This window comes from Engystomops pustulosus, chromosome 5 (assembly GCF_040894005.1).
Source record: "Engystomops pustulosus chromosome 5, aEngPut4.maternal, whole genome shotgun sequence".
NCBI classification, from domain to species: Eukaryota; Metazoa; Chordata; class Amphibia; order Anura; family Leptodactylidae; genus Engystomops; species Engystomops pustulosus.
Window position 1 is genome coordinate 88,882,587 of NC_092415.1, and position 245,129 is coordinate 89,127,715.

General features: G+C 40.7%; 2 protein-coding genes across 9 annotated transcripts; one reads left to right on the top strand and one right to left on the bottom strand.

Annotated features, from left to right (window-relative positions):
• Positions 1-4,478: 4,478 nt before the first annotated feature.
• Positions 4,479-219,670, top strand: PHACTR1 (phosphatase and actin regulator 1). Of its 8 annotated transcripts, none has more exons than XM_072152611.1 (15): positions 4,479-4,608; positions 7,143-7,241; positions 30,497-30,643; positions 149,675-149,839; positions 179,702-179,782; positions 193,214-193,378; positions 196,103-196,297; positions 198,984-199,299; positions 204,470-204,687; positions 205,693-205,849; positions 209,209-209,264; positions 211,027-211,088; positions 214,558-214,698; positions 215,953-216,029; positions 218,600-219,670. In XM_072152611.1, exons 2-15 carry the CDS (start codon positions 7,178-7,180, stop codon positions 218,613-218,615), a joined length of 1,860 nt encoding a protein of 619 aa, XP_072008712.1. In that variant the 5' UTR covers positions 4,479-4,608; positions 7,143-7,177; the 3' UTR covers positions 218,616-219,670. The 8 variants fall into 8 exon arrangements, with proteins under 8 accessions (XP_072008712.1, XP_072008714.1, XP_072008711.1 ...); XM_072152610.1 differs by lacking the exon at positions 4,479-4,608 and adding an exon at positions 5,209-5,351; XM_072152613.1 differs by lacking the exons at positions 4,479-4,608; positions 196,103-196,297 and adding an exon at positions 5,208-5,351.
• TBC1D7 (TBC1 domain family member 7) lies at positions 218,736-239,732 on the bottom strand. The gene is made up of 8 exons (XM_072152618.1): positions 239,518-239,732; positions 236,130-236,249; positions 232,325-232,405; positions 230,242-230,429; positions 227,294-227,431; positions 224,817-224,962; positions 224,538-224,667; positions 218,736-224,272 (listed from the first exon to the last, which is right to left on the bottom strand). The coding sequence occupies exons 2-8, from the start codon at positions 236,239-236,241 to the stop codon at positions 224,186-224,188; spliced, it is 882 nt and encodes a 293-aa protein (XP_072008719.1). The 5' UTR covers positions 236,242-236,249; positions 239,518-239,732; the 3' UTR covers positions 218,736-224,185.
• Between the last annotated feature and the right edge of the window lie 5,397 nt (positions 239,733-245,129).

Below are 245,129 nucleotides of genomic sequence, written 5' to 3' on the forward strand. Positions count from 1 at the left end.
AGACAGCAGGTGGAGTGTAGGAGAGGGGGGTGGGGGATGTGAGTAAACAGAGAGACCCTTTTTTTTTTCCTTCCTTTTCTCTCTCTCTTTCTGGTCTTCCTTTTTCTTCATTGGATGTACAATGCCAATGATATAAAAAAAGTTTTAAAGTACCTGGCAGATTCAGCAGATGAAAACAGTCAGGTTCATTCATTAACTCCTACAGACAATAATGATGTGCAAAAAATTAATATGCAGATTTGAAGGAGGGTACTTGACTACACTGCATAACCTAAAATTCCTTTCTGAATTATTTGGTATTTTTCTCTTTTTCTGCTTTCAAAAAGACCTAAATACCTGTAGATAATGGTCTCCGTACTAGTGCATGGACTTTTATCTGTAGAATAAAGAAAAAACTTCATAGTGCTTTCATGTTAGTCACGTACTTGTTAAATTCAACCATCACACACTCCTACAGCAGGTCGGAAACAATTGAATAGATATAAATGTTAGAGGAATAATAATGGCATTTACATAGACATCAAGAACAATGCTGACAGAACAATGAGTGATTGAAAGGTTTTAGGCAGAAACAAGCGCTCTGCATCTGCAAAACTTGAAATAGCTATAGTTTAGAATATTGAGCATATACTATCTCCATTCTTGTACATAAGGATTAGATGAATGTGTGTCTTTTATAGAACTAAATCTGTACAAAATACAGTATTGAATAGCTGATGATCTACGTACATAAAATGACATTATGCTTTCTACTCAATTTACTGGCCACAACGTCTTATAAAGTCATGGAGTAACTTTGGCTTCTCCCCAAACATGCCTCAATACTGACCTGCCCTCTCTATACATGGACAGTGTGCTGTTCCTATAGACACATATGGGCAGTGTGCCGTGTCTACATGGACAGAAAAATTCGCCAAAATGTTGGCATAAATTGTCTGATATGCCTTACACCAAATTTTAAGTATTTTAGACACTTGTACCTTGTGTACAAAAAAAGGCCATTATGTATGTTGTACCCCATGCAGCTATAAGCAGTATGATCCCTGCTTCATCTACCTGAATAAAGAGATATCCATACAGGGCAGATTAACTCCTCAACTGCAATCACAGGTTGCCAGGTTTGCCATGGCAGTGGCATGATAAAGGCCTCCTCAAGCTATCGCTATTGTTAGTTCCCAAGTGGGAAGCAAAAGTTTACAAAAATAATAAAAAATAATAAATAACCACCCAAAAATATCTCTATTGATAATCCAATAACTTCCAGCCCAAGGAATGTCCATAAAACAAAATAAGAATCTTCAGTCATTACCCCAAAGGTTCAAAGTGTAAAAGTGAGTGTTTATTTCATGTCATGAAAAAACAAAGAATTCAAATTCGCATATTAGCTAGATATGCGCGTTACCTTATGGTCACAGGCGCACCCATGCTCCTGGCTGTGCCCCAGGGCCCCCACTTGTGCTCTCACCTCTTTGCGATCCTGCGGTGACTGAGAAGACCCAGCACCCGTGTGTCCCGGTCGCCTTCTGGAGATTTAAAGGGACAGCGTGACAATAATTGGCGCTGGCCCACAGCCAATTCTGATAAGTTACCAACCCCTTTCTCTGTTCCCTGCTGGATCTTCATGCCTTGTGCCTTACAGAAAGCTTTGTCTTTTGCTCTGTGCTGTTATTGTGATTTCCTTTTGTGACCCCGGTTCCATTCCTGACTAAGCTCCTGTGCTTCCTGCCTTGACCTATTGCTACGTCCCCGATTCTGATCCCGTGCTGCCTGTCCTGACCTACTGCCTGTCCCCAACTACGATTCTGCCTAACGTCTGTGTACCTCGTCTTGGCTGCCACCGCGGACAAAGTCGCAACAAGTCAATACCCATTTTAATCAGCCCTATCCATTCCTCATATGATGGGCTTTGTGCACTACCCCATTTTCTTGCTATTCCCAATCTCGCCAGAAGTAAAATTTTACTTCTTCACTGTCTTTTCTCCAGATTGTCCGTCTTCAAATCATAAAACCCCAAAATAGTCACTTGGACTGATCCTGGTAAAGACATAAACAACTCATCCTTTATAAATTAGAAAATTTCCCTCCAGAAAATCCACAATTTTGGGCAGGACCAGGCCACATGCATGAAGTCCGCTTCCTCTTCCGTGCATCAACAACAAGCAGAGTTCTGCCTAACTTGTTATATAAAAGTTTGGGTGTATAGTACAATTGGTGTACAAAATTGAACTGCACCATTCTGTGATTCCATGACAAAGAAGATTCCCTCATAACAATTTTTCCAAAATTCCATATTTGCTTTTCCAAAATCCCTTTCCCATTTTTTACAGGAGGGCAAGGTTTCCTTTTCTACCCATGCGTGAAGAATAAATGTATATATATGTGATATTACTTTCTTAATTTAAAGTAAAAACTCCTCTCCCCTTCCCCAAACTAACTGCAACTGTTCTAAATTTATCATCCGTGTTTCCTGTATAATCTGTGATAATTATATCACTCCTTTCTGTATCCAATAAAGATTTCCCGAAATCATTCTAAATTTTTCAAAATTGAAATTGTCCCAACCAAATCGGTTATGAAAGAAGCAACAAACAGGAAGATGAAAAAACAGAGACAGAAGATGGTTCTGAGTGTGTGTACAAAGGTGAGTGAAGAAGGAAGCATTGATAGTTGGATAGTTGTTACTGGTGCAATATATATATGCATGCTAGGTAAGTAAAAAGACCATAGCAAACATTAGTGAGAAAACAAAAAAAATTTTTTTGAGAAACATCATTGTTAGTTTTTATTTCTGCGAGCTTACCTTTTTCCTGTCCTGTCTAACTGTGATATATAGCTGCAGCATACTTCTACAGAACATGCTATGCAAACATTTAGTATATTATATATGGTGTGTGATAAGATTAGATGTTTTATTCTAAAAGCTTTTAAGATTTCAGGCGACACAATATATGAGACATTTATACACCTATCCAAATGATTCCACCTCCTCTCCGCCCACAACTATGTCAACTATTTTTGCAGAAATGTTATCAAACAGTGCAGGGGATGAAAGACACATAGATACTTGCGGTCCCTGACTCAAGGACACGTGACTTACAGATGACCCCTTGTTAAAGACGGACCTCTCGGCCCACTGTGACCCCTGGTGAAGCTCTCTGGATGCTTTACTTTAGTCCCAGGCTGCAATCATCACTTGAAGCAGTAACTTATTGCTAACTGTTCTTCCACATCTTTCAATCGTATCAGCCCCCTGAGGCAACCAATACAGTTGAACGAAAGAGGGCAAATTCTGGCATCATTGTAGCTTCTCTGCAGAGTCTCTCTGCAGAGGAAGAATGTTGGGTCCAGCAGGATGACCTCCAAAGATATTGCAGTTCTGTCAGCACTTTCTCACTATTCCTGCAATTCCAAACAGCCAATGAAGTGTCGCTTTAAAATAGCATTGAGAGCAGCATCTCTTAAGTTTCCTGGGACTGCAGGAAGTTTTGGTGGATTTGGTCATATTTGGTGAACTCTGTTCTGAGTGCCTACAGAAGTGCCATTGGTTCGCCACCACAAAATTTTTTGTCTGGAGGCACATTTATAAAATATATTAGTTCCATCTTAAATACAATTTCAACTTAAGTACAAACCCAAAGAACCTATCTTGTAAGTAACCCAGGGATTGCCTGTACACACTTCTAACTAATAAAAAGGATAATACCATACACCTCCCCCTTTTTCCTGCAGCATACTGTAATCCCTTAATTATGTAATCATGAGATCGGAAAATCAGTACAAGCTGTTTATGAATAAACTTCCTAATAGTTTGAGAAAGATTATTTAATCCTGCCTCCAGCCTCCTATAAAGCAATAGTTTTCTATAGTATGTTGCCAGCTAATGAGAACATATCTGATCTACATATCAACCATGATTAGTGTGCAAATAAAAATGTACCTTAAGAATGTTCCTGGTCCAAATTTCTACATATTTTTATTGTGTGTTGAAAGTGTTCACTGTCTCTCTTTGTATGCCACCTCTACAGTCTATATTATTCTCATTGATTTACTGTAATGTTCACTGACTGAGTCATTGACAATGTTTGGGTTAGATTATAACCCCATAGCATAGCGGCCACACACAGCCTGTGGGCAACCAATTGAATAACTGTTCCCTAGGCTTCCAGACAGATGCTACGATTATTGTGCCACTTCTATATAATCACAATTACAGCACAGCAGGCTTTGGGAAAAATAAAACTCTGCAAAAGGTGAAGACTGAATGTGCTCGGCTGCCCACCTTCCATAGACCTGCAGACAAGTCATTTTCAGTGCTAATGATATCTGAGGGGGAAGGCAAAGAACGTACAAAATACTAACAGGGGATAAAAAGCCTCTTCAACTCTCTGAAATTAGCAGGTAATGCATGTTAATGACAAACATCATTGCTCAGAATTCAGAGGGGAGGTTTTACATCTTCATAAACTGTAAGGAACAGGAGAGCTGTCAGCATTCAGCTTTCATAGGCTCCATGCATGTATGAAGTGATCTGAGTTCTCATCTCTCCTCTGGAACCTCCTGCTTGACCTTACGTCTTTCCAAAGGATCGTAAGGAGGTCAAACATATTGGTGAGTACTCTGCTTCTTACATTCCAGCATCCTTATTACTGTTGATTATTTCATAGTCTTCTGCAGCCATTTCAGTGTTAATTCATTCAAGCAAACGAATCTGGGATTTATTTTAAATAATTTTGTCAACTTCTTGACTGAATACTGACCACAATGCCTTTCACGTGAGGACAGTTTGTACATTGCAAAGCAATTATCCTCTAAATTAATATCAATGGAGATCTCAGCTCATTAACTGCTAGTTACATTTATCTTTGCAGCTTTTTTTCTTGAAGATCCTGAATAGCAGGGATTAGTGTTACAGCTGAGCAGGCAGTGAATTATTTACCAGATCCAATCATCTATAATGAGATACTGATATGTATAAGAAGGAGAAAGGTGATTTTTGATTATTAATTGTAGAAATAGAAAGGGATAGACAAGCAGGGGGAAGACAAGTCCACAGTTTCTTCTTTTCCAAATCCTATATAAGTTTAATTAAAGGGCGGGACAGTGATTTTCTCCACGTCAAGTAGTAGGTAGTGAAGTGATGGCGTTAAAGCACTCTGTTGCCATGGTTACGCCTACTAGCCATTTTTATCAGTTGATCACAGGAAGTCCGCCTGATGCTATGCATTATTCATCTTGATTCCAGTCATAGAATCAAAATTGTTCTTTATTCTGGGCAATTTTGCAATGATCGCAGAAGCCTGACTTAGGAGCCATTTCTGAGGACTGGAACAACCACCTCCTTATATTTGCAAGTAAGTATTGCTTGCTCTTAAGCGTTACTTTATCAAGGGCATCAGAAAACATTTTGAGATGGAAAAGTTATTTAGATGCTTCTCGTGTGTGGAATCTCTCCTAAATTCCTGGGTTATTTAACATTAGACTAAAGTAATACTAATAGGTTCAGTGCATTGGAAATACTAAGACTAACAATTGACTGTTAACCATTATTGATACTGAGCTGTGAATGGTCACATCTATGTCATCCCTGCATATATCAAGATCCCTACTTCTTTTACATGGATCGCAAGTATTTATAGATGCAATATGTGTCATAAAAATCAACAGCCTAATTGAAAGCGTTCTATGAAATTGACTTTTCTGTAGCACTTGTGTTAATAGACTATAATACAGAGAGCAGGGCTGCATGGGGAGATCAATATTGCTACCAGCGGTGTGTTTGATTGTACCGACATCTTTTTAGTCCATGTACTTAATTGTGACTGCTGTGATCCATTCACTAAAGTATTAATCTTTTAATATTCAACCAATAACAGAAGACAGTTACAAATTATTGATTTGTTTTATTTTTATTTACTCTCCAGAACAATGTTTCTCTATAAACCTATAACATTGCAATAGAGGATGCATGATGTATGGATATTGACAGCTTGCAGATAAATAGGGACAATGTAAATCAATGAAAAACACATTCATGCAGAAAGATTAGCAACAGACTGAAAAAAACTAATTGTGTAAAGGAAAAAATAAAGGAATCTCTTAAAACTAGATGTATATACAGTATAAATAAACGTATAGCATGAAAAGCTGATGAAGCTGCTTTAATGTCGCCAAATATTTACATAGATCATATTCACTGCTATAGAGTCCTATTTATAACATTCACAGAAATTCCTGCAACAATTCTGGCACTAGTGAACTTTAGTATGAAAATGATTCATTGCTGTTGTTATGATCACTTTGGCATTAGGCAAGGTCCTCAGTGGATTAACTTCTAGATCACTGTTGGTTATCTCACTGTACTGTACTGTACTGTATCAGTAGCATTGATGAGATTTCACAAAATCGCATTCACGTGCTATGCTAAATTAATCCATGCTGTGTCTTGACAACCCTCTGGTTTTTACCAAAGATTTCAAACATGATTCAATCCTCCTCCCTCCTGTACAGCTCTCCTTCACAGCTTGGTGAGCTGACATCAGTGGGAGAGGAAGGAGCTGTACAGGAGCACAAAGGTTGGGGCTGAAAGCTGAGCAGTCTGCAGCACAGACAAGTCACATGTTTTTTTTAAATGCATCCAAACCAAATCCCAACCCCTAGGACTACACAGAGGATTCTGTCAGGGTGCAAGGTAAGTTATAACACACAATTAAAGTGTAATGAAAATGCTTAGAGAAAGCAGAAAGACATATTTGCACTGTGTGATGGGCTTCTGCAACCTGGCGGCTGCATTACGGCTGGACTTTCTATTTGTACCCTTATAGAATGCAAAACTTCCATCTCACCCTCTGTTGTGATGTTGGCACAATACGAGAAAGTAATGCACTTATTCCAGAAACGTGTCATATAAGCGTCTCTATCCCATATGCATATGACATATAAAATATCTATACACCAGCGAAAAGTTCCACTAAATTTGAGAGATTTGTCCAATATTTTTGGAGTACAAGGGATCGCCCATATTTCCAGGAGACTTCCAGACCCTCCAGGACAGTTAACAAGTGTGGTTTAACAAGTGCAATCACTTTAGGTATAATACAATGAAGTGGCTTTTTTTAATCGTTATTTTCTCCTTTCTTTTACAGGTTTTCCTCCTCATTTGACTACTTTAAAATACCTAATGATGACTAACTTTTTAGATGTAGATTCTATACCAAGGCTTTTATTCAGCCAGGGGGCTCAAGGTAATATGTTTTTGTTTTTAAAAATGTTATTGCCTCATTTAGTTGCAATAATATCTTCTTTTTGCGTTTTAGTAGATCACAGACAATTGCTTGTTGTTGTCTTATTGGAAAATATGTATGCTCATAGCCTACTAGAGCTGTGCTGCAATCTTCAGTGCTATTTTGTGTAATTATCTGATTGTCCAAGAAAGTAATTATACCAACAGAATCACAGCTTTTGCCAGGAAATGCTGTTTTTGTACACAGAGAAAATATGTGGGTGTAGGAAAACTGGTGGAGGATCCTTTTTATTCAGGCATTGGATGTGTCACTCAGATGATGACAGAACAAGAGGGAAGAGCAGTTATTCTATGCATATGCAGTAAAACTGAAAAAATGGTTTCTATAACCTGCCCCTGCTACATCTTATTACCATATTTTTCGGACTATAAGGCGCACCGGATTATAAGACGCACCATCAATAAATGCCTGCTAAAACGTCTAGGTTCATATATAAGGTGCACCTGATTATAAGGATGAATGATCAGCAGGTGGCAGACCTGTGCACAGTTCAAGGCAGCTGTTGTCTGTAAGTGCGGTTCATATACAAGGCGCACTGGACTATAAGGTGCACCTTTGATTTCTGAGAAAATGTAAGGATTTTTTGTGCGCCTTATACTCCAAAAAATACAGTACATTGATTACTCAATATACATGAATAAACAAGATAGATAGAATATATTGATGACCTCATCACCAGGGTTGCCCTCATCTACTGAAGGAAGTGTCGTGGTGATAACTGTTTAATATTGTGTGACCTGCTCATGAATGTCCTTAAATCTGTTATATGGCTTAAAGGGAACCTGTCACCAGGAGACCCATTTTTAGCACTCCCCCAGAGAGCATAGTACATAGACTGCCAAAGTGTTTTTGTATAAAAAATAGGTTTTACAGAAAAAAAGCTATGTTATATTGTACCTTTCATTAGCATCTGCTATGTGACTAGGCAGTTGCCCACTGAGAGGGGCTGGAAAGGAGCAGTTTCCCCCCACCACCACCCTTGGGAAACATGTGACCTTTTCAAATATATGAATAACTCCCCGCACTCGGGATTGGCTGTGGAGGAGCATGGGGCATCGCTACGTCAAGTGATGGGTGTTTTCATATATTTGAAAAGGTCACATGGAGTAGCTGTTTCCCAAGGGTGGGGGGGGGACTGCTCCTTTCCAGCTCCTCCCAGTGGGCAACTGCCTAGTCACACAGCAAATGCTAATGATAACAATATAACATATCTTTTTTTCTGTAAAACCAATTTTTAATATTAAAACACTTTGGCAGTGTATGTACTATGCTCTGTGGGGACTGGGGGAGTGCTAAAAATGGGTCTCCTGGTGATAGGTTCCCTTTAACCCTTTGTACAGGCAGCATCCAACCTCATGTTTGGTTGTAGGGGGGTAGGATTTTAGGTAATTTAGTCCTGCACTGCTTTCTTAATATGTAAATTGAAGCCTCCTGTCTTTTACCTCAGCCAAACATTCCTGACCATAAAATGGCCGCATATGGGTCATCTCTATCTTTCTATGAACAATTTCCTTGCCTATACCTTATAATAGTATTCATGAATATAAGATCAAAATCTATGGTGGCCCTTTTATGGACAGGAATGTGTGACTGATGAGGTAAAAGACAGGAGGCTTCAATGTATCTATCAATTAAGTGGAGCACAACTATTAATAGATCTATATTGGTAAGTCTATATTGGCGTATGATAAATATCCCCCTTTGTCTTGAGTAAAACAAAATATAGCAGTTCCAACTTACATACAAATTCAACTTAAGAACTAACCTACAAAACCTATCCTTTACGTAACTCAGAGACTGACAGTACTTGTAGCAGATCATCTTTTTAACAGTGTGTAAGCAAAATTGATGTCACAGGCTTCTAGGGATAACTCTTAAAAAGGATTTTTCATTCACTTTATTCCCATAACAACACTTCAGTTCTCTTCACAGGAATGCTTTTGCCAAAAAAATGGTAAAAATAGAGGTATATTTTTTTTTATAAAAAAGTTAATCTGTATGCTAATTTCCCCTTTTAGTCATTTAGCTAGGTCCTCTACATTGAGTAGTCTCAGCCTCAAAAGTTAAAGTTTTGGACAAACAAAATTGTTACTTTTTGGGATTTTGTGCCCTGCTCAGCAAAGTTGGTGAAGCAGGGTTCAAGGTGGGCTAGGGCAGGATGCTTCAACCCCCACAATTTACTTAAGTTGCACTAGGAAACTCTGCTATGACCATTTAATATAACTTGCACTAGAAAACTGGACTTGGTCGATTTATTACAATCCCAACTGGAATTATACAGCCAATCAGCGCTGATCACTGAACTAGCCAAGGGCCACAATGCAAGCATAGGGAGCCTGTGTAGGGTAATTCCATTATTTTATTACCACTGCCTCAGTAACCCAGATGAAAACAGAAAACCTGTTGTGATTAACATGATGAAGAAGGTCCTATATTAAAGGACCAGGATCTGGAACATGTGTTGTGTAATGCTTTCAGGTTTACTGGTCTGTTAACACCTATGGTACAGTTGTAAGCTTGGAGTTAAACATTTTTTTAACTACAATCTGCTTCCCACAGAATTTATGGTGCATGTATGAAACCAGAGAATTTACAATCAATCTTACTGCACACCTGTTGGATGCCTCCATTGGAGTGATGGAAGAACTGATGATTGGGGAGATAAAAATATATGGTTTTACATGGTTTTTGAGGTGTGATGAGTAGGAGTGGTCCCCCACTTAAGAACACTCCACTTACATACAACCCCTAGTTACAAACGGACCTCTGGTAATTGGTCATTTCCTGTACTTCAACCCTAGGCTACAATAAACAGCTATAACAGTTATCAGAGCTGTCTGTAATTAAGATTTATTGTTAATCCTGGTTATGATGACAATCCAACATTTTTTAATCCAATTGTTATAGAGACCAAAAAAAAAATTGGCTGAAGCTACAATTATAAAATATACAGTTCCAACTTACATATAAATTCAACTTAAGAACAAACCTCCAGAACCTATCTTGAACGTAACCCGGGGACCGTCTGTACACCCAAATGAATAGCTTTTGAGAGATAATCCTGCAATGAGGCCACAAGGCTCCATATTACACCCCATTAATTGCATATAAATGGTAGATAGGAGCAATTAAAATGTTTTGAAATTTCCATTAACACATCTTTTTAAAGATGACTGATGAAAGCTCCGGTCCGGAGCTGAAACGCGTCACAACACTAATAAATAGTCCTTAATTTGCCAGAAGAGACTGCTGTCTCTTTATTTATAATCTTGAGCGCCGGTCCATCATCATTTCTACCTGTATGGGCTTCTACAACATCTTTTTAAAAGGTTACCTTACGTACACTAAAAGTAGTTAGTAGAGAAGACAGACATTCTTTCTATTTCTTTTATTCAACAACATACAATGCGTAGGTATAGATGGAATGATTACAGGTATACAACTGAAAATAAAAGTACCTCACAGTGTATAAGGATCAATGGGAGTGAAGCGCTTTGAGAATAGTGACTCATTTGCCAGAATGGGATTCGGGTTTGTTATTTCAGGAGTGCAGAGCTAAAAGAAAATGGCTTGTTAATTAATGTGGTGCACAGTTGTATGAAAATAAGTTTTCAAGATTATTAAGTTTGGAGACATGTATAAAGAAAACTCTTGTATGGTATGATCAGAACTCTGTATCCTCTGGTAGCAGTGTGAAAATTGATCTAACACTCAAGGAGTGAATATTTTTCTACATATTCATACAGTACAATACACTTTATATATTGCTGGCGTCAGAAGCCGTTATTTTTTCATTTATAATGGGTCTTAGTCAGGCAGCTTTTTTACTGCATTTCTATATTTATGAAGAATACAAGTTGAGAAATAAAGTGATACATATCTGCGACAACTGCTAGACGTTGGAAGAATGAGTCACCAAGCCTGGAGTTGTCATAGAAACTACAACTTTTTCAAAGGTCAATTCAACATCTACAGGAAAAAATAATTAAATCTTTAGGTAAATGACAGAAATAAGTCATTTTCTCTGCATTATATCTAGCCAAGTGTCATATTAGCTTCTATCAATGCAAGTGCAACACCCTTGCCAATGCATGGGACTGGTAGGTGTTGTGAAAATGTCCTTCTTCGTGCCAATAGTACTAGTAATTGCAAGCCACTGCCTGGTAAGTCAGTAAGGCAATAGTTAACATGTGCAATAGTTAACATGAAATGTTACTAACCAATGATATTCTATGTATTATTGTAAAGGAAACTGAAAGCTGATTGGGGTGTGCTACCACCTCACTCGGGGACTATAAAAAACCCCTTGTGGGTGGGAGCACATGGTCCTGCAGTTTAGTCAGCAAAGTAAGCAGAGGAGAGTGAGCACCTGTCTGTGCTGCACAAGCCAGTGTCATACTACCAGGAAGCAGAGGTATCTCAGGCCAGCTGCCTCACACCTGTAGCCAGTCAGCAGACTAGACTGCAGCAGAGGTCCACCCTCCAGATTTGGCTCCATCTTTACACACCACAGCCTGAAGTTACTACCAGGCTGTGAATAACCCTTCCTACGGACCAGCTATCTCCTACCAGCTTTTCAGCCTACTATGCCTGGATCAGGCTGTTTCACCATCACATGCTTCCCATCCTCCATCACCCAGGGATTCCTATATACACATCAGGGGTTGCCCCAGGGAGAAACCTCTTTCATCTGCCTCTCCCTCCATCTTTTTTTGCGCACACCACCTGCTGGAGACCTGCAAGGCTGTAGGCCCATCATCTGGTCCCAATACCAAGCACCGTGACTATAGCGTGCCCAAGGTTGCATCAGCCAGCCACTCCTATTTTCTGGGCCGCGGTTTTCTACAGTCAAAAGTTTTGAGAAAGACATAAATGTTGATTTTTACAAAGTCTACTGCATCAGGTTTTATAATGGCAATTTGCATATACGCCAGAATGTTATAAAGAGTGATCAGCTTAACCGCAATTAATTGCAAAGTTAATATTTGCCTAGAAAATGAACTTTTTCCCCAAAAACACATTTCAACTTCATTGCAGGCCTGCCTTAAAAGGAGCAGCTAACATCTTTTCAGTGATTGATCTCCAGCCCTGTCCTCATCAACACCCACACCTGTGTTACTTGAGCAATCTGTCATGATTAAGTAAGAATCACACCACTGGACACTTTAAAAGGAGGCTGGCGCTTGCCATCATTGTTTCTCTCCTGTTAACCATGGTTATCTCTAAAGAAACACGTGCAGTCATCATTGCACTGCACAAAACTGGCCTAACAGGGAAGAGTATCGCAGCTAGAAAGATTGCACCTCAGTCAACAATTGCATCATCAAGGAATTCAAGGAGAGAGGTTCCATTGTTGCCAAAAAGGCTACAGGGTGCCCAAGAAGGACCAGCAAGTGCCAGGACCGTCTCCTAAAAGTGTTTCAGCTTTGGATCGGGCAACCAGCAGTGCAGAGCTTGCTCAGAAATGGCAGCAGGCAGGTGTGAGTGCATCTGCATGCACCGTGAGGCGGAGACTCTTACTGTACATAGATCCAGTGGTCACAACATTGACCATGGGATCAAAAAGGTTAACAGCCAACAGTCATAAGACAGCCAGGGCACTGCTCTTCCCTGCACAGGGGGCCCATGCAGACCTTAGGTTAGGCCGACGAAGAAACCCGCCGGCCTAGCCTAAGGTCCCTTAGTGACCGACGGAGAAATCTGTATGGGTGGTCACTAAGGGGTTAAATATCTGTGCAAGCAGTTTTTATATTATATATACAATAAAGGCTTTATTTATAACATTTTTAAACAAAACAAACTACAATATGCAGCATAGTAGTACAAAAATACATAGACATGGCAAGTAAAAATGGCAAAGGAAATATGCATTTTTTTAAGGACAACTTTCATTTACCGAAACCAAAAACAATAAGTCAAAATACATAAAGGTATTGTCCCTTTACTATAATTTGGAGTGAATGTAGGAGAAATTCTGTCCTGTTAATGTTAAAAGAAATAGTGAACATTGTTGAGGGGTGAATGGTGAACTGTTTGTCTTCTCTGTGTGTTTGTAACTTTTCTTCTTTTTCTCCTCCTGCTGGCCAGCAAACCTTTGTCTCTGTCCACTATTGTTTCACCAGACAAACCAGTTCAGCAGCCACCACTCAGCATTACCTGATCTTACCTGTGTGTGTGCAAAACCTGAGCAGAGGGTGAGCTGGGGTTATATAGCTGCATCTGATTACTGCCAGGTGATGCTGAGCTGAAGCCATGTGGTTTATGTTTGCATTTCTAACTTTGGTTACTTTGTGTATATTGTAAACTCCCCTTTTATTTTTATATTGTGTATTATATTGTATTGTGGCATTATGTATATTAAGTAAGAAATATATCTTTGTGTGATGTTTGTTGTTAAAGGTGCAACCCAGGGGTGTATCCCTTTAAAACTCAAGGGAAATAGTTGGGTATTTAATGACACCTGTGTGTACATGGATTGTCTCTAGGTCAGAGTGTCTGATCTGACCACAGGGGAGCTGCTTGTTCCAAGGTAGCTGCAATCTATCCCCTGAATTATCAGCATTTTTGTTCTGTACATTTTATTTTTGTGCAAATAAATGCAAGCCTTTTCTTTGGACCTGAAGCCTGAGTAAAGATTTATTTTTTTTTAACGGCCAGAAGACCCCACATCTCAACATATGGTGGCAGCAGTGGGATGGCTGTTTGTACTGGACTAAGTACAGTTTACTACTCAGCTGATGGCAGGACGTACCAGGAGGTTTATAACGACGCAGTCTGCTAGACCACCGCAGCGCGCTAAAGCATCTGCACGTCCCAAACTGGTAGAAGGATCTCGCCAAAAGGCAAAAGCAGTTCCTGTATTGGAGATGGAGAGCACCCAGCCAGAGGTATGCAAACCTGTGATTCCAGAGGAGGGCGCTGCAGCTGGTACTGATCCACCAGTGAGTGCAACTGCTCCAAAAAGCATGGAGGAACTCCTTGTATGGTTGGTCCAGCGCCAAGAGTTAAGTGATCAACGTAGAAAAGAGGAGGAAAAATTCTACCGTGAAAAAGAGCAATGGAGGCGAGACAAGGAGGAGGAGCAACGCAGAATTGACATCAAGCAACAAGAGGTGGAAAGAGCAAGGAGAGATGAACAGTTTATCCAGGCACTACAAGCCATGCAGCAAAATCTTTCTCCTGCCACAAAATTAAAGCTGACCAAGCTAACAGAGACTGATGATATAGAGTCATATCTAAAAGTATTTGAAAGAGTGGCTCAAGCAAACAAGTGGCCTGAAGATCAATGGGTCCTTCATTTAGTGCCATTCCTCACCAGCAAAGCACAGCAGGCATATAGCCAGATGAGGACTGATGACGCTGAAAATTATAAAAAAGTCAAAACTGCAATTTTAAGACGATACAACATACATACAGAAACCTTTCGCCAAAAATTCCGGACCTACAGTTACCAAGATAAAGATGGACCTAGAGAGGCCTACACCCAGCTGAGTGAACTATGTTCCAAGTGGATTCCCCCAGAGGGCAAGACTGTCCAGCAGGTGTTGGAGACCATCATCCTTGAACAGTTTCTGGAGGTTCTTCCTACACCAATGCGAATATGGGTAAAGGAACATCAGCCTGATAGTGGTGAGCAAGCTGTGACACTCGCTGAAAATTATCTGCTTGCAAGGAAAGGACTGGTCCAGAAGCCAAGTGTGGTAAGACCTTCTTTCAATACTATCACTGATAAGCCAAAACATGAGACTGTAAAATCTAAAGGTCAGCATAAAGACCTTACTTGCTTTGCCTGTGGTAAAGCTGGACATTATGCTAAAGACTGTACCAATATAGCTAGCAAAAAAGTTAAAGGGTCTGCAGCAAATTGTGTAGGACTTGTGAGAGACTATTTACAACCTGTTACTGTTAACTCCCAGACTGTGACTGCACTGATTGATACTGGGAGCCAGCAGTCTCTGATAAGATCAGACTTGGTGGACTCTGCTAATACTACAGGTCATTTGTTCCTAACCTGTGTGCATGGTGATAAAAAGATGTACCCTAAAACTGTGATACCTATACAAATAGCTGATGTAGAAGTGTCTTTAGAAATGGGAATTGTCCCAAAATTGCCATATCCTGTGGTTTTGGGCCAAGACCTACCTGGTTTTTGTAGCATGATTAAAAGTGACAGTGTAACTTCTGCTGTGACCACAAGGTCTCAAGTTAAAAAGGTGTCTGATGCAGAATCTCTGGGTGACATATTTCCATTGCACGATGATGTTTTCCATGGTAGTGGCAAAGGTCACCTTTCTAGGAGAGAAATGCGCCTTTCTCGTGCGAAATGGCGGTCTGCGCATTCTCTCTTAGAAAAAGGATCCCTAAAGTGGGAAAATATGTCCGTTAAACAAAAACAAGATGGCACCCTTGCTTCAGCATTTTCTCAGGTTAAAAATGAAGGGGAACCCAAACAGTTTCCTATGTACACTTTAAAAAATGACCTCTTGTATAGGGTTTGTGAGCATCCAAAGACAAAAGAAAAAGTATGGCAACTTGTGGTTCCCTCTGAATACAGGGAGTCAATTCTGAAAGTATCTCATAGTATACCGCTATCTGGACACCTGGGTAGGAATAAAACACTGTCAAGGATACTAACTCGATTCTTTTGGCCTAAAGTACATGCAGATGTTGCCAGTTTTTGTGACTCTTGTCCTGAATGTCAGTTTGTTTCCCCAGGTAACAAAAAATGTAAGCTGATCCCTGTACCTGTGGTTGATACTCCCTTTGAAAGAATAGCTCTGGATATAGTTGGTCCTCTTGAAAAAAGTAAAAAAGGTAACCAATATATTTTAGTTATAAGTGATTACATGACCCGCTATCCAGAGGCTATTCCCTTAAGAACTATCACCACAAAAAGAATTGCAGAGGAACTGATGAAGTTTTTCAGTCAGATGGGTATTCCTCACACAATTCTAACAGACCAAGGTTCAAATTTTCAGTCCAACTTAATGAAGCAAATCCATCAGCTTTTAGGAATCCAGGCAGTAAGAACTGCTCCCTATCATCCACAAACAGATGGCTTGGTGGAGCGCTTCAACCAGACGCTTAAAAGAATGCTTTGCAAGTTTGTGGAACAATATCCAAAACAATGGGATCAGTTGCTCCCATATGTTTTGTTTGCCTATAGAGAGGTTCCACAGGCATCCACTGGTTTTTCTCCCTTTGAGTTACTCTATGGTAGAAGACCAAGGGGACCACTGGATGTGATCAAAGAACACTGGGAAAACCCTAGCCCAGACCAAAAAACCTTAGTGGAGTATGTCATCTCAATGAGGGACAAACTTGCCGAGTTAGCAGAGTTTGTGAAGGTCAATGTTACAGATGCACAATCCCACATGAAACAATGGTATGATAAAAATGCTAAAGATAAATGTTTTATACCCGGGGATAAGGTTCTACTGTTACTGCCAACATCTGATAACAAATTGCTAGCAAAGTGGCAGGGACCCTTTGATGTCTTGCGTCAAACTGGTCCAGTAGATTATGAGATTTTTATGCCTGGCAGGGTTCAGGAAAAGAAAATCTTCCATGCCAATCTACTTAAAAAAATGGGTTGATAGACCAAATGTGGCCTGTACAATTCTTTCAGAATGTCATCCAAATCTTCTTGATCAGGCTTATTCTATTCTGTCCCCCGTTAGTTCTCATGTCTCTGATATTCAGAGGGGAAGTGAACTTTCTGATGACCAGAATAAAGACTTAGACCATTTGTTGCAGAAGCATGAACACACCTTTGTCTCTACACCAGGTCACACCAAGTTAGTCCAACATGTGATTGACACTGGTGATGCCAAACCAATACGTCAGAAACCCTACAGGGTGCCTGAAAAACTGAAGCCTGTGATGGACATGGAAGTTCAAAACATGCTAAAATTAGGGGTCATTGAACCATCCTGCAGTCCTTGGTGCTCCCCCATTGTTGTTGTACCCAAGAAAAATGGGGACATTAGATTCTGTATTGATTTTAGAAAACTCAATCAGATCTCAAAATTTGACAGCTACCCTATGCCCCATATTGATGACCTAATAAGTAGCTTTGGAAAAGCCCAGTATATATCTACATTTGATCTGACTAAGGGCTATTGGCAGATACCACTTGAAGGTAATTCCCGTGAAAAAACAGCTTTTGCCACCCCACAGGGCTTGTTTCAGTTTACCTGTATGCCATTTGGCCTCCATAATGCCCCTGCTACATTCCAAAGGCTAATGGATACAGTAATCAGACCACACTCCTCATACTGTGCCGCTTACCTTGATGATGTCATTGTCTTTAGTTCTGATTGGAAGTCTCATCTTTTGCATCTGGAAAATGTCATCTCAGCCTTGGCTAAAGCTGGACTTACAATCAATCCAACAAAATGTACCATAGCTCAGAAAGAAACCTCTTATCTTGGATACATTGTAGGTGGTGGGAAAATTAAACCAGAAATTTCAAAAATTACAGCTGTAAAGGATGCCCCAACTCCAAAAACAAAGAAGGAAGTGAGGTCATTTTTAGGGCTGGCTGGCTATTACCGCCGATTTATTCCAAATTTTTCTGATTTAGCCGCCCCTTTAAGTGATCTTACAAAGAAAACAAAAAAGAACCTTGTGGAATGGACACCTGAGTGTGAAAAAGCATTTAATACTTTAAAAGAGAAATTGTGTAGTGCACCTGTATTAAATAACCCGAATTTTACTCTGCCATTTCAAGTCCAGGTTGATGCCTCAGAAAGGGGTATCGGGGCTGTTCTCTGCCAAATGCAGGATGGAGAAGAACATCCAATTCTGTATATTAGCAGAAAACTGTTCCCCAGAGAACTAAACTATTCTAAAATAGAAAAGGAATGTTTAGCCATAAAATGGGCCATAGAAAGTCTACGTTATTATCTATTGGGTAAAGAATTTGTGTTAATTTCTGACCATCATCCTTTATTTTGGTTGAATACAATGAAGGGTAACAATGCTCGTCTAACACGTTGGTACTTGGGCTTACAGCCTTACCGGTTCTTGGTACAGTACAAACCAGGGAGTCGGCATAAGAATGCCGATCACTTATCCCGATTTGGTACCCAAGTCCAAGAGAACTACTTTGTGGAAGGGCAAGCTTCCACTTAAGCAGGGAGGAATGTTGAGGGGTGAATGGTGAACTGTTTGTCTTCTCTGTGTGTTTGTAACTTTTCTTCTTTTTCTCCTCCTGCTGGCCAGCAAACCTTTGTCTCTGTCCACTATTGTTTCACCAGACAAACCAGTTCAGCAGCCACCACTCAGCATTACCTGATCTTACCTGTGTGTGTGCAAAACCTGAGCAGAGGGTGAGCTGGGGTTATATAGCTGCATCTGATTACTGCCAGGTGATGCTGAGCTGAAGCCATGTGGTTTATGTTTGCATTTCTAACTTTGGTTACTTTGTGTATATTGTAAACTCCCCTTTTATTTTTATATTGTGTATTATATTGTATTGTGGCATTATGTATATTAAGTAAGAAATATATCTTTGTGTGATGTTTGTTGTTAAAGGTGCAACCCAGGGGTGTATCCCTTTAAAACTCAAGGGAAATAGTTGGGTATTTAATGACACCTGTGTGTACATGGATTGTCTCTAGGTCAGAGTGTCTGATCTGACCACAGGGGAGCTGCTTGTTCCAAGGTAGCTGCAATCTATCCCCTGAATTATCAGCATTTTTGTTCTGTACATTTTATTTTTGTGCAAATAAATGCAAGCCTTTTCTTTGGACCTGAAGCCTGAGTAAAGATTTATTTTTTTTTAACGGCCAGAAGACCCCACATCTCAACAAACATACTTCTGCAGATCTATCTTTTTTGATACAATTACTTGGCTACTTCTGCCCCCTCAGTGTTTGAGGGATTCACGGCAGTTTTGACAAGCTTAATTTTGTCTTGTGTGGATCTTCGGCTGACTGGTCCTGCCACAACTCATAAATGTCTTATTTATGTGTGCTGCCCTACACACTAAACCTACAGGCTTACATCACTCCTGATCACACCTGGTCCCCAAATTCAACACTGTGCTTTTTCCAACTTTGACCTGTCTCTTTAACCAACTGATAACCTTCGCCACTTTTCTCTCTTCCATTAAATATTCAAGCATCCCACCCATCTCAAAAAGCCATCTCTCAACCCATCTTCATTTTTCAACTATGGCCCATTACTTCCATTTGCTTCATCCAACCAAATCCTATATAGGTCAGGTCAATCATATTTGTCAAGGAAATATTCTTCAGACTTAATGAAAGCTCACACTGCCTCTCTCCAGAAAGCAAACATTTAGCAATTTCCAAACATTATGAGTATCTATGAACTAGGATATATAAATATTTTCAGTTCACAAGCACCAGCACAAACCCAACTCCCTAGTGTAGTATAATACACTCCCCTACACTATATAATACCCCCTTTTCTGTTGGCCTCCTTTTAAAAATGCCTATTTTCTCTCACCCCCTCCATTAAATGTCCCCCTTTTTTCAATTTCCCCTTTTCCCTAGAAACCAACTTTCTAAAGCCCCCCCCCCATTCTTAATGCCCCTTTTTGAGGTCTAATATAGTGTTCTTCTTAATTGTTACAAACACCATCCACCTTCTCTTATTTTTGTTTTTAAAAGAGAAAATCAGTTCTAGGGAGAAGCATTGATTTGAATTTTTTTTTTCTTTACTACATTTTAGATTCCCACGGGTAACTTGGGGGTCTAATCACTCCTATAATTTACTTCAATACTATAGTATTGCAGTATATGGAGAATGTGCTATGGATCTGCCTCTGTTATAGATGCCGCCGAATTATAGGTCCTGCAACGGGAATGGATGATGTCACGATGAGCAACGATCCCATGGGCGGCAGTTAGATGGTTAACATGTCACTGGTATGCAGCCAACACCCAACATGTATGAAGAGGGCTTGGCTCGGCCCCTTCATGCATCCTTAACAGCATTATAACATGCATTTTTTTTTAAACAACATTTCTTCTTGTTGGAATTTTGGGGCCACTGTTTGAGTTTGAACACCCCAATATATCACTTTCATTAGAGTTTTTGTTATGTCCTATAACTCTATGTAAGCACTACTAATTGGCAGTACAGTGTAAGAAAATGCAGTAGTTCTCTAGCATCCTATATGAACTGAGGGGGTGTTGAGTAGATACACCATCTGTAAACTAATACCCCGACAGTATTGTAAATTAACTAGATGCTTGGAGAAATGATCCCAAGTGAATCCAAGCCTGTTTTGTGTATTTTGTGTTGGGCTTCCACATTTTTGGGCTATTGATAGCTCTAACATATACAGTTTTATGAGATATTTAATATAGTTTTTTTTTTTAAATGATCCTTCATACAGGCAGCATTTTCTCTCTGACAGTGCTCTAATTCTCATCAGCTAGATGGCAGAAGTGGTGATCAGTGGCTCCAAACTATTCTTCTTGGGCTTTAAAGTAGTCTCTCTATTGTTTGGCATTTAAAGGAAATCATTCAAAAACACAATTCAAAAATTCTAAAAATACTCACCTGCACTCCTCTTCATCATGATCCAGGCGCTGTCTTCCATTAGCCTTGGCACGCAGGGATCACCTAGAAAAGAAACGTACAATTAGCAGGCCAGAGCACGGGGAGAAGATGTCCGGCTCCTCAGTCTTCTAATTATGCATGCCTTCGCCACCTCCCTCTCCCAACATGTACATGCATAATAATAATGCTCACCTGCCTGCTAATTATAAGTTTGTTTTCTAGGTGATCCCTGAGTGCCAATACTAACGGAGGACAGCACCTAGATCAAGATGAAGAGGAGTGCAGGTGAGTATTTTTAGGTGTTTATTTGTTTAAAATGGTTGATTTCCTTTAAACCCCTCATGGTCATCTTTAAAGTGTAAATATGAATTTTAGTTCATACTACTGTTGTTGGGTATTTCCCTTTACTCCATTTTGTAGCAGAACAATGGGAATAAAATAAATATCAGAAGTGTGAAATAATGGACACCAACCATGCCCAAAAAAGACATTGGGGAACATTTACTAAGGGTCATGCACCAGTTTCTTTCTGGTACAAACTGCTTGCACAGGTATTTAACCCCTTAACGCTCTGCGCCGTAGGTATAAGGAGTGTATGAAGAGGGCTCACCGGCTGAGTCCTCTTCATACAAAGGTGGGGGTTTTTGCATTTTGCAGAAAACCCCCACCGCTAATAACCGCGGTCGGTGCTTGCACCGATCGCGGCTATTAACCCTGTCATTGCGGCGTGTAAAATATGGCGATCGGTTGCCATGGTAGCCTCGGGTCTTCTTTTGACACTAGGCTACATGGCTTCTGGAGATTCGTTACAATTACACAAGAATTTTTCCACATTTGGAATTTTTTTTCAGCTTCGCAGTACACGGCATGTTAAAATAAATAACATTACGGGAAAGTAAAATTTGTTACGCACAAAATAAGCCCTCACTCAGGTCTGTGCACGTAAAAATGAAAAAGTTATGGATTTTTGAAGTTGGAGAGTGAGAAATGAGCGGAAAAACCCTGTGTCCTTAAGGGGTTAAGAAGGGTCCACGCCACAATTTCTGCACTGAAGGGGACATTTCGGTGCTCAGTCAGACAATGCGTCATATTTAACATGCAAAGTCTGACAGAATTTTGTTGCACGCCCCATGTTAAAGGTGCACCTAAAAAAGTAAATGTGTCCCATTAACTATAATGGGGCCTCAGTGCCTTCCATTAAAACGTCTGTTACTTTGCAAGCTGAAAAAGTATAGCATGCAGAATTTTTGGTCCATGATCTTATGTAAAATCTGCAAAGAAGGCTCAGATGAATATAGCTTTGGTAATCATTTACTTTCATCTTCCACCTAAACTTATCCATTGGTGACCACCCTCACTTATTTCAATCATAACTTGGTTGTTATATATCTCAGAAATTGATGCACTATTTATCACTAAAATCTCCAAATTGTTTTAAAGAGGACCACGTTCAGCCATTCAGAAAGTCTTCAGAACCTTTAAATCAGGTTGCAGCATTTTTCTTGTTTCTTCTTCTTGACTGGAGTTCCACTATTGTAAATTCAGTTTATTTGACATAGTTTTGGGAAACACGTTCCTGTCTATGTATGCGAATAAGAGCAAAAACCAAGCCATGAGGATAAAATAACTGTCTGTAGAGTAGAGACAGGATTGTGTGGAGGCACAGATTTATAGAAGGGTGTCTGCTGTACTTCAAGTTCCCAAGATCCTAGTGGTCTCCAAAATTTTTAAAAGGATAAAGTATGGAACAGCCAGGACTCTTACACCTGACAGGCCACTCAATTGGGGTAAAAGTAACTTGTTAAGAGAGGTGACCAAAAAGCAATGACTGAGCTCTAAAGATCCTATGTGCAGATGTGAAAACTACCCCAACTTCACCCGTCACTGCAATTTGTAACAATCTACAATCCTCTGTAAAAGATACATGAAGGTCCATCTGGAGTTTACAAAAAGAGGACCTAAAGACTTGGGAGAAATACAATAACGTAACCTGATCCAGATTGCTCTATACCAGTGATGGCGAACCTTTTAGAGACTGAGTGCCCAAACTACAACCAAAATCCACTTATTTACCGTGAAGTGCCAACGTGGCATTTTAAGCATTAACTTACTGCTATGTGTCCTTCCACATCTTTCAATTGTATCGGCCGCCTAATGCCACTAATACAGTTGAAAGAAAGAGGGCAAATAGCTTCTCTCCAGGGTCTCTCTGTACAGGAAGAATGGTGGGTCTAGCAGGATGACCTCCATAGATAATGCAGTTCTGTCAACACCATCTCACTTTTCCCTCAGTTCCAAACAGCCAGTGAAGTGTCGCTTTAAAATAGCCCTGAGAGCAGCATCTCATAAGTTGTCTGCGACTGAAGAAAGATTTGGTGGATTTGGTCCTGTTTGGTGAACTCTGTCCTGCAGTAATGGCCTGAGTGCCCACGGAAAGGGCTCAGAGTGCCACCTCTGGCACCCGTACCATAGGTTCGCCACCACTGCTCTATACCTTAGACTGGATGGAAAGCTTCCAAAAAGACAATGGGTGACATTTATAAGGCCTTCTATGCCTCAAAACTGGTATAGAAGCCCTGAAATAATCGCAATTGCTAGCAGACCACCAGCAATTGCTATTATTATCTCTTTTACACTATCACCACCCCAAGGGGGCATGAAGGGGGCTCTGCCAGTGCTGGAGTGGGCCATTATCAGGTGTTTCTGCCCTGTGCCTGTACACAGTAAAGGTTTGAATTCTGTGCATATTCCTACGGCATTAGGAGGCCTCAGAATTTCCAGGTATATAATTATTATTCAATTTAATGTTATTTTTCCTATTATCTTTTTTAAATGTTTTATTATACATTGTTCTATTTATTGCTTGATTTATAATATATCTATGATTTGATATTGTTGTACATTATAGCTAGTAAACTAAGGTATTGTGGGTTTTTTTAACAGCTATGCAAGTTCTAGTAGACAACACTCTAGCGATTTGCAGCATAGAACATATTCTGTGATGTTCTTCTTTGCCACTACAAAAGCATAGAAAACATGTAACTAATGGTAAAACATACACAGTTAATGCATAATGTTGTAGAGACACCTTCTGGTCACAATTGATATTGCTGGTACGGTAGTTGACATAGCTATTACATATACATTCTGCTTTTCTCTGGTAAGAATAATAATAATAATGTTAGACAAAACTGATCTCAATGTAGTACAATCTGAAAATGCTGGTTAAATATGTAAGATATGGCTGCAGTGCAAGATAGAAAACAACAGTAAAGCACAGGAACATTTACCCCTTACCAAATTTGGACGTTCCTGAACATCCTGTAGCAGAAGAGGAAGTATGAAGAGGGGTCAAGGGCTGAGCCCTCTTCATACTCATCAGCTGTTTGCTGCATGATGCAGCAAACACCCCTTGCTAACAACCGCGATTGGTGCAAAGCTGCCGGCAACATTAAAGGCTGTCATATTTTAGGCCATCTATTACTGTTTGTGATTTGCACATTATAATAGATTATGTGCAAAAAGCATGGCAGTATATGGTAGGATCAGACAACCTAGGTTTAAATTACCCTAGGGCAGTGATGGCAAACCTTTTAGAGACTGAGTGCCCAAACTACAAACTAAATCCACTTATTTACCATTAAGTGCCAACATGTCTTTTAAACTGTAACTTAATGCTACCTGTTCTTCCACATCTTTTAATCGTATCAGCCCCCCAAGACCACCAATACAGTTGAAAGAAGGAGAGCAAATTCAGACTCTTATTATAGCTTCTCTCCAGGGTCTCTCTGTAGAGGAAGAATGGTTGGTCCAGCAGGAGGACCTCCAAAGATAATGCAGTTCTGTCAACACCTTCTCACTTTTCCCGCAGTTCCGAACACCCAAGGAAGTGTTGCTTTAAAATAGCGCTGAGAGCAGCATCTCTTAAGTTGCCTGGGACTGCAGGAATATTTGGTGGATTTGGTCATATTTGGTGAACTTGGGCAATGGTCTGAGTGCCCACAGAAATGGCTCAGAGTGCCACTTTTGGCACCTGTGCCATAGGTTCGCCACCACTGCCCTAGGGGTTCTGAAAAATAGTAAAAAAAAAAAAAAAAAAATTAAAATTAAATTCACCCCCCTTTCCCTAGAACTGGTTTATATTAGAGGGTATTAAATCTGGCAACCTATTGCAAAAGTTTAACCCTGTGTCTGCTGGTGGGTGGAGTTCTTTCGCACTTTATTTAAGCCAATAGTCTTCAACACATGGATTAGTTGGATAAATCAGTCACAACCGAAGAAAACTTGGTCATGGCAAATTTAGCAGGGAATGTGTCAGTTTTTATTGCTCACTGAGGTTATAAGGTCCCTTGCACACAGCTGTTGTGGAGACCTATATGCTCTATCTTTCCCTGTACATATGACCGGGCACTAGGCGTCCATATGGAGAGGGAGGGCCGGATTAAGTTTGGTGGGGGCCCCATGGCGCAAAATATGGTGGGGGCCCCCATTAAATGTAGTCCAGACAGGGAACAGCAATCACTGTATACAGCTCCCCCAGCAATCACTGTATACAGCTCCCACAGCAATCACTATATACTGCTCCCCCAGCAATCACTGTATACAGCTCCCCCAGCAATCACTGTATACATCTCCCCCAACAATTACTGTATACAGCTCCCCCAGCAATCACTATATACGGCTCCCCCAGCAATCACTGTATACAGCTCCCCCAGCAATCACTGTATACAGCTCCACCAACAATCACTGTATACAGCTCACCCAGCAATCACTGTATACAGCTCCCACAGCAATCACTATATACTGCTCCCCCAGCAATCACTGTATACAGCTCCCCCAGCAATCACTGTATACATCTCCCCCAACAATTACTGTATACAGCTCCCCCAGCAATCACTATATACGGCTCCCCCAGCAATCACTGTATACAGCTCCCCCAGCAATCACTGTATACAGCTCCACCAACAATCACTGTATACAGCTCACCCAGCAATCACTATATACAGCTCCCCTAGCAATCACTGTATACAGCTCCCCCAGCAATCACTGAATACAGCTCCCCCAGCAATCACCGTATACAGCTCCCCCAGCAATCACTATATACAGCCCCAAGCAATCACTATATAGAGCTCCCCCAGCAATCACTATATGCAGCTCCCCCAGCAATCACAATATACAGCTCCTAGAAATCACTACATATAACTCCACCAGCAATCACTACCCTGTTTCCCCGAAAATAAGACAGCGTCTTATATTAATTTTTGCTACGAAAGAGGGACTAGGTCTTATGTTCAGGGGACGTCTTATTTTTCCATGAACAAGATTTTACATTTATTGGTGAACAAAAAATCAAATTCTCAAACATCCGTATAACAAACTCTGAACTAATGGAATATTTGGCCTAAATCTCTCATGTTTAGCAATGGCACTTTCCTTAAATGACCTCTTCATGTCCATGTAGCTGCTTGTAGCGTATTTGTCCTGCTACAGTCAGTAATACTAATGTATGGCTTGGGGGCAGCTGTAGCAATGACTGCTGATAGGTCTCATTTACAGGGGAGGCCTTATATTTCTTAGATTGAACAAAATTGCACTAGGTCTTATTTTCGGGGGATGTTCTATTTTAGGGGAAACAGGGTATATACAGCTCCCCCAGCAATCACTATATACAGCTCCCCCAGCAATCACTATATACAGCTCACCCAGCAATCACTGTATACAGCTCCCCCAGCAATCACTATATACAGCCCTCAGCAATCACTATATACAACTACCCCAGCAATCTCTATATGCAGCTCCCCCAGCAATCACTGTATACAGCTCTCCCAGCAATCACTGTATACAGCTCCACCAACAATCACTGTATACAGTTCTCCCAGCAATCACTATATACAGCTCCCCTAGCAATCACTGTATACAGCTCCCCCAGCAATCACTGAATACAGCTCCCCCAGCAATCACTGTATACAGCTCCCCCAGCAACCACTATATACAGCCCCAAGCAATCACTATATAGAGCTCCCCCAGCAATCACTATATGCAGCTCCCCCAGCAATCACAATATAAAGCTCCTAGAAATCACTACATACAACTCCACCAGCAATCACTATATACAGCTCCCCCAGCAATCACTATATACAGCTCCCCCAGCAATCACTATATACAGCTCACCCAGCAATCACTGTATACAGCTCCCCCAGCAATCACTATATACAGCCCTCAGCAATCACTATATACAACTACCCAGCAATCACTATATGCAGCTCCCCCAGCAATCACTATATACAGCTCCCAGAAATCACTATATACAGCTCCCCCAGTAATCACTGTATACAGCTCCCCCAGTAATCACTGTATACAGCTCCCCCAGCAATCACTGTATACAGCTCCCCCAGCAATCACTATATGCAGCTCCCCAGCAATCACTATATACAGTTCCCCCAGCAATCACTATATACAGCTCCCCCAGTAATCACTGTATACAGCTCCCCCAGTAATCACTGTATACAGCTCCCCCAGCAATCACTGTATACAGCTCCCCCAGCAATCACTATATGCAGCTCCCCAGCAATCACTATATACAGTTCCCCCAGCAATCACTATATGCAGCTCCCCCAGGCAATCACAATATACAGCTCCTAGAAATCACTACATACAACTCCACCAGCAATCACTATATACAGCTCCCCCAGCAATCACTATATACAGCTCCCCCAGCAATCACTATATACAGCTCACCCAGCAATCACTGTATACAGCTCCCCCAGCAATCACTATATACAGCCCTCAGCAATCACTATATACAACTACCCCAGCAATCACTATATGCAGCTCCCCCAGCAATCACTATATACAGCTCCCAGAAATCACTATATACAGCTCCCCCAGTAATCACTGTATACAGCTCCCCCAGTAATCACTGTATACAGCTCCCCCAGCAATCACTGTATACAGCTCCCCCAGCAATCACTATATGCAGCTCCCCAGCAATCACTATATACAGTTCCCCCAGCAATCACTATATACAGCTCCCCCAGTAATCACTGTATACAGCTCCCCCAGTAATCACTGTATACAGCTCCCCCAGCAATCACTGTATACAGCTCCCCCAGCAATCACTATATGCAGCTCCCCAGCAATCACTATATACAGTTCCCCCAGCAATCACTATATACAGCTCCCCCAGAAATCACTATATACTGCTCCCCCAGCAATAAATATATACAGCTCCCCCAGAAATCACTATATACTGCTCCCCCAGCAATAAATATATACAGCTCCCCCTATAATAACTATATACAGTCCCTCTATAACTACAAACAGCCCCCTATAACTACATACAGCCCCCTATAACTACATATACCCCTTTTAATAAGTATATACAGTCCCCATATAAAAACTATATAGAGTCCCCATATAATAACTATATACAGTCCCCCTATAATAACTATATACACCCCCTATAACTACATACAGGGGCCAAATAGACTGTTGGCGATTCACCTGCATTTGGTGGGGGCCCCTTGGGGGGGCAAAGTGGTGGGAGCCCCCCTTATGATCTAGCTCTGTGGAGAGGGGAGGGTTGAGCAGCGCTCAACCGGCCTGTGCTCCCCTTTAAACGAACCGGTGCAAAGATCAAACGGACTGGGGCGCGGGACATGAGTCCACTTTTTTTTTTTTAAATAGCCTGCCCCAATTATTTCTTAAACACAGACAACCCCTTTAAGCTTCTAAATAGTCGTTCATTTCTGAATTGAGTAAATGTATTCATCTTTAAAAACCTAATGAAAGCTGGAGACACATGTAGTGGTATCACTGCATAATGTCCACAGCTGAAATTCTACACCAATTCCACCCATGCCAGAAACCAGCCAAAAACCAGCTTTAAAGGACATCAACAAAAAAGGGCAAATAAGCCTTTACATAGATGTTAACTAAGCTTCTATCCCCTCAGGCTCATTTGCATACTCGTTAAAGCCTTTCTTCATAAAAACAAGGGCATAGGAAGCTTAATGAAAAGCAGATCTTGCCAGACAAGGCACACTCCAGTATGTCTGTGTGCTTGGTTTACAAACCTCGATCCTGGTCATACATCTCCTTTAATTTCCCTGCAGTAATGGTCTGATTTCACAATTATTTAACTTGCGGGGGGATGGTTAGCAGAATGTGATGAAAACTGTTAAAAGATCCTCTTTTTGATTACAAGCAAAACAAATAGAAAAGTATATAAAAATAAAATCAATAATTGAAAATAAAACAATATACTTTATAGGATCTTTTCACACTACCGTTCATTCCATCCGTTCCGTTCTTTCCGTTAATAAAGAACAAAGGTTTAACGGAGGGTGAACGCATAAGTAAAAAATCCCATTGACAGCCGCTATGTTCTGTTTAGACAGAGATCCGCCATCCATGTGATTTTTGGATGGAAAAAATTACGGAGGCTGTAGGACTTTTTCTACGTTTTAAAAAAATACATGGATAACGGATCCATCTAAACGGATGACATAAAATTTACATTGATGTCAATGGAATATTTGACTGATAGGTTCCACCTCCGTTAAACCTCCATTCTTCACTTTTTTAACTTTTGTAGTGTAAATTTAGCCATATGTATAGAGATAGATCAATCTACACTTTAGATGATACTTTCAGATAGGATTGATGCAATTTTGTTAATGGTATAAAGCTACATTTTCCTGCAAGCTCTTCTTTCAGGGTCTTAGCCATGAACAGAACAGGTATAGGTGAATGACCAAGCAATATTCAGGAACTTAACAGAGCTGATAAATCACTCTGCCCACTTGCCATACTATCAATAGCAATACATGTATTTGTCTTTAGGGAAAAAACTGCCAAAATATAAACAGATCTTTCCTGAAGACAGTATGGTGCTATATGTTATGGAAGAGGAATTCCTTTTTGCTTACAGCAAGCATTTATGTAGAGTATAGTTATTTATACTGTATACATGTAAATTTATGTGTGTATATATATATATATATATATATATATATATATATATTTATATACACACATAGTTATGTACACTTGACATCTGTTCTTATGATGTTTTTGTACAGATATTTTTCATATTTACATTGATACAGACAGTGACAGGTAAATAGAGTACCACATTGATTTTGTGTCATACTTGATATCACCTATGGAGCCACTTAAAAGAAAGGCTAAAAATCTGCCACATCATATACAAATAATAAGATGATTCACTGTATATAAAAAGGTTGCTGTCATTGAAACGACACTGGATGTTATTTGTAGCAGATGATAACATGTCCAGCAGCAGCAGCAGCAGCAGCTTCTGCCCATTCATGCAGGGGCACATCAGCCTCTCAGCTCTGCCGTGTAGGACATGAAGCCTTTGTTAACCCTTAGCGTGCTGCAGACAATGGGAGATGCCCCTGTCAGTGTGTGAGCGGGGGGAGGGATCTGCTCACCTCCTGATCCGGCTCCCATCTACATTCAAATCCTTAACGTATTTTCTCTGTTTCCCTCCTCCTCCTCTTCTCCTGTCTCTTTCTGCCTTTTCTTCTCCTCCCCTCCCCCACTGCTCTTTCTCTCCCCCTCCTCTGTGGCACCTTCTTCCTTCTCCTCTTCCTTCCCCCTTTTTGGCTCTGATTTACCCTCTGCTTTAGCTCGCCGGGCGACCCTGTTCACTGTTCACCCCTTAATGGCGGCATCTTCAGAGGAGGAGACTGATCGGAGACCCATCAGGAGAGTCCGGTCAAAGAGTGACACCCCTTATCTAGCAGAAGCGAGGATTTCCCTGAACCTGGAGACAGGTAAGAAAGACCCTCCTCCTCCCGGCTATCCTCATCATCCTCCTAGGAGCTGTCCCTGCAGCCGGTGCTGAAGGCTGCCTGCCTGTACTCTGGCAATGAAGCCTCTTTGTGTCACTAGCAGACCCTAAAATGTCAAGTCCCTCTATGTAATGTGTGAAGCCCCGTTATGACCTGTGTGAAGCCCCTGTATGCCATGTGTGTGAAGTCCTCTGTGACATGTGTGAAGCCCCTGTATGCCATGTGTGTGAAGTCCTCTGTGACATGTGTGAAGCCCCTGTATGCCATGTGTGTGAAGTCCTCTGTGGCATGTGTGAAGCCCCTGTATGCCATGTGTGTGAAGTCCTCTGTGACATGTGTGAAGCCCCTGTATGCCATGTGTGTGAAGTCCTCTGTGCCATGTGTGAAGCCCCTGTATACCATGTGTGTGAAGCCTGTATATGCCATGTGTGAAGCCCCTGTATGCCATGTGTGTGAAGTCCTCTGTGACATGTGTGAAGCTCCTGTATACCATGTGTGTGAAGTCCTCTCTGACATGTGTGAAACCCCTGTATACCATGTGTGTGAAGCCTGTATATGCCATGTGTGAAGCCCCTGTATGCCATGTGTGTGAAGTCCTCTGTGACATGTGTGAAGCCCCTGTATGCCATGTGTGTGAAGTCCTCTGTGACATGTGTGAAGCCCCTGTATGCCATGTGTGTGAAGTCCTCTGTGACATGTGTGAAGCCCCTGTATGCCATGTGTGTGAAGTCCTCTGTGACATGTGTGATGCCCCTGTATGCCATGTGTGTGAAGTCCTCTGTGCCATGTGTGAAGCCCCTGTATACCATGTGTGTGAAGCCTGTATACGCCATGTGTGAAGCCCCTGTATGCCATGTGTGTGAAGTCCTCTGTGACATGTGTGAAGCCCCTGTATACCATGTGTGTGAAGTCCTCTCTGACATGTGTGAAGCCCCTGTATGCCATGTGTGTGAAGTCCTCTGTGACATGTGTGAAGCCCCTGTATGCCATGTGTGTGAAGTCCTCTGTGACATGTGTGAAGCCCCTGTATGCCATGTGTGTGAAGTCCTCTGTGGCATGTGTGAAGCCCCTGTATGCCATGTGTGTGAAGTCCTCTGTGACATGTGTGATGCCCCTGTATGCCATGTGTGTGAAGTCCTCTGTGCCATGTGTGAAGCCCCTGTATACCATGTGTGTGAAGCCTGTATATGCCATGTGTGAAGCCCCTGTATGCCATGTGTGTGAAGTCCTCTGTGACATGTGTGAAGCTCCTGTATACCATGTGTGTGAAGTCCTCTCTGACATGTGTGAAACCCCTGTATACCATGTGTGTGAAGCCTGTATATGCCATGTGTGAAGCCCCTGTATGCCATGTGTGTGAAGTCCTCTGTGACATGTGTGAAGCCCCTGTATGCCATGTGTGTGAAGTCCTCTGTGGCATGTGTGAAGCCCCTGTATGCCATGTGTGTGAAGTCCTCTGTGACATGTGTGATGCCCCTGTATGCCATGTGTGTGAAGTCCTCTGTGCCATGTGTGAAGCCCCTGTATACCATGTGTGTGAAGCCTGTATATGCCATGTGTGAAGCCCCTGTATGCCATGTGTGTGAAGTCCTCTGTGACATGTGTGAAGCCCCTGTATACCATGTGTGTGAAGTCCTCTCTGACATGTGTGAAGCCCCTGTATGCCATGTGTGTGAAGTCCTCTGTGACATGTGTGAAGCCCCTTTATGACATGTGTGTGAAGTCCTCTGTGACGTGTGTGAAGTCCTCTGTGACATGTGTGAAGCCCCTGTATGCCATGTGTGAAGTCCTCTGTGACATGTGTGAAGCCCCTGTATGCCATGTGTGTGAAGTCCTCTCTGACATGTGTGAAGCCCCTGTATGCCATGTGTGTGAAGCCTGTATATGCCATGTGTGAAGCCCCTGTATGCCATGTGTGTGAAGTCCTCTGTGACATGTGTGAAGCCCCTGTATACCATGTGTGTGAAGCCTGTATATGCCATGTGTGTGAAGTCCTCTGTGACATGTGTGAAGCCCCTGTATACCATGTGTGTGAAGTCCTCTGTGACATGTGTGAAGCCCCTGTATGCCATGTGTGAAGTCCTCTGTGACATGTGTGAAGCCCCTGTATGCCATGTGTGTGAAGTCCTCTGTGACATGTGTGAAGCCCCTGTATACCATGTGTGTGAAGTCCTCTGTGACATGTGTGATGCCCCTGTATGCCATGTGTGTGAAGTCCTCTGTGACATGTGTGAAGCCCCTGTATGCCATGTGTGTGAAGCCTGTATATGCCATGTGTGAAGCCCCTGTATGTCATGTGTGTGAAGTCCTCTGTGACATGTGTGAAACCCCTGTATGCCATGTGTGTGAAGTCCTCTGTGACATGTGTGAAGCCCCTGTATGCCATGTGTGTGAAGTCCTCTCTGACATGTGTAAAGCCCCTGTATACCATGTGTGTGAAGTCCTCTCTGACATGTGTGATGCCCCTGTATGCCATGTGTGTGAAGTCCTCTGTGACATGTGTGATCCCCCTGTATGCCATGTGTGTGAAGCCCCTTTATGACCTGTGTGAAGCCCCTGTATGCCATGTGTGTGAAGTCCTCTGTGACATGTGTGAAGCCCCTGTATGCCATGTGTGTGACGTCCTCTGTGACATGTGTGAAACCCCTGTATACCATGTGTGTGAAGCCTGTATATGCCATGTGTGAAGCACCTGTATGCCATGTGTGTGAAGTCCTCTGTGACATGTGTGAAGCCCCTGTATACCATGTGTGTGAAGCCTGTATATGCCATGTGTGAAGCCCCTGTATGCCATGTGTGTGAAGTCCTCTGTGACATGTGTGAAGCCCCTGTATACCATGTGTGTGAAGTCCTCTGTGACATGTGTGAAACCCCTGTATGCCATGTGTGTGAAGTCCTCTGTGACATGTGTGAAGCCCCTTTATGCCATGTGTGAAGTCCTCTGTGACATGTGTGAAGCCCCTGTATGCCATGTGTGTGAAGCCTGTATATGCCATGTGTGAAGCCCCTGTATGCCATGTGTGAAGCCCCTGTATGCCATGTGTGTGAAGTCCTCTGTGACATGTGTGAAGCCCCTGTATACCATGTGTGTGAAGCCTGTATATGCCATGTGTGTGAAGTCCTCTGTGACATGTGTGAAGCCCCTGTATACCATGTGTGTGAAGTCCTCTGTGACATGTGTGAAGCCCCTGTATGCCATGTGTGTGAAGTCCTCTGTGACATGTGTGAAGCCCCTGTATGCCATGTGTGTGAAGCCTGTATATGCCATGTGTGAAGCCCCTGTATGTCATGTGTGTGAAGTCCTCCGTGACATGTGTGAAGCCCCTGTATGCCATGTGTGTGAAGTCCTCTGTGACATGTGTGAAGCCCCTGTATGCGATGTGTGTGAAGTCCTCTCTGACATGTGTGAAGCCCCTGTATGCCATGTGTGTGAAGTCCTCTCTGACATGTGTGAAGCCCCTGTATACCATGTGTGTGAAGTCCTCTGTGACATGTGTGAAGCCCCTGTATGCCATGTGTGAAGTCCTGTGTGACATGTGTGAAGCCCCTGTATGCCATGTGTTTGAAGCCTGTATATGCCATGTGTGAAGCCCCTGTATGCCATGTGCGTGAAGTCCTCTGTGACATGTGTGAAGCCCCTGTTTGTCATGTGTGTGAAGTCCTATGTGACCTGTGTGTGAAGCCTGTATATGCCATGTGTGAAGCCCCTGTATGCCATGTGCGTGAAGTCCTCTGTGACATGTGTGAAGCCCCTGTATGCCATGTGTGTGAAGTCCTCTCTGACATGTGTGAAGCCCCTGTATACCATGTGTGTGAAGTCCTCTGTGACATGTGTGAAGCCCCTGTATGCCATGTGTTTGAAGCCTGTATATGCCATGTGTGAAGCCCCTGTATGTCATGTGTGTGAAGTCCTCTGTGACCTGTGTGTGAAGCCCCTGTATGCCATGTGTGTGAAGTCCTCTCTGACATGTGTGAAGCCCCTGTATACCATGTGTGTGAAGTCCTCTGTGACATGTGTGAAGCCCCTGTATGCCATGTGTTTGAAGCCTGTATATGCCATGTGTGAAGCCCCTGTATGTCATGTGTGTGAAGTCCTCTGTGACCTGTGTGTGAAGCCTGTATATGCCATGTGTGTTAAGCCACTCTATGGAATGTGTGGAATGCCCCTCTATGCCATGTGTGTGAAGCCTCTCTTTTCCATGTTATGAAGTCCTCTATGTTATGTGTGTGAAGCCCCTCTATGCCATGTGTGTGAAGTCCCTCTATGCCATGTGTGTGAAGTCCCTCTATGCCATGTGTGTGAAGTCCCTCTATGCCATGTGTGCGGGGCCCCTCTTTGCCATGTGTGTGAAGTCCCTCTATGCCATGTGTGTGAAGCCTCTCTTTTCCATGTTATGAAGTCCTCTATGTTATGTGTGTGAAGCCCCTCTATGCCATATGTGTGAAGCCCCTCTATGCCATGTGTGTAAAGTCCCTCTATGCCATGTGTGCGGGGCCCCTCTATGCCATGTGTGTGAAGTCCCTCTATGCCATGTGTGCGAGGCCCCTCTATTCCATGTGTGTGAGGCCCCTCTATGCCATGTGTGTGCGAGGCCCCTCTATGAAGTGTGTGTGGTCACTGTCCTTTATGTCTAAATATAACATATTCCTGTGCCTATGTGAAATGTGTTCTGGCTTTACGCTATGTGTAAGTATATGTGGATTAATGATAGGTGACCCTCTGGGACCCTTAATCTAATAGTGATGAGTCCCACCAATGTCCTGTATTACTAGAACATGTCATTTCCAGAGACATTGATTTCAATGTTTGAAAGAAACTTGAGATTGTCTCTGCTGGGTTCATCCTGCTAGATTTACAATGAATAATGTGAATTATCATATGCCGGCCAATATTCATGTGCCTGCTGTTAATGCTATGTGGCACTTATAGGAAAAGTCTGGCACATGGAGTTTGCTCTGTGATGTGTCATCAAAGGACATTACTGAGAATGCAGAAGGTGGTGAATTGTAAAGCTTAGACATAAATGAAGTGTTTCTCCAGTGCACTCATTCTTGGCTTATGTGAAACTTGTTGACTTTTGCTGTATCTACAGTATTCCACATAATTGTCTTATACTGCTACACTCTGTTCATGTTCATTACAGTCTGGTGATGTGTTATAGATTCTGTCATTCATTTATATGACATGATGATGTCCACTATGTAAAGGGTTAAACCAGAGATCTGTCTGATATTTTAGACAAACCTATATAATGGATATAAGAATGACCATAGATACCTGAGAGATCATCCATTATTACAGCCAATGTTGACATAATGGGATAATGTCACCTTGTAAATATATCCAGTTCAGTGGTTACCTATATTGTTATTTTATTTCAGATTTTGCTGTGAGATGAGAGTGTAATAGTAAGGTATATGGAAGGTTCATTTTGTCATAAAAACACTTTTTAAATCTACTGGATTGAATGAAAAGATGTGTTGCCATGGTGATTGAACTGCTGTGGCGGGGAGACAATCGCTTACAGAACAGTCAATCAGATCTGGAGTTCCGCTTGTGTATGTTATATTGTTCTTTCATGCAATTAGACTGTAGACAGAGACACTAGTTTAATTAATGAAGAAACAATGCTTGACAGGCAGTGCCCTCATTAAGAGCTTTGTCTATCATGCTGTGAAGTGTAGAAACCGTGTAAGTGTTATTCCTGCTACATCATGATATATATATATGTATATATATATATATATATATATATATATATATGCACACATGTATAACTGTTCTGCCACAACTGTCAATCATATGCCCTCCCTGAGGAAACCAATACAGGTGAAAGAAGGAGGGAAAATTTGGACTATAATTGTAGCTTCTCTCCGTGGTCCCTCTGTACATTAAGAATTATAGGGGCCAGCAGGAAACATCAATAGATAATCTGCCCATATCTACAGCTTCTCACTCTTCCTGTAGTCCAAGCAGCACTGAGAACAGCATGCCTTGAGTTGCCTGGGACTGTAGGAAGGTTCTTTGAGACCTATCTTATGAACTCTGTGCTTGGGCGATGTCCTGGGTGCCCAAAGAGAGGGTTCTGATTGCCATCTCTGGCATCTGCCATAGGTTCACCACCACTGCTTTATAGAAACAGTCTTTGAGGTGAATCTAGCTTATCATAGACTTACAGATTGCTAAATGAACTGTGATTACATTGTTCTTTGAGAACCTCTTTAAGATCAGTGGAAGAACAGATGAGCTCTACATTGCCCTAACCACTCTCAGCATTCTCTATGTAGACACTGGACTTCTGGGTGTCCTGTCCAGCTTGCATTTCTCTGTACACCACAGTGGTGGCGAACCTATGGCACGGGTGTCAGTGGTGGAACTCAGAGCCCTCTTTATGGGCACCCTTGCCATCACCCCAGGGTAGAATTTTCCAGACTCTAGGCCTCTTCCATTCCCAGGACCCCAGAAGGAAGCTCCAATGATAGTCCAAACTTCTTTTTTTCTACTGTTTTGGTGTCCTCAGGTGCCTATACAATTTAAACCTGTGAAAGAGCAGAGAGTAATAAGTTACTGCTTAAATTGTTGCATTGGCACTTTGCGAAAAATATGTGGGTTTTGTTTTGTAGTTTGGGCACACAGTGTCTAAAAGGTTTGCCATCACTGGTATACCATGTCTTCTCTCCTGATGAGTGGACCTAATAATATTTCCACAAAGTGGGACATGAGGTTTTACTTTAAGGCTGCATTCACACTACAGTATGGGGGACATATATACGGCCGACGTATATGCGGCCGATATACGTCCCCCATACACTTCTATGGGCTCGCGGCGCCCTACGGGAGCGGTACGGTGCAGCACACGTGCGGCACCGTACCACTCCGTAGCCCGGGAAAAGATAGGACATGCTACGTGCTACGGTGCGGTGGGCACATGGCAGTGTGCATGTAGCCAAAGTCAGAATTAATTTATGCAAATGTAATTTTTTGTAGAATATGTTTTTAAGATGAATTTGCATTGTTACTAACCTGTTACTATATTATTTATAGTTATACATTTATACATTGAAGGGGTTGTCAAAATTGTTCTTTTGTTGTCTTTATGTTACATGTATAAAGAATATCCAGTCACACAAAATTTAAATTGAAGTTAATGAACAAAGCTTTATTGCGGTAATCCAAAGTATAACGTTTCGGCAAAATAAGCCTTTGTCAAATACGTCTAACTCTGTAAGAAGGAAGTAAGAAAGAAGTCCGACATTTATGTGTCTATAGCTCTGCGTGGCATTGCACGTCTGTGCTTGTGGATGGCGCTCAGAGCTCTGAGAGCGCCATCCACAAGCACAGACATGCAATACCGCAGATAAATGTCGGACTTCTTTCTTACAGCGGTAGACGTATTTGACAAAGGCTTATTTTAGCCGAAACATTATACTTTTGATTACCACAATAAAACTTTGTTCATTATATTCAACTTCAATTTTGTGTGCCTGGATATTCTTTATACATGTAATGGGGTAGTATCCCTTCCAGAAGCACCAACCGATAATAATGAGTGCATAACAAGGACATTTAATATATAGTATTGTTTTTATGTTACAATTACAGTTATATAATGTACGCTCTGTGAGATACAAAAAACATGGGGCTGATGATGTGGCTTTACATTGAGCTGCAGGGTGTACAGGAGGCCATTGGCACTGGTTCCAATGATCACATGACAGCTTCAAGGCATTTATTACAGCTGTTTTTTTAACTAAGCTGATGAAAATAAATAAAACTAACTTTCTGTACCATTTATAAAATCTGACAGTGTCCCTTTCCATCATAATGAATAGTCAGGGAACATGTGTAATTAGTAATTCTCCATGAATTGTATATTACCATTGTATCCAGTTTAGACAATCCTCAATGAGCACAGGATCTGGCTGATTTTTCTGCATGATTAAATTAGGGATTTATATTACTTATATATTATATAAATTTTCATAAAAATTTGACACCACACTTTTACTATACTATATTTTACAATTTTTCATTTAAAATAATCGAACTGCAGCACCTCAGCTTTTGTGGGCTTTAGTTCCTTTGTAAAAAAAAAAATAGACATTTGGGTCTCACTTATTATAATGACATTTTAAGTTAATTGAGGAAAGTACCCTATTCAGAAAATCCTTCACTACAAAAGTCACATTCAAAGAAATCACATTCATGAACATCCATTTGTGGTCATCTAATCATTGTGGCACATTTTAACAAAAGTTAAAGAAGTCTTTGCTCCCACTCTTCAGAGAGGCTACTAAATGCCGCAATAGCCTATCAGGAAATTTTACATGTTAGCCAGATAACGTTTAGCTTAGTATAGAGGCATTATATGGTTAGCTAAAGATAGATTAGGTTTAGTCCATATTTTTCGGACTATAAGGCACAGCGGATTATAAGGCGCACCATCAATAAATGCCTGCTAAAAAGTCTAGGTTCATATATAAGGCGTACCGGATTTTAAGGCGCATCTGATTATAAGGATGAATGATCAGCAGGCGGTAGACCTGTGCACAGTTCAAGGCAGTTGTTGTCTGTAAGTATGATTCATATATAAGGCGCACTGGACTATAAGGCACACCTTTGATTTCTGAGAAAATCAAAGGATTTTTTGTGCGCCTTATAGTCCGAAAAATATGGTAACAGAAAACTATTATCAGATGTAGCCTAGTAGCTAGTTTTCCGATGGTAGGTCTGTCATGACTTAAGATCATAAAAACCGTTCTTTCTAACTACAAATATCGGGTTATAACAATCTCCTGATTATTGGATGCTGCAGTTTTCAGTTGGATACCTTTTCCTTAGGATCATAGTGTAAAGACAGATGTGATAATGTAATATAGCTACATGAAGTTCAGCATTCTTGTTGGAGCTGCAGTGGAGCTATTTGTCTTGAAAGGAAGCACTGTGTACAGTTAAGAGCAAGAGTCAGCATTTTCATCTTCATACTGCCAGATGACATTGTCATAAGATTATAGTGCTTTAAATTGCGATAATAAATAGAGATCCTGTCAGCAACTCTATGAAATGACACAATACTGTGGATGACAATAAACTGTAGATGTTACTGTAGTGTAAGGCCTCATGCACACAAACTGTTCTGTGGTCTCCTGTTTGCGTTGCTTCCGTCAGCACACTGCATTGCCTGGAGAAGAGATTGCCAGAAAGCAAAGATGGGCAGGAATAGAACCTGCTCTATAATTTGTGACTTGGGCAGTTGGCTTATGCATGGGCGTAAGAAAAATGCAAGCACGCGTCCCAAAAATTTGTTCAATTAGATCACAGTTTTAACTGGCTCCAGCATGTTTCCTGTGACCCTAGGGCAGTGGTGGCGAACCTATGGCATGGGTGGCAGAGGTGTCACACAGAGCCCTCTCTGTGGGCACCCAGGCATTTACCAGAGGACTCCAGGTATCTTCCTGCAGTCCCAGACAGCCCAGTACTTGCTGTGCTTAGTGCTATTTTAAAGTGACAGTGCTACTTGGGACTACTGCAGGAGTGGGAAGGTGTGGATGGATCTGTATTACCATTAGAGATCCTGCTCCAGCCCTGACAATTCTTCCTGTTGATGGGACCCTGGAGGGAAGCTACAATGATCATCCATATTTCTTCTATGTTCTGCTTTATTGGTGTCCTCAGTGGGCTGATGTGAATGAAAGCTGTGACAGAGCACTTTGCGATAAATTAGTGGGTCTTTGTTGTAGTTTGGGCACTCGGTCTTTAAAAGGTTCGCCATCACTGCCCTAGGGAATAGTTTGAGCAAGCAGCAGGTTCCTTCACCCATCGTGAAACGCTTGTCACACTACATTTTAAAAAATAACTCACGCTTCTGCAGTCAGCACCTTCTTCTGCACAGCGCAGATAAAGGTGCAGGATAAAGTGCAGGACCGCATGCACCGCTAGGCATTGAATTGGGTAAGCGACTCACTAGGGAGCATGCCCAGATAGCAGTGAAGATGGTTTGGTGGTCTCTAATTTATCTGCTTTTTACAGAAGAAGGTGCTGACCGTGCAAGAGTGAGTTTCACTTAAAGCGGTCAGCAAGTACAGGAAGAAGAGGAAGGAGGGGCTTGAGAGAAAGGGGAGTTTTTTTTTGTTTTTAAAATGCATTTGACAAGGACAAGAAAAACTTCTGCTTGCTCAAACCATGCCACAGTAGCACTGGAAACATGCTGGCAGGGAGCCGGGTAAAACTAGGTGGTTGCAAAAGAATTTATGTGACTTTAAAAAAAAAAAATTTGCTGACGCATGTACATCCCCATAGACGGCAATAGCGGCACGGTGGGGATACGGTCCCACACATGTGTGGCACCGATCCGGGCCACACACCGCAAAAAGATAGAGCCTGCTCTATCTTTCGGTGTGTGGCCGTGAGCCGCTGTTTTCTATGGCGGGAGGAGGGGGGGACCTCCTCCTCACCTCCAGTACATGGCGGTATGCCCGCACGGCGAGCATACCGCTTGTGAATGTACCCCAAGATAAAATAAAAAGTCCAAAACCCAGAAAAATGTAAAAAAAGACACACACAAATATCCTGACTTAAGATAAATGACCCCCAAAGACTCCCTCGCTATAGAAAGGTGTCATTCAATGGGCAATACTACCATCCGGCTAATTTTTGGAAAAATTAACCAAGATTCCTGTTAATCCATGGGAAATCCAAAAATCAAGCAAATATGTAACAAAATACACTTGTGTTTAGCATAAAACTTTATGTGCATATACTGTAACATTACAGTGCCTTCATAGCACAGAATATTTTCCCTCATTGAATGCAAGAGATAGTATGCTCCTGCAAGATTGTTTCTGTATCCTCAAAACAGCTCATGGTTGCATATCATCTTTTTGTAGGCACATTAAATCAACCAGCATTCCCCTTTAAATCAATGGGACCTCTTTAAATGTTGGAACTCATGACATAGACAAGAACATGGCAAAATCTATTATTAAATCCCAGCTCTAAGCTGTAACAATATCCACAGATCCTTTCCTTCTAGGCTTAGTTTTATAGTATAAATAACCTCTGTGGTTGACATTCTCGTTGTCTACACATAGGAATTTGTCAGGTTTCTTTTTATATACTTCATAGACAATCCTAATCAATCATGGATCCATTCTAGGGCAGTGGGTCAAAGCCAACTAATGTGGACGTTATATCCAATGGTTTGATTTCCAACTAGCTGGCGGAAATGAGGTATATATTTAATTTTGTGGCCACTAGCAGATCATATTTCTGTCCCTGTGACCATTTTCTGTCGCCAGCACCACAAATGTGTGCAGCAGTTGAAGAGGAGCAATGGCTACTGTAATAATAGCCAGAGGACGGAGCCAACTTTGTCCACAGGATTATCAGCACTCGAATTTCCACAGGTCAAGAACTGAGACTTGACACACTTCTGAGTAAAGGTTTCTATTCTTCAACTTTCTTTTGATCTACTTCCTGCCACATTCCAGTGCCAAAATTTTTTTTTCTGGAGCCGATATAATATTAATATAATATTAACACCATAATAAAAGTGACTTAACCCCTAATGGGGATTTTTTTTTCTTTTTTATTATTTTGCCTCTTCTGTATCCATGACTTTTCTATTGCAGAAATGGTACATTGTTGTCAGGATTTGAAACGGCTGCCTTTCTGGTCGGTTCTCTAGCCTGATTGTTTATACCTGTATATTTTTTATTGTTTTTTCTGCATTACTTGCTGGTGTTTTCAGCTATGTTAATATGTATTATCCTATCAGGAGTGGCCGTGCTCCATTTAATGCTGGTTTCATCATTCAGTATTTGCTAGGTATTGTTATATCTGCAGCTTATCCCTGGCTCTGTTCTGTAGGAATATCTATACTTTATAGTAGCTTGTTACTTTTTCTGTGCTCTGTGGTTTGTCTGTTGTCTTGTATTTTCACACCACTTTCCTGTCTGTTCCCATTTTGTTTGTGTTTATGTAATTGTGCGTGCCTTGTGGACCTGCTCCGGTGGTTGCCCTTTATTCCTGCCCTTCTTATTACCCTCCTTCCTGTATTCAGTCTCGGTTGTGTGTTTGTGTGCCTGCTGGGATTGTTAGTTCTCCAAGTTATTTGCATCAAACTTGTCGCCCGTGGGGCCCAAATTTAGTACACCAGACTATTATTTAGTCCTTTCCCCTTCCCCTTCTTTTTGGATAGGTCTTCATGTTCAGAGAGAGAGAAGTTGTCGGGTCCGGAGCTAGTCCGGGGAAGCTGACCATCACTTGCAGACAGGGCCTAGATTAATGATAGAGTAAGGGACAGTTTTTCCTTCCCTGTTTCCCTAGCTCTTGCTGCCCTCTCTACACAGTTTCCTGCATGTGTGTAAACCATGACAGTTAGTTCAGGAATGGTTAGCAGCTGATTTCTAACCAACCACTAATAAATGGGTGGGAAAGGAGAACAGGCGGGGGGAGCACAACAAAAGACGCAGAATCCCCATAGTAAATGTTTCCCATTATTTCTATATTACTCCGTAACATTGCGAAAGTAGAAACCAGTCACAGAATAAAGTTCATTATTATTTGGAAAGTTATACAAGTCAATATATACTAAAAAGTTATACAAGCTACATTTACCAAGGTGAACGATTATTTAACGTTAGGAAGCATTATTAGCTCGGATGATTGGATTTGGACAAGCTGAGTGGCTTTCACTGCTAAGCTTCATAAAGCCTATATATATATAAATTAGGTGTCCATCTGTTATGGTTGTTCTGAGACCATGGAATTACGTTGCTTTATTCCTGTCCTCCATTGATCTTTGAGAAGATAGTTAAAGAGATTTTCAGGGCTATAACTATTAATGACCTATCCATAGGATATGGCAGTTGTAGGTAATTGATGAAGATGCGACACCTAGCAACAACTGACAGCTCCATCTGTGGTGTACCAGCCATCCAGGCTTACTGCAGGCCCAGCTCTCATTGTAGTGATCCCATAGATAGAATATTAACCTCTTAACAACTTGTAATGGATCCATATGTCAAGGTCCCGTTAAGGGTGTATGAAGAAGCTCATGGGCTGAGCCCTCTCCATACATACCGGGTGTTTGCTACATTATGAAGTTAAAGGACATCTACCATCAGGTAACTGATAGTAGACTGTCCTCATAGAAATGCTTGTTACCTCTAGGGGTGGATGCAGTTTACGTCATCTGAGTGCCTCATGGCTGTAAAGTGTCCTAAAATATTCACACCCCTTCTATTCTATATACAACCTTCGTTTCCTCCCACTTTTCACAGCCGATCTGCAAAACTCATTCATGCGGGTGAAGTCTTCTCATGCATACACAAGTTTTTCAGGCAACCCTCGGACATCTTCCGCTGTTTGTAATAAGTGGGAGGGAACGAGGGTTTCATATAGAGTAGGAGGCGCTCTTGTGAATTTACAAATATTGTATAAACTTAATTTCCACAGAATAATAATGTTCTGAAGTTAATGAAAAACATGGTCATGCACCCTTAGAGGTAACGAGCATGCCTGTGAGGACACTCTACCATTAGTAATTTGATGGTAGATGTCCTTTAACAGCCACCACTAACACTTGTGATCGTTGTTGGCACCGAAAATGGCCCTCTACTGTTTAAAGGAGTTTTTCGTGATCTGGGAGGGTCTCAGCAACTTGTTTCCTTATTTAAGCACCCACGGTTCTTAAATACAGGTGCATGTGCACTCCTGTGCATTCCATGATGTCATTGTGGGGTGGCGACTCATTTCTATGACAGCTAGACAGAAGAGTCTAGGGTACAATAGGGTATAATTTAGAAACAGCAAAATTACTGTATACTGCTAAGCGGTTAAAACTGCCTTTAAAGGGGTTGTCCACTTAAAGCACATTACAGCAAACAATTAATATTGTTTGTGTTATGAAAAATTATAGAATTTACCAATATATTTTCTGTATCAATTCCTAATGGTCCTAATGGAAGGGCCTCAATTATGAGATTATTTTTTTTTATTATTATTTTGTCTCTTCTGTATCTATGACTTTTCTGGCAGCTCATTGTTACTTTATTATATAATTTTGTGTGGCATAAGATTAGAAAAAAAGATAAAAAAAGAAAAATGGTTTTGCAACTTTTTCTTGTTTTGTTTACTTTTTATGACATTCGCATTACACACAAACAACCAACTAAATCAATTCTTAAGATTATTACTGTTGTGGGAATATCTAATATGTGTAAATTGTTTTATTTCAGATATTAGTTTGCTATTTGTTTTTTATTACCCTTTTATTATATCCTTTTTATTACTCTTTATTATCACACACTATTTTGTTTATCACTATGACATAAACTACTATTTGGGCAACACTAACGTGCCCTAACAGTCAGATTACTCAACAGACAAAGGGGTCCTGTAATGTATTTGTCACGGTTATACCCGCGATCCTCGGTATGGATTGAGGGTGTACCCGTGCCTGCTGCCGCGCTCCCCGCTACCCCAGCTCTCACTTACCTCTCCTGGCTCTGGTCTGCACTGTTGCTCCCAGCGTGTAGGCCGCATGCTGTTTCCATGCAGTCGCGTGCTCCTGCCACTAGAGGGGGCGCGCGCAGACTTCTCCCAGCCTTAAAGGGCCAGCGTCCTCCTTATTGGCTCTGGCATTCCTGGCTCGGCTATATAGCCTGGTGACTCCCAGCATCCCCTGCCGGATCTTCAGTTCATTCTTCTGAGGAGAAAGCCTTCTTGAGCGTTTCCATGCAGTCGCGTGCTCCTGCCACTAGAGGGGGCGCGCGCAGACTTCTCCCAGCCTTAAAGGGCCAGCGTCCTCCTTATTGGCTCTGGCATTCCTGGCTCGGCTATATAGCCTGGTGACTCCCAGCATCCCCTGCCGGATCTTCAGTTCATTCTTCTGAGGAGAAAGCCTTCTTGAGCGTTTCCAGACGCCTCTGAGTTTCCGTGTTCCCGGTTTCCTGTATTCCGTGGTGTCCCCTTGTTTCGTGTTATCCTGTGGCGGTCCTGGTGTCCTGTGGCGGTCCTGGTGTCCCGAGGTCCTGCCTGCCTGCCTTCCCGAGGTCCTGCCTGCCTGCCTTCCCGAGGTCCTGCCTGCCTGCCTTCCCGTGGTCCAGCCTTCCTGTGGTCCCCGTGTCCCTACCTTGGCTGCCGCTGTGGGCCTAGTTGCACCCGCGGAGCGACCTGGTGACTCCTGCCGCAGCAAGACCATCCCGCTTTGCGGCGGGCTCTGGCGAAGACCAGGAGTTCACTTAGACTCCGCTCCCGGGTGTGGCTAAGGTTGTTATCTCCCGCGGTGGTCCAGGGAGTCCACTTACTAAGTCCTAAGGGACTAATCCCCATAGACTGTGACAGTATTACAGCTTTGTTTACATTGCAGAGGCACTAAGTGTAGAGAATACTGCACTTATATGCTGTATATGTGTGTATATGCTTCATTTGTGTACATGGTGTGTATATACTTTGTGTGTACATGTTGTATGTGTGTATATGGTATTTATATCATGTATATGTGTGTATAGACTGTGTGCATGTGTGTATCTGTTTTATGTGGGAATATGTTGTATATCTATATGGTGTGTACATACTGTATTTGTGTTTATGGTGTGTGCTATATAAATAAATATTATTATTACATACTATATGTATTTATAGTACATCTACTGTACATGAGTATATGATAGATAGATATATAGATATATAAATATATATATATATATATATATATATATATGCAGTATGTGTGTATATTAAATTAATTAAATGTATTTGCAGTTTGCAAATACGTATTCAATCCCTTACCAAACATTAAGGCTATATTCACACTGCCGTTGCCCGCCCGTACCGTACCGAAGCGGGCAACGGCAGTGTACGGGGAGAGGAGGAGGAGGTGAGCGCAGCTCATCCCCGCCCCTCTCCACTGGAAGTAATGGCGCATGGCGCCGTATTACGGGTAAAGATAGGACAGGTCCTATCTTTTTCCCGGGTATGTAGCGGTACAGTGCCGCTCCGTGCGCCCATTGCCGTCTGTGGAGGACGTATATCGGCCGTATATACGTCGGCCGTATATATGTCCTCCATACGGTCGTGTGAATGTAGCTTAAGAGTTTTGGCTCCTACGTGCCAATTAGACACTCCCGATCTGCTTGTTGCCTGCATTATGCCCTTGCCTTTGCAGACAGTTTTGGCCATAAAGACAAGTCCTCATTTTTCAATTGTTACATGTGTCTGTTACTTTATGTGGTAACACCCTTGGAACTCTTTAACATATCCAGGGGTAAATCTACCACCACAGGATAAAGGACTGTAAACCAAGGGCACTGATATACTGGTGTGTGCCCCCTCTGTCAGGATCTGGTCTTCTTTTAGCAAAAATGTTAAAGCCTTTTAAAAAAAAAAAAAGAGCATATGAAGCTCAAAGAAGATCAGTTTCTGCCAGAATGGGCACACATCTAATTTTTCTGAGATGTTTTAGTTTTCTAGGATTTTCAGATGACATTGAGGTCTCTTTCACACAAGTTTTTTCAATCCTTGAGCTGTTGGTGAAGGTAGAGAGAGCACATGGACCAAACATAGTCAGTTGGGCATTAAACCTCCCCTTTCTTTTCTCTGGAACATGAGAAAAATAAATGTTGCATGATTATGGTCTGAAAAATGGATAGGTCAAGTGAAACTACTCCTTGTATTTCAGAGACTCCAAAGACACTTTCTTTGAAAGTCTTCTTCAGAAAATATTTCCCAATTAATTTATCTTTAATTTTTAATTTGTCCAAACATAAATCTCCCATCTTGGAATCCTGTAGCCTGACTGACTTCATTAAGAGCAGAATATATTATCGTGACCTTTATTCATGTAGATGAGAGAGGGCTTATCATCCTAGTTAGGAGATGAAGGAACTACTGCAATAGTTTGATCCACTAGAGACATATATGTAAGTCTACATCTGAAATATATAGACTGAGCTTATATCTAATGATATTATAATAATCTGAATAATAATGAGTTTAGGGGATAATAAAGGGGCAGCAAACTGTTGCACTGGTCTCTCATCTATTTTGTGCAGCACAAGGTATGCTCCACAATATAATCCATAAACTTCAGAAAGTGTCTATAAATTGCTTGGATGCACTGCCTGTCTCCATCCATACATTTTTCTAAAAACTGGGGAATTTTTTCCTTTAGGGTTATTTCACTTTGGTGATTTTTATTCACATCCTTGACATATCTGTATATGTCAGGTTTGACAGGTATTTAACAGGGGATTGTACTGCACGCAATCGAATTGTGGCCCAGCTGCGCTGGCCTTCATGCGACAGAAGTCGGGGGGCGGGCCGTCCGACCATCCGACGGATTCGGACTGAGTGCAGGATTTAACTTTCAAATTGTGTCACAAGAACAAGTACTTACATACACCAGGAAGCAGAAGGTGAACTCCAGTGGATCTGAGCAGGGAAGCGACACATGCCGGATATCGGCTGCACGATCTTAGTGAATCGCATCACAGTGTATTATCAATGGACAATGCACTTTCTGTGAACTCCTCCAGACGGGTAAGTAAATGTGCCCCATTGTAATAGATGATGTGTAAAATCCCCATATAGTGCAATAAAAAAAAAAAAGGAAAAAAAACCCTAAAAATTTAAATCACCCCCTTTCCCTAGAACTGATATAAATATGAATAAACTGTAAAAACCATAAACATGTTAGGCATAGCGCCTTCAGAAAATGTCCCATCTATCAAAATACAATACATTTTTCTCAACGCTTTTCTCAACGCTTAACCCGGTAACAGACAATAGCGACAAAATGCCACCAATTTTGAAAAATATAAAAAATTCTATAAAAAGTGATCAAAAGGTTGTGCATTCCAAAAATGGTAGCATTGAAAACATCATGAAAAGTCAAAAAATTACTTACAACTCCGTACGCCGAAAAAGTATGAAAAAGGTATTAGCGTCAGAAATTGGCAAAATGAAGATTTTTTTTTTTTGTACAGGAGGTTTTCATTTTTGTAAATGTATGAAATCATTATAAAACCTATAAAAATTTGGTATCCCTGTGATTATACTGACCCAAAGAATAAAGTACACATGTCATTTGGGGCACACAGTGAAAGCCATAAAATCCAAGCCCACAAGGAAACGGCGCAAATGCATTTTTTACCAATTTCACTGCATTTGGAATTTTTTTCGTGCTTTTCAGTACACGCCAGGGAATATTAAATACCGTCACTATGAAGTTCTTTTGTCGCACAGCTCTTTACATGGAAAAAGAAAAAAAGTTTTAGGATATTTAAGGATTTTTGAAGGAGGGGAGTGAAAAATTAAAACGCAAAAACAAAAAAGGGCCTGGTCGTTCAAAGGTTAAAGCTTCATACCAACAACAATTTCTTATAAATGATAATGGCTGCCCACATTAGCTATTTTTATATAATATTCTATGACAGTGGCGGCGAACCCATGGCACAGGTGCCAGAGGCGGCAATCAGAGCCCTTTCTGTGGGCACCCAGGCCTTCACCCCAGAATGAAGTTCACTAGACAGAACTCAAAGAATCTTTATGCAGATGATAGATAAATTTGCTCTCCTCCTTTTAACTGCTTTGGTGTCCTCAGGAGGCTGATACGATTGAAGGTTGTTAAAGAACAGGGAAAAATAAATTACTGCTTAAATTGCTTTGCAATAAATAAGTGGCTTTTGGTTGAAGTTTGGGCACTCAGGCTCTAAAAGGTTTGCCATCACTGTTCTATGACATTGTTGATATAATTTGGAGAGAATTGTGCAGTACAGGAAGTCCCCTACTTAAGAACGACTTACAGATGACCCCTAGTTACAAACGGACCGCTGGATGTTGGTTATTTACTGAACTTTAATCCTAGGCTACAATAAACAGCTGTAATATTTATCAATGGTGTCTGCAATGAAGCTTGATTGTCAATCCTGATTCTTATGACAATCCAACATTTTTAAAATCCAATTGTCACAGAGACCAAAAAAATGTGACAGATACTCTTCTACAATTACAGAAAGCATGTTTTTTTGTTTCCTGACCCAACACTTTAAGGCTGCATTTACTTTAGGTGTTATGTGAGACAGTATTGCATCACACTTAAAAACAGAAATCAGATTCAGGCCAATTTCTTGGTTAGTTATTTAACAGGGCGAACATTAAAAAGGTGTTTCCCTTCCTCAGAAGTTTTTTTTTTTTTTTAAATAAATCTTTATTACAATATTTCCTCAGAAGTTATTAAAATATGTACATTGCCTTTCCCCAAAATTAATTATAACAATTATAACATAAATACCGTAGTTACCACTCTCAAATTAAAATATTTAATATCAAAGTGTATGCTGCTCCATCCTCCTAAATAAGTATATACAATGCTTCCGCTGAATAAATTTTAGCACATACAGTGCCTTATTTAATTAAAATACATACAATGTCCCTTTAAAGTGCAACTGTAACGTTTATAAAGTTATTTCTATAGCGGTAATATGAAAACTACGGTAACATTTTTATTACGGTTGTTTCTCTGCTATTATCCTGTCTCAGTCCTCTCCCACCAGCCTGGAATTGTGGTTGCTAAAAATAATCTGTGGAGTAAAAGAGGAGAGAATAGGACATGCAGTGAATTTAGCGGTTACAGAAGGGTGAGGGTTGCTAGTTCTGGTCTCTGCTTTGTAACTTAGTCCTGTCTGCTGTGTGTACAATCTGTTGTTATATACAGTCCACATCCAATCCTTGTAACTGCTCAGTTCAATAAAGGATCTATTATCAGTTGTTCTCGCCTAAGTGCCCTTAGCTTATGACACAACCAAGAAGTGCCAGCCAACTTCAGGATAAACTAAGATGATTTTATAAGAAGGGCTGATGCCTCTTAGTAATTATTATAATAGTGCAATGTATAAAAACAGCACCAGAACCAAGATTAATACATACATAAAGCAATGAGTTCTATATAGAAATACAGAACCAGAACTGTGCTCTGTACAGAAATATTGCATCGGAACCAAGGTCTGTACTGAATAACTGCACCAGGACAGAGCACTGTACAAAAACATGGCACCAGAAAAAGGGTTGATAAACACATAAATGCAGTATCCCAAATTATTTATGTATTTACATATATACAGTATCACAAAAATGAATAAATACATATCCCTTGTAATGAATAAATAAATGCTGTTCCCCCATGGTAATCAATACTGTGCCCATCTAGTAAATTCATAAACAGTGTGCCCCCTGTAGTACATTTATAAACACTATGTTGCCTGAAGTAAATTCAGAAACATTAACCGCCATGCAGTAAATTTGGAAACATTGGGGGAGATGTATTAATTTGTCAAACTTTAGGCAGAGTAGAACCAGATAGTTCTCTGCTGTACCAGATGAATCTCTTTGTCAAAGACAGGTAAGTCCTACATTGTACTTCCTACTCGTATATGTTGGTTAAGTTTGCTGCTCCAGAATATTGAATTTTCTGGCCTATGGCTATTTCCTGTGAGATTACGTCCCCTTTTTGCCAAGGACATGCAAAAATTTCTTTATAAATGGCCCAAAACCTTCAATATATGTGGCGCATATAGGCAAATATATATGCATATATGCAAATGAAAATTACTCCAGAGTTCTGGTATGCACAGATGGATACCTCTACCCTATCATGCTTCCTGTAGTGAATTCAGAAACATTAAGCCCACTGTCATAAATTTATGTAAATTTATGCTGCCGACCACCAGCTTCTGGTGACCGCAGCGTGATGCATCATTGCACGCTGTATCATAGAGAGGTCACAGCACAGGAGCTCATAGCAGCAGTCCTGTACAGTATTCTTGTTATCAATAACATCCACAGATGCTATCAATTCTCATAGTAAACATACCTACCTGCATCAAATGACCGGGACCCCGGGTGGTCAAACGTCCCTTTCTATGTTAAAAATGGCTCTTAGCAGATGTAGAACATCAGCATTATTAGGGCTTATTCACACAATTCAAATTAGCTCAGTGATTTGTAACCACAACAAAGCCTAGATCACATATATATGTATATATATAAAATGCTTTATATTTCTTGGGGATTTTCTGCATCCACTGTTTCAATATACAGTTCTGTTGCAAAAAAATTACCAAGCGTGCAACATATGAATAAGGCCTTAGTTTTTCCATAAAATCCTCATTTGTCTTCTCATTCTCAATACAGAACAAAAATGTGTGCTGTCATATTGAAGATACTTTTGCAGCAGTTGCATTTTCTCATTAATTTTCCTTATAAATGGAAGGAACATGATGTACATTTATTAGCAAGTAGATTAAACGCTGTCTGCCACCACTACCTCCAGGCACTGGACTATCATGTTTGTAACAAGCAAAATAAATTAAATTGGAATGTGCACAAAAAAAAGAAATGAGAAATGTAATATTTGTATTACAGTATGTTTTCCACTGATTTTATGCCATATAAGCAGTCTATATTTATATGTGCATGTATGGGACGAGGTCCCCATTCCTGAGCCGTATAATGATACTTGTTATTTGGAACAACCTTTTAAAGAGGACCTGTCACCCCATTTATCGGCACTAAAGTAAGCAGCTCCTAGTGAACGATCAAACGCCCCAGTGTTAGAGTGATAGCGTTACTGGAACCCCCCCCCCCCCCCCCCCGCTATCACTCTAACACTGCGGCGTTTGATCAAGCACTAGCAGCTCCTAGTGCTGATAAATGGGGTGACAGGTCCTCTTTAAGACAATTTAACTCTATATTGATTTAGGATTATTTCTTATTCCTCTTCTTGGCAATAGTGTTGTACAGTAGTGGATTATAATATAAGCGGTTTTGATGTGGTTTAGGTGCATGTTCTTAATTAAACAGGTGAAAGACATGAACTGAACAGATGAATTTTATTTTGAAGGGGAAACATGTTCAATAAATGTTGACTTAATATCATTCACTTGGTAAAATAAGAATCTGCACCTTACATAACCTCCCTCTATCAGCCCCTGGCAACAGTGGGAATGCAGTGTCTACGTGAGTGAAGAAGGTGCAAGTGCAGTGTCCGGGTTAGGGGTGGCTGCAAGATTATGCCAGACACTGCTGAGGTGTCACCATGTGTTGCTGCTCTCAGGAAGGGTTGGTAAGGCATGGTGCGCACAAATGGGAAGTAAGTCTAGAGAGTCAGGGTCTGCAGTGAACAGTTACTTTCTTTACTGAAGGAATTCAGGAACAAAGCAATACAAACAAAACATAGGGCTGACTTCTTCAATCTCCTCCCTGGGAGAAGAAGGGTTCTATTCGGAGGAAAGGCCTAGGCTAGCTGTCTCTCTCTTTCTCAGAAGGCTGACACCCTGGTCAAAGGCTAAGAACCTACGGTCTATGGCAGAGTATCCTCTTCTTCTGGTTGCTCAGGTAGACTGGCAGTCTTTTTCTCCAAAATCTATACCCTAACTGCAAGACACTAAGAACTGGGATTGCTCTCCTTACTAACTTCTACCAGGGTAGGAGTGGTTACATTTCAGTACAAAAACAATGACCAAGCATAGAGTCTCCATAATTTTCTATAGCAGCAAGATTTTAAACAACTTTCTAGACAGCACCTGTCATTCTAAAGGTCAAGCTTTCTGCTTGACTGGTAAACAAATCTGTTTTTGTTCTGCAAAACAATCTATACTTTAGCTGTGGAAAAAACTGACTTCTCTTGGAGTAAGAGACTCAAACATATTGCTGTTCACATGTAGCAATGTGTTTGAATAACTGACAAAAATATATTTGGCTACCTGTTCTTTAAAGTTTCACCTATTTAATTATTATGGTAGAATTTTAATTTGCTATCCACTTGAAGTTGGAAAATAATTTCTATGGGATATAGTGAAAAAACAGTGAAACAAAACATGACATCAAATATTTGTTTGTGTAAGGAAGACAACTTAGAGGACAATAAATCGTCGCTTAATATCTAGCAGTTTATGAATGTTCAGAAATTTTTCCTATATTATTTAAAGTGTATCTAAGATTTTGTGTAATACTTTTATTGGCTTCATGACTTATTAACAAAGTCTTTCAGATGTTCTGTTACATATAATCACAGTAGAACATACTGTCTCTACACAGTTGAATGCTTATGCTATTAATTTACTGCGAGATAAGAAATGCCTCATTCTCATATCTGATGAAATGTAGATTTCATTTGCAGATCAGCACCAAGCTATGATCTGATTTCTCAGGAGGTAATTGGTATAAAGCAGACCTTCATCTTGGCACATTCCACTCCACAAGCTATTTAGTATTTTATTATAAAATAGATCATTTCACACACAAAAAATGTACATTGCAGTAAAAAGACTTTGACTGAATGAATTTTACAAAATGGGCTTTTATTCCTTTGTTGTCAATTTATCAGTTTATTAAGCATTAGTTTATAAATGCAGATTTAACTTGAAGTAGTTTTCCAGCTTAATAATATTGATGACCTATCCAAAGGATATGCCATTAATATTAAATTAGTGAAGGTCCAACATTTAGGAATCCCACCATTCAGTTGATTCTGCATGCTTCTATTGTAGGAATAACAGCCCTCAGGCTGCCAGAATATGCTGAGCAATGGGGGTCCTGAGAAGACTACCATGGACCAAACTTCACAAGTTAAATTTTTTTAATGGTTTGATATTTATTGCCCATATATGTACCAGAACCAAGCTTTTTAGGAATGTAGGGGGTCCCCACCAAGCGATTTGTTTTCACCCATGCTCCAAAACATACTGGTAGGTTGCTTAGATCGTGAGCCACCATGGGGACAGGGGCTGATTCGGCTCGCTCAGTGTAGTGCTGCGGAATATATTGGCACCACATAAATAAAGGGATTATTATTATTTGGTTACATACTACCGTACATATGCTTTTCTGTAATACAATCTAGACTAGAAGGCAATTGCTGGTTAACTCTCAAATTTCTGTAGCATTTTTGTAGTCTTCGATTCCAGAGATACTTGTGCTCTTTAGCCACTTTTTAAGAATGTAGATACCCACTGTGAATTCCCTGTTGTTTGTGGGTGGAAGCCATGACAAGAATTGGCTTGCTGTTAAATAATGTTCATTACCTATTTCATATATGTCCTTGCTTTCAGGTCATAGGAGTAGAGCATAAGAGGAGCATAATACAATGACATTTGTGTGTTTCGTCAAGAAGGGGGTCCATCGGGTTAATGAAGCATAATAATATTCATTCATCATGTAATAGAGTCCAATGGTAGGTCCTATTCAGTGATTATCTCTGTATGCAAATTAATACAGGTGAAGCTGTCAATCACTGATAGAAACCTCTACAAATCATATACTACATATACAACATATTTGTTGCAAAAATGTATGTAGATACAAAAATCGTTATCAAATATCTAATAGAAGAATTATTTGGATATGATGCAGAAGTTTGCTGTATACAGATGCTTGAAGCAAATGTTTTAGTTGCCAAAATTATTAATTTTGTGTGTGACAAAATTAGCTCCTCTCAAGATGCAAGGACTAGATTTAGTATAGACTATATCTAACCCATTTTGGTACTAACAGTGTCTCAGTTGTGGTAAAAAGATGCTTTGACAGACAAAAACTGACACTTGCTTTCCCTGCATCTTCCCCTATATTCCCTAAATGCGGAATTAATAGAATTTACAGTACTGATCCTAACATGAGCAACTTGGTCTGGAATATTGGGATCTGGATATAAATAAAAGGGAAACAAAACCAAATGAAACTAGAAAAGACAGCCATGCGCAAAATCAATGCCGCAAACAAAGGGTCGTATTCCATTGTTCGCTTCCCGGCAAACATGGGAGTGGTGAGTTTCACTCACCCGCCCATGTCCATTCCAAGTGCTTGGCCGTGCAGCAAATCCTTGCAGGATCGGAACTGTTTCAGAACTTGCTGCTTGGCAGCCCCTCATGGTCACGGTGCGGTAGGACATTTTGTGCTGCTACCTCACGACCCTCGTTTGCGGTCATGTGGCTGAGATCTAAGGAATTAAATTATCCTGGATTATTAGCCTTAATACACAGGGACAACAAAGTTGAAGTAACTACACAGGACTGGATTAAACATACACAGCATAGACTGCAGAAATATTTTAATCCATGAGGTCTCAGTTAAGAGACTATCAGCACAGATCATGTGACTGGTGGATGGTTTATGTTGAAGGTTTTTGCCACAACAACCTATTGTTTGAAAATTGATGTCAAAGAAGGAAATTTGTAGCAGTAAGGTGCAAGAGCCTTAGTAAATGTAGGCCTATGAGTCAAATAAAGGAGTTCTGTCATAGCCATAAATTCCAATATACATATGGGCAGATTTTCTTTCTAAGGAAGTAGTTGGATTAAGTGATGACTAAAGAATGTGAAGGGAAAACAAAATCTCTGGTACATACTATTTTTTCTAATCAGTGTCCTGCTGTGTAGTATTTTTCTACAGGTTTTTCCTCCTACTCACTTGCTATTTTTAAGTCATTATTGTCTGAAAAAATAACAGCTTGCCGTCACTAAAATAAATAAAAAAACACTTTGCAAGCTTCCTAATGACCTAAAATTGAAAAAGTACACCATTTTCATGGAAACCTCACACAGCTCTACAATCTCAGCTATTGTTTGATCATTAACCATACTCTGTAGGTCTACAGTACTGAAATTAATTGGTTATCACTGATGGGAAAACATATTGCTTGGCTAAAATAAGATTTTTCCATTATATTTTTAGTTTAGTATCAACTAAAAATACGAGTGTAGTGCAAATTTGAAATACTATATACAGTACGTGTATGATTTCCTTCCAAGTGAGCTCCTTAATTATAAAATGCCCAGAATGCTCCCTGGGATGTGGTCATATGTTAATGTCTGTGAACAGTGTAATGGTATAATAACTACTGGTAGTATTTCTATAGATATTTCTCCTTCTGAAAATCAGTTTTGCTATTTGGTCTGACATTTCATGGAATCTGCATTGAAGCTTCGCTCTACTGTTCATGTTGCTTTGGAACCCAGCAGTTTCATTCGCATCACCTGACATACCTGGTGGGGATGAGTGTTCTCTTTGGTGGGACAACCCCTTTAAATGGCTACACACTACATTATTTTAAGTAAGGCATAGTAAAAATAAATAATTGTGTTATTGAAGACCTTTACTTCCTCGCTGCTAAATGACAGATGCAAACTAGATCTCGTGAAGAAGGATAGATATAAGGATATATAGAAAATAATAATCTTTATTTATATAGCACCCTTATATTCCATAGCACTTTACAAATCATAATAGATAGATATGATGTTCCCCACCTCCTGGAAACTCTGTTAAATCCCGGCAGGAGCCAGCGCTTCACTGTGTCGGCGGGACTGTTCTACACCCACTTGGCATAGAGGTGGCGTGGAGGTGGCGCCAATAATATATTTATAGAATTATAAGAATTTATTTTTATCTTTGAAAGTTTCATTATTAACGAAGATCAATTAAAAAAAAGGAAAAGAGAAAACCTACACAGTACATTGCATATGTATACATTGCATTACAATCATGTAATGACATGTATACATATGTTTATATATAAACTGTATAATATATGTGTGTATATATATATATATATATATATATATATATATATATATATTAGTTTATGATGATATACCAGATATAAGGAGAGGCACCAACAGCAGCTACTACTCAGAGTTGGTTTGTTAGTAGCTTACTATAACTACATACTGTAGGCCTCAGATTTTGTTCTAAGGCATACCAAAGTATAGATATTTGTCTTGTTCCATTACAAACTGTAGTAACTCTGTGGTTACTAATAAATGTACATTTATTCACAATGTTTCCAGATAAACCCACCTCCATAATTTAAGTCAGATAAGCCATTCAACGTTGTATGGAGCCATGTGAGACATACAAATGTTCCACTCTTACATAGCCCATATAGTATCAAATAGTAGTTCTGCTCTTTAAGGTAATTGTTTGAAAATATCTTTTTTTATACCAGTTCCATCGATAAAACAACCTGATTTAAAGCAAGTAACTCATTAATTTTGGGGAACCCTGCACTTTACAGCTGATACCTACTATTGTTATGGGTTACATAAATTTCCACTTATGGTCAGTAACTGCTCTTCTCTAATGAGCATGTGTGGCACTGTCCAGTTTTATTTACAGTGAATTAACACTATTACTTAGTTTCATGTAATTGCAAAATTTCTTATTGTGCCTTAACATTGACGTTTCTTAAAAGAATAAAAACACTGTCTGCATGAATAAACCCCATATATAGTCATTGGGGATTCTTCATAATGTTTATTATATTCAGATTATTAGTGTCAGCCATGCAGCATACATTTGGGCTATAATGTCTATTTATGATGGAATGATCTGCATTTTAGAGTGTAGAATGTATTTGTAGGTTGTGGAAATCCACCATATATTTTACATCACCAAATGAAAGTGGCAGGTTGTTTGGATGCAACATTTGTTTCCTCTGAACGGCATGTACTACAACATGATTACGGATTATAATCCCCATATGCTGTAATATGACAGGGCTAGTTTTGACAGTCATGCAGTACAGGAGATGATGCATAATTCTCAGGGGTGCATCTGTTAAACTTGTTATGACACCCAGTAAAATGTATATCTTTTAATTCTAAAAAAAATCACCAAATGTATCATTATATTGCCTCTAGTGCTTGCAGAAATGCTGACAGATCCAGCAATTTTCTTCTGTTTTTCAGCAATTTTCATCTAAGATTGTATAAGTCAGAGATGTGTGAATAATCATCTGTGAACTATATTACTATTTTACTATTTATTTTCAGATTTGTGTATTCTGAACTTGAAGAAAATAGGTAATTAGGTAGTTAACAAGCAAGTTTGCTGTAAGACATTTATTATAATAATCATAAGCCAAGTAGTATCGCAGGCCACAGTTGAAGGGTTTATCCTTGTAGATAACATATTTTATATATAAATTATTTTAAAAAGTATACGCACCTCCAAATTTCTTCCCTCTTATCATGAAATCGGTCAGTCTCCGGTTTCAGTCTCAGGTGTCATTCTGCTCCCCGATAATGTCACAGGGAGTGATGATCTAAGCGACGATGGCAGCACCCACACACCCCCAGCTTTTTACTGCCATTGGCAGCTTTGAACCATCAAAGGGTTAACATAGCAGTGTGTTACCGGTGGGTGTTTGCATACTCTACACATTTCTGTGCCCCTCATGATAACTCTTTCTTTTTGGCTCCTAGCCAAGAAAAAGGAATATTAGCAGCACATTATTTGTGCTGTTATATATTTAGTGTGTTATGTTAAGTGCACACTGGCAATGTCATTAGCATAAAACCAGCATGGTAATGATTCTCTCAGCATCTTGTGGTTACACTACTCATATATTCTTGGTTACATATTTTATGAAGTTTTAGTGAATGATTAAGTGGGTATATTAAGATAAGTAGTGATGCTTATGTTGCAAATGTAGTAGAATTTAATTGATGAGTGTGGTTACTGTTTTCTAAAGATGAAGCTAGATGACCTGCTTTGCTATTTCATTATTAAGAAAAATATTGATACTTTTCAATATATATTATTTATTAGTATGTTTTCCAACAACAGTTTTTATCTACCATATATACTCGAGTATAAGCCAAGTTTTTCGGCACAATTTTTGTGCTGAAAATTCCCCACTCTGCTTATACTCGGGTATATAAAAAAATAAACTCAGTACTCACCATTCTGACGGCCCAAGCAGCTCCTCTTCTATCTTCATGTTCACAGCAGGTCCGTGAACATGAAGATAGAAGAGGAGCTGTCTGGTCTATCGGAATGGTGAGTACAGAGTTTATTTTTTTACGGGATGGCTATATATTACAGGGCTGGAAAGCTATATACTACAGGGGGCTGGCAGGCTATATACTACAGGGGGCTGGCTGGCTATATACTACAGGGGGCTGGCTGGCTAATTACTACAGGGGGCTGGCTATATACTACAGGGGACTGGCAGGCTATATACTAATGGGGGCTGGCTGTATACTATACTACAGAGGCTGGCATGCTACATACTGCGGAGGCTGTGACCAATGCATTTCCCACCCACGGCTAATACTCGAGTCAATAGGTTTTTCCAGCTTTCTGTATTAAAATTAGGGGTCTTGGCTTATACTTGGGTCGGCTTATACTCGAGTATATACTGTAAATAATAAACTGAAGTGAAAGTTGAAATTCATAGGAACAGTGCCTACAGGGGCTAAAGTGCTACATATTCAATCTACAACCATATATCATGTTAAAGGAATAACAACACTGTTTAATGCTTTTTCTAAAAGCATTTTTATTTAAAACATGTTATAAAGCATAGCTAAACCTTTGAAGAAATCTTTTTATTGCAGAAATAATTAGAGAAGATGATAAAAGTAAACTTGTAATATACTTTAACTGCCACTCTGTGGCTTTTTTTCGGCTTCTCCAGTGCATACAAATCACAGTAATACAAAAAGCAAACTAAAAAGTAAGTTTTTTATACCTACAGTATATTCCCCTTGTTAAATCAGCTCTCTATGGAGATAAGTATTTCCAGGGACTTTATCATGCTCCTTTATCTATGAGTTGTCAGTAGTGTAAAAGATAGAAAGCTGATTTACACAAACTGCTTAAATACTGAAGATAAGCAGGGGAAAATAAGGACATAGGAATATAATTTATTTACATTACAAAGTTTACTATTAAAATCTGCTCTTTTGATATATGCTTTTTGTTAAGGGAAAAATTAAGTCTGATCTATATGCAAGATCACATAGGTTTGGTAATAAAAAAAACGGGTTGGTTTAAGACGCGATGCCCCGAATTAAGGTTGATCCGACACAAACTGCTTAGGTTGGGAATTTTATTCGTATGGTTAATGGACTATATGTTTCGGGGGTGGTCCACCCCCTTCATAAGGTCCGTAAAAGGTACTAAACAAAATAATAAAATGTACATATATATATACACGTGTATCTATGAGGATTTAGCAGAGATGTTAGGGATCAGCAGGAGGCCATATCTAGATCAACAGGAGAATAGCTAGTGGAGAATAAAAGTGGGTCCAAATGAGTGGATTTGAGGTCTGAAATGTAATAATATATGGAAGGGGTACATAGGAACTTACTTGATCCAGAGTTAGATGGCTGTCAGTGATCTGGAATGCTTTTAAGCACGCAGGGAGAATAGTGAAACTAGGCACATGCACAGTAGGTGTATAGATCGCTAGTAGGAAGTGTTGGGACGCAGGCGCAGTGAAGGCACTAATACTGGGGAGTTAGGTGATAATGTCGGGATGTGTGTTTGTTATGGGCGCAGATATAGGGTAATGTATAGTGAGGAAAAATTAATGGAGACTGTCTTAAGAGTATAAGTAATTAGATATATATGGTGGGTATTTGATGGGCGATGTGGGGTTGTGGGAATGTATGGATATATGAATGAAAATGGGTATATGGATATATGTGGAAATATGAATATATATGAGAATGGACGAATGATGTGTAATATGATTATGTTAAAATAATGATTAGGTATGAGTGGCGAGTATTGGATGAAGGAGAGGAGATATGATGGATGTACAGAGGTATGAATGGATATGCAGTGGGTGTGCAGCGGTTAGGAAGATGACAGAAATGTAAGAGATGTTGGTGAGGTAGATGAGTGGGTTCATAGATGAATGGTAATAATGTTGTGTATAAATAATTGGTAAAATGAAAATATGATGTAAAGTAAAAAATAATAAATAAATACAAATAAACAGTAATACCATATTTGTCTTGATGTATGCACTTAAAATCACCTTATTAAAACTTACATTTATTAATAAAATTAATTACATTATTAATGTAATTATTAAGAACAAATGAAGAGTCATGAACACAGGGGTGAAGAATGAATCCAGAGTCTACAGGCTGATAACTGTGTGGAATATAACCAGAATATGTAAGGAATTCTTTAAAGGGAACCTACCACCACGAATCTACCTATAAAGGTAGATCGGGTGGTAGGTGGATGTATGGGACGTGAGGATAGCCCTTTTTAGAGCTAATCCTCACGTCCCCGCTAGCCTAGCATAAACTTTATTGCCCTAATATGTTAATTTAATTAAGCGGCTACCGGGGCGTGGAGTAGCCGGACACGAGGCTACACGGCGCGGCTACTCCACGCCCCAGTAGCTGCTTTCCCCCGCCTACCCTGTGATCTTCGGCGCGCAGCTCCTGGCAGCTGCGCGCCCTTGTCCGAGAAGCCGGAGTTCTGCGCATGCGCAGTAACTCCGGCCAAGATGCGCGATCTCGGGAACGAGGCCGGAGTTACTGCGCATGCGCAGAACTCCGGCTTCTCGGACGAGGGCGCGCAGCTGCCAGGAGCTGCGCGCCGAAGATCACAGGGTAGGCGGGGGAAAGCAGCTACTGGGGCGTGGAGTAGCCGCGCCGTGTAGCCTCGTGTCCGGCTACTCCACGCCCCGGTAGCCGCTTAATTAAATTAACATATTAGGGCAATAAAGTTTATGCTAGGCTAGCGGGGACGTGAGGATTAGCTCTAAAAAGGGCTATCCTCACGTCCCATACATCCACCTACCACCCGATCTACCTTTACAGGTAGATTCGTGGTGGTAGGTGCCCTTTAAAGATTGGTAGATTAGGGGGGGTGTGGAGTATTATTTGCTCTTATTATTTTAAGTCCGTTCAATCAGTTCGTTCAAGCCACTAGAAGTTAGGGTCTGGACAACCAGAACCAAAAGAAAAGAAAGACCAGAGGGAAAAGAGGAGGAAAACGTAACTGAAAACAAACCGTAAACAAAAATAAAAAGAAAATTTACTAACTAGATCCAACGAACAACAAAAAATAAAAATCTTCAACCTATCATCACATGAACTTGCTGTACATCTTACACCAACCAGTTTATTTTTCATTACCAAACCTATGTGATTTCCCTATCCGGATCCCGGGAAGACGCAGCACACCCAATCCATGATAACCGAGGAAAAGACTGAACCTCTGATATCTGCTTTAACGCATATGACACATGGAGCCTTAAGGTGAGCAGATATCACAGTCCCAATACAACACTTCTAAGTAATTCTAAGTAACATATTGCACTAGGGGCGCCACCTGTGTTTCTTTCTATCTCTATAAGCAAGATGTTATAGAGCTGGTTAAGCCATTCATACTTTAAACTGTTTTGTGGTAAAAACTGTAGTTTAACCTGTCATTTATCCATTTATATATCTGCTCTTTATATTTTGAGAAGTCAAAGAGGTAGTCCTATTAGTGATTGATAGCTATCACTATGTGCAAAATCATGGAGGGGGTGTCTAGATCATTAGGACTGCTCCCCTGACCTTTCAGCGGAGAGATAATTGGTTAAATAAAAAGTTATACTGAATCCTATTTCACAAAACTATATTTCAGTTTGCTCAGCTTCTTTCGTCTCAAGCATGCTGTGTGCAGATCAGACAGCATTTTCATGTAACAAGTTGCCTTTAACCCAGGCAGCCCTGTGCAGAAAGGACATTTATATTTGTCATGACAATGGGCAACTTTAAATGGCTATATCTCCGTAACCCTGGCCCCTAGAAACACAATTTTGGTGCCATATTAAACTGGAGAGTCCTCCCCACTAAATTTGTACGTACAGCTTTCTATTTCCTATTGTAACTTTAAAAGTAGATGTTATAAAAAGGAGAGACTATGTTTAATATGACACCAGAATTGTGTGTCTTGGGCTCTGGTAAAGGAGGTTAAAATGTGTCCCGCTCCAGCCTGCCAGCAGAAGGCAGAATGTAGAAGCAGCTGCAGGAAAGACTTTTTACTTTCACTTTGCACCCTCTGCATCTGTAGCTGAACATGGGAAAGGGTGATGGAATGATGACATTCAGGCACCAATAAACCTCAGTCATGAATGGGTTAAGCTTCAAGTACATGGCATAAGAGCCACATGTTAAAGTCGCCCTGATTCACTTCACCCACGTCTGAACTGTTTGATTGCAAATGGTGCATCTGCACTGAAGGGAATACTACTGATGGTCTAGCACAGTGATGGTGAACCTTTTAGAGCCCGAGTGCCCAAACTAGAACCAAACCTACTTATTTGAATGCAAAGTGCCAACATTGCAATTTAAGTGGTAACATGTTGCTCCCTGTTTTGTCAAAGCTTTTAATTGTATCAGCGTCCTGAGGGCACAAAAACCATTTCAAGAAAGAGGAGAAATTCAGATTATCATTGTAGATTCCTTCCAGGGCCCCCTGAACAGGAAGAAATGCGGGGCCCAGAGCAGGAGCTGCAATAATTAAGCAGCCTTGTCTGCACCTCCTTGCTCCTCTTATAGTCCAGGCTGCTAAGCATGTGTAGCTTTAAAATAGCACTGGTCACAGCATATCCTGGGAGGCCAGGGACATTAGGAGTTTTGAGTCCTGTCTGGAAACTCTGTGCTGGGGTGATGGCCTGGGTGCCCACAAGGAGGGCACCCGGGCCATAGGTTCATCATCACTGGTCTAGCACTTGAAGCTTATGACTTCCACTTAATACTGATTGTCTAGCAGTAGTAAATATTGGGGCACATTTACTAAGGACTTAGCATGTTCTTTTAGGTGTAAACTGCTTGCACATGTATTTAAGAAGTGTCTGTACCACAAATGTGTCGCACGCGGCGGTTTTGTGGTGCAGCTGCACTAGGCATCATGCAACACAAATTAGGGGGCGTTCTGGTGCTCAGTCGGACCATGCAACACATCTAACATGCAAACATGGGGCCAGTGCAGGGAAGCACCGGATTCATGATTTCTGCATGTTAAAGGACATCTACCACCAGTATGAAGGTTGTAAACCAAGAACAATGCCATCCTGCTGTAGACTCCCTCTCGCAGGATGTGCTCTTATTTTAGCTTCTTATGCCCTGGTATTTTACAAAAAAAGGCTTTTAAAATTCTGCAAATGAGCCTGAGGTGCTCTGGGCTCCATAGATGTTAAAGGAGCCTGGAACCCATCAGGCTCATTTGCATAATATGAAAAGCCTTTTTTTCTTAAAAACAAAGATATAAGAAGCTTTAAGAAGAGCGGATCCTGCCAGGGGGACATACACCTGCATGTAATTGTGCTTGGTTTACAATCCTTGATTCTGGTGGTAGATTTCCTTTAATGAATCTGTCACACCCAGCATTACACTTGTGCTGAGCACTTTTAGTGCAGTTTCCTACATTCTTAATAAATGTTCCCCATTGTATTAGGCTGTTCGGAGTTTGGACTTTGGTCATTTGGTCACCGTATGATAGTATGTACTCAGGGATTGTGTGGTGGTATAACTTAGTGCCTGTACAGTTTATTAGCTTTGCAGTGTAGTATGGTCGCACTATTATTTAGACAATGTCATATGAAAAGTTATTTCATTCATGTTAAGTATAGTATATTATGTGCACATCATGTTTCATAATGCTAATAACATGTGTTTATGAAATAAATGTCATCAGATTTCATCATGAGGCCTACAGTTGTGTATGTATAAGATATACTTTACCAATAAGGAGTATATGGAGTTATGAGTGACATACACGCCCTGTGTAACTTGCAATCCTGTTTATTTAGTCCACTGTATGGAAATTTCATTCAAACAGATTCTGTGCCTGTGTGACCCAGACCGGAATGAGTACTTCTGCCTTTTGGCCAGTAACCGTATGAAATACTCTTGTGTTATTCTCTCATTACCACAACAACCTGACTGAAAAAGAAGTATAGCTGCAATTTCATTATAAAAATCCCTCTAGAAGCCCATTGGCTTTGCATAGCCCATACTTTATGACATATCTAGCACTTGGTGACAATGCAAATTCTTCCAATAAGTGGTTCTGTGAATGCTCAGCAGCCTGAATGAAGGCAGTGACAGCCAGGCAGGAGTGTGCTGCAGCTCTGCAGGGATTGCAGAAAGATCAGAGCATTGATCAGAAATGGCTTAGCACGTTTTCTGCTCCTCACGCCAGCTCCTACCTCACACCGGATCTAGGAGACTAGGTACCAGTTATGACTAGAGACCTGTTGGATAATTATCTCAGGTAAATACTTAGTTTCATTCCATTTGGCAGCTATTGAGCTTTTGATTTCCAGCTATGCTCTGCCTCAAGTACTGTTTAGAGTATCATGCCATAGACTGACGGACTGGCTGATAGCATGGCACACTAATACACTAGCATGTGCCAACTATGTATGGGCAATGCAGAAATAAGTTAGGGCATTGAAATGATTACACCAATAGCAACATGTACTGCACTTGGCTTTGTGAGTAATCTGTGACTGGCAGGCTGATTTTTCTTTCTTACTGTAAAGCTTAAAAATAACCCACGTTTCATTGCTGTGCGTCATAGCTCTGTGAGACTGAATGCTGTTCTTTACACATTAGCAAGGAACTGCCAATCAGCTTTGCACATTCCAAGGCAATGCTAGCATTATTGTGCCCAAAATACACTTGACAGGGCTTTCAATGGTGACATCATATTAGTCGGTCATCACAATGCGGAGCAGTACACAATGTCAGAATTACAACAGATATAGAGCTCTAAAGGAAAAGGAAAATCTGTACTTCCTCCCACTCTGTGCTTTATTTGTACAATAGTGAACATGACAGGGACATATTATTACCCGCATGACTCATTGGGTTAAGCGCTATCTGCTCTCTCGAGATGAATTTCGTTATATATTTTATCACAATGAGGAATAATTGCTTGTTAGTGTTTGGACACAGACCATATGTAACCTGACCAAAACACCTGCCAGCGCTCATCTCAAAATGTGAATGTGTGTTTATCTGTGTGAATCCATGAGGACTAACAATTTATTGGGAGTGAAGTTTGGCGCCTGGATTGTAACAATGAGAACAAATCGGCTGGGCAAAATAATGTATTTAATTGCTAAGCAAGGCAGCCAAATAGATTTATTCTGCAGATCTGATTTTGGGAAGAAAACTTAATTTTTGTATCCTTTAGGTGTTGAAAAGAAAGTCTTGGTCTGTAAAGATTGTATTTTCTCCATGTGCTCAGTAAGCAGCGTGCCTGCATTGCAGTAGACAGGCTTGTCGTGCATAAAGCTACTGAAGGAGAGATGTTCCTGCACTTTTTGCTGGGACATAAATTATGTGTCATGAATTGGCATTGCAGCCCATTGTTAAGACTTAAATGAATAATTCATTTTGGTTAATTCGTTTTGGTGTTTTTCGGACAAATAAAATGCATAACCGACTCAAACTTGAGGAAGCAGTGTTTACTTATCACTAGGTATGGAAATAGATGTTTGGAAATAACAGAATTATTGCATTTAAGGCAACAGAAGCCTTAAAGAGGAATTCCTATACCCCGAAAAAGCCTTATCCCCTTGCAACTGTGAGTTTTTCAGGTTTTTGTATTTGTTTTTCATTCTCCTCTTTCCAGAATATACATATATGTACACATATATTTTGATATTTCTGTGTACAGAAATTTGGCACAAATTGTACTTTATAATGGCACTGTTCAATATTCTGTGCTATGTACTGGGAACCTGGAAGAATTTCCAAATCTGGGGGAATTGGCAAAAAAGTTCAGATGCACTATTTTGTAATAGGCTTTCACTAAACAGTCCAGACACTTCCCTTTATGCTTTGGCTCAGTACGATCATAGAGCTTCCAAATTTATATAGTTTTTTTATGTCTTAAATTTTATTTTTTAAAACTTAGCATTAAAAAAACGCCATATTCTGGCACCTGTTGCATTTTCATACTTTGGTGTACAGAGCTGTCTAAGACATCATTTTTTTGTGGGATGGGTTGATGTTTTCAATTATACAATTTGGACAACTGTGCAACCTCTTGATCAATTTTTATTAAAATTTTTGTAAGGCAAGATGACAAAAAAGTGTCATTTTTTTCACTTACAGTGTTGACAGTGTGGAATAATCATTTTTATTACTTTAAGAGATTGAACATTTTGGGATACAGTGAAACCTAAAATGTTTATTTACTTTTTTATGTTTATTTTTGTATAAAGGGGGGTTTGAATTTTTTATATATTTTTTTTCATACTTTTTAAACAATTTAAAACTTTTTTTTACTATTCTTTCAGGCCCCTAGGGGGTCTGGTCACTACAATATACTGCAATACAAATGTAATGCAGTATATAGTGAATACACCTTGCATATAGAATGGCGAATTACAGCTATTGGGGCCTTTAAAAGGCTCCCAACTATCATGGCAATTGATTAGCACCCTGCGATGATGTCATGGTGGGCACTTATACAGTTACCAGCAGGCATAAAATTGGGACGAAGCATCTGAAAATGAAAATTTGCTCGCTTATGATATGTTACTATTTTTGGATAATGTGGGGAAACAAGTATTGTTACTAGATAAAAATGAAGTCATAGGGTGGAACCAAAGATGGGGATAGAACATAGTGAAGGATCATTTTTGATATTTAGGAATACGGTTAGGTACAACCATTTATTCCTTAAATTATGAACCACTCATTGATAGAATTAGCAAAGATGTATGTAAATGGATGCACCTGCCCCTATAATTGTTTGGGAGAAAAAAATCTAATAAAAATGATGTTTTTTCTAAGGCTGGTGTACACAATGCAGTATCTTCCCCTTTTATTGAGACATGACAATATCAGAAAATTAAATGGTCTCTTTCAGAGATTTATGTGGAGGAACAGAAAGGTAGAGTATCAGTGATACACTTTCAAAAACCACAAATAAATGGGGGACTTTCCTTTCCAAACTTGAGGAAGTATAATATTGCTTGTATAAGGCCCCTTCCACACTTGCATTGCAGATCAGTCAGATTTTGTTCAGTGTCTCAGTTTTTCACGAGCGTTTTCAATGCAATTTCAATGCGTTTTTCACGTGCAGAAAATGCGTGTGAAATGGACTCAGGACTGAGCTCTATCTTTTCTATGGCAATTGATGCGTGAAAAACGCATTGCACTTGCATTGCACTTGCAAGTGTCTCAGAGTGCAATGCGTTTTTGATGCATCTCCATAGACTTGTATGGTGCGTTTTTCACGCGCGTGACTTGCAAAAGTAGAGCATGTCGAGATTTAAACGCACGTTAAAAAAAAGTGCCTGTGTGCGTGAAAAAAAATGCAAGTCTGAAAAGACCCATTGATTACAATGGGTCAGAGTGCAATGCAAGTTCTGCGCGCCAAAAGCACGCGCAGAAAACGCGCGTGAAAAACGCAAGTGTGAAAGGGGCCTAACTTGTCCTAATGGATAAACAGACAGGAGGTATTAGTGGACTGTTTAGTATATCATGTCATTGGGATTATTCCAACATGAAAAAACAGCAAATTTGGACAATGCTGGGAAAAGTTCTATATTATTGAGGGATACCAGGGCAGTGTGGAAGATATTGCGAAGGAAATAAAGATTTCCAGTAGAAACATCTGAGTTTTTGGATAAGAATAAGTGGAAGAAGCCTAGGAAATGGCTAAAAGGTTGGGAGGAAAAAGGAATTAACAAAGTAGCAGATATAGTGGTAAAGGTGCATAAAAGATTGAACACATTTAGTTAATTGAAATGTGAATATAGACTAGAAGAATCACATTTTCTACAGTATTTACAAATTTCAAGCTTAGTGAAAAAGTCAGAGCATTTGGAGTGGCTAGGTAGTGCAAAGCAAGAACATTTGCATGAGGGGTAATCCATCTATAGCCAGCATTAGAAGGAACATCACACAGAAGGAGGATAATGCGTTTGAGCGGAGATTGGCAAAGAAATGGAAAAAGATCTTAGAGTAGAATTAAACAAAGAGGAAGTGGGAGTAAGACTGTTTAAGGGATGGAAATATTTACAGAAGGTTACAACCTCTGAGATATTGAGAGAAATGCAGTGTAAGATATCTACTGGGGCCTATTGGGCCTTTAATAAGCCTTTCCAGAGAAATTTGCTATATGGAGAGGAGTGTCCGAAATGTGGCAAGTCCAAAGCAGATCTGTTGCATTGTCTTTGGTACTGTCCTGCAGTAAGAAATTTATGGAGACTTGCATCTCAATTTATAGAGTATGTTATGGGAGGAGATGTGGAAGTAAATGTATGGAGAGGTGTTTCCCACTATTATGTAGAACGATGTAATAGACAGAAGGAGTAATTGGTGAATTTACTGATATTGGCTGTCAAGATGTGGGGTTGAAGAGGGTTCTTTTGTATTATTGAATATAATTGTAGAACTATGATGTTAAAATGTTAAGATATTCAAAAATTTGGTGTGATGTGGAAAAGAGACACCGAATGTTGGGGTCGATTATAAAATGGAATGTATTTAAAAAAAAAAAATGTAAAAAGGCAATAAAGATGAGTTATAAAAAAAACTGTTACCAGCAGGTGTCAGATGTTTAATATCTTTTTCAACTTTGTTCACATTAGTGCTATAGATTCAAAACATCATAGAGTATGTCAGTGAAGTCAGTGAAACCTGTTACCAAATCTATCCTAAGACCGAAACCAAGATGCCAATAAACAGTAAACACAGCTGTAGCTTCTTCACTAAGGACTAAGAGCTTCAAACTATAGTGTTCTATGACACAAGGAACGCTATTACTCAAATTTACATTAGAAAAATAGTTTACTGTCAGATACTGTCAGTTTACTTTTGAAAATTATTATTTACATAATATTTCACATGGTAAAGAGTTGTAAGTGAACATTTGTAGCACTGAAGCTCTTGAATACAGTATACAGAGTAGGTATGAATCTAGGAGTAAAATATATACTTGCTTTACATGTGTTTTGTGTGTATTTTTTTTTTCTTAATCAGAAAATACTACATTAAATGTAGTAAATTTGCATTTTACGAGAATGGCATGCTTGGCCCCTGCTTTACTATGCAATGGACTAGATATGCACAATTATTATAGCATCAATAAAAGTAAACTTCTATAGCTGCTGCTTCATTGTGTAGGGATAACTCTTGAAAGGACATAGGCATTACTGCACATAAGAGATCCACACTCCAGCAATCCCAGCTAGTGACTCATGTATCTCATATCTCCATTTTCCCAGGTGCAAACATTTTGTGCAAGACTACACTTTGGGCTCTTTCAGTACTACTCCTAAGCAGCATTAAGAAGGTGGTGGGGGCCTTAATTCTCAAGTATTGGGATACTGTTCTGCAATTATAGATGAACACATATGTTAGTTTTGAAGACCCTCTATCTGCTAATCACAATTAGGAGCAGCTTGCTCCTTCCTCGAAGTATAATTAGTCTTTTATAACCAGCATCAATATCATTCAAACCCCATCCTGGAGCAACAACCCTATGCAGAAATATGCAAATTATATTAAATCATATTCACATAAATCAGATACAAAAATAAATCGTATTCTTATAATTCAATAACCTACAATGTTTGGTGAAAGGGGTTGGATGTGGGGGATATCACCATCTTGGGTGTCTGTGTGCTGGTAAAGAAGCCAGACTACATACCACAGAAAGGCAAAATCCCGCCACATCATAGAAAAGCAAAGATACTTCTGAGTTTAGTCTTCTTGGATTTGTGTATACGTTTTCAAAATAAAATCCTGCCTCAATTTTTTTTTTCATTGTATGTATTACATTAAACTTTAATGTCTGGGGTCCCTGAACCTTTTATGTCATAACAAAGTGTGTTTCCCTAAATCTGTTTTGATGTTCTCCGAGTCTCCTACCTGTGCTATCCACAGGTAATTCACTCACTGTATTATAAATCAATTACATTACATCTGAGCTTTGCTGTTTTCACAGTCAAAGCTTCGTCATTGAATTATACATGGTGCAGGGCATGGTGGAAGAAGCATGACTCATTTTCATTGTATTCCTAGAAACTTTCCAGAACCCACAGTAATGCTCCTTCCTTAAGGCCCTGCACAATGTATAATTTAATGAATCAGCTGTGACTGGGGTGTTCCTTTAAGTGGAAAGTTAGAATCACAATAAATAAGATTTATAAGGGAAAGGATATATTTATCCTTATGCATAATTATTTTTTTCTTTTGAAATAGAAATTTAAGTTTCGCCAAATTGGGAAGGTTTAACTATCCGTCATACTATTTGTAGAAGCCTGGTTATAATCATGACATAATTCTTTGAATAGCATTAGGGAAGAACTTGTTGACTTCAGGTAGGTTGAACTTGAATTTCACTAGACACATAAGTGGACATAAATTTGTAGACCTGCTGTTTCTAGGTAATTTAGACAACAGAGCAAACCTCAAAATTTACGTCCCCCCACCAAGTAATGGAAATGAAAGAACCTCATAATGCATACCTCAGCTGCTTCAGAAGCTCCGAATATGCACCTATGAGGCTGCTACAGAACCTTCTAATACACTACTTAGCTGCTCTAGAACATCATAATACAGATTTAACCCTTTAAATTCTGTTGTGAAAATCCCCCATGTATAATTGATGTTCTCCGGTTGTGAGTTTTTGGTAGCCGATCTGATTTTCTTGAATTGCAAATGCATGCACTTTTGAGCAGAGATGAGTAGCAGAAGCTTGTATGCACACTGCGCTTCTCATATTCAAAAGCCCGGGAGAATGATGTCACACTGAAGGGCAGTGTTCTCAGTGCACAGCAGCCATGTGGAGGTGGAGGAAGCTTGACTACATGGTTGAGCTCCCCGCCTTCTTGACTTTAGGTTTCTATTGATATAAAAGTTATACATGAATGCTGCAGCAGAAACCCTTAGAAAAAGACGTAATTGGATACAATGAAAAAGCACAAAAAGGAAATACTGAGGGTTACGTGGGCAAGGAGTAAGGTCACAAGTTTCCTTTAAATAACGGTATGTGATGATGTGCATGTAACACGGACTGCCCGGCGCTTCTTCATCTCCTAATTATGCACGCCTCCGTGCTTTCTATTTACAGCCACTCCCACCCACCCTCCGCCGGAGAGCCGTTGACGTCATCCAGCTCTCAGGAAGTTTCGCAAAAGTAAGCTGGCAGATGTGGCTACTCGATAGGGTATGCATAAAATTTGCAGAGAGCCATATGATGGCACCAGATCTCGGGTGGAAGGGCGGGAGGGGTTTGGTACTAACACTTAAAGGGGTGATGTCTGTCTTTCCTTGTATGGCTTGGGCCTATGTAAACCCCTGTATGGGCGATGCCTATACAATGAGACAGCAGCATTAGACATTTACTGATATACTGGTGCAATAATAATTGTGGAGTTTTGACACAAAACTCAAACAAATCAGTAGTGGACAGTATGATTGTGAAAAGTGAGAGTCCACTTCTAGGGCATTACTGGGCAAAGCAAGGACTCCACATTTTCAAGTAAAATCAATAATATAAGTATATTTTTACATAGATTTTTGTGCAATTCTTGTAACTTCTGTGGAATCCATTATACAATATATATGTGAAATCCTTTTTTTAATGATGCATGACTGTCAGCGAGTATATATTTTACTTCTTATACCTGATTTATACCCTGGTTGTTGGTCACTAGACCATAGTCTAGCAAAGTTGTATTTGGATGAGGCAGCAAATATAGAGATCATATTTTCTTGTGAATTTAAATATGTATGAGTGTTACAAACTGATATAAAGTATAAAAACATATACTAAATACAGCATTAATATATAAAGACCTCCCGTAGCCCAAGGCTTGCACAATTAGTCTGTGTGCCAGTAACCATGTGAGAATCAGTAGGCACCAGCTAGAGGAATGCATGTAGTCTGCTCTGAGAATTCATTCATTAATCATCTGTAATTGAGATAAATTCATAAAAGCGATGTGCAGACAAGAACCAAAGTGTGTCACGGCAGGGAGGAAGATAGATACACACCAGGGCTTCCCCTTCTAAAAGAAGGAAATAGAAACTAACAGAATATTATTCAAGACTTACTGTGCCCTGTGTTTATGCTAAAATGTATCAGTATCTGCATGGTAGGACTATTTTCTAGTAGTACCACCATAGCATGCACTGATACAAAGATTCTAACACTATAATGGGCCTCAAGGTCTGGCAGGAAAGGTCCCCATATGAAGCAGAGCCAGTGTGGGATATCAAGGGACATTGTAGAGCATTTATTAAATTGAGAGCTGATTGGCGCAGGAATCAGGAAGCCTGCTATAATTTTTAATGAGACGTAAGTTTGTGGTGCAAGGGATTAATGATTCGGGATTAGTAATGTCTCCCCATTCATGAAATAGAACTCCCTAGGCCAGCTTTTAGCTGCTTTAATTGTCCACCAAAATCTGTGCCACAAAAGGAGCCAGAAAACTAAAAGCGCCAGAAAAGTAACAAATTCACAAGTCGTGAGTGGTGGAAAATAGTGGCACGACACTTCATAAATAAGGCACAAGAGGCGCAGCAGGGAAAAAAAAAATTCTGCCAGCTTTCCGTTTGAAAGGCGATAATAACTGCTCTCCAGAGATTCTAATTAAGCATGATAACGTTGTATTTGTCAGGACCGTGAGTCTGTGGACCCTCTGGACCACCGCAGGAGATAAGCTTCTTTTCGTCTACTTATGGTCTACAATGTTGCAATGTTATAATAATTCCTCCCCAGACATTTATTGTAAATTGATGTAACACGCTAAAGCACAGATCACACAGACATATTCAGATAAATAACAGCAAGCAGGGATGGTGAAATTATCTACCTGTAGAGGAAGAAGAGAGGTGAAAATAAAGATCAATTTGATTGACATTTTTAATTGTCATGGCACTTGATCAGATGGCACTTAGTCATAATGGCACTGTATGGTAAGGCTGTGGCATCCTGAAATTGTCAGTGCCAACCAATAGCTGATTAATAACAAATCATCATGGAAACACTGCTGTAACACAAGGACCTATTTAGTACTGCTGACCGGATACTGTTCAACAGGCACCAATTCTACAACACTTCTAGAGCAGAACACTGGGACCGAGATAAATTACATCTGCTCACATTTGACGTTCCTTCAAAGCTTTTTAAATACATTTTGCTCAATCCAGAATATTTCCCACGAAAGAAAATTCTCACATATTAATCCCCTAGGGCAGTGGTGGCGAACCTATGGCACGGGTGCCAGAGGTGGCACTCGGAGCCATTTCTGTGGGCACTCAGGACAGAGTTCACCAAACAGGACCAAATCCACCAAATCTTCCTGCTGTCCCAGGCAACTTAAGAGATTCTGCTCTCAGCCCCAATTTAAAGCAACACTTCATTGGCTGTTTGGAACTGCAGGTAAAATTAGAAGGTGTGGACTGAACTGCAATGTCTTTGGAGGTCCTCCTGCTAGACCCACCATTCTTCCTGTAAATAAGTGGATTTTGTTTGTAGTTTTGGCACTCGGTCTCTCAAAGGTTCATCATCACTGCCCTAGGGATGTTAACAAAATAAAGGACATTTAACTCTTACTTTACAGTTTTACTCAGTTTTATTGCTGTATTAGCTCCTATTGCTCCCTAGGCTCCCTAGGCAGCGCAAAATCCCAGGGTGTGGGCAGGAACTCTCTAAGCAGACACATTGGGGGTCATTTACTAAGGGCCCGATTCGCGGTTTCCCGACGTGTTACCCGAATATTTCCTATTTGCGCCGATTTCCCCTGAATTGCCCCGGGATTTTGGCGCACGCGATCGGATTGTGGCGCATCGGCACTGGCATGCACGCAACGGAAATCGGGGGTGTGGCCGAACGAAAAGCCGACAGATTCGGAAAAACCGCCGCATTTAAAAAAAAAAAAAAAAGTGTCGCGGAGCTTGCACTTACCTTCACTCAGCCCGGCTCGGTGTATTCCAGGGCATTCCGGGGAACTTCAGCGCAGCAGCGGCACCTGGTGGACGTCAGAGGAACTACCTTAATGAATCCCGTCTGGACCCGAATCCACCGCAGAGAACGCGCCGCTGGATCGTGAATGGACCAGGTAAGTAAATCTGCCCCATTATGTTCCATCTAATTCTGTGGGGTGACAGTGTGGTTAGATTATCTGGGTACAGGTGTATATATACTTTTATCTGGCTTCTGACACATAGAAAGAGAGATGAGACTGATCAGAGATGTGATGCATGAGATTTCTATTACACAGAGGCTGACAGACACTGTTACACTGTGAGCCCTGCTATATCTGTGTTCTCACAGATATGTGCCTGCCACCCCCAGATCACTAATCTCTTTGTAGTTTGTAGTTTCTCTCTACTCACGATGTGCTGGCAGGAAGTGATCAGTGAGTGTCTCTGAGCTCTGTGCAGAGGGCGTGGCTACAGGCCTCGAGCAGAAAGATACAGAAATCTCAGCTGCAGGATCTCACACAGAAATCCAAGATAGCGGCCCAACCCTAAGTCAGAAGTTATAGGGTCATGTCTAGGGGCAACTGAAATTGTATACACCAGGACTGAAAGAGACAGGTTGGACTTATATCTGTGAAATGCTGTATTTTTGTTAATAACAGTGAATTAGAGAATGTGTTATGCTGTTATCCTGAGTACATATAAGAAACTTGTCTTCGTGGGAAGATGCCAAAACCCCTTTAATGTCAAAATATGGTATTCTGTAATGCTGGTTCCTAAAAACATTATGACATTATGCATGTGTCAGGGTAAACTTTTATGCACTTGGTGGGTTAGCTGTTTTGTTGGTCAAAATTATGAATTTGTATTATTAGTAGTTGGTAAATTAAGCATAATGCTCCTGACACCGTATCTCAGGTGCTACTCCTCACATCGGCCATGAGATCATATCTCAGGTGCTACTCATCACATCATTCATGACATCATATCTCAGGTGCTACTCATCACATCAGTCATGACATCATATCTCAGGTGCTACTCATCACATCGGCCATGACATCATATCTCATGTGCTACTCATCACATCGGCTATGACATCATATCTCAGGTGCTACAGAATACAATTTTAGAAGGTTGACTGCTGACAAACATGAAAGTAACAGTACAGTACATGAAATAATGGAAAATGAAGTGTAGATCTTTCCATGTTTCCATGACAACAGGAGAATACTCCATCATTGAATGATTAATATAAGTTCTCAGCTGTTAGAATGAAAAAAGTAATGCATTTACAGTATTTACACAGTTGGTAGAAATTTCTGTTGAGTGCTAAGTTCACATAAGGACAGAAGCAACTGTCTGTGATAGATACTTTACATCATTGCAGGCCTCTGTCATGCTATTAAATCCAGTTAGCAAAGCAGAGATTTTAACAAGGTTCACAGAACCGCTACGGATAAATGACTAAGTGTGACATTCCCAAGGGGATCATACATTTACTCATCAAATTGCAACATAATCCACAAGATGTAATGTTTCAATATCCTTTGTCAGACAAAACCATGGGTGCAATGTTACAAAGAATATGCTTTGCTCACAATGCGAATGCACACATAAGCTGTCTTATACTCATTGCCTATAGTAGCCAATCAAAGCTCAGAGCTCCTATTTATGACCTGTGGCAGAACAGTGCAACATTCCGCATCGGGGCCTAGCCTTTTCTTGGTGGCCTGGAGGCAGCCGGGTCCAGAATACTGCAGTGGCTGGCTAGTGCGGCCTGATGTCACGGTACTTGGTATAGGGACCGGAGGGCTGTCCTACAGCCTGTCAGGTCTCCAGTATGTGGTGTGTGCAATTTGTAGGTAGAGGCTGATGCAATGGTTTCTCCTTGGGGCAACCCCTGAGGTGTCTGTAGGATGAGTTCCTGGGTAATGGATGGGGAAGCCCATGGTGGTAAGAAGCCGTATCCAGGGATCAGACGGAGACAACGTTGTGCAAATCAACTTACAGTTCTTTATTGAACAGCAGGCAACGGCCAAAACGGGTAACACCAGATTCCTTACGCTGGAAAGGTCATGGAGAGTTGGTCCGCAGGAAAGATGCATGCAGCCTGGTAGTAGAATCAGGCTGGGCTGGTTCAGATGGAGCCCAAGTGGTGGAAGCTGCAGTTCTGGGCTTAAGTCTCCGGACTTGCCCTTGGTGCTAGGCAGTAAGCCTGAGGCGCTGAAGGTTTGCTGCTCACTCTCTCTCTTGACTCTGCTGAGAAGACAGACTGACACCAAGATGGAGTCTCTCACTCTAAATAGACTGAACCATGTGCTTCCACCCAGCGGGGGTTTTTATACTCCCTCTGGTCAGGTGGTAGCACCTATCCAATCACCTTCCAGCTGGCATCATTGACATCATCAACAGACACATCATTGGATAATTACATACACCACTTAACTGTTGACTTGCTAGACTGTATCTACAGCTGCAATTACACTATATTCCAAGTTCTTAAAAGATCCTAGAGGGTTCATGACTCCCCTAAAAGTTCCTGACCTGGAGAGGGTCTACTACTAGCCTGCCTATGCATTGGCAGGGGTGTTGCGACAGCAACCAATCACGGCTTAGCTACTAACTGCCACAGCATCAGCAGACAATGGCTCCTGTATATGGTGATTGATAAGTGTAAACTTGTAAAGCGTCGGCTGTACAAAATTTGGTGATTGCAAACGTGACAGTGCAGATTCCTTTAGCGGACATACATACATACATACTCATCTTTATAAAGTAGCTAAACAACATGGAATAATAGAGAATTAAACAGAGACATTTATTGTTTTAGTATGTTTTAGTACATTTAAAAAAAAATCTTTATACAAAAAAAAAAAGCTTTAACGATTTACCATATTCTTAGGCCAATAACTCTTTTATAGTTCGATGTATAGACATGTGTAAGGACTCATTCATATCAATTTTGGATTACAGACTTTCATGAACTTTTGACCACTTAATTCAAATAGTTATGGATTGAAAAATGGCAAATAAAAGTTGAAAATTTGGGACATGTAGATACCTAACATTTGGATGATTTTAATTCTAGGGAAAGGGGTTTGATTTAAATTTTTACAATTATATTTTTTTTTTACACAATTATTTCAGGCTTCTAAGGCACTTTAACCCTAGTGGAAATCCACTACTACCTTCAAAGCATTGTATAATTGCGTGCTATAAAATTGCATATGTCACCTAAAAAACCATTGTTTTAAAAAAAGAAGGGTCCTGTGTTTACCTATGTGGTTATTTTGCTGGGAACACCATGAGGCCCTTACGGCTGGATAGCTTGTGTGTGGTGGGTAAATTGCTAGATGTAGTTTTGTGTGAATGTTATTTGTCAGCTGGTAAAGGAAGCTAGTGATGTCTGTGTGCAGGCAAATGTTCTTGTGTATTTTCTAATTGGTAGCTTTTCCATGTGTGTAGCTCCTTATATTTACACACATGTTCTCGTGTATTTTCTAATTGGTTGCTATTCCATGTGTGTAGCTCCTTATATTTACACACATGTTCTCGTGTATTTTCTAATTGGTTGCTATTCCATGTGTGTAGCTCCTTATATTTACACACATGTTCTCGTGTATTTTCTAATTGGTTGCTATTCCATGTGTGTAGCTCCTTATATTTAGTTAGTTGGTGCCACGTTCCCACCACCCCCTAATGTGTGCAGGCAGCGCACCAGAGTTATGAAACTGTATTTGTGAAATTAAGATTAGTTTTATAAATATACACCTTTTACTAAAACCTTCAGTGTTTGCCATATTTGACACAACATATTGCACTTCACCTGTCTTACACGCTGACTGCCATTCAAAATAGTTATTTGTGAGAAATGCCTCCGCTAACTGCATGGACTTTCATTCTTTTTTTTCATGGCTGGACAAACTGGAAGTATTGATTTCTGCCTTAAAAGTGTCTAATCCAAACAGGCTGAGATTTAACACTCACATGTTCCAGGTCAGGGGACAATTCAGTTAATGTCACTGCGTTACAAGAAACAGAAGTGATGCTGCCCATTTATAAAGTACACAACAAAACCCAATTTTCAAATTATTTTTCTTTATTTAATCCCATGATATATGGATATATATAATGATGATTATAGGCTCCTTAATTTGTACTTCTTCTTCATAAGTGGATGATCAGATAAACCAACCATTATACCAAACACATATCTGGGATCAGCCTTTTTTTCATAATCTATGTTAAGGAGACCCAAATCGATTTTATTGAATCCATAGAAATACTTCTGTGTTTGCGCTGCAGACAAATGTAAAGAAAATACACATTCAAAATCAAGCATGATAAACCAGGGACACTTACCGTATATACTTTAGTATAAGCCGAGTTTTTCAGCACAATTTTTGTGCTGAAAAATTCCCCACCCAGCTTATACTCGGGTATATAAAAAAAATAAAGTTGGTGATCACCATTGACGGCCCGGGTAGCTCCTCTTCTATGTTCATGTGTGTGTCAGGTTCGCGGCAGCTCCGTGGTCAGCGCCTCTTCTTTCTTCAAGCCACCGCCAAGTCCCTGACGGGTCCATGTGCAGGGCCTGGCCGGCGCACTCTGTGATGTCCGCAGCTGCTGACATCACAGAGTGTACCAGCCCAGCCGCGCACACGGAGCAGTCGCAGACCTGGCGCCGACTTGAATAAAGAAGAGGCACTGACCACGCACATGAAGATAGAAGAGGAGATGCCCGGGCCGTCGGATTGGTGAGCACTTTTTTACGGGCAGGCTATATACTACAGGGGGCTGGCAGGCTGGCTATATACTATAGGGGGCTGGCAGGCTATATACTACAGGGGGCTGGCAGGCTATATACTACAAGGGGCTGGCTATATACTGGGACTGTGGCCAATGCATTTCCCACCCTCAGCTTAAACTCAAGTCAATAGGTTTTTCCAGTTTTTTGTGTTAAACTTAGGGGTCTCGGCTTATACTCCAGTCGGCTTATACTCAAGTATATATGGTACTTATAGATCCAGGCCCTGTGACTGTGGTAATCTTTATTTATTATCAATGGTCTCCATCATTCTAAAGGGACATTTCCCCTCCATGCTATAGCTTCACAGGATGTTACACTGTTTAACACCCCACTACTATATTAGCACTGGCCCTCCATTTGTCTGATGTATTTTCACTGCAGTAATGGAAGTCTCAGCACACCTTTTGGCTCATTAGCATAATTTAAAAAGTTGATTTTAGAACAAAGGTGGCCATGGACATATATTCAATATATGTATATATATATTTCAAGATTACCACAGTCACAGGTATGTGTTCCTGGTTGATCATGCTTTGTTTTGATTGTATATTTCCTTTATAATATAAATGATGATGAATATAGTATACTTTCTTTTTACATCTTATAAATTGTCATCTAATATGGTTTCCATCAACCCAGTAAGAAAATATAACAAAGAATGTATGTCCATATCTCATCAGTCAGCACTTCATGGCAACATTTTCACAGTAGCGGACAGGATTGAGGCGTCTGCTATTTGTAAATAGGTCTTTGATGTGAGAAACATCAATCCTCAGCATCTGGCACAACATGTTTTCTCATTTATAATTGAGGAGCAACTACAAATATACACACAGAACCGGTTATGTACTATTACGTTCTATTTAATTATTTACAGTGAATAGAAAGTATCTAGATACTAAATATCCATTTTCAGAAGCATAGTAGCATTTATGTGTGCATTCATTCATTAATATGCAATATAGTTTACCTTCCTAGCATAGTATTCAGAGTGATCCGCTACAGAGTCGCATCTGCTTAGTGATTTCTTCGCATGACAGGTGCTTTTTTATAACTTGTCATGATTTCTATAAATCATTCTAATTGAGCAAAATATACAACCATTAATTTCCACACGACACTCCGTTACCCTCAACCAAAATGTACTGGAAACCACAACTGGCAACAAAATCTATTGCTTCCTTCCCCTCTAGCTAGTTCCCAGTTGCTATCCATACGATATCAAAATAGACATATTATGATTAAAGAGTTTTGCTTGCGTGTTCTGCATACAAAGCCAACACATTGTAAATGATTGTAAATGATTCTGTCCACATGTTTTTATGTTTTTATGTTGTCACAAAGAAAATATAAATGTATTTCAATTATGAGATAGATGAGATATATGTTTTTTTATGTTTACTAAAGCATAGCAGAAGTAGCCATGCCTAAATAATCGCAATAAAATGATATTGAAATTATTAAACTGTATAACATCATAGAAGGGAGGTCTCGGAACCCTAGGGGAAATGACCTTTGGTTCCATCTCGAAACAACCAATTCTATAATTTATTGCTGTACTAATATAAAAGGGGACTGAAAGATCCAACATATCATTATTTTCTGTTATATATCAACACAATGTAGCTTATTTTATGGACTGTAAAGAAAGCTATTTAAGTTTTTCATGCAAATTAAAGGGGTAATACGGGATTACACAATTTATTTGTCATGAGCAGAATCATGCTTTAAAAACATTGTAGTATTTAAAAGGGTTGTCCAGGAGTAAGATGTTTTTATATATAAAGCTGGGGAGCTCTAAAAATAAAAAGCGCTTATACTTACCTCCTCTTCGCTCCCATTCTCATGCTTTCTGTATACAGAGGTTTAGCGGTGATGTGTGTTTACTTCCCGTGCACTAGCAGGATCACAGCTGTAGACTCTAATCACCGCTGCCCTCTATATAAAAACAGAGGCCAGCTGTGTCCCAAATTGCTCTGTTAGATTTTTAGCCATTGGGGGGAATAAACTTAATGCTCACCTCGTTCCCTTGGCACCTGTGTGTTCCGTCAAGAGCTGACGTATTACATCCCTGGCTACGATTCTAACTGGCTTTACTTCCCGCATCACAGGATGAGTCTTCATCGAGGGCTCTTCTGATGTGAGTCCGAAGTGTTGGAGGTCCCTCTCTGACATAGGCTTCTTGTATCCCATTTGGTGGTCCTGACCCATTATAAAACTGTTCTGGGATCAAGTATTCGCTGAAACTAATAAAATTTGCTTGAGTAATTTATCAATAGACCCAATGCTCCTATTATTGTGGCGCCCATCTCCAAGTTCAATCCAAAAAGGAGTAACCTGTCTAGTTAATTTGAAATGACAAAACACATAGTAAACACAATTTTAACACATGCGTTAACATTGCATTTATATTGCGTTTTGTAAATGCAAATGTTAACAGTAATGAAATAAGGCAAATCACCTCCCCAAAGCTGTTGTAATTAGTTTCAAAATGCATTAAAAATGCAATTAAACTGCTACGTATGACCTCACCCTTAGAAGTAACCAATTTTTTAAAAAATGCTAAAATTTTATAATTTTGACAAAAGAGATTACTGTGCAAAATGTTAAACAGTTAAAGCACGTGAAATCATTCCAATTTACATGTTAAAATCGGGTCCATGACAAAAAAATCCTTTGCACCTGCCCTGGATCAGGTGCAGAATTGCGCCAAATTTGGAACAAAAATGGCACAAAAATGGCAAAATGTCGCAGGGAACATCTGGAAAACATAGATACATAAGGCACACTGCACAAGGTGCAGACCAAGGCGTACTTGAAAAGGACAGAGTTAAAAGTCACAAAAATGGCGCAAAAACTGCAAAAGTCGCTAAAATTAGACAATTTGGCTAGCTGAAACTATGATACATGTGCCCCTTAGACTTTTTATTTAATGGTTTTTGAAGTTAGTGACCATTTAATACTGGTAAAACACTTCTCTGCCAGAAACCTGAATTAAATAAAATACATAAAGTAAAGCTTCCACCTCTCCTCATCCAGAGGTTGCATTGTAGCCTATTTTAGTTACTGATACCAAGGTTACATAATAGATGTGTTCCTTCTGTAATAGACTTGCACCTGTTCCAAGTCACATAACCCTATTAGTTCTCTGCAGCAACTGTGATAAATGAGTCCTAGGTTCTCCGTTATTTCAGCTTTTTATAATAGGAAAGTGGAGTCATGGTGTGAATGACAAACCGTAGTAGGAATACAAAGATATGATTAAGGGGAATTATTATGGTGGTAGGGACAGGGCTTACATCACACGTCGGCGCAACATACACATGCATGTGATGTAAACCCCACCCCTTTTGCATCGCCAGATATATCTAGTCCATATATATATATGCAGTGAGTCAGGTCTTCTACCGGCCCTACTTGGCATAGAATTGCACTGCAGTTCATAGCAAAGGATTATAACTATTGTACAGACACCCTGCACTGACTAACTCTTCCACTAGGCACAGGCCACGTAATGCGTCTCTAATCTATTTTCCTCTAAGGGAGGAAATAGTTGTAATCGCCAGAAATTGTGACGATTTCAGGACTTGTATGCCAGAAAACTGGGATTCAAGATCTAATAAATCTCCCCTAACATGGGGCGTGCAATATATTTCTCTCAGACTTTGCATGATAAATCTGCAGCATGGTACAACTGTGCACCAGAACGCTCCCTTCAGTGCAGAAATTTGTGTCACATGAAGAATAGTGCAGCTGCACCACAAAAGGGTCGCAAATGTGGCGCAGACCCTTCTTAAATACCTGTGCAAGCAGTTTACACTAGAAAGAACGTCAAAGTCATACTCATAATCTCAGGCAAACTGGGTAAACATAGTGATGTTTTTATTGCAAAAAACGATTTTTTAAAATTTTATTTGGAAATATTAATGTTTATTTTTAAATATTTATCAATTTTTGTGTGTGAGTGTGTTTTAATTTTATATGTCCCCTATGAGATCATCAAAGACCTCTGGGAGACATTTCTGCATTTTTTTTAATTTTAAAATAATTTTTCAGTTACAAGCATCTATAAGAGCCCCAGTTACAAGGGGAAATGATCCCCTGTGGGGCAATATGTCTGATCAGAGCTGTACTGGATCTGATAACACCCAGCAGCTATGATTTAACCCTGCAGTCCCCAGGATCACGTGATTGCCGTGTCTATAGATACGGTGGCACCGCCAGCTGCTGCTACTTCAGTGCTATGTAGTGAAGAAAGGAGAAGGCAAAAGTGGTAATGAATCGCTCCTCCCTAGTGTCTCCTGCTTTATCTGACCTGGTCCTGCTCCTGCGATGCTTTCGCAGCAGTCTTCAGGACCCCCCCGTTTGACAGTAGGCGGACAGGGACAAGTTAATCATGAAAGCAGTGGTGAAAAAATCAACTCATCATTGGCTAAGATTTTATTTATTATTGTCTTATCTATAATCCGGAATTTGAAATAAAACATTATTGTTAGAAAAGAGTAACCCCAAAATGGTTTGCATTTAATGCTTGTGTGGTAATTAAAATAGATGTTGTCATGATTCTGGGTGTTATCTGTGTATCTCTAATATTGTTGGCACATTCATGATCCTCTCACATTTCCACTTTTCTGGTAAATTGTATTACTACCCACAAATACTGACGAGGCTTGGCGGAAAAATGAAATGGTCTTGGTTCAGGGCCATCAACAGATGGTTTCATTAGTAGCGTACGTATATTAATAGGGTTGGATGAATATTATTTACACCACTAGTATTCAACTATAAAGCTACCTTACACAGCAGTATTTTGGTCATTATTCTGCATCCCTGTTTATGAGCCAAAACTGGAGAAAATATCTAAGTCTATGATGAGAATGTATCTGGCTTCATTCAAACAACCATAGGGGGAGCCTGTGATCCAGCTGCACAATTTGTGGCCAGATAACAGCCCCCATAGACGTCTATGAGACATATTGTCTTACTGCACTGTGACTGAGCCACAATATGCGACCAGAATGTTGCCACACCAAGGCATGACCATCTAATGTGTACCATCGAATTTAAGGTGCCACTACCTCTGTAACAGTAGGGAAAGGGACCATATGGGTCCGGTGTAGAATTTTAGTTGAGATATTGGCCGGGGTCACCTGATGACTAGCTTTGGCATCTGTGGTACAAAAATGGCAGATATAAGTTTCAGGAACGTTACATTGGTTTTGGAGTCGGGAATGTTGCCTCCCCAAATGTCTCAGTGGAGACAGCCCCTTAGCTCACTGAAAGAAATGAGGAGGAAGGCCAAAGGGAACAGCTAGATGGGGGAGCTAAAATCTTATCTTAAAAGTATTTATACCATATCATGTACTGGTTTTATCTGCATTGTATACATACCTATGTACGCTGTATGCATGACAGCTTTCTCACAATGTACTGCTATTTTCTTTTTATTAATAATTTTAGGAGTTATCTGTTATCAAAACATGTTCATACAGATGGATGGCACAAGGTGATGATCTTTTGTACATCTTTTGTACATCCACAGTTCCTGGATGTATTTATTATGGTGGATTTCCTTTAACATTAGGGAGTAGAGTGTACCCTGCCCTAATTAAGTTTAACTGTAATTTAAATAAGAAAGGGACATATTTATTTTTAAAAAGTACACAAGGACAGCTATGGTGTAAAAAATGCCTTTTAAATTGATCATTTTTCAAATATTTTTTTAATATCTCCCTACTTAAGGACGCCCGACTTACAGACGACCTCTAGTTACAGACGGACCCCTCTGCCCCCTGTGACTTCTGGTGAAGCTCTCTGGATACTTTACTTTAGTCCCAGACTGCAGTGATCATCTGTAAGGTGTCTGTTACGAAGTTTTATTGATAATCCTTTGTCCCATTATGGCAAAAAAATTTGTCTGGAGCTACAATTATAAAATATGCAGTTCCGACTTACATACAAATTCAAATTAAGTAAAAAAAAACCAAGGAACCTATCTTATACGTAACCTGAGGACTGCCTGTACTTGTTTTTATCACTACATAGTGCTATGTACAGTGACAGGGTGTAGATACATGTTACAGTAACTTTTCACTAAAATATATTGGTAACATTTATGTGTTTAGTGTACATAGTGAGCAAACAGTTATGAATTGCTGTCTTCTATGTCTGAACCAAGTGAACTTTTTAAACCCAGCCTACAAGTCAATAACACATAAGGTACAAAAAACAGGGACCCATTGTGAATAATTAAAATCAGCATATGTTATAGGGTCCTGCATGTGACATACAAGCCAATTACAGAGCACTGGTGGGTGGATTTATCAGACCCATGAGACTGTGCCTCATCTAGGAATCAGGAACACCACAAAAGGCACAGCTAAAGGTATGACAGCACATTCTATGGTAACTCATCTCATCTCTAACATAATAATATATCATTTTCTGGTACAATATGTAATTTTCTGGTACATAAAAACATTCAAATTTGAGAATAACCTTTCAATTCATTTTCCGACTGGATGCAGCCCCACTGTTGTAAATTAAGAGATCTTCATTCAGTGTCGGCTGCTCTCCTTTCCTGTTATTACTCTGGGCCTCCCGCTCGTACTTACAAGCGTAGTGGGGATTGGCCAGAGCCTCTATCTCCTAATCTAGTTGTTGCTGCTGCCGGGGGGGGAGGGGGCACAGAGTTCATTTATATTGGTGCCCTAAGTATTCTGATATAGATGAATTGAAAGATTTTCTATAGGGAGGGTTGGATGGGGATGGCATAATTGGTGTTGGCCCCGGGGCCTGATTCCTCGTACTGTCTGTAAATTTCCTTACACATATGTGCCAATTCGGAGGTATCCTGATATACTGGCTTCTAAACCAGAACAATGGTCGCTTTGCTCTATAGTTATAGGGGACCTTAGCGATAATTTGTGTTTTGATAAAATCAATACCCCCTATTTTTAAAATAGGTGCCCCAAATGAGACACCTAGCACAAGTACCCAGTAACTGTATTAGAGGTCTGCCACTTCCCTTCTCCTATTTCGGTGGTACAGTGTCTATACGAGTACCTATCATCAACAGGAGGAGGGTCCGGGAGGCGGAGTATTAGTGAGCTATGAACTTGAGTTGGCTTAGCCTGTTGAATGAGCGTAGACACATGGATCGCGAGCCCACACCAAACAAATGCAGACCTTGTATACTGAGCTTTGTAATCATGATTACTTGCTTCTGAATCCCATGTAGCAGGGCAGCATGGTGGCTCAGTGGTTAGCACTACAGTCTTATGGCGCTGGGTTTCTAGGTTCAAGTCCCATCCAGGTCAACATATTATTAGTAAATATTATATTTTAAGAATGTTCACATGCTGCTAATTGTTTACTTTGGTACATTGGATGTAGTGACCTCTGGTGTCTTATTGAGATTTGGAAGTAAATAATAAACGTTACCAGTGTGTGAGTTGTTTAACCCCTTAATGACCGCCCTATCGGGATTCTACGGCGGTCATTAAGGGTACTTCTTCTGACGCGACGCCTTTCTACGGCACCGCGTCAGAAGAAGATTTCGGGACACCGGGTCTTGCTGGTGCCGGTGTCGGGCTGTGATATCACAGCCCAGACCCGGCACTAACACCCGGGATCGGAAAAACTCCGATCCCGGGTGTTTAACCCCTTACACGCCGCGGTCAAGCATGACCGTGGCGTGCAAGTGTGTCCCCCATAGATCGGACCCCCCCGGTGTGCTTACCAGGGGATCCGATCCCTCCTGCCGCTGCCCCGGGTCCCGACGAGTGACCCGAGGCTGTCGGCTCCTCTTCTCGCCGGGTCCTGCCTTCCTGGCAGGACCCGGCTGTAAGTAACTGAGCATACGCAGCATGCTCAGTTACTTACACTATACACTGCAATACAAGTGTATTGCAGTGTAGAGGCTTGAATAAGTGATCGGATGATCGCTTATTCAAGCCAAGAAGTAGAAAATGTAAAAAAAGTTTAAAAAAAAAAATTAAATCTTTTTATAATATAATTAAATAAATAAATAAAATAAAAGTCCCATAATCTCCCCAGTAACACATAAAATGCAAATACAGTAAATAAAACACAAAAACATACATATTTGGTATCACCGCGTCCGTACAATAAATCTAAATCAATATTGAACCCGCTCGGTGAACGATGAAAAAAAAAACTACGGAAAACTTCCCGTAATATACAATTTTTCATCAAACACCATCACAAAAAATGTTCTAAAAAGTGATCAAAAAAAGCTACGTTCCCTAATATGATACGACTGAAAAGAACAACTCTTTTCGCAAAAAATAAGCCCTCAACCAGATCTGACAACATAAAAATACAGAAGTTATGGCAATATAAAGTTGTCAATAGTAAAAACAATGCGATATTCTCCAATATTGGTTTTGCTTAGGAAAATTGAGCAAAGATAAGAAAACCTATATAAATGAGGATCAATAGTATAAAGAAAGCGGAGCGGCACTCACCGGTTGCGTGCAGAAATACTTTTATTGGTGGTGTGTACAGAGGCAGAACGGGGCCTGGCGACGGGCCGTTTCGCGCTGTTCTAGCGCATCATCAAGCCAAATGGTATCACCGCAATCGTAGTGAACCAGAGAATAAAGATAAAATATTATTTTTACATTACGGTGAGCGGGGGAAAAAAATGCTAAAAATCCAAAATAAAAATTGATGATTTTGTGTCCCCCTTGAAATAGTTAATAAAATCTCATGAATAAGCTATAGACCCCCCTAAATGAATTATCTATACATTGTATCTCATTCCGTAAAAAATAAGCCCTCATATGTTTGCATTACCAAAAAAAATAAAAATGTATAGGTCGTACAATGTGACAATACAAATCTGCTGTGAATGGAGCCTCCATTCATTCTATACTTGGCCGTGCGCCTGTACAGAAGTTTACCACCATATATGGGGTATCAGTACACTCTGGAGGAATTGGGCATCAAAAGTTGCAGTGCGTTTCATCATTTAATTTATTCATTTAACTGTCAGTTTGGCCTAAATGAATGTATTTTCCAAAAAAATTCCATAGTTTCTAAATCGCAGGTCCATATTGTTTTAACCCATGTGAAACACTTAAAGGGTTAATGGACTTAATAGAAGTTGTTTTACATACGTTGAGGGGTGAAGTTTCTATAGTGGGGTAATTTATGGGGTTTTACTATTATTTAGGCCTTACAAAGTCACTTGGAAGCTGAGTTTTCCCTCAAAATGTGAGTTTTGGGGATATTCATGAAAATGAGATAAATCGCACCTAAAGTTCTGCGCCTCATAACATCCTAGAAAAGTGAGAGGATGCATAAAATATCATCCCAACATAAAGCAGACATTCCGTAAATGTAATTTATCAAGCTTTTTGGGTATTTTTACTTCCTATCTGGAAACCAGAACATTTCAAACTTGGAAAATGAAGAATTTTTACAAACTTTTGCCAAATTTTCACTTTTTTTCAGAACGAATCGCAAAACGTATCACTTAAATTTTATAACTAACATGAAGTACAATGTATCACGAGAAAACATTCTCAAAATCACCGGGATATGTTAAAGCGTTCCGAAGTTACAACCAATTATCGTGAGACATGTCAGATTTGAAAAATCGAGTCTGGTCATTGAGCTGAAAACTAGTGTCGGTGATAAGGGGTTAATATTTGCTTATTGATGTAGAATCCCTTGCTGTTTATGTATATTCCCTTGTCTGCAGATCTTGCCCTCTGTAGGCCAACTGTCCACAATCTTTTGCTCTACATAAGGGTGGGTAGCACAGGCTAGTGTCCGGCAGTGGTTCTCTATCTCCCCAGTCGCTGAAGTCTGGGTGATGCATCTGCTTGTGCTTTATATGTTTAATATCTGTAAATTCATGCCAAAAGTAGAGTATAACTGCACAGCGGTGCCCTGAGGTCAGCGTCTGCCAGGAAGATTCGCTGGCAGTACAGCTGCAGATAAAGAATGATGTTGCTGAATGTTTGGCTGCCATCATCTCTAAAGATATTCATCCCAGGGACCCCTGTCTGTCCAAACATCCCATATGTACCAGATGTTAGATTTTTTCTGTGGACATGGCCTTTTGGTTCATCGTTCACATTTATTGTTACCATTGTTGCTGGTTATAAATATTATAGAGCTTAGTGTATCACAGCACCCCATTGCTGGCCATGTAGGTTTTACAGCTTGTGGCTGTTGACAGATTACAGCATATGCCCTGACATGGAGGTGCTCCTCTAAAACTAATACATGTAACTCTCTATTCAAAGCCCTTAGATGTTATTATGTTCTTTCAAGTTCATTCACGCTTATCATAAAATTCAATTTTTATTTTTTACTTGAGTTTGTTCATTAACCCTGCTTTGTAATTAAGGAAGAGATCACAAATGATTTATTGTTTCCGGGCTTCTTTGCATGAAGTTTAACCTGCTCTGCCATCTAGTGGCTATTAGTAAAATGTTGATCAACATAACCTTGTTATCCAAAAGCAGGTTAAACAGACTTCCTCAGTCACTCAGTCACAAGTAGCATTTTTTACTAGGTGTTTTGCAGTTGACATTAAAGTTGTTGCAATGTGAATGCATGCTGCCCTAATTATATTAAGATTTTTATGATGAAAATTGGCCTCTTCTTTGTCATTTATTATAACAATTTTTTGAAAAGCTCAGTTACTTAATTAAGAATAAAATGAGCCTTATTAGTATTAATGACATCTTGCTGGCTGCCCTCACTGAGAGCTGTAAAGGATATCGAATAACTCAGTTGACAGTCCATTACTTTGAACAGATGCTGTTTTATTATCTTTTCTCCACATGGGCACATGTGAAGGGGCTTTATTGCCTAGGATTTCAGCATCATAATGTTTACAAACATATCCACTTTACCTAACTAGTAAAGGAGCAAAGTTTTATTATGATAACTGCCCCAATATTCTGAATAATCCATAAATCTGCAACCTTGAAAGCTGAACTTTTGGGTTCTTAACAACAGTGGCAGCTGTTCCCTCCGTGTGGGTAATTTGCCTGAATGGGGCTTGCCTATTGGCTGATTTTCATAGTCAAACCCAGCTGATTGTCTGTTATGACTGGCATAAAATAGGACCCCATCCTCATTCATGTTATCAGCTACATGTAGAAGTTAAGGCATAGATACATTTTATTGCACAGGGACACATTAAAAAATTCTAACCGGTTTGGGAATACTGTAACTCAATACCCTTAATTGATTAATACCCAATTATATGACCTCAAGCCACTTTAAACAATGATTTGTAGATATTACCATACACATTATTATTATTTTATTGCTACTTAAGTAAAACCCACAAAACCAGAACACTATATAAAGTTCAAGTTATACCACCAGAACCTTACCACACAATACATCTTGTCGAACACAGTGCATTGCGACATAAAACTTGTGCAAACACTTCTTAAATACATGTGTAAGATGTTATATCTAGCGCAAAGTCAGCCAAAACTGGCACTGGTATTTTATGTGCAACGCAAGGCAGAGGAGTTGTTGCGAATAAGCCCCTAATATGTATGTTCCCCTAATAGGGATTCTGATCAGCTCCTCTGCAGGACACTACACATATAATTAGGTAATTGTGCAGCGGTAGATTCTGCCTGGGTAGGCAAGGGTTAAACATTATTTCTTGTTATCATCCAATGATATGCCTCAATGCACTTGATTGTGAACTGGAGTGTGATTGGAGGAGGAGACCACCTGACCAGGGATTAACTAAACCCTTAGTCAGGGGAGGAGTTGGAGTTCCAGAAACTTCAGAAGAGGGCAGATCTCTTCAGGCCCAGCTCTCACCTCATAGTGAGTTGAGACCCAGCTTCTGACTGAGAGGCACCACCTCAGAGCACATGCTCTGCTCACAGGCCTCCTAGGCCTCATCAACTACACACAGTGTGACACAGGACAAACAGGACAAAGCTGCAGCTTCCAGGATTGGACACAGCTACATCACAGCCTGCCCCTGCATCCAGGCTGGTGACCCCACTCCTGAAGTTCCTTCTCCAAGATCACTCCAGTACTCCACTTGTACAGAATCATTTGGCGTGTTGTTTCCGTTGGTTCGAATAAAGAACTGTAAGTTACTTTCATGCACAACATTGCCTCTGTCTGGTCCCTGCTACGGCTGTATCACCATCCATTAGACAGGAAAAAGAACTATTTCCAGCTGGAAATAGTTCTTTTTCCTGTCTAATGCTGCCCGCACCTGTGACCGAGGTTTGTCCGTGCTGGAGTGTCCAGAGTCAAGACTAAGAGGATTGTTCGAACGGAGAGGGTGAGCTGATTTCACAAAAGTATCTTTGTGATAGTTTTTTCTGTGTGTATCACCATCCATCTACCAGGGACACATACAGACTCTAAGGGCTGCCCCAGGGAGAACCAGTACATCAGCCTCTCCCTCTATATCATTTCGTGCACACACCACCTGCTGGAGACCTGCCAGACTGTAGGACAGCCCTCTGGTCCCCATACCAAGCACCGTGACACCTAGGCCGCAACTGCCAGCCACTCCGGTATTCTGGGCCCCGGCTGCCTCCAGGCCCCAAGAAAAGGCTAGGCCCGGTGGGGGGATGTTGCACCAGACTATAGGGTGGGCACACTGGGTATGTTCCCCGTGGGCCCTCACTACATTTCCCTTAAATGGGACCCTACCAAGTTTGGGCGATTCAGGTGGTCGCATGGCATGGACTATATGGACATTCATCGATGTAACAAAACTTTCTTATCTTACTATGTGATGTAGTAGTGACGTATTTTTGAGTTTTAAAGCAGTGTTCCCATATATTGTAATAATAATATCACAATTGCACAATGGGAAAAAATGTTTCAAAAATAAAAACATAAAAATGCATCATGTGGATTTTAAACTTCCGCACCCCATTTCAATGCAGATAAAAATCCAGATTTTCCAAACAAGAAAATGTGCTGAAAGTCAGGTCTACACTACACTTCGCGCTACGTATCATAATTAATTGAGGTGGCAACTACTACAATACAATACATTCAGGGGGACCATATATTATGTATTTAATGTTGGCATTGTACATGTACAAGGTGGCACTCTCTTTATTGTGATAAAGGTTTAACTCGATTTCATAATGATTTTTCAAAAATTGTCATATGTGATTCCCTCTTTTAAAACAAATAGAAAGATGCCCTTCTAACGATCAGGTCTTATATCCTGATATTTAAAACCACACAAGTCTTATTACTGCGTTTACTGACTTAGATACTTTCTATGTCTTGTCTGATAAGGGGCTTTTCTAAAAAAAAACATATTCTACCAGAAAAATAAAATGATGCTGACCTAATCTGCATCATGTCCCCTGGAAAAGAGATGTCCTTGGATATGACCACCCCCCACACCCTGGCAGTGATGGTCACGCATTAAGTGTTCATTACTACAGGACGGCTGTGGGACGTGCAGTAACTTCTGGCCATTACATAAGCATGAACAATTTGTTTCTTTGTGCAATTACTCCAGCAGAGGTGGCCATATCTAAGGACAACAATCTCGGAACAACATGGCTAAAATAATGGGAAATTATCTTCATACAAGCTGATGGAGGGTTTGCTCATTATATTGGCTTTTAAGGGGCTCTTTAATAGCCTATTATGCCTACCAAATCACATTGCACCACTGTATTAACGTTTCATTTTATCAGTAACTTTAAGTAGATGCAGTCTGACATTTAAGATACCATTTCCTATCTAATAAGTGAAGCTTAAAGGTTTCCTGCTTTTCTTATCGCTGAGCTGTCAGCCTGGAATTATAATGTCAATCCTGACTGTAAGCACTTTAAAGCAGATATTACAGATTCATAGTGTGCATACATTTGATTCACATCTGGTTCAAAAATCTTATAGAAAGATTTAACTAGTACTTGTCTCAGTTTCTACATGTCAGGTATTAGTTTAGTTAAGATGTCACATATTTGAATGAAATTAGCTATGGTCTTGAACAATTAACATTTTAAATTTTATCTGAAAGCATCATTATGCTGTTGATATAGAGAGACACAATGGTACACCAAAAAGCAAACAACCTAAAAAAGAACAGTTTACTTACTTTTGCTGTTCAGCTTTTGCTCCACTAATCTACCAACACCATGGGGCAGATTTACTTTTGCAATCCAGCGGCGTGTTCTCTGCGGTGGATTCGGGTCCGGCTGGGATTCATTAAGGCAGTTCCTCTGACGTCCACCAGGTGGCGCTGCTGCGCTGAGAAGAATCGGAACGCACTGAAGTTCTCCGGCCTATTCCTAGTGAAGGTAAGTGCAAGCTCCGCGACATTTTTTTTTTTTAATGCAGCGGTTTTTCGGAATCCGTCGGGTTTTCATTCGGCCATGCCCCCTGTTTTCCGTTACGTGCATGCCGGCACCGATGCGCCACAATCCGATCGCGTGCGCCAAAATCCTGGGGAAATTCAGGGGAAATCGGCGCAAATCGGAAATATTCGGGTAACACGTCGGGAAAACGCGAATCGGGCCCTTAGTAAATGACCCCCCATCAGTTAGGCTATATTCACACGAACATATGGGGAGCGTATATACGGCCGACGTATATATGGCTGATATATGTCCCCCATTCATCACTATGGACTAACCGCACCCAACGGGAGCGGTACGGTGCAGCACACGTGCGGCACCATACCGCTCCGTACCCCGTAGACATGTCCTATCTCTCTACGGAATACGGCGCGGTGCACCATACATTGGTGTGGCTCTCTCCCCCTCCTCCTCTCCCCCGGCACTGCCGTGTGCCCGCAGTGCTACAGCACGACAGGCAACGGCAATGTGAATGTAGCCTAAGGGTGTATAACATTTTTTTTTCTATAATTCGCTTTTACATTTAATCTTGCTCATTTATCTATTAACTCACCTTCACATTTTTATGCAAATGAGCAGAGAAGAGTTACCTTTACACCAAGAGGAGTCACTTTAAGAGGCTGAAGGGGAAGCTTTATTGCCTATTGTCAGATGCCAATATTTTGGGCTTTATAATATATACAACCATTGTTTTGATATCTCATCTTTCAAAATCGAGCATGGTTCTAGGTACTATAGAGCCGCAGATATGAGCATATAAAATGATGCTCCCCTTTCAACCTCTAAGTGTTAATTATCTGACACTCTATTCAGCTCATTTGCACATGGATTTGTAGGTGACAATAAATCCTTTCAAGCATTTCCTCTTTAATGTTAAAACTTACCCATATGTTTATATAATAATCACTTCTAAATTCATATGTAATGAGCTGCACCTTTTGCACCTGGAAGAGGACCCTCACTTCAGAAAACCATATCTTAGACTGTTTAGCATCAGGTTGTCTGCTATAGAACCAAATGTATGGGCATTTAAATACATAATAAAGACCCCCCTTAAGGACGCAGCCTGTTTGCAGGTTAAGGCTCGCAACTTTTTTTTGAAATTTGACCTGCGTCTCTTTATATGGTTATAACTTTTGAACACTGTTACTTATCAAAGCGATTCTGAGATTGTTTTTTCCCCACATGTTGTACTTCATTTTAGTGGTAAATTTTGGCTGATACGTTTTGCGTTTATTTACAAAAAAAAGAAAAAAATGATGAATTTTTAGAAAAATTTGCCATTTTCGAAATTCAAAATCACCGCGTTTTCAGGCAGATAGATTTACCACCTAAATAACTTGCAGAATAACATTTCCCATTTGTCTACTTTACATTTTCATAATTTTTGAAATGTTTGGATAATTTATTTTGACGTCACGCGGCCTACAAATCGAATAGCGATTTTCCGTATTTTCGGAATTGACTATTTTGGGGATAAATACTGTTTGAAATCAAATTTTACATATTTAGCAACAAAACCACCCATATAACCAACCCATTTTCAAATCTGCACCCCTCAAACTATCAGAAACAGCATTTACAAAGATTGTTAACCCCTTGAGATCTTCATAGTAATTGAATCAAAATGGCGGTGAAATTTAGAATGGTCAAATTTTGTCGGTTATACGTTCATCTAGCCCTAAAATTTACACATTTCCAAAAGATAAAAAGAGAAAACTCACCATAAAATTTGTTCTACAATTTCTCCTGAGTGCAGCGACCCCCCACATGTGGACATTACTTGTGTTATGGGGGCACAGCAAGGCGCAGAAGGGAAGGAGCACCCTGCAGCTGCCAGGATTTTAGTTTCCTCGTTGCCCCCTTTTGAAGGCTATAACATTTTCGCTTTTCCGTTATTTGGGCCATGTGACGGCATTTTTTTTGCGGGACGAGATGCTTTTTCCAGTGTTACCATTTTGGGGTTGGTATCACCTATTGTTGAAAATTTTGGAACTTTTTTTGAGGTCATGAGTAGAAAAGCATCAATTCTGTACTGGATTTTTTACTTTTTTTTTTTTTGTGTTCACCGTATAGCCTAATAATCCTGTTATCTTTATTCTATGGGTCGATACGATTACGGGGATACCAGACATGAATATTTTTTCTTATGTTTTACTAAATTTGCCAAATAAAACCCTAATGTGGGGAAAAATCTATCATTTTTGCATCGCCGTCTTCCAAGTGGCATAACATTGTTACGTTTTTGGCTACAGCGCTGGTTGATGGCTTGTTTTTTGCGGGACATGTTGTTCTTTGCAACAATATCATTCTGGAGTACATATGTTTTGTTGATCACTTTTTATTGCATTTTTAGTGGGATATAATAGGTAAAAATCATAATTTTTGGCGGGTTTTTAACGTTTTTTTTTTACGGCGTTCATCATATGGGTTCAATAGTTATTTAGTTTTATTCTATGGATTGTTACGGACGCGATGATACTATATATGTGGGGTTTGTTTTATGATTTAGACTTTTTTGAGCGTTATATGTCTCTTTATATGTTTTGGGGCTTATGGGCATTTTTAGTGATTTATAAAGTAATTTTTTATTGAAAAACATTTTTTTTACATTTTTTTACATGATCCACCATGGGATATGAACAAGCAATCATCTGATTGCTTGTTCTTGATAATACTCTGCAATACTAATGTATTGCAGGGTATTATCAGTGCCAGCCTATGCAGATGCATAGGCTGACACTTTGCCTTTAAGATGACGTCACAGACGCCATCTTAAAGGTAAACCCTCCAGTTTTCTGCACTGTTCTCTGAGTTATCACCTGAATCCACTTTTTCTTAAAAAGTCAAAAGAATCCTTCCTAATATGCTCACAATGTCCAATGTGTTGGTGTATTTTTTGTTTTGTTGGCACGGCTGGTGTGTTTTGATATGCATCAATGTACATATGTACATATAATTATTTGTGCTGCTATTTGCTTTTGAGCATTTTCTTATGGGCTATACATGTTATGAACTATTTATTTCAGTAGCTTTGGTTGGTTAATTTATGTACTCATATTTGCAGAATATTCAGATAATGCAAAATACAATTAAATGTATAAAATAGCAGAATGGTCATGTTATCCAGCATGTTACACTCACCAAATGAAGTGCTGACAATATACTAAGATATACTAGGCTATTCATGCGATTTGAGTTTTAGTCTGCGTTAGAACTACCTGCTGTTCCATGCACTCACCACTAGGTGTCAGAAAAGCAATACAATATTTAGTTTCTGGGCTTCTAACCAAAGGAGACATCTCTCTGAAAAACAGTTTTGAACATTTGGAGGAGAAAATATGGAACATATTATTTGGATTGCAAAACTAGTACAGTAATATTGTTAACATGCTCATTCAACCGATCAGAGAAAATTGTAGGAATGCAATACTCCCAGTGGAGTCTTACATAGTAGACTCAAAGACATGGATTTCATAATGCTCCAAATGCTCCAAAATAAACCAAATCATATGACTTTAATTATACAAAGCAGAGACTGTTCCTGGGTCTTGGATTCAGACAGTTGATATGTTTATTCTGCTTGGTGTCTTTATGATACTCCAGTTGTACACGGACATCACAGCTGTGAAGCCATCAGATGTGCAAGGGATACTGCATACATCACTGTCCGACCAGGTACACTAGATCTCTGCATGTTATGTGATAGAAACCTTTGCCACCACGTTACACACACTGCATACACACTGACTTATTGAGGTTTTTTTTGTTCTAAAACAATTGTATAGATGTATTTCTCTAATGTAAAATGCATAAAAATATCTAAGGTTATATAAGGATGATTTGGCAAAAAAGCATTCCTGTTCTATGCAAATATAATTAATATATATGCTGTTTGTAAAGCCCAAGATTTTCTTTACATACATTTAGACAGGACACTTCATTTTAAGATGTTTTCAGAGATAAAAGTACAATATGTATTATTAATCTTTACAATAGGTCTTTAATATCAGATTTGCGGGGGCTATCTTGCGCCCCCAACAACCAGCAGTTGAATAGGAGCTGAGCTGTAAAAACTCCATGCTAGAAAAGGTGTTTATTATTACACTGCCAAGCAAGAAAAAATGGAATAAGAAGTGATTAAAATGTAGTATGCATCATGTTTCCCCCGAAAATAAAACAGTGGGGCACATATACTTACCTGTTCTTGGCGCGTTCCCTGATGTGCATTGTCCGACTGGCATGCACTACGCCACGATTCACTAACATTGTGCGCGGATATCCTGCATGTGTCACTTCCCCGATCAGGTCCGCCGGAGTTCACTATCTTTTTCCTGGTGTATGTAGGTGCTTGTTCTTGCGACACAATTTAAATGTTAAATCCCGTGGTCAGTCGGATCGTCCGACGGCCTGCCACCTGATTTCCAGCGCATGAAAGCCGGCGCCACTGTGCCAAAATCAGATCGCGTGTGACATGATCCCCTTCTAAATACCTGTCCTAGAGGCGCAAATCCCGAAAACGTTGGGAAGTCAGACGGAAATGCAACCCGCGGACCCTTAGTAAATAACCCCAGTGTCCTATATTTATTTTTTCTCCTAAAGAGGCACTAGGTCTTATTTTCAGGGGATATTTTACTCATGAAAAAGAATTAGCATTTATTGTTGAACAAGAAATCATCAACTTCTCTAACATCCTCATAACTCTCCTAACTCTGAAATTCATTCTCACTCCATTTCTATAGGAATCATTGGCCCCAATCTCTCAGGATAAGCAATAGCACTTTTCTTCAATGACTTTTCCAGGTATCTGCTTGTAGCAAATCTGCAACACAACTGTCAGTGATTTTATCCCATGATTTCTTCACTCATGTCACAACCTCTTGCAGTAATCATCTAAATGCTCTACGAATACTCATGTATGGTGTGGGAGGACATTGTTGCAATGACTGCTGCTGAGTCTTACTTTCAGGGGAGGACTTATATTTCTAAACTTGGAAAAAATTGTTCTAGGTCTTATTTTCGGGGGGTATCTTTTTTTTGGGGAAACAGGTTACTTCTCATGCTGGTCTGGAATCTATATTAATGATGGGGTCTTGCCTCGGGCCCTTACTTATTATAGGGTCTGGTGTCTAATTATGGGGTTGTGTCTAGAGTCTGAAATTATTACTGTCTGGGGTCTGTATTCAATATGGAGTTTGGTCTGGGGCCTATATTTATTATAGGGTCTGGTCTGGGGTAAGTTTTATTGTGGGGTCATGTCTGGAGTCTGAATTTATTAGGAGTCTGTAGTAAAGGAAATCTACCATCAAAATCAAGCATGACAAACCAGGGGCATTTACTCATAGATTTGAACATAGAAGGTTGTACCAGTACTTTTTCTGCTAAATGACAACTATTCGGTAGTGACAAATACAAATGGTAATTGCAGTGCATCACTCTCTATTATATATGCTCTCCAGTTATTGCAGGGCCTTTATTTGGTGCTCACAGACTAACTGATGCCCATGGGGGCCATTAAAATTCAGAAAAACTTTATCAGAGGATTGTGTATATGCTGAGTTTTTTCAGCACCCCACCTATGCTTATACAGCTATAAAAAAAACCTTACACACTGACCTTCCGGCGCCCCCATGCTTGTGTGTCCGAAAATTAAAAAATTTTTAATTTGGAAAATCGAGAATTCTTTAAACGTTTCGCTAAATATCTGTTGTTTTCATAAATAAACACAAAACACATCACCCAAATTTTTCAATGATGTACAATGTGTCACAAGAAAACGGTCTCTTAATTACCTGGATATATTAAAACTTTCCAAAATTATAACCACTTATACTGACACATGTCATGTTTGAAAACATGGGCTGTATATTTTGAGTTTCTTTTTACTTTGCTGTCACTACAGAGCATTAGTTAGTCTGTGGGCACCATATGAAAGGCCCTGCAATGAGAGCGATGCATAACAATTACCTTTTGTATGTGGCAGTACTGAAAAAGTGGCATTAAGCAGCAAAAGTAGTGGTACAACCTTCAAGGAAGTTTAATGTCCTGATGTGCCTGTACAATATTTCTGTGCTACTGAACGTCATGGAGGTGATATAAATCTGCCTCCTTCTTCTGTCCCTTTTAGATTTGTTACAAGAAATGATTTTAATTTAGAATGACAAATAAAAGGCATTCAATTGAGAAATAAAGAAATGAAAAGGGGTAAAAAGGCAACATCTCAGAGATTTGTAGGATTTCGAAGATAACATTTCTACAGCCTCAGCAGCCATTTGCTTTTCTGCTGCCAAATGTGCTCTGCGTGAAGTCAGTGGGCCCAAAGCTACCATTCAACTGTGTTTTTCTTCTGCCAGTATTGTGCCCTGGATCTGGGGCTGGCAACAATTTCTCTCAGTTGTATCTGCCTCAGGACATAAAAACCACATATTAAATACATACCATAAAAATACAGTAAAAAGATATTTATAAACTTTAAATATGAATTGTGGTTCAAAATTTGCAGAAAACATAAAAATGTCAATATTTCTGTATAATTTACATAATGCTCATTTTTGTGCAAAAAAAAAAAAGTATTTTCTACATACAGAAAATCTCAAAGTAGTCAATTTTCCATGCTGTGCTATGGTCCTATCATTCAACAGTGCATGTACTTTGAGGGGGGGAGTCTGCCTGGCCCTGGCCAACTGACAAAAGTGCCTTAGATGAGATGGCACCACTCTATCCAAAATTTTCAATACAGATGCAGGCAACCTTGGCACACAGACAAAACCGTTTCCTTTGGCAGTGCTGTAGGCGTGCCAAAAGCCTGTGTAGAAAATTGTGCACATCTGCAGACTTTCTACACGTCAAAACCTTTAACTCTTCCCTTCACCTTGCTAAACAGGTCTGTTTTTACTAATCTAATATTCTTTCTCTTTCTCTAACAAACCCAAAGGCTCTTCGATATTCTTCACTGCTTAATAACACCAAAGTTGCATCCACCTACTCTAAAGATAAAATTGACTGCCATTGCCATGAAATAATTTCTCAATCTGCTCACCACATTAATCCCGTTCCCTCCGAGACCTTACCCCGTTCACTCTCTTCCTTTGAGCCAGTCACAGAAGAAGAAGTGTCCAGGCTCCTTTCCTCTACTCGCCCCACTACCTGCATCAGTGACCCCATCTCCTCACATCTGGTACCGTCTCTCTCCCCAGCAGTCTCTTCTCACCCCGCTAAATTCTTCAAACTCTCTCTCTTCTGGTGTCGTTCCCTCTTCTTTGAAGCATGTGGTTGTTACCCCATTACTAAAGAAACCTTCCTTGGACCCATCCAGTCCTACTAATTATCTCCCCAGGGGTGTAACTAGGAAAGACTGGGCTCCCCATTAAAATTTTTTTACTTATTTGTAAAATCACACACATTTATATACACATACATACATTAATACACTCTTACACACATACACACATGTATGAACTTGTATACACACAAATTTATGTACATCAAAAGCCTTAAGCCTTGGAGGGGCGTCGGGGGTATAATTCGCAGATACACCAGCATATAATAAATAACCCCCATAAAGTATATACAAACAGTATGTACACATCATTATATTTATACACACGTATATTATATACACATATAGTATATACACATCATATAAAGATATTGGGGCATATTTATCAGGGCCTCCACGTCAGTGGCCCTGAAATAATCACAAATGCTAGCTTATTGGTAGAACTTGCGATTATTTGCCCCGATCCAGTGGGGCGTGAAGGGGGGGTGCAGCTGGCCAAGCACAGAGAAAGGTCGCCGTCTGCGTTTATTTCTACGCTGGCACATGAGTGCTGGCATGTAGTAAATATCCTCCATTCTGTAAAATTCATACACATTGGGGGTCATTTACTAAGGGCCCAATTCGCGTTTTCCCGACGTGTTACCCGAATATTTCCGATTTGCGCCGATTGTACCTGAATTTCCCCGGGATTTTGGCGCACGCGATCGGATTGTGGCGCATCAGCGTCGGCATGCGCGCAACAGAAATCGGGGGGCGTGGCCGAACGAAAACCCGACGGATTCGGAAAAACGCCGCATTTAAGAACGGAAAATGTGTCGCTCGGGACGCGCTTACCTTCACTCAGACTGCCTCGGTGAATTCCGGCGCGTTAAAATGCTTTTCAGCGCAGCAGCGCCACCTACTGGACGGCGGAGGAACTACCTTATTAAATCCCGGCCGGACCCGAATCCAGCGCAGAGAACGCGCCGCTGGATCGCAAATGGACCGGGTAAGTAAATCTGCCCCATTATATACACATATAGGGGCTCATTTACTAAGGGTCCGCGGACCGCACAAACGTCAGATATTCTGACCATTTCGGATTGGCGCCGCATTTAAAAAGGTATTGTGTCGCACGCAATCGGATTTTGCCGCAATCGCACCGTCTTTCATGCGACACAAATTGGGGGCGGGCCATCGGACGATCCGACGGATTCTGACAAACCGTGGGATTTAACTTAAAAATTGTGTCGCAAGCCATGCACTTACATGCATCAGGAGGAAGATGGTGAACTCCGGCGGACCTGATCGCTGAAGCAACACATTCAGCAAGTCGGGCACAGAATGTAAGTGAACCGCGGCACAGTGCATTGTCGTTGGTTGGACAATGCACATTTGGGATCTCCTCTGGACCGGGTAAGTAAATGTGCCCCAATGTATTTATTTTTATATATATATATATATATATATATACATATATATATATATATATGAACGATACAGTATTTAATACACTTAGACATACAGTATATACTCATGTATATACACTCTATGTTTAGAATATCCACACATACATACAGTATATAGACATCATACATACATACACTCACCGGCCACTTTATTAGGTACACCTGTCCAACTGCTCGTTAACACTTAATTTCTAATCAGCCAATCACATGGTGGCAATTCAGTGCATTTAGGCATGTAGACATGGTCAAGACAATCTCCTGCAGTTCAAACCGAGCATCAGTATGGGGAAGAAAGGTGATTTGAGTGCCTTTGAACGTGGCATGGTTGTTGGTGCCAGAAGGGCTGGTCTGAGTATTTCAGAAACTGTTGATCTACTGGGATTTTCACGCACAATCATCTCTAGGGTTTACAGAGAATGGTCCGAAAAAGAAAAAACATCCATTGAGCGGCAGTTCTGTGGGCGGAAATGCCTTGTTGATGCCAGAGGTCAGAGGAGAATGGGCAGACTGGTTCGAGCTGATAGAAAGGCAACAGTGACTCAAATCGCCACCCATTACAACCAAGGTAGGCAGAAGAGCATCTCTGAACGCACAGTACGTCGAACTTTGAGGCAGATGGGCTACAGCAGCAGAAGACCACACCGGGTGCCACTCCTTTCAGCTGACAACAGGAAACTGAGGCTACAATTTGCACAAGCTCATCGAAATTGGACAGTAGAAGATTGGAAAAACGTTGCCTGGTCTGATGAGTCTCGATTTCTGCTGCGACATTCGGATGGTAGGGTCAAAATTTGGCGTCAACAACATGAAAGCATGGATCCATCCTGCCTTGTATCAATGGTTCAGGTTGGTGGTGGTGGTGTCATGGTGTGGGGAATATTTTCTTGGCACTCTTTGGGCCCCTTGGTACCAATTGAGCATCGTTGTAACGCCACAGCCTACCTGAGTATTGTTGCTGACCATGTCCATCCCTTTATGACCACAATGTACCCAACATCTGATGGCTACTTTCAGCAGGATAATGCGCCATGTCATAAAGCTGGAATCATCTCAGACTGGTTTCTTGAACATGACAATGAGTTCACTGTACTCAAATGGCCTCCACAGTCACCAGATCTCAATCCAATAGAGCATCTTTGGGATGTGGTGGAACGGGAGATTAGCATCATGGATGTGCAGCCGACAAATCTGCGGCAACTGTGTGATGCCATCATGTCAATATGGACCAAAATCTCTGAGGAATGCTTCCAGCACCTTGTTGAATCTATGCCACGAAGAATTGAGGCAGTTCTGAAGGCAAAAGGGGATCCAACCCGTTACTAGCATGGTGTACCTAATAAAGTGGCCGGTGAGTGTATAGTATACACATACCATACATTATATACACACAAATACAGAACATACACACATACATACATACCATAAACACACATATCTATATACTTACAAGAACCTTCTCTGCTTGCCACTCTTTGTCTCCACCATGCTCCACTCGTGGTCACCGTTTTCACGCTTTTGGGGATGCAAACGGAAGTCCGGTGAGTATAAAATTAATAAATTAGGTTCCCTTCTTCTCTTCACGTGGGGGGGGGGGGGGAAGTGGGTTGGAGCAGGGGGATGCATAGGGGAGACCGGGGCACTGGGCAGCATAAAATTAATAAACTACACTCCCTACTCCTCTCCATCAGGAGGAAAGGCAACAGATGCGTTGCCGGACCTCCCAATTACTGGGCAGGGTGCAGGGACAGATCAAGGGTCAGGCCAGACTTCTCTCCGCTGGCTCCTGTCATGAAATTGTGCCACAGTGCATAATAAAAAATGATTCACCTGTGCGGGCCCCTGGACATTGAGGGTCCTGGCTGCTACAGCTGCAGCTATGCCCCTGAATCTCTTTCATCTCCAAACTCCTGGAATGCCTGACTCCCTCCTTGACACCCTACAAACTGGTGTTTGTACTATGCATTCCACTGAAACAGCTATTTCTAAAGGCTCCAATGATCTCCTCACTGCCAAATATGGCTATTCTCTCCTAGTTCTTCTGAATCTCTCAACAGCGTTTAATACTGTGGACCACCAGCTCTTCCACAGGATGCTTCGCTCCATTGGCCTCCATTGGATACCCTCTTGGTTTTCTTCTCATCTCTCTGACCATACTTTGTCTCCTTTTCTGGATCTTTCGCTTCTCATCTTCTCACTGTCGAGGTTCCTCAGGGCAAAGTCCTAGGTCCTCTTCTCATTTCCCTTTATACTACCCCCATTAGACAAACCGTCAGCAGATTTGGTTTCCAGTGTCATCTTGATGGTGATATCCAGCTTTATACTTCTGGGACTTTTTTCTTTCCCCGACATCAAAAATCTCTAAAAAAAAAAATCCATGTACAGTTGTGTGCGGGCTTGTTTTCAGCAAAACAATTTGTACTTCACAGTGAAGGTATTTAATATTCCATGCCTTCTACTTGGAAGTTGGAAAAAAATTACAGGTGTAAGTGGTAAAAAAAAACCTATTTGCACCATTTCTTGTGGGTTCAGTTTTTACGACCAAATTTATATAGGTTTTATTGTGTTTTAAAACATTTTCTGATCCTAATAACTTTATCATACTTTAGTGTACAGAGCTGTGTGAGGTGTAATTTTTTTGCGGTACGAGCTGACCTTTGTTTGCTACTGTTTCACGGACCGTATGACCTTCTGATCACTTTTTTTTTTATTTAGCAAATGGTGAAGAAGTGGCATTTAGACATTTGTGCACTATTTTCCATTAAGGAGTTCAACGCCGTAAATAACCTTTATTATATTTTGATAGATTCAGACTTTTGGGACATGACAATACCTAACATTTTTCAGATTTTTTAAAAATTTCATTTGTTTATTTTTATAGCACAGGGTTGACATCCGCAATTGGTGCAGGTGTTACCGGTGGTTTGCAGCAAACACCCGGCTTATATGCAGAGGGCTCAGCCCATGAGCCCTTTCCTACTCCCATAACAGACATATGACACACTTCAATGTCTTTAGTGGGTTAAAATGCAGTGGGTTCTAATAACTCTAAATTAATTCTAATAATAACTCTAAATTAATGCTGTTCACATTATGATAATTCAATGTTCATGATTGTAGGTCCATTATCTATTGGAGGTGCATACTTTAGTTTGATATTCTATTTTTATACTTTAGGTCAGTGGGTTTTATTATGCACTGATATGGCAACAAATTTAAAGGGGTTGGCCACTTTACCTGGTTATATCTGCAATGTGTGTGTAAGTGTGGGGGTAGGATATTAGGTAATTTACCAATATACATCTATTAAAAATTCTGCTCCACTTGATTGATATGTAACGTGAAGCCTCCTGTATCCTCCTGGATACCTTGGGCCCACCAGTAAAATCTGATCTTGGGGCCCACTACAGCTATACGTTTGTTACATAATCTATTAATATAATCATATCAATACATATGATAGTTGAGATGCTCTATGCTAAATATATGTATAAATTACAGAGAATATGTATAAATTACCTTGTCCAGCACTACGTATGCAGGGCCTGGTGGCCCACCTAACTCAGGGGCCCTCCGATGGATCCACCTGTTCACCTGTGGGCCAGTCTGAGCCTGTCCCTATCTGTCCATAAGCAATCGCCCAGCCAGGACCTTATGATAGTAGTCATGGATATAAGATCAAGATCAATTGGCAGGGCAATTGTTCATGGACAGATACAGATATACCCTCCATCTGCAGCCATATTATGGTCAGGAATGTCTGGCTGATGAGGTAAAAGTCAGTCAGTCTGTACTGTGGCATCACCATGTACACAATCCTTACATTACAAGGCTGTATCTGTGATTATTGGGCTGTATCATCCCTGTGGTACTTGTCCTTTTGATGTGACATCACCAGTTAAAAAACATTACCCCTGTTAATTGCATCATTACTCATTTGCTGTGACATCATAGTGTACAATAACCCTTTCGAACGATGTCACCATGTTAATGAACCATGGTTACATGGTTCTAGGTTTATTATTGCTGTACTGTGTCATTGTTAAAAATTTCTTTAAGTTTAAGGTTCCTTAAATTTTAAGTTAGAAAATGCAGAAAGAATTACTGACGCAGCTATACTTTCCATGAAATAATGGTTGAGATAGAAATAATGGGGACCAGGTAAAAGGCTGCCTGCACCTCTGAGTTTTCATTTTATTAACATCGATTTTTGCTACTTTTAGTATAAAGGTCATGATTCTCTATCAGTCTTTATGAAGCTCAATTGTGCATTAGGAAATCTTAGTAAGTGAACCATGCCTGACCTGTGCAAATCTTTTTAGAATGATTTATTTTAATATACGAGGAACATTATGTGAAATAGATGAACACAGTGCTATATATCATGGGGATATGAATTTGGAAAACCTAATTTGTCCAAATCTTCCCTTAAGCATTTAGATCCCTTAATGTTATGATACCTGGTGGCCCCTAATGTGCTCTTAGAATTGTCAGTCGGATTCTTGAGATTAACCATTCCTTTCAGAATAAACATAAAACTTATGATCATTTTTACAATGGAAAACACTCATACTTGGACTACATTCACATGACTGCGAGGGGGGTGTATGTACGGACGGTAGTGTGTGGCCGTACATAAGATGGCAATAGTTGCACAGAATGGTCTGGTGTACCCTTCCCTGGCCGTAAAAAGATAGAGCGTGCTATGGCTGGGTGGGAATATGTCCATATGTCCAACACTTTAAAAACTGGGTCAACTTACTCATTTACAATTCGCTCAGTAGAGCATCAGAGCTGCTACTTTTAGCTTTTAGTTTTTAACTTTTGAAAATACATTTAAAAATATAAAACACTTGTATCTTTCTCAGCTTTTTGTCTTCCAAATTGGAGTAGTTTTTCTATATTTCCATTAGTATGGCATATATAACCATTGTGATGCATATTGTATAGTATTGTTTATGTAATACAGCTTTATAGTTAGGTAATGTTGCTGTAGTTGCTTCAATGTAATTTTTTCCAAGAATACCAGAATTACATTTTGAAAGCTGAAACATAATGTAAGCTGTTTCCAGCAGTGGGGAAATGACCTTTGTCAGGGCAAGCATTGCTGTATGATGTGCTTTAATTTATTATATAACTAACCAAATGTTTTTTTAATAGTATGAAATATAATAGCAGCAATTTAAAGATTTATATAATAGTATGTATTGGAACATATTGTGTTCTTGTAGATTGTACTAAGAAAACACTTTAAGGGAGTTTCATGTTGTTTTCATTCTAAATGACATTATGGCTCAAATGAAAAGGCATATTTGTGATTTAGTTGTTTACTTAAAGGGGTTTGCACATGAAAGAAAGTTCTCACATTTGAATCCCCTAGTAATTTTATTGAGTTTTATTGCTGTTTTAGCTCCTATCACTCCTAGACACTCTGTGATCCCTCTAGTCCTATGCGATGCTGTGTGCTAACACCAGGGCTTAGATTATCAGAAAAAGACCTCATCTTATCTGTAGCTTGTAGCGTTAGTCTCTGCACAATTCTGCTTGCCGGCAGGAAGTGTTTGTGTGTGAGCTTGTCTTGTAATGGGGGGGGGGGATTTACGCTCTGATCCCGGGGCAACCAAATTGTGTACACCAGGACTGATAGAGACAGGTTTGAATTAATCTGTGATACGCTGTATTTTTGTTAATAATGTTGAATTAGAGAACGTGTTATTTTGTTGAGTAGGAGTGAGAATTTGTCCAGTTTTTATTTTTCTGAAATTTTGTTCTTTATTCATGTAAAACATGTTTGTGTAATGTAGGATCTATGCACAGACTAAAACAGTAGACAAATACAGTGGACCCTTTGCCATTGTTCCCTGCCATTGCCATTCACTATCCGCACAAAAGTGCAAAACACGAAGACAGGAAAATACAATACAAACAACTAAGAGTAAGCCAGGTCAGAAGACAAAAGCAGTACAGAATCACAAAAGCTGAGGATAGTCAAAACACAAGCAAAAAGACAGGATACCAGTAGATCAGAATCAGAAGAAAAGTCAGGAGCTTGCCAAAATTCTTCTATAACAGGCACCCTTACATTGTTGGGCAGAACTCTTATATCCCAGCCCCAGCGTCGCGCCATTAGTTAATGTGATTCAGGACATCGCAGTTGAGATCTTCTGGCTTTATATAATCTTCTCAAACATACCCCTAAAAATGGGGACATAAACAGAAGGTAAGATACTGGGCAAGAGTAATAAAATCCACATAAATTTCTATCTCCATATAGCAGTATAGACAAAATGGATATATGTTTTATGAAGTGGAAATCTTGCTTTGTTGTATTCACAGAACATATCTGTTCAGAACATGATTGGTCAGATGCAATGAATCACTAGAATGACTTTATGCACCATAAATAGTGCCTTTACCTTGGTGGGAGATATCTAAGGGTAGTTTAACACGGTAACAAAGGTATTTTACCCAAATTAAAATACCGGGTCAAAACATGCTGTTGGGCTTGAAAACAGATTTTTGCTGAACTATCCACTTCTTTTTTCTGTTTGTGGACAATATTTCTCACAGAAAAAATTTGACACTCTCCCATTAATTTCTAAAATTGTTGTGTGAACAAAGCCTAAGAGAACACACCCAGCTTGATGATGACTTCAGTTATTCCTTTAAAATGCTAAAAAGATCAGCACAAGTTGGTTTTGGTATTCCTTGTATTCTTTATGGTTCTTCTTTTTAGGGCAGTTCTTATAAAGCAAAATACTGATTCACACCTGATTTGTAAAAACTTTTTATTACAAATTTTAAATAGTTTCCATAAGAATGAGATGCTGGTAAGACTACAGCATATCTGTCAATCCAATACTCTAAGATTTGAGTTTCTTTTGCTGTGACCTACACTATACTTACTGTAAATGCTTACAAAACAAATTTGGAGGAAAATTACAACTAATCATCTTTCTTCTCTGTAACAATTATATTACACTAGGTCTGTGCATTGTTATCCCATCTCTGTTCATACACAATTAACTTTAGTGACCTTTATACTTAGGACTAGTTCCCATCTGCGTTTTGACTTCCGTATGGAAGTTTGTTTTTTGTCAAAAAGGCATTTCAATTTGAATAGATGTCTGGACAGATATATTTGTAGCAAAGTATCATACCTTTAACGGATCTGTTTAAAAAATTGATACTTTGCTTTCTGTCAAGTCAGTTAGTTTCTGTTTTTCATTGTTTTACCGCCATCCGTTTTTCTAATTTAAACTATCCACTCAAATAACAGAAAGACTAATGGTTCATATAAAAATGGATACTAATGGACACAACTGCAAGTCTATGGAAATCAATTGGAAAAAACAGACCGTTATTCACCCATTTTTAAAAGGAAGCTGCAAAACGGAAACCTGAAGAAGGGTGGCACTTAGAATCATAAGCTGTCTTCTAAATCTTGAAGTGTGTGTAGATAAAAGCTCCAAATAAAGGCGTTCCATTTCTTGTTAAGTTAAATTCTAATTAATTATCTTACTCTCCAAATCTATAATAATATGAAGTAACTGTTCATTAAGAAGCAAATGAACTGATAAAATGGCTGTCATCAGAAAAATGAGACTATATATTACACTATAGAGCTTAATTACACTGAGGACCACATTAGCCAAATGGTTGAGTTAATTTAAACGGCTGCATGTATTGTACTTCTCTTCTTCTCCAGCATTGGTTGTAACTATTGGAGTATAGAGGAAAGGGGAGGTTGATGTGTAAGGAGAGCAAGTCTGGAGCATTGCTGGGCAGGAAGAATGAGCTTTAATGAATATCCAGCCATAGCTGTTGTGTTGCTGCATTTAATAGTGGAATCAGGTTTTTACCTGCTGCTCACCTCATGGGCAATATAATATGGGGGGCTATGGGATGTCACTTGGTTCATGTATCGCCACATTGGGAGTCATTTTCTAAGGGCCCGATTCGCGTTTTCCCGACGGGTTACCCGAATATTTCCGATTTGCACCGATTTTCCCTGAATTGCCCCGGGAGTTTGGCGCACGCGATCAACAGAAATCGGGGGGCGCGGCCGAATGAAAACCAGACGGATTCGGAAAAAACGTTGCATTTAAAAAAAAAAAATGTGTCGCGAAAATTGCACTTACCTTCACCAGGTATAGGCCGGTGAATTTCAGGGCATTGCGGCGAACTGCAGCGCAGCAGCGACATCTGGTGGACAGCGGAGGAACTGCCTTAGTGAATCCCGACCGGACCCGAATCCACCGCAGAGAACGCGCCGCTGGATCGTGAATGGGCCAGGTAAGTAAATCTGCCCCATTGAGTTGAATGACAGAGACAGACAGACAGTCGCTGGAGTGTCTAAAAAGTTTTAAAAAAAATTTTTACTTATTCTATTTTGTTGTAGCTAAGAGCAGTTATTTACTATCCCAGGCAGCGCCGGGAGCTACAGCTAGTCTACTATATAAAGCTGAGTGTGTGTGTGTGTTTATGTATGTCCGCTAAAGGAATATGCACCTTTGCATTTGCAATCATCAAATTTTGCACACCTGCGTTCTGTGAGTCAGGGAACATCATAGCCTAGGTCAGTGGTGGCGAACCTATGCCAGAGGCGGCACTCTTAGCCTTTTCTCTGGTCCCCCGGGCCATCACCCCAGCACACCAGACAGGACTAAAAGAAGCTTCCTGCTGTTCCAAGCAACTTAAAACATGCTGCTTCCAGAAAGAAGCTAACATTTTCCATCTTTCTACTGTGTTGCTGTCCACAGGAGGGCAATATGATAGAAAGTTGTTGAAGAACAGGGAGCAATAAGTTACTGCTTTAATTTTTGGTTGGCACCTCGCGATAAATTAGGGGGGTTTTGGGTTGCTTTTTGGGCGCTCGGCTGCTAAAAGGTTTGCCACCACTGGCCTAGGTTTTGAGCTGAAGTTTTCACCCGCGCTTTCCAAAACACACTTATTAACCACCATCAACTAGAGCCATTCATTGTCTGCTGCCTGCTGTGGTAGTTAGAAGCTGAACCGTGATTGGTTGCTGTTGCCACAGGTCATTAATATGAGCTCTGAGCTTTGATTGGTTAGTATAGGCAATGGAGCTTTATCAGAAGTGTTCAAGTGTTCAACTTTTACATTTAGGAGGTGCAAAACTAGTTATTTTCAGTTTGAAGCAACTTTTTGTCAGCAAAGTAAATTTTTATGTATTTTTTCTACAGTTCTACACATCAAAACTGCACAAAGGTGCCGATGTCTATAAACTCTTTAATGCAATTTTGAAAATGGGAAAAGTGTCTGCTTTCAGAAAATATATGGTGTGTTGGGGTTCAGAATAATTCTTTATGCTGTCATGTCGGTTTTATTTGTATACGTAAAAATTTGTAAAAATCCCTCTATCCAATAATGCGACAACATTTCCAGAAATGCCTGGCAGGGAAAGGGTTAAAATGTTGTTCACTGTGAAATTTTACTCTAACTCTTAAAAATATTACTGTTTAAAGAGAGAAAAATAATGCATATTATATATCAGCAGCTGCTTGTGTGATTTGCAAGACTGTACATAGCAAAAGGAAAATATTATACGTCATGCTCAAATATCATTGCTATAGAGTAAAACCAAAGGAACGTGTATAAAGCCACATTATTCCATTTAATTGTTTTTCCTTCTTTGCTGATTTTGTTCCAATAACACTTGTGCATTTAGTTACCTAGTATAAGGCTTTGGGGAGCTAAAATGTTATCATTCATTGCATTGGAATAAAATAATGCCAGAAGACAATATTATATTGGTTCATCAAGAGGTGAAAGGTATTTATAAGACCTTAAATGTATTTACCATATCACAAGATATGACCGAAACAATTCAGCTTCAGTTATAATTCATCCATAGAGGATGGAGTAATGGAGTGGTGTACAACTAAATAAAACAAAGTACTTTTTCGCAAAAGTACAGGTTTAGTAGTTTATACAACACAATACTACTTTATGATGTTACAGGTAATTACATACAAAGTCAATCCAAAAACAAAAAGAGAAGGAACTGTAAAGGAGAAAAAACACTGGGCCGGGGTTTGGGGTTTGACAACAATGGGGGAGTCTAATATGACTGAAAACCAGTCTAAATATTCCTACCTGATCTGGCACTCTGCAGCCCGGATCTACTAAGAGACTGTAGCCTTTTAGTAGATTCAGTACTGATTCCTGATTCAAACCAGTTTAGACCAGGTCTGACTTGGTGGACACTTCAGCTGTAATCTCTGCTGGTTTTCTGTGATTACTCAGGCAGGGGGGTGCCCATGGAACCACGTGACTGAACTGAAGAAGAAAATCCAAGTAACATTTTGAATAGAATCAACAGACTGAATGATATATAATGGGGTTATTGGAAATAAAGAAAAACTAAACAAATTGATTGTGTGCTTATATTAGGCTAACGCACGGACTTCATTACGATTTTTCCCAACTGGTTTATTACAGTCAAATGTTTTCAGCTCCATGCAGTACAACTTCACACAGCGCCCCTAAAACACCACAGTCACTTACAGTATAATCGATTGTATTCCTAAATATATATTACGTTCACAACACAACTGTACACACTATGCCCAAATAAAACATCTGTTAATTAGTCCCATGAATAAATTATAGGATGTTCAGCACCCACAATTTATAATATATACCAGACTCCTGAACTAATTACTTGGGTTTAAAAACAATAGCTCAATCTTTGAATATCTCACAGAGCGCTGTTCACCATGCATAAAAGTAAGGAACATTTAACGGTTTGAGGGGTAGGAATATTTTTTCAATCCACTGCACACCGTGATGTATCAAATGCATCTCTGAGATACTATAGAACTAGTTTTATACTATTATATTGTGTCATGTCGTCTTTATAAACACAGAAAAGTACAGCAGTGCACAAAACTAGATATTATTACATTACACTCAGTAAGCCTCTCAGGGTTAAGAAAGCAGTTTACACATTCCTGTGACCCATCATCTCTGAAGTATTTAGCGATTTTCTCATTCCCTGGTTGGCATAGGGTTTGCGAATGAGTAGTGTCAGAACTAGAGTAAAGATAGTAAAAGCCCCTAGGCAGGTATACTGTCTAAATCTTAAGGAATTTAAAAAGGGATCCAGTAAGGAAAATACGATTATGAGCCATGATTATCAACAGTCGAGTAACATGGATTTTGTTTCTGTGCTTATGTAAACTGTAACAGACTTCATCTTGGCATAGCAATAGTCACATGGGGATTAGAAGAAAAAGAAAACAGAAGAGAATGAGCATGAAGTACAGTAACCTTTGCCAGATATCTTTTAACAGATTGAAGTTACACTGAGCATGTCTGGGCACATGGGATGGGATCAAAAATAGCAAGAACAAAAGACCTCAGTCCAGAGGTCATTGAATTCCTGGATGAGGTGATGTAGGGTTTAAAATATATAAGTTCCAGAAGTTACCAACTCAGCCTTCTGTGCTTTTGTTTGGGGCCCAAGAGAACAATGGGGCCCACACTGTGAGGGGATGTATGCAAATCTCCAGAACCAGTTGTAAATGGGATACCAACGTGCTTCCTTCTCAAGTGATTTAACCTCATATGTATCATTTCCATTTTAGCATTTCCATGTTTACATACCCCAAATAAAACCCATGTTTTTTCGATTTTACCATTTACATAGTTGTTTGATGGTTTATTGTCTGTGGTTCCTGCTGTATTTCCTAATGGCAGCATTTAATATCATGTGCAATTTATTGAAAAGGGGGGGGACTTTCTAGGGGGGATTTTTTTAACTTTAGATATAAAATCTGTATTTTATTGCTTTTTAAAGCCCCCCAGGGTACTTAAAGATGACCTCTCACCCTAAAAAAAGTAAGCAGCTCCTGGTGCTATCCCATTGGTAAGCTGCTAGCTCTATCGGAACACTGCAGCGCTATACCCTCAGAATGCCGGACCAAGCTCCCAGCGGTCCGGCTTATTCATGAGGGGCACCATAGACCGGCAGGCTTCATGTGGCAGTCTCCACCTCTTCGGACAGCCTCCTTGTGAACAAGGAACAAGCTCACAGTGGTCCGGCGTTCTGAGGGTATGTTGCTGCAGTGTTTGCTAGCTTTATCAGAGAGTTCCGATAAAGCTAACAGTTTAACACTGCTACATCTGGAGTAGCGCTAGGAGCTGCTTACGCTAGTAAGCAGCTCCTAGTGAGTGTTTTTAGAGTGAGAACTTTTCTTTAAGCCCTAGGTGGTCGGATTACACTTACAAATTATACTGCAATACTGTATTGTATTGCAGAATATGATATATAATCTCTTCCAATACAGCCTGCTAGTAAAGAATGACAGCCTTGAAATACAGCAAGTACCTAATCTGTATGGAGAGGACTCAGCGTGTGAGCCCTCTCGATACACCCTTCATGCCATTTGATCTACTTGTAAGTCAAAATGTGTGGCAGGTGATCTCCACAGGACACTACAGTTGGAAGCTATGGCACACTATACCTTCTGCATAAGACAAACATTTTGCTTGAGGCCCCAGAAATGCTAAATCAGGACTGCCAGCATTTATGATTACACCCATGGTAAAAAAAGACTAATATAAATAAGGAAGAAAGTGGAAATTTCTCTAAGCTGCACTACACAATGCTGTTTTCACTTGTGCGTTGGAAAGGAAACTTTAAGACTTCCTTTAAAGTATCCTAATGGGAGATTGTAATCTGAGTTCCTGTAGACTTCTCAGTTATTACATTGTGTTACTGCGAATTCTCAGCACTATTTACCAGTTACCTTCAAAATCATGCATAAAATGTAAGTGCTTTTTTGCAATTCCTGGGTAAAGTATCCATATAGAGTAGATTACTTATGAAAAATAAAATGTATGCTACAAAGATGATTACAATTATAAATGTTCATTTACAAAGCAGAAGGACATTAAAATGATATGATTGAAATCAATTTGAGTTGTCCTCTGCTATGTTTGTAACCAGAAGACATCATTATGTTTTATTGATTTCTCACACAATTTCCACCAGTGTTTCCCGAAAGGTCAACAGTTATTTCAGAATTTATCTTGTAGTTGTGAAGAATACCCTAATGACTGATCACAATCCTCTGAAGAAGCTAGTGTTATCACACTTGTTATTACTATTGTGTAGTATACGCTGTCCTCATATTCTAGCACCACAATACTCAAGAACTACTAACAGTATCATATCTGTTTGATACCTATATGACTTATGTAAGTCATATAATAATCACTGCCACATGGCTTTCAGCAATAATATTTAATTTCTTTGATTCCAACATTTAGCATTAACTTGTCTATTGGATAAGTTATATCATTTCTTAAATATCTTCCACTCTACCACACCTGGCATGGCCATCTAATAAATGATGACACATTATCAAAACAAAAGGAAATGATTCTGAGTGCTCTAAATGCCTTCATTTATATAGAAAACCACTATCTCAAATGTGTTATTTCATTAACAAAGAAAACTTAGAGCCAAAATAAAGGCTCCAAAATCATCTCCAATTGTGGTTGGAGAAAACAGGAGCAAAACCCCACAAAACCAGAAGCTGTAGTTTGTTGAGAATACAATATATATATATATATATATATATATATATATATATATATATATACTGGGCAGCACTGCAAAATAGTACAATCTTGTATGGGAATCAAGCCAACAGTGTAGGGCTTTATTCACTTGATTTTTTTTTCAGAAATATTGAAATCTCCATTTGTTCAACATTTGATGGATTCTTTGTAAGGTGTGCACCATGCCACTAGAACAGTTTTTTACAAAATTACCAAAGTATATCAACATAAAACCTGTCCACAGGCAGTAAGTAGTGTCTGTCCACGGGCATAATTAACTAGCAGGTATCTGTGCTTTATCCTGTGCTTTTGTATATATATACAATTTATGAAATAAGCTTAGGACTACTTATGACCTTCACATTTAGGAAAATTAGGGGTTAGTCTCTAATTTTGATCTCCAGTATACCATATATACTCAAGTATAAGCCGACCCGAGTATAAGCCGAGACCCTTAATTTTACCACAGAAAACTGGGAAAACCTATTGACTCGAGTATAAGCCGAGGGTGTAGTATACAGCCAGCCTGCCAGCCCCCATGTAGTATACATCCAGCCCCATGTAGTATACAGCCTCCCCCATGTAGTATACAGCCTGCCCCATGTAGTATACAGCCTGCCCCATGTAGTATACAGCCTGCCCCATGTAGCATACAGCCTGCCCCACGTAGCATACAGCCTGCCCCACATAGCATACAGCCTGCCCCATGTAATATACAGCCAGCCCCCATGTAGTATACAGCCTGCCCCATGTAGTATATAGCCTGCCCCCATGTAGTAAACAGCCTGCCCCATGAAGTATACAGCCAGCCCCATGTAATGTACAGCCTGCCCCCATGTAGTATACACCCAGCCCCCAGTAGTATACAGCCTGCCCCTGTGTAATATACAGCCTGCCCCATGTAGTATACAGCCTGCCCCATGTAGCATACAGCCTGCCCCATATAGCATACAGCCTGCCCCATATAGCATATAGCCTGCCCCATGTAGTATACAGCCTGCCCCATGTAATATACAGCCTGCCCCATGTAATATACAGCCTGCCCCATGTAGTATACAGCCTGCCCCCCGCAGTTTGGCAAACAGATTTTTTTAAAAAACTTAATACTTACCATCCGGTGTCCCCGATGTTCATCGCAGCTCCCGATCCCCGTTGCGGCTCCCGGCGGCTTCTTCTCTCTTCTATCTTCTCTCCATTCTAACCATTGCACACTACGATGCTGCGCTGTGACGTCATCAGCGGCGACATCGCGTGTCATAGTGTGCAACGGCCGGCAGATCACATGGACACGACTCTGCCGGCTAGAGAAGAGAGAAGATAGAAGAGGAACCACGGGGAGCCGCCGGGATCATGAGCCACAACAAACATCGGGGACACCGGAGGGTGAGTATTAATTTTTTTTTTTATTGACCCGTGCATAAGACGAGGTGAGGTTTTTCAGCACATTTTTTAATTTATTTAATTTTTATTTATTTTTAATGTATTTTTAAAACTATAAAATGCACCCCACATTTAGTTATCAACAAAAAAATTACATATTTGACATCAATCAAAAATTCCTTGGTGGTCTCACACACAGAAACATCGAACACAGCCCTGCTACGTCCGTCCATTCACTTACACAAACACCCCTGCTACATCAATTAATTTACACACATAGCCTGCTACATCCATCCTTTAACGCACACAAGTCTGCTACATCCAGTCATGAACTCACACATGTCTAATACTAGCCTCAGAAAAATTTTCTTCCGATGTCCTGGCTCCATTACAACCGGCAGCAAGAAAAGGTTCAAGGACCCTACAGTGATGAAGCATGTGATCAATTTCATCATCATCACCCAAACTTCAGTACAGTGATGGTTGCCATTTATCATAAAAGAGAACAAACAAGTACAATATCCAAGGTTGATCTTCTCAAAAGACAGAATAGCCATCTAGTTCCAACAGCATGGCAGATTATATAATAGTTTATGCTGCAATAATCTATATTATGGGGGTTATTCTGCCAATATTTATTGTAATGGGATGGAATGGGATTTTACTAAACATTATGGAATACCTAAAATGCAAAAGCACGCTGATAAGATTCTGAAGACAGCAGGCCTTGGAGAAAAAGCAGACAGAGATCCTGACTGTTACTTTAATGTTAGTTTATCTTGATAGTGATTCATGTTGCAGTAGCTGCTAAAGAAATGCGCTGAAGCAGCACAATGGCACTAGCTTAGCTTCTTTTGAGTTGCATCTGAATGAGTTCATTTAAAGCTGGACTTAATGATTTTGCCCTTAATAACCTGAAGCCATCTGGTTGTAGACATTCCAGCAATTATGCACTGTGACAATAATGCACATATGTTTAGCAATTCTAAGACTCATCTCAGGGCCAGATTCCCACAGAGCCAGATCACTGAAGACCTTACATCATTTTAATACCACATACCAATAAATCATATTTTCTTTCTTTGACACAAGGTCTTCTAGGTGCGGTGGACAGCAGTAGCGTTTTAACTATTAATAATATTGTCTTTACCTGTATGTCTTTTTTAACCTTTATGGCATCAGCCATATTCAGATGTGCATATGCTCCCTGGGTTGGATACCAGGCATAGCATGCAGCAAGGCAAACCCCTGTGGGCAGAGCTGGTCCTGATCACATATACATTCCCATAGAAATGCAAGCGATCAGAAACCAACATTCGCTGTTTTAAACAAAGAAAAACTGGGTGATTTTAACGATCACTATGTGTGAATGAAGCCTAAAGCATGATGTAAGATTACTATAATTGTCTCAATTGGCCTTGTGAGCACAGAAAACACTGGCTGTAATTATTTTGTTGTATAAATAGCATCTATGAACACTATATATACCTAGGACAGTGATTATGCTTCTTTTAGAGACCAAGTGCCCAAACTACCACCAAAACCCACACATCAGGCACTGTGAATAAGCGGGAACAGGCAAGACTTGTATCATACAAGGAAGTGAATAAATTACAAGAGGTGATGTAGCTGGAGCACCCCAGACCGATTAGCATAATTTTGATAATTCTACATTGCTGCAATTACTGCATAGAGTTATCATGAAGGACTGAGGAGCACAGTTAGCTTTGAGCATGGCAAGTTCTGGGCCTCCAGGACCACACAAAGAGGCCTTTAGTCTTGTCTGGTGAACCCTGTACTGGGGTAATGGCTAGGGTGCCCACAGAGAGGGCTCAGAGTGCCTAGGAGTTATTTATTTGTTTGTTTGACGAACCTTGCACTTTTAAGTGACATCACGGGTTGGTGTCACCTAGGCTAGAGAGCCTCAAATTTAGCACATAAAGCCCCAACTATCTATGGAAGATGGTGCCTTTTCTCTAAACCTTACTCTCCTAGCCCTGGCACTCACTTAATTTCCTCACTGCCACCATCTATCTTTAAATTAATAATTGATATTAATAAGGCAAATAGGCCGCTGTCTAAATTAGTCCTTCAACAATTAAGAAATCCAAATGACAGATTAAAAATTACACAATTCTCTATGCAGTTACTAAAAATGAATCTTGGTAACACTATCTCAGAAAGGTGACAAGCAGAGTCTTAATGGGGCAGATTTACTTACCCGGTCCAATCATGATCCCGCAGTGCGTTGTCCGACGAGGATTCGGGTCCGGCGTGATTCACTAAGATTCTGCGTCCAAATCGCACACCTTTGTCAGGTTTCCCGAATTTTTCTGATTTGCGCCGAATTGTCCCGAATTGTCCCTGGTGCACGCGATCGGATTGTGGCGCATCGGCATCGGCTTTCACACGACAGAAATGGGGGGGCGTGGCCGTCGGAAAACCCGAGACAGAGAAGGTGAACTCCGGCGGACTTCAGCGCAGCAGCGACACCAAGTGGACATCGGGCGCACGACCTTAGTGAATCCCGCAGAACCCGAATCAGCATCGGAGAATGCGTCGATGGATCGCAAATGGACCGCGTAAGTAAATCTGCCCCAATGTGTCCAATCTTGATAAATTCTGCTTCCAACTAGGGGTCCAGCCTGGCATAGAATTCAGCTATGACCTGCACCAGCTAACTCCCCACCCATCCATGACCAGTGGAGTGGTGTGGTGAGAGTGGGAAAGAAAGTCACAATTCCTGGCTGTGTGCCAGGAATTGTGACTTTTTACGCCCTGTACACCAGTAAACTGGCATAGAAGCCTTGGTGAATGCCCCCCAGTCTGTACATGTGAATCTAAAGTTGTGAATTATAGCCGTTTACCAGGTAGCTATCAAATACACCATTCGAATTCTGCCGCATTAGGTTGTGATGCCTGATATATTGTGTAAGTTCAAGAGTCACCTGGATGTTTTTCTAGAGAACAAAAATATTAGATGTTATGGAAACAAAACATTTTATTAATTTGATGTTGATCCAGGCAGTTATTCTGCCATATTGGAGTGGAGAAGGAATTTTCCCTAATTTGGGCCAATTGAATTCAGCCTTGGAGGATTTTATACTTTCCTCTGAATCTACACTTTATGGGGGAAGGGGGGGAGGGGGCGACAACACATTGTTTTTTTCTACTCCTTTCTGAGACAGTTTTGTCTAAAAGTCTCAACAGAGACAGAAAGGTCTCATAAAGCAGTAGAAGAAATCAAACAGGTGATAAATTACCTTTCTATGAATTATAGGTTGGACTTGATGGACCTGTATCTTTATATCTACTAAGAAACTAAATGAGTATTCATATAGGAGTGATACTATCATGTTTAAGACAAATAATACCAAGATACTTTCCCACATGTATCCACAGCACCAGACTAACATTCTAAATGGTTGGCTAACAGTATTCCTTAGGAACAATGCAGCAGCCATAAAGCAATCACACTCCATTGTGCAAGGGTCTAGTTTACTCATTGTAATTGCTAATTACGCTCAAGATTAGCTAGTAGAGTTCTTTATGTGAAGCTGGATACCTCACAAAAAATAAGCATCCCAATTATGACTTTCCAAATGTAGTCCCAGATGTTCATATATCACCCAGTGCAGTTTATATGCAACAGTGCAACCAGTAACTTCTGATACTTGAGGCGCTCAGCGTCACTTTAAATCTCCTAAAGTGTTTTCATTTCCATATCACACAAATATTTAGTGGGTGACATTCCTTTTGGGCATATGCTAGACTTCATGGCTATAAGATGTTGGTTTATGATTCCCTCATGTATATATTTTCCAAGCAAATTGCCTTTTTAGATTGTTAATACTGATAAGCTAAAGAATCATTGTACATAAGATACTTATAACAGACATAATTAAAATAAAGAGGGTTAAATTGAAGAAATTAAAATCCTGAGCTTTCCTATCCATTTTAGAGAAATATAAACTGTCCCTGCAGTTGATATGTCCTAGGAGATGGTTATCGCTAACATTGTACTGTTCCTGCTGAAATTGCATTAACAGCTGTGATTGCCACTATCACCCATCATGGCTTGGACCTGGAAAACACATTCAGCCACCTGATGTCAAATTATGTTAATTGGTCACAAAGGGGTTAAATTGATTTAGCATTCCTGTACAAATATGGCAATTGCTTTATTCATACTTACCCTCAAAATGTAATATTTACCAAAAGCAAATGCCGCGAGATGAAACTAAAGTATGGAAGAATTCTTTTTCAAATTTCACTCTTTTCACCAATTTTAAATATTTTATCAAAATAATTATATATAATACACATTGGGGAAGATTTACTTCGGGTCCGGCCGGGATTTATTAAGGCAGTTCCTCCGACATCCACCAGGTGGCTGCTGCGCTGAAGTTCCCCGGAACGCTCTGGAATACACCGAGTGAAGGTAAGTGCAAGCTCCGCAACACATTTTTTTTTAAATGGAGCGGTTTTTCCGAATCCGTCGGGTTTTAGTTCGGCGATTTTCGTTGTGTGCATGCCAGCGCCGATGCGCCACAATCCGATCGCGTGCGCCAAAATCCCGGGGCAATTCAGGGGAAATCGGCGCAAATCGGAAATATTCGAGTAACACATCGGGAATGCCATGGCCCGCGAATCGGCCCCTTAGTAAATGCCATGGCCATGTTGATTGTGGAATGAAAAAAAATTGTTATGGACCCTGAAAAATAAAACAAAAATATTTAGACATATGGCTAACCTGGTCTGGGAATACTCAAAAAAATAATATGTATATATAAAGTTTAGTCCTGAGCAGGCATTCCCCCTCTATGAGGTCAAAATACCCCAAGAGGGGTATATACAGTAGATTGACTTCAAGAGACAAACAATGTAAATAATAAGACCAACCTATGTTTATTCTGTGTACAGACTTTACCAGCAAGTTGTACAATGCTCCAGAGTCAGACCTTTTACATTTATATTAGTAAAGTTTGTAGCAAGACACTATGTATTAATGAACAGATGGGAACAAATAATTAAGGTTGGTATAATCCCACTGCTGTTCCTAATACTCTAGGAGAGAAATCTGTGCAGGATTGCTGAGCTGAAAATGTGGTTTGGGTGATAATATGTAACTCTAAAAAGATGCCTCCAAATGAACAGCATTAAAACTTGTAGATGAAAGTGGGTGACACCCAGTGACACAGACATGACTATATGCAGAGTCAATTTCTAATTATTAGTGTAATTTTATATAAACAAACATTATCACAGCAATAACATAAATATTGACTCACAGAATGACAAAAACAATCCCAAATTATCCATGAGGAATCATTTGCATATAAAATGCAATTAATTTTAAAAACACATGTGATCATCTACATCTACAAATTCCTTATGACACAAACCTTATACAGATCCTAATATACCCATATTTTCTATACTTCTTATCTTTCATTTGTATAAAAAGCTCTTTTTAAGGGAATCTGTCAGCAGGAATTGACTTAATAAACCAATACTGATATGTTGCCAAGCAGCTGAACACCTTCCAGATCATGTTTCTTTTATGACCCAGTATGGTGACATCATCAAGAAAATCAACTTTAAAGGAAACCTACCACTTCTGAAGGTAGGTATGAGATGTAAACACCGGGCACCAGCTCAGGGTGAGCTGGTGCCGGAGCTTACCTTAGCTAGTGTTTTAAACCGCTATATCGCGGTTTAAACACATTTTGATTTACAGCCCCGAGGTAGCTTCGGCGCTGTGCGCGGCCGTGCGCCGAAGCTACCTCGGGGCTGTAAATCAAAATGCGTTTAAACCGCGATATAGCGGTTTAAAACACTAGCTAAGGTAAGCTCCGGCACCAGCTCACCCTGAGCTGGTGCCCGGTGTTTACATCTCATACCTACCTTCAGAAGTGGTAGGTTTCCTTTAAAGTTAGATGTCGATCTCTCTCAGAAACCTCGCTCAGAAAGCCCCCTTCACTGTAATTGAGGGTCCTACATCCAGAGACTTGACTAACCAAATCTCCTGAAGTCCGATGCATGATGTCAATCACAGAGGAGGAGGTGCTCAGAGCTCCCCACATTTAATTTAATGTTTAACTCTCCTTGACTTTATGCAACCAATTGACATCTCACTTCAAAGTTGATTTTCTGGATGATGCCACCACACTGCACCATGAAAGAAAAAAAAACTAGAAGATGTTACACAGTTTGACAATTAACTGTTAACCTGATGACCGGTTCCCTTTAAAGTCCATGTAAAGCATATATGAGTGTATCGCACTCCCAAATGGCAACATATAGGGCACTTTATTGGCTATCCTGAAATATATCTCCAGTTTTACATGTGTCATTTTAGAGATAGCGCATATACTTGAGTATAAGCTGAGTTTTTCAGCACAAAAATTGTGCTTAAAAAATTCAAATTCGGGTAATACTCAAGTCAAGAAAAAAAATAATGTGAAAACTCACCTCCTTGGCGCCACTGCAGGTCTTCTCTTCTTCTGTTGGCAGCTACAGGTCGGTGTGCAGCGGGCATATATCTATGACGTCAGCCGCTGCTGACACAACAAGCCCGTCGCTGACCTGGAGCTGAAGCAAATAGAGGACCTGCCGGGGCAGAGGGAGGGGGGGTTAGTTCGCAGTTTTTTTATACTACTTTATGTATACTAATAGGGACTGGCTATATACACTGCAGGGGGGGCTGGCTGGCTTTATACACTACAGGGGGGGCTGGCTGTATATATACACTACAGGGGGGGCTGGCTGGCTATATACACTACAGGGGGGGTGGCTGGGTATATACTACAGGGAGCTGGCTGGCTATATACTACAGGGGGCGGCTGGCTATATACTACAGGGGGGCGGCTGGTCATATACTAAAGGGGGGAGGCTGGCTATATACTAAAGGGGGGCAGGCTGGCTATATACTAAAGGGGGCAGGCTGGCTATATACACTACAGGGGGTCGGGCTGGCTATATACACTACAGGGGGCGAGCTGGCTATAAACACTACAGGGGGGCAGCTGGCTATATACACTACAGGGGGCGACTGGCTATATACACTACAGGGGGGCTGGCTGGCTATATACTAAAGGGGGAGGGCTGGCTACATACTACATGGGGCTGGTTGGCTATATACTACACGGGGCTGGCTGGCTATATACTACAGGGGCTGGCTATATACTACAGGGGGCTGGCTATATAATAAAGATGACTGTCTATATAATAAAGGGGGTATGGCTTGCTATATACTACAGGGGGCTGGCTTGCAAAATATTACAGGGGGATGGCTGGCTATATACTACAGGGCTTGCTGGCTATATACTGGTAGGCTGTGACAAATGCATTTCCTACCCTCGGCTTATACTCGAGTCAATAGGTTTATACTAGGGTTGGCTTATACTCAAGTATATATTCCTTTAACGCTGGAATAGTAACATACAGTAAGGCAGCAACTGCAACACAGATAAATGTGAATGTCTTTTATAAAACATTGGGCATGAGCATTTTTACATATGAGATCTCTCCTATATGTGAAAAAGTAGTACTTACAAAGAAAGGTTATCCATTTTATTTGAATTTTGGAAAATATGTTAACTTAAAAGAAACGAAATAACCAATGATGACACAAAGGATTGAAAACTTGTTTGTATTTTCTGCAGCAGAAGCCAAGGCTGACCCTTCGATTTCATCTAGGGATGGAGCTGGATTAGTATTATGCATTGCCACAGACCTTCACAAACATTACCGCCATAAGCAGCATCTGAATGATATGAATTCTGTTGTGTGAGCATACCCTTAGATCATACATATCTCTTCATGTATCACTGCATGATGTCTGTTTTGCTTTTTATATGGATTTATAGAGTCAGCGGTATAAACTGCTAGAAACAATAACATACAATCAATAGAATGATTTATCTGAGTGTTTGTTCCAGATACAGAATGAGTCAGCCTTTTATGAATTGCATTGTATTGGCATTTTGTAGGAATGAAATACAATAAAATAACTTGAAAATTCAGTGGTAACAATTATACCGGTTGAATATTTGTTCATTCAAACGGGTACTTTGTAGATTTCTGCTGAAGCAGAATTAATTTAAAATCCTTTACCCAGAATCCTAAGGGAATCCTAAGCCAGGCCAGTTTCTAAGTAATTTACTCTACAGGGCGAATCTAACCTAAAGAACCTATCTTGTACATAACCCAGGGACTGCCTGTAGAGTGCTTTCTAAGTGTATAAAGTGCTTCCCCTGAATTTATCATATAAAATATGTAGTTTCCCTAAAATTATGGGCAATTATAATAATAGTGGTTGCACCATTACTAAACTTTGTAAAACAGTATCAGAACCAAGCTCAATCCATAAATACAGTACCAGAGACAAGCTCCATACAGAAACACAGCAACAGAAAGAAATACTGTACATAAATACAACACCAGGACCAAGCTCCATACAGAAATATAGGACCAGAAATGAGCTGCATACAGAAATATAGCTCTGGAATCAAGCTCTGTACAGAAATACACCAGAACCGAGCTCCATACAGAAATACAGCACCATTAATGAGCTGTAAACAGAAACACAGTACCAGAAGCAAGCTCCATTCAGAAATAAACCAAAATGGAGCTGCGTACAAGAAGCAGCATCAGTACAGACATACTTCACCTGAACCAGAGTTCATTATATATATATATATATATATATATATACACACACACACACACACACATATATATATTGTGGGGATTTGGCCCAGTAGAGACCGTGGTAGCGGGGTGCTGGGATGCAGTTCAAGACAGGGACACCAGGATACAGTCCAAACAGGTCTCGCCTGCGTTTATTGCAGCAAAATAAAACCAGCCTTTACATTCAGGTATTTGAATAAACAAAAGAAAACCTACCCGTCAGGGTGCTAACTATACAAATAGTCCACTAGCTCACACTAAACAAAGATCACGTGGCTGCTCCAGACCCACAGGTCAGAGCTGTGTCCTCTCAGCCTCCTTCCACAGAGAGACAACCCACTCAACTCTGCTGAGTGATTTTATGCAGGCTAATTAGGCTGTTCCCATCACCTGTGTCCAAGGTGCTGGACAAACCCACCTCAGCACTAAGGCCTTGCATAGAAGCAAAACCTAGGGGAAACATACCGCCCATCCACAGTTAACCCCTTCAGTGTCTCACAATATATATATATATATATATATATATATATATATATATATATACCGTATATATATATATATATATATATATATATATATACCGTATATATATATATATATATATATATATATATATACCGTATATACTCGAGTATAAGCCGAGACCCCTAATTTTACCATCAAAAACCGGGAAAACCTATTGACTCGAGTATAAGCCGAGGGTGGGAAATGCATTGGTCACAGACCCCCCAGTATGTAGCCAGCCTGCCCCCAGTAGTATACAGCCAGTCCCCAGTAGTACACAACCTGCCCCCAGTAGTATACAGCCCTGCCCCCAGTAATATACAGCACTGCCCCCAGTAGTATACAGCACTGCCCCAGTAGTATACAGCACAGCCCAGCATTAAAAAAAATAATAATAATAAACTTATATACTCACCCTCCGGTGGCCCAGACGTGCAGCGCTTCTCCCCCTCTTCTGGCTCCCGCGCCCGTCTTCTGTCTTCTCTAACTTCGTGCTGCCATTGTTCTCCCCCGGACGGCGCCTAGTATGGGAGAAAACCATGGCGGCGCCCAGCATGAATTTAGAGAAGACAGAAGACGGGCGCAGAAGCCAGAAGAGGACCTGCGCTGACATGGGGGAGCAGCGCTGCACGTTGGGGCCACCGGAGGGTAAGTATATAAGTTTATTATTTTTAAAATAATTTTTAAGTATGGTATATAAGTATATACTTAGTCATGTATTGTCATATATATATATATATATATATATATATATATACACATATATACATACACACACAGTATCCCAAATTTATACAAACAATGCACCCTACAATTATTAAAGATACAGTGCCAATAAAAAAACAGTTTCCCCTAAAATTAAGGAATTACTATACAATTACTATTATAGATAACAAAATATATTACTTTTCATCTGTTTTTACTTTTCTGATTGTAGATTTTTTTAAACTCTGATTTTTCTTCACACTTATGGGGGTTGCCATCTTTTTTTAACTAATGTAACAGCAAGTGATATAATTTAGGCAATCAGCATATTTTGTCTTCTGTGCATGTCCACTCTCATCCGATGTAACCACGCCTTCTTTTAAAGTATAAGTGTTGTTTCTTACTCTTAGGCAGATAGACCATGACTAAGGACAACATGCCTGTTTATGTCAAAACGCGTAGGTCTGCTGCGTTATTTTTTAACAGTGAGCATCATTGCTCTGTACACATAATGTATGTTTTTGTATTTGCACCATAATGGAATGAAATAAAGGAAATCTACTTGCAACGAGTGCTGAATCTGTGGAATAGCCTGCCTTAGCTGCTGGTCACAGCAGGGACAGCAGAGAGCTTCAATAAGGGTCTATATGCCTTTTTACACCTAAATAACTTTGATGGTTATGTTATATAGAATTATTTCCCATAAATCTCTTCCTCATCTAATCCCTTCCCTTTCTTGGTTGAACATGTGTCTTTTTTTCAACCGTATAAACTATGATAGTATGATATACAAGTACATTGGCAACCCATGCCTGCACATGTTGTCTGTACATTGGTAGCCCACACCAGCCCATGTCCCCAGTATATAGGTTGCCCATTCCCCCTGTATATAGGTAGCCCATGCCCCCAGTATATAGGTCGCCCATGTCTCCATTAGCTAAGAAGCACCACAAAAAAAAAAAGGTTTTACATTCCTGCACTAAGCAATTATACAGCACCGCCTGTGTCACAAATAGGGTGCATGTATGGTAATAACGCTCCCTGCATCCAGTAACCAGTGGTTGGTGAGTATTAAAGACATACCACTGATTGTTATTGAAAGTTGGGACAGCTCCCCCCAGGGTACCCCCTCACCTACCCCTCGGCCCATCTATTGATAGTTTTCATACCATGTTCTGTGCAGATAAAAGATATGTAAAGATGTGTAGATGATCTGTGACATCATCTGTCAGTAGTGTTTGCAATAATTGTGTTTTCCACAGAGGTGTTGTCTTTCATTGTCTTGTTGTCTGTGATGCAAAAGAGGTAAACAACCTTTTATTTAATAAAATAATTTTGATTTTTTTAAAATCTTTACATAATAAAACATTTGATAATTACATAACAAGCAGGGACCAAATGTGGATACAATTATAATGAATGCATTTGAATAGTGTCAATTCTAAAAGGAAATGTGGATGATGCAACCTACTTTGTAAGAAACTGCACCTCATAAATGGTGAAAAAGGAATATTCATAGTGTATTGTTGTTATGATCCAGCTGTGCTGCTGTGACAAGCCATGAAAAGCATAAAAAGCTTGGTAACAGATCAGCTTCCTATTGTCAATCATCAACCCTTGTCGATGCACCACAGCTATTCCAAATGACTGCTAGTATCAACACATCCCTATTTCAATTTCTAATGTACCGTAGATTTCTAGATTATAAATTCCCTTATTCTTCGTATCATTTACAAGGGAGATTTGCTTATTGAAGCATATCCTCTGTGCAATTAGATGACAGAAATATGTTAGGTCAGCTAAGCTATAATAAATCATTATGCCCCTTCTAAAATACATAATGAACAAAATAATCCAATGTGCTTGAATTTGGTAATTAAATCACAAGATAGTGATTATAATATTAAAAAGCAAACCATTGCCGGTCCCCAGGGCAACATCAGCTATTTTTGTCCATTAAAAAATCCTAGCAGGTAGCGCATCTCATTTAATGAAAATGGCTGCTAGCAAAATCATTCTTCACTGCTTGTATGTTTAACCCTAGAAATACTAGGGAAAAGATTTCTTTTGTTATTGGTTTAACCTAAATAAGATTAGCTTAGTACCCAGACATATCTAACGTTGAACATTATTTTGTTGTCTCAATTATACTATATTCCGCTATATTCAGCTATGCTGTCTACTGCATGATGTCTATGGAGTTCATATTATTGATGCAGAGTCACAAATGACATAATAGTGGGAAATTGTGCCTCTAGTGTAGCGTGTAGAATCTAAGAAAATTTGTCTCAAATTTAGTCATAATGATAAAATATGAGGAAATAGCTATTTTAATTTAAGATTTCATTTTGTTGGTGTGATAGTTTTCATTTTAAGATGATCCATAATGAATGTAGCATAGGCACAAGTATAACAAGGATTCAACAATTATGTAGATGCACCAAATAATGTCCTTTTTTATTTATTTGCCATAGTATGATGTTATTTGATTTGATCAAAAAAGCAGGGCACAACAGAGCAGAATCCAATCCAATGGATCCCATTGTAGATAGTGAGGTCTGTAAGTCTGCATTATGTACTGTATTTATAGAACACAGTTCAAACCCAGTACAGGCAGTGCTATATGTATTAGTTCCACTCTTCTTGTAATTTTTTATGCCCTTGTTTTTAAGACATACCGTAAATAAACTATTATGCTAATGAGCCTTTGGGGCTCAAGGCTCCATTGACATCTATGGAGCTGGAACCCTCAGGTTAATTTGCATAATGTTTTAAACTTTTTTTGTAAAAAAAAAGTTCCTAAGAAGGTGAAATAAAAGCGGAAAATGACAGAGGGGGCACACACCAGCATGTAAGTGTGCTTGGTTTACAACAACTCCTTTGTGCACCCTGGCGTAACTCTGTTATAGGATGCAGATAGTTCCCACACCTTGACATAGAGGGACATTATAGTGATCGCCTGGGTTAAAAAGGTGAGGCTTTGTAATCACTGCAGGAACCCAGCAGTATAGTAGGGTTCCCACAGTAACAGCCAGAATTGCAACTATCTTTTGCAACTATCGCAATCCTGGCTTTTTAACCCAATAGACGCTGCAGTCATGTTGACCGGGGCGTCTATAGGGCACTAACAAGACGATCATCAACCTCCATGGAGGGAACAGAGGTGCTGATCGTTGCTATGGCAGCCCTGAGGCTCCCGCTGCATGTAGAGGGATCACGGGCTTCGCCGATTGCCGCCATCTTGGTGACGATCGTCGCTTCCTGTGAGGTCATCAGGGAGCAGCGATCGGTCACCATGACAGCCTCAGGTCCTCCTAAGATCCAAGGGTGTCTTGTTTTAACCCATTCGTTACAGTGTGCGATTTGCAAATTTTAATTAATGAGGTGGAAAATCCCCATATACTGCCATACTGTAATATGGCATTATATGATAGCATCGATCAGACAACTTGGGGTTAAAGTACCCTACGGGGTTTCAAAAATGGTGAAAATAAAAATTAAAAAAGGTTAAAAGTATAATTTAAAAAAAACTAAAAAAATTCAAATCACCCCTTCCCCTAGAACTGATTTAAATATAATAAACAGTAAAAATACATTAGGTATCGCCGCATCCAAAAATGCCAGATCAAAATATAATAACAGTTTTTTACTGCGTTTAATCCCGTAACGGAAACTAGCGCCCAAATTAAAAAATGGCACTGTTTTGCCATTTTTCAAAATATATTTTTTAAAAAATCAATAAAAAGTGATCAAAATGTTGTACAGTCCTAAAAATATTAGCATTGAAAATGTCATCAAAAGTTGCACAAAATGACACCACCCACAGCTACGTACACCAACAAAATCCCCCCAAAAAATTTTTGTAAAGGAGGTTTTACTCCTTAAAACCTTTACAAATGTGGGCGTCATTTTGGGCGTACAGTGAAAGACGTAAAATCCAAGCCCACAAAAAAAACGGCACAAATGTGTTTTTCACTATTTTGACTGCATTTGGAATTTTTTTCCCGCTTCCCAGTACACGGCATGGAATATTCAATACCATTACTATGCAGTGCAATTCGTTATGGAGAAAACAAGCCATCACAGAGCTCTTTACATGTAAAAGGTGAGGAGTGAAAAATTTAAATGAAAAAACAAAAAAGAGGCAGGTCATTAAGGGGTTAAAGCATTACAAAGGTCCAACCTCTTAAAAATAACACAGGGAAGATGTAAAAAAATCAGGCTTGGTCCTAAAGCGCTAAAATGGCTCAGTCATGAAGGGATTAAGGAATATGAAGGCCACTGGGCAGTTCCTTAGACCTCACGATTCTCATGTGCTCTGACATGCACTGTGAGCTTTGAGGTGTTATATAGACAGGTGTGTGCTTTTTCTAATCAAGTTCAATCAGTTTAATTAAACATAGCTGGACTCCAATGAAGGAGTAGAACCATCTCAATGAGGCTCAGAAGGAAATGGACAGCATGTGTGTAATGGCAGGACACAGATAAGGCTTATCAATCGCATGCATTTCCCTGGAAAGGCATGAGCGCTAGCATCGCGTTATGAACAGACGCCTAGTGGAACGTATGACCGCGGCCTAACTCGTAACAAGTGCATTCAATATTCAAGCCAATATTCAAGGAGAAAGCAGCTTTTATTATTGTAGTAATAAGAATATTGATCTATACATCTTTCTCAGCACCTTATGAATGCATAAAAAGCTGAATGTACCCAGATGTACTATAAGAATTTCTGTATTGGCAGTTTACCAACTTATGATACTATGGGAGAATGACGCAAATATTTATAACGCTATATTGCTCTTTACTATTACCATGTCAATAAAATATTAGCCATGTGGGCAAGTTGCCCATGTCTTGTATTTCCAAAAAGATTCTCTAGTATCTATGTTCACTACCCTGGAGTGCACATAGATACTAGAGGATCTTTTTGGAAATACAAGACATGGGCAGCTTGCCCACATGGCTAATATTTTATTGACATGGATGGAGGGGTCCAATATGTCTACTCCATATAAAATCCCTCACTGTGCTAGTAATCCAATAGTAATGTATAATAATCTCATTCTACCTGAATAGACCCTTACATACAGTTCATTAGATAACAAAAAGCACTAGTATACTTTTTAAAGGTGGACATAAATCCCATAGTCTCTAATCGTTTGTACATGTGGTACATAATTTAAACATATCGGAGGATATAATTCACATTTTCTTACTTTTAATATACTTATTCCTGATGTGACTTTATGTGCATTTGTTTAGTATACAGTGCCATAACTGCATGTAGAAAAGGAATATGTAACACATAACATACTGAACTAATAACTTGAGAAACAATGGTAAGTCACTTGGTCAGATGATGTATGCAGTGTACCTATTAATGTTTTAATTAAAACTTCATAAGTAAATTGGCAGGTGGCAAAGACAGCTGTCTCACACAGCGAGAAACCAATTAAATCGGCTCTGTTGCCTTATGACCAATTCTCAAATGTGACCACAGCAACACCTATTGTTATTCCACTATGTATTACAATAATTTACTCTGGTTAGGTCAAATTAGGAAGATGTAGTGTTCTGTGTCTGTACAGACCATAATACAGGCGGTCCCCTACTTAAGAACACACGACTTACATACGACCCCTAGTTACAAACAGACCACTGGATATTGGTTATTTATTGTACTTTAGTCCTAGGCTACAATGATCAGCTATAACAGTTATCACAGGTGTCTGTAATAAAGCTTTATTGTTAATCCTGGTTCTTATGACAACCCAACATTTTTAAAATCCAATTGTCACAGAGACCAAAAAAGTTCTGGCGGGGATTACAATGATGAAATATACAGTTCCAACTTACATACAAATTCAACTTAAGAACAAACCTACAGACCCTATCTTGTATGTAACCCGGGGACTGCCTGTACTGTATTTTGATGCAATGGTCACTTTGGTTGGTGAAACACTGGGACACAGTTACTAAGGGTCATGTGCTGCACTTTTGTCGGACAGTGCACGTTCTTCATGGCTAAAATGGCTTGCACAGGTATTTAAGAAGTGTCTGCGCTGGGATTGTGTTGCACGCAACCCTTTTGTGGCGCAGCTGCACTGGCTTCCATGCGACACAAATTAGGGGGCGTGCCGTCGGACAGTCTGTTTGATTCGGACCAAGGTTGTATTTAACTTTCAATGTGTTTTGCACCCTATTTTAACCTATTTTAAGGTGCACCACAAAAAAAAATGGTGAACTCTATAAAAAGGTAACAGGATCCAGTGGTTATAGTGTATGGGTAAGTTTACTGTCGCTGGGGTTCCATTCTTGTGACTGCTTGGGGTCCCAGCATCTGGACCCTAACCGACCTTCTAGTTAGGGATAACTTCCTAACTTGGGACAATCCTTAAACTTTAGAAACTAGGCTGAAATGCTGAGGGGGAATTTAGCAGAGCTGAAGTCATGCAGGAGGCTGAAATTATAATACTGGTAACAGAGACAACCGAGTGAGTAACGTGATGTCTGAGTTACAGTGCCCCAAAACCTGTGGTGGTTGAGAAAACAAGATATCATAAAGATTAGGGTGAGGCAGTTTGAAGGAAAAAAGTAGAACCTTTCTTAAATTCTTAGAGCGAGAGTATTATACATAGTACTGTACACATGAGGTATTGAAGTCAAAGCTGAAAGCACATTAAGCTATTCTGAGCAGCAACAAAATCCATCTGAAAATCTGATTATATAAATTTCAGCAATTGGGAGAGGTGCAAAGCAAGAGGTTATTAGTTACCAAATTAACTAAAACTGGAGAGACAGAACAAGTTGACATTTGGGACATTCCAATCTGTCAATGTGTTCTGGATAAGTGAAATCCCATTTGTACAGATAAATAGTGTTTTGAATTTAAGAAACAAAGTCTAAAAGCGCGAGCCATTTCCTTGAAATCCTCCAACATCCGTCTGGACGAAACATTTTGTATCCGCCTTCGCAGTCAGTGCATGGAAGTGTTGTGATGTCATTTGCCAAGCATTTGCCCGCTACAGTCACATTCTGTTTACTTTTACATTCCTGGAGCTAATCTGTAACATTGTTGAGATGCCATAACAATAACTGGATGGCTGGATCTGTTTATCTGTTCTTTGAGGTAGGATTGCAGCACTCTGCTATGAATGATGGTCGGTTTAGTTAAAGGTTCAGGCACGTGAGGCAAATCCTTTAAAGATGTTATTGTTATCATTAATTGTTTTATTGCTCTTAGCATGTTATGTGACTACCAGAAGCTAAGCATATTGATCTTAAAGTGCTAAGTTATCATCTATTTCTTTAACTGTGGGTGCTAGCTCCTTCAAGTGGTTTGACATTCAACTCAAAATATTGGAAACGCAATTCAAAGGCACCACTCGTGATGGTAATATTGTTTTTCCAACACATTTACTAAACATGAAGGAAATGCAAACTTACCTCCAGTCACAGGTGGAGCCTTTTGATTGCGTTTCAAAACACAACCAAATTGCCACTTGTGAACGCTGCCTAAGGGGCTCTGAAAAACATAATGGAACCTAAAAAATCTATCAAAATCCGCCCTACAAAAGCTCAATGGTGCTCCTTCCCTACCTCGCCATATGCCCAGACAGCAGGTTACGTCCCCATGTGGGGTGTCCTCTTACTCAGAAGAAACTGCACAATATATTTGTAGATGCATTTTATAGAGTGACCCAAAGAATAAAGGAGAAATGTCAGAATTAACACAGAATGAAAGCCTTAAAAACAGAGCCCACAAGAAAACGCTGCAAATGTGTTTTTATTGTCCAACAGATAACAAGCCCATATACATCTTTGTTACGGAATTTGAAAAAGATGCATATTCATATAAGGATTGACTTGCACAGGGGACCCAGTCATGAGTAAGGGCACATGTGTTGACTGGGGAGACTGTTTTTGTACAATTTTTGATGTTATTACGAAGTTGAAATAAAGTCTTACATGCCAGGTCTACCTGTGTAAATCAATGTATGCTAAGCCTTAACAGAAGCCTTGAAGAGTACAAATTTATATTCTAGTAAATCTTTAGGGGTATTTATCAGTGCCTATATTCTAGTTTTCTTCTTGTGCCCCAGGAATTGCAACTATTTTCCCCCATACGCAACTTGGCGTGGAGAGGGAATGAAAAGGGATGTGCCCGGTGGCACCCGTTTCCTGGCAAAGTCTGGTGTAGAGTTACCTGCCAGCACAGCCACCCGCAGGATATATCTGGAGGTCGAAGTCTGTCAATATATCTGTCTAGTGCAAGGGAGTAGGGTTAACATTATGTGCCGCCACACCAAGAGCCAGTATGTTATATCCCCCTATAGAATCTACAAGAGGATGGAGTAATGCAAATACCTCTAAACAGATGTGAAATTGTGGATTATATTGGTCATTTTAGTACACTCAACTAAGTAAAATAGGATATTTTTGTATTTTGTGAGGTCTTTATATATCCCCTTTCAGTATCATAATAACTGGGTACTTACTGGTTACCACTGCTCCCAGGCCCCACTACTCTGCATTTCTCAACAACATGTAAAACAATAGAGGTGGTTGCTTGGGAATAATAATATCAAAGACATGGGGAAGCATTAGGTGCAATTTTATTTTGTTATACAGAAAACTCCTTTCATTTTAATGGGACTGAAAGCTGATTACATTATTCAGCATATCTGTTGTCAGTAGCATGGATTTTGATGATGAAAGCTGATAAAGATATTTGCCAGAAATGAGAATGACAATTTCCAAAAAGTGCCTTGTATCTCACAAAGCAACAATTTTTTTTCTAGTATACTGGTCTCACAGATAAAAAAATATATAGGAAAAAAATCTACAAGTAAATATAAACAGAAACTTTATTATATTTTATTATACATTTATTATACATTTTGTTGTCTGGTGGTAATGAATCAAAACAAAAATAGGAAACACATTCCCTTTACACCTTCAAGTGACCCTATTGACAATGGTGAAATAGCTTTCCTATATGAAGCTTTCAATTTTCCTGTGGATAACACTGCTACACGTTTTCCTGCTTCTAGTCATGTATAAGACATATTCTAGGACTGGAAATTACAAGAGCTTTAACTGATTATTTTCAATGTTCTCACCAAATTCTTAAAATAAATCAGATCTTCCTTGTGAATTTCATTGTGCATACATGACACATTTTAATATTGCAGGTCAATTTAGATTAAGTAGTATCAGACAGTCCTAAGAAAAACGTATGTTATGATGAATAAGGGGATATGTCCTACACATTTTGTGGTTAATTCCAGGACTAATTTAATTTAGGGTTAAGCCTGTTGTTTATTCGCCTCTCATATTTAAGGGTTTTCCCTTGAAACAGGATAGGGCCTAACTTGCTGATCAGTGGTGATCTCAGTGATGGGACCCCCACTGATCACGAGAACGGGAGTCCAAGGGGGTCCGATGTATTCCAGATGGTCCCCTCGTCCCTCCCCGAGATGACTGAAGCAACCAGTTGGGCAGGGTCAGACTGCCCTGTTCAGCACTGACGGAGTTTGCTGGGATGAATCAGTCCCTTGTGCTGGTCAGATCCCATGGACTTAGCATGGTGCATCGGATAGGAGTCCCAACCTGTTAGCTGAACAGCAGCACTGCCACTATAACTGTTCGGCCAGCAAATAGGAACTCCTACATTTTTTGCTGATGGTTATGTGGAGGAAAATCCACATAATCATGTCATGTCATCTATGTATGTGTGGATATATCCTTTATTCATGTGTGATGTGTGAGATAAGAACATTTTATAGGAGTGAGCTAGGTAATCTATCAAAATCCACTTACTTATATATCCAGGCACTGTGACTGTGGTAATCCTCTTATATTTGTTATCCATGGATTCCTTCCTTTTAAAATCAACTTTTAAAATGATGCCATGGGCATGTACCAGAAGCCCTCTGTGCTCTGGCTTCACGAGGTGTTGTTATACTGCAGCAACATGGCACAGTCTCACCCTCCCTTCTGAACTTCCTGAAGATCTCAGCAGCAGAGAAGCATGGTGGTGCTCTGATAACACGCTGATAGCATTTCAGGCTCGTTGGCATAATTTTAAAAGGTGATTTTAGAAGGAAGGAGGCCCTGGAGAACAGATCTAAGATTAGTGCAGTCATGGTGTCTGGATCTATGAGTAAGTGTTCCTACTTTATCATGATTTTCACTAGTTTTAACTAGCTCTCTGTGTTTCAAAGGTAGCTTGCAAAAAATAAAGTTATGGCCCTTAAACAATTTTGCCTGAAATTTGCTAAAAATGCCCCCCTCAGTGAAACCTTTTCAGGCCTCGTCATTAAGGGGTTAAATGCATGACCATTTTCTACTGTACCTTACCTAATATTGACACAAATTTGCTGGTGGGCAATGAGCCATTTAGCACAGATCAGAGGTACTTCATGTGCTTATGTAGCTACAGGGATGAGTGACAAGAATCCATGCATCCTGCAATGCTCTTTATGTCAGCAGTGTGATAGTACACTGGAGTGTGTGGCTGCTGCAGGTACAGGCACGGGAATGTGAGGCTCCAGCCTGTGCCTGCTGGCTGGCTGGGTGGGTGTTAGCAGTTTCCAGAGGTCACACCAGACCGGGGGCTGCCTCCTCCCCTCCTCCTGACAATGTGTGTGTGTGTGAGATGACTGCTGACTGAGGGGACTGATGGCGGAGCCCGCACACTACCGGCGGCCCGGGATGCTCTCTTTGCCTTCGTTCGGCTGCCGGGAGGGCGACAAGCCGCGGAAGAAGGCTTTCTATTTAGTCAGGATGAAGCCGCTGAAGGAGCCCAGCAACAACAACAACGTGTCCTTTGTCATCCACTGTCACATAGGCAAGGAGATAAAGCACATATGCAGCAACTGCAGCCGCGGAGAGGAAGGTAAGTGCTCGGCGGGGACATCACACTGGCGGGGGCACCGGGGGCAGCTGCCGCCCCCCTCCCACTATCACACAATGCAGTGCCTGGAGATGGGACCGAGGAGGGGGCGACGTGTCTACACAGTGCCATTGTGTATGGACTCCATATAGTCCGCTCACTGGTATGAGGGGGCTTCACCCCATTATATCTGTGCTGGGTGCAGGGCCCCCGGGCATCACCTCATCAGAAGCTGCGGCTGTGCCCCCTGCTGGGCAGAGTGGGGACCACCGCCAGGGAACATGAGAATGGAACAGCTGAGAATACAGTGGAGCATGGGAAGGAGACGGGCATCTACTGATATACACATAGTCTATGCGCTCACCACATAGGTAGTAAGTATGGAAAATGGTGGTATATGGTACAGATATACACAGTATAAATGGTAGAGAAGATTATATATATATATATATATGGAATGACTAGAGGGAGGTATATGGTTTAGATAGATGGAAGTATATAGTACAGATATATACAGTATATATATATATATATATATATATATATATATATATGGTATAAGCAGAGGGAGGTATATTGTACAGAAAGATACAGTATTCATATGGTAAAGATAGAGGAAGGTATATAGTGCAGATAGATACAATATATATGGCATAGATATAGAGAGGTATATGGTACAGAGAGAGATACAGTATATAAATAGTATAGATAGAGGGAGGTATATGGTACAGATAGATGCAGTGAATATATATATTTGGTATAGATAGAGGAAGGTATATGCTACAGATAATATATAAATATATATATGGTTTAGATAGAGGAAGGTATAAAGTATAGATAGATACAGTATATATTTGGTATAGATAGATGAGATAAATGGTATAGATAGAGGAAGGTATATCATACACACAGATACACTATATATATGGTATAGATGGAGATATATGGTATAGATAGATGGAGTTATATGGTATAGATAGTTGATAAAGGGAACAAATATGGTATAGCATTGGTGGAATTGTTTGAACTTGAACACCCTAACCTAAGCCAAAATTAGGGTACATATGTAAGGAAGTTGAATAGATAAAGTGCCATCCCTGTCGCCAGATCCTATGTTTAGTAAAACCCGATGTTCCAAGCTATTGGTTGTTGCAGTGCAGGGAGGGGGTGACCCTGGGGATGGGAGTTTTGAAGGTCACCAGGAGGTGTTGTTGTACACCTCTATTACTATACCTGGCAGCTGAGCTTTGATACATTTCCTCCTGATCTCTCTGACTCCCTGCAATGCTGGGAAGTGAGGACTTCACAATATCCATTGATTTCTCACAAGGCTGCAGCTTGGAGGCTTAATTCCTTCTACTGTGTGTGTGCGGGATCTGGCTGTGGTGTGTCACCAGTGGTGGATGCGGTGTCACCTGGCTCCATGCTGTGGATCCACTTATAAGATAGGTGAGACTGGAGGTGAACATGACATAACAAGGCAAGGAGAATGTATATTACTAGTGAAGCTTATGACAGACGTCTGGTTACACTTGTCAGAAGTCTACAGACTTCATAGATTCATGAGTTTAGAAGCTGTACAACATGTATATTGTGATGGGAGGTTATATTACACTGCAGATACTAAAGCTACTATAAGTACAGTAGCATGTGATCAAGTGACACTGATGCTAATATACTATATACCTTATGTATATCATTTGAATCCATTGCTTCTCTTAAGAACAAAGTGTGGGGCAGCATCCAAAATTGCCCAATCTGAACCCGCTTACACAATGGCGGATGCCCACAGCAGAAAGGTCCTTGTTGCATGGATCCAGGAAGATACAATGGAGGAAAAAGCAGCAGCACTCCATTGTAATCCAGAGAATCAACTGATCTCTATATTCTTTAAAAATACATGCACATTCAGTGTTATCGAAACCTTGCAGGTATTTGTGATGAATAAAGAGAACACTTGATTCACTGGATCACAAGAGCGCTGCTGCTTTTTCCTCCATTGCTTCTTATGTCAGCTGATGGTTTAGGCTGCGGTCACACGCGTTATGATTCTGTTTAACGCATGCGTTTTCAAACAGCTGAAGAGATTTGCCTAATTACACAGTTATAAGACACATGCATTAACGTAAAGTCATTGCATGTGTTTGTTAATGCTTTGTTTACACATGTGTCAATGTAATGGTAATGCATGTGTTAGTGTTAACATGTTAACAAAGCATTAACACATGCGTTTTGTAAACGCAATGTTGACAACAATATAATTAGGCAAATCTCTTCAGCTGTTTAAAAACACAAGCATTAAACACAAACTAAATGCAACGTGTGACTGCAGCCTTTGAGACCCTCGCTTCTCCTGCTGTTACACAATAACACATGTTACAAGCATCTTACAAACAGAGAATGGTTCTAATGATGATGAGGTGGCTCTTTTTGAATACTATTTCACTTTGTATGTATAATTTCATATTTATATATAATCTATATGTTTATGCAATCCCTTGGAGCTCAATCAGTACTTTCCACTGAATCAACCTGTATCTAGTACCAAATTCCAGCAATATTACCCTTAAAAGTATAACCAATATCACACAGCTAATTTGTACTGAATTTATCCATGGAAAAGGCTCATATGAAATCAGAGGTACCATAAAATACATCCAGTAATACTGCATGAGGGGCTTATTACAGCTCCATAATAGAGAGCCAAGAGCCTGAATAAGAAGATTACTACAGCTCCATAGCAAAGAGCCATGACCTCAAATAAGGAGGTTTTTAGAACTCCATAGTAAAGAGCCATGACCTCAAATAAGGAGGTTTTTAGAACTCCATAGTAAAGAGCCATGGCCACAAATTATGAAAGTTTTTAGAAATCTATAGTAAAGAGCCATGACCCAGAAGTTTACCACAGGAGTTTACCACAGCTCCATAGTAAGACTTCTAGTAAGGCTTCCAGAAGACTATGGTCTAGAGCAGGAAACCCCCCTTTAAACTGTGTCCCCAAGGTGTGCAGTGCCCCCCATAACATTGCCAGGTCCACGATGTTCCCTAGAAGTACCAGCAACTCAGGGCAGCCAAAACATTGTCAGCCAGAGTATAACAACACTACAGAGGAAGGGTCAACTGTGTTACCAGATCTTCTATTCTGGTCATGAAGCCTGATGATTCATCACATAAATGTAATCTTAGGTTAGAACTCAATCACTTAAAGAGAAGTGAATAATGTTCTGTAGACTTGGTGATTTAGTGGAACAACTTCACCCATAGCAAACCTGTATTCTCTAAGAAGCCTTTTAGAGGTAAACTCCACCTTTATAACCATTTCACAAGCTCCCGTACATCTGTGTGAAAATAAAACAGCTTTGTATTGATAAAATCAACAACAGCAATGTGTTCACAGCTCATACAAAGATGTATCTGTCACCAAGGTTACAGACTACAAACCAATGCTGTGTAATCTTAGTCTGTAGTCATAATTAATGTAAATTTAGGCATAATAAAGGAATGATAGAGCTTACTTCGGGGAATTGTTGTTTCATGGAGAATACAAGTATTAGTTAAAGAGAACCCGTCATGCAAAATAACCCCCCTAAACTAAATATATTTTCATAAACTGCCATTAGAGAGCATTGCCTCTATCCCTTCATTGTCCCTCTACATGCCTGTAAACCTAAGCAATGAGGTCCTAAACTGTATGCAAATGACCTGTGAAATGTCCAATAAGTCATTAGCATATTCAAGCTGTCCACTCTATTCATGAGTGGGAGGCACAGCCACACCCCCAGTGCATGACTGACAGCCTGTATAATGGAGTGAGGCTGTATAATGATGTGCTTCCTGGTGCTGGTGGCCACGCCCCCTGCAGCCTGTGTGTGCATGTGTGTGTATATAGGAGAAATACAGCAGCTCCAGGCAGCCATGTTACAGCAGAACATGTCAGATTCATGTGTAGCTGATGTCTGTGTCTCTCACCTGTATATTAGGAGGATGCAGCACAGACACTAGCCATGCTTTACTATACATTTCACACAGACATGAGCAGGGGGAGGAGAGGGGAGGGGTAACAGGGGTGACATCACTGCCTCTGACCATGTGACCAGCCTCATTTACATGATAAAGAATAGATGATTTTACAATGATTAATGTATGAAATAACTAGATAAAGGCTGGGATGGGATCCTTGTGAGCTGCTCCAACAGGTAGTAGTGACAGGACAAGTGACACAGACCTGATGACAGGTGTCCTTTAAATGTGTCCTTTCGTTGGTCCTTTCTGCTCCACGTCATATTATTACATTGTGGCGAGCAGAAAGTAAATGTCTGCCTCTGTTTTATAGTCGTTAATTGCGGGTGCCTGCTGTATTATATGGCTGAAATCATGAAGTGATTGAAACTGCACTTAAGGGCCTATCAGTTGTCTCCAGGCTGCCATGTACAGATGCCTTTAAGACCATTTTAGTTTTTTATTCTGTATAAGGCTGGCAGCACATGAACGCATTTGCTCTGTGGAAACAGACCCGTGTGCTGGTCCAATCCCAGCTGCAGTTCGGTCAGCAGACAGGGACTCTCTGCATCATATTTCTGGACTCCCATCCACTGAACTGTGAACTGTGCTGCTGAAAAATTAAAATGTTTAAATAGCAAAATGGCCAGAATTCTTAAGGGGTTAAATTTAGTGGTAATATAATCGGCCATTTGTTGGCTGGATAGAAGCATATTTGTTAGTAACTTGCAGATGTTCCTTGTGTAAGAGTCACATGCAGTGTTATTGTGCCTGGCACAGGCAGATGACTGGACTGACAATGACTCTTCCAGGTTCTTATATCATTATGTTTGTAGAAATTGCACAGAAACCTCACTGCCTATGACAAAACTTTTTATATGCAGCAGTTTCCTTAAACACCATCTTTAGTAGGTGTCCAGATATTCACCCTTTAAAGGAAACCTACCACTTTAAATGACCCTTCTGACCCACAAATACCTTAAGCTAGCTCAGGATGAGCTGATGCCGGACCATATTTTCAATTAAACCAGAAACCGCTGTATTTGTAGAAAAATGATTTTCTTGTGGTAGTAAAATCTCTCTTCGGCGCTTCTGTAAGCGTCATACAGCGCGCACCCCGGACCCTGCTCCGCGATCACGCTCTCGTCAGCGCCGCTCCCGTCACTAATTTTGCTGTGCCCGAGAGCCGGTGACGTCACCGAGCTCTCGGGCACACTAGCGCATGCGCACCACCTCCTCCCGGCGCGTCGCGGCCGGATCCCATTGCGCATGCGCGAAGTCCTGAAGCCTCGTAGTATCGCGAGGCTTCGGAGAGAAGACCGAGAAGACCACCTCCACTATGCTCGCCGCTCCCACCAACGAAAGGGGGGGCTCCCTCCACTGCCACTACGAGGCTTCGGGACTTCGCCCATGCGCAATGGGATCCGGCCGCGACGCGCCAGGAGGAGGTGGTGCGCATGCGCTAGTGTGCCCGAGAGCTCGGTGACGTCACCGGCTCTCGGGCACAGCAAAATTAGTGACGGGAGCGGCGCTGACGAGAGCGTGATCGCGGAGCAGGGTCCGGGGTGCGCGCCGCATGACGCTTATAGAAGCGCCGAAGAGAGATTTTACTACCACAAGAAAATAATTTTTCTACAAATACAGCGGTTTCTGGTTTAATTGAAAATATGGTCCGGCATCAGCTCATCCTGAGCTAGCTTAAGGTATTTGTGGGTCAGAAGGGTCATTTTAAAGTGGTAGGTTTCCTTTAATAGCATTTTTTCGGTAAGTTTTTCTTCATCCTGTGCAAATCAGTAGTCGGAGCTTTGAGATTTTAATGCCATGCATAGAGTTAAATCATTAGATTTTGTCAGCCTAAAATGGCCACTAGGCCGCTTATAGCGATATAGACAACGTTCATGCCACATGATGTATGTTTCACGTTCTGCTATTAAAGTTCCATAAATATCAATTGTGTCCATACGGTTGCACAGCCAGAGGCTATTATTGGCTATGCACTAGTTTTTTGGGTGCCTTTTTTTTGTTGTTGTTGGTGTGCCATGTGAGCTGTATTTATTATGTGTCAGGGCCACAATTTATCTTCTTTTTTGACATTCAAACCTTTTTTTTTTGTCTTTCAATTTTGGAACATCTCTTCAATCCCAACATTTTTCCTGCACTTCTAATTTTTGGAACATTTTGTGGCACATAATTAAAGCAATAAAAAGCAAGTCTACCAACTTCTAAACCCCATTCTTGGTTGTTTTTTAGCATTCATGATACTCACTAGTTCTTCTTACGGTGCACCACATTATAACATCACAATGCAAATCACTACTTAAACCGAGAACCAAATTACATCAAATAGCGGCAAAAATAATAAATGCATCTGTCTGGGAAGTATACTGCAACAATTGGTTGGACTGTTAGGTATTCAGAATTTAGTTGTATCTACATCTTTAAGATGAAGATACCTTAAAATATATTAGCAATGCCAGTTCTACTCGGAATAGGGTCACCTTTACTAAGTGTCTACTGCGTGATGCACAATGATATTATTGTGTAGGATTGGGGTCAAAAGCAAAATAGTGAAAACTGATCTAAACTTAAAATGTTCCTTGTAATCCCATAAGAAACAAGTACAAAAAGGCAACTTTCACAAATAAATATAACAGTGTTGGAATATACTATATACATTGGGTTTGTAGTGGGGCCTGAAATTTGGTTTGTTTAACAGGCTGAATTTTATTTTTCAGTGCTTGACCCTATGCCAACTCTATTTTTCTTATCACATAACCTTATAACTCTTATAGCATCAGCATGGGTTTATGAGGGATCGGTCCTGTCAGACTAATCTGATTGTGTTCTATGAGGATGTAAGTTCCAGACTCGACCTGGGGGAGGCAATGGATGTTGCTGGACTTTTCCAAGACATTTGATTGACAGTGCCACATAAAAGGTTGGCACATAAAATGAGACTGCTGGAACTAGGGGAAAATGTGTGTATTTGAGAAAGCAATTAACTTAGTGCTAGAAAACAGAGGCTCATCATTAATGCCACATTCTCAGATTAGGTTGACATTACTAGTGACAGGGGTCAGTATTAGACCCCCTTCTTTTTAACATTTTTATTAATGACCTTGTAGAGGGTGCAGAGCAAGGGAAAAGCTACCCCCACTATGTTGCAGAACTGCAGTAGCTCCAGTTGGAGCTGAAGGCTCTTGTATGTGGGCAGGTTGCAGAGCAGCCGCCCTCAGGCACAGGCTCCTTTGCACCTCGTTCTCTTTCTAGTCTAGGCAGAGGTGCCAGTACTTACACAGTTACACAGCTCCGAAAGGTCGGACAGCTCCATGTAGGAGAAGACCAGCTCCAGCGCATGGCTCGGTAATCTCCTGAAGCCTGAGGCTGGAGGCTCACAGCAGGAGCCGCGGACGCTTCCTAGTTCCGGGTGATTCAAACCCCGTAAAACTCCCTTATCACCTAGCATCGAGCAACATCCTGCACATAATCACTTTACTGCTACTCTCCCAGGCTGTATTCCACGTGCCTGTGACGCCAATACCTCTGATAGCCTACGCCAGCACCGCTGCAGCCCAGATGATCAGCAATGAAAAGTTAGAGGGCACTTGCCTGGGTCTACTGGGTGTTGGTTCCAGCAGCGCTACACAGAACTAGCCAAATCAGTCCCTGTCCCCAATGGGGCTCACAATCAAATCAACATATCAGTATGTTTTGAAGTGTGGGAGGAAACCAGAGGACCCAGAGGAAACCCATGCAAACACAGAGAGGACATACAAACTCTTTGCAGATTCTGACCTGGATGGGTCGTGAACCCAGGACCCCAGCACTGCAAGGCTGTAGTGCTAACCTCCGAGCCACCATGCTGCCTTAGTCAAAGGATAGATTTGAGTCTTTTTCCATACTATGATACCATGATTTTAATAGTCTGTGAAGCTGCAGCATGGAGGGGCTCTGGTAACATCACCTCATTAGCATAATTTGTTGATTTTAGAATTATTGGATTATAATGCTTGATTTAGGTGGTAGATTTCATATAGATTTAAATACAAACATCACCATTTTTTTTTCTTTTTCTCAGTAATTATAAACATTTTTTTCATAATAAAGGGTTGATAGTTAAAATGATTGTTATACCGAACCTAGTTTGTAGAGTATTTATTGGTGCTTTTAAGGCTTCATAGAATCCAGGAAGACCGTGGCGGCCATGGTAAAATAATTGTTATTGGAAATTGTTGTTCCCTTGGATAATGAAGGAAACATTTGGGGTCATTCAGCAGAATGTAGAAGCACTGAAATAATGGCATTGCCTTATGAACCATTATGAAGGCATTGCAATTATTATCCCCTTTACACCAGCTGCACGCCGATGGGGTATGGAGGGACACAGCGCAGATGGCAGCAGATTGGGCCTGGCACGGGGCCTACTCAGTACCCACACCATGTTAAAAATTCACCTTGAACATTTGCAATGTTTTTGCCTTGTGGGCACATCAGGAGGCTTGGGCTTTTTTTTGTTTAATAAAAATACAATATACGATTCTAATATACATGCAGTCCCCGGGTTACGTACAAGACAGGGTCCTTGGGTTTTGTCCCATTGACAATTGGATTTTCAGAATGTTTTGGCTGTAATGGGACCAATTTTTTTGCTGTAACGGGACCAAGGATTATCAATAAAACTTCATTACAGACACCTTACAGCTGATCATTGTAGCCTGGGACTAATATAAACCATCCAGAGAGCTTCACCAGAGATCACAGTGGGCAGAGAGGTTCGTCTGTAACTAGGGGTCGTTTGTTAGTCGGGTGTCCTTAAGTAGGGGACCGTCTGTATGTATATTCCATCAAATATATTCAATTCTAATATTTACTTTTGTCTTACATTTTAGTTTGTATTTGTTTATTTCATATTTCCATGTTTATTTACAACATAATAATTATTCGATAGGTAAATTATGTGTCTAGCATACAGTACTGTCCTTAAATTCAGGGACTTGACTAAAAATGTTGATTGTCTAGTGATGTAGATATTAGAGCCATGATGGGAAATTGGATGACTCTTCTGGATGAAAAGTGCTGATTAGCATCTCGTAAGTGATTTGCAATACAGAAGTGGTGATGGAAAATAATACTTAATGAAGATGTAGCAAAAGAACACAAGTACCAAAAATAAACATGTAACCTCAAAGGACTATTTGGCCATCACCTTGTGCTGTTTCTCTGAACTATTGTTTTACAAAGGCTGAAATTTTCACTATGTTTCTATACTCCCTATGTCCATATACTCACAGTTGCATCTGGTATATAGGTCATGTCAGTAATGTTTGCTTGTGGGAAAAAAAAGTGGCGGCTTCTTATTGATTTTACTGGGAAAGGGATGTTAGTACAGATTTTCGTTTTTCCTCGGGTAGACATTAAAGAGAACCTGTCACCAGGTCCTGTTTCAGGGCATGCTGACAGGTTCTCTTTAATGTCCACTAAACTTCCGGCCTCACCTGTTTACTTATAAAAAGTATCCCCCTAAGTCAAGCAAATATGACTCTTCTTATCTCTTTTTCAGTTGAGTCATCTAGTGGTTGCAGGGTTAGTATCACTTCAGAAGCCACTACCTTCTGTTATGTAGTACCTAGAAACATGCTTGTTGTGTCATATTATATACATAATATATCAAATATGTAAGAGACACAGTTGGAAAAGCAAGCTGCAGATAAAGATCCAGTTCTGCCTATTTTTCAACTGCTTGCATGTCCAGTGTAGCTCACATTTTAAAGATGAGATTCTTATCATTTATAGGACACAAAAAACATGTTTCTAAGTCCTTTAGAACCAAGGGGTTTTCCCACAAAGTAAAGTTGGGCCCTATCCACAGGATAGGGCCTAACTTGCTGATCAACTGGGGTCACAATGCTGACACCCCCGCTGATCGCAAAAACGGGTCCGTCGGACCCCTCGTCGCTCCATCAGGTTAATGGAGCAGATGCCGGGCATGACCATTCTGCTCCATTAATCCTGTGGATAGGGCCTAACTTTACTTCATTGTAAAACCCCTTTAAGGAGGACCTATCCTTTAGTAAGCAGCTCCTAGTGCCCAATTTATGGGTGACAGCTCCTCTTTAAGTGACACTACCCCTGAACCAGTAAACTTGACTCATTTCATGTGAAAATGGGATGAGAATAGTCATATGAACCCTGTATAAATCATTCAAGAGACAAGTAAAGGGAATACTTACACTATCCTTTTCCTTAAAAATTGTATCTCAGTTTGAGAGAAGAAACATGACATTATTAGACAGAACACAGATGAAGGAGAGGGCTTTGGCTGCTTCTCCACACTCTTATCTTTTTTGCTGACACATCACATTTTGAGGTTTTAGAAGTAGATTTCTATTATTGTATCTGGTGTTCTTTTGTCTCATGTATTCTCTTTATCTGTCAACACTTTATGTCTCCATCTATGTAATTATGAATGATGGCATATGGAAGGTGTTCTTCCAGTTTGCCAGTGTCTGATCATCACATAAACAGTAATAATACTCATTAAGATTTATAACTTATACTTTACTTCCATATTTCAGCTGAAGAAGTAGAAAGACTGGCTGCCATGCGCTCAGAGTCCCTAGTACCTGGCACACACACCCCACCCATCAGAAGAAGAAGCAAATTTGCAACTTTAGGAAGACTTTTTAAGCCTTGGAAATGGAGGAAGAAAAAAAGTGAAAAGTTCAAACAAACATCTGCAGGTAATTTTCTTTACATATCATCTGACAAATCTTTTGAAATGTTAGTTTTAGGCCCCTTCTACACTCACAAGTGTGATGGGATGAACTCGCATCACACTCGCAGTGCATGCTGCCCGGATCCCTCTGCCTAAATGCTGCAAACCGGAACTGAACTGACATGCTGAGTTCCGTTCAGGTTTGCAGCGTTCGGGGTGTGCAATCCGGCAGCACGTGTTGCGAGTGTCGAAGGGGCCTTAGTCATTCATTTCCTTTAAAGGGGGCATTCAACCACCTCCACCTCTTTTTCTCTAGCCTCCACTGTACTAGAGCAATTTCAGGACCAATAATGGTTATTGGGGCCTCTGTTGTCATGTGGGAAGTTGCAGGCTGTTTGCTCCGGCTGAGGACTGCCCACCTGACCATATGGAGCTTGAATGCAACCAATGACTCTTTCACATTGGTGTTTTTTTCACATCAGTGAGCTTTCACAGAACCCATTTTGACACGTACAGATTTGTTCCCTGATCCCTTACTGAACCATTCTTTTCAATGAGTTTTTTCACACTTCAGTTTTTTTTCTGCTGGTCCAATGTTGTCAGTGAACAAAAAAGGATACCAATGCACTTCTCAATATCACTATATACCAAGAAATTAGGGACTTTCTGCTGGTGGGGGCAGCAGCCAGCAACACTTCCAAAAGTCAAATGCATGTTCAATAACTAAAGCAAGAACAAAACAATTAGTAATATAGCATGGATCTGTACCAATACCAATAGAGCCAATATGAGATTATAGCATGGATCTGTACCAGGATTATATTAAATACCCTGAAAAAATCCTCCTTCAACTACATATGAAACTGATATTTTCCACTGACCACTGATCAGTGTAAAAAACTGAAGTGTGAAAAAGCAGATTGAAAAGAATGGTTCAGTAGGGCATCAGTGAAAAATCACTGAAGTCAGGAAAAGAAAAAACTATGTGTGTGTATCCATAAGCCAGAATGGGTTCAATGAAAAAAATAAATGCCAATGTGATTCCACCCTAACAGTACTGAATCCAGTGAGGCCTAAAGAAAAAAAAAGTCTATTAAAGGATGGAAAATGTTGAAGTTGCTGGGGATGGTGCTTGGATGGTCCTTGTCCTTATACACTGTAAAAACGAATTGGCGACATGTTCCATGGACATGATTCCACTGAGTTATCCATTTCTTCATACATTTCTTGGAGGAATCACATATTAAGTTCCCCTTATCCACCTATATCAGAGGCCTCAGTTGCTCCCATAGATTCCATATGAAGCACAGCGCTAGGGTACTGGCCCGATTATGTATGCTTTTCTATGCAAACACAAGTGATAGGTAACCAAAACCCATCGTATTGCATTAAAACAATACAAGACACCCGATTCTGGTTACCCATCGCTTGCGTTTCCTTAGGAGCACATCAGAGCACATACCTGTACCCTAGCGCTGTACCCTAAGGGTGCAGTCACAGAGTGCATTCTTGGTCCATTCTTGGTGCGTTTTTAAATGCACTGAAAATGCATGCATTTTAAACGCATTCTTTTTTGCATGTTTACCATATGTTTAGCTGATTTGAATCCATTATTATTCCATTATTATTTATTTGTGGAAGTTAAAGAAGCTGTGAAAATGTTAATACAGCTGCTTACACTGAAGCAATGAAGAAAAACGGATTCAAACCAGCCAAACGCATGGTAAACATGCAAAAATACATACGTTTTCAGTGCGTCCTAAAACGCACCAAGAACACACTGGGGGACTGTGGGATGTAAATGAGTGATTGCTGTACAGAAATCCTCCATAGAATTAGTAAATGTCAGCTTTTTATTAGGCTTAGTGGCCAGAGTTACACATTCCCTTTCAAAATGGGCACTAACCTGTTTATGTAAGGGATCAGGTGGCAGATCTTCTTCCCCGATTTTATTTGTCAGTTCCCCTTTGTCTTTAGGATTACAGCCTTCTGATATAACCAGGCAATGATAAGCTGAAGCATCATTGTGGCCTGTTTTTATAAGACATCTTAATAATATGATGTACAGAGTCGGAAATAAAGAGTAACTGTGACATTAGTATTTAGCAGGGAAACCTACATACATCCAATGATGTAAATAATGTGATATCACATCACAATGTACATGATCAGCCAGAGATTACAATGTATGTGATTAACCAGAGAAAACAGAGAATATTTAATGTGAATAGTTTGTGATTAGTAATTTGGCGAGTGAAGGTTATTTTCCTACCCAACTGGCACATCACAGAGACCGGATAAGCCAATACTAAGCAGCTTCCTAAAATTTATTTTTCCGATATATTTTTGGAGTGTGCAGAATCCTTAATGAATTATGCATATTGTCCTCTGATACAGGACAGATCAATGATATAAGGTAGCTTTTTTTTACCAATTGCTACCACTCAATGCCAGGATCAAACCTATGTAGTCCATGTGGATGCCCACAGAGGACATGCGCCAGTGATTGTGACTTAAAGTGACTGGTTTCTGCATGGCACGATTAATCTGCAGATGAGGGCGGAGTTTGCCCTTTCCATTGCTAATATATTCACCGCAATAATTAACCTAGTACAGGGTCAAAAGTCACAGCTTGAATTATTTTTATGTTGAGGGTTATTTATGTAACATGGATGTGATTTATAGAAATCCCATACTCTACACTGTGACCTTCATAGCAATTCTGCCACCAGTGTGAACTTCAGTGGACTAAGATGGTTTAGCATTGGTTTACTGAACTGAACATTCATAGACATTGCTAGAAAAGAAACAATAAAAATATAACAATGCAGATGATCTGAAAACTTTTGCTGGACCCATCCTAACAACATGTGAGCAAAGACTGATGGGGCTGCTGTAGGAGCTGGGGACTGAAGGGCTGGGTATTATTCATATGATGTGTGAAAAGCATTGGAATCTCAATGTATGCAAAACTGTTTGGTAAACGGAAACAATGCGCCATTTGCATTGCACTTGGTAAGTTACTGAAATGCCTGATATACGAGGGCAGTTCAATAATTTTTTTTTTCAAAAAAATGTTTTTATTAGTCCCCTTTTAGAAATATACACTTCTCCCAATGTTCTTACCATTTTTTAACCCCTCCAAAAACTAGGATTTATCGAACTCTTCAAAATACGCCTCTGTCTTGGTGATGACTTCCTCGTTTAAGCTACATTTTTTTCCCGCAAGCCACTTCTTCATGTTAGGGAACAAGAAAAAGTAGCAGGGAGCCAGATCGGGAGAATACAGGGATGTAATTCATAACACAATTCATGCAGTTTGGCGGCGACAACTCCGGATGAATGTGCTGCTGCGTTATCGTGTTGAAGCAGCAGCTTCTTTTTTGCCAAATACGGCTTAGTTTCTGGTGTGTAATGATGAATCCAGGTTTCATCAACGGTGACAACTCAACGCAAAAACTCCTTCGGATCTTGCTTAAATTGTTCCAAACAGTGCTTTGAAGTTAACAGCAGCATCCGCTTGTTGTTCACCGTGAGCAATCGCTCCACCCATCGGGCCAACAATTTTTTCATCACCAACTTATCATGTAAAATATTAATTGCCGTTCCGGTCTACACACCTACAGCCTTTGCTATTTCGCGCACATTCGTTCGTCGATCAGTGAGTATCATGTTGTGGACTTTTTTTAATGATTTCCTCGGTAACCACATCTGCGCTGTGTTCTGGTCGCTCCTCCTCAAAAACGGATGTTCGCCCACGTTTAAATTCGTTGAACCAATATCTAACTGTGGTCATAGATGGTGAAGTTTCCCCATAAACAGCATCCAACTTTGCTTTTATCTCCTTGCATTTTTTCCCATCCAAAAACAAAAAGCGAGTTACCGAACGATACCGCTCTTTTTCCATCTTAGCCAAAATTACGAAACACGTGTTACCAAATCCAAACTAACCTATCAATCAGTCTACAATTTGCTTTGCCGTCTTTTGACAGATGGCAGCACACGATGATAACACCAACTTCCCTCAGGAACGGCCTCTGTCGTCAAACACGGGTACTTATTAAACCGCCCTCATATTTTCCATATTTCACCATGTTTACCAAGAACTGAATCCATCACCCCTTCCGGAACATGTGTCTTTTACATTTGGAATTTGTTTTTATCACGTATCTTTAATTTTTATCTTTCAAAACGGGTGTAATTCATTCTGTGCTATTACCAAGTTTATTTCTCTCTTCTTGTTTTGTGATATTACTGACTCCATTGACAGCATGATTTTTTTGCTTGCTTTGTGTTATTGTTGAATTCATTGCACTTTTTGTCTATTTTGAGTCAGTTTTGACTGCATTGAGATGTTTCTCTGTTAGAAATGTGTATCATTGTTTCTAGATTTGTCTTTTCACTAGGACTCATTTGCATACTTGTAGCAGGAAAATTATTGAACAGAAATCTAAACATTTCTACACAGATTTATATATAACTGAATAGTTCTCATACTTTAGGCTCTTTTATGTCTTAAAAATAATGAATGAAATATGTCCATGCCATGAAGTTTTCGTTGAAAACATGTGGGGGGTGGGGGGGACATTCAAGAATTTGGGCGCAGGGTGGGGCTGGAAGCATGCTATAATTTTCAGTGGCACAAGGGATTGATGATTTGGCACACAAACAATAAGGTTTAGAACTGTCTTCCCATTCATGAAGGTGACATAGAACTCCCACAATAGAATAGAATTGTGCAACGTAAATTGTGCCACAAAACCAGTCCAAATAAATGGCAAAAAAGTGTTGGATTCTCAAGCAGCGCCACAATTCTGCAACAATAAAAATGAAGAAGTCGTCAGTCAGAAAAGCACCAATATTGTGCCGCCGCCTCTTCACAAATAAGGCGAAAGAGACGCAGCAAGGGGAAAAAATGTCTGACACTTTTCTCTTTGAAAACTGATAATAAATGCCCCCGGTATATCTTTAATGGTACGGTTGCATTCACATTTTTCTCAAAGAAAAACTGAAATCCCACTGGGAATGAATCCATCACATAGTGGAGACTTCCAATTGCATTTTTTATGCATCCCTCGTAAATGTGTATATGCTATGATTTACCTCACAAATGTGGATGAGACTGACAAGTAGGGCTAGAAAGTTGTGAGAAAGAGGAAGCTTCATATGCAGGTCACGGGTTGTACGTCATATTTCATTTTTGTGTTGGACTTGCTGACATTTCTACTGTATAGATGGCATTCTAATTTATTACTCAGCCTATAGCATGGCTACAGTGGACTTAGACATATAGGAGCCATGGTGCATTATATTCAATTTATGAAAGCAATTTCTTATATCTTTGTGGGCTGTCTCAATTAAGTTATTTAGGCTGTAAAGTTTAGGACCAGCCTGTTAGCTTTCCTTAAATATGTGTTGTTTTTTATGCAGGAGGTTCTTTGTCCCCATCAGGCACTAGTAGTGTGGTGGATGACAACCACTTTATTTCTATTCCTGATTATGCAAGAGCATATTTTCTTGGAGCTTTGCCATATGGCATACTAGACTTTTATGAATAAATTGACAACTGGGTGTTACCAGTTATATGAGTGTTCCTGCATTCTCAATCAATGCTGACTGCATAAGGTCACATTCTTTGGAAAAGAGAAAAAATAAATGTACAAATATTCATAAATATTCAGGAGGATTGAAGGGGTTGTACTTTTTTATATGGGCCCCAGGGGAGCTCCTGTTTAGTGTGGAGCCTGCCAGCTTGTGGCTCGGTAGTGGCGAGGCGTTGGCAGCATGCACCTGCTACAATTGCACCATGTTGGACAACCACTTTAACAAAGGATTGACAACCCAAATAGAAAGCATGAACCTGGCTTTTTAAAATACAAATGCATGGCAAATACAAGTATTTAGAAGATAGGTATTTCAGTGGGGGTGATGGCTTCTCTTCAAACATTAGTATTTAGTTTACAAACCTCTACCAACCTGCTATTCAGCCTGCGTAAAGCTGAAACTCCTAGAATATTGAAGGACACTGACACTATCCTGTTATGGCCTAAATTCCCATGACAGGTTCTCTTGAATCAACAGCTTTATATTATCTAAAAAATAGCTCTCTTGAAAAAATGGGAAAGTCAGAAAAAAGAAAGAATAGAAAAACTAAATATTTTCTCTTTTATTTTTTCTCTATTACAACGCTCTGTAACTAGAATTTTTTATTCGAGTCTTTGACAATTTATTTCTAATTTTATCAGATTTCTGCCCTGCATACCACTTTGGGCATCACAGGATGGGAGTGGTGCTGGACTATCGTATTAACTATAGCTATAGCTGAAATTTCCACCTAATCTGGACTGATCTACCTGTCAGAGATCACTTCTGGATTTACTGGGAGGTTGGAGCCTTTTAGTAAATCCAGCATGCGGTGCACCAGTGGTGCATCAGGTGCATTTATATGTTCAGGTCATTTACCTGGTGTTTTTGAAACCAAAACCAGGCGTGGATCATAATGGATAAAAGAGAGATAGTGGGGGAGATTTATTGTGTCTTCGCTGACAGTTTTCTGGTGGAGAAGACACGAAAATCTCCCCATCTCCTCCAGTTTTCCACCACGCAAACCAATTTGGCCACAGTAGACTCTGCTGAAATCTAAAGCAGAAGTGAGACCTCGTATAAACACAGTGCTAGTTCTGAGAAACCAGTCTTAATAAATTCCCCCCCAGTATATTTGTAAATCCAATTACTTTAAAAACTTTGTTCTAAAATGTGATCAAAAAATATGCTAGTTACAGGTTCCTTACAGGTTCGTTACATGATTGCTGTATTCTGTACTAGAAACTGGGCATAGAGGAGAATATCTCTATATTACATTGATACAAATACATTTTACTCTCATAGATTATGATGAAATTCCTGCAAATCTATTTACATATTCATATACAACATACAATCAGGTACACCAGTATGGTGCAGTATGGGCCCTAGATATGTGTGTGTACCATATAACCTATATGGTGATCCGATCTAATAGGTGTCTTTTTCCACAATGGGCCACAACATAGAAGTATTGCATTGCTTTGGTTCATACTCACCTGCACTCTAGCCTTAGGAGCCATATAATAAAACATAGTGACACGGTAGAGAAAGGTTGCATCTCTGGTGAATACATTTCCATGTAATACACCTTTCCCTAGGTGTGCTGCTGCTCCTTTGTGTCATATTTCCATCAGTAATATATAGAGCATATTGCTCCAGGGAGCTGTAATCTTAGTATTGTGCCTCTTTCATCCTAGGTATCATTTCTTATTAAATAACATAGAGGCCCGTGTGAATAACTGATCATAGCCACACAGGCATTTACAGCATGTAGTGGCTTAAATTGGCTGTCTTTCAATTTGGGTCCCTTCCACACATAAAATGGTAGAACACACTTGGCACTTTATCTTTACAAAAATTCTCATGAAGGGTTACTGATGCTTGTGTGGTAGCTACGGTATATTCTTTTGTAAAGGTCTTTTCGTGCTTCGGTTATGATGAGGACTTAATTGTGGATATAATAATTTATTTTACTTAACTTTATTTTACTTTAATAATTAGTGATGATTCTAGTCTGTTCTGATGAGAAGTGATGCTTGTATTAATACACTTCATACAGATCAGAAAATATATTTTTATTGCTCATTAATGTACTTTCTGTATCCCATCTTGAAAAAAACTGAAATGTAGATATCTTTGCTAATTTATTAAAAAAGAAAAACATAAGTATTCAAATATTATAATAAAAAAAAGGCGTGGAGACAATGTCATTCCCAGTGTGCACCACCAGTATGTAAAGTAAAGTATCTTAAAGGGGACAGTGAAGGAGGGAATAAGGAAAAGTTGTAAATGCTTATTATACCAAAACATAACTTTTATTTTTAAGTAAAATGTTATGCACTGAACATAAACACATAGGCAAGGTAACAAAAGAATGTCTGCAGCACTCAAAGTTCCTAAGAGCACAGTGGCCTCCATAATTCTTAGATGGAAAAAGTTTCCAATGACCACAACTTTTCCTGCACCTGACCTTCCAGCCAAACTAAGCAATTGTGGGAGAAGAGTCTCGGCGAGAGAGGTAAAAAGAACCCCAAAATCACTGTGGCTGAGCTCCAGAAATGCAGTTAGGGAGATGGGAGATTTGGTGTTAATTCTAAACGGTATGTGTGGAGAAAACCAGGCACTGCTCATCACCTGCCATATACAATCCCAGAAATGACACATGGTGGTGGCAGCTTCATGCTATGGGGGTGTTTTTCAGCTGAATGGACAGGATGACTAGTTATAGTTGAAGGAAAGATGAATACGGCAAAGTAGTGAGATATCCTGGATGAAAACCTCTTCCAGAGTGCTCTGAACTGGGCCGAAGGTTCTCTTTCCAACAAGACAATGGGGGACATGTATCATAGTTTTTTTTCTCATTGGTGTGTAATTGAGACATTTGGAAGGTCTTCTTTGCGCCTTATGTATGATCATATTTTTTTTCTTCTGATACATGTTCAGACTTTTTGTTGCAAATGTCTCAAATCCACACGGACACAAGCCACGTGAGGGGGTTATATGCAGGAGTGGACATTACTTTAAATTTGAGGCCGTGCCACTCTAGGCACTCTAGTCACACCCCAGAGAGATGACAATTTTTGAGGCTGCGGTCACATGTGGTGTTAAGGGGGAAGTCACATGTTGCGTTTTGGTTGCATTTTCATTGCATTTTGGAATGGAGAGGATCTGCAAGGAAGAATGGCAGAGGATCCCCAAATCCAGGTGTAAAAAACTTGTTGCATCATTCCCATAGAAGACTCATGGCTGTACTAGCTCAAAATGGGCTTCTACTCAATACTGAGCAAAGGGTCTGAATACTTATCATCATGTGACATTTCAGTTTTTCTTGTTGAAAAAATTAGTAAAAATATCCACATTTCTGTTTTTTTCTGTCAAGATGAGGAGCAGACTGTACATAGATGAGCAAAAAAAAGACATTTTTTGATATTACCAATTGGCTGCAACAAAACAAAGAGTGAGACAATTAAAGGGCTCTGAACACCCACTGTGCACTAGAATTCTACATAGATAAGTCCTGATTTACGCCATAAAGGAGTGTTCATTATGTTATTCTGTACATGGCTAGAATGTTTTGCACATAGCTTTGATGGCTTTGTACCATGCTCCTGATGTCCCATACACTGAAAATATTTCCTGCTTCTGTGGCATAACAGGCATCCATTTTTCACAGATCCTCATGAACTATAGTCTATGAGTGATTCTTCGAAAATTTATCTGAATAAAATATATTCCACTTTTCAATGGATCGTTGCATAGTGTGTTAAAATATCATCTGTGACCATTAATCCATTAAAAACAGACGACATACAGTCTACTTTTACTGGTGCATGCATCTGCCCAACGGGTTTTTGGGAATCCATAACAATAAAGTCAAAAGGACGACATAACAACCATGGACAAGAGTCTCCAGGCATCAATATGGGGGGTCTCCATTGCATAAGTATAAAGCTGACTGCTTTAGTACAGAATGTGCGGCCACTGCCAGGTTCCCATGAAGATACTAAAGACTTATTTTACAGTTGTTGAGCCTCAAAATCAACACTGAATGAATGGACATTATGTTTAAATAAATGTAATTTTTCTGGCTTCCTATAGCTCTTATTAAACCTTACTATGTCTATTACTGACACGATCCATATACATTTCATAGATGATGGCAGTATACTTAAGATGACCGTGTTCGGTTTGTGAATCATGGCCCTGCAGTGGCTGGATATCACAGAGCAGCCACAGTTCTGGGATGGGACTCCAAGCATCATAATTATATATGGTATGTGGATTCCCTTCATCCCTGCTAAACAGCAGTGTGAACTATAATCATGATTACAGTACTACGCTGTTGTTCCATGTGGAAGAAGAGACTATTTATATACCATATATACTCGAGTGTAATTTTTGTGCTGAAAAAGCCCCACTTGGCTTATACACAAGTATATAAAAAAATAAAGTTAGTACTTCATAGTGACCTCCTCTTTTCCTAGCAGCACCTCTTGGAGTTCCCGACGGGCAGAGGCACTTCTATGCGATCTGCCGGCACAGAAACTATGAAGCCACAATGTCACCACCTGCTGACGTCATACTTTGTGTGATGGCAGATCGCATAGATGTTCATCTACCGGCCCAGCCAAAAAAGAGGCCGCCAGGGTCAGCGCCGGTGAATAATTCTAATAGGGGCACTCTGCTGGACATTATACTAATGGGAGCACTCTTGTGGACATTATACTTATGGGGACATTATACTAGATATTTTACTAATGGAGGCACTCTTCTGTACATTATACTTATAAAGGCATTCTGCTAGACATTATGCTATTGGGGGCACTCTTGTGGACATTATACTTATGGGGACATTATACTAATGGAGGCACTCTGCTGTACATTATACTTATAGGGGCATTCTGCTAGACATTATGCTATTGGGGGCACTCTGCTGGACATTATACTAATGGGGGTACTCTTGAGGACATTATACTTATGGAGGCACTCTGCTAGACATTATGCTATTGGAGGCACTCTGCTGGACATTATACTAATGGGGGTACTCTTGAGGACATTTTACTTATGGAGGCACTCTGCTAGACATTATGCTATTGGAGGCACTCTGCTGGACATTATACTAATGGGGGTACTCTTGAGGACATTTTACTTATGGAGGCACTCTGCTAGACATTATGCTATTGGAGGCACTCTGCTGGACATTATACTAATGGGGGTACTCTTGAGGACATTATACTTATGGAGGCACTCTGCTAGACATTATGCTATTGGAGGCACTCTTCTGGACATTATACTAATGGGAGTACTCTTGTGGACATTATATTTATGGAGGCTCTCTGCTAGACATTATATTAATTGGAGGTGCTGTGGACATTATTTCATTCATGACGGGAGACTACTGGACATTTTGGAGTGTAGCTGTTGCATTTCCCAACCTAGGCTTATACTGGAGTCAGTATGTTTTTTCCCAGTTGTTTGTGGTAAAATTGGGACCCTCGGCTTATACTCGAGTATATACGGTATGTTATATATATTATTTATAAATAATATGTCAGCGATACATTACTTAGCAATTACAAGTTATTGCATGAGAATTGTCAGGCTTGGAGCCTAACAACCATTCTGCCATGAGGAGGCCTGAGGCTGAGAGCTTCTTACTATATGAAAACTTATTGTTTGAAATATGATTATTTCCTCCATAAGAGTTATATATGGTATATCTTTATCCGCTGAAGATTCCTGAGTATTCTTCTTGTCAACTAGATTACATTGTTATCTTATTCCAAATTCTGACCTGTTAATGTAGACGTCACAAAAGTGCAAACACCCCCAGAATTTCTTGTATTAAAACTGCTTCTAAACTACTATGTAATTACGTGTAATAAACAGTTATATCCCTGATTATAAGGTACCAGCTCCCAGCTTCACAATATGTTCCGTGCCAACCTGTAATCATGACGATATTGGTGGTTGTATACTTTTGTAAAAGTAGACTTTTATGCTACAGTATGTTACAGGGCATTATATTTTCGGAGACATTGACACTGTGAACCACAGTAATTCAAGGGGAGTTCCCAAACATCTAAAGGAAATCAACCCAGAAGCAAAGGTTCATATTGTATTCTTAGAAACTGATGTATTATTATCTTTTGCAGGAATATAACACAAGACTGTAGTCACTAGACCTTGGATGGGGAAACCACTGTTCCTATACTGGAAACCAAATATTGAATTATAGATATTTTATAAACATACTTTCCAATTGTTCCAAATGCTTGCTGGCGTTGTCTCAAATTTTTAAAAACAACCCCTGCAAATGTTGCTTGTCCTGTGTTATATATTAATTAAAAAAAGGATAAGGGTGATGCAAACACCATCCTGGAAGTGGGTGTTCCCCGTGATTTAGAAGCAGCCCCTATTTTGATTAAGTTAATATGAAAATATTGGTAATTATGCACACAGTGTAAACTCTCTGGAGGCCACTTCTGTGAAAAGCATAGCAATGATCTAGGACAGATTTTCAATTCCATCATACCAATGTTTCTTCTTACCATCTTTTATAAAATTGTGTCACAAAGTAATAATCTATTGGTGTTTAGCTTATATGTTGTAATATTGTCCTGGTTCAATGAGAATCTGCAGTCCTTTGCTATATTTCATTACAGGGAAGGGTGAACACTGCACATTAGTTCTTTTCTGTGGGGGGGATCAACCATTTAATTGATATTCTCACAAGTAGTTTCCAAGTCATTTTCTTTTGATTTTAGTTCATCTTTGACAATAGTGGGCTTAAAACACAAGGTACATAACCCCTGTGACTCACAAGGTATCCAACTGTAATAGAACAAGTTATCCACCATATTTTCATAGCACTGTTGCTATAGACACTGGTCTGTCTTTCCCAATTTCAGCTTTTAATCTCAGCTTTAAAGCTTGTTTGTGACTATAGACATTGCATTCCATAAAAAGATGACAAATACATACTGTATATACTTGAGTATAAGCCAAGTTTTTCAGCACAAAAGTTTTGCTGAAAAACCTCTCCTCGGCTCATGTGTATACACCTTCTGACGCCGCCCCCCCCCCTCCCCCCAGCACTGGCAGAACTTCTTCTATACAACGATGTCCCTGCGATGTCCGTCGCTTGGATCCTGACGTCAGCCACACGCTGATATTCTACTATGTGCGCCAGCACACACTATGATGTCAGAAACAGAGCTTATGTCAGGGGGTGGGGCGTCAGAAGGTGAGTACACTGTTTGTTTTTTCCTACAGGCATTATATTTGGGGTAGGGACTGGCAGGCTATACACTAGGGGGCTGGCAGGCTATATACTACAGGGGGCTGGCAGGCTGTTTACTACAGGGGGTGGCAGTCTATACACTACAGGGGGCTGACAGGCTATACACTACTGGGGGCTGGATGGCTATACGCTACAGGGGGCTGGCAGTCTATATACTACAGGGGCTGGCAGGGTATACGCTACAGGGGGCTGGCAGGCTATACACTACAGGGGCTGGCAGGCTATACACTTCAGGGGGCTGGCAGTCTTTATAATACAGGGGCGTGCAGGCTATATACTACAGGGGGCTGGCAGGCTACATACTACAGGGGCTGGCAGGCTATACTCTACAGGGGCTGGTAGGCTATACACTACAGGGGGCTGGCAGGCTATATATTACATGGGGCTGACAGGCTATATACTAAATGGGGCTGGCAGGCTATATACTACAGGGGGATGGCAGGCTATATACTACAGGGGGGCAGGCTATACACTACAGGGGGCTGGCAGGCTATATACTACAGGGGGCTGGCAGGCTATATGCTACAGGGGGCTGGCAGGCTGTATACTACAGGGGCTGGCAGGCTATGTACTACAGGGGGCTCGCTGGCTACATACTACAGGGGCTGGCAGGCTATATACTACAGGGGCTGGAAGGCTATATACTACATGGGGCTGACAGGCTATATACTACATGGGGCTGGCTATATACTACATGGGGCTGGAAGGCTATGTACTACAGGGGCTGGCAGCCTATGTACTACAGGGACTGGCAGGCTATATATTACAGGGGGCTGGCTGGCTATATACTACGGGGGGCTGGCAGGCTATATACTACAGGGGACTAGCAGGCTATATACTACAGGGTGGAGAGCAATATTGCTGCAAGGTGATGTAAAATATGCTTCATAATTTTCAAAAATGTTTCAGAAATATTTATCATACGTTGTTTTTTTTACGTCTTCTTTTAGTGTTTGTATTCTTCGATAACAGGACACTTTGCTTTCTCTTGTTGATAATGTAGCCAAGGTTGCAATATTACCTTCCAAATGCCATAACTGTGTTCTGCTATTCAAATATGAAATGTATAAATGACAAGACTAGCTGGTGGCTGGCAGGATATGTAGTGTGTGTAGTTGTATATTGCCTTTTTTATGTTCAAGTCCCCATATGGGACTAAAAAAAGTAAGAAATAAGAATAAGGTTTTGACCGATTTGAAAAAGAAAAAAAAAAGGAAAATAAAATTTTTCCCATAAAAATACTTCAATGTGTCTAAAATCAGTATTTTAACAATTCTAAACTTTCAAGTTATCACATTATTTAACCTGCATGGTTACACTGTAACAAAGGATGCCATTATACCTCTCCAAAAAAGATAGAAATGAAAAAGTTGAATTGACTAGAAAAACATTGTCATGAAAAAGTAAACAGTTTCAACAACAAAAACAAGGCTGCGCAAGACTTGGTGTTGCTGTGATTCTCCTGTCCCTTTAGAACAAAATGATTTTGTGCATGTGAACAGTGCAAACTTTATAATTATAATACGAAGTGGGCGGGCATACGTGCGGCGCGAAGGAGAGAAGGAGGGGTGACCCCTCCCCTCTCCATAGAAATGCATGGCGTACGGGCTGTGCATACAGATAGGATGTCCTATATTTTTTTCTGTGTACGGTGCGGTGTATAGCAGCATTCAGCTCTGTGCGGCCATTGCCCTCTAAGGGGTCGTGTGAATGTGGCCTGACACATCTTTGTTAACAAAAAAGGAAGAAAAGAACTATAGCTCTTAGAAGGTAACACTAATATACAACATTTCCTGACCTGAAATATCCAGCGATACATTTATATCTACAGTTGAGGCATCACCCATGGGGAAAAATACCAGTTTTTCCATTCTTTACCTTCATCTGTTGACTTACAAATCTATAGACATTTATTGTTCTTATCCATGTATTGCTGCTTTGTCTATATTGTCTTATCAATGGTTAGACATGGAAGCTCGATATAAACACAACCTAATATCATTTGTGCATTATGTACAATGGTCTCAATCTGTAACACAGTGTAATGGCATTTGCGTTCTTTCTGCACCACTCCTTTATTATGCAAACCATCGTTAAATAATACCAGTCTTTGTTATTATAGGTTTTGTGTAACCTACTGTAGCACTTGTTAACAAACTCTATTGAAATGTGTGAAAGTCACCTGACAATCTTAACAGTACAATGTCAATCACTCTTCTTAACAATTATATTTCGCATTGATAAAGTACATTACCTTTTACACTATGATTTTCAGTAATTAGAATACAATTAGGTGCTCATTTTAATTTTCTGATATATATATTATTTTTTTATATTGTATGCCATACAGATGCAGATGCTACCTGCTTTGAGTGTATTACCGTATATACTCGAGTATAAGCCGACCCGAGTATAAGCCGAGGCCCCTAATTTTACCACAAAAAAATGGGAAAACCTATTGACTCGAGTATAAGCCGAGGGTGGGAAATGCACTGGTCACAGCCTCCACAGTATATAGCCAGCCAGACCCTGCCCCAGTGTATATAGCCTGCCAGACCCTGCCCCAGTGTATATAGCCCGCCGCCGCTGCCGGACAGATTGCACAGAAGATATACAGGGGTCGCCGGAAAGGTGAGTTTAGATATATTTATTTTTTTGACTCGAGTTTAAGCCGAGTTTGGGTTTTTCAGCACATTTTTTGTGTTGAAAAACTAGGCTTATACTCGAGTATATAAGGTATGTATGTTTGCTAGTTAGTAGTTTTACACTGAGTTTGGTGTCGACGAGATAAACAAAAGTAGGAATATGTTTGTTATATAAATCGGGGACCTTATAGCCTTGTTTGGACTTGCATAAGCAAATCTGGGCAGGAATAGGACCTGCTCAATAATTTGCTGTCCGGTCAGTGCTGGGCCGTTGTTTGGCCACAGCACACAAAACTACATCCATGTGCATGAGGCCTTGGTAATATGTAATGTTGTTTTATCCAGTAAAAAAATGTTATTGACTGCCATAGTTCTCATACATATTTCATTTTTACCACCAGCTAATATCCAGAATTACGGAAGGCAGCCAGACACTGTGGGAGTGACTCCTTATGATGCCAGATGGTTGCTAGAAGTATCTGGAGTCAGTAGTGTCTCTGACAGTTGCTGTTGGGTGTGTGGTGGGCAGAGGATCCATCCTTCGAATATGTCCAACCATGTGCTAACAAATATGCTGGATTGGTTAAGGTCTAAGATAGTAAAAGGGAGGAGCTTTTAGTCTATAAGACTTTCTGAAACACCTGTTGTATATGTATTTTGCTGTAAACTGCATTCAGATCCACTTTCCATTCACAACATTACTGCCATAGACTTAAAGCATAAAATAGAGAAATACTATATTGTAAAAAGTGTTTGGTCTGCAGAAAATAGTCCGTGTGCCAAAAAATTCAATATTGTGGTGCAGCAAACTACACCAACTAATAAGAGGATAAAAGTACAACTCGCCAGTCTTATCCTGCACCAAAATAATCATACAGCATCAGACAGTGATAAATCTGGCGCAGTTCTACTCTGCACTAGTCTAATGACCAATACATTAATACATCTCCCCTATGGTGTGTTTGACTAGGTTTATTTATTGCAATTTAGTGGTTGTCAAGAACTGACCTCACGGTAGTTAATTCTATACACATGAACATCTATAGTACTTATGTGCGTAGACTATTATGTACTGTATGTTGGTATTGCTTGAACCCACAAAATTGCTTTATAAACAAGTAATGCTTCTGCCATGACCTAAGTATGTAAGTAAAATGTATAATGCACAGATTTTAATGAATTTTATTGAACAAAACAAAGGCAGATAAAAATGAAAGGAAAAGTCAGCATATAATAAGCAGCCATATCTTTCATTTCTTTTCCTCAACAGTAGTCGTGTTGAAAATAATTTACAGCAGTATTGTGTGCAATCCAAGGAGAAAATGTACTAAGAGCTGGGAGACTTTGTTATTGTGTTGCTATAAATATTTTCTTGGTACGAAAATATTCTCAACACAAATAGATAGAGTAGTAACGCCGGCTCCTGGTTACACTGGTATTTTATCAACCTTGTGATTTTCTTAACCCTTGAACAGACAGATGCCACACCTGTTGTGTTCCCCACTGACCAGGGACATGTCCCTTGCAGTTACAAAAGCGTAGCCACTTGCTGCCAAGCTTTGTAGATGTTCTGGGCACTGCTACAACAGGTTAAGCGTTCCTATATATAGTCCAGAAGACAACTGTGGTCACGAACATTGGGGACGACTTTGACCTAATGAATTAAAAAGGTTATCCTTCCCCACTGGGATCTGGGCTAGCAAATGGTAATAATTAAATCATTGCTTTGTTTTTAGTATTGAATCTTTTGTATTTAACACTTTGAATGGCACACTATCATGTACGATGAATCACTTTGGAAAAAAGCTACAAGGAATTTTGTGTTTATCACAAGAAATATTGAAGGGGTTTTCTCTAACTTGCCGATCAGTGGGGGTCTCAGTGCTGAGACCCCCACAGATTGTGAAAACGAGGGGTCAGTCGGACCACTCATGATCGTTCTGCTCCATTAATCTCTATGGAGCGGACGGAAATTGCCAAGCTCCTAGGTAGTAATTACAGTAGATGTAGATGAAGAGAAGCCATAGCCTAAAGGCTCTGATCCTTATAAATATGTAATATAAATCAAATGTGAAATGATATCCAAAGGTAGAATTACATTTTGTGGGGGAATTCACATTAGAATAGTGATGAAATAACGCTACCTGTTGGTAGACCAAAGTTGTAACTTTAACTCCAACTTATTTTTCCATACCCTTACTCCAGCTCTAACTAGCCCTTTATTGAATGGGTTGTCCCATAGAAGACAAGTGTGGTCTTGATGTGTAAATCTAATGATGTGATGGGTGACATTGTTTTTGGAAGAAAGAATGCACCTTTTCTAATTGTTGGGATCTACTTAAAGGAACCCTACCATGAGGAATCTACCATCAGAGTGTATCTGATGGTAGATTCGTCCTGTCTGCCTCTGTAACATGTTATTTAATAATCCTGGAACCTCACCCAATTTGTTTAAAACTTTATTTTAGTAATATGTAAATTAACTGCAGAGGCTACTGGGGTGTGTACTAGCCTTAGCTCCCAGTGCCTGGACAGGCTAGTACACACCCCAGAAGCCTCTGCAGTTAATTTACATATTCCAAAAACAAGTTTTTAACAAATTAGGATACCAGTAGATTCCAGAATTATTAAACTACAGATTACTACTATGTATATGAGATATCATTTATTGTGAAAACAAATTTCAATATGTCAAATAACTGTGAAATGTTTTATTTTTCAATAAAGCAATAATGATAAACAAAAAAAAAATTACACATTAGGGCAGAGGCAGAAAGGAGAAATCTACCATCAGATACACTTCTGATGGTAGATTCATCATGGTAGATTTCATTTAAATATGTAAAATCATTAATATAAAAATGTAAGTAACTCGAGCCTTACAAATCATACTCCACCCAAACTTACAACTCCACGGCTATTCAGCTCTTTCTAGAATATGTAATCACTTTAAAAGAATCTGATCTCTCAGACCCCAATTGTTCCTGAGAGTGCAGGGCAGCAGTGCTACTTCCCCTGTGTAAGTGCACCCCTACTCAGTTTTCTGCAAAACATACACTATGCACATGATTGTGTAGAGGAAACGTATTTGTGTACTTAGTACTTGTGGCTCCTTCATTGTTAGGATCATTGGTGGTCCAAGAGCTCAGACCCTCGGCGGTCATAAACTCATTACATATCCCAGCTATATGCTGTTCCTTTGTAAGATGGGCGTAAACCTTCCAGACCCAGATGCTGTAATGTAAATTATGAAGCAATTGGGGCACCATAATTTTTTTGAGAGAATCCTGATGTGTCTCATTTAACCATCTTTCCCTGAAACCTTTCTCACTTTTATGAATTTTTGTTAATTGTATTGGTTGGATGTGTTTGCATTTTATACAAATGTTTGATAGTGAAACTTTATAATTAAGTAGCTTCCATTCCAGCATCAGCAACATGTCAGCTTTCCCTTTGTTCTTGGGTCTAGCATTGTTGCAGCGCTCAGTTTCTCTTATTTCTTATCTGCATTAAAGCTGTGCAGTCCAGTATGATTTCCCTAGGCAGTATTTTCTGTTTACGCAGTGTAGTGTGCACTTTTTTCTAGGAAATATTGACACATTGATGTATTGTTCTTTATCTGCTGTGCATAAAGGCATTCTGCTGTAGGCTAGCACAGGCTTCGGATAATGTTCTTTACTGGAACTGCTAAATGGGAGGCAATATATCACAGGATATAAGGAAATGCCAGCAAGTGTAAATGCCATTTTACATGGAACAATGCTGTCCTCGTGGATAGCTACGTGGTGGGCAAATATCATCAGGTACAAGGAGGAATAGCAGAAAGTTGTGGGTGTAGATTAATATTACTAATATTCAATCAATAGGAACATAAGGCAGCAATATATTTTATGGAGTTAAAACATCCCAGAGGTACATTGAAAATAATCACAGCAATAACTTTCTGCTGGAATAATAGCAATAATCACACGCTGGGTTTATATAGTATTATTTATATTCAACCACAATCCTTACCACGGAACACTTCATCTTCTAGGGTCGGGACAGATTCTTCTCACGAATAGCTTCTCTTCTCTTCCTTCTACCCCTACCTCTCCATTCGAAAAGGAGCTCACACACGGACACGTCCTGCCTGCAGCTCTCTCTCTCTCTCTCTCTCTCTCTCTCTCTCTCTATATATATATATATATATATATATATATATATATATCTATAGAGGTCCAGACAATGGAATATCTCATGAAAAGCACATTGAATTGAAAAACTAAAAATATTGGATATATTTAAAAAATCTATGCAGTGATACCAAACAGCCTCTTACTCCCACCCCTGGGGGGTGGGGCAGTGGGCAACTTTAAAATCTTTAAAAATTACATAGATTTAATTTGTGATTCAAGTCATTTTCATTCACAGATGCCGCTATCATTTCTGAAAATCAAAATGGGTATAAAATTGTTCAAAAATTGGATAAAAAAAAAATTATATGACAAATATTTCTTAAAAATCTGTCCAGTAAAACTAAAGCTGACCCTTTATCCTCCTCCCCAGGGGGGCAGCTGGGAGAATCAAATTTTTTATGTAGACACTACATTCAGCTTAACCGAGGAACAACAATGTGGACTGTAATAGCTTTCTGTTCTCTTCAGGGTTGGATTAAAGTGAGTCGCCGCCTCTCACACATTGGAGAGCTTTATTAACTTAAGTCTTAAATTTGCTAACGTTGGGTAGCTTTGTGAATAATATTGTGTATATCTATTTTCAAATTTTGGATCTGATGTGTATTTTTTGTGATATAGCCTTTTTCAACGGTTTTGCACTTATTTTATATTTTTGGCGATTACAGCGCCATCCGTCACCAAAATTGAAAAAGACCTAGGCCTACATATATATTTAGAGGAGCAAATATTTTGATATATTGATTATAATCTTAGTGAGTACACAGTCATAACCATCTCTATAATAGCAGAAGTTTACACAGTTTGTGCTTGCAGGTTAGGTATGGGATGTATGTGATCAGTAGAGGTCCAACATCCATACCCCGGCTATTGAGGAAACATTTCAGTGCTGGAACCTGTACATAAGACGGAGCCATAAGTAGAAGGCAACATCCACTGTATAGCCTTTTTGGGAAGTTATTGCAGCTCTGTTCCTATTGAAGTAAATACGAGCTATAAACAGAGTTTCCACTATAAGTGGACAGAACCTTTTGCTTCTGACTGAAGAGCTTTGGTTTTTGGACCCCCACCGATCACATACAGATGATCTAGTCTGGCATAGTTATTTGAAAAATATGTGGTAGGAATAAAAATAGAATTCCAAATGTAAACAGTTTGGAAACCATGAAACGTAGCCACTGGCTTGTTGAATACATTATGCTTGTTTGATGACATTTGGAAAAATTTATGACATTTGGACAAATGTACCAATTATATCTAAAAAAATGTGTTATTATATGGTCTAGTTTGCATTTCTTTGGTATATCATGTTGAAACATGCCCATTTAAAAAAAAAACTTTTATATTCAGCTATGCTTCCCTTTCCTGTAAAAGATGAATATACTGCCCCAGATTTATCATCGTGATGATGCTGGATGATAAATGCTCTGTGTAGTCTAACTTTACACATACTATTAGGATAAGTTCATGGGAGCATTCGGCAGGTTCAGTCACACGTTATTCCTAATGAAAAATTAGTGCAGCAGTTTGTTTCTTTTATTTTTGCACAACTAACAGATGCGTAACAGAAGATAACATATGATCATTTAACTCTTTTATCGCTACGGGCGCTTCTGATATCTCCTCACAGGATGGCACCTTACTTTCCAAGGACGTAGATAATACATTCTGGATTCTAGTAGCCATAGCTTTGAATTGCTGGTACCCAGAATTCTACAGTTCAAGTGTCATTTGAAAATGATAATCTCCCTTTTCATAGGATACCAGGATTGGGTTTCTGATTGCTAGAGAAATAGAGATATTAACAGTTAAAGGGAATCTACAATCAAAAACAAACATGATGAACCAGGGACAATTACTCATAGATCCAGGAACTGTGTCTGTGGCAATGTTGTTATATTTGTTATCTATGGCCTCCTTCCTTCTAAAATCAACCCTCTGTGATCTGGCTTTAAAGACTGTAACACTGCCTCACCCTTCCCCCTTCTTCCTCAGCACTTATGGAGTGAGCACTTTCTGTTTATTGTGGTAAATATAAATCTGCTCACTTTAAGTTATAATTATTATTTTTATAATAAACTATAAACTCTACACATGTTTTTCTACTACATTTAGGTATGAAACTTTTTTTCAGATTGGGGCCCTTTTTTGCCATCAAAGTAAATGTTCTCTTTGAAGCAAGTTATAGTAAGGTGCCTATATCTATAAACTCCTTAATCTAATTTTGAAAATGGGACAAGCGTCTACTTTCAGAAAATATATGGTTTATGGGTCATGGTTTAATTCTTTATGCTGTAATTTTTGTTTTATTTGTATGGCAAAATTGTAAAAATTGCCTTCCACTCACCTTCCTTATTTAGTTTCTCTTAATCATTCCTAAAATGGGAAAGCCCAGATCCAGGTGGGAAATAGGCCTTAATTACTAACTTTACCTCCGAAACTTTGGTACACAGCATCAAAAGCTTGGTCATGATTTGTTCCACAGAATCCACACCCCTTCTAGAAAGTCATTTGATTTTCATACATTGTAAACATTTCTACAAATGGTCTAAAACTCTTCATATATGCAGTATAAAGCATGGTAAACAATTTGTATCAGAACTGGCAGGATTTGCTTGTTATAGATCCTTTAATATTAAATGCTATGTCGTTTTTGCAGATCTTTATGGAGTACATAATACTTGGAAGATGTTATTCGGGTCACTCCTCAACATGTGAGATGACTGGTTACAGTTGCAGCAGAATGAGGATTGTGCAAGACATTGCGGAGTGGGTGATAGGAGAGTTGTAGATGTGATCTTACAAGCATCTTATTCTGAAAACTCACAGCTAATACAAGCTTGTGCGAGTTGCTAGGCTGGAAAAATTATCTGCAGCTGCACAACCCACATGAAAGTCTTAAAATAGTAAATTAATTCTTCAAATTCTCCATAGGCAGATAATGCAGAACATGTAAAGGACTTTTAGAAGTGGCTCCTTAATATCAAGACTCATTATGAATTTTCTAAATGAAAATAAGAAATCAAACATTCTCTTTTGTGATGCCTCACTTGGTATGAAGCATTCTCTATCGTGATCAGCTAAGGTCAACTATGTGGTGGTTCTATGTTGTAGTATATCTAACGTATGCAGACACCTGAGGGAATTTTCCAGAAAAGTAGGGTACAAGCCAGACAGTTGTATTTCCTGGCCTTTATTCAATGGCACATTTGTTATTGTAGAATTCTGTGCAGGCAGGACCTGTGTAGGATTCACAGTGCACCCAATATGGTCACTATAGAAAATGTCTTTCCAGCTCACCGAATTGGCCACTTGCGGTTTTGTCCTCAGAACGGATGTAAAGTCCTCCAGCAGAACCCAATATTGCATCAAAGAAAAAAGGTTGAAACATCCAGCTCCATAAAAACATAGATACATAGAACACAAAAGCTGACATGTTTCTGGTGTACTAGACACCATAGACACCACAGAGGTTTAATAAAAGAGCAAGCTGTTTTTATGGAGCGGGATGTTTCAATCCTTTTTCTTTGGTGCACCAATATACCAAGAAGCCAGAGCCTCTTAGTATATTGGGTGCATTGTGTGCTAGAAAGAGATAGAAGTCATGATAAATCCACCCCAGTGACCAAGGTTCTACTAAGGTACTGTTATTTTAGGTAAAAACTCCTCTCAAAGTTAAACAGTAAATCTAAACATTTTTGCTGCAACTTGAAGGAATGAATATAGCAGGTGATAATAGTAAACTTTGTAATATACTTTATTCAGTGAAACAGCTTCTCTGTCTGTTTTCTTCTCCTTCTTTCTCCTGCATTGAGTAGTGTATCTGAAGTCCCTTTCCCTACCAAGGATGTATCTCACATGCCCTCCAAGAATGCCAAGAATGTATCTCATATGCCCTCTTCTATGGCTAAAGATGTATGAGATGTATGATGCGTTAAAAAAGTATATACATATCTTTACTTTTTAATCTATTTAACCACTATATTTTGGAGGTTGTGACTGTCGAAAACATGACAATAATCTTCATCAAATGTGTAAGCTTACTTAGTAAAATTATCTTCCAGTGACTGTCGGGATACTACAGTTATCTTCCCAGGTAGCTCCAAATACCTGCAAGGCTTCGCTAATACTTGGCATTTACCTTGTGTTTTGAGATGCAAGGCAAAACCCTGTGGGTGGTGCTCAGCCCGATCACATATGCGTTTGTGGGTGCTTTTTACCGATCACATGCGTTTCTATGGAAAAGGGCCTAGCACCGCCCACAGAGGTTTGCCTTTTGCTTCTAAACGCAAGGCAAATGCCAAGTGTGAACACAGCCTCATTCTTACACACATTGAATTTGTCTGTGAGCTATCTTTTGATTCTTATAGGCTGACACAAACAACTCACAAACAACTGATTGCCCAAATTTGTGGTTTGGGGAGTCTTTTAACAGCCGTTTCAGTATCATATCTTTTATGCAAAGTGAGTAAATGTTGTGGTTTTATGATGTGTGTTGATTTGTGATTCATAGAGCAGACTATTAATGAATGTAGTATTTTATAGTAAACCCAGTAGTAAGACGTAAATGAGTCTGTTTAATGAGGCCGTGGCATGTTACTGGATACGGCTGTGAGAGGAGGTGGAGGTTTCAATAGCTTCTGTTTATTTCAGTGATGTTGAAGTATACCATGCTGTTTAGTTTATTCTTCTATTAATGCGTCATACCATGCAGGGCTCAATTTAAAAGCCGGATGTTGTTGTGGAATACCACTCAAAGAGTTGTAGTCTTTAGAAAGAGTAAGGTTTGCACATGCAAAACACCATAAAGAAAATGCTCAAAGAGTGGATGGCCCCATTCACCTTACATACATGAATCAACATTTGTTACACGTGCATACCTCATCCTAATTGGGTGGTTAACCCCGTTGGTTGCATTAGTGAATGCACAGTGTGCGGTCACCTAGTGATCTTCAACAAGTATCATATACTCACATCTGGTATACATGTTCTTTGTCTGATCCATCCTAATTAATGGTCATGTGTGCGAGTGTGCAGGGGCGTAACGATCGCGACTGCGACTGGGCCCTTGTGACTGCGACTGGGCCCTTAAGAAGAGCTGGGGCCGCGGCTGCCACCATTTAATATCTGCTCTGAGTTCCAGCAGACAGCCGTGAACCCCTGATGCAGCGCACAGGTGCTGCAGCAGCTGGTTTCTTCTATCTAGGGAGGGTTTTAAGGGTTACACAGTAACCTGCTGTGTGCCCAGTGTGTGAAGCCTCTCTGCACCAAGAAACTTCCCTCAGCTTCTGCTGCTTCCTCCCGGGCTCCTGTAATTCCCATACTGCGTTACAGGAAATGGCAGACGTACGGGGCAAAGAGGGGAGGATGGGTACAGGGACCCCTCTTCTCCTCATGACCACATGCTGCTGGCAGGAAGCCTGGTAATGTGAATTAAAGGGGTATTCCCACAAAGACAACATTCTTAAGTATACTCAGGATAACAAAATAACATATTCTCTAATTCACTGTTATTAACAAAAATACAGCATTTCACAGACATAATTCCAACCTGCCTATCAGTCCTGGTGTATCTTCGTTGCTCAGGCAGGGCAGATTCTTTTAATGAATAACTTCTCCTGTCTGCTGGATGCAGTGTGCTGTCTGACCCTCCTCCCCATATTACAAGAGGAGCATTCCCCAGCGTTATTGCAGGGGAACTGCAGGATGCATGTAGCAGAGCTGACTGTATGTGTTATAGGTGAGGTAGTAGTGTGTTATTGTGTGTTATATCCTTCTCATTATCTATTATCTAATTTTGCACTGGCCATCACTGAGTAGGAGCTGAAATAGCAATAAAACTAAAACTAAAAATTATCTTTATTGTGTAACCATCACAGGGGATTATAATTTGATGAGCAAACCACTTTAAAGTTTTATAAAGTAGTGGCAGCATTCAGAATGCTGATAAAGGCATTTTTAAATCAGCATAGTGTCACGGCCAGGGGTGCCCCTGCGACCCATATCTTGGGTCGCAGGCACACCCGTGTGCCTTACACTGTCCCCGGAGCCTGCCTGCCAGCCAACTAACCTGCCCTAGCTCCAGGGGCGAACCCCGCGATATCTGTGCTCCGGCGCACGCGTTCCTGTCTCCGAGAGCGCGCGCCGGCTCTGTAAAATTTAAAGGGCCTGTACACCGATAATTGACACCTGGCCAGCTTCCTTCCCTGATAAATACCACCCCCTCCTTTGTCCCCTTCCGCATCTTTGAGCATAGAGAAAGCTCCCCTGCGATATACCTGAGTATTCCTGCGTTCCTGTGTGTTCCTGCGTGTTCCTGCTCCTGAGTTCCTGTGTTCCTGCGTTCCCATGTTCCTGTGTTCCCGTGTTCCTGCGTTCCTGTTCCCGTTCTTCTGTGTGTTCCTGTCCATTCCTGTGTTCCCGTTGCCCTTCTGCCTGGACCTCCCGTTGCTGACCCAGGATTGGACTTGACCTTCCATCTCTGCCGCTTACCCTGACCCTTTGCCTGAACTTGACCACAAGACTGTCTCCTGCAAAGGTACCTTGACCTTGGCTGCCACCACAGTCAAGTTGCACCTGTGGAACGACCTGGTGGTACCCTGCCGCAGCAAAACCATCCCACTTTGCGGCGGGCTCTGGTAAAGACCAGGTGCCACTTCCGGTCCAAGGTGTCGGCTAGTACCACCTCCCGTGGTGGTCCAGAGGATCCACTCATCCCGAATCCTGACACATAGGGGCACATTTACTTACCCGGTCCAGTCGCGATCCAGCGGCGGGTTCTCCGGCGCTGATTCGGGTTCTGCCGGGATTCACTAAGGTCCGTGCGCCGATATTCACCAGGTGTCGCTGCTGCGCCGAGGTCCACCGGAGTTCACCTGCTTTTTTCTGGTGTATGTGAGTGCTTGATCTTGCGACACAAATGGCTTTTTAAATTCCGCGGTTTGTCCGAATCCTTCGGGTTTTCCGGTGGCCACGCCCCCCGATTTCTGTCGCGCGAAAGTCGGCGCGATTGCGCCAAAAATCAATCGTGTGCGCCACAATCCAGTGAAATACAGCGCAAAGCGGAAATATTCGGGAAAAACCTGACGGATTCGCGGCTGCGGACCCTTAGTAAATGTGCCCCATAGTGGAGGTTATTGGAATCAATCCAGATATTACATTCCTGGTTTGCTTTAAGCTGATTTAAAAAATGTGCATATTATGTACAAAATATTGGAAATAACTGTAGGGCTTTAAGTATATTTAGAAATTCAGGGAACATTTGGTCATTTGACTACTGCAAATTCTGACAAATGTCTCCATGTCATAAGAATGACCATTAATAAGAGATAGTGCAGTTGTAAGTCACTATCTAGAGCAGATCTCTGATGCTCCTTGTCTCATACATCTGATGTGTGCTGTGCTCGTTGTTTATTAATGTAGGTGTCAGATGTCTTCGAAGAATGAAGAAATTGAGCCTGCTTGTGAGGGTGCTGTCACACGTCGCGTTTACCGCATGCGTTTAAAAACGCATTGCAATAGCTGGAGAGTGATTTGCCTAATTAAACAGCTGCTAACACCTGTGTTTACAAAACGCAACCGTTAACGCATTGTTAACGCATGCGTTAACATTGCGGTTAACGTATGCAGTTGTTAACGCATGCGTTAACATCGCGGTTAACGCATGCGGTTTGTAAACACAAGTGTTAAGAGGTGTTTAATTAGGCAAATCACTCTCCAGCTATTCCAATGCGTTTTTTAACGCATGCGGTAAACGCGACGCGTGACAGCACCCTTACAGGTGTAAGGCAGCACAGATTTTCACATAAAAGATAACTGCTGAAAATACTGGCAATGTCTTGGAGCCTTAGGGTGATGTCACACATGGCGTTTTTAAGTCGGTTTTCAGATTGTAAAAACCGAATGCGTTAAAAACCGCAGACCCGTTTTGGTCTGTTTTTAAGCAGTCCGTTAAAAAAAATCAGTTTTTGACAGGTTTTTACCAATTATCTTAATTAAAACTGGTCAAAAATGGATGCGTTTTTTGCGGACTGCTTAAAAACTGACCAAAAACGGGTTCAAAACGGCATGTGTGGCGTCACCCTTAGAAGACACCTGTTTAAGTGTTTATCCTGGATTTTAATCCTATACCTTCTCCACTACCCGCAGCGCCGGATGTCACTACCGATTCTCTGTTTACAAAGGTCTGCAGTGCCGTCCAACCACAGACTACAGCATGAGTTTCAATGTATAGCAGGTGCATGGCAGGACCACAGTACCGGCGTTTGTAAATAAAAAGAGACTTGGCAGTGGCTGACAGCGCTGTGGCTGAAAGGGAGCATTAGAGATGAGTATAAGTTATATTTTATTTTTACAGCTCCCTCTAAGCTCCTTTTAAAGCAAATCCTGCCACTGTTTCCCTCTACAGTCTATTAAAATATAAAAAAAACCTTTCAACACTGGTAAATATTGGGGGTTTGTATCATTCGACAGGCACAGTGTTTGAAGATGTCAGATTAATCATGGAGGCTTAGACTGCCATATGAGGTGTTAAAGGGGTTTTCCAACATTAATGAAAACTTTACTGGTGGGCTATACTCACCTCCATCAAGGCTCCTGGTGTCCCGCACCACCATTTGCTGCTGCTGTGCATCTTTTTGTTTACAGGGTCACAAAAAACTCTGCTCCAACAACTTCTAACATCCTGGCACGTACGCCCTTCTCCTGACCGACCCAGCACCTGCTACAGCACTGCCAGGAGATGGGAGTTTGTGTCAGGAGCACGACATTGTCAGAGCAGAGGTGCTGTGCTCCTGTATAAAGTGAAGTAAGTTGTTAAGGGTTGCAGAGAAAGCATGAATATGGTGTATAACAACCAGTGTGACAGTCAAATGCCAGAAAACTAGTGCAATTACAGTGATTCCCCCATCATCTCTAGTGTCACTCCATAAGCAGGTGAGGTCATCAGCACTTACTAGAAAAGGGCAGGAAATCAGCAAGACTGAGGCTACATGCTTACAAACGTGTGTTACGCTCAGGCTGGAACGCAGGGGTAGGACACGTTCGACTGGAGAGGCGGAGGGATGACCACAGTTCACCCCCCCCCCTCTCCATAGGGACGGCTGGCATCTGTCCGTACTTATGGGAAAAGATACAGCTTGCCCTATCTTTCTCCAGGCAACTGACGATGGCACACGTGTGCACCACTGTACAATGGCAGGATGCTATAGGCATCTATGGGGGCATATATTGCGGCTGGATATATGCCCCCATAATGCTCATGTGCAAGGGGCCTTGGGTTAATGCACCAGGCCTGTTATATAGTAAGGGGGCATCTTGGTCTTTAGACCAGTGCAAAGTAGAATTACGTAGACAGTCTTCTACTGCTCCAGATTAATCATTAGGTCTGATGCTGAATGATAATTCTGGTGCAGTATAACACTGGGGAGTTGTAATATGCACCTCCTATAACTTGGTCTAAATTGGAAAACTAAAAATAGTCTAAAACCTTTGATAAATGTGGTGCACCACATTTCATGTGCAAAGCACTCCAGTTTTCTGGTGTAAGCAGATTGAATGGAACTCTCTACCCCTGGATGTTGAGATGGTTTAATCAAGAATGACATGACTACTTTTTAGATCATTATAATGTAACAGTTTAAAGGTACTAGATGTCTGCAGATGGTGCATTGATTTAGGAATGTATTTGGAATCAGAAAGGATTATTTGCTCCTAATTGGGATTATCATCCACCTCATGGGATGAATGTCATGCCAGCCATCTAAAATCTTTATTGGATGATATACTTTACAATCCATTCTTTGGGGTACATATATCTGCTTTTTCCAATCCCTTTTTTTAAGTGGCAAACACCTCCACATGCATAACATTTTGGGAAAAGACGGGGCCATTGAATTTTACAACTTTTACACTAGGACACTTCCATTAAAATTGTCCCCAGCGCCCTACTGGTCTAGGTTGGTGTGAAGCTGTCCTCCAGGGCATGGGGTATCTAAATTAGTGTGAAAAACACCCGGCCACTTTATTGCTTTATCTGAGATTCTTTTACTCTTTGAGGAGTATTGAGTATTTGATAGCTGCATATATTTTACTCTTTGTGTTTATTTAGCCATTTCTGGTGAATTCAGTGAAACAATGAATGCATAAATTGTAATTCTTTCATCTGTTCTTTTTCATAGCACTAGAACGGAAAATCTCAATGAGACAGAGCAGAGAAGAACTCATAAAGAGAGGAGTCTTAAAGGAGATCTTTGATAAAGGTACACTTCAATATCTGTATGTCTGAACACATTGTAGGATAAACTTCTACAGGACAAAATATTCAGATTAAGCAAAAAGTATTTAAGAAAGAGTATTTTAAAAAAGTCTATAGAGAGTTCTATTTTTTTTACATAGTTTGCTACTTGAATTTATACACGTTTATATTATATGACTATATATTGCAGTGTCTGTTGGAGGTCAGGAACTGTCACATCCATGTTTGTTTGCTAAATAAATGTTCACTTCAGCAAAGACAAACTCATTGTGACTGGATTCTATATTATATTACTTATGGGACTGGGACCCTATCCAGAGGACCAGATATTACATACCAATGGTGTGCGGTACGACTCTTATACAAAAAACTTCTGATAGTAGGAGGGACAGCTCAATGTCTGTCTATCTCTCCACCCTTTTCCACCTGCATAATAGCCTCATGGCCCTACAGGCCTACACATATGATTGTAAGGGGATGGGTTAGGGATGGCACAGGAAGCTTAGTGCCAGCCCCCTTTACATTCATTTACCAAGTGAATTGAATATTCTCTCCTCCCATCTTTTTGACATCACAGGTCACATGACTGCAGGATCTGTCAATTACAATGTATCAAGTCTTGCATTCATTTGACTTTGTGACACTGATACCAGAACAATATTCTAGCTACTATAGAACACAAGATATAGGCATCTAAAATGACACCGCAGCCTCTCAGCATAAAGCATCTTCACCTGAGATTAGTCAGCCTAAGAGGATAAAGAGTGGAATTCAGATGCCCATATATTGGGCTTTATAGTTAAAACTATCAACTTTATACTTAAAGGACAACTGTCATCAGGTCTCTGTAACTAATTCTGTCACCGCTACCTGTTGGAGCAGTTATTCATGTACAGCTCAGTACCCAATGCTGATATGAAGCACAATAATGCTTGCTTGCAAAGCCTTTGTGTCTCATTCTCCTATATTCCACACATCCCTCCTCCTATCCCACCCCGTTCCCCACAGCCCCCTGCTCCCCACTTCCTGTAATGCGCAATAAGCAGGCAGTAGAGGGGGATGGAGTGGAGAAGAGGAAGAATGCATGAGGAAACACAGGCTGCAGCTGCTCATCTTTGGTAATGTTTATTAATATAACTACTGAAATGTTCAGAATACTGAGAAATACTGGAACCTGTCACCAATTAAACATGACATCTTGGCGACTTGATTTGCTTTAATCAACCTATCAGCTTTTTGACCTCGGCATACATCAAGAACTGGCTGAACTTTTGTATTTAGCTAGATGGGAGCTCTCTGACTCGTTTTTGCTACTACATTATTTGCAGAGTTGTATATGTATAAATTATGCATCTCCTCAATAATAATTTAATTAATTAAGGTTTCACAATTATAGAAAAATATATGCGGCCTAACTGCAGTCAGCTGTGGATAAGAGAATGAAGTGCTTGTCAGCTAGTATTCACGTCCAATGTGAAGCCCAGTCTTTGTTATGTGCAGCTCAGCACTCACAACCTCTTTGTACATGGACAAGCTATTCACTGAAGCATGGTGTGCCAGTAAACTTTCTTCAGGGCTCTTTATATTCCAGAGGTATAAATAGCAGCTCCACAAGACGGATTGATTGGTTTTGCTAAGATTTTACAAGAGGCAGAAAACAAGTTTTCTCTAATGATAAATCAGAAACACACAGTATGGAGAACACGTCTTGACTTATTGTTATTCATAACCTCCCAGATTTGCCCCTTCTTAGTTTATTCATGTGTGAGATTAGTTAAAGTGCAAGATATTTGATATTATTATTACACTTTATGTATTCAGGTCAATCTTCCAGGTTGTTATCAATAAAAGATCTGCATCTGAGTAGCCTGCTGGGTCATATTGATAGTCTGATTTCTGCTGAGCATAGTTTTGCTATATATAGGTGCTTGTGAAGGTTCGGTGATACGTACCGCTTTCATTCTGTTTATAAGCTCAATGAAATCGCACAGTGGCGGGCCACGGCTCAATCGCCTATGCGTTTCTAGGGCTTAGGACCCGTTGTCCTTCAGCCCCACGATTTCTCAAATTTCTCCGGCTTCCCCCTTTTTTGGAATACCGCCCGTTCGTTTAGCAACAGCCCATTCGCTTTTGTAAGAAATTCCGCCTCAGTGGGCGAAACAGGCTGTATCCAGTGGGCAGCAATAGTCTTCCGCGCAACCAAGAGTATACGGCCAACCGCCGTTTTACATCTCTTAGTCAACTGCACCTCCTCCATGCATCCCAACACACACAGCAGTATGTTCCTAGGCAAATGTGTAGAGAAAACCTTATCAAGAAGATCCAGCACTCCTGACCAAAAGGATGACAGATGTGTGCAGGTCCACAACATGTGAGCCATATCTGCTGGAGCTTCCCCACACTTTGGACAGTTATCATCAGGACGGATACCTATATTTGGGCGTACGATAAGCGCGGTGTAAAATATAGATTTGAGATAATCTACCCGATTCACTAATGGACATAGACGGGATCTCCTCCAGTATCCCCTCCCATTGCTCATTCGTGATATTACCTACGTCTCTTTCCCACTTCTGCCTAACCCTAAGGGGGTAGCTATCCAAGAACTTATCTAATAAGAGACGATACACAAAGGATATCAATCCTGGTAGATAATCAGCATTGGCCACACATCGAATAATTGGATCCTTCCTGATTTCTAAGGGAGTTAGTCGCTTTTGTGTGTCAAATGCATGGCGGACCTGCAGATACCTGTAGAAGCTGCTGTGCGGTAAGGATAATTCCTCCTGCAGTTGCTGAAATGGTTTAATGCTACCTTCCTCACATAGTTGGGACAGTTTAACTAGGCCCACTGAGACCCAATACTCGTAATCCTCCATTTTATCAAATTCCCCGAGCGTCCCATTATGCCATAATGGGGTATATTCTGTAAAGCCTGTAACCCCTCTAATCTGCTTCACTTTCCCCCATAGGGTGTGAATAAGCTTTATTGTCGGAAGCCAATCAGTTTCCCGGCGGAAGCCCCCCCCCCCCATCCAAGGTCATGAGTAGCCTCGTAGTACCTAAATAGTAGCTAACCATCCCTGCTGAGACCCCTACCATTCTGTCAGCCCCCCACCCCCGTAGGTGTTGGAGCTGCGCTGCCAAATAGTAAAGCCATGAATTGGGGAAGGCTAATCCCCCGTTCGTCTTTGAGTGCTGCAGAGTTTCCAGCTTGATGCGAGGGTGTTTCCGCCCCCACACCAAGTCTCTTATTAGGGCATTTATCCTGTGAAACCTATTAAGGGGTAGCCATATCGGGGCATTATGCAGGGCGTACAGCAGCTGGGGCATCATCACCATCTTTACAAGGTTTAGGCGACCTATTACCGTCAAGGGAAGCTTACACCAAGCTGCTATCTTGGTTCTTATCTTAGTGAGAAGTGGCGTCAAGTTAAGTTCTTCAAAGTCCCATATGTTAAGATTGGTACACAAAAGACAGGGGATAGTGAGCCCTGAGCTTGCCCCAACCTCTGTCCCTTCCTATAGCCCCCCCACGCTAAACCGTGGGGCGACTACTTGAAGACTTCGAGATACGCTGGAATAAGTGTGGGAAGGAAAACACAAACAGACTGACAACATAAAACACAAAAGAATGGTAAACAAGCCGGAATCACAACGAGAGGGTACGTCAATAGCAAAATCAGTAGGCAAAGAGTCAATGTCAAAAACTAGCCGAGGTAACAACAATACAGATAAAGATACTGAGCAATACAACCTAGAGCAGCGAGTGGAGAAAGGGATTTTCAAACACTGGCACAGGTGACTAGTGAAGCTGCAATTTATGCAGCCAGAACTCCACCTCCAGAACCTGATAGGTGCTGGACAGCATCTGGGAATTAACCCCTCATGGTGCAGAAACAACCAGGCACCAAGCAGAGGTTCAAAGTCCCAGCCACTCCTAGACAGCGCGAGATCTTAGCAGCCGCTGCCCAGGACGAGAGGTGGAGTTTGCGCGGATACGCGCCGGGGTTCGGAGAACGCTGCCGGTACCACCAGAAGAACCAGAAGTCCCAGCAATCTCCCTAGCGAACCTGACACCATATGCATGGAGAGACCTCGATCCCCAAATATCTAAATCTAGAAACCACTGGTATGGGAGTCCCCAATCCCGCCAAGGCCCCATCCAAACGATCCACTGCCATCAAGGCCGACTTATGCCAATTAACAGTAAGGCCTGATAGGAATCCAAATTCCTCCAACAGGCGCATTGTCGCCGCCAAAGAGGGCCCGGTGTCTCCCAGAAACAATAATGCATCATCCGCGTACAGCGCTATTTTATTGTGTAACTGGCCATATCGAAACCCCTCACTGCCGCTGCTAATGGCTCTATGGCGATGGAGAACAGCATGGGTGACAAAGGGCAACCTTGTCGTGTACCCCTAGTAAGGGGAAACCACTCAGACAATTCTCCATTTGCTCGTATCCTCGCCCTGGGTGCAGAATATAACACCTTGACCCAAGATATAAAATTAGGTCCAAAACCCATCACCCGCATGACCTCCCAAAGATATTGCCATTCCACGCTATCAAAGGCCTTAGCGGCATCTAGTGTTAAAACTGCTCTCTGACCCATGTTATCTGCAGGGATCTGTAGGCTGAGTAGCAATCTCCGGATATTGATAGAGGTCGATTTCTGGGGCATAAAACCCGTCTGGTCGGAATGAATAACGGAGGGGATGACACGAATTAATCGATTGGATAAGGTCTTGGCTAGTATCTTCACATCAGTGGATAACAAGGAAATGGCCCAATATGACTCCGGTACCTGAGGGTCCTTCCCTTCCTTAGGTATTACCACGATAATGGCTTCCTGCATCGACCGGGGTAAGTCCCCTTTCTCAAAGGATTCCTCAAACACCTTTAATAGCTTAGGCAGCAAGATTCCCCCAAATTTTTTGTACAGCTCCGTTGGAATCCCGTCCACCCCTGGGGCCTTGTCGTTGGCCATCGCCTGCGTTGCCTCTTCTATCTCCTCCAAAGTCAGAGGGCCCTCCAGCATATCCCTATGCTCTGCCGATAGTTGAGGTAAGGAGAGTTTAGTCAAAAAATTCTCAATATCTGTACCTGACGCCTGCGTTCTTGTTGTGTACAGGTCTGTGTAAAAGGTCTGCAAGACATCTAGAATACTTTTAACATCAGTGCACACCACCCCGTTTGGCGCCTTGAGAGAGCCAATATGGGTTGCCCCTTGCTGCGCCTTCGAGATGACAGATAGCAAGTGGCCTACTTTCTCCCCTTCCTCAAAAAATCTTTGTTTCATGAACATACGCTTCCGAGCCGCCACCTCTAACAAGTGTGTATTAAGTACCTCCTGAGCTTGTCGCAGTCTGTCTTTGGTCAGGTCAGTAGGGTTTTCAATAAAGTCCGCTTCTGCCCTACGCATTTCCAAGTGCATAGCCTCATCTAATGCCCGAGTCCTAGATTTGGTAACACTCACATATTTCATAAGAACCCCCCTCAAAAAGATTTTCATAGTCTCCCATGTCCATTGCTGTGAGTCACAATCTACATTGTGCCTCAAAGAACTGAGTGAGGTCGCCCGGAACATTACTAGTCACCAGCGGTTGAGTCAACCAAAAGGGTCCTCCACAATCTCATAGAAGTATGAGGTTCCCCGGGTGTGGTAAGGGAAATTAACATAGGGGAGTGATCAGACAATGTCCTCTGGAGGTACTGGACGTCCGTCACTCGGAGTAACATTCCGGAATCCCCCAGCGCCAGGTCAATTCTAGAGAGACTAGCATAGGTAGAGGAACAGCAGGAGTATTGTCTAGAGCACGGGTAACGGACCCGCCATAGGTCTATCATACCCACCTCCGAGATCAGAGTACCAAAGGGAGTCACCCCTACCGCCCTACCATCTGTCAGCAGTCTATGTCTGTCCAGGCCTTCATGAGGGACATTGTTGAAATCTCCCACCACCAAATAGGGTATCCCTGGATGCTTTGCAATATATGCCAACACCAAAGTACATACCACATTTGAGTAAGGGGGAGGGATGTATACTGTAATAAGCAGAAAGGAGAATGTGCCAACGTTACACTTCAGACAGATATACCTCCCTTCCGTATCCACTGCTTTATCAACACATTCCAAAGGTATATTCTTATGCACCAGAATGCTCACCCCCCTTGAGTATGTGGAATAGACAGCATGGTAGGCATTCCCTATCCAGGGCTTATTCATCAAATGGACATGATCCTCAGACAAATGTGTCTCCTGAAGACAATATATGGCAGGCTGTTGTCTAAGCAGGTACTGAAAGACCCCCATACGCTTGGTTGCATCAGACAGACCTCTCACATTCCAACTAACTACTTTCACATTCATCGCCATCTATCCTTACATACACACTAAAGTTACAGCCGCCTGTTCCCACCACACACCAACATATCTTCCATTCGCTTTCTCCCAAGGCCAGAACCAGATTCTCCCCCCACTCCCTTCCCCCCCACAACAAAAACATATACCACAAGTGACTCCTAATACATCTCCATCCACCTGAGCCCTTGTTGGGGCTATGCGTATACCTACGATATACCCTCTGACCATGTACTGCATATTTCTCATACATAACCATCTTGAATTCAGTACTACTCATCAGGTGCATCTCCCACCCACCTCCCCCTATTTTCACCAAATAGTGGAGGGAAGACAGGATCTTTCTACCCTTAACAAAACTATCCGGATCACTACTTTTACTCCAGAACCATTGACAATAACACTGTATAATAAACATTAAATGTAGAAAACTGCCCCTTCTGTGGATATCTTATCAGGAGCACCGTACAGTAACGACCACAGGTGCATTAGGGCAACATATCAGAAACTCTTATCTTAAAGGTCTCTATAACAGGGGTCGATCAGTCCCCCTCCTCCGGTACACGATTCCGCAGTTGGTCTTCATGTTGGTCTAGCCATTGCAGGGCTGTTTAAGGATCCTCAAAAAAGTGGTCCAATGCCACCACTCGCAACTTGGCTGGGAATATCATAGAGTAGGGGACATTCACGGCTCATAGCCTGCGCTTTATGTCCAAGAACTTGGCTCTTCTGCACTGCACATCTTGAGAGTAGTCCGGAATAGTATCCCTGTCTCTGAAGTGTAGAATCTTTGCCAACATTGGTCTAGGTGGGCGACCTGTTGGTAATGGTCTTGTGGGGACCCTGTGGGCCCTTTCGATGGCAAATAATGGAGATAGCGTCTCTTTCCCAAATTTCTGAAGCAACCACTGCTCAATAAATGCTGTGGGATCTTGGCCCTCTTCTTTCTCGGGTATCCCCACCAGCCGTACATTATTTCTGCGTGCCCTATTTTCTAGGTCATCCGTCTTATCCCAAAGAGCGCCAATCTCATCCTGTGCCCTTCTGGAAGCTTTTTTGCATTTCGCCATATCATCCTCAAGATCTGAGGTTCTCTGCTCTACCTCAGTAGTGCGTTCAGATATTCTATGCACCTCATGGCGCAAAATGGAGAGGTCTTCCCGCATGCCCCCCACTTGTTGTGTGAGAGAGCTAATGCCTGTATTACAGCGGGCCACCGCCTTCAGAACATCAGCGATAGTGGGCTCCACTTCCTGTGAGGAGACTTTAGGCAGCCTGGGTGTCTGAGTAATTGTCCGGTCACCCAGCTCCATATCAGAGAGCTCGTCCTCTGACAAGTCCGGGTCCACTCCAACCGAGCCATCCGTCCGCTGCCATGAGTCATCAGGAGGACCCGATCGTTTCCCTCCCGTCTGCCTGGCAAAGCAACCCAGCCGGTCCGCGATGTTCTTCTGCCGGCGGGAAGATGCGGGAGTAGACGCAGAGGCGCCAGCGCCATCTTGAAAATCAGGGCCGCGGGGAGTTTTAGCGCTGCGGGTGCCTTTAGAAGGCATTCTCCAAAGTTCAGCCGGTGTCTAAGCGTACCGGAGGGTGTCAGCAGCAGGATCCTCGGTTCTGGAGCCAGTTCTTAGACCACCACCGGATAAAAGCAGGATAACTGGTGGGAGCTCTCCCTATGCGCGTCTTACTGCATGCTCCGTCAGGCCACGCCCCCGTCTTGTATTGTTTAAACAGCCTTTTGGTGAGGTAACAGGGGTGTAAGATGCTTGATATAATGGGACCTCAAGGTCTTGTAGTCCGATACAGTGTATCAGGGTTGGCCACTGTTATAACTTCCATTTTCATTGAATGGCCATTTCACCAGCATAATGTGGTCTAATAGTCAGTCTTGTAAGTAATATTCAAATGATATGCTGTACATTCGCCAAAAACAATATAATTGGATTCCTGATACTTTCCTTATGTATTCTTTTGCTAAACGTGTTTCAGAGCTCCTGTCCCTTCATCAGTAGCTCAGTACAATACCTAAATATTCCTCATGTAATCCTTGTGAGCTGTAGGCTATGGGAGTTATTTATCTTATGTTTGGACTTTTTTTATCAGGTTATGGGCTAGTTTCACCCCTGATTTACAGACGACCCCTAGTTACAGACAGAGCTCTCTGCCCAATGTGACCTCTGGTGAAGATCTATGAATGCTTTCTTTTACTCCCAGGCTGCAATTGTCTGATTGCAGGAAGATGTATGTAATGACATTTAATTGAGAATCCTTGTCCCCATTACAGCAAAAAATTTTGAAAATCCAATTGTCACTTTGGGAAAAAACAAAAATTTGCCTGGAGCTGCAATTATAAACTATAGTTCCGACTCACATACAAATTCGACTTAAGAACAAACCTAAAGAACCTATCTTGTACGTAACCTATGGACTGCCTGTATCTGGCCATAAGTCTGATGGTTTTTTTGCCATTTTTAACGTTGCACAAATGTTGCCAATTCTTTTTACTAAACCTTCATAGGAGTGGAGTTTACATAAAAATGAGCTTTGTCCAAGCAATTTCTCTGGCCGAGTGAAAAGTTGCACATTTTGTGGATATTTTCAAAAAAAGTTGCAAATAAAAGATAGAGAGCCAGAAGAGATTAAGACCCCTTATAAGTGATTTGTGAAATACAGTTCTGACTAGGACATGCGACATGCTTTATTAACAGAATAGCTGCGCAGTCCATTAAAATGACAGCTGTGGGCACTGAGCTGTTAAGAACTATTGTATTTAGTCTTGGGCTTGAGCCCTCAGGCCACGTTGGTAAAGTAAAGAATTTAGCGGCACTTACCAATCTATGGTGCAACAAATGACTTTATTAGTAGTGACTCACACAGGGAGGGTACAAGTTGCTGCAACGACCCTTTGCAGACACACAGTCGCTTTCTCAGGCCAATGACCTTAGGCCACCTTTATATGCCATTTTGATTATGTTTCACAACGCAGTTGAAACCCCATGTGCGAACGGGAACAGGAACTGAGAGTGGGAAAAGAGAACCAAAGAAACAAAAAAAAAGTGGGGTAATTGACAAATTTGAAATACCATCTGACCTAAATAATTCAATCTAGAGCCCAGATTTGGATAAACAATTGGTATCGACCCTCCCTGCTATTTGTAGTCTTTTTTTCTAAGGCAGCTCTTTTTTATTTAATGGTTATTTATACATTGTAATAAGGTCAATGCAGTATAACTGGTAGCATAATAGCTGAGTAATGACCATCATAATGTAATGCTGGTGAATAATTCACCAGAATATAAACTGCTCTCAGGATTGTGAATCCCTAGGATCTGTGTTATGCATAATAATCCTTTATTCATAGGATGAACATAACTTGTAGTCATGTTCCCAAGTAATAGTAATTCCAAAGTGTAAATCTTACCACAAGTACACCTTGGTGAAGCTGTGTGCCCCCTCTGGCACTACCCGCTCTTCTTTTAGCTTCTAATTCAAACATTATGCGCACTATAGCTGTTAATTGAGAAAACCTTTTAAAGGGCATAAAGAGGTAAAAGAAGTGCACATAAGAGGGGGCTGACACCAGCTTGTAGGTGTACTTGGTTTACAATGCTTGATCCTGATGATAGATTTCCTTTAAAAAGTACATGTATTTGTACTAATAAAATTACCAAAATGTCCAAGTTCTACAGATAATAAGATACCACAGATCCTTTTGCTTCAGTGGATGAATTCATTGGTAATTTGTGACATAGTCCAAGATATTGGGGCAGATTTACTTACCCGGTCAATTTGCGATCCAGCGGCGTGTTCTCTGCGCTGGATTCGGGTCCGGCCGGGATTTATTAAGGCAGTTCCTCCGCCATCTACCAGGTGGCGCTGCTGCGCTGAAAAGCATCGGAACGCGCTGGATTTCCCCCTGTTCGGGCTGAGTGAAGGTAAGTGCAAGCTCCGCAACAGATTTTTTGTTTTAAATGCGGCGGTTTTTCCGAATCCGTCGAGTTTTCGTTCGGCCACGCCCCCCGATTTCCGTTGCATGCATGCCAGCGCCGATCACGTGCGCCAAAATCCCGGGGCAATTCAGGGGAAATCGGGGCAAATCGGGACACGTCGGGAAAAACGCGAATCGGGCCCTTAGTAAATGACCCCCATTGAGCACATACAAACTGCATATGTTAGCTGCATGTGGATAAATGTACCCAATAAATATTTTTCCGAACTATCCTGCCAAGTGAACTTTGGCCCTCGCTGTAGTCAGGTGACCGCGTCACCGTCGTCTATGTGGCTGCATCTGCTGTTTAACTCTGCATGAACAGTATAAGCCTAATGGTGTGATCAACCAGGAATACATTGGAAGAGTCTAGAGGTTAGGACGAGCGTTCCACTGTAGAAATTGAGCTGAGTTCAGAGGGAAAGTTTCCATTCCGTCCCTATTGTGCACATGCTCAATGTAAAGGACTCATGCTAGGTACTGCACTGCATCTTCTAGTTATTGGTTATGCAACATTAGCAGTGGTAGACTATTATGTCCCATTGTGACATAGAAAATATAATTAAACTGGAATTAGGAATTGAATTATAAGGGCATAATCTTCCCTAACATTTGGATACACTCATGCACTGGACAGTTTTGCAGTATATGAGTAGTAGATATAGGTGCTAAGGGCACCATGGAATAAACACATGGGGGCAGATTTACTTACCCGGTCCATTCGCGATCCAGCGGCGCGTTCTCTGCTGTGGATTCGGGTTCGGCCGGGATTCATCAAGGCAGTTCCTCCGACGTCCACCAGGTGGCTCTGCTGCTCTGAAAAGCATCTGAACGCACTCAAGTTCACCGGGCCGGACCAAGTGCAGCTAAGCGCGTCCCAAGCGACACTTTTATTGTTTTAAATGCGGCGGTTTTTCCGAATCCGTTGGGTTTTCGCTCGGCCACGCCCCCCGATTTCCGTCGCGTGCATGCCGGCGCCGATGCGCCACAATCTGATCGCGTGCGCCAAAATCCCGGGGCAATACAGGGAAAATCGGCGCAAATCGGAAATATTCGGGTAACACGTCGGGAAAACGCGAATCGGGCCCTTAGTAAATGACCCCCCATGGATTTTGTTAGTCTATTCATCCTGGGTTTTCTGCTTCAGATTTTTCTTGCAGATATCAAAAATATAATGGTGAGTGTGTGTGTGTGTGTCCACTATAGGAATATGGATCGTTGCATTTACAATCACCAAATTTTGCACAGCCGCTCTCTGTGACTCCAGATGCCATAGACTAGGTTTTTAACCGAAATTGTAACCCCAGACTTTCCAAAATCCACTTATTAACCAGCATATACAGGAGCCTTTGTCAGCTGCTGCTGTGGCAGTTAGAATCTGACCCGTGATTGATTTCTATTTTGCCACAGGTCATTAATATGAGCCCTGACCTTTGATTGGTTACATTAGGCAATGAGTATAAGATAGCTTATGTATAAGGTAAGATGGATAGAGACAGGGAGAGAAAGAGAAACAGAGATAGTCAGTGACAGATACTGACAGAAATTTTGTGACGGATACTGACAGACAGTATGTGACAGAGCCTGACAGTTAGTGAAAGATACTGACAGTCAGTGACAGAGACTGACAAATATGCAAAGCTTTCCAGGATGGGATTAGAAAAAAAGACACCTCTTTTATCTACCTTGTAAGGCAGTTCCCTTGACATGATGCATGACCTACAAGAGGCCTTATGACATGATGTGGGATAAAAACAAAACCAGTATATCTATTCCAAAAGGAACAGACTCCCAACGGTAGACAGCAATGTTTCCATCTGATTGGGTCTCCTCAGTACAGAGTAGGGAATTGGTTTGGCTGGTTGAGAGGCTTGTGACTAGGGTCGGGAACTAGGAGTTCTCCTTACAGAGACTGCCAATTAAGGCGTGTGGAGTCTTATAGCCAATCCCAGGGATTCTGGGAAAATATGCAAAGCTTTCCAGGAAAACCACGCCTCTTGACAGACATTCTGTGACAGAGAGTGGCAGAGAAAGTCAATGACAGATAAAATATTTTTGGTTAACACATTCTATTTTGTTATAGCTAAGAGCAAATATTTACTATCCCAGGGAACGCCAGAAGCTACAGCTAGTTTGTGACATAAATAGCAGCGGCCATAACGTTCCTCTAAAAACCTTGTGCACAGTGTTGTGTTACAGATATGGTTTTTTAGGTCATTGATTGAATGGTTGATGCTTCCCCAGGATTGGCTCCTATTGCTCGACAAACGGCCATGTAAATTCTCACTACTTTCCTGAATCTTCCAGTATAGAAAGAAGAGCTTGAGATTTTCCTGAGTCTCCTCAGGTTACACCAATGAGGCTTCAGGTTTTTATGGTTTTCATGGAATCCAGTAATATAACTTTGTGCATAGTGGTGTAATATATATATATATATATATATATATATATATATATATATATATATATAATAGTCACCTGGGGGCTAGGTTTTGTATATGAAAGGTAATATGAGGTATGACAATAATGCCTGGAATGTATGAGAGGAACAGGGCTTTATAATGAGGATGACACTGCTGTCACCAGGCCACGGCTTACATTTGTATCCATTAAGCATCTCTCTCCAGGCATTCCCCTTACAATATGACATTGATCCATCAGTAGTTGTTATGGCTTTCATAGTTGGTGCTCTGCTAGAATTAATAAGCTGCATAATGATTCCGCAGACAATATGATGTGAACAGTCATGTACATCTGACCTGGATAATAGCTATTGCTTGTGTATAGAAATGATAAATAACAGAACACTACACATAACTAAATATAATTTTGTAATGTGAACTATGAGGCTGTTTTAGGCAGGTAAAATTAAAAACTAAAGGTTGTGTTCGCTATGGCTGCTCTGCCCCCTTGACTTCTATAGAGCTCAGCTGCAATATCAGACACACATGCACATATGAAAGCAGTCTTGTGTATTCATTGTAATATTGATGTGGAATTCTGAAAGTGTGTCAGAGAAGCAGGCCATACATAGGGAAGAAAAGGCATATTGACTACTAGTAACCTGTTCTTCTTTACTTTCAGATGGCGATCTACAGAACGAAGAAGGGATGATGGAAAATGGTCAGTCTATTGGCACTCCTTCATCCTCACTTCCAATCATAACAGAGTTAGACTCAAGTTCTGGGGTGTCAGGGGACACTTGTGCATATGAAGTACTTCCAACCTCTGAACTCATGGATGGGACAGGTGAGTAAATATATGTAATTTTACAGCTAGTATAAATAAACTTTATGATACCAGCATAGGGCACATGGCGAAACATTATGCCCGTTTCATCTACAGTTAACCCCCCTTCTTTCCCCCCATTATTCACATAAAGTGCCATTTACTGGTAGAGGGCTGTTTTTAGTTGCTTGATGCAGCTTCATCTTTGTGTATCAGTCGCTAATCACTTTGAGAGATGCAGTAGAAAAACCTGTAACAGTCATCCCTGGAGACAGCTTTTCCTGCTTGCACATAAAACATGGAGGAAGGCCCGGTTTTCTACCCCCTGAATCCAGTCCTGATAAATGCGGATCATTCAGAACACAGTTATTTAGCCAGTTACATTACACAGTCACCTTGGAAATGTAATCTGTGTCAAAATTAACATTTACATTTAACAATTGAAATTTTCAGCATCTAGAATCTAATTTCCTTTTTATTTAAGAGTGAGGTTGTGGGGCACATTTAGTACTAACAATGCAAACTACACTAAATGCACTACTAATGCTCCGACAGAGTGCACCACTTATTTTTTTTGGTGCACCTTTAACATAGTGGGGCAGATTTACTTACCCGGTCCATTCGCGATCCAGCGGCGTGTTACCTGCTGTGGATTCGGGTCTTCCGGCGATTCACTAAGGCAGTTCCTCTGACGTCCACCAGGTGCCCCTGCTGCACTGAAGTCCGTCGGAGTTCAGGGTCCTATCCTGGGTGCAGGTAAGCGACACTTTTTTTTTAAATGCGGCGGTTTCTCCGAATCCGTCGGGTTTTCATTTGACCACGGCCCCCGATTTCCGTCGCGTGCATGCCGGCGCTGATGCGCCACAATCCAATCGCGTGCGACTAAAACCCGGGGAAAATCGGCGCAAAACGGAAAAATTTGGGTAGCCCGCCGTAAAAACGCAATTCGGGCCCTTAGTAAATGACCCCCATTGTGTGCAACACAATTCTGCCAGACTTTCCATGTCAAATTCTGTTCAACTGAACACCGCCTTCAGTGCAGAATTTTGTGTCGCATCGGGTAACGAGAACCATAAAGTATTGTATGCGCCACAAATGTGTCTCAAACACTTCTTAAATACCTGTGCAAGCAGTTTGCACTAGAAAGAACGTACAAATTCTGACAGAAAACTGGCTCATGGCCCTTAGTAAATGTGCCCCAATGTGTTTCATCTGCTGCAGCGATAGCCTTTTATGGTCTAGCACAGTGATGGCAAACCTTTTAGAGAGCGAGTGCCCAAACTACAACAAAAACTCACTTATTTTAGCAATAACTTATTGCTTATGGCTTTGTCATAGCTTTCTATCGCATTGGCATCATGAGGACATCAATACCGTAGAAAGAGGAAAATTTCACATTAGAATTGTATCTCCATCCAGGTTCCCCTGTACTGGAAGAACTGCAGGGCCAATGGCAGGAGCTCAAATTATAATCCCTATCCACATCTTCTCACTCCCCCTGCAGTCCCAGGCAGCTAAGGATGTGTTTCTTTAAAATAGTACTGAGTGCACAATGTCCTGTGTGGCCTAGGACTGCAGGTGGAGGCAATGGGTCCTGCCTTATGTTCCTTTCTTATGAACTCTCTGCTGAGGAACTGAGTGCCCACAGAAAGGGGTCTGAGTGCCATCTCTAGCACCCATGCCATAGGTCTAGCATATCAGGGGTGACATCTGGTGGAGAGCTTGTGTATGGTGTTGATGTCTATAGTATATTTTTTGTGATGCAAATAATTATCCCCACCATTAAAATCTAGATAACATATTAATGATTAACTGTTTATGTGGACTATATCTACACCCAGTCTAAGGGCAAAATTCGGGCACATATACGTCCACATAGACGACCCTGCCGCGGTACAGTGCCACACATGTGTGGCACTGCTCCGCACCATACACGGGGAAAAGATAGAGTATGCTCTATCTTTCCCCGTGTGTGTGGCCGTGCACTGCTTTTTTCTATGGAGGGGTCATCTCCTCCTCCTCTCCAGCCCACACCCGGCAGGCATACAGCTGTCTGAATGTACCCTTAGTTATACGTCCAGCTCCAGAGAAGACCTCTGTAGAAAGGTTAGAATCTCCAATCTTCTTTATTAAGGACTTGAGCGTATAGGAAATCAACATGGAATAAAATGGAGACATGGCTATTAGGCGTTGCCTGAGCATTTTACCGCTATGCATGTAATTACGTCATAGCCCTGAATAAAGTATAACCGAATTGCCTAGGCTCTGCCTGCCAGCCAGCCACTTCTCTATCTTATTCCACATTGGTTTGCTATATTCTCAAATCTTAAAAGCCCTTAATAAACAATATTGATCTTTCTACAGATGTCTGGGTGTATATCTTCACTATTTGGTAACATTTCACCTGTGGCCAAGGTTTTTTCCATGGTTGAGGAGTCCACTCATACCTACAGTGAGTGAGATGATTACCTTCCTTGTATGTTTGTGGATCATTAAGCCCATTCTTTATTGTTAGCCCTCTGCAATGTAAGTTCAGCCACATTCACCATCAAATCTACTGGTAACGACTGAAGTCCTGGTATATTTTCCACATGTCTCTGATGTACAAGTTATACAATTGTGCGCTACTCATATCATATATGTAGCAAGTTTGTCAACTGGTCCATGATTCTCCATGCTGTTATATGTTTGTTGCTACCTCACATGTAACATTGTCATGTCTGTGATGTGGTTTGTGTTTCTCAGTGTCGGAAGATTTGTCATCCGAGCCAGTATCCCTATCGCAGGATCCAACATACAAGCCAACCCTGCTACTGCCCCCCAAAAAATCAACTTACCCTGTAGGCCATGAGGACACCCTTGTGAAACCACTTACTCTCCTCAAGCAGCCCCCTGCCCTGCCTCCTAAACCTCTTTCCAGAATTGCCAATCATATAGCAGGTAAGAGAAAGAAAGCTATTACACCTCATATATATCTTCCATCTTGACTCCCATGGGTTTATGACTCATATATCTCAAGCATAGGTTCCTATAATACAAACAGCCCCAATAGAAACACATGGGGGGAAATGTATTATGTTGTTTGTTTTTGGCATGCACATCCCTCCTTTTTAAAGCTGCTCTTCATATTTATTATGTGTTGGCACCACAAAAAACTCTTTTTTCCCTCCTTCATCCCTTTTTTGCCTCCTAATTTGGGCACAGCATTTGTTTCCCAACACTTTTAACTAATTCTTTTCTTAGAGCCCTATTGTGGTGTATTTTCTGGTGCACACTTAGACCTGCCAAAAACATATAACCCTTTCTGAATGAGGAATATAATTTTTTTCTACCTACAGTATGCCAAATAAAGGCCCTGCACAACAACATCAGATTACAGTGCAAAACACCACTAAAGTCAGGGGTACCAGAAAACAGACCATGTGCCTAAAATTAATATAAAATAGAATATTAATATCATGTGACATTTTTGACCATATCAACTTTTTCTCCAGGTATTAATTACATTTTTATGTTCAGCACATGGTCACCCTGTGGAAATTGACCCATGTGCTGGACACATTGCACAGGACAGGAGTCTTTGCATCATGCAAAAAATATGATGCAAGGACTCCCTGTCTGCCAGCTGAACTACTGGGAGTCCTTGCATCATATTTCTGTGTAATGCAAGGACTGCCGTCCTGTGCAAAGTGTGTAATCTGTGGGATTGGACCAACATATAGGTCAGTTTCCAAGGACTGACCATGCTTTCATGCAGCCAGCCTTAATTGGTGTATTGGCAGCATTTGTACTGAATGTTGTGGTGCCACCATTCTGTTAATCATCACTATATAGCTATTCAGGCATTTGTTTAAATTATGTCAGTTTTTGTTTCTTTGTTTATTGGACATGAATATGTTATTTACAATACACCATAATTAAAGGAAATCAACTACATGGATCTAATGGTTTAGACCAAAGCATACTTAAATGCTGATGTGTGCCCCCTGAAACAGGATCTGTTCTTCATTTAGTTAATAATGGACTTTATAAATATATGCAAACGAGCCTCAGGGGCTCCTGTGCACATCCGTCAGCTGCTAAATATTCACGTCTTCCTTTAGTTCTTATGCCCTCCTCCTACCTCTCTTCCCCTACCAGAGACTCGCTAACCACTAATGGAGCCAGAATGGGCTTCTGTGGCATACAAAGTAGCCCCTGAAGCTCATTTACATATTTTAAAAAAAGTTATTTTTCATGAAAAATAATCCATTAACATCTAAATGGAGAACAGAACAGCATGTAAGTACTTGGGTTAAAACCAATAAATCCATGGTTTGATTTCCTTTAAACATCTATTACCTTTAAACATCTTTTACCAGATCAAATAGACAGAAGGGTAGTATGTACTCAATAATGATGTGGGCAGTCACAATACGGACATACAAGTCCGTACATGGTTTCCAAATTAACTTATGGAATAGTTTTTGCTAAATGATTTTTGATTGTAAATGGCCACATTGTCAGTAACAAACTGCGTTATTTTGCTGTGTGGGCAGTCTGATGGAACAACTAACGTATCGTATATGGCGGGATGATATTGTATGGTAAAACTTGAATTGACAGTTGTAAAGTTTGGAAAAGAGAGTTTTTTTTGCATTCTTTAAAATTAGTAAAAGAATACATAATCATACAATACATCATACAAAGCATCCAACTTTGTAGAACCAGTTTGGAACCCAGTTAAACACCTTTAGGATGAACTAGAGAACTCCATATGGATTCCTTAGTTTTAGCTAACTGCAATAACAGTTCTGATGTTCACATGTTTATATGCTGTTGACCTTCTGTGGAAGCAGCCCCATAGGTAGCAGTGAATCAGTCTATATATGGAGCTTACATTTTAATCCAACTTTCTCATTATTTAAAGTGAACCTGTCACCAGGTATGTAATTTTTTAGCTGGTGAAAGGTTCCAATAGCCTCTACTATGTTGATTTTAAAAATGCCTTTGTCCGCATTCTGGATCATTTCATCAATTTGTAAAACTTTTTTTCTCATTACCTGGCAGGCAACATCGTCTGGTTAGTCCTGAGTAGCTGCAGCCTGTGTGCCTATGTCTCATGCATTCTTCCTCTACTCCACGCCATCCAGGGAACTGCATGAGTTTGGAGGAGAGGAGACTGAGACACAGGCTGTTGCTGCTTCTCCCCACATCCCAGGACTCACCACATGCTACTGGCAGTGAGCCAGGAAATGTAAAATAAACTCTTATAAACTACCGAAATGATTCAGAATTCTGACAAAGGCATTTTTAAAATCCGCATAGCATAGGATATTGGAAACTTAACATGCTAGTGAAGTTATCCAGTGACTATTTTTCTAGTTACTGCATAAAATTCCCTGTTATAAAATAAGCCATGGTTTGGTATTTGAGGCTTTCATGCAGGAACTGTAAAGCCTAGCCTTGGGAGAATGACTGTGACTTCTCACATATCTAGTCCCAAACCTGATTGTTAAAAGTCCTGTACTTAAATCAAGCCCTGCTTGGCTCCAGGTGTGTTACGTTTCTTAAATTACATTACATTTGTGCTGAAAAAGGGCTTCTATTTAAAGTATAAGATTTGAAGATTATTGTTTTCTTCTAGACTCGGGAGCACCTGTGAAACTGCCTTGTATGCCGGGGAAGATGTCTCCTCCACTACCTCCAAAGAAAGTCATGATATGCATGCCATTAGGAGGGTCAGACTATCCCCACTCCTACTCAAATCAGAAAAGCTCCCAGCATCACCATACCATCCTCCCATCTCAACTAGCCGTCCACCAGCACCAGCTGCAGTATGGAAGCCAGCATCTCTCCACAGGATCAAGTTCAGTGCCCATCCACCCATCTATACCTCCAGGATGCAGGGTCATTGAGGAGCTCAACAAGACACTTGCTATGACCATGCAAAGGTTGGAAAGGTAAGTCTGATTTTAGGCCACACTACTGTTGTGGTTTACTTGTGGAAGTAGGAAGATTATTGGATTCACTTCATTCATTCTTGTTTTATACTTGAGAAAAACACATCTGTGCTTCTGAAGGACTTCTAAGTAGAGGGAAACCCAGTCCAAAGAGTTTTAAATAATATCAAATTGTAGCCCCTAGCTTTTTAACAACGCTTTTCTACAGACAATACCACCAACTATTTTCCCTGTGGAAAGGTCAAAAGCAGATTTATTCCACAAAGCATTTTGTGTAATGGTTTCTAGTCATCAGTGCTCCTCTAAAATTTCTATAGGAGTTTTAGGGTGATGGGAATGTGAATTGCTAAGCAATCAGCTCGTCTTCTATCCATTTGTCGTATTGCCAGTGAATCAGATGTGATTGGACTATGTCAGCATTTCTATTCAATAAACCTCTAGCATATGCTGCTGACCAATTACTATTCTCCCTGTCATTCCCTGTTATTTGCAGCGACAGAAATTCAGCTGAATACACTTTATTCATTCGTCAGTTCTATTATGATAGGAAAATCAAGCAGATGTATTCAGAATCAGTATTTGATCTAACAGAGAAGTATTATTATTGAAAACAGAAGTTTACATACACTACATAAACACTTATGCATGTTTTCCTTCTATCTGATATGAAATCAAAATAAACCTTTCCTGTTTTAGGTTATTTAGTATTGTCATTATTATTTATATTTGCCAAATGCCAGAATACAGAAAGAGAGAGAGAGAGAAAGAACATTTTAAGGCATTTTTATTACTTTCCGCAAAGTCAAGTTTACATACACTGAGATTACTGTGCCTTTAAACAATTAGAGACAGCATCTATGATGATGGCATGTATTTGGAAGTTTCTGGTAGGTTTAATTAATTAGCAACACACCTGCAGATGTATTTGAAGTCACACCGTATTCCTTGTATAACATCATGGGAAAGTCTAAAGAAATCAGCCAAGATATCAGGAAGAGAATTGTGGACTTGCACAAGTCTGGTTCATCCTTGAGTGATATATGTCTTTTTATATAGTATATATGTAAGCTTCTGGTTTCAACTGTAAATAAGGTGTGAGCTCCAGGGGGTTTAGTAGTAGCAGTTGCTCGCAAATCCAGCTTTCCTTCCAGGAGAGTAAAAATATTCCTCTTTCCATTTTTGTGAAGTATTTTTAGCCAGGGAGGAATATGCTATTTTCAATAATACAAATGCTCCATAAGAGTTTAACATGGCTATTTATAGATATAGTTATAGATAATGAATTTTATCAGAATTTTACTTTTACAGGTTTATTTATTACTTTCCATTTTTACTTAGTGCAGGAGTTATCAGGGAGCACATAATGTGTTCTCTGCTGTTTTTATATACAGATTACATGTAGAAGTGATCTACTTGTAAGAGTCCATTAGATTACTGGATCTCCCGGCATTAGACTGCACAGCCCTGTGACAGGGGACTGATTTTATCAGCCCATTGTCACAGAACAAGATCTGGCTGTCAAAGGTTGATCTCCTCCCGACAAACACTGCTTCAAATATTAATAAACTTTATTACAACCTTCAGCTGCTGCGGAACCTCATCATACACACCCTACAACTTCAGCAGAACCTCATCACGCACTACTCAGCTGCTATAGAACCTCAGAATTCTCATGAACACAAAAATCTGCTTTGGCCAGGAATTAGTCACACAAACAGTGGCTAACTCATAGCCCCATTGGCTTCTATTGGACATATTCACAGTGCATTGTAAACAACTTGGAACTTGCCAACTGCAGAGCTTAGGACAGGCCTCATTCCTGCTCATCTTTGTATCCCAGGCAGTCACTTACTTTCCCCATCAGCGAAGTGAGCGCCACATACCCATGATAAAATGATAAAATATACAGTTCCGACTTACATATAATTCAACTTAAGAACAAACCTACCTTGTATGTATGCACCCTATCTTGTATGTAACCCAGGGACTGCCTGTATACACTTACTCCTTGTGGTGGAAGTATGAAAATACTTTTTCCAAGGTGTTAAATGGAAAACAATGCCTCCTTTTGCTACCTTGAAAGGCAGCCCCCTTAACACCAAGAATAATAACATGATGTGGGATTAAGCCGATCCAGTATATCTATTCCAGAAGGAACAGATTCCCAACTATAGACAGCACTGTTTTGACCTGGTTGGGTCTCCTCAGTACAGCGTAGGAAACTGGATTGGCTGTGTGAGAGGCTAGGGTTGACTAGGGTCAGACGTTAGGCCTTAATTGGCAATCTCTCCATAAGGAGAACACATACCGTATGATCCTTGTGGTGGAGGCATAAGTCGTCTGAGACCCCAACTCCCCCAGGATATCAGTGAAGCGATCTGGACTGTATTGCTGATAACAGAGTAAGAGAGTGCAGAGGAAGCTCAGTGTCTGCACTCTGTGCTGTATGATCCCAGCAAACATGTGAGCTGGGAGCTAGTGATAGCAATGGCTCTTATCAGTGAGCTGGCACATTAGGGTCTGCTCACTAAGAAGAGCTTGCTCTTCTGCCTCCCGAACGGCTCCCTATTAAATATATATAGTAGGGAGCCACAGTCCAGCCGGTCACCCCATTCCACACCACTTTTAACCCGATTGTATCCGGTTAAGGGGGCGTGGTGAGTAGGTTAGGGGCGGGGTTAAGTAAGCCATCGGCTCACTTCAGGGATCTGACTCCCATCTTTCACATAAAAGAGCCAGCTCTTTGAGGCATCACTACAAGTGATGCCTCCATCCTCACAGACTCGAAGGTTGCAAGAGAGGGAGAGGCACAGCTCTTTCTAGCAGTGTGTGGGGCTCATACCCAGCAGACATGCTCTTTGGTCATGTGACCAGAGCATCAGTAGTGTGTACAGGATTAATGGACTCTGGTCACATCAGGGCTGTGAGCTGCAGCAATGTGCCTCTGCTATATCTTCAGACGTATAAAAAAATGTACAACTTTGTGACTTCACAACTTGGTGAAATAAAGGTCACAACTTTGTGACAAATGCATACCACTCATAGGAAAAGCCTTGGAAGGGGGTTGCAGAAGAATCCCACAGACACAAATGCCTGATATAGCAGCATTTAATATAAAAGTTCAAAACCCAGAAAAAAAAAAGACACACAGAAATATTTAAGAGTTAAGATAAATTACCCCCAAGGAATCACTGACATTTGTTGCATGTCTTTTTCGCATCTCATTTTAATGCCTTGATGTCCATCTATCAGTATATTCATTACATTCTTATTATGATTAACTAAGAAAATATGCATCAAACAAGTTCTAGAGGAAAAGTTCTTGAAAGGAAAAATATCCTGTTACAGAAACTAGATTACTGCAGTGGGACGTGGATCCAGAGATTTAATCTCACTGCCATATTGGAGTTTTCTTATGTGAGGCTTTTGATTTTGCCTAAATTAACACGATAGGATGACAGGTTGAACTTGAAGGACTTGTGTCTTTATCTGACCTATTTAATTATGATAATTATATCACCAGCCTTATATGAAATGAATATTAATACAAAAACTGTGGTAAGCTTCTGAAGTGTGTGACAAGTTATAGGGCAGTGATGGCGAACCTATGGCACGGGTGCCAGAGGTGGCACTCGGGGACCTTTCTGTGGGCACCCAGGCTGTCGCCCCAGGACAAAGTTCTTCCTGGAGTCCTAGACAATTGAGATGCAGCTCTCGGCACTCTTTTAAAGTGATGTATCCTTGACTGATTGGAACTGCAAGAGGAGTAAGAAGGTGTGAACAGGCCCAGAATATTTTTGGAGGTCCTACTACTGGCCCCACGATTCTTCCTGTACAAAGAGACCCTGGAGAGAAGCTACAATGATGTCTGAATTTGCCTTCCTGCTTTCAACTGTATTGGTGTCCTCAGAGGGCTGATACGATTGACTGTTGTGGAACAAAAGAGAGCAATAAGTAACAGTTTAAATTGTCAAGTTGGCACTCGATGGTAAATAAGTAGGTTTTGGTTGAAGTTTGGGCACCCGGTCTCTAAAAGGTTTGCTATCACTGTTATAGGGGAAGGTCGAATATAGTTTTTCTAAAATGGATTTTTACAATTGAAAATTTCTCCAAAACCATTTTGGTTTTACATGAGGTTCTTCAATGAGTTTTTTCATTAAGCTTTTTTCCAGTCAGGAATTTGCACTATAAACAGCAATGTACTCACTGGCTTCTATAGCATCCAGAGCCTTGACATTGTCACATATGAGAAGGATAATAGCACTTTTCATATTTTTATTTGTAATGACATAAATACTTTTGTTGAACTATTCTGTATAGTAGACAGAGCTTTGTCAGGGGTAGGGTGCACACTTCAAATAAACCTGGCTCCAAAGTGTGTGTAAACCACAAATGAATCTGAGGAAGCGGCTCTCCAATAATGTGAAATTAGTTTATTCACCAACAGTGAAAAAGATACTACATTTCAGCTCCTCCACGGAAGGGAAAATGGCTGAAACATTGTATGTGATAAACTAATCACATATTATTGGAGTGCTGCTTCCTTGGATTCTTCATTTAGTCATCTTGGGTTTTTTACTAGCATATATGCACCACTATCCCAGATGGCACAAACCTCCTGTCAGGGATCTGATGGCACTGTTCATTCCATTGGAGCCGGGCCAAACATTCTGTGGATCACCACAGATATTCAGAGATGTGTAAACATATATGAATCATGTGTCTGTCTATGCATTCATTTGTTTAGTCCAGGAAGGATGTTTGGCAGCCATGCCAGGCCTATACGTTATTAAGTGATTATCTCTTGCTACAAATATTAGGCGTCATGCTGCGACTGCCAAGTGTTTGCTGCCAGTTGTGTAGTGAAGGGAAGTTCATTGTACAGAATATATCAAGCAACAAGTTAACTGTCAATTCTTGAGGCTGATGTATTGGAAGCAGGGAAAATGAGCAGGCATAAGCCTGCTTAGAAGTAGATCATGTCTACACCTAAGCAGTAAAAAAGAAAATCTGTACTGAAGTGTATACAGTATATGTTTATATACTCAATATGGCCATGCATAACCATAGGTATGTAATCACATGATTGTCTAATTGTAATGGAAAACCTGCAGTATTTACTTGAAATTGTGCAAGATGTTACATTTATTCTGCATGTTCTATATTTTAGCTCAGGGTTACATGGCGGAGACAGCATGTCAAAATCTGGACTTGGTGGATATGCTGACATGAGACAAGTGCCAACTGTTGTTATTGAATGTGAAGATGATAAAGAAAATGTGCCTCATGAATCAAACTATGAAGACTCCTCATGCTTGTACTCAAGAGATGATGATGACGATGAGGATGAAGATGACGATGACGATGATGATAGCTCACTATACACAAGTAGGTGCTTTGACCTTCACACCATTGTAATTCAAGCTGTGGTTATAAAAGGAACAGGCACAAAAGATCAAAAGTAAGAATCTAAAAAACTTCTATGGCATAAAAATAATATCATAGGAAACACTTAGTAAGATGTAATAGATCTATGGTAAACCGCAATGTAAACTGAATTTACGACTTTGGCATGAACTCCACAAGGACCTTGATGTGCAGTAACAAATAATGATAGTAGATGTGGTTGGTTCACAATGATTAGGTGCACTGTAGTTGTACAATGTTGTGATCTTGTAATGTCATGGTGGAACCCAAACTCAATTTGTCATCAATCATACATGAAAGAATTGCTTCCCGCACCTTGAGTCATTCTTGCTTACGACGTGCTTCATTTGAAATATTGAGATGCCATCCAGATAAAGAGAGGCAAAGCTCGAAGTTCATAGACAATTCAAGGCCTCAAAGTTACAAAGGAGAAGTTGCAAACAAGAGATAATAGTCTTGTCTCTGCAGTAGGATACAAAGCTAGTACAGCCATAACACATAAATGAAGGAGCAATCACAGTACAGGAAGAATCAACATACTGAATATGGTCACTTAACAGGGTTTACTTTATGCATAATACATGCATAAAAAACACATTGACATCGGAATAAACAGATAATAAATAAGATGCGTACATGGTCAATGGTTGCCGCACAGTGATGTCAGGGATATTAAACACCAGTGGCCTGGATTTCCATAGCTCAGCAGATTCCATACCTAGCTGTATCTTTTGTACTGTTTTATGTAAGCTGTAAATTCAGATTCATCACTTGAATAGTCCTGGGTAATTATAATTATGATGATACAATTATTATAATGATTCCCACTAATTCCATTGCTTGTGAATGTGCCTAGACACTATTCATGTTATACATCTGATGGATACAGATTTTAATTGTTAATCTCTCCAGCCCTAGGAATATTTATCTTGACCCTTATAACCAAGCATTTTTTTATTCCTCAAGGTTCCCTGGCATTAAAGGTTCTCAGGAAGGATTCTTTGGCAATCAAACTAAGCAACAGGCCCTCCAAGAGAGAGTTAGAAGAGAAGAATATCCTGCCCATGCAGACAGATGAAGAGAGGCTGGAGCTGAGGCAGCAGATTGGCACAAAACTTACTAGGTACTTTCATTCTCTATAAAACCCTTTTTTACTGTGAGCTGAGATATTAACACTCTGACCTCCTCACTGGTCATTGTACATGCTTTGGTTACATCAATACTTTGGAGAAACAAGGTATATCAAGTCAGCGGATATATGAAATGTGACATATAATCCTATCAATTCGTTACACAAGTACAGAATTTCATCATAATGACTTTTGCAAGATTTGTAGTTAGCATTACATGAATGACAATACAATACCTGTTATTATTCTTAGGAGTAAAAAACCCATTCTGTTCTGTTAAAGAAGATGATTCCTCAGACAAAGAGAATGTCAGTGATGGACTTCTATTTAAAGGGTGTCTCTCTTGTTACTTTTTTATGTTTTTTAATAAGACTGGCAGTTGGCTGTTACCACTAGGGGGAGCTCTGCGTATTTATATAGCTACCACATAGGTGGCTATAGGAACAATATGGCTGCATGTCAGGAATTTTGAGCCAAGCACCTCTCTTTGTACTTACAACGATCCAGCACAGTCCTTAGTGGGTTCAAAGCAATTTCATTCTTTATTTAATCCTCATTAAAATCCATGGACATACAAAAAATAGATTTCATCAAAACATCTGTAAAGATCAACGTGTTTCAGCCATACTGGCTTTAGTTATGATCTAACATACAAATTCTAAAATTCCATTTAAAACACTAGTTTTCCTTCCCCTTAGTGTGATGTCATATTGGTGGATACTAGTCCTCAAATCCTAAGATTCTTTAATTGCCAGCACCAAGCAAATGCATTTTATTTCCTATTCACTTAACCTCTCACAGGATATAAGGAGAAGAAAACTTGTAAAGTGGAAGAATAGAATGGGACTATAAGCTTTACAGTAGTCTGGATAAAGTATGTTACTATTTAAGTCTAATTACAATATTTATCTATAACGGATCAATCGCATGTAAATCAAAAATATTAGTAACATAGGATCAGGTCCTGCCGTAAATTCAATCCCTCTAACCCCAGCAAAGTTACACAGCATGTTCCCCTCGGTGTCTGAAGCTTGCTGGAGATGTAACCGGGAGCAGGGTTCCATGCTGCATATCTGGTGGTCTTGCCCTGGGGTCCGGGACTTGTGGAGAGGGGGTTTTGCCTTATACACCAAACTATGGTCAGATACTATTACACCACTTCCAGAGCTTGGGTTGTTGTCTATGATCCCTGGTTCTATCTCAGCGGTGAAGAAAGGCTTTCTGAGATACTGCATTGCTGCAACCCGTCAGATAATTCCCAGGCTCTGGAAGTCAAGTGTGTGCCCATCAAGAGCCCAGTGGGCAGAAGCCCTGAACAATATAATGAGGATGGAAGAAATGAGAGCCATGGAGGGATTGGCGGACTTGCAGTTTGATAGATATACTAAGATCTGGTCTCCTTGGATAGATTTCCGCAGTTCAACGGAATTTGCTTCTTGGATAGAGGGGGCATAGACTGAACAGGAGATAACCTAGGATCAAGTGGATGAATCCTCGTACCTCTTACCCCCCCCCCCCTTTCTATTGTGCTCCCTCCCTTGGCCCTTTCCTTTTTCCCTTCCTATCGATCCCAATGTATTTTCCCAGGTATATATTCTTTCTATGTGTTTATTGCGGTTAATATTATCAGTTCTGTTAATTAAAGAAATGGTCTTTCACAACATCTTTCATATGCATCTTCATATAGGGATAGCCTTTATTGCGGCACTAATACTATTTTTTCTTTTTTTTTATTTCATGAAGCGGCTATCCGTATCCATCTTAGTTGTACCATTGGTTGTATGACATTTGTCTTATGTACACTAAGATAAGCATGCTGATGTAGTGTATACCTGATTCACTGATGTTACTTTGAACCTTGTTATTTGCCAATTTCAGTAAAAGTTTATTGAACAGTAATTCAATCCCTCTGGATGTCTGCTTTTTAACATGAACATCCAGTAGTATATACGGTTTAGTAGTTTTTTCCTAGTGTCCCCATCCCTCTTACAAGTTTGGTGACCCTTTCAATCCCCTGCCATTCAGTGCTAAACTGCCTCCATGCCAGTTCTTAAAATGTTTTCCCAAGGCTGAAATATTGGAATTCCAGCATCCTATAGTGGCAGGAATGGTCACCCCAAGTTATCTTAGAGATACTAAACATTTGCTGCAAATTTTGGAATGATGATGGACCATTAGAATAGCAATGAGAAGAATTTGAGGTTCACACGTGTATATGGTAAAACAGAAGTAGGCTATAAGGACAGCAAGATAAAATTATAATTTTGTTATATATCACCTCCCATTGTAGGCCCTTTAGAAGTACAGTAGTTTGGTTTGCCTCTGTCAGGAGCATTGAATTTTAGTTAGCTGCTGTATTGTCTGTAAAAGAACAAAATATTTTAACACAGAAATTACTTTCCCTGCCTTTTATCCTTCAGTTTTATGGAGCGGGAGACATGTATAATTTTAATGTAAGGTTTTCACACTATGGCCCACATATATTAAAGTACTTGCACATGTATTTATAAAGTGTATGTGCCAATTTTGTGCTGTACTGTATCCGACAAGACAGGGGGGGTGGTAGTGCTCAGTTGTACCGCGCGCCACAATTCTGCAGCATTAACAAAGTGCACCCAAAAAACATGCATCACAATGCATGCATCTGGCGCACTCTGCACACTACACAGGCAATCTGCACATAATGCAGTTTTCAATGTTTTTGATAAAAGTGGGTTTATGACTTTTCCCATGTACAGCGGCACTTCTCTATACAAGAAAAGAAGCAGTCATGTTAAAATAGTTCCAATAGTTATGTTTACAATTCATTAAAAGAACATAAAACACAAAACTATGTGAAAACTTGCGTGGTGCAAAACATCGAAAAATGTAAATGGTACATGGTGTACAAAAAGACCAATATGATAATGCTGATACACAGTTATCTAGAAAGATTGTGTACTATGCGGGTACAATACTAATAATAAGCTGATACTCTCTGCCCTTGATAGAATAGTAATATTTCTTAAAACAAATGTAGTGACAGCTACACAATCCATACACTGTATCATGCTGAGTCTTCCTCCCTCACACACTTCTTAAGCCAATACTAAGCAAAAAAAAACATACAGCAACAAAATTGTGAAAGTCAGGAAGTGTTGTGAGAAGGAAATGTTGTAAAGCCCTGTTATCACACTGATGATGCCCATGACCTGACAGCAGGTCCTGTACTCTGTAATGTCATTGCTGCATCTAAAGTCACATTGTGCCAGTCTACAATATGCATTTTATACCCATACTAAAGCCTGTCTAGTTATAAAAGAGTAAAGAAGGAAGGCAACATGGTTAAGAAGATCTCAATCTTTTTTCGCAGACGACTGAGCCAAAGGCCAACAGCTGAAGAGTTGGAGCAAAGAAATATTCTGAAACGTAAGTCAATAATTGGCTTTTGGCTAATTGGCTACACGGATGTGTAAAAATCAGCAGACGTATCTTTTATATGGATGGGGCGACATATGCTGGAACCATCAGTCAGAATCCTCATTCAGTTTAATTGAGCATGACAAATGATAATTCTCTTGTTTATCCCATTATTTATAAAGAACACAGGTACAAGTGATCATATACTTGAAAAAATGGAACGTAAGAAGTGCAGAATGACGATCAGCAATCCTTACACACATATACATAGTTGAAACCAGAAGTTTGCATTGCACTGTATTAAAAGACACATATGCATGTTTTTCTGACATGAATTTAAAATAGACCTTTCCTATTTTAGGTCAATTAGGCTTACCAAAATTATTTGTATACCAAATACCAGATTAATGAGAGAGAGAATTTTTCTAAGGCATATTTAATTAGAGGCACACTTGTGTATGTAATTGAAGGCACACCTGAAACACACTGCTTCTGTGTGTAACATCATGGGTAAGTCTAAATGAATTAGGAAAGATATCAGGAAGAGAATTGTGGACTTGCATAAGTTTGGTGCATCCTTGGCTGTAATTTCCAGAAATCTGAAGGTGCCTTGTTCATCTGTTCAAACAATTATACCCAAGTACAAACAAGATGGGATTGTCCAGTCATACTGCGTAGGGAGGAGACGGGTTCTGTGTCCCAGCAATGAACATGCTTTGGTCCAAAATGTGCAAATCAACCCAAGAACATAAGATGCTGGCGAAAACTGGTAAGAGTGGGTCCTTATCCACAGTGAAACAAGTATTATACCAATTTGGGCTGAAAGTCCAATCTGCCTGGAAGAAGCCACTACTCTAAAAGAAGCAAAAAAAAAGCCAGAGTAATGTTTTCAGATGCACACAGGAACAAAGACCTTAATTTCTGGAGAAATATCCTGTGGTCTTAAGACACTAAAAGTTAAAGGTTTGACCATAATGACCATTGTTATGTTTGTAGGAAAAAGGGAGAAGCTTGCAAGCCTGAGAACTTCATCCCAACTGTGATACATGGGGACGGTATCATCACAATGTGGGGTTGTTTCACTCCCGGGAGATTGGTGCACTTCACAGAATAGATGCATCATGAGGAAAGAACATTATGTGGTAATACTAAAGTAACATCTCAAGACATTAGCCAGGAAGTTAAAGCTTAGGAGCAAATAGGTCTTCCAAATGGACATTGACCCTAAGCTACTGCCAGACTGGTTACAAAGTGGCCTTAGGATAACAAAGTCACCGTCCCAGATTTACTGTTAGAGAGTACAAACTACACCAGAATACTGTTCTGGAGTGGCCATCACAAAGCCCTGACCTCAATCCTGTTGAAAATGTTATGGGCAAAGCTGAAAAGGCAGCCTACAAACATGGCTAAGTTACACCAGTTCTACCAACTATTGTGAGAAGCTTGTGGAAGAATAACAAAACAGTTTCTCCCAAGTCATACAGTTTAAGGGCAATGGTACCAGATACTAATGAAATGTTTTTAAACTTTGTAGAAAGTAATAAAAATGGCTTAAAATTATCTCTCTCATTATTCATGCTTTTGGCAAATATCAATCATTTTGGTAATCCTACACAATAACCCAAGTAAACTCTTCAGGAGATTATGACAGAATTTGATGTTTTCTGCTGAAAACAGAAGTCATGGACTAAGTAACTTGAAATGCGGATTAGTACATCTTGCTGGATGAAATTACATTGTGACCAATTTTACTGCTGCTTTTTATTTACAGCTCGTAATGAACAAGAAGAGCAGGAGGAAAAACGGGAAATTAAAAGGAGACTTACACGCAAGGTGAGATTCTGTATTAAACCCGGTATTGTTAGCCGAATACTTATTCTCAGGCTACATTCACATGACCATTGGGGGATGTATATGTGGCCACAAGCTTACAGGCGTATATGCCTCCGCCATAGGACACGAATGGGCTCACGACGCCATACGGGAGCGGTACAGTGCAGCACACGTGTGGCACCTTACCGATCCGTACCTGGGGAAAAGATAGCACATGTCCAATCTTTCCCTTATTACAGTGCCGTGCGCCATGTATCTCTATGGAGAGAGGCGGGGGCATACAGCACTCATCCCCTCCTCTCCCGTGCACCCACATGTGACGTTTGTGTGCATGCAGCCTCAGACTGGATGATATAAGTGCAGTGTACATAACAATTCCACTCAATCTATAGAGTTACATAACTAAAGAATTACTGATATTACTTTAGAAAGAGACAACAAAAAATGGCATCCTATTGAACCCTGTTATTCAGAGCAGAGCAATATAATGGGGAAGGCAGGCCAAGGTCAAATATAGGGGCGCTTTGCACTGGCAAAGGGACAATCTAAAATTAAGCTATTTCTGAATATTCTCCACTTGTCGGCTGCATTTACACACTGGAACTGTGACTGCTCCATATAGATGAACACTCTGTTGTATAGAAATCTCCATACAATTAAAATCATTTACATGGATGGAATTCTGTTATGCAAAACCATATTTCTGTGTGTTACAGATACATATGAAATTTATAACTGTAGTTTAATATCAGAATGCTGTCATACGGCGCCCACACAATACAATTACTAAATTACATACTACATCCTAGAGTTAGCACAACACTAGAATATGGTTGTCACACAGTGGTGCTGTTTAGTAATATGCCATAACCCATTTCCCAAGTAATACCACCATAAAAAAGCCTTATTAGTTCACTTTAAATAATAAAGGTCCTGGTGGTCTAGTGCAATGGTCTAGTCATGGCCGGTTTTAGACAAAGTGCAAAACTAAAAGTGGGGCCCCAAAATAAAACAATTTATGAACAGTCACATTCAGTAAGAGGCTCCCCTTAGTCTTGCACAATAATAACACTTTGTACTTTACACACCGTAGTATGGTAAATAACACACAAAAGTACCACCATCAACAATAAAACTGTCCCCAAAAGTATATTATGTATGTTTAAATCTCTCTTAAAACATTTTCAATTGTTCAGTATATCACACAGGAAATACTTTTTATTTAAACAATAAAACAATATATCATGTAACACAATGGGGCAGATTTATCAAGTGAAAGTCAGAATATTTCTAGTTGCCCATGGCAACCAATCACAGCTCAGCTTTCATTTTACCAGCGCTCATGATTATTTTAAAGGGGAGCTGTGATTGGTTGCCATGGGTATCTAGAAATATTCTGACTTTCAGACACTTGATAAATCTGCCCCAATATGTGTGCACCTGTGAGAGACCAATAGACGTTAAGATTTCAGTTGCATGGGCCCAGCATATATATTGTGATATATTGTTTTAACAAAAAGTATTTTCTGTGTGATATATTGAACAAATGAAAGTGTTTTTAGAGAGATTTAAACATACACAACAATTTTATTGTGGATGTTTACTAATGGTGCACATGTACTTTTGCTTCTTATTTGCTAAATTATAAATTACCCTAAATACCCAGCAATGTTGCACATTTGTTATTTTCCCAAATCCTGTGATGATGCCCCACTTGGTATAATTGTACAGTAGCATGGCAATACGTAATATGGGACTGTAGGAGAATTGTATAGGCGATAGACAGATGATATATATATAGATATATAGATAGCTAGATATATGATAGAAGTTAGATAAGATACATTGATAGATAGATAGATTGATAGATAGATAGATAGATAGATAGATAGATAGATAGATAGATAGATAGATAGATATGAGAGATAGATACAGAAGAGAGATAGAGGATCGACTGATAGATGGCTAGATAATAGATAGAAGATACATAGATGAATAGAAAGACAAAAGCTAGCTAGGTAAATGGTTAGATAGACAGATATATAGATAGAAAATAGACAAATAATAGGACCTAGATAACTAGACAGATAGATAATAGCCCAGTTTGTTGCCCCCTAACGCCGTCCCGGAGTCTAGTTTAGCAATGGCAAACCTTTAGAGGCTACGTGCCCAAAAGACAAATTAAACCCACCTATTTATCATCAAGTACCAACAGAGCAGTTTAAGGAGTAACTTATCGTTCCCTGTTCGTATAGGCCCCTTGAGGCCATCAATACAGTTGAAAGAAGGAGAGCAAATTGTGACTATCATAGAATCATGGGGCGAGCAGGAGGACCTGCATCGATAATCCGGCCCTGTCCACTTTCTCACTCTTCCTGGAGTCCAAGAAGCAATGGCTGTGTTGTCTTAAAACTAAGTTGCTTGAGGCTGCAGGTAGGTTTTCGAGACCTGGGGTGATGGCCCGGGTGCCCACAGAAAGAGCTCTGAGTGCCACCTCTGCCACCCGTGCCATAGGTTCACCACCACGGGTCTAGTTACTCACATCTCTGGCTCCATTGATGCTGTGTGAATACAGGGAGATAAATGAGCTTAGTTGTACTCACTTTTCCCCTTCTTCTATGTATCTTAACCATTGCAAAGCAGGGGACAGAAGGGGTGGTAAGGCTTCATACTGGCATGGCACCTGGTGATTCAGTCTTTATGGGGACCCCTAGGAAATGTATTACAGTGTGGATATCCATGAGGAAAAGCTGTGCTTGTTGTGTGCAGACAAATGGTTGGGTTTCATAAATTAATTTATGCATTTTGAGGAATTTATACAGAAAAGATATTTGAAAATTGTATAACTGTTTATCAGAAAAACAAAAATGATTTGCTGAAATGGGAATTCCCCTTTAAAAATCTATGACCTTCAATTATCCATTCAAAAACAAAAAATTACTGCAAAGTTTCTTCATGTAATTAAATGTCATTTTAATACTTATTCTATTAAATTCAGTAGCAGAAAGACTTAAATCTGTAATATAAATGTGGGGGGAGCAGTACGTGGTACAGCTTTTTATCTTATTGCAAGATTTTTTAATTTTTCCACTTGATGGCATTATTCAGATGTTGTTTAATACAATATTTTCCATCTCCATGTTACAAATGGTGGATGGAACAATTGCTGTTTCTCAGGTCACTTGGTTTGTGTAACAATTCCCACTGTGTAAAGATGCGCTGCAGATTTAGACGCTAACGTACATCAGTTTTTAGGTCCATTAAAATATATTCAGCCTGAGCAAAGCTTTTACCTTTTGCTTATGTGTGTTTGAAAGTGAACATTTTCAGGGGTGTCCTGAGGCTCAGAAATGTGTGCACTTACAGTACATGCACCCAAAATGGGTGACCCTCGATACTTGTTGCATCCTGCAGTCATTTAGGATTAGAATATATTGTAACCACTTTTTCTTATATTTTCTGTCTTCAGCTCAGCCAGAGACCTACAGTAGAAGAGCTGCGGGAAAAGAAAATCCTAATTCGTTTCAGCGATTATGTGGAGGTGGCAGATGCACAGGACTATGACAGGAGGGCAGACAAACCATGGACACGATTAACAGCCGCCGATAAAGTTTGTAACTCTTCTACCTTATTTGTTCCAAATGGCTTTTGAGCCATTTAGTGGTACTCAGAGACAACCTTCTAGATACCAAACCCACTTATATCTACTAACTATTCTGCTCTTCTGCGTTTTTATTGACCGTACCAGCCACCAATGAGTTTATCCAGCTGGTGACAATCCATTCACTTACTTAACGGACATCTATCACCACTTTAGGGGTGTTAGACTGGCCTTTAACTCATGCTCGAACTTGACCCTTGCGCAGTCGCACTGGTGACCGCACGGGCTGTGCTAAGGACGGGTTCTCGATCCTGCGCGAGATTTCTTACAAGCCGGCTGTCATCACGGGAGGCCTGGGAACTGTGACAGAGAGCAGTTATGGATATCAATTAGCCGGGGGCGTGCATAAATTACTGAGCACAGATGATGCAACTGGGAAAGCCTCCAGTACTATTTGCTGAGTTATAGGACAGTCTAACACCCCTAAAATTGTGATAGATGTCCTCTAAAGTGTTGCAAGGAGACATGGTTATCTTTGGTTATCCCATAATCACTTTATAGCCCTAACCTTACATTCCAGACCACCTATAGTCAGCACTGGCTGTCTAGTCTACAGGTCCGAAAAAGCCCATTAAAACTACATTGCTGCACTAGTTATTCCTGTGAAGGATTGATAATCTGCCTCGATATCTACTTCTGCAGAGAAATAAAGATACAGGCTGTAAAGATAATATTATAGGAACAGTATAAACAGTGTAAATGCAAGAAGATCTGCTTAATTCATTAAGAGGGTTAGACCTCTTAATGATTTTAAGTAGAGGGAAGAGCATGAGTGCAGCAGGAAGCAAGGGATTTTACAGTAAAGTGTGTAATACAACATTCAAAGATAATAAATATTGCTGTGTAAATATATCATCGATTGGGCACTCTGACCCTTCTCCTGTTAGCCAAAGCAGAGGGTTGGTTTGGAGTCTCCCTTATGATGGCAACCATTCATTAGAAACCGAATTACTCCCTTGAATGTGCACTTTCTAGTACCATCACTACTGCTATAGTGAAATTTGTGCCATTCTCAGCTTACCTTGAATACAGTAGCTGATTATTAGCGACTTCATCTGCTGGACTAATAAATAGCAATAAGCTGTACCCCAGCAGGGCCACGTTCCCAAAAAAGAACAGATCAAGCCTCTTGAAGCTTAACATAATTGTTTCTACTATCAATAGAGCTACTGCATGTAACTTTTCATGATCTTATCGTTACAGGCAGCCATACGAAAAGAGCTAAATGAATTTAAAAGTACAGAAATGGAGGTTCATGAATTAAGTAGGCATTTAACAAGGTGAGTTACATTATGGGGTGCAGATAAAGGCACGTTTACATTGAACTGTAAATGACTCTGCACTTGCTGAAACGTGACAAACTATAATATCAGTCAGTAACTACGGTACTGATTAACAAAGGCAGAATTGGCATCTTAACAAAACAGAGGGGAAATTTCTTTTCCATTGGGCACAGGACTTTACAGCAATTTCATCTAGTTAGTACTTATCGATGAAGATGTCTTCAGCTCCATGCAGGAGGTTTCCATACTAAAATACACAGTCACTTACAGTGTAGTGTCTCCTGGAAAACAACTATGTCCCACCCCCACTGTGCTCCTAAATTATATATATCCATTGCAATGCAACGGACAACCTCACTTTCTGTCCTATGCATGTATAAAAATACCCCTGCATATAAAAGATACATTGTGATATATACAGTACTATACCCCAAAAAATTACAATACACACTAAATTAAGTGCGAAGTTCCCGCTATATAAAAAATGAATCCTGTATCCACTAAATTCATGAGAATATATCAAATGTCCCCCTTATTTAAATACATACAGCCTCCCCCCTCTTAATTTATTATAATTATATTATATAATGCTGTCTCAGGTAGCAGAGAGTTTAGATTCATCCCTGACGCACATAGATAAAGTACAAGCCATTGTAGAAAAAACATTATTGCAATCCGTGTCTTTTCTGCTGTAGTTCAGGGCTATTATTTATGGTGAAAGTTTCTTTTTTATAAAATAGATACAATAGATATAATATGTAAATAATGTAGATATAACATATATAATAATATAAACGATAATAGACGCCGCAATTTACAGTCACGGGCTATAGTAATATAGCAGGTCTCATTCTGACAGTTGGAACATTGCTTCTGTATTGTTGGGGTGGGACATAATACATACCGTATATTCCGGCGTATAAGACGACCTGGTGTATAAGACGACCCCCCTACTTTCCTGTTTAAAATATAGAGTTTAAGATATATTCGCGGTATATTTCCAAGGCATACAAAACACCGGTAAAAATTTTAAAAAAAAAACAGATTTCAATTTAACATGGTCCTTTTTTTAATGTAAATTCTTATGACATGCAGGTATATAGCAGGAAAACTGTCGCTCATAAACATAAGGCATACAACAACAACATTACCATTACAGCACTGCCCCCAGTAGTATACAGCACAGCCCCCAGTAGTATACAGCACAGCCCCCAGTAGTATACAGCACAGCCCAGCCCAGCATTAAAAAAAAACAAAAAACTTATATACTCACCCTCCGGTGGCCCCGATGTGCTGCGCTGCTCCCCCGATGTCCGCGCGGCTCGTCTTCAGTGTTCCACGCCGTCTTCTTTCTTTTGCTTTCTTTTACGGCGCCCAGCAGAAGAAAGAAGACGGCACTGAAAACGAGCCGCGCAGACATCGGGGCCAACGGAGGGTGAGTATGTGCACCGATGTCTTTTTGAGGCTGCCGGCAGCTTTTTGAGGCTGCTAGCACCGATCGCGGGTGTTACCGGTAAGCCTTTGCTGCAATATGCAGCAAAGACTTACTGGCTCTGGAGAGGGCTCAGCCCGTGAGCCCTCTCCATGCACCGGGACCCGACCGCCGCCGTATAAGACGACCCCAGAGAAGACAGAAGATTTTTCTGTCTTCAAAAGTCGTCTTATACGCCGGAATATACGGTATATTATAAGTCCATCTGGTTTAGCCTATTCTCCTGCATTCATATAGATTGGTATTCTTTGCAGTGTTTAGCAGGGGGTACACACCGCTAATGCTGGTGGTAGATTCACCCTATATATGCCCTTATACCTATATTAAATATATGTATGCTGTCTCAGGGTGGATGAGGGTAGATTCATGTCGGAATGATACATCGGGGGGGGGGGATTTATTAATTCTATCGCAACCTCAAGAGTCGGCAGCTGAGATCCGACTACGGAAAGCATAGCCCGATGTGTTAAAGTAGCGCACGGCTCTAAGTAATTAATGTGCAGACGGAACAGATGGCAGATGATCATTTAGAATGCGTTTGTGCCAGAAAGAACAGATGTTTCCGACTCTCCCAACTTGTCCGTCTTTTTTGGCACAAGTGGGCGTGACCTATATTTTCCACATCATCAGCCACATTTATGAGTTTGTTGGCTTTTTGAGGTACAGTTTTTGATGCAGTACAGACGAGGAAAAAATTGGTCTGAAATTAAAAAAAAAACAGATGCAGCCCATGTAAGATTTTGGCGTACATCTCATTTGTCAGCATTTTTTTTGGTGCCCGACTGATAAGTTCCGTCTGCACATTACTAACTTACAGCCGTGCTGTACTACTTTAATACATCAGGCTATGTTTTCCGTTGTCGGATCTTAGATGCCGACTGTCGAGGTTGTGACAGAATTAATAAATCCCCCCCATTATATACAGAAGTGTAGACGCAGAAGTACTGAAGGAGCTTCTTCTTAACCAGGGCAGGGACCTCCTAAGAAATGTGATCTGTAATAGATTGCTCCTGTGTTTCATCCCTGTATGTAACCACAATCCCGTGATTGATCATTGATCTCTTCTCTCTTGCAGGTTTCACAGACCCTAGCATTAAAGCTCTACTTGCATACTTTACCGTTTTCAAAAAGGGAACCACAAGTGCTGGGATGTTTTATTTTGTCTATTCCTAAATGTAAATCTTTGGAACTGCCTTGTTTTTCCAAAAAGAGAAATTTGCATCTGCATAATCTTCATAAGTAATCTCCATCTTCACTAGACCTTAACAATGTGAAGCATCGTGCAATGCAAAATGTCAGCAGTGTCCGGATCTGTCCTGTATGTACATACTGAGCAGAAGCTGTTCTTCCTCAAGTCTTCGGGTGTCAGCATCTTGCGTCTCAGTGTTAGTGGTGGCTCATATGGAAGATCTGGGACATGTGTGGATTAAGGAGACCTGTAATACACATGCCAGTCCAGCTTCACACATTACAGCCAAACCGATGTGGGCTTTAAAGGCAACAAAGAGAGACTTGCACTACTTTTCCCTTGTGAACAATTCCCAGTTAACTGTTTAGCATCTGGAGACTGGTTACAGATTTCTAAACCTGTTGAGACTAAATGAGAGCTCTTGTTCAGAAATATCTAATTATAGAAACAGCAGGGTTGGAATGACCAGCATCATGTAGCTTTGCAACTGGTTCTTGGCACCAAAACCATCCTATTAATAATGCATTAAGAGAGTAATCAGGGTCAGTAAATAAAAGCTTACAGAAACATCAACCCATTTCAAGGAAGACATTTTTACTTTGGATCATATGGCCCCTCTGGGGTCAGTCTGCACCCCGGGCCAGCTTGCATTTCATTATACTACTGTCAGCATCCACCTCTTGGGTTGAATGGGCCGCTCATAACTTTCCCTTTTTTCTACAGTCCTACGCTCATATTCCACCCCAGAACTTATTTTCCTAAAGGCAGATATTGATTGTGTTTGTCTTTGGGAATGTGTTGTCATTATATTGTGCCTGTTCTGTATAGAGTAGGAATGGTTGGTCAAGACAGACTCAGCCATTATGCCAGGTCAGAAGCCTCCATTGATTGAGCCTGTCCATATTAACATGGAGTCTTCTTGTAAATGAAATAAACAAGAATATTTTTCAAAATCTATCTTTTGTACATGTTACTTTTTCTGGAAAATTGTGCAAAATAGGATTCTTTACCCTTGTTACACCAGGCAGCACATCAGCTGCAGAGCAGCTGTGCCTGAAGTTTTTATTTTATTGCAGATCTGAATACTACAGGTGATAATAGTATATATTGTAATATACCGTACATGATACCCCTTGATCCACATGCATTATTACAAAATTTACTATTCTGTTACAAAATTTTGTCAAAAGTTTAGTTATGCTTTACAGTGGGAGCCCAAATTACGCGCTTACTATCCTCCAAGAAGTTAACACTGCAGGTTTGTCTATTAGCCCATATCAGGTCACTAACATTCTCGAAAGTCAGTAATGGATGTTAAGGGTGCACCTATACAAATATATACTGTATAAACATACAAAAGGGTGGGGGTATGCCCCTAACAATAACTCGGGATATAGACATATAGATCCACATGGTGTAAGGTAGTTCCTCCTGATTTCATTATACAGGTGGTCCCCTACTAAAAGACACCCGACTTACAGACAACCCATAGTTACAGACAGACCCCTCTGACCTCTGGTGAAGCTCTCTGGATGCTTTACTATAATCCCAGATTGCAATAATCAGCTGCAAGGTGTCTGTAATGAAGCTTTATTGATCATCCTTGGACCCATTACAGCATAAAATGTTTAAACTCCAATTGTCACTGGGGCCAAAAAATTTTTTTTGTCTAGATCTACAATTATAAAATATACAGTTTCGACTTGCATACAAATTCAACTTAAGAACAAACCTCTGAACCCTATCCTGTACTTAACCCGGGGACTGCCTGTACTAAATTTATCTGTGCAAAAGTCCACAGTTTTTTCTGTTCCATACCTCCGATTCTTGCATGTGCAGTGCTGTTCTTTTTCAGATATACATTTTTCTACTAGATATTCAGTGGTCTGTTTCCATTGTCATTTACTGCCATCTTGTGGACATTTGTGTAATATCCCTCTTTTTAGTGCTAGTTCAGATCTTATCTTGTCCATGAATTGTGAAACTAGAATAACATACATTTATCATTGCCTTGAACTTCTAGGTGTTTAATTACATAAAGTATATTTTATAGTATTCATTTTTGTAGTTATTTTGGGGGACATACCCGAACCATTTATATGTTCATATAGATGTAGGTGGAGCTGCCTTATTTTAGGTTGCACTGGGGCAAAGTTTTCTTTCCCCACCAAAATTATAATCTTTATTTATTTCAAAGCACTTTACAAATCATAGGGGACAAATATCATATTACATTACAGAGTACAAACAGTCATATAGAACTATAGGAGTGAGGGCCCTGCTCACAAGAGCTTACAGTCTATGAAGATGAAGGGGGTGACACAAGAGGTATAAGAGCATGTATAATGGTCCAGCCATTATTTTTAAGGAAACAATATAACATAATTTAATAAATAAAAATTTTGCTGCTTGAACCAGTTATCAACTGCCATCCTATATACCAGTGATGGCAAACCTTTTGGAGACCGAGTGCCCAAACTACAACAAAGACCCACTTATTTATCGCAAAGTGCCAACACAGAAATTTAATTTGTGATTTATACTCCCTTCTCTGTCACAGTTTTCATTGATACCGGCACCCTGAGGACACCAATAAAGCAGAAAATAGTCCCAGGTAGAGCTGTCACTTTAAAATACCTCTGTGTACAGCAAGTCTTGGGCTGTCTGGGACTGCGGGAAGATACCTGGAGTCATCTCTGCTGATGGCCTGAGTGCCCACAGAAAGGGCTCCGAGTGCCACCTCTGGCACCAGTGCCATAGGTTAGCCATCACTGCTATATACATTTCCAAGGTGAAAATGCCTGCAGAGAAGCCTGGAGCTTGGTACATATCTGGTGTTTGCTGGATAACAGATAGGACATAGGATGGATTAGTAAAGAGAGTTGAAACTTCATGCAGTTAGCGAGTGTAATAGGCTGCCTAAAGAGATGGGTTTTATGTTTGAAACTTTGGAGGTTGGGTGTTAGTCACCATGGAAAACTTATTGCATATTTCTTTCCCAGAATCCCTACAGAAGCGTACATTACAGGCTTAATCTCCATTGTTTAATTTCTTCTCTAACAATGTAATCGCTTATACAGATCATTCACATTTCATGCTATTCCAACAACTGCTTCTTGGTGCATTGTTTTTGTTAGCAACTGTGTGTATTATTTTATGTGTCGTTGCTTCCATGCACTAGAGAAGTTCAACTGATTCCACAATTACATTTACATCATTGGACCACAACGTGTAAAACTAAAATCACCAACAAAACATAAGACTTTAAAATGTGTATAAAATCTTGAAGCTTGTGTGGGTTGACAGGTTGTGGGTCAGTGATGTATAAAACATATACTTTTTGTATGGAATACACATTTGTACTATTGTATAGTGAGAAGATCAGAAGAATTATTGTTGGTCTTATGTATATAGTTTTATTTTGTAATTTATTTTCCTGCCAGGTGTACACCACCACAAGTTAGCTCAATTTTATTCAGAAGGAAAAGGGGAAGAAAGAGGGAAAAGTGGCAGTAAAAATTAACTTTTATTCTATGTTTTAAAAAAGATAATATTTCATATTAAGTCAAGTAGAAAATATTAAAATCAAAAACTGAAGGGGAAAGTTTATGGGGGTATTCTTCCCCTACATGCAAATATAGACCCCTATAATTTGATTTGCATGTGATCCTCTAAATGGAGGGATTGTACTATTGTACTTACACAAATTAGACTGATATGGGATGATAATTTTGATACAAAATGCCCCTTCCTTGACAAGGGTATGTTCACATCTATGTGAAGAATAGCACAGGAGCATCCATTGTAATTTTAGGAAGCAAGTATGAATTCTGTCCTATTTTTGTACTACATTCGGCAAGTAATAAAAAAGTAGCAAATCAGGACAACCCCTGCCAACTGCTGGTATAAAACACTATACAGGTAGTCCGGGTTTACGTACAAGAATTTGTATGCAAGTCGGAACTGTATATTTATAATTGTAGCCCAAGACAGAATCTTTTTTTTGTCTCTGTGAAAATTGGATTTTAAAAATGTTGGATTGTCATAAGAACCAGATTAACACTAAAGCTTAATTGTAGACAGCTTTAGTAACTGTTATAGCTCCTTATTGTAGCCCAAGACTAAACTACAGTTAAATACCCACATCCAGAGGTCTGTTTGAAACTAGGGGTCGTCTGTAAATCGTGTGTTCTTAAGTAGGGGACCGCCTGTATATAAATAGTAATTTTACAAACTAGAATAAACCCTTTTAAAAGAAGCAAAAACTGTTTACCAAAATAACATTGATACAGTACACATCATTTGCATCATCAATATAAAAGGAAATCTACCATCAAAATCAAGCATAATAAACCACGGGCACATACTCAGATTCAGACACTGCAACTGTGGTAATCTCCTTATATTTGTCATCCATGGCCTCCTTCCCTCGAAAATAAATTTTAAATGATGCTAATGAGTCTAAGAGGCTCTGGGGGGGGGGGGGTTGTTATCAGAGCAGCTCAGTGCTGTAGCTTTACAGACTGTTGCAATGAGCAGAGCAGGTTTCCCCTCACCCTGCAACTCCTGCTACTGCTACTAGAATACACTGGCAGAGGGGGGGGGGGGGGGGGGAGACATATTTTGATCATTGTAGCAGGCTGGGACGCTGCAGGAGGAGCTCATTAGCATAATTATAAAAGTTGATTTTAGGAAGGAGGCCTTGGATAACAAATATGAAGATTACCACAGTCACAATGCCTTGAGTAAGTGCCACTGGTTTATCCATGCTTTACTTTACTACCACCTGAGCACTGCACTGCGCTTGGTTTGTCTATTTCGGTGGGTTGGGAGTTATAGAAATATCTTTTTTTGGTTAGGCCAGTTATCGAAAACAGTCGCCAGTAGCTATTTAGAAATGTATTTAGAAGTTTATTTAACATTCAGACTGGCACTGAATTACACAGAGTGGAGTGTGTACTTTATATTTACACAAACTGCATTGGCAAAATATTTGCAGTGGTGATACAGCACACAATGACCCATGTCTATAAAATAGCATTCACTCAATGCACACAGAATGAACATTTCTGCCTCGTCTTCTGAGGCTGCTGTCTTTTTACAAGGCTCATTTTTTATAAAGACTAACCTCATATTCAGAACAACTGAAACTACGCAGTAACTCAGATGAGCCCCTTTGTAGGTTAGTGATGGTGGTCCGCACAAATGATCCCCCACTGCATCATAGTTTCTGATCCTTTATGGCTGTAAGTGCACTGCAGAATCCTACACTGGAGGGACAAATCTATGGTAAGAATCAGCAGCTCCTCACAAGATATGGAGCGTGCTGCAGATTTGTACATGCAGAACATGCTCATAAGTCCATGTTTTTCCCACTTTGGTTAGATTAAGAAATCTCAATAATTCAACCATAATATCAAAGGTTCATAAACGTATAATGAATTAAATAGAGAAAACTGAAGTCTTGCAGCATCACAATGAATGGGCGGGGATTCCGCAGTGTTTGTGCCATAAATCGATGGCTTTGTTGACTATTGGATCAGTGTTGTCCTCGGGGATCTGAAAGAAAGACAATAACACAACATCACACTGGGGTAGACCCCGTCAAGCTGGTTATCCTCAACATGAAGATGTGGTCGTCTGCTGTCAAAATCCCACTTCAAATAGAATCAGTCACATCCAACGAGACCTGGTCCTTGTAAGAGACTGAGACCATAGAAGATGTTATCAGACTAACAAGGGATATAATATACAGATCAGGGAGAGGTTCAGGCCCCAATCTCTAGAATTCAATGAAATTACTACAAATCAATCATCACATTACCTTTTGGAGAAATTCATTAATACTCTCAGTGTTATTAAGGGCCATGACTTTCATCTTGAATGTCAGTAGGATTTCCACAGCTACAAATAAGAGAATCTTGCAGGATCCACTCACCAGCTTGTCCCATATCCTGCACATAAAACACAAGGTCCACAAATGGCTTCTGATAATGATGGCTGGAGGGGATTTGAGGTAGACATATAGGCAATGACAAATCTATAGCCAGTGACCATGTATGACCATGGTACCTGGCGCTACAGTAGTATAAGTAAAAAGTACCTCTGTAAGGTGGATGGCGGTAAACAACCTGCAAAGCATTTCCTAAACCACAGGTCATAGGGCAGTTTCTCCAGAGCACCGCAAGCCTTGAGGTGTGACACAAGTCTGCCGTCTTCTATATTCAGGTAATGCTCAAATCCCTTCTGCTGCAAAAGGAGAAATGGGGAGAATAAATGAGAATAGAACTACAACTCCTACATCTGCCTAGTAATCGTTTCCTTTATGCTTGCTCTGTAGTTTGTTAAACAGATTTAGAGAACATTTTTCAAACAAAGGAGATGCAGGTAGAAGGAGTTACAGGTAGAAACAGGTGCATTGGACTTGAGCTTTATGTCATATACCGGCGGTCCCCTACTTAAGAACACTCGACTTACATACGACCCCTAGTTACAAACGGAGCTCTGGATATTGGTAATTTATTTTACTTTAGTCCTAGGCTACAATAAACAGCTGTAACAGTTATCACAGGTGTCTGTAATGAAGCTTTATTGTTAATTTTGATTCTTATGACAACCCAACATTTTTAAAATCCAATAGTCACAGAGACCAAAAAAGTTCTGGACGGGATTACAGTGATAAAATATACAGTTCCGACTTACAAACAAACTCAATTTACGAACAAACCTACAGACCCTATCTTGTATGTAACCCGGGGACTGCCTGTACTAGTAACTTGACCAAACCATGTGTCTGATTTGGCTGCGATGTGGAGTCAATCAAGTTGCTTGAAAATTTTAAAGGAAATCTACCATCAGAGTCCAGCATGATAAACATGGCCCCTTCTTTCAAAAAACAACTTTTACAATTAGCCCCCAGAGCCCTTCAGGCTCATTAGCCGATTCCCAGAGTCCCTCAGTGCTGTATCGTCACAGGCTTATCATGCTGGAGTTTGATGGTAGATTTCCTTTTAAACTTTCAAGCAGATTTAATAAGGCTGCGAATCAGACACATTCATCGGTCAAGTGACTAGTAGAGAAGCTTTAATTGTGTGACATATATGTTCACAGTGGTGTGGGCTCAAAGGGGTTGTCCCACAACAGCTTTTACTCCTAAATTTCAGTAATGCTGAGTTAACAGTGACTATCATTGTGCCAATATACCGTATATACTCGAGTATACTCGAAACCCCTAATTTCAACACAAAAAACTGGGAAAACCTATTGACTCGAGTATAAGCCGAGGGTGGGAAATGCATTGGTTACAGCCTCCCAGTATATAGTCGCCCAGCCCCTGTAGCATACAGCCTGCCCAGCCCCTGTAGCATACAGCCTGCCCAGCCCCTGTAGCATACAGCCTGCCCAGCCCCTGTAGCATACAGCCTGCCCAGCCCCTGTAGCAGGAAAAAAAATAACACTGTACTCATCTTTCCGACGTCCCCCATAGGTCTTTTTCTGTCTCAGACAGAAGAGGACCTATGATGTCAGATGATGTCAGAAAGGTGAGTTTTGACTTAATTTTTTTAGTTGACTCAAGTATAAGCCGAGTTAGGGTTTTTGAGCACAAATTGTGTTGAAAAACTAGGCTTATACTCGAGTATATAAGGTACCTTTTTCACTCATACTTTACTATCTAACTCCACTATTCAAAGCCAAACAGTAGAGATTCCCATAAGCCCCATAATGCCTTGTGTACCTCCCCTTGACAAGGCCTGCTGTCATAGCCGTGTGCAGTGTCCTAACACCTTGCTGCTGTTTCTTCAATACACAGAACCGTCCTACATACAGTGAACCCCAGATCCAATACACTTTACGTTTCTTGATCCAGCGAATGGACAAAAATTCACCAGGCTTGCTAAGAACAATGCTTCATGCTTTATTTAGGGACTATTATTTCAACAAATTCTTTATAGTGACACCTTAAAAGATTAAAGGAATGAGTTTCAAACGCATAATGTGTCCATCATCATGCTGCCACCATCTGATTGCTTGTTCATAATACCCTGTGTCAGCCTATGCACATGACTGGATCTTACAGGCACTGCCTGAGGACAGCCCTGGGGTCCTGATTGGATCTCAGGGCTGCCATGACAGCGATTAGTGCCCCCCAAAAAACAGTGCGGGGGGGGGGGGGTGATCGTGGGATAGAGACCTGACCACAAAATAGCCACAGATGGAGGGTCATGAGAGCAATAGCCCTGCCAGGACAATGATCATACTTTCATGAATACTATCATTAGGTCCTGTCAGGGCGAGTGCTCATGGACAGATAGAGATCACATGACCCTCCATTCACCATTCACTGTACCGGCTCCCATTTGTACCAAATACTACACAGTGTACAGAGCAGTCTTCTTCTGGCTGCAGGTGGGTCTGCGAAGAGATGCGCGGCCCCAATGAGCTGGCTGTCACATTACTACCATATTCGTATCCTACTGATAGATCATTAATATCTTTAGTTTTCCATTTACAGTCACTTTGCTCCAATGATGTAAAGAGATATTTAGTAAAGGCAATATTAATCCACACACACAATCTTACCAGCTGTTGCTGGGAATCTCGAAACCGGGTGTCTAAATGATGCACAAAGCTCTTGATAAGCCAATAACAATCCACATCATCATCAACCATCTCCTCCATTGTGCCGGCTATGGCCAAGAATAACTCATCCTCTGCATCCTGAAAAAACAGCATTAAAAAACCTTGTAAAACTCTTTACACACAGAAATTTAGTTTATTATTTAAAGGGATATTCCCATGAAGACAAGTTTCTTATATGTACTCGGGATAACAAAAATAACACATTCTCTAATTCACCGTTATTAACAAAAATACAGCATTTCACGTCTTCTTTCTGTCTCTACCAGTCCAGGTGTATACAATTTCAGTTGCCCTAGGCACGACCCAGTAACTTCTGACTTAGGGTGAGGCGTCATCTTGGATTTCTGTGTGGCGGCCGTGCTGTGGAGTTTCTCCGTCGCTGCACTGTAGCTCCGCCCCTCTGCAGTCCAGGACAGAGCTCACTCAATGCTGCACCCCGATACACATAATCAGAGTTCCTGAGGCAGCAACTACAAACTACACACAGAGAAGTTGTTTATCTGTGGAAAGACAGCAGGGAGGCACAGCAGATCTGTTGTGGAATAGATGTAGCAGTGCTGACTGTCATTATGTCCAATAAGCATCTAATGGATCTCATCATCACTGATCTGTCTCACCTCTTTCTATGTGTACTAGTACAATGTTCAGAAGCCAAATGAACGTCTATAAAAACCACATTTCAGCTCACAGAACTAGATGGATTATAAAGTGTTTGCTTAGAGAGTCTCCGCCCAAACCCTTACACTGAGCAGCCTAGGGAGTGATAGGAGCTAAAACTGAGTAAATTGTGAAGTAAAGGGTTAAAATCTTTATTGTGTTAACATCACTAGGGGATTGCAATTTGAGAATTCTCTTTCATGGGAAAACCCCTTTAAAGGGATTTTGTCACTAATTTTTATTTTTGCTCATTTAAACTAGATAACAATACAACTAACTTTTTTCGAACCTATTTTTGATTTCCGATTGTAGATTGTAGTCCATGGGCTTCCATCTCCAGTAACAGCATTTAGTGATATACTATACATGGCCAAAGGGCAAAATACTCTGGAGCCGACACATGGTCTATGGAGAGTTTTCTACACATATTCTGGTATAAATAAGCTGTAATATCATCTGTTGTCAGAATGGGGGCAATAAATGTCTTTTCTGTAAATGTGCTTCTGTTGTCGTTGAGTTAAAATGTATCTAAAACAAAAATATATAACTAAGGATTTTTTTCTTATGGAAACTAACTAAAATATACTTCACATCATTAGAAAAAAAATAGGTCATTTTCTGGTGACACCTTTTTAAATACCCTCCCCAGACATATAACCAACAAGTGACTGAATACAAGTTTTATAGGAGTTCTCGGTCAGCTTTAAAAGACCCTTCATTTGCAGTGCCATATTGTAACGTTTCTCTCACCCCTGCCTATGCAGCAGGGGAAGTTTTCCCTGTGATTTTGGTATTTTATTCGCTAAAATGATAAGGATGGGAAATAAATAGGTTGTCTCACCTGACACAACTGTTCTAGTAAATATATGTATTACCCATAAACAGCTACTGTGAGGAATTCTCTCTTACAACTCTGTGTGTTGTTCTCTGTTATTCCTCCAGGGAAAATAAGAATAACATTTCCACAGTGGAAAGCACATACTTTGAGACCAGCAAACTATAAATCCAAGGTCTTATTTACACATGACTTCATCAGTATTTCACAGCATTGTAAGCCAAAGCCAGGAGAGAAAAAAAGCAGATATAAACTATGACGGAAATATCCAAGGCCAGATTAAGGTTGGTGGGGGCTCTGGGGTGCAAAATCTGGTGGAGGCCCCCACAATGTACAGTACATACACGTCCAACCCCCTCAGTAATACAGCTCCAGATAGCGGCCGCCAACCCCCCCAGTAGTACAGCTACATATAGCTGCCGCCAACCTCCTCCAGTAATACAGCTACATATAGCTGCAGGCAACCCCCCCAGTAATACAGCTACAAAAAGCTGCCACCAACCCCCCCAGTAATACAGCTACATATAGCTGCCGCCACCCCCACCCAGTAATACAGCTACATATAGCTGCCGCCACCCCCACCCACTAATACAGCTACAAATAGCTGCCGCCAATCCCCCCAGTAATACAGCTACAAATAGCTGCCGCCAACCCCCCCAGTAATACAGCTACAGATAGCTGCCGCCAACCCCCCCAGTAATACATCTATAAACAGCCATCTCCCCAGTAATGCATATACATACAGCCACCAACCCCCCTCCAGTAATGCATCTAGATACAGGCGCTAACCCTCCCCTCCAGTGATACATCTACAAACAGCTGCCAACTGCCCAGTAATACATCTAAATACAGCGGCCTCACAGTAAATACAAATACAGCCGCCAGCCCCCATGTAATGCATCTATATACAACCACCACTGGCACAGAAGGGATTGGGACTGGTTGGGAGCCTTGAGTCACACGTCCCGGAAGCCCTGCCTGTAATCCGGGTGTGGAAATATCTGTTGTGTTATGATGCCACTTTGGTCAAGGCTCATGACTGATCAATACATAGACGTGTGAAAAAGGTTTTATCCGTGACCCACTGGTTCTAGATCTGCCACAACTATTTAGAGGTACATGACTCTTAATAACTGAGGCATCTATGGAAGACCATGGGCCATAATCTGACATCTCCCACAGTAATGGACACTCCATAAGAGCTGCTAGGGTGAACACTTGCTATTAGCTACATGACCGTTTGGCAAACCGTGTGCAGCGCTGCGTTATCTGTGTGCGCTATATAAAGAATCATTCTTCTTATTATTAGAAGTCTACCATAGAAAACTAAAGTCTGCAAGACTCAGGAGTACTGATAAGTATTTGTTTCTGCACAAAAATGTAAAACCAGATGTACCATAGTGTACTTCTGACTTCTAGACAGTTTTCCTGTCTCCAGCTGATACATGTAGAAAAACACATCAGTCTTGGGAGTAGATTCATTGATTAAACGAATAACCTCCAGAGCATGGTAAACATCATTGTACTGTTCCCTCCGGTACACCATCACCTCCGGGTGAGTCTCCTGGTGGGGAGGAAGGATTCCTTAAGAAAAAGAAAACACAGAGCATAAATAAGTAGAAGAACATGATACAAAGAGCTTCAGACTGGCCATGCACAAATGATTTAGGAGGACACGGCCAAAACACGTGTTTTGGCCGAAAAAGTGTCTCGAAAAAGTTACAGGCCTTGGGAGCTTCATAAAAACACATGCACAAGATAACCAAGTGCAACATCAAGCCCCGTCTTCCAGGGCGCAGTAAATGGGTTCTCCAGACTGATAAATCGCCACTTACTGGACATCTCATTCACTGCTGCTAGAATGTGATTTGGCAGATGCCCAGAGAACATCATCTAATGAATGCACAAGTTAACTAAAAATTGATAAAGGAGGGTAATTCTTTGGAGTTTTGCAGGAGAAACTTATTTCAAGTAAAGGGTAATATTACTGCTATATCATATAAATATATTTTTGACTGACTTTATACACTTTCAGTTTAATAGGAACAAGTTGGGGAAGCATAATGAGTCCCCTGTACATAGAGCAGGGACCAAAAAGAAAGCAAGTTATTGGTGCAAAAACTCAAAACTAGCTTATACTAGCTTGCCCCTGTACTCCAACTTTTACCCAGATTATAAAACAGACTCTGGCATCCAACATTAGGAACTGACCTGACTCCACAAATGGTGATTTGATTGCAGGGGTTAAACTTCCTACAGACACGCAATTATTATATAGGTTCCAAGAAGAGAGGAAGCTATTATAAACATAAAGAACAGGGGATCACAAGGATTTAGGACCACAAACTACCACCATCATGTTATCCAGAGCACTGATGCCTTTGATGCTTTTGTATAGTCAGCATTAAGCACGAAAAAAAACCCTTTTGCTCATATGGCCTGCAAAGAATCACTGAAGCGGAGAAGGACCATCACCCTGGCCCGCTTCCATAAGGTTACACCCCACAGAACTAGCGAATCATCATAAGCTACCTTCAGCAACTACCAACCAGTAGTTAAATTGTGAGAAGGGAACTTATCCATGGGGCAGTGTGGCTGTTTACGGGTAATGAAGATTCTTTTTTTAAAGTTTAAAGGAAACCTACCATCTTGGATCTACCTATTAAGGTAGATCCGGTGGCAGGTTCCTCTAATAAATGCCATTGGAGCCCTTTTTAGGGCTAATCCATCAGTACCCCATAAGTTTGTAAATCTTTCATTGCCCTAATATACAAATTTGTGAAAGAGGCTTCTAATTAGAGGAACCTGCCACCGGATCTATCTTAATAGGTAGATCCAAGATGGTAGATTTCCTTTAACAATGAATCTCCCAGAATATAAAAAGATATCATTATCAATTTCTCCTCCTCCTAGATAATATTCTGGTGGTTGGTTGTGAGCCTAAATTCTCATGATGGGTTCCAGGTAGTATTACACTCAGGTGTGATGGCTGCACAAGTTTGGCCATATAGTTTATCACTGAAATAGTTCACCTGCTGAGCTTGCTCTTGTTGGCCTTTAGTCATGTTGGGGAATTTGTTCATGGCGAATTGATCTGCATCTCATCAGTAAAAGCCCAGTACCAGATACACACAATTAAGGAAACTGATCAGGAATTTACAGTTCTCACAGTTTTGTCATAACAATCTGATACATAGGATGAAAGTAAGACTAAAATGTTATCATCCTCTTGATACCAGTAGCTGAAGGGTTATTGACAGAATGAGAAGAAAGTTATAGCATCAACCAGACAGCAGAGGAGAGTGAGTGCACAGGGCTATCTGAGGAGAGCTGCTAATGTAACTGTCCAACCCTGAAGCCACTGGATTAAAAGAAAGTAGAAAAATCCCACATGGCAATGAGACATAAGAGCACGCAGGTCAGACACGTGATTACGTAAATAAGTAATCATTTTACAATTCAATTCAAGACAATCTTACCCAGAAGAACTTTCCACACAAGTATTCGGTACATGGAAGGAAGGGGGAACCTTTGACAGAACGTACAAAGCTTTTCAATATCTGGAGACAGAAGTGATAAACAAAAATGATAAAACAGGATTTTTGTGATACATTTTTTTTTCCTTTGGGAGACTCCATAGCAACCCAGTTATTATTTCAGGTTATTTAATATACTTTTGCATGCTCTTTTGGGTTGCAAAGTTGTGTTTCCCTTCCAGTTTTCCATGCTTACCCAGAATTATTAGTGTTTTTTTCCTGGTTAACCCTATTACCTTTGTACAAGCTGCTCAATGTCCATGAAAAGAGTATATCAAAATAAGCTATGGGTAAGCTGCCATATGGAATCACATGGTCCAAAGGAGTGTCAAAAAACACAAAAACAATATGATGTTCTGTCATTGGTGGAAACAAACATTTGGGTCATCCTTAAGCAATCGCCAGGGCAGGGAAATACACCACATGAAGGACTAGAGCACTGCAAGAGACACATGCGAAGCACCTGATAGAGGTTACATTAAAGGGAACCCGTCACCACTATTTTCACAAATACAGGTAGTAAGAGGTTCCTATAGAGCTCTAGTAACTATCTGACACCCTGCTTGTAGCTAAAAAATATTCCCCTGAGATCCCCATATATTCAACTTTATAGTTTTATCTGGTAACTAAGCATGGCTACAGCGAGTCCAGGTGGGCGCGGCCTCCTCGGGCTGAATCCAGCAGCTCCTCCCCATCCCTATCTCTGTATGCTGCTATAATATCATGTGACCAGGGTAACATCTTCACAGGTCCTATAGCTTTTGTAGCATTAGGAACTGTACACTAAACATATATGTCATGAAATCACAGCATATTTTATCACATGAAATCACAACAGCCTGCACGGAGAGGAGTAGAAGTCCATGGAGGCTGCTGTGATTGTTTTATGTGGTCAGATATGTACATTGGGTATAGTTTTCATTTTAAGTAGTTCAAGGACCTTTGAAGATGTCACCCTGGTCACATGACATTAGGCCACGCCCTCGTGGACCGATTTTATGGGGATCTGAGGGAAACTACTTTTAGCTACAAGCAGCGTGTCAGATAGTTACTAGAGCTCTATAGGAACCTGCCACTACCTGTATTTGTGAAAATAGTGGTGACAGGTTCCCTTTAACGCCTATAGGAGCGTCAATTACGCTTGTATAGGAAGTTTTACTCCTTCAAAAATGTCACAGGCGGATAAATATGCCTGAGAGTTTTCTCCTCTCTCCTCCATCTAGTCATTAATTGTGGGGGGAGTAGGGCAGCATCAGCCACAGTCTGGTCTTTCCAATTAAAGTTTTTTAATTAGTAGTAAAACTGCATAAACTTTAATAAATATGTTATAAATATGTACAGTGTCATTCCATCATCCTTCCCCAGGTATTTGTGAAGGTACATGTACTTCTGTAAACTTTAAGATAGGTCTTTCCTGCTCCTTCTATATTCTGCATTCAGCTGACAGGCTAGATGGGCACTTCAAACGCCTATATCTCCTGTAGCATGGCACCTAGAAACACATGTCATATTAACAGGAGAATCTCTACTTTAACGTAATGTCACTATAGTGTTTGGATGTTTCATAGTTAAAATTAGGGCTCATCCACACAAACGTAATGGGGACCGATGCGGCCACATATCAGTCGCCACTGACGTCTGTAGCTCCCACTCAACTGCAATGTGTACCTGGAACTATGGGACATGGCCTATATTTCGCTGTGTTACAACCCCGGCCACTCGCTTCTCTATGGAGAGGGGCCCTTTCTCCTCCCCAGAGTGTGGCTGTATGTATGAATATAACCTTACAGTCGGAAATCTCAGAAATAGAAAGCTGTATATAAAAATCTAAATTACTGCACAAGAGTGGAGATCTCCAGTTCTGTGAAACATCCACACATCCTGATGTGTTATGAAAGGGGCAATTTTCTTTTTTAATATGACATCTAGAGTTTCCAGGTGCCAGGGTTTAGGGGATATAGGTGTTTGAAGTTGGCCACTGTCATGATATTTATAAATGTCCTTTCTGCGTGGGGCATGTGCAAATAGGATGTACAGTATATAGCTGTCTGGCAGTCATTAAAGGGTTAAGTACAAAACACATTGACAGATGATTATTTTGTACAAATAATGTCTATTAACATTATAACATTATATACGGCAAGGAGTTATTTTTATTACTGAAAATGTCATACTCTTCCTCAACTAAAAAGTCTCCTCAAAAATAGTAAGCGGAGTATTATTACTCTTCTGGAAAAATATTATTGTGACCTCTAAACAAATCGAAATGGCACAATGCCTGCTCCTCAGGCTAGTACAGAGCGGGGCAGAATGATGGAAGAACAATATCCTTATTGAGGTGATTGGCAGAGATCACCTTGGGCACAAGGAAGGTGATGGCTAAAGGACTGATTTATCCTGGGGCACAACCAAGAAGGGTTAGCAACAGAGAACCCAGGAAGGATATGAAAAGGGATGCCTGCCAGTGGGAACATACAGAATGGCCTACAGTAGGATTAAGGCCCCACAGTGATGTGGAGTGACCCAGTGGAAGGGCCACATGAGTTACACGAGGTGGGTACATTAGATTTAGAAGAGTGGCAGTCTTTCAAGTATATCCAAGTAGATCCTGGTAGAAGAAAACTTAAAGAGAGGGCTGGTCACGTGATCAGAGACACTGCATGACTTAAGGCCTGGGTTTTAAAGAAGGTGGTAGAGTGAGACCTGCAATAGAAGATAAAGCTGTCTGGGAAGTGCCAAGTAACTCTGGCCAGGAACAAGGAGACTTCTGAATACTTGACAAGACCAAGAGGTCCAAATTTTGATCTAAATTATCTAATGACCCTGGATAGGAGAGACAAGTGGAGGGAACACGTACAGGAGGTAGAACAGTTGACTGTGTAGGCTTGTGGGTGCCATACACTTGCCCTGAATGGGAGAATGTGCTTTCTGACACTAGATAGATATCTGGGTGCCACATTTGGCACAAAGCTCTTGAAATACTTCCTGATAAAGGGTCTGCGGTTCATGTTGTGTTCGGCTAAAGAAGTCCAAAAGCCGGTTTGGAATGACTGGAATCTGAAAAAGCTAGAACACACCTCTCTGCCCAGCAAAGAATTTTGGTTTACTATGGCATTGCCCATGAGTTGCAAGTACCACCTTCTGGTTTATGTAGGCGACTGCCATCGTATTGTTTGATTGAAACCTTCATGGATGACCAACCGTAGTGGCCCTGATGTCAAAGATTTTGGTCAGGATCATGGTCTCTTTCCCAGAGTAGACACCCTGGACCATTGGGAACTACATCATCCTGCATAATGACCATCGACAGGATGGGAACAAAGGACCTGACTTAAGGAAAGAACAGCAAGGAGAGCCAACCCTGGGGGAGAGACAAACTGACCATAAAAGGATGTTCCCACGTTCCAAGAAGTTGTGTCCCAACAGAGCAGGATGATGTTAGAGAGGGCACAGGGGAATTTGACTGGGTGCAGAATGAGAGGGCTCCCTACCACATTGTGAAAGAAGGAGATAACATCCTCCATCCTAGGATCTGTGGATTGGGATCCAGCCTTTAAGAGCTTGCACTCAGCATACGCCAACATGTGCTCCTAGAGACTTTCTGTTGGCATTTACCAATAGTTGTACCTAGGGTCCCCGTGTCTTCCAATAAAATGACTGAGGAAACACATTTAATGCTGCTTTAAAACCAATGCTTCAATGAAACTATGAAGATCTGCTACCAGCCATCTCTCTGCCTACTACTTACCCCACTTGTCATCTTTCAGCAAGATCTCTAGAGATTTCTTCTCCTCCACACCACGAAATCCAACCTTTTCATAGTAAACAGAGCGGAAATTTCTCTGAGTGTCTTCAGACATGTTTTATTCTAGCAAAGAAATAATATATATAGAAGACATAATGCAGCAGACAAGATACCACCACTGACCAACCCTGGCACAGACTCTGATAACAAAATAACGCAGCAGAAGAAATCAAATGACTGCGGGTTATGAGCTTTTCTATGGCAACGTGACAGGGGGCGGGGTACAGTTATGGGGTAACATGACAGGGGGCGGGGTACAGTTATGGGGTAACATGACAGGGGGCGGGGTACAGTTATGGGGTAACATGACAGGGGGCGGGGTACAGTTATGGGGTAACATGACAGGGGGCGGGGTACAGTTATGGGGTAACATGACAGGGGGCGGGGTACAGTTATGGGGTAACATGACAGGGGGCGGGGTACAGTTATGGGGTAACATGACAGGGGGCGGGGTACAGTTATGGGGTAACATGACAGGGGGCGGGGTACAGTTATGGGGTAACATGACAGGGGGCGGGGTACAGTTATGGGGTAACATGACAGGGGGCGGGGTACAGTTATGGGGTAACATGACAGGGGGCGGGGTACAGTTATGGGGTAACATGACAGGGGGCGGGGTACAGTTATGGGGTAACATGACAGGGGGCGGGGTACGGTTATGGGGTAACATGACCGGGGGCGGGGTACGGTTATGGGGTAACATGACCGGGGGCGGGGTACGGTTATGGGGTAACATGACAGGGGGCGGGGTACGGTTATGGGGTAACATGACAGGGGGCGGGGTACGGTTATGGGGTAACATGACAGGGGGCGGGGTACGGTTATGGGGTAACATGACAGGGGGCGGGGTACGGTTATGGGGTAACATGACAGGGGGCGGGGTACGGTTATGGGGTAACATGACAGGGGGCGGGGTACGGTTATGGGGTAACATGACAGGGGGCGGGGTACGGTTATGGGGTAACATGACAGGGGGCGGGGTACGGTTATGGGGTAACATGACAGGGGGCGGGGTACGGTTATGGGGTAACATGACAGGGGGCAGGGTAATAATGTTATGGGGTAACATGACTAGGGGAGGGGTAATGTTATGGGGTAACATGACTAGGGGTGGAGTAATGTTATGGGGTAACATGACTAGGGGAGGGGTAATATTATGGGGTAACATGACTAGGGGTGGAGTAATGTTATGGGGTAACATGACTAGGGGTAGGGTACTGTTATGGGGTAACATGACTAGGGGTAGGGTACTGTTATGGGGTAACATGACTAGGGATGGAGTAATGTTATGGGGTAACATGACTAGGGATGGAGTAATGTTATGGGGTAACATGACTAGGGATGGAGTAATGTTATGGGGTAACATGACTAGGGGTAGGGTACTGTTATGGGGTAACATGACTAGGGGTGGGGTACTGTTATGGGGTAATATGACTAGGGGAGGGGTAATGTTATGGGGTAATATGACTAGGGGAGGGGTAATGTTATGGGGTAACATGACTAGGGGAGGGGTAATGTTATGGGGTAACATGACTAGGGGAGGGGTAATGTTATGGGGTAACATGACTAGGGGTGGGGTAATGTTATGGGGTAACATGACTAGGGGTAGGGTACTGTTATGGGGTAATATGACTAGGGGAGGGGTAATGTTATGGGGTAACATGACTAAGGGTGGGGTACTGTTATGGGGTAACATGACTAGGGGTAGGGTACTGTTATGGGGTAACATGACTAGGGGTGGAGTAATGTTATGGGGTAACATGACTAGGGGTGGAGTAATGTTATGGGGTAACATGACTAGGGGTGGGGTAATGTTATGGGGTAACATGACTAGGGGTGGGGTAATGTTATGGGGTAACATGACTAGGGGTGGGGTAATGTTATGGGGTAACATGACTAAGGGTGGGGTACTGTTATGGGGTAACATGACTAGGGGTAGGGTACTGTTATGGGGTAACATGACTAGGGGTGGGGTACTGTTATGGGGTAACATGACTAGGAGTGGGGTACTGTTATGGGGTAACATGACTAGGGGTAGGGTACTGTTATGGGGTAACATGACTGGGGGTAGGGAACTGTTATGGGGTAACATGACTGGGGGTAGGGAACTGTTATGGGGTAACATGACTAGGGGTAGGGAACTGTTATGGGGTAACATGACTAGGGGTGGGGTACTGTTATGGGGTAACATGACTAGGGATAGGGTACTGTTATGGGGTAACATGACTGGGGGTAGGGTACTGTTATGGGGTAACATGACTAGGGATAGGGTACTGTTATGGGGTAACATGACTGGGGATAGGGTACTGTTATGGGGTAACATGACTGGGGGTAGGGTACTGTTATGGGGTAACATGACTAGGGATAGGGTACTGTTATGGGGTAACATGACTAGGGGTAGGGTACTGTTATGGGGTAACATGACTGGGGGTAGGGAACTGTTATGGGGTAACATGACTGGGGGTAGGGTACTGTTATGGGGTAACATGACTAGGGATAGGGTACTGTTATGGGGTAACATGACTAGGGATAGGGTACTGTTATGGGGTAACATGACTAGGGGTGGGGTACTGTTATGGGGTAACATGACTAGGGATAGGGTACTGTTATGGGGTAACATGACTGGGGGTAGGGTACTGTTATGGGGTAACATGACTGGGGGTAGGGTACTGTTATGGGGTAACATGACTGGGGGTAGGGTACTGTTATGGGGTAACATGACTGGGGGTAGGGTACTGTTATGGGGTAACATGACTGGGGGTAGGGTACTGTTATGGGGTAACATGACTGGGGGTAGGGTACTGTTATGGGGTAACATGACTGGGGGTAGGGTACTGTTATGGGGTAACATGACTAGGGATAGGGTACTGTTATGGGGTAACATGACTGGGGGTAGGGTACTGTTATGGGGTAACATGACTAGGGATAGGGTACTGTTATGGGGTAACATGACTAGGGATAGGGTACTGTTATGGGGTAACATGACTGGGGGTAGGGAACTGTTATGGGGTAACATGACTGGGGCTAGGGAACTGTTATGGGGTAACATGACTAGGGGTAGGGCACTGTTATGGGGTAACATGACTAGGGGTGGGGTACTGTTATGGGGTAACATGACTAGGGATAGGGTACTGTTATGGGGTAACATGACTGGGGTAGGGTACTGTTATGGGGTAACATGACTAGGGATAGGGTACTGTTATGGGGTAACATGACTAGGGGTAGGGTACTGTTATGGGGTAACATGACTAGGGGTGGGGTACTGTTATGGTGGGGTATAAATTGAGTGTGGCTGGTGCACTGTTGTGAGTGGCATGAAGAGAACACTTACATTTAGAATAACAGCAGGACAGGCTACAGGCTGCAGCCTCCTCAGCTCTTCCAGCTCCGCCTCCTCCCGCAGCTGTGTGCTTCCTGGTTATTACAGCAGCGCGCTGATGGCGGACGGCAGCTGATAAGGGTCATACGTACTCTCTGAATAATCCTGCGCTCGACAGCCGCTTACATGTGCAGCTCTGCGGGAGAACTAGCGCGTGAAATGGCCGCCGCTGTTCCATTATAGACTGATACATCAATTATTGTTAAAAATGTCTTCCTCAGTGAGGAGAAGAATGGATAGATTATACTGAAACAACTATGGGCCGAATTTTCCTCACGTTACATGTGGTGCTGCCTGCGTACACTAGAGGGCGCTCATTGAACATGTGACAGATGCGAAGCTGCTTTGTACATTCAGGGCTAGCGCTAATAATAGCCAAGATTACAACAAGGAGTCATCAGAGTAGGAACCCTCCTGGTAGTCTACACTGGAGATCAAAATTTGAGAATAATGTACGATCACTTAATTTTTATTGAAATATTGAAATCTGCATTATTCAGCATTTGAGGGATTTTTTGTAAGGGATGCACCATGCCACTCTAACAGTGTTTTACAAAATTACCAAAGTATATCAACAAAAAACCTTTATTTGACAAAAAAATGTGATGATCGTGAATAGAGAACAACAATGACTGTAGCACAGAGATCTGCCGCCACAAAACTTCACTAGTCTTTCACATACCTCCCAACTTTTGGGCAAGAGAAAGGGACAAAAAGCCCATCTTTTTCTAAACCACGCCCACTGTCCCATCGACAAGTATAGTATAATATCGACCTTGATGGTCCCTACATGGTACAATGTCCCTTACTTTGACCAACCCCTCCCATGGACCCGTATAATACCCGCTAATGCAACTCTGCAACATATAAAACGCCTCTTTAATTTTATCCTCCCTTTACATTTGGTTTTCCACTTTTATTTATCTCCCCAAACTTATACATAATACTATCTGTAACCCCACCGCTCCTCACATGGTGTGGTCCCTGTTCTCTAGCCTCCTCCTGTAACCTCCTGTCCCCCAGCCTCCACCTTTCCTCCAGCCTCCTCCTCTGATCCCCCAGCCTGCTCCAGCATACTTCTGTCCTCCAGCCTCCTCCTCCTCCAGCGTCCTCCTGTCCCCAGCCTCCTTTTGTTCTCCAGCCTCCTCCTGTCCTCAAGCCTCTGCCTCCAGCATCCTCCTCCTGTCCACCAGCCTCCTCCTGTGCTCCAGTCTCTTCCTCCAGCATCTTCCTCCTGTCCCCCGGCCTCCACCTGTCCTCCAGCCTCCTCCTCCTGTCCCCCAGCCTGCTCCAGCCTCCTCCTGTCCCCCAGCCTCCTCCTCCTGTAGCCTCCAAACTCGCCTGCCTCTATCCTCCTGCCTCCTCTTATTGTGGACCCCTGTCCCTTGGTATTAAACAAATACCTCACATCGCTCCCCCGCTGCAGTCACTTCTTCTCCTGGGCTCCGACTGACTTCCAGAGCGGCGGGCCAGTTGACGGGCGGAGCTCATGGGTTTCTTGGCCATAACTTTGTCACCGTGAATTCTCTAGAGGTTTTCTATTAGGTTTCAATCAGGACTCTGAGCTGTCCATTTCATTGTTTTCTGTTTCAAGGTGCTGCTTTACCCATTTTGTTATATAACAAGGGGCATTGTCCTGCATGCAAATTGCTGGCTGATTGAGTAAAGGAAACAAGGAAAGAACCATGTGTTGTTGAAGAAGGTTCTGATACACACTTGATTTAAAGCGGTATTCTCATCTGGGAACTCACATTCAGTTTGATAAATCTTCCATATGTAAACATTTCTTCAATTAGATGTTATAAAAAAAAATGTTCCTGTGTGAAGATAATTTCTCACAAATGTAGTCAATTTGTCCCTTAGAAAAGAGATGGCTTCCTCGGATACGGCCACCTCTGCTGGAGGGATTGCACAAATAAACAAAAAGTTTTTGTATTTAAAATGTCCAGGAGTTACTGCAAGTCCCACAACAGTCCTGTGGTAATGGATACTGAATCCATGTGGTCAGGCAGGACTCAATAGCGCATGTCTGTCCACCGCTGCCAGAATGTGAGGTGGTCGTAACCGAGGAAGCCATCTGGTTTCTAAGGGACAAAATGACTACATTTATGAGAAATTATCTTCACACAGGAACATTTTTTTTTATAACATCCAATTGAAGAAATGTTTATATATGGCAGATTAATGAAACTGAATGTGAATGCCCAGACGAGAATACCCCTTTAACTCTGACATGTAGTTGAATGAGAAGTTCAACTCCTGCTGCAGAAAACATTTCCGGAACCATGTCACTTCCTCACCACCTTTCACTAACTTCTTTACATGAGTTCAGTCTTTTCCCAGTTTCTCAACAAACATATTGTTTCCCGTTAGATCCGAATAAATGAAACTTGCTATTATCACAAAAATTAACTGCCTCTGTCCATACAACATGCTCCGCAGCAAAGGTGTGTTTAGCCTTTTCATTATTTCTGCTAATGAGAGGTTTGATCACTGCAGAGTGGGCTTTCGGTTCAAATGCTCTTAAATTTCAAGACACTGCATGATGAGATAAGATTCTTACCCTGTTCAGTGCGAGCAATTCCAGCTGCAGTGTTGAAACAATTACCTATCGAGATTCTCCACATTATCCTGTCCTAACTTACATTTGTCTTTTGAGGACGACCAGCTTTCTGGGGCAACTTGAATGAGTTTGTGATGTTATAAAGATTAAATATTCTAGAAATCACTGACTTGTAACAACCAACTTCTCTTGCTATGGCTGATAGGGTCACCTATTTGGCCTTTATCTGCACAACCTGCTGCCATTTTTGCAAAGTCAGTGAAAACACATAGCATTTTGAACCCGTTTTGAATCTGTTTTGAGCCCGTTATCAATCGCATGCGTTTCCCGGGAAACGCATATGCGATCGGCTCGAGCCCAGCCCCCTGTCATGTTATGAACATAGCGGAACGCTAGCAGCACGTGTGAATGCGCCCTAAGGCTGTTTAAATGGGGTTTGTCAGATAATAAAGGAACTTGGCACCAGTTGTTGAAAGTGTTCTCTAATTTTGATCAGTGTCTTTTACAATTTTACTATTCTATGTTAGGATACATTCACATAGGACTACACAATGACCTTTACATTTAGGAAATTATTTGTTGTTCTCTAACTCCTCTAATCTCCAGTGTATACCAGAGACTCCTGAGCATCAGTTTTGTAGGATACACTGTCCACACATAACAGGGAACATACATTCGGGCCTTACAACATACCTATCTACTCAGCTTGAGTTTCCATGGAGTTACTCCACACAGAAGTTAAAGGGAACCTGTCACCGGGGGCCTCATTTTCACTAAAGACAGGTTGCAGAAGCCCATCACACCTGCATTGCAAATATGCCTTTCTACCTTTTCTAAGAATTTACATTACAATATAATTATGAGGTCCCTGGTGACAGGTTTCCTTTAAATTAGATTTTATCCCCTTCAAATGTACTTGCTAGGCATCACTGGCGATCATAGCAAATGGATTATCGATACACATGAATCTGCCTCCGGCTTAAACCTGTCAAATATCTGGCCCCAAATATCTGTCATGTTGTCCATTGATTAGGGCCTGTCCCTCATTGGCGTGTGAGGTCCTCTCACTCATTGATCACAATAGAAAAGTTCTGCCTCTATTGTTATTGCACACAGGACCAGAGCTCATCCAACGATGACACATCTACAACAAACAACAGACCATGGCACCATTAAGTGGGGCTTGATATAAGAATATTGACTGCAGTAAATATATAATATATGCACATTTACACATATATAACACATTAAGTACATCCCGAAAGTCTTCAGACCTTTCTTTTTAACATTTTTCTATGTCTCAGCCATGTGCTAATAAAAAAAAAAAAGTTTTTATTTAACAAGGATCAAAAACGTAAGGTTAAAAAGTCATACTCCTTGCTAGTGGTTCATATGCCAATACAATTAAGCTTTATGATCCTGGTGCTGCGTCCTACTGTTAGATCAGGGCACTAGGCTGCTGCTATCTGTATATATCACTGTAGCATCTGCTAATCTCACGCTAGTATAGGAGTGTACTAAACTCCTTCTGTTTGTCTAATAAAAGTAGATTACTGACATCTGTCTAACTGGCAGGTCAAGAATGGACAGATAGAAAGCTGGGTAGCAGCAGTACACACAGCTGACATGGCACACTGCTAGGATTTTGGTAATTATAGCACTTTATATACACTTTTAGGTTACAATGATAGCGCCAGAAAAGATAGGAGATTTGTCTGTTGACAAAACTGTTATTAAAACAATACATTATATTATATATATATATATATATATATATATATATATATATTATATACCTCCCATGATAGGGAACTCCCAAATCTATGGGTACATTCACACGGCCGTATGCCTCCATAGAAAGCAGCGGCGCACCGCTGCAAAAACAGGGAAAGAAAGAGCATGCTATCCGATGTACAGTGCGGAACCGCCATTGCCTTCGATGGGGGCGTATATTTGGCCTCAAATTTGCGGACGCATATACATCCCCACAGATGGGCATGTGAATGAGGCCTACGTTACACATTATACACAGTTTTTTGGAGGGGAAAACATGTTAGAGTCTGCCAAAGATATTGATATTGTGGTTCACCCTTCTAAACATACCACCAAGTCTTCAATGGAATGGTTTAAATAACAATATATTCGGAGGGCTGTCCTGCAGCCTGGCAGGTCTCCAGCAGGTGGTGTATGCAAGAAATGATATAGAAGGGATAGGCTGTTTCTCCCTGGGGCAGCCCTTAGAGTCTGTAGTGTGTGTCCCTGGTAGATGGATGGGGCGCCCTTAATTGTTACAGCCGTAGCAGGAACCAGCCGGAGGCAACGTTGTGCAAAACAACTTACAGTTCTTTATTTGAACCAACAGCGACAGCAGGCAACGTGCCCAACGATTCCTTACAGAGGTAGGATACTGGGAGTGCTCATGGAGAGGGAACCACAGGAGTCTGTTCACCAGCCTGGATGCAGGGGCAGGCTGGGATGGAGCTGTGTCCAATGTAGGAAGCTTCAGCTTTTATCCTGGAATGGTTCAGTGTTAGCCCTGAAGGTGGACTGACACTCTATAGAGCTGCTGAGGCCTAGGAGGCCTGTGGTCAGAGCACGAGATCTGAGGTGGTGCTTCTCAGTCAGAAGCTGGGTCTGAGGAGATCTGCTCTCAACTGACCTCTGGAACTTTCCTGATCAGGGGTTTGGTTACACCTTCTGGTCAGGTGGTGGCTCACTCTCCAATTACACTCCAGTTCACAATCAAGTGCATTGACATATGTCATTGGATGAGAAACATGTAATAACATTTAACCCTTACCTATCTAGGCAGAATCTACCGCTGCACAATGACCTAATTATATGTGTAGTGTCCTGCAGAGGAGCTGATCAGACTCTCTATGAGGGGAACACACATATGAGGGGCTTATTCGCAACAACTCCTCTGCCTTGCGTTGGCAGGGATGTTGCACATTGTTTTATTACAAGACCCTGGATACTGGAGGAGATTATAATTATAATG

Coding starts and splice junctions, on each gene's coding strand:
- PHACTR1 (XM_072152609.1), top strand. CDS start 138,887: ATGGCGGAGCCCGCACACTACCGGCGGCCCGGGATGCTCTCTTTGCCT. Junction 149,840..179,701: donor GTTCAAACAAACATCTGCAG/GTAATTTTCTTT, acceptor TCTTTTTCATAG/CACTAGAACGGAAAATCTCA. Junction 199,300..204,469: donor ACCATGCAAAGGTTGGAAAG/GTAAGTCTGATT, acceptor TCTATATTTTAG/CTCAGGGTTACATGGCGGAG.
- TBC1D7 (XM_072152618.1), bottom strand. CDS start 236,241: ATGTCTGAAGACACTCAGAGAAATTTCCGCTCTGTTTACTATGAAAAG. Junction 227,432..230,241: donor GAAGTCAGAAGTACACTATG/GTACATCTGGTT, acceptor CTGTTTTTTCAG/GATGCAGAGGATGAGTTATT. Junction 224,963..227,293: donor GAGATTCCCAGCAACAGCTG/GTAAGATTGTGT, acceptor CTCCTTTTGCAG/CAGAAGGGATTTGAGCATTA.